This window comes from Coffea eugenioides, chromosome 5 (assembly GCF_003713205.1).
Source record: "Coffea eugenioides isolate CCC68of chromosome 5, Ceug_1.0, whole genome shotgun sequence".
NCBI classification, from domain to species: domain Eukaryota; kingdom Viridiplantae; phylum Streptophyta; class Magnoliopsida; order Gentianales; family Rubiaceae; genus Coffea; species Coffea eugenioides.
Genome location: NC_040039.1, coordinates 19,119,684 through 19,408,041, shown reverse-complemented (window position 1 = coordinate 19,408,041; position 288,358 = coordinate 19,119,684). Strand labels below are relative to the sequence as shown.

Here is a 288,358-nt window from a genome sequence, read left to right as displayed (position 1 = left end):
ATTTTGAAAAGGAAGAGATTTGTCCGCACGGACCGCTTATGTTTCATAGATATGGATGAACAAGGGTCTTCCTCAGTCAGTAATTCAGATACATGCAAAAAAAAAAAAAATTTCGCATTAACGAAAGTTTCCTTTCAGAGTTATTGTAAGGGACGGAACAAAGGTCAGGCCCTCTTCTTTTCCAATCAAACATTCTATCCCTAGTTATCCCTTTTGAGCCATCAGAATAAAATATTTCGTTTGGCGACCCCTGAGAATCGCAAACCCCACACTGGGGCAAGTTTGAGTTGAAAAGGAAAATTTCAAGAAGTGAAAAGGTGAAAAGCCACAAAATTAAAAGACGAAAGAAGGAAAGAGAACCTCAGTTCAAAAAATAAACTGGGGCAAATTTTGTGAAATTTCAAAGAATGGCAGAAATGCAAAAAAATCAAAGGAAAAAGAAAATGAAAGAGAAAAAGCCTCAATTGAGCATAAACTGGGGCAAAATTCTGATTTAACCCTAAAATAGGGTTGGCGCAACAATGCGATCTCAGATTCTTCAGACCATTTTTAAAATCTGCCTTCAAGCCTTAACTTTTCTAAAACACCATACCTGACCCCATTACAAAAATCGAAAGTCCTGACTTCTGTTCTTTGCAATGGCCCTGTCAAGAAAATTTCTGATGCCGAAAATTTTAGCTGTATTTCTGAATTGCTTGAGTATGGGGGCTGACGCTACTCACCATGGAAAACTCACCAGATCAAAGAAAAGAAAACGGAAAAGCAAAAGGGAAAAATGAAATACAAAAGATTCGATGGTGAAGTCCCTATTGAGTGATCAAACAAAGTTCAGAATCTTCGAGTTCAAAATAGGGGCAATTTTGGAAAAATGCGATTTGTGGTGCAATGTCCTTGAAAGTCTTATCCTTCAACTATCGTTTCAAGCCACATTACAAGTTCATAAAGTCCATAGTTGACTTATTCCTTCATGACAATCCAAAGTGAGGATTATGCTCGTAAGAAATCCATCAATCATTCGTGATCATGGGGGTATAACCAGTTTTCACAGGTTTAGCTATCGCTTCTACCCATTTTGTTCATATGTGGACTAAGTTTCCTTAAGAAATAAGGGTGACAAACTCTTTGCTTTCACTAAGATGTGACATTGAATGGATTACTTACAATTGGGGCACAAAAATGAGACAGATTCTGACCTCCCATTTCCTTAGCCATTTCAAAAATAAAGTCACTTGATTGGTCCTGAAAGATGAGCCAACCAGAAGTGGTGACCCGTTACCCTAAACACCAATGCTAAAAGTGAGGAAGAAATCTTCTTGAATTTGGTGTTACTTCGAGGAATTCATCATGAAATTTCTGCATGAGTTCAAACTTGACGTTTAAAGTTTCTTTACATTGTTGTATATGTGCATTCTTTTCTAAATTTTAGAAAGTGCGGTTTTTCTTTGTTCAAATAAATGGGAAATCATCTGAACGAATTTTTGCAATCAAGGGAGCCCACACTGGGGCAAAATTTTATTTAATAAGCCCATACTGGGGCAAATTTTTTTTGTAATATATTTTGAGGGTTTTGTCCAAAAATCAAATAATAACATTTTTTCGAATCAATCCCGCTGCTCTTTTTCTGGAATTTAAGTGCATGTCATGCTTTGTTAAGCCCCTGTGCAGGTATTCATGGTTCAAAATGACGGAAAGCATCCAGTAAGGCGGAAGGCCGATACTGCAAAGAGAAGCAAGAAGAAGGAGGAAAAATGGACGCTACACTGAGGCAAAGTATTTTGAAAAAATTCTCTCGGAAAAATCCGAAAGGGAGGAAAAACTCAAAAAGAAAAAGAAAGAAAAAGAAAGGAAAAATTAAAGATCCCGTTGGGCCTGGATTTCGTGCCGCCAACCTCACAGGGATCACGTTGGGCCTGGATTTCGTGCCGCCAACATTCCAAAAATCACGTTGGGCTTGGACTTGGTGCCGCCAACATCTCAAACATCACTACGTTGGGCCTGGACTTGGTGCCGCCAACATTCCAAAGATCAAGTTGGGCCTGGATTTCATGCCGCCAACATTTCAAAGATCAAGTTGGGCCTGGATTTAATGCCGCCAACATTTCAAACATCCCGTTGGGCCTGGATTTTGTGCCGCCAACTTCCCAAACATCACGTTGGGCTTGGATTTCGTGCCGCCAACCTCGCAAATGTCACGTTGGGACCGGGTTTTATCCCGCCAATCTCGGCAGGACCGGGTTTAATCCCGCTGACCGCTTATCTCACATTGGGACCGGGTTTTGTCCCGCCAATCTCGGCAGGACCGGGTTTAATCCCGCTGACCGCTTTTATCAAATTGGGACCGGGTTTTATCCCGCCAATCTCGGCAGGACCGGGTTTAATCCCGCTGACCGCTTATATCAAATTGGGACCGGGTTTATCCCGCCAATCTCGGCAGGACCGGGTTTAATCCCGCTGACCGCTTACAAATTGGGACCGGGTTTATCCCGCCAATCTCGGCAGGACCGGGTTTAATCCCGCTGACCGTTATCAAATTGGGACCGGGTTTTCCCGCCAATCTCGGCAGGACCGGGTTTAATCCCGCTGACCGCTTACTTCGTTGGGACCGGGTTTTATCCCGCCAATCTCGGCAGGACCGGGTTTTATCCCGCTGACCGCTTATCTCACATTGGGACCGGGTTTTGTCCCGCCAATCTCGGCAGGACCGGGTTTAATCCCGCTGACCGCTTACTTCGTTGGGACCGGGTTTCATCCCGCCAACCTCGGCAGGACCGGGTTTTATCCCGCTGACCGTCCACACCCCGTCAGGCTCAGATGTTGTCTCACTGACCAATTCATCATACTGGGGCAAATTTTGAAAAGATTTCCTCAAAAGATCAGAAAAATCAAAAAATCAAAAATCCAAAAATCTGAAAAATCAAAAAATCAAAAAAATCCAAAAATCAAAAATCAAATCAAGTTCTCACGACAGGTTCGGGTTTGATCCCACTGTCTGATTGTCAAGACATTTCATTTTCACCGCCACTGGAGCGTGAGGTTAGTCCCGCCAGTGCGCCTTTCATTTTACCCCGCCGCTAGCCGTGGGTCAGTCCCACTAGCATGCGTCCCGTTTAAATTCCTGTTCGGGTCAGTCCCGTTTAAATTCCTGTTCGGGTCTATCCGGTGGGTCTATCCCATTTACTTTTCAGTCCGGGTCTATCCCGTGGGTCTATCCCATTTACATTTCTATCCGGGTCTATCCCGTGGGTCTATCCCATTTACTTTTCAGTCCGGGTCTATCCCGTGGGTCCATCCCATTTACTTTTTTTGTCCGGGTCTATCCCGTGGGTCTATCCCATTTACATTTCTGTCCGGGTCTATCCCGTGGGTCTATCCCATTTACATTTCTGTCCGGGTCTATCCCGTGGGTCTATCCCATTTACATTTCTGTCGGGGTCTATCCCGTTTACATTTCTGTTAGGGTCTATCCCGTGGGTCTATCCCATTTACATTTCTGTCCGGGTCTATCCCATTTAAATTTTTGTTCGGGTCTATCCCGTGGGTCTATCCCATTTACATTTCTGTCCGGGTCTATCCCGTGGGTCTATCCCATTTAAATTCTTGTTCGGGCCAGTCCCGTTTTAAATTCTTGTTCGGGTCAGTCCCGTTTTAAATTTCTTGTTCAGATCAGTCCATTATAAATTTCTCGTCCCAGTCAATCTCGTCAAAATGGGTCAGTCCCCATCGTTCGAGTCATTCACAACCGAATAACACAGGTAAGTATTCGGTGTCTACTTCTTTGTCTCAAGTTTTTTCAAAACTCAGACAAAGAGGGGCAAACTGTAGACACCAAATTTTTGGTGTAATTTCATTTACTTTTAGTTTTTATTTGTAGTGTTAGTTTTATTCATTTTTTAGTTTTAGTTTCTAGTTTTATTTTTATTTTTAAGTTTTATCATAGAATTTCTTGAAAAAAAAAAGGAAAAAAGAAAAAAGGGAAAAAGCATTCCAAAAAATATGATTTAGTCGTTTGTAATTTAAATTCAATGTTTTCTTGAAAGTGAAAAAAAGAAAAAGTGAAAAAAAACGATGAAAATGGAAAATGAAAAAAAGGATTTGGAAATTGCACTTTGTTTTTTCATGTTTATTTATTTTTTCACCCAATGTTAATTAAATTGTTTTTGTTATTTATTTTTATTATTATCAATTTTGTTTTAAAAAAAAATAATAAAAATAAAAATAAAAAAAAATGGAGGATACGCGACAGCAAGCTGCGTTTTTTCGCAGCTTGCAAAGAGGGGCTCGGGCAGGCCTTAGCTGCAAATATAGGAGAGATGGCTGGGGTTTTAGGGTTGTGAGGTTTCCATATAAATAGAAAGAGAGCCAGCAGCCGCAGGGGAGAGGTTCTCGGATGAGGTGAAAAAGAAAACAGCGGAGAGAAAATGAGAGCTTTGGTTGGCGGCGGTAGAAAGAAGAAGGCTGCGGAGGCTTATTGGAGTGAAGGACTGAAAAGAACTAGAAAGCTACTAGGGTTTCTGGGGAGCGATAGAGAGCGGGGGACGGCAAAAAGAAAGAAAAACTGAGAGGAGAGAATGGCTAAAAAACTGGAGAGAGCAAGGAAAGTTTGGGGGGCTAGCAGCGATCCCACCGAAGATGGGTCTGGCGAACAGCAGCGAAGGTTATCTTCATCCCTGATGAGGAGTGCCAGAAGCCCGACCTCCTCGTCACCTCCAGTGACTACCTCCGGGTCGCCGACGATGGAACCCGCGTCGACATGAAGGGCCTCCTCAACAACTACCGCAACAGCAAGTTCTCCGGCCCCCTCACCTCCTTTGACTGGAACGAGGCAGAACCCAAGCGCATCGGCGCCTCCAGCATCGACACCACCTGCACCATCTGAGACATCGACCGCGAGACCGTCGACACCCAGCTCATCGCCCGCGACAAGGAGCACTCCACCCTTATCTACGAGAGCTCCGAGCCCAATACGCCGCTTGTCCGCCTTGGTTGGAACGAACAGGACCCCCGGTACATGGCCACTATCGTTATGGACAGCGCCAAGGTAGTCGTCCTGGACATCCGCTTCCCACGCTTCCAGTCGTGGAGCTGCAGCGGCATCAGGCCAGTACCAACACCATCGCCTGGACTCCCCACAGCTCGTGCCACATCTGCACTGCTGGAGATGACTCCCAGGCCCTCATTTGGGATCTCTCTTCCATGGGCTAGCCCACTGAGGGTGGATTGGACCCCATTCTCGTTTACACTGCCGGTGCCGAAATTGAGCAGCCACGGTGGTCCTCTTCCCAGCCTGATTGGGTTGCCATCGCCTTCTCGAATAAGCTTCAGATGCTGAAGGTATGACTCGTGTTTCATTGTCTGGATCCCAGGTAATCGCTACCGTAGCTGCAATAATCGTTTTCTTATCCCTTGTTTGGATTGCATGCATTTTTTAGAACTGAGTATGATATTTTTCTGAGTTGCTTGTTCACTTGGATCATGGTTGCTTAATCTAAAGTTGTTAGTTGCTTAATCCTAGTTGAAGTTGTGTATTTGAACTAGAAAATCTGGGTCAGTTTGCAAGCAAAGTGCAGCAATTTCATTCTTGGTTGATTGAAGCTTAATAGAAAATAGCTGCAGAAAATGATATCTGAAAAATGCAGAAATGTTTTCGATGTTCGCGGCTGGTCTTTCTTTTGTTCGTTCATATGTTCCAGTAGCAGTTTTCCTTGCGTTTCTGTGAATCTTGGGGTTTGCTTAAGAGCATGTTTGAGGGGTTTTTGGTTTGGGCAGCATTACGCCAGATTTTAGTTGCTGTTTTTCTTTTACAAGGCATGCGTGTGATTAGCAACTTAGAAAATAACAGCCATCAACCCGGATTTTCCTGATTTGATCTAGCAATGATAGTGTATTATTTGGCTTGGTTGATGATTTGGGGGATTGTCTTATGATCATTTGATTCAAAAGTTGTTATTGGTTGGTAATGTTTGGGTTGGTAATGAAGCAACAGGCTGCGGTTGAAGGTAAACCAGAAGATGAGAAACAAAGGCTTCGTGCATGCATGAAATAATTCTTTAAAATTGCCTCTTAACCCCCTCAAGTTTCACCTTATGCTACTATGACCCACAAAATTGAGAAAAACTAATCAATTGGGTCCCTGTGATTTTTGCAGCAATGCATTATGACCCAACCAATTGAATAATGGCAGCTTTAATTTTTGCAATTGCGTTGCTTGCTTTACTTCAATTAACTACCATGCTCTGTCATTTGCATTTAAGCCATAACTTTAGAGGCTTTACGATCAAGTGAGCTTTGTTTTTGTACATTTTCTTTAATTTTCCCAAATAAATTGGTACCTTGACCATTTCTTTTATTTTGGAGGATAAATTAGTAACTTCACCTCATTAGGGCGTCAATTCAAGGGAGGTACACTCTATCCCTCATTTGCACTTCATTTTTTCCTACGTGCTCCTACGTGTTATGTGAATATGCATGTCTACTTCGCTTTACTTGCTTCCCTTTAATTCCTTGCGTTTATCTCATTTACTTTACTTTTATTTAAGTTATTCATTATGGGGTATGTGTACACCTCTTGGCTTGTAATAGATAGGGCTTGGCGAGCTTTCTTGTCCATTTTCCCTTTCCCCCTTTGTCTAAGGTATTCATTATGGGGTATGTGTACACCTCTTGGCTTGTAATAGATAGGGCTTGGAGGAGCATTCGATGAAGACCTATCGAAGACGTGTGCCTAGCTAGCAAATGTAATAGTTAGGGCTTTAATTGCCTTATGTGTCTTGCCTGCTTAGTTGTTACATGTTAATTTACTTTGTTAGGGCCTTGCATCTAGTCGAGCATGCTAAATGTTATGTGCTACGTGTTTACGAGTGTTTTGGCATGTCTACTTGCTTTCATAACCATGAATGAATGTGATGGATGAATGTACGTCACCACACTAGTCCAATGCTAGTTGTGGCAAGGGCTAGTCCAACGCTAGACCCAATAGGATTTTTCCTTTGTTTTTCATTAATGCATTATTTGCCTGTTCACTACATATCATGCATTTTTCCTTAGTTTTATCATCTGGCATGCTCCTTGATTCCCCTTTCCCCTCACTTTAGGTCTTGCATCTCATGCTAGTTAGGGTACATTTGCCTGAAGAGTCCCCTTAAATATGGGATATAGACGAGTGTGGCTTTTCTAAGCCTTAGCACGCTTATATTCCCTCTACAAAAGGGAAAATTGAGTCACAATTTAGGTCTCCCCGTACCCGTCCTGCTTGCATTCCCTAGGCTCATGCATTCTCAATCCACTCTATCATCACACTTTCACTTTTGTCTCATTTGCACACATGCACCTTTTTATCACTTTCACTTGCACACGAACACTTTTTTATCTTCACTTGCACACGAACACTTTTATCTTCACTTGCACACGAACACTTTTTTCTTCACTCGCACACGAGTACTTTCATCTTCATTTGCACACCGACACTTTCGCACTTTTCTTTAAATTGCATACATGCATTTTTGCCCACTTGCACTTGGAGTATATCAAAGACATTTGCACACCTCCACTTATATCGTATTTTTATCAATCTTCCCACTTCACAAACTCACATTTTCACATAGCATGCATTCCACTCATTTTTACGTCATTTAGGATTACATGTGACCTCTCCAAAGGATCATTATTGGGCTTCACAATTAATGTGATTGGCACCACTCAACCTTTGAAGAGAAATTTCCCCCATGTCCCCCTAGGTCTAGGCTTTTGCATTCATATAGACATATCCAACACGTGATACATACCTTGGGTAGAAAAATTAGGAAAAATTGGTTTAAGTCACGCAACTAGCCTTGGCTAGGTCGAAGGGGTGCCTTGGATTTTTATCCTTGCCTTCCCCTTCGTCAAATGTGACCCCCGATCCCTCTTTTGGTTACGTAGACCCAAAAAGTTCTTTAAAAGGGTTTATTTACTTTTTTCATTCAAAAACAAAAAATCATTTTTGGGTGACTTGGTACACCCTAACTCGATACCAAGTGGCGACTCCATTTTCATTAAAAAAAACCCTTTTTGAACTTCACTTGGCCAAATCGTCGCATTCTTAAGTCCCATGGCCTTTTTACTTTTCATTTTGCACACGTTCACATGTATATCACACTCACACCACACACCACTCACATCATCAAAAAGTGGGGCGCGACACTAGGTGTTGGGAGAGTAAGGGGTGTTAGTAAGATAAGGGAAAGAATTGGAGGATAGGAACATGATTTGGCAAAGATTAGTGAGAGAATGGCCAAGATGGTGCCAAGTGGCAAGACACCAACCATGCAACTTATTTGACCAAAGAATTTGATGAATTAAAACCATTTTTTTTGCTCCATTTCCTTCATAAGCTGGCTGGCCATCTTGGAGCAGCAAAGGAGAAGAAGAAACTCCATTTTCTTGCTTTTTACTCTTAGTTTAATCTTAGGAAAAAAAAATCAAAAGTGAAGGAGTGAGTTAGTGAGTGAAATCCATCCAACTCTAGTGTGTGATCTTCAAGCCTTGAAGCTTTTGGTTGGTGGTTGTTTTGGGTGACTTAATCAATTTGTAAGAGAGGCATGTGATCTTTAATCCTTGCTTTTATGGTGTTATATTAAGTATGTAAAGGTTTGAGGGTAAACTAGAAGTTGTATGGATGCTTCCTATGGCTAAATCTCTTGAATTAGTGAAGTGGTAGTTGGGTTGGTTAAGTGGCCTACCATGTGTTTGATTAATTGTTAAAGCTTTGATTCATGGTTTTAGTTAGAGTTAACACTTGGCATGTTGGTTAAGAGGAAAACAATGAAAGGATGAAGCAAGAAAAGTAGTGGTATGCACTAATAGCCCAAATTCCAGATTTCTGGAAATTCAAACTTCAGTTCTGCCCGGTTCCAGTTCGTGATGTTAGAGGCCGAATTAAGCTTAGAACAAAAAATTAAAGTTGTAGATAATTATGTTTTATAGTTTCCTACAAAATTTCAACCCAATCAGAGCAACGTAGCCTGTGAAAAGACCGAAATACCCCTGCTGCCCTGTTTCTGTCCGAAACTGATAATCAGCTTCTGTAATTGGTTAGTTTGACCAGGAATACTACTGATTTGGTTGTGATGTCTTCTTAAGAATTATAGCCTTGTATCTTAGCTTTCAAATGGCTTTAGAATTACCTGAATCGGAGTTGTGTGTGCTGAGATATGATTGAATGAATCAGAACTGCTAGTTGAATTTCACCGTGTGTTTCAAACTGGAAAATCTGGGGTTGTTTTGGTAACTTTGACCTAGTTAGGATGAGAACTGGACTAATTAATTTTCATCAAAGTTATAGCCCTCTGCCTTAGCTTCGAAACAATATAACTTGTACTTCAATCCAACAAGCATAGTTTCAGTTTGGTCCGATACGCTAAGTAGCGGTGAATCTGCCTTTTTGGTTTGCTAGCTTAAAGCTCATTTCCGGTCATTTTCCTAGCTAAATCTTGTACTTTAATGACTTTGAGCCTATTGAACAGCTCTTGTGATGAATTTATATTGCGTATAACTTTGGGATTGATTGAGGAAAATAATGAAGCCATAACTGGCTGAGAAAATAGGTAAATACAGAGGGCATGCTGCCTAAAATTTTAGGGCTACGCGATTCCTTCAATTGAGTTGATCTTAGTACTAATGAAGGGTTTTGGGGGTTGTTTGTAACCCTAGGACCAACTGTTATCTTTTTGCTCAAAAGTCATATTTTATTCTTTTGTACTAGTGTGAGGCCCCAGTCCGTTCTACGTTGATATATTCATTAGCTGGGCGGTAACGTTTGGTTTTAAGAGTATTTCGAAAACCCTATGTAGGGATTAAGATTTAAAGCCCTACTATCCAATTATTCCATAATAAGTGCAAGTGAGCCTAGAAAGTAGGGTTTCACTCTTCGGTTTCAGCATTGGAGCAAAATTAGGGTTTTTGTGATTTTCGCCGGATGAAATTTTGGTACGGAAAAAGGATCAAATTTGGTGATTAAAAGTGACTTTTAAGTGAGAAATAATATGTAATTAGGAGCAATAAGATAAGATTAGTGAATAGGAAGTAAAAACCCTAGTACGTGTGTTTTAAGAAAAAACGGCGCGAACCGGCGGGTCCCGCGCATTACCGATTGAACGCACCAATTGACCACCACTTACTTGCCATGCAAGTTTACCACTAATAGAGCAAAATATCTTCCCCCCCTCTTAGCTTCTTATTGGCCGAAAATTAGTGGTTCAAAATGCAACAAGAGAGAGAAAATTGTGTGGTTGTGATTCAACCAAGTGTTAACCAAACTTGTGGCTAGAATTAATTCTTATTTTTTCCAACCTTCTTATAAGACAAATGAAGCTTAATCTTCCTCATTCTTTTCTCTCTCTTGGCCGAAATTCTCTCCAAAGGAAGAAAGAAAAATCTCTCTCAATTCCTTGTCCTAATCTTGCTCAATCTCATAAACTAACCGGTTAATCTTGAATTCCTTCCATAAAACCTCTTCATTTGGTATGAGTAAGTTGATTGGTGAAGTGTTTGTGGAAGCTAAGGTGACAAGCAACTCCCTCTCTCTTGTTTTACTAGGTGAGTAATGAATGAACTCTCTCCTTCACCTAATGAAGCTTAATTCATGCTTAGTGGTGTTAAGAGATGAAAAATTATGGTTTATATCTTGATTTGTGGATGATTTAGTGAAGTTTTATATTTATTGGGATTTTTCCTGTTTTAATATAAGCATGATTGTGTGGCTATATATGATGGTTGGAAATGGTATGTAATGATGCTAGATGGTGGAAAAAGTGGAAGATTGCAAGTGATTTCTGTTTTGAATGAAATCTGGAAAATTGGGGTTTCTTGGTTCTTCATTCTGTCCGAATATTTTGGTCCTAGATAGAGGCCGAATTGGCCTTGGCTTAAAACATGAAAGTTGTAGGAAATGACATTTTATAGGTGCCTGTAAAATTTCAGGTCAATCGGAGTAGCGTAGAGTGAGAAAAGTCGAAAATACCCTTGCTGTTCTGGTTTTGTCCGAATGTAAGAACTGCACTTGTAATTGGTGCTTTTGGATAGGATTACTTCAGAATTGGTTGTTCTAGTCTTCTGATGAAATGTAGCCCTGTTTCTAAGCTTTCGTATGCCTTTGAAATTTCTGAATTTGGACTTAAGTAGGCTGAGTTATGCTGTTTGCACCAGGTTGCGGTTTGTTCACCTGTTTTACGATTCTGGTTTAGTATCTTACAGTTTTGACCTAGTTACACTCGAAACTGGGTTAAGTGGCCTTCTTCAACGTTGTAGCCTTTTAAGTGCTGAATCTACCTGTAAAATTGCAGGTCAAACGGATTAATGTATTCCGAGTTATAGACAAAACCCTCAGACCTGTTTTAGACGTCCGTTTGTGTACGTTTTGCATTTCAGTTTCTGCGGTGCATTTTTCCGTTCTGATTCCATACGATCTGGGTGTCGACTCCTTCATAATAAATTTAGATCTTGGTCTCAGCTTCGAAACGGTATAAATTACGTCGAAAACCGAGTTCCGTAGCTCCTGTTATGATCAAAACAATAACGCTCGTCAGAACTGCCTTGTATTTGGACAGTTCTGACGGGTACGTTGACACTCGATTTTCGTTCTGTTCTGAGTGGATTCAGGTCTTGGCCAAAACATCAAAGTTTTAGCCTTATGTCTCAGCTTTCTAACGCCTTTGGAATTTCTTGATTTCGAATTCTGAGCCGTGAGTTACGGCCTTGCAAACAGGGCATGTTTGGTAACTTGCCATGAAACAGCTGGCACTATTTCGTGCCTTTTTGACCTATACCTATTGAGATCTGGGTTGAGATGTCTTCATGAGAATTGTAGCCCTTCTTCTTAGCTTCGAAACGGTATCTCGCTCACCTTGATCCGACACTCCTAGCCTAACTTTCGACCAAAACGGTTTAAGATGGCCGATTTGGCCGTCCCGTTTGCCGTTCCGCGCGCGCGCGTGTGCCCCTTTTTGCCGTTTTCGCACTTGCGCGTGCCAATTTTGCCGTTTTACTTGTTTTACGTGTGTGAGTAGCTGTTTGTGATATATTGTGACACAATCTTCGATTTCAGACGGTGGTGAACTAGGCGGAGCCGGTGGGGCCACTACTAGCCAACCAACGAAGTGATTTCCGCTTTTGTACTACTTTTGTATTTGGAGTAAGTATTCAGGCCGCTTTTGTATGTTAGTTGCTTATGTGTTTCGATATGTATGAAGAGGGTACTTAGACGAGGGTGTACTTTATCGCACTCGCTCTAAACCCTAATTTGCACACATATTTGTACATGGCTTATGTATATGAGCAATTTTGGAACTAAAACCCTTGAGCTGGTGGCTCAGGGTGACTTTTGAATAATTTTGTGAATTTTGTGAGTTTGAGGTTGAACTCAATACCTAGATGGACTATTCGAGCCGGTTAGGGCTTGGTCGAAGTCAGTCCAACTTGGTTTGAGGTCACCAAGTTTGTGAACCCGGTTCGCTGAGTATGTGAACCAATTTTGTGACCCGAGCTTGTGACTCAAGCTCAATTTGTGATTTCGTTCGCCTGGGCAAGTTTGTGAGGTGACTGGCCAGTGAGGGTGATAAGGTGTTCGGTGGGTGTACAAGTGGAGTTCTACGGACCTTATGTATGGTCGACGGAGTGTCGACAGGAGGTCACGCATGGCAACGACTTGGCTTTGGAGCCACCTGTATCCTTATTATGTGATGTTACTTTTCTGCTTTTGCTTTACTCTTATTGAGTAACTGTGGTTACGTGACATTTACGCTTTTGCCCCTGTTTACTTACTAAGCATATAGCTTACCCCGTTCCTTTTGTTTTCCTTAGCAGGGGCCGACGCGGGGACTTATGGGCACTTACACTAGTATTGGTTTGTCATAGTTGGACAATTAGGATGTTTGTTTTTATTGTGGTGGTTTGTATAAGGACCCTCCTTAGGGTCTACCTTTTAGTTTTGGTTGTAATTATAAGGGTGTAATAGTTTGAGCAGGTACTTTTGGAGAATGTAATTATAACCTTTTTGGGATTTGTATATAGTATGTAAGGTACTCTTTTGGATTTTCTGGTTTTTATCGCTTTAAGGTTTGAGTCCTGGCGCGAGCTAGGCAGGCGGCCCGCCGATACCCTTGGGTTCGCCCTTGGGAGAAGTGGGGTCGTCACAGTTGGTATCAGAGCTTAGGCTTCAGATTTCTGTAGTGTATCCTAGGCTTGAAGTTTAGGATGCCGGACTGTGGGATTTGATTTGATATGAAAGTTAAGTAATTGAGGGATAAAATATATAGCTGCTTCGCGTGGTCTCTGCGCTGAGTGAGCCTGGACTAAGTGGTGAATAAATATGAAGGACTAAGTGCTCGTTCGAGCATAAGCTGTGAATTGCAAATGTTATGGGCCTTTAATCTTTTCCGTGGTATTTGAGGATCATAAATAGGTACGTCGGGTAGGAATTTCGATTGTAGATAGTTTACTCTTGGGACTGGCCAGCTCGAGATGTGAATTATCTTATTTCGGATTCTCGTGCCCGAGTACTCTAAAGTTGAGGCAGCGTTAAGTACTTGAAATTTCATTTTGGAAACATGAACAGGCTTTGTCTGACTAGAATGAGCACAAGAGGTCAATGGACGTCTAGTTTGGATAGAAAGTAACGTGATAGATCGGACGGGGTTATTTATTTGAGACTGGGACGATTTCACCTTTTCTTTTGACTCGCCCGTATATAGTTACTACATGATGTTAGTATGTGTGTGTGTGTACATGGTTATCTGTCCAATTTGATATGTATTTGTGTAATTGATTATCTGTCTCCTTAATATGGCGTGTTATGTGCGTATAAGTTTATTTGCGTATTTCATTTATTAAAGTACCCTTTGGAAGAAAAAAAAACATAGAGGGAAGACGTAGTCGCGGACATGGTTGTGGCCGTGGAGCCAAGCGGGGCCAAGAGTCAAGAAAAAGGGGAAACAACCACTGAACAAAACCAGGGACCGAGAGTGTCATTGGTATTTAGGAATTTATTATGACCCATTGTTTTGGCCAGCAGGCTACTATCGAAGGTCCAGCAACTCCGTGAGATGGCACATTGGGTCGAGATGTATAAGGAAATCGCAGTTCTTCGAGACGAAATAGAGGTCCAAAGGAGACTAGCCGCATACTGGGAAGGGCGATGGAAGCACGAGTATTCAGAAAAGATTGAGCTCTTGCACCAGAACTTGGAGCTAAAAAGGAAATACGAAGGGATTTCTGAGGAGGCCTTAACAATGGCACAAAACACTACTGCTATGGGGTTTCCAGAGGAAGCTCAAAGGACAGGAATTGCAAGGCCACAAGTAAATATCTTCCATGCAAAGAAAAGAGGTAAAAGGCCAGAACAGTGTAAGCGAGGTAGGCCAGTCGCTAAGAAGGGTCGTGGAGTAAGGGGTGTGAAAATTTTGGAGACACTTAAGGAGGATACTCCGGGAGGAAACCCAAGTGGAGAAGGACCACTGCATGATGTCTCACAAGAGGATCAGACCCCAATCGCTCTCTCATTTTGTGGCTACTGTAGAAAATCCAACCATATGGAGGTGGATTGCTGGAAAAAGGATGGAAGGTGTCTGCGTTGCGGGAGCACCGAGCATCGGATTGCTAATTGCCCTAGTTTATTGCGTGAAAAGAAAGGAACCCAGCAGCCAACCCAGACCGACCCTGGACCGTCAAATAGAGAAGGGACTGGAATGAAAAGCCTCGTTTCTTCTGAGGACGAAGAAGGTACAGGCCACTGGTTACTTTAGATTCGATAGGTTCCGTTCATAGAAAAATTTCGAGGACGAAATTGTTCTAAGTGGGGGAGATTGTGAGGCCCCAGTCCGTTCTACGTTGATATATTCATTAGCTGGGCGGTAACGTTTGGTTTTAAGAGTATTTCGAAAACCCTATGTAGGGATTAAGATTTAAAGCCCTACTATCCAATTATTCCATAATAAGTGCAAGTGAGCCTAGAAAGTAGGGTTTCACTCTTCGGTTTCAGCATTGGAGCAAAATTAGGGTTTTTGTGATTTTCGCCGGATGAAATTTTGGTACGGAAAAAGGATCAAATTTGGTGATTAAAAGTGACTTTTAAGTGAGAAATAATATGTAATTAGGAGCAATAAGATAAGATTAGTGAATAGGAAGTAAAAACCCTAGTACGTGTGTTTTAAGAAAAAACGGCGCGAACCGGCGGGTCCCGCGCATTACCGATTGAACGCACCAATTGACCACCACTTACTTGCCATGCAAGTTTACCACTAATAGAGCAAAATATCTTCCCCCCCTCTTAGCTTCTTATTGGCCGAAAATTAGTGGTTCAAAATGCAACAAGAGAGAGAAAATTGTGTGGTTGTGATTCAACCAAGTGTTAACCAAACTTGTGGCTAGAATTAATTCTTATTTTTTCCAACCTTCTTATAAGACAAATGAAGCTTAATCTTCCTCATTCTTTTCTCTCTCTTGGCCGAAATTCTCTCCAAAGGAAGAAAGAAAAATCTCTCTCAATTCCTTGTCCTAATCTTGCTCAATCTCATAAACTAATCGGTTAATCTTGAATTCCTTCCATAAAACCTCTTCATTTGGTATTAGTAAGTTGATTGGTGAAGTGTTTGTGGAAGCTAAGGTGACAAGCAACTCCCTCTCTCTTGTTTTACTAGGTGAGTAATGAATGAACTCTCTCCTTCACCTAATGAAGCTTAATTCATGCTTAGTGGTGTTAAGAGATGAAAAATTATGGTTTATATCTTGATTTGTGGATGATTTGGTGAAGTTTTATATTTATTGGGATTTTTCCTGTTTTAATATAAGCATGATTGTGTGGCTATATATGATGGTTGGAAATGGTATGTAATGATGCTAGATGGTGGAAAAAGTGGAAGATTGCAAGTGATTTCTGTTTTGAATGAAATCTGGAAAATTGGGGTTTCTTGGTTCTTCATTCTGTCCGAATATTTTGGTCCTAGATAGAGGCCGAATTGGCCTTGGCTTAAAACATGAAAGTTGTAGGAAATGACATTTTATAGGTTCCTGTAAAATTTCAGGTCAATCGGAGTAGCGTAGAGTGAGAAAAGTCGAAAATACCCTTGCTGTTCTGGTTTTGTCCGAATGTAAGAACTGCACTTGTAATTGGTGATTTTGGATAGGATTACTTCAGAATTGGTTGTTCTAGTCTTCTGATGAAATGTATCCCTGTTTCTAAGCTTTCGTATGCCTTTGAAATTTCTTAATTTGGACTTAAGTAGGCTGAGTTATGCTGTTTGCACCAGGTTGCGGTTTGTTCACCTGTTTTACGATTCTGGTTTAGTATCTTACAGTTTTGACCTAGTTACACTCGAAACTGGGTTAAGTGGCCTTCTTCAACGTTGTAGCCTTTTAAGTGCTGAATCTACCTGTAAAATTGCAGGTCAAACGGATTAATGTATTCCGAGTTATAGACAAAACCCTCAGACCTGTTTTAGACGTCCGTTTGTGTACGTTTTGCATTTCAGTTTCTGCGGTGCATTTTTCCGTTCTGATTCCATACGATCTGGGTGTCGACTCCTTCATAAGAAATTTAGATCTTGGTCTCAGCTTCGAAACGGTATAAATTACGTCGAAAACCGAGTTCCGTAGCTCCTGTTATGATCAAAACAATAACGCTCGTCAGAACTGCCTTGTATTTGGACAGTTCTGACGGGTACGTTGACACTCGATTTTCGTTCTGTTCTGAGTGGATTCAGGTCTTGGCCAAAACATCAAAGTTTTAGCCTTATGTCTCAGCTTTCTAACGCCTTTGGAATTTCTTGATTTCGAATTCTGAGCCGTGAGTTACGGCCTTGCAAACAGGGCATGTTTGGTAACTTGCCATGAAACAGCTGGCACTATTTCGTGCCTTTTTGACCTATACCTATTGAGATCTGGGTTGAGATGTCTTCATGAGAATTGTAGCCCTTCTTCTTAGCTTCGAAACGGTATCTCGCTCACCTTGATCCGACACTCCTAGCCTAACTTTCGACCAAAACGGTTTAAGATGGCCGATTTGGCCGTCCCGTTTGCCGTTCCGCGCGCGCGCGTGTGCCCCTTTTTGCCGTTTTCGCACTTGCGCGTGCCAATTTTGCCGTTTTACTTGTTTTACGTGTGTGAGTAGCTGTTTGTGATATATTGTGACACAATCTTCGATTTCAGACGGTGGTGAACTAGGCGGAGCCGGTGGGGCCACTACTAGCCAACCAACGAAGTGATTTCCGCTTTTGTACTACTTTTGTATTTGGAGTAAGTATTCAGGCCGCTTTTGTATGTTAGTTGCTTATGTGTTTCGATATGTATGAAGAGGGTACTTAGACGAGGGTGTACTTTATCGCACTCGCTCTAAACCCTAATTTGCACACATATTTGTACATGGCTTATGTATATGAGCAATTTTGGAACTAAAACCCTTGAGCTGGTGGCTCAGGGTGACTTTTGAATAATTTTGTGAATTTTGTGAGTTTGAGGTTGAACTCAATACCTAGATGGACTATTCGAGCCGGTTAGGGCTTGGTCGAAGTCAGTCCAACTTGGTTTGAGGTCACCAAGTTTGTGAACCCGGTTCGCTGAGTATGTGAACCAATTTTGTGACCCGAGCTTGTGACTCAAGCTCAATTTTGTGATTTCGTTCGCCTGGGCAAGTTTGTGAGGTGACTGGCCAGTGAGGGTGATAAGGTGTTCGGTGGGTGTACAAGTGGAGTTCTACGGACCTTATGTATGGTCGACGGAGTGTCGACAGGAGGTCACGCATGGCAACGACTTGGCTTTGGAGCCACCTGTATCCTTATTATGTGATGTTACTTTTCTGCTTTTGCTTTACTCTTATTGAGTAACTGTGGTTACGTGACATTTACGCTTTTGCCCCTGTTTACTTACTAAGCATATAGCTTACCCCGTTCCTTTTGTTTTCCTTAGCAGGGGCCAACGCGGGGACTTATGGGCACTTACACTAGTATTGGTTTGTCATAGTTGGACAATTAGGATGTTTGTTTTTATTGTGGTGGTTTGTATAAGGACCCTCCTTAGGGTCTACCTTTTAGTTTTGGTTGTAATTATAAGGGTGTAATAGTTTGAGCAGGTACTTTTGGAGAATGTAATTATAACCTTTTTGGGATTTGTATATAGTATGTAAGGTACTCTTTTGGATTTTCTGGTTTTTATCGCTTTAAGGTTTGAGTCCTGGCGCGAGCTAGGCAGGCGGCCCGCCGATACCCTTGGGTTCGCCCTTGGGAGAAGTGGGGTCGTCACAACTAGTACTTAACCTGGAAAGACGTACGACATGTAGTCGAGCCTCACTTGTGCATTCCGTTTACTCGATTTTGGATGTGAAACCTTCAATTGGTTTACTTTGATGATTTTAGAGTTTCTTGGCGATTAAAGCCAATTTGAAGTGAAAACTTCTGAAGTATCTGTACTTGAACCGGTAAGTGTACCACTCCCCTCATTTGCTGTTTAACTTGGTTTCTGCCCCTGCAATCTGCGATTTAAATGACTGCACTATCTGTTTATTCTGCTTGAGACGAGGGTGTACTTTATCACACTCGTTCTCTTGTCTGTCCATATGCCTATTTACTGTGTATAATCTATTAACTGTATCTGAGTCTGTTCGGACGTCATTTGGAGGCTGGTATCCAACGACCTTTCTGTGACCTCTGAGCTCAACACCCGTGGCTAGTTACTCAAGTCGGGCCGACAAGGGCCTGGTCGATTAGATAACGAACCACGGTAGTCTGTTTTGGGAATCTTTGGGTATTGAGACTCTTGATTCCGGTATACTCGAGTATTACCATTACTGTTCCTAAATGGAGTTCGGGCCCGGTAGGGGTATGTTTGGTGGACGGAAATTGGTGCAAAGTGGGGTCTACGGATATGTTGGTTCTATTTACGTTGACGGAGAGTCAACAGGTTCGGATCAAGTACTGCAAATGGAAATCTGGCTCCTGAGAGCCACTTGCATCCTTTCCCTTTGAATCACTGTGTCTAAATGCTTTCTTTTATATCTGGTATATGTATCTTATTGATTAAGCGTGAAAGGCCATGATTTTACCCCTATATGTTTGGTACCTCATTGAACATAAGCTTACCCCTTTCTGTTGCCTTTGTTTTCCTTACAAGGGACAAACTCGGAAATCACGGTTTTGGAAGAAAAGGGTCAAGCTAGTATATATGTCATGTTGTTAAACTCTTTTGAAAATGAAACCTTAATTGTGTTTTGTGTAGTATGAGTACCTCGGATCGTACTGTATGTTAATTTGTTCAAGACTTCAATGTAAATATATGTATAAGTTTTTAACCTTGTCTATTAAATGTATTCCGTTGAGACTATGATTTTATGGTTTAGTAGGCATGTTCTCACCTTAGTAGTTTCCGATTGTTCATTTCTTTAGGTCCTATCGTGCGTACTATGTTGGGTTTGTGTGAATCGACTCCGTAGTTCTGGCGAGAGCTGGGCAGGCAGTCCGCCGAACCCTTTGGTTCACCTTAGGGTGAGGTGGGGCTGTCACACTTTCACCTTACGATCTAGAAGCTTTATCGGTTTCTCCTCATAGGTCAGTGCTTCATCAATCTCGATATTTTCCGGTTGCAAAATGTGAGACGTATTCAGATGATATTTCTTGAGCATCGATACATGAAAAACATTATGGATCCGAGATAGACTTGATGGCAATTCCAACTTATAAGCCATAATCCCTACACGTTGAAGGATCTTGTATGGTCCTACAAATCTCGGTTGCAATTTCTTTCCCTTACCTGCCAACAAACTCGTTTTCAGAGGAGTAATCTTAAGAAATATTTGGTCTCCAACCGTAAACTCTAAATCCTTCCTTCTATTATCTGCATAGCTCTTTTGACGACTCTGTGAGGTTTGAATCCTCTGACGTATCAATTTCACCTTTTCTCGTGCCTCCTCAATCCACGGCACTGTAGTTGGCTCTAAGATTTTTCGTTCACCTACTTCATTCCAACAAATCAGAGATCTACACTTCTGACCATATAGAGTTTCATACGGAGCCATTTGAATGGATGTATGGAAACTATTATTATAGGCAAACTCTACCATAGTCAAATACTTATTCCAACTTTCCCCAAAATCTAGAATACAGGTTCTCAACATGTCCTCGAGAGTCTAAATCGTCCTCTTAGACTGTCCATCTGTCTACGGATGGTAAGTAGTGCTAAAATTCAATTTAGTTCCCAACACTTATTGCATCTTTTGCAAGAACCGCGAGACAAATCTGGGGTCTCAATCGGACACAATACTCACTGGAATTCCATGTAGCCTTATAATTTCATCCAAATACAGTTTTGCTAATTTCTCCAATGAGTACTTCATGCTAATCGGCAGAAAATGAGCCGATTTGGTTAATTTATCTACTATCACCCAAACTGTATCATGACCGTTTTGTGTCATAGGTAATCCAGATACAAAATTCATAGTGATATTTTTCCATTTCCACTCGGGTATCTCTAAAGGTTGCAAAAAACCCGATGGTTTCTGATGCTTGGCTTTAACTTGCTGACAAATCAAACAAGTTTGGACAAACTGGACAATCTCTTTTTTTATGCTCTCCCACAAATTTTCAAATCTTGGTACATTTTATTCCCTCTAGGATGTACCGTGAACTTAGAATGGTGTGCTTCTTCCAAGATTTCCTTCTTAAACTTTTCGTCCTTTGGCACTACTATACGATTTCGAAATCTTAGTGCGCCATTCACTCCTAAGTTAAAATCCGACTTTTCTCCCTTATTTACTTTCTCCAACCACTTTTGCACCTCAAAATCCTTCTCCTGTATTTCCTTGATGCGTTCCAACAGAGTGGATTTCATGACAATATTCCCAAAGATCACTTTTCTTGGTTCAAGTCGGGGATTCCAATAACTAATCTCTTCCAACAAGTGCAATTCTTTAATCATCAATCCTGCCACTTGCACTTGATGACTTAAAGCATCGGCCACTATATTGGTTTTTCTTGGATGGTACTTTATCGTGCAATCATAGTCCATCTACGTTGTCTCAAATTTAACTCCTTTTGAGAAAATAAATATTTAAGACTCTTGTGGTCTGTAAAAACCTCAAACGTCACTCCATATAGGTAATGCCTTCACTTCTTTAATGCAAATATCACAGCCGCTAACTCCAAGTCATGAGTTGGGTAATTTCTCTCTTGCGGTTTTAATTTCCTAGATGCATACGCTATCACTTTATCATTTTGCATTAATACACATCTCAAACCTTCCTTTGAAGCATCTGTGTATACCGCAAAACTACCATTTTCCATTCGGTAAAGCTAATACGGGTGCCCTCATCAAACATCTCTTTAACTCTTGGAAACTTTCCTCACACTTAAGGTTCCATATAAATTTTTCACTTTTCTTAGTCAGCTCAATCATGGGTCCAGCAATCTTAGAAAAATTCTTGATAAATCTCCAGTAATACCCTGCTAACCCTATAAAATTTCGAACTTCAGTAGGGTTTTCAGGTTGTTTCCATTTAGAGACTACTTCAAATTTGGCTGGATCTACTTTAATCCCGTCCTTGGAAATTATATGACCTAAGAATGTCACTTCTTTCAACCAAAACTCACACTTGCTAAACTTAGCATACAACTGATGTTCCCTCAGAGTTTGTAAAATAATTCTCAAATGTTTCTCATGATTCTCCACAGTCTTAGAGTACACTATTAAATCATCAATGAACACCACCACAAACTAGTCCAGATAAGGTTTAAAAACTCGATGCATAAAATCCATAAAAGCCGCAGGTGTATTCGTTAACCTGAACGGCATTACGGCAAACTCAAAGTGTCCATACCTCAAGTTAAAGGCAGTTTTAGGTATATTTTTTTCCAAAATCCTCAATTGATAGTAACTCTGCCTGTGATCCAATTTTGAAAATACAACCGCCTCTTGCAGTTGGTCGAATAGCTCATCAATGTGAGGTAAAGGGTACTTATTCTTAATAGTAACATCGTTCAAGCCTCGGTAATTTATACACAACCTTAAACTCCCATCTTTCTTTTTAACAAATAAGACCGGGGCTCCCCCCGGTGAATCGCTTTCCTTTATAAAGTCTCGCTCTAGTAAATCCTGTAACTGCAATTTCAACTCCTTCAATTCAGGCGGTGCCATCCTGTACGGCGTCTTAGAGATAGGTGCTACCCCTGAAGTCACATCAATCCTAAAAGCCATCTCCCTTTCCGGAGTCAAAGACTCTAACTCTTCAGGAAAGACATCCGGACACTCCTTTACTACATGCATATTTTTCAATCTCACTTTATCACTAGGAGTATTTATAAGAAAAGCCAAATATTCCTGACCTCCTTTACTTAACATTTTTCTAGCTCGAATTCTTAAAATAAGTGCAAATAAGTCTAATCTACCCCTTACATCCAATTTCAGGGTTGCCTCTCCTGGAATGCACAACTCTACCGTTTTCGTCTTACAGTTCAACTGTGCATTGTAGCGAGCTAACCAGTCCATTTCTAAGATAACATCATACCCCTTAATTGCTAAACCCATCAAATCGACCAGTAATTTTCGTTCTCCAATCCAGATCTCACAATCCTTATACATCAAGTTAGCGATTAAACTTTGATCCCCAGTGAGCGTTCTAACCTCCAGATCATAAGGTAACTTAATTGGTTTCACATCTATCCCACTCATGAAATTAGAGTTCACAAAAGAATGTGTCGCATTCGGATCAATTAAAACCTTAGCTAAACAGTGAAAAATAGGGATCATACTATCGACCACCTTAGTAGCATCGGGAATCTGCTGACAATCCAATGCGTAAACCCTAGCAGGCACCTTTGGTCGACTCTCTCCAGCACTAGTCTACATCCTATCTTCAGCTTACTTGGACAATTCGCGAGTTGGTGCTCGGCACTGCCACAGTACAAACACTTTTCCGATTTTCTCCAACAATCATTCTCCGAGTGATTTGACTTGCCACAGTAGCCACAACTAACTTGAGAAGTTACGGCCGGGCCACTAGAAGGTATCCCTCACACTTGACCTTGCCCACTACGACCTCCTCTAGATAAAGCTTCTCTTGAAACTCCTGCGGTCCTTACTTCTCCCATTCCTCTTTCTATCTTGGAAGGTGGGGCACTTTTACTAGGCTGGCCAGAAGTATAACTAGAAATATTCCTTTTCTTAGTGTGGAAGTCCCCAACTTGCAGCCTTGCGCTCTCAACTCTCTGCACTTTCTCCAGAGTTTTGGTAAACGTAGAGATTTGGGCTGCTGCCAACCCTTCCTGGATCTCCACATTGAGTCCTTGCACGAAGCGCTTATCCTTTTCCACTCATTAGTCCTTTTCCGTTCATTAGTCACCAATTCTGGAGCGTACTTAGAAAGTTTAGTGAACTTCCCTTCATACTCGGCTACACTAAAAGTTCCTTGTCTTAACTATATAAATTCGTCATCTCGCTTTTCTTGGATCAGCGGTGGAAGAAACTTCTCATTGAATTCCCTTCTAAAATTTTTTCAAGTCCAAGGGGTTTGGGCTCTCTCGCACTTTCCCCTTATCACGTCCTACCAAGCGCGTGCGACGCCCTCAAACTGAAAGGCAACAAATTCACCATTCTCTCTTCTGTATAATCTAAAGCGGCAAAAATATTGGTCATCCGCTCTAGCCAATTTTCCGCTAGCTCAGGATCGGGTTTCCCAGTGAACTTAGGCAGAGCAAACTTCAAAAATCTCTCCAAAGCCCTATCATCACCTTTATCCTGGGCCCCGAGTTGGTTAATTGGCCCTAGACCCTGTTTCTCAGCTAATCGTTCAAGGATATCAGTCATCCTATTAATGGCAGCAGCCACTTGGTTACCCTCTAGATTCTCTTATCCCTGGGTCGGTCTAGTTGCCCATCCCTGATCATCCTCGTGAGGTTGGATTTGCCTAATCCCTCGCCCACGACCTCGACCACTCCTTCTTCCGTCCATAATCCTAGTTATGCCTAATGCAAGTAATAAAATAATTACGCGAGGAAATACTTGATATACATGCCAACTTGAAAAACATCAGAAATAACAATAATTAACATGTATTTACACTTCAAAGTTCATACAATTAGCAAGTCATAGGGCATTTACAAAAATATAGCACACGAGTGCCACAAAAGTACAATTAGTCTGGCACGACAAAAGTAGGTTCAAGTGCCTCAAAATTAGGCCACACAGTCAAGCAAAATACAATGGCCTTTGTACTAGCATCACCCCAGCTATTTCTAGCTACAAAAATCAAAACATCTATCACTCTAGTCTAATCCTCAGTAGGACTATCAGGTGGAACCACCTTGCCTATCCTAGTCAGACGAGCTCTAACCCTCCGAACCTTATCACGAGCAGCCTCAGCTCTAGCCATCTCTTCCACCACAGTCCCCTCTAACTCTGAATTCCTAGCACTCTGAACATTCATCACAATGCTCAGCTCCTCAACCTCTCGAAGTAGAGATCGATTGGTATTCACCAACTGACGACGCTCGTCGTCAAGAGACAGTACTAAATCATTAGGGTACTCATAAGTCACCCTACAGGGACATTGAGAGAACCTAGTAGAAGGCGAGTAATGCACACGAGCTCCTCTACCAAGGGCTCGATAGTAACTAGGCCTAAGGGGCTCCACGTGGCCATTAGCATGACCATTACCATTAGCAGCAGGTCCTCCATTTCCATTCTCCATCCCTGCAAAATAACCACAATTTCCAGGTTAGAAACATAAAGTCACTAACTCGCTCGAACATCACTTAAGGTATAACTATGGTATCTCATTCCTATTCTTAAAAGTAAAGTCTCTAATATGTCTCCCAAATAGATCTCTAACCTAGTGCTCTGAAACCAACTATGACACCCCCATTTCTCCCTAAGGCAAACCAAAGAGTATCGGTCAGACGCCTGCCCAGCTCTCGCCAAGATTCAGTACAATTTCAGTTCAAACTTAAAGGATAACGACTAATAACCAAAGTTGAAATAAAGACAAGAAGTCATTTCCATACATGAATATTCAATATTACATCACAAGTTTCAAAATACAACCACTTTCCCAAAATATAAAACTTCCGAAAAATGTCTAGTCAAATACATTCAAAAAACCCTAATCAAAAGTGCCTCAAGTCGACTTCTCCATAACTCTTTCCATCTCGACCCCTGCTAAGGAAAATAAATCTAATGGGATGAGCTAACGGTCAGTGAGGCCAAGAAAATATGCAAACACGTAGTTCAGGTAGCAATAGCATGTAAGTGGGGAAATAAAGCTGTAACATTCAACCAATTCACAATTTTCAATTAAACACATTCAATGAGGATACAGAAGCTCTTAGGAGTTAGGTTCCACTTGCTTTGCCAAGACTTGATCAAATACCTCCTCGCGATGACATTCCATCAATCGGGTCGGCAATAAGTCCTTAGAACCCCACTTTCTTCACAGTTTCGTCCACCATTTCAACCACACCGGGCCTGCACTTCTATAAAAGACACTACTACTCGAGTAGGCCAAGCGAGATCTCTTAATAGATCAAGCTTACAGTTATCTCATGGCTCATCGAGCTTCTCAACCAAGCCCTTGCCGGCTCGAGTCGCAAGGTCGGTCAATTGAGATTTTAGGCGTCCCCCAGTTCAGTTGTAAGTCGAGGAGATTCACTCAAAACAACATTCAGTCAATCAATTACAATTCAGTCAATCAATTACATTCCAGTCAAGAACAGTTTAGTTGTACAATCAGTTAAAAGAGAACGAGTGCGATAAATCACACACTCGCCTCAACAATTTTCAATCATTCAATCTATAAGAAACAATTCACATAATTACAACAAGTCATGCACTTGACACTCATCAAGTCAAAACAAAAGTGAGTGAACGAGCAATTCAGTCTCTAGGTGTCCGCTTCGAGATTCTCTTGAAGATCTCCTTGAGCACCTAAACAATATAACAAGTACTTTCACTCACAATCATGTATTAATCAAGAAAGAAGGTTCACTTATTTAGACTAAATTAAAGTCTCAAAAGAGAACCTTAATCACTCAAAATTGAGGTTCAAAAGTGAGGATTTAACAACACAAAAGAAACTGATTTTCTCCATGAAATCGAGTTTAAAGCGATCAATCACTACCAAAAAATAGGGAAAAGTTTCCAAAAACTCATTTCCCATCAAGTCGGAAAATTTCAGTTTTTGGCGTTAAATTTAGAAAAATCAGAACTTGCACTCAGTAGGTCCAAAATTGGAAAACTTTACACTGTTGGAATCTTGGTTCAAAGTACTAAAAGTTCCTAAAAGACGCTTTTACAAGATTCTAAATGAAAGGCATTCAATATTTAGCTCAAAATGGCTGATCTGAGCAAGCAAGGCATTTTGAGTCATGTTTCTCGGCAATCTTCGGAATTTCGGCAAAATTCACATAAAGTGAACTAGCCTTTGAAATTTGTAACACAATACAAGTTCCTAACAGGCCAAATGGAACTAAATTCGGAGTTTTGAGCATTGAGGTATAATAGTCTAAAGTTGGCTGGAATTTGAGCACAAGTAAGGAATTTTCTAGATTCGAAAAGCAAACTTTGGGACATCATTTGAGTATCGAAATGCTCTTAGAATAACACCAAATTTGGTACACCTAAACTTCCATATGAGGAATACTTCTCTATCAAATTTCATGCAAAAAATCACATGGGAAGGTAGTTAACAAAACTACCAAAGTTTGGGAAATTCTCAAGCAAATCTGTCCTCTTGCTTTCTTTTCCTTTTTCAAACATTTTGCACCATGAAATCAGTCCCAATTCAGTTCATTTGTGAAACCAAGGTCTAATAACATCTAATAAACAATTGATAGGTAATTGACACCAAACATTTCGAAACAAAACGTCCCAAACCAAACCTAACCATTCGGCTAGCATAAAGAGAAAGATTTCCAGATTTCCAGCTTTGTCATGGTTTGGAAGTTGAACCATATCTCACTCAATACAACTTGAAATTGAGAATGGTTGGTGGTGTTGGAAATTAGATTCAAAGCTCTACATTTCATCAGAACAAGTTGTTTTCAAAATCAGTTCACAAGTGAGAGAAAATAGAGCCACAAAATGCAGCATCTACCTTTCTGTCGGACAGACCATCGGAACAGGACAGCAAACTTTGCCGAACCACTACAGCTCACTTAGTTCGAACTAGAGGGTGAATTTTATACCGTTGGAAAGCTACAATTGTCCAGTTTCAAATTCTGCACATGGAATTTGTGACGCCCCGAAAAAAAAATGAGTTTGAGAACCCGGAAATTTTCTAATTTTCTAGTGTTTATTTTATTTAATCGCCCGCCTTTTCTACATTTTCTTTATTAGAAAAATTCCCCAGATAAAGTTTATGAGCAAAGATAGTTTGAAAATGATTTTTCTAGTATCGGTTAGTTTTTGAGAAATTAAAAGCGTATTTTGAACGTGGGACCCGCAAGTACGGTAAATGCATTATATTTTTGACAACTTGTTAGAATTTTGTATTAAGTGATATTATTTTACAATGTGTTAAGATATTTGTATTGGAGAGACAAAAAGATAAGATTAAAACCCTAAAGGACCATTTGTCACAAAACCATTGGACCTTGACTTTGACTTGGACTTGTCTTAACCTTTACTAAACCAAATTTTGACCCAATTTCTTTCCATTTTATTGTCTTGGCCGACTCTCTCTCTCTCCAAGAAAAGAAAAGAAAGCTCTCAACTTGTTTCTTCAATTTCTTGCTCAAATCTAGCAAATCAACCGTTTAAACTTCCAATTTCTCCATAAAAACCCTTAGTTTAGTGGTTGTGAGGTTGGTTGTGAAGTGGTTTGGAAGAAAATGGTGCTAAGTTGCTTCCTTTCTTGAGGTTTCAAGGTGAGTGACTTATGAATTCCTTCTTTGGTCTTGCTAATGTCAAATTAATGGTTTGTATTGGTTAAAGATGTGATTTTATGGAGGATTAGCACTTGAATGCATGAAATTCCAGATTAGGGTTTTGAATTTCCCCAATTCTGCCTGGCACTGTTCATCATAGTTAGAGGCCGAATTGGCCTTAGCACAAAACATGAAAGTTGTACAGAATGATGTTTTATAGTTACCTGCAAAATGTCAGCTCAATCCGAGTTCGGTAGCCTGTGAAAGGACCAAAATACCCCTGCTGCCCTGTTTCTGTCCGAACCTGGAAATCAGCTTTGGTAATTGGTTAGTTTGACTGGGAATACTACTGATTTGGTTGTTGATGTCTTCTTACGAATTCTAGCCTTGTATCTTAGCTTTTAAATGGCTTTGGAATTACTTGATTTGGAGTTGTGTGTGCTGAGTTATGACTGAATGAATCAGAACAGCCACAGTGAGCTTCGAACTAGAAAATCTGGGGTTGTTTTGGTAAATATGACCTAGTTAGGGTGAGAAATGGACTGAGTGGTCTTCATGAAAGTTGTATGGAATGATAATTTAGAGGTGCCTGCAAAATTTCAGGTCATTTGGAGTGGTGTAGAGTGAGATATGTCGATTTTACTGTTGCTGTTCTGGGTTGATCAGAATGCGAAAACTGCACTTGTAATTGGCCATTTTGACGGAATTTCTTTGGATTTGGATGTTGGTGTCTCTTATGAAATGTAGCTTGAGGTCTTAGCTACCGCATGCCTTTGGAATCAATGCATTTGGACCTGTATAGACTGAGTTGGACTAATTACAGCATGGTGTGATTTGTAAACCTGCAATTACGGTTCTGGGTTGGTATTCTGCATTTTTGACCTGTTTGCACTCAAAACTGGGTTGAGTGACCTTCTGTAATGTTGTAGCCCTATCTCCTAGCTTCGAAACGGTGTATCTTGCACCTTCATCCGACAATCGTAGCGCCTTTGGTACCATTACCGCAAAATGACGTCAAAACTATTTTTCTGGTTTTGAGCTTAACCTTCATTTCCGGACTTTTTCCTAGCTTGACTTGTACTAGTACTACTTGGAGCTTGTTGAATAGCTATTGGATGAACTTGTTGTTGTGTGTGTACCTTTGGGACTGGCTGAAGAAATAATGAAGCCATGATGGCTGGGAAAGTAAGCAAATTCAGGGGAAGTGCTGTCCGAAGTTTTAAAGGACTTGTTTGCATTGAGTTTGTGATCTAAGACTTGGATTTGAGCAAGGCAATGTTATATGATGGATGATTTCTGAGCCATGGAGGTGAGTGACCTCAAACTACTTCTAAAGTTATTTATGAACCGTTTCTTACATTATATACTTTTGAACTGTTTCCAAAGTTACTTTTGAAATGTTTTCTTGCATATCATGCGTGCTGACATGTTAGTGTGCCTTGTTTGCTATATTTCTTGACTTCATGACTTGTATTTTGGTTGAACGTGTTAAGCGCTTATAATGATTTCCAAAACGAGTTTTCGAGGCGAGTGTGTACTTTATCGCACTCGACCTCGATAAATGTGAAATTTTCGATTGAAATGTTACTTGCGCATGAATGTAAGCCTTTTGGGCTGAACTGGCCATTGCCCCTTGTTACCGGTCGTCTTGAGCCAGAAGCGGACTCGGTCAGGCGATTAGGAACTTGGGTGAATGTTTGGTATACTCGAGTATTACCTATGTAGGTTGGTGGAGCCTGGCCAAAAGCCAGGGACGGGGTGAATGAAATGAAATGAATGACCAAATGAGCGAGGAAATGTCAGGAGAATGAATGTATCCTTTCATGAATGTTACTATCGCTTTCCATTGTAAATGTTTCTTGAATTATTGCTAATCCATATTTACTGTTTTGCAAATGTTGTAGTGGTTTCCGGATTTATCATTTGATTTACGACATCATTGCTATATGACATCATTGAAATGAACTATTGTGAAACCGATTTGATTAATGATTTTCTGGTTACTCGCTGAGCTTTTAGCTCACCCCAAAAACTATTTTATTCCCCTCCACAGGGCTCGTGGCGAAAGAAGGACTTGTTGTGCTTATACACGTGAATGGATGGCCTAAACTTTGTACAATTTTGGATTTGGAATTATTTTATGTATATTTGGGATTAGTTTCCGCTGCATTTGAGAATGTAATTATTGGAGACGGATGTGTATTTGTGGACCATTTGATTTATCTTTGAGATTGTATCTTGTATTTAATTGAGGACTGTAGTGAACGACTGAGTCCCGGCGAGAGCTGGGCAGGCGGCCCGCCGAACCCTCTGGTTCGCCTTAGGGGGAGGTGGGGCCGTCACAGTTGGTATCAGAGCTTAGGCTTCAGATCTCTGTAGTGTATCCTAGGCTTGAAGTTTAGGATGCCGGACTGTGGGTTTGATTTGACTCTTGAGAGATTTGTGCAGGATGTCTTGACTTGATTGGTACAAGAGGGAATGTCGAGGACGACATTCTTTTAAGGAGGGGAGATTGTGACGCCCCGAAAAAAAAATGAGTTTGAGAACCCGGAAATTTTCTAATTTTCTAGTGTTTATTTTATTTAATTGCCCGCCTTTTCTACATTTTCTTTATTAGAAAAATTCCCCAGATAAAGTTTATGAGCAAAGATAGTTTGAAAATGATTTTTCTAGTATCGATTAGTTTTTGAGAAATTAAAAGCGTATTTTGAACGTGGGACCCGCAAGTACGGTAAATGCATTATATTTTTGACAACTTGTTAGAATTTTGTATTAAGTGATATTATTTTACAATGTGTTAAGATATTTGTATTGGAGAGACAAAAAGATAAGATTAAAACCCTAAAGGACCATTTGTCACAAAACCATTGGACCTTGACTTTGACTTGGACTTGTCTTAACCTTTACTAAACCAAATTTTGACCCAATTTCTTTCCATTTTATTGTCTTGGCCGACTCTCTCTCTCTCCAAGAAAAGAAAAGAAAGCTCTCAACTTGTTTCTTCAATTTCTTGCTCAAATCTAGCAAATCAACCGTTTAAACTTCCAATTTCTCCATAAAAACCCTTAGTTTAGTGGTTGTGAGGTTGGTTGTGAAGTGGTTTGGAAGAAAATGGTGCTAAGTTGCTTCCTTTCTTGAGGTTTCAAGGTGAGTGACTTATGAATTCCTTCTTTGGTCTTGCTAATGTCAAATTAATGGTTTGTATTGGTTAAAGATGTGATTTTATGGAGGATTAGCACTTGAATGCATGAAATTCCAGATTAGGGTTTTGAATTTCCCCAATTCTGCCTGGCACTGTTCATCATAGTTAGAGGCCGAATTGGCCTTAGCACAAAACATGAAAGTTGTATAGAATGATGTTTTATAGTTGCCTGCAAAATTTCAGCTCAATCCGAGTTCGGTAGCCTGTGAAAGGACCAAAATACCCCTGCTGCCCTGTTTCTGTCCGAACCTGGAAATCAGCTTTGGTAATTGGTTAGTTTGACTGGGAATACTACTGATTTGGTTGTTGATGTCTTCTTACGAATTCTAGCCTTGTATCTTAGCTTTTAAATGGCTTTGGAATTACTTGATTTGGAGTTGTGTGTGCTGAGTTATGACTGAATGAATCAGAACTGCCATAGTGAGCTTCGAACTAGAAAATCTGGGGTTGTTTTGGTAAATATGACCTAGTTAGGGTGAGAACTGGACTGAGTGGTCTTCATGAAAGTTGTATGGAATGATAATTTAGAGGTGCCTGCAAAATTTCAGGTCATTTGGAGTGGTGTAGAGTGAGATATGTCGATTTTACTGTTGCTGTTCTGGGTTGATCAGAATGCGAAAACTGCACTTGTAATTGGCCATTTTGACTGGAATTGCTTTGGATTTGGATGTTGGTGTCTTCTTATGAAATGTAGCTTGAGGTCTTAGCTACCGCATGCCTTTGGAATCAATGCATTTGGACCTGTATAGACTGAGTTGGACTAATTACAGCATGGTGTGATTTGTAAACCTGCAATTACGGTTCTGGGTTGGTATTCTGCATTTTTGACCTGTTTGCACTCAAAACTGGGTTGAGTGACCTTCTGTAATGTTGTAGCCCTATCTCCTAGCTTCGAAACGGTGTATCTTTCACCTTCATCTGACAATCGTAGCGCCTTTGGTACCATTACCGCAAAATGACGTCAAAACTGTTTTTCTGGTTTTGAGCTTAACCTTCATTTCCGGACTTTTTCCTAGCTTGACTTGTACTAGTACTACTTGGAGCTTGTTGAATAGCTATTAGATGAACTTGTTGTTGTGTGTGTACCTTTGGGACTGGCTGAAGAAATAATGAAGCCATGATGGCTGGGAAAGTAAGCAAATTCAGGGGAAGTGCTGTCCGAAGTTTTAAAGGACTTGTTTGCATTGAGTTTGTGATCTAAGACTTGGATTTGAGCAAGGCAATGTTATATGATGGATGATTTCTGAGCCATGGAGGTGAGTGACCTCAAACTACTTCTAAAGTTATTTATGAACCGTTTCTTACATTATATACTTTTGAACTGTTTCCAAAGTTACTTTTGAAATGTTTTCTTGCATATCATGCGTGCTGGCATGTGAGTGTGCCTTGTTTGCTATATTTCTTGACTTCATGACTTGTATTTTGGTTGAACGTGTTAAGCGCTTATAATGATTTCCAAAACGAGTTTTCGAGGCGAGTGTGTACTTTATCGCACTCGACCTCGATAAATGTGAAATTTTCGATTGAAATGTTACTTGCGCATGAATGTAAGCCTTTTGGGCTGAACTGGCCATTGCCCCTTGTTACCGGTCGTCTTGAGCCAGAAGCGGACTCGGTCAGGCGATTAGGAACTTGGGTGAACGTTTGGTATACTCGAGTATTACCTATGTAGGTTGGTGGAGCCTGGCCAAAAGCCAGGGACGGGGTGAATGAAATGAAATGAATGACCAAATGAGCGAGGAAATGTCAGGAGAATGAATGTATCCTTTCATGAATGTTACTATCGCTTTCCATTGTAAATGTTTCTTGAATTATTGCTAATCCATATTTACTGTTTTGCAAATGTTGTAGTGGTTTCCGGATTTATCATTTGATTTACGACATCATTGCTATATGACATCATTGAAATGAACTATTGTGAAACCGATTTGATTAATGATTTTCTGGTTACTCGCTGAGCTTTTAGCTCACCCCAAAAACTATTTTATTCCCCTCCACAGGGCTCGTGGCGAAAGAAGGACTTGTTGTGCTTATACACGTGAATGGATGGCCTAAACTTTGTACAATTTTGGATTTGGAATTATTTTATGTATATTTGGGATTAGTTTCCGCTGCATTTGAGACATGTAATTATTGGAGACGGATGTGTATTTGTGGACCATTTGATGTATATTTGAGATTTGTATTGTAATATATTTGAGGATTGTAGTGAGCGACTGAGTCCCGGCGAGAGCTGGGCAGGCGGCCCGCCGAACCCTCTGGTTCGCCTTAGGGGGAGGTGGGGCCGTCACAGTTGGTATCAGAGCTTAGGCTTCAGATCTCTGTAGTGTATCCTAGGCTTGAAGTTTAGGATGCCGGACTGTGGGTTTGATTTGACTCTTGAGAGATTTGTGCGAGATGTCTTGACTTGATTGGTACAAGAGGGAATGTCGAGGACGACATTCTTTTAAGGAGAGGAGATTGTGACGCCCCGAAAAAAATGAGTTTGAGAACCCGGAAATTTTTTTAATTTTCTAGGGTTTATTTTTTTAACGCCCGCCTTTTCTACATTTTCTTGATTAGAAAAATTCCCCAGATAAAGTTTATGAGCAAAAATAGTTTTAAAATGATTTTTCTAGTATCGGTTAGTTTTTGAGAAATTAAAAGCGTATTTTGGACGTGGGACCCGCAAGTGCGGTAAATGCATTATTTTTTGACAACTTGTTGGAATTTTGTATTAAGTGATATTATTTTACAAGGTGTTAAGATATTTGTATTGGAGAGACAAAAAGATAAGATTAAAACCCTAAAGGACCATTTGTCACAAAACCATTGGACCTTGACTTTGACTTGGACTTGTCTTAACCTTTACTAAACCAAATTTTGACCCAATTTCTTTCCATTTTATTGTCTTGGCCTACTCTCTCTCTCTCCAAGAAAAGAAAAGAAAGCTCTCAACTTGTTTCTTCAATTTCTTGCTCAAATCTAGCAAATCAACCGTTTAAACTTCCAATTTCTCCATAAAAACCCTTAGTTTAGTGGTTGTGAGGTTGGTTGTGAAGTGGTTTGGAAGAAAATGGTGCTAAGTTGCTTCCTTTCTTGAGGTTTCAAGGTGAGTGACTTATGAATTCCTTCTTTGGTCTTGCTAATGTCAAATTAATGGTTTGTATTGGTTAAAGATGTGATTTTATGGAGGATTAGCACTTGAATGCATGAAATTCCAGATTAGGGTTTTGAATTTCCCCAATTCTGCCTGGCACTGTTCATCATAGTTAGAGGCCGAATTGGCCTTAGCACAAAACATGAAAGTTGTATAGAATGATGTTTTATAGTTGCCTGCAAAATTTCAGCTCAATCCGAGTTCGGTAGCCTGTGAAAGGACCAAAATACCCCTGCTGCCCTGTTTCTGTCCGAACCTGGAAATCAGCTTTGGTAATTGGTTAGTTTGACTGGGAATACTACTGATTTGGTTGTTGATGTCTTCTTACGAATTCTAGCCTTGTATCTTAGCTTTTAAATGGCTTTGGAATTACTTGATTTGGAGTTGTGTGTGCTGAGTTATGACTGAATGAATCAGAACTGCCACAGTGAGCTTCGAACTAGAAAATCTGGGGTTGTTTTGGTAAATATGACCTAGTTAGGGTGAGAACTGGACTGAGTGGTCTTCATGAAAGTTGTATGGAATGATAATTTAGAGGTGCCTGCAAAATTTCAGGTCATTTGGAGTGGTGTAGAGTGAGATATGTCGATTTTACTGTTGCTGTTCTGGGTTGATCAGAATGCGAAAACTGCACTTGTAATTGGCCATTTTGACTGGAATTGCTTTGGATTTAGATGTTGGTGTCTTCTTATGAAATGTAGCTTGAGGTCTTAGCTACCTCATGCCTTTGGAATCAATGCATTTGGACCTGTATAGACTGAGTTGGACTAATTACAGCATGGTGTGATTTGTAAACCTGCAATTACGGTTCTGGGTTGGTATTCTGCATTTTTGACCTGTTTGCACTCAAAACTGGGTTGAGTGACCTTCTGTAATGTTGTAGCCCTATCTCCTAGCTTCGAAACGGTGTATCTTTCACCTTCATCCGACAATCGTAGCGCCTTTGGTACCATTACCGCAAAATGACGTCAAAACTGTTTTTCTGGTTTTGAGCTTAACCTTCATTTCCGGACTTTTTCCTAGCTTGACTTGTACTAGTACTACTTGGAGCTTGTTGAATAGCTATTAGATGAACTTGTTGTTGTGTGTGTACCTTTGGGACTGGCTGAAGAAATAATGAAGCCATGATGGCTGGGAAAGTAAGCAAATTCAGGGGAAGTGCTGTCCGAAGTTTTAAAGGACTTGTTTGCATTGAGTTTGTGATCTAAGACTTGGATTTGAGCAAGGCAATGTTATATGATGGATGATTTCTGAGCCATGGAGGTGAGTGACCTCCAACTACTTCTAAAGTTATTTATGAACCGTTTCTTACATTATATACTTTTGAACTGTTTCCAAAGTTACTTTTGAAATGTTTTCTTGCATATCATGCGTGCTGGCATGTGAGTGTGCCTTGTTTGCTATATTTCTTGACTTCATGACTTGTATTTTGGTTGAACGTGTTAAGCGCTTATAATGATTTCCAAAACGAGTTTTCGAGGCGAGTGTGTACTTTATCGCACTCGACCTCGATAAATGTGAAATTTTCGATTGAAATGTTACTTGCGCATGAATGTAAGCCTTTTGGGCTGAACTGGCCATTGCCCCTTGTTACCGGTCGTCTTGAGCCAGAAGCGGACTCGGTCAGGCGATTAGGAACTTGGGTGAACGTTTGGTATACTCGAGTATTACCTATGTAGGTTGGTGGAGCCTGGCCAAAAGCCAGGGACGGGGTGAATGAAATGAAATGAATGACCAAATGAGCGAGGAAATGTCAGGAGAATGAATGTATCCTTTCATGAATGTTACTATCGCTTTCCATTGTAAATGTTTCTTGAATTATTGCTAATCCATATTTACTGTTTTGCAAATGTTGTAGTGGTTTCCGGATTTATCATTTGATTTACGACATCATTGCTATATGACATCATTGAAATGAACTATTGTGAAACCGATTTGATTAATGATTTTCTGGTTACTCGCTGAGCTTTTAGCTCACCCCAAAAACTATTTTATTTCCCTCCACAGGGCTCGTGGCGAAAGAAGGACTTGTTGTGCTTATACACGTGAATGGATGGCCTAAACTTTGTACAATTTTGGATTTGGAATTATTTTATGTATATTTGGGATTAGTTTCCGCTGCATTTGAGACATGTAATTATTGGAGACGGATGTGTATTTGTGGACCATTTGATGTATATTTGAGATTTGTATTGTAATATATTTGAGGATTGTAGTGAGCGACTGAGTCCCGGCGAGAGCTGGGCAGGCGGCCCGCCGAACCCTCTGGTTCGCCTTAGGGGGAGGTGGGGCCGTCACATCGGGCGCAAATTTGGATAGGCGGGTGAACTGGCTCTCATATTCCGCCACCGTCTGAGTCCCTTGACGAAGTCTAATGAACTCGTCCTCCTTCCTCTCCTGGACTAGAGGAGGGAAAAACTTCGCATTAAACTCTCGAATGAAGTTCACCCAAGTCCTGGGTGTCTGCTCCCTTTCCCATTTCTGTCGGATTACGTTCCACCAGGAACGGGCTGCCCCCTCAAGCTGGAACACGGAAAAAGTCACCTGCCGTTCGTCAGGGTAGTGTAGGGCTGCAAATATATCCACCATCTTTTCAAGCCATCTTTCGGCAACGTCTGGGTCGGGTCCCCCAACAAACTTTGGCGGAGCGAACTTTTGGAATCGTTCGAGAGCTCTATCTTCGCCCTCGACATGATGGCCAGGGTTTCCGGGGTTTCCAGGGTTAGGGTTTGAGTTCTGGCCTTGTTGCTGCACTACTTGTGCTAGCAGGTTTGTCATTTGCTGCATAGCAGCAGCTATTTGCACATTAGGGTTTACTTGCGGTTCCAGATTGGGTCCAGTAGAGGTTTCCCCCGTACCCCTAACCGGTGTGGGTTGTCTAGTTCCGCGCCCACGTCCCCGACCACTCCGTGTACCTTCCATAAGTTTACTTGGTCTAGGCAAGAATACTAAACCAAAGTAGTAACAAGGCATGTAAGTAACACTCAAAACTTTCACAATAACACATAGTTATACAATCCAAACATGATCACAAACATATATATACAAGCCAAGCAAGATCAAGCCACACACATATATACAATCAGTCGAGTCAAGTACAGGCAAGTCAGAAACAAACATAGACGATTCACCGGGGAATGGCCTTACTAGTTCACCAAATCCTTTCTAACCTAGGCCCTCATATCTTTCGTATCCGGGTGCAAGAATCCCATCTAAGATAATTCATAACTCGAGCCGGCCGGTCCCAAGAGTAAACCATCCTTATTAAAGATTCCTACCCGACATACATACCTAGCTTCCTTGAGTCCCATGATAATGATTCGTACACTTATCACATGCCCGGTTCATAACTTATGCTCAAACGAGCACTTAGACATATTCATGAAATTAGGACCACAACACCACTTGGCCCAGTCTCACTCCGCGCAGAGACCACGCGAAGTGGCTCTGATACCACTTGTAACAGCCCCACTTTCCCCTAAGGCGAACCAAAGGGGTTAGCGGACTGCCTGCCCAGCTCTCGCCAGGACTAACGAGCAGTTACACGCGATCTAGAACGTTTCGGGAAAGTAAAAGTGCGCTCGGACAAGCCACAAATATTAAAAGGAAAAAAAATTGAAAAACGAAAATGATGAATAGTGGCCTGGCACAGCAGAATCCGGCCGGAATCTGGCCGGATTACCGGCCGGATTCTTGGCCGGATACTGTCCAGTGAGCAAGGCCGGATTTTCAAAAAAAAAACCCAAGGCAATCCGGCCGACAATCCGGCCAGTTTCTGGCCGGATTCCTGGCCGGATTTGGCCCTGTTCATTCCCGCCAGAAATTTTTCTTTCGCCGTTTGAAATACGAGTTAATCCGAAATCCAACCAAATGTCAACCAAACACATATACATTGAAATGTAACATTTACAAGCCAAAAGCCAAAGCGGCATATCAAAACGATTCATCATGGATATACATGTTCGGTTTGCCAATCAAAAGAAATTGAACCCAATACACATTAGGGTTTCATTCAAAGAGCTATTCAAAAGACATTTACATGGCTCAACTTGACAACCAACTAACACAACCTTTTCCAAAAGTGGTCATTTCCTGTAAGGAAAACAAATGGAACGGAATGAGCTTAAGCCCAGTGAGTTACTACCACATAAGCAACAAAGATCACTTAAGCATAACCTTTCATTTCAAGTACACAATTAAGGAATAAAACAAATCAGTAAAAGGATACGGACGGCTCTCAAGAGCCCATTTCCACGCTTACATTCTGTGACGACCCCACCTCCCCCTAAGGCGAACCAGAGGGTTCGGCGGGCCGCCTGCCCAGCTCTCGCCGGGACTCAGTCGTTCACTACAATCCGCAAATGAATTACAATATAAATCTCAAAAATACATCACAGTCTCCAATAATTACATGTCACAAATGCAGCGGAAACTAATTCCCCAAGCGGAAATAATTCCCCAAACTATACATAAAATGATTCCAAATCCAAATTGTACAAAATATAGGCCATCCCTTCACGTGAATAAGCAAAACAAGCCCTTCCTTCGCCTTGAGCCCTGTGGAGGGGAATAAAATAATTTTGGGGTGAGCTAAAAGCTCAGCGAGTAACCAGTAAAATCAGTAATCAAATCGGTTTCACAATAGTTCATTTCAATAATGTCATAGATTAATGATGTCATAAATCAATGATGGAGTATCAATAATTCAAGAAACATTTACAATGGAAAGCGATAGCCACAATCATTAAAAGGATACGGGCCCACATGGAGCTATTTGTTTGTTCGTGTGATCCCTTAACATTTCCCCTTATTCCTCCAATCCTTTAAAAATACATTTTTGTAAGTAGAATCCCTCGTTGATCCTTTTGTTCGTTCATCCCTTTTCCGGACGTTGGCCGGACTCCACCCATCCGACCATTGGCCGGACTCCGCCCATCCGGAGTAGCCGGACTACAAGGTAATACTCGAGTATACCAAATTCACCCAGGGTCACCATATCGCCCAACCGAGTCCGCTTCTGGCTCGAGTCGATCGGTAACGAAGGGCAGTGGCCAGTTCAGGCAAAAAGGCTTACATTCATGCACAAGTAACATTTAATCCTTAATCATTGAAAATTTCACATTTATTTAGGTCGAGTGCGATAAAGTACACCCTCGCCTAGAAAACTCGTTTTAACAATCAGTGAAAGCACTTAACACATTATCAATCAATAATAACAAGCCAATAAGTCAAAGAAATATAACAAACAAGGAACACTCTCATACAAGCACGCATGATATGCAAGACAACGGTTCAAAAGTAAATAACGCAAGAAAACAGTTCAAAATTAACTTTGGAAACAGTTTAGAAGTAAATAATGCAAGAAAACAGTTCAAAAGTAACTTTGGAAACAGTTTAGAAGTAAATAATGCAAGAAAACAGTTCAAAAGTAAATAATGCAGGAACGGTTCATAAATAACTTTCGAAATAGTTTGAGGTCACTCACCTCAATGGATCAGAAATCATCCATCATATAACATTGCCTTGCTCAAATCCAAGTCTTAGATCACAAACTCAATGCAAACAAGTCCTTTAAAAGTTCGGACAGCATTTCCCCTGAATTTGTTTACTTTTCCAGCCATCATGGCTTCATTATTTCCTCAGCCAGTCCCAAAGGTACACACACAACAACAAGTTCATCCAATAGCCATTCAGCAAGCTCCAAGTAGTACTAGTACAAGTCAAACTAGGGAAAAGTTCGGAAATGAAAGTTAAGCTCAAAACCAGAAAAACAGTTTTGACGTCATTTTGCGGTAATGGTATCAAAGGCGGTACGATTGTCCGAGGAAGGTGAAAGACCCACCTTTTCGAAGCTAAGAGACAGGGTTACAATATTGCAGAAGGTCACTCAACCCAGTTTCGAGTGTAACCAGGTCAAAAATGCAAGATACTATACCAGAATCACAAAAACAGATTCACAGAACGCATTCTAGCGGAAACATCATAACTCAGGCTCTCCAAGTCCAAATCCAGAAATTCCAAAACCAGCTGAAAGCTAAGAAACAGATATAAATTTCATCAGAAGGCCTCAACAACCAATCCATAAGAAATTCCAGCCAAAACAACCAATTACAGGCGCAATTCTTACATTCGGGTAAAACCAGAACAGCAATAGTAATTTCGACTTTTCTCATTCTACACTACTCCGATTGACCTGAAATTTTCTAGGCACCTTTAAAATGTCATTCCCTACAACTTTCATGTTTTAAGACAAGGCCAATTCGGCCTCTAACTAGGACCTAAAAATTCGGACAGAATGTAGCTTCATGAACCCTAGGTTTTTCAATTTTCTTCCAAAACAGAAATTACTTGCAATCTTCCACTTTTTCCACCTTCTAGATGCCTTATATACCATTTCTAATCATCATAGATAGCCACAGAATCATGCTTATATTAAAACAGAAAATCCCCAAAAATAATAAAACTTCATCACTTCAACCACAAATCAAGAAATAATCCATAAAAGTGCATCTTATACCACCACCAATCATGAATTGAACATCATTAGAGGAAGGAGAGGGGTCATTCACAACTCACCTTAGCAATACAAGAGATAGAGCAACTAGTCACCTTAGCTTTCCAAACAACTCCACAAAACACCTCAAGACCACTTAGCAAAGAGATTTTATGGAATGATTTGGAGTTTTATTGGTTGGATTTGAAGATTGAGCAAGAAATAGAAGGAAGAAATTGAGAGCTTTTCTTTCTTTCTTGAGCAAGAACATTCGGCCAAGAAGCTTGCAAAATGAAGAGATTTTTTGCCAATTTTAATTAAATGGTAAAGTTATGAATAGTAGTCAAACCCAAGACTTAATCTTATAGTGACACTTGTCACCTTTTGGTTCAAAACTTATCTTTTTGTCTCTCCAATACAAATATCTTAACACCTTGTAAAATAATATCACTTAATACAAAATTCCAACAAGTTGTCAAAAATATAATGCATTTACCGCACTAGCGGGTCCCACGTCCAAAATACGCTTTTAATTTCTCAAAAACTAACCGATACTAGAAAAATCATTTTAAAACTATCTTTGCTCATAAACTTTATATGGGGAATTTTTCTAATAAAGAAAATGTAGAAAAGGCGGGCGATTAAATAAAATAAACCCTTGAAAATTAGAAAATTTTCGGGTTCTCACACTCATACTTTTCGGGGCGTCACACATTCTTGATCCGATCTCATTGACTCTCCGTCAACGTTTATGAGTACCAACCGTAGAACCCACTTCACTCCCATTCCTTCCACCGAACATACCCCAACCGGGCCCGCACTCCAATCAGTAGCTTTTGGTAATACTCGAGTATACCGGAACCAAGAGTCTCATTACTACAAGATTCCCCAGTACAGTCCCCGTGGCATGTCAATTTTCAAGACCAAGCCCTCGCCGGCTCGATTCAATTGACTACCTACGGGGTTGAGCTCAGTAATACAGTAAGGCCGTTGGATATTCATCCAAACGACACCAAATCAGTTTTCCATGAATGGAATTCAATATCTCATATAGCAAGTGCAGTATTTCAGTGAAACGGTAAACAGTCATGAATGGAATCACAAGGGGGTGAGGGCGGTCAAGTACACTGTGAGAACCCGTATTTTCCCTAATAATTTTCCTAGGGTTTATTTCCTTTAATGACATGTTTTCTGCATTTTCTGGCTTAGGAAAATTCTCCTGGTGAATTTTATGAGTAATTATAGTTTTTAGATGATTTTTCTAGTATTGGAGATTTTTTGAGAAATTACGGATATATAATGGACGTGGGCCCCACTAGTGCGAAGTTCGGAAAAATTCGGCCAATAAGGTTAAGTTCCGGATACTGTGTGAAATTTATCGGGTGTTAAGAGATAAGTAGAGGAGGTGAAGTGATTGATGTGAGAGAGACTTAAAGGATAGAAATGCATTTAATGAAGTGCCAAATGTCATTATCTCATTGGTTGGACTTTGTTAGACAACTATTCATTGTTTTGACCTTTCTTACCCTTGGATTAAATATCTCAAAAATTGACTAAAATTCACTCTTTCTTTCTCCATGTTGGCCGACTCTCTTAAGCTCAAGAAGGAAGAAAACTTCTCCAATTTTCAAGCTTCCAACTAGCTCAAATCTTCCAAAAACAATTGCCTAAACTAGTTTCTACTCCATAAAATCCTTCCATTAGGTGCTAGTAAGTTGTTTGGTGAAGTTTTTAAGGAAGCTAAGGTGTCCTACAACTCCCTCTCTCTTGTTTTCTCTAGGTAAGTGGTGATTACACTTCCTCCTATACTTAATGATGTTTAATTTGGGCCTAGTGGTGGCTAAAGTGTTGAAATTTGTGATTTATTTCTTGCTTTTGGATGATATGGTGAAGTTTTTATTTTATTGGGGAATTTTCTGGTTTAATGTGATCATGATGTTGTGGTTATTTATGATGGTTGGTAATGAGGGGTTATGACTCTAGTGGATGTAAATGATAGGAAATTGCAACCAATTTTGGGTTTGGAAGGAATTTGAGGAAGTTAGGGTTTCATAACCCCCTTTCTGTCCGGTTTTGTATCATATGGTTAGAGGCCGAATTGGCCTTTGCTTAAAACATGAAAGGTGTAGGTATTGATGTGTTTGAGGTGTCTGTAAAATTTCAGGTCATTTGGAGTAGTTTAGAGTGAGAAATGTCGATTTTACTGTTGCTGTTCTGGGTTCTTCAGGATGGCCGAACTGCGCCTGTTATTGGCTGTTTTGACTGGAATTGCTTTGGATTTGGTAATTGAGGTCTTCTGATGAAATGTAGCTTGATGTCCTAGCTATCATATGCCTTTGTAATTTCTGCATTTGGACCTGTATAGACTGAGTTGGACTAATTACAGCTTAGTGTAATTTGTAAACCTGCAATTACGGTTCTGGTTTGGTATTTTGCGTATTTGACCTAGTTGTACTAGGATTTGGACTGAGTGGCCTTCTACATTGTTGTAGCCCTGTCTTTTAGCTTCGAGATGGTGGGTCTTGCACCCTCATCCGATAAGCGTAACGCAACTTGTGCCATTACCGCATATTGAGGACAAAACTGTTTTTGTTGCTAGGCCAAATGAGTTACATTTCCTGATTTTCTGGTTTGCTATAATGCTTGTATATGTTTATAAAACCCTATTGGGGTTGTGATTGGCATTTCTTTATGACTCGTTATCGAGTCTCATTGTACTTGTTTACGTGTTCTAGGGCGTGACGGTGGTTCACGACATTCTCTTGACGGAAGTGCTTGAAACAACACTTAATTGATAAGTGAGTATACTACTCACTTTAATGGTACAATGTGGCTTTGTTATATGTGAATTTGATGCCTTGAAGGCTTATTTGGCTATTGGAAGTGATTGAGGTGAGGGTGTACTTGACCGCCCTCACCCCCTTGTGATTCCATTCATGACTGTTTACCGTTTCACTGAAATACTGCACTTGCTATATGAGATATTGAATTCCATTCATGGAAAACTGATTTGGTGTCGTTTGGACGAATATCCAACGGCCTTACTGTATTACTGAGCTCAACCCCGTAGGTAGTTCAATTGAATCGAGCCGGCGAGGGCTTGGTCGTGAAAATTGACATGCCACGGGGACTGTACTGGGGAATCTTGTAGTAATGAGACTCTTGGTTCCGGTATACTCGAGTATTACCAAAAGCTACTGATTGGAGTGCGGGCCCGGTTGGGGTATGTTTGGTGGAAGGAATGGGAGTGAAGTGGGTTCTACGGTTGGTACTCATAAACGTTGACGGAGAGTCAATGAGAAATCGGATCAAGAATGTAAGCGTGGAAATGGGCTCTTGAGAGCCGTCCGTATCCTTTTACTGATTTGTTTTATTCCTTAATTGTGTACTTGAAATGAAAGGTTATGCTTAAGTGATCTTTGTTGCTTATGTGGTAGTAACTCACTGGGCTTAAGCTCATTCCGTTCCATTTGTTTTCCTTACAGGAAATGACCACTTTTGGAAAAGGTTGTGTTAGTTGGTTGTCAAGTTGAGCCCATGTAAATGTCTTTTGAATAGCTCTTTGAATGAAACCCTAATATGTATTGGGTTCAATTTCTTTTGATTGGCAAACCGAACATGTATATCCATGATGAATCGTGTTGATATGCCGCTTTGGCTTTTGGCTTGTAAATGTTACATTTCAATGTATATGTGTTTGGTTGACATTTGGTTGGATTTCGGATTAACTCGTATTTCAAACGGCGAAAGAAAAGTTTCTGGCGGGAATGAACAGGGCCAAATCCGGCCAGGAATTCGGCCAGAAATTGTCCGGATTGTCGGCCGGATTGCCTTGGGATTTTTTTGAAAATCCGGCCTTGCTCACTGGACAGTATCCGGCCGGTAATCCGGCCAGATTCCGGCCGGTAATCCGGCCAGATTCCGGCCGGATTCTGCCGTGCCAGGCCACTATTCATCGTTTTCGTTTTTCAAATTTTTTTTCTTTTGATATTTGTGGCTTGTCCGAGCGCACTTTTACTTTCCCGAAATGTTCTAGATCGCGTGTAACTGCTCGTTAGTCCTGGCGAGAGCTGGGCAGGCAGTCCGCTAACCCCTTTGGTTCGCCTTAGGGGAAGGTGGGGCTGTTACATACACCCTCACCTCAATCACTTCCAATAGCCAAATAAGCCTTCAAGGCATCAAATTCACATATAACAAAGCCACATTGTACCATTAAAGTGAGTAGTATACTCACTTATCAATTAAGTGTTGTTTCAAGCACTTCCGTCAAGAGAATGTCGTGAACCACCGTCACGCCCTAGAACACGTAAACAAGTACAATGAGACTCGATAACGAGTCATAAAGCAATGCCAATCACAACCCCAATAGGGTTTTATAAACATATACAAGCATTATAGCAAACCAGAAAATCAGGAAATGTAACTCATTTGGCCTAGCAACAAAAACAGTTTTGTCCTCAATATGCGGTAATGGCACAAGTTGCGTTACGCTTATCGGATGAGGGTGCAAGACCCACCATCTCGAAGCTAAAAGACAGGGCTACAACAATGTAGAAGGCCACTCAGTCCAAATCCTAGTACAACTAGGTCAAATACGCAAAATACCAAACCAGAACCGTAATTGCAGGTTTACAAATTACACTAAGCTGTAATTAGTCCAACTCAGTCTATACAGGTCCAAATGCAGAAATTACAAAGGCATATGATAGCTAGGACATCAAGCTACATTTCATCAGAAGACCTCAATTACCAAATCCAAAGCAATTCCAGTCAAAACAGCCAATAACAGGCGCAGTTCGGCCATCCTGAAGAACCCAGAACAGCAACAGTAAAATCGACATTTCTCACTCTAAACTACTCCAAATGACCTGAAATTTTACAGACACCTCAAACACATCAATACCTACACCTTTCATGTTTTAAGCAAAGGCCAATTCGGCCTCTAACCATATGATACAAAACCGGACAGAAAGGGGGTTATGAAACCCTAACTTCCTCAAATTCCTTCCAAACCCAAAATTGGTTGCAATTTCCTATCATTTACATCCACTAGAGTCATAACCCCTCATTACCAACCATCATAAATAACCACAACATCATGATCACATTAAACCAGAAAATTCCCCAATAAAATAAAAACTTCACCATATCATCCAAAAGCAAGAAATAAATCACAAATTTCAACACTTTAGCCACCGCTAGGCCCAAATTAAACATCATTAAGTATAGGAGGAAGTGTAATCACCACTTACCTAGAAAACAAGAGAGAGGGAGTTGTAGGACACCTTAGCTTCCTTAAAAACTTCACCAAACAACTTACTAGCACCTAATGGAAGGATTTTATGGAGTAGAAACTAGTTTAGGCAATTGTTTTTGGAAGATTTGAGCTAGTTGGAAGCTTGAAAATTGGAGAAGTTTTCTTCCTTCTTGAGCTTAAGAGAGTCGGCCAACATGGAGAAAGAAAGAGTGAATTTTAGTCAATTTGTGAGATATTTAATCCAAGGGTAAGAAAGGTCAAAACAATGAATAGTTGTCTAACAAAATCCCACCAATGAGATAATGACATTTGGCACTTCATTAAATGCATTTCTATCCTTTAAGTCTCTCTCACATCAATCACTTCACCTCCTCTACTTATCTCTTAACACCCGATAAATTTCCACCAGTATCCGGAATTTAACCTAATAGGCCGAATTTTTCTGAACTTTTCGCACTAGTGGGTCCCACGTCCGTTATATATCCTTAATTTTTCAAAAACTATCCAATACTAGAAAAATCATCTAAAAACTATAATTACTCATAAAATCCACCAAGAAAATTTTCCTAAGCCAGAAAATGCAGAAAACATGCAATTAAAGGAAATAAACCCTAGGAAAATTATTAGGGAAAATACGGGTTCTCACATTCTTAGATTGTACATGAGTGCAATCTTTCTCGATAAGTAAGGTTTTAAGCGATAGTGTGTAATAGTTCATTATTATTGCTCAGGCACTCAAGAGGACCTTCAAGGGGATCTCACAGGAGACGCCTAAACAACCGCTTGTGCTTTACTTCTAAAATTACTTGGAGAGTGTCAAGTGTATGTGAACTTGATACGTGCTTAATTGTTATTAGTAATTGGAGATTTTGAAAATGCTGAGTTGAGTGTGTACTTTACCGCACTCGTTCTCATTTGAAATGAATGACTCATGATTGAATTGATTGAAATGAAATGAATGAATCATGAATGACTTGATTGAAATGAAACGAATGATTGAATGTATTGAATGATTGAATGAAATGAAATGGTATGCTATGACTGCATACATCGTTGGAGTGAATCTCCTCGACTCATAAATGTTAAATGGGAGACGCCCAAACCATAGGCCAACCTTGGGACTCGAGCCGGCATGGGTTTGGTCGGGAACCTTGGTGAGCCATAGGAATGAAATGATAAGCTTGATCTATTGGAGAGATCTTGCTTGGCCTACTCGTGCAGTAGCGCCTTATCGACGTTGGGGCCCAGTGGGGGGTTGTAAGGTGGAAGGACTTGTGAAGTAAAGTGGTGTCTACGGATTGGAAATACCGACCCGGTTGACGGAGAGTCACCACGGGAAGGTATACGATTGAGATCTGGCAAAGCAAGTGGAACTTAGCTCCTGAGAGCTACCATATCCTTGAATTGTTTCTGTTTATATTTCACTTGAATTGTTAATTACTCGAATATTATCATTTTTCTTGTTAATTGGGATTGTTATTTGGACAACGTGCTTGCATGTGTGTTTCTTGGCCTTACGAGCAATTGCTCATCCCATAGATTTGTTTTCCTTAACAGAAACGGCCTTGGAGTGAAACTCGATGAAACCCTTGGGATGTATGTGACAGCCCCACCACCAAAGGGTTCGGCGAACCAAAGGGTTCGGCGAACCGCCTGCCCAACTCTCGCCGGGACTTAGTTGTTCACTTCAGTCCTCAATTAAAATCGAAATAAAACATAGGAATAAGTATAACGACAATCCAAAGCTTAACGCAAAACTTATGTACATTAGAGTACAAACATCGAATATACAAAGGTTCTCAATTCTTCATACATCCAACCTGTGCCAAGCACTAGGGTGAGAACCATTACAAAAGAAAACCAAGAAACTAGTCTAGGCTAGTCGATCCAAAACTCCCGTCCTGGCTCGCCTTCCCTGTTAAGGAAAACAAAACTAAAGAGATGAGCTAAAAGCTCAGTGAGGTTCCGAACACATAACCAAACAATCAATCCAATACATTAAACATAGAGTATCAATAATTCAAGAAACATTTACAATGGAAAGTGATAATAACACATTCATTAAAAGGATACGGGCTCACAGGGAGCCATGCTTTCGTTCGTTCATTCGTTCTCCTGACATTTCCCCTTATTCCTCCAATTGTTTGAAAATGCATTTTTGTAAGTAAAACCCTCGTTCGTTCGTTCGTTTCATTTCATTCACCCCCTCCTGGACGTTGGCCAGGCTCCACCAACCTACAAGGTAATACTCGAGTATACCAACGTTCACACCCAGGGTCACCATATCGCCCGACCGAGTCCGCTTTGGCTCGAGTCGATCGGTAACGAAGGGCAGGGCCCAGTTCAGCCAAACGGCTTACATCATGCGCAACTAATGTAGCAATCATTAAATCATTGAAAATTTCACGTTTCATTTAGGTCGAGCGCGGTAAAGTACATGCTCGCCTAGAAAACTCATTTTGGAAATCCTTGAAAGCACTTAACACATTATCAAACAAGAACACAAGTCATGAAATCAAGAAAAATATAACGAACAAGGAACACTGACCTATTTACGCAAAATAACGTACAAATATCCTTCCGGATATTACCTCAGTCACCGAGAAAACCTCAACAAAAGGGCTTGCAAGAGTAATACTTCACCTCCTCTTAAAATTTTTGGTTCCCTTAGCTTCCCAAGTTCACAGCTCACAAGTTAATCAGTTTAGTTTTCCTTGGTTGCACTCAAATGGTTGGATTCAAGATGGATTGAAGGTTTTTCTCTCTTGCTCTCTCTCTCTCCCTTGCTCAGCCAAAAGACAGAAAGGATGAAGGAAAATAAGCTGAAATGAAGGATAAAAGAACAAGAAAAAAAATTATTCAAAGAGACCACCAAAGCCATGCAAATTTCTCTTTCTTTCCCTTGCATTTTTTGCCACAAATTTTGGCCATATGGATGAGTATGAGGGGGGGGATATTTTACAAAAATATCAGGGGTATGTGGTGGTAAGGAAGTGGTGGTCAAGTGGTGGGTTCAATCGGTAGTGATCGATACCCGTCAGTTTGACGCGATTTCTCTTAAATCGCGTATACTAGGATTTTTAGCTTATAATCACTAACTTATTATTATCACATCTAGCCATATAGTATTCCCTCATCCAAAAGTCACTTTTACCTATCAAATTTGATCCTCACTCTATGAGGACTCGCAAATTTCTTATATTTTTCTCAAAAATGCCTTTTTATTTAGAAATTATTCATTTATTATAGCCCTACCACCCAATCATTCCACAATAAGTGCAAATAAACCTAGAAAGTAGGGTTTCACTTTGGTTTTCAAGATTGGAGCAAAATTAGGGTTTTCGCGATTTTTCGAAGGATGATTTTTCGGTATGGAGCAAGGATCAAATTTGGTGATTAAGAGTGACTTTTAGGTGAGAAATAATATGTGATTAGGAGCAATGATAAAAAAGTTAGCGATTGGGAAGAAAAAACCCTAGTACGTGTGATTTAAGGAAAAACGGTGCGAACCGACGTGTACCGCGCACTACCGATTGAACGCACCACTGGACCACCACTTTCTTACCACATGAGCTCATTGATATTTGAGCAAAATATCCCCTCATTTCCAGCTGCCTTTGACCGAAATTTGTGGCCAAAAATGCAAGGGAGAGAGAGAAAAATTTGCATGGCTTTGGTGGTGCCAAGTGTCACCACCTCATGGCTCCTTGATTAATTTTTTTTTCTTGCCTTTTTATCCTTCATTTCAGCCATCTTTCTTCTTCATTTTTTCTGGTCTTGGCTGAGAGAGAGAGAGAGAAAAATCCCAAGAGAGAGTTCACCATTTCTTCTTGAAATCTAGTCACCAAGTGAGGAAGAAAGAAAACTAAACCGATTAAAGTTATCCTTGAGTGTTAGTTTAGTGAAGTGTTGGTGAATTTTTGAAGGGGAAAGCTAGGGTTGCTCTTGGAAGACACTAAGCAAGGTAAGGATGATGGTTTCCCCAAATTTTACTCTTAATCTTGTTCCAATTAGCTTAGCAACTCAAAATTGTGGTGTATAATGGTTGTTATCATGCCTTGGGTGTTGTTTTTCCTTGTGGGTACATGAGTTAGGGTTTGATGAATTTCTGCCCAAACTTGGTGTATGGTTAATATATGTGGTATCCAAGATTATTTAGGGGGTTTTGGTAGCAAGTGAAGCAAGAAATGAAGAGAGTATCATTGAAACCAAAAAATTTCAGATTTCTGGAAAAATTTCAGCTCTTTCTGTCCGGTTTTATTGCACCATGTTAGAGGCCGAATTAGGCTTGGCATAAAACATGAAAGTTGTATAGAATGGTATTTTATAGGTTCCTACAAAATTTCAGCTCAATCGGAGTAACGTAGCCTGAGAAAAGACCAAATTACCCCTGCTGCCCTGTTTCTACCCGAATTTGAGAATTGCTTCTGTAATGGGTTATTTTGGTTGGGAATACTTCTGAATTGGTTGTTGAGGTCTTCTGAAGAAATGTATCCTGATGTCTTAGCTTTCTAATGGCTTTGGAATCACTTGATTTGGACTTAGGTAGCCTGACTTACAGTTTATTAACCAGAATGCGGTTTGTTCACCTGTTTTTGCGGTTCTGGTTTAGTCTCCTGCATTTTTGGCCTAGTTGCACTAGAAACTGGACTGAGTGTGTAACAGCCCCACTTTCCCCTAAGGCGAACCAAAGGGGTGAGCGGACTGCCTGCCCAGCTCTCGCCAGGACTCACGATGCAGACTAGAACTATCTATAGCGATCCGGAACTTACGAACGAGCGTAAACGAGTCAAAATGGTAAAATAACCCAAAATTTAAGAAAAATGAAATCCGAAGTCCGCCATGAATAGTGACCGACCCGTCAGAACCCAACCGAAATAGCCAACAAACATTCACATCTGAACTTTAGCGTTTACAAATCAAAATGACATACAAAAGTTTTCAAAAGTTAATATATACACACGGTTTGCCAAATCAAAGAGAAAACGCCCCAAAAGTACACTTAGGGTTTTAATACATGAGCTATACAAAAGATATGTTCAACTAGCTCAATTTGGCAGCCATTTGTCAAATCCAGACCAATAGCGTTTTATTTCCTTGTAAGGAAAAACCAAAAAGGAACGGAAAGGGGTGAGCTGCCGCTCAATGATGGTACCAACAGATAGCATAAAAATCATTGGCATTTCACATTTAACAAATCAGATACACATGTCAGATGTAAAGCAAAGCGAACCAATGATTCAAATCAGGAAGGATACGGGTGGTCTCAGGAGCCAAATTATCAGCGCAATTACTTTGATCCAAACCGTGTTGACTCTCCTGTCAAACGTATATAGAACCAATGCGTCGGTAGACCCCTCTTATCACCGAATTCCGTCCACCAAACACCCCTTTACCGGGCCCGCTCACCTCAAACGAACAAAATGGTAATACTCGAGTATACCCGGAATCAAGGGTCTCAATACCCAAAATCCCCGAACAGACTACCGTGGTTCGTTATCTAATCGTCCAGGCCCTTGCCGGCCCGACTCAAATAACTTAGCCACAGGATTGAGCTCATAGGTCATAGAAATCCGAACAGATGCAGACATAGATAACAGATTCAAATTTTGCATAGTAAATTGGCATATGAACAGACTAGAGAACGAGTGTGATAAAGTACACCCTCGTCTCGAACAAATAAACAGATTGCAGAGCAGAAATCAAGTTAAATAGCAATGGAGGGGAGTGGTACACTCACCGGCTCAATTTCAAAAGTTTTTACTTCAGATTGGCCTTAATCGCCAAGAAACCCTAAAATAATCAAAATAAACCAATTGAAGGTTTCATATCCAAAATCGAGTAAACGGAATGCACAAGTGAGACTCGACTACACGTCGTACGCCTTGCCCAAAAATACTAATGCAAGGGTGCAAAAACATGATTTTCTTGGAAACAAAAGATAACATGAAGACCTAGGGTCAACAACCCAAAAGCCCTTCATTTCCATCAAAAGGCAAATCCAACTTAAAGAACCAAACGGCCTAGAAAATCGGACAGCATTTCCCCTAAATTTCTTACTTTTCCAGCCATTTAGGCTTCATTATTTCCTCAAATCAGTCCCAACATTTCACACAAAAGTCATCTCATTTCCCAAAAGCCGCTCACTAGGCTCAAAGTAGTACAAGTACAAAAGTTAGCTAGGAAAAGACCGGAATGAGAGCGAGCCCTAAACATGCAAACAAAAACATGGAGACTCGATAACGAATCATAAAGCCATGCCAATCACAACCCCAATAGGGTTTCATATACATATATATAAGCATAATAGCAAACCAGAAATTCAGAAAATATAACTCATTTGATCAATCAACAAAAACAGTTTTGGCCTCCGTATGCGGTAATGGCACAAAATACGTTACGCTTATCAGATAAGGGTGTAAGACCCACCATCTCGAAGCTAAAAGACAGGGCTACAACCATGTAGAAGGCCTCTCAGTCCAAATCCTAGTACAACTAGGTCAAAAATGCAGAAAACCCAGCCAGAACCGCAATTGCAGGTTCCCAAATCACACAAAACTGTAATACGTCTATCTCAGCCTACACAGGTCCAATTGCATTGATTCCAAAGGAACATGAAAGATAAGATATCCAGATACATTTCATCAGAAGACACCAACAACAGAATCCAAACCAATTCCAGTCAAAACAGACAATTCCTATCGCAGTTCGGACATTCTGTTCACCAAAAACAGCAACAGTAAAAACGGCATAACTCACTCTATAATACTCCAAATGCCCTGAAATTTTGCAGGCACTTCATACTCATCAATACATACAACTTTCATGTTTTGAGAAAAGTCCAATTCGGCCTCTATCTATGACCTAAAATTTCGGACAGATTAGGGGTTCATGAACCCTAACTTTTCACAATTCCATTCAAATCCAAAATTGATTGCATTTCACAAAAATTCACACCTACTAAAGCCAAAGCCCCTTATTACCAACCATCATACTAGTCCACAACATCAAAATCATATGAAACCAGAAAATTCATCATAAAATGGAAAACTTCACCAAATCAAGCCAAACCAAGAAATAAATCATATATTCCAACACTCAAGCCACTTCTAAGCATACTATAACCATCATTAGGTGTAGTAGGGGGGTTCAAGCATCACTTACCAAGTAACAAGAGAGAGAGGGATGATGGCCACCTTAGAGCTTCAAACAAACTCCACCAAACTACTTACTAGCACCAAATAGAAAGGTTTTATGGAATGGAATCAAGATCAAATGGTTGGATGATCACATTCAAGCAAAAATGGAAGCAAGAATCTTGAAGAATTTCCTTTCTTCTTAGCTCAAGAAAGTCGGCCACAAGAAGGTAAGAAATGGTAAGTTTTTTCAATTTTTGTGAGATATTAACTAATTTTGGTCAAAAGTCAAAAATGTGAATAGTAAACCATAAAGTCCAACCAATCATATTGTGACACTTGTCACACTCATTAATGCATTCTTATCTTTCTTTCCCTCTCACATCAATCAATCTCACTCTCTACTTATCTCTTAACACCCGATAAATTTTACACAGTATCAGAAACTTAACCTTATTGGCCGAATTTTTCCGAACTTTTCGCACTAGTGGGTCCCACGTCCAATATATATTCTTAATTTTCTAAAAACTCTCCAATACTAGAAAAATTATCTAAAAACTATAATTGCTCATAAAATTTCCCCAAGAAAATATTTCTAGCCAGAAAATGCAGAAAACATGCCATTAAAGGGGATAAACCCTAGGAAAATTATTAAGAGGAATTTACGGGTTCTCACAGTGCGCCCTAGGGGGAGGTGGGGTCGTCACATTTTTTTTTTGTTAAGTTCTGAGTTGTTTGGGTTTTCTTGAGTTCTTAATTTTGGAATTTTTGAGAGTTTGAGTTTTTTTTAAGAACTTCGAGAAGGAAAATTAGGAGTGAGTGTGTTTTCCTTGAGTGATACACGAGTGCTTTGCAAGGTAGACTAGGATACACTTGTTTTGCAGGTTTGACAATATGTCTCAAGAGGGGAATATACTCGAGCCGCCTGAGGCTGACATGTCAAACAAACTGGTGCTCCAAGCTCTTCGAAAACAAGTGGAGAGACATGAATTTGTGATGACACAATTATCCGACAGGTTGGCTGCCATTGAGATGCGAGGTACTGGAGATACACACAATAGGGTTTCGAGTGTTCAGAATGATGATCATGATGCGGATAATAAGGGATATCATTCCAACACCTCATTTCGATCAAGAAAAAGCCAAAGGGAAGCGAGGGAACACAAACATAAACCCAAGCGAGAGAACGAATCTCAAAAGAGGAGGGTTTCCATGCAATCTACCTCTTTAAAGCCGGTTTATACAAGAGGTGATAAGAAGGTTCATTCAACATTTTCTAGACCTAAACCTAGAGTTGAACCACCTCATGAGGAGTCATTTTGGGAGACATATCAACGTCTTCTACACCAAAAACAAATGGAGACAAATGGATGCTATCAAAATGAGTTTTCTAAGAAGGAGGTAGATGACCCTATTCCCAACAAAGGAGTATCTCATCCTATTGAACCATTTGTTGAGGAGGTTGATAATGAGAAAACAATCGAGGGCGTTAAGCTAGATAAAGAGATGGAAAAATCTGATAAGATGAGTGGTAAAAAGGAAAAAAAAAAAGAGAAAGTGTGCTGATTTTGAGCAAAAATGTGAGGGCTTATTGTTTTCCTAATGAACTTACCTTTGCTTTGTTTAGTGTTTCTTCGTTTGTGTAAATTAAGTAAAGTCAAATGAAGTTAGTCAAGCCATGCTCCATTCCAAAGTCACTTGTACAATTCACTAGTTTCCATGGAGTTTGTCTTTTAGGAATTAAATCTATTTGGGATCACCTCATGGAACAATTTCAATTCAAATCTGTCCATACCAAAGGGGAATCAATTCAAACCCACCATGAAGGGAGAATTCCAAATTTTGACTCTCATTTGCTTCCTGTGGTTCATTCATCATCTTTACCTTCTTTTGAGTATAATTTCTATCCTAACACTTGTATTTCTTATGCAGATTTTGAAGGAAAGTGTAAAAGACTAGCAATGCCTTCTCAAGTTAAATCAATTGGTGGAAGGAATAATGAAGTGTCAAAGGGAGTTTTCGCACTTAAAACTTATTCTATACCTTCTTACCATTTAGTTGATGATGTACTATTACTTCTTTCCCCAATTTCTAATTTGTTTCAAGTTGAAGATTATTTTGTTTTTGTAGGTTGTAAAGCTGTCCAAAATTTTCCATTTTTGATTAAAAACTTACAATTTGATTTCGTGCTTATTCCAACTAAATGTGGTGATCTTTCATGCTTATTCACACATCCAAAAGCAGGTGGCCAAGTGCTCAATTTGTCAACTTCAACTTGTGCTAGTTCGAGTAACCCTCATGAAGTGGAATTCAATTGTTTGCTACCTTATATATTGGAAGATGAGAAATTGTGTGTAACAGCCCCACCTTCCCCTAAGGGGAACCAAAGGGGTTAGCGGACTGCCTGCCCAGCTCTCGCCAGGACTAACGAGAAGTAACACGCGATCTAAAACGTTTTGGGAAAGTAAAAGCGCGCTCGAACAAGCCACAAGAACCAAAACAAAAAAAATGAAAATCGAAGCCGCGGATGAACAGTACCGGACACGTCAGAATCCGGAGTTCAACCAAACATCAACCAACATATACATACATTGACATTCAACATTTACAACCAAATGGCATGCCAAAAACCATTCATCATGGATACACATGTTCGGTTTGCCAATCAAAAGATGAACCCAATACACATTAGGGTTTCATGCAAAGAGCTATTCAAAATAGACATATATATATGGCTCAATTTGACAACCAACAAGTATGATCCTTTCTCAAAATAGTCATTTTTCCTGTAAGGAAAACAAATGGAACGGAGTGAGCTAAAGCTCAGTGAGCAACTATCACATAATCAACAAAGATCAGTTAACCTTAAACTTTCATCTCAAGTACGCAATTAAGAAATAAGACAAGTCGGTAAAAGGATACGGACGGCTCTCAAGAGCCCATTTCCACGCTTATTCTTGATCCAATCTCATTGACTCTCCGTCAACGTTTATGAGTACCAACCGTAGAACCCACTTCACTCCCATCCCTTCCACCAAACATACCCCAACCGGGCCCGCACTCCAATCAGTAGCTTTTGGTAATACTCGAGTATACCGGAACCAAGAGTCTCATTACTACAAGATTCCCCAGTACAGTCCCCGTGGCATGTCAATTTTCACGACCAAGCCCTCGCCGGCTCGATTCAATTGACTACCTACGGGGTTGAGCTCAGTAATACAGTAAGGCCGTTGGATATTCGTCCAAACGACACCAAATCAGTTTTTCATGAATGGAATTCAATATCTCATATAGCAAGTGCAGTATTTCAGTAAAAGGGTAATCAGTCATTAACGGTATCACAAGGGGTGAGGGCGGTCAAGTACACCCTCACCTCAATCAATTCCAATAGCCAAATAAACCTTCAAGGCATCAAAATCACATATAGCAAAGCCACATTGTAACATTCAAGTGAGTAGTATACTCACCACTCAAGTAGGTGATGTTTCAAGCACCGTCGTTAAACGAACGTCGTGCACCACCGTCACTTCCTAGAACATGCAAACAAGTGCAATGAGACTCGATAACGAGTCATAAAGCAATGCCAATCACAATCCCAATAAGGTTTCATATGCATATATAAGCATTATAGCAAACCAGAAATTTCAGCAATGCACTAACTCGACCTTAACAAAAAACAGTTTTCGTCCTCCTTTTGCGATAATGGCACAAAATGATCTACGCTTATCGGATGAGGGTGTAAGACCCACCATCTCGAAGATAAAAGACAGGGATACAATAATGTAGAAGGCCACTCAGTCCAAATCCTAGCACAACTAGGTCAAATATGCAAAATACCAAACCAGAACCGTAATTACAGGTTTACAAATCACACTATGCTGTAATCAGTACAACTCAGTCTATACAGGTCCAAATGCAGAAATTCCAAAGGCATACGGTAGCTAAGACATCAAGATACATTTCCTCAGAAGACACCAACATCCAAATCCAAATAAATTCCAGTCAAAATAGACGATTACAAGCGCAGTTCGCACATTCTGATCAACCCAGAACAGCAACAGTAAAATCGACATATCTCATTCTACACTACTCCAATTTCCCTGAAAATTTACAGTCACCTGAAACACATCAATACCTACAACTTTCATGTTTTAAGAAAAGGCCAATTCGGCCTCTAACCATATGATCCCAAAACCGGACAGAAAGGGGGTTATGAAACCCTAACTTTTCACATTTCCTTCCAAACCCAAAATTGGTTGCAATTACCAATCATTTACACCTACTAGAGTCATTAACCATCAATTCCCATCATCAAAGATATCCACAACATCACATTCATATTAAAACAGAAAATTCCTCAATAAATTGAAAACTTCATCATTTCATCCAAAAGCAAGAAATAAATCACAAATTTCAGCACTTTAGCCACCATTAGGCACAAATTAAACATCATTGAGTGTAGGAGGAAGTGTAATCACCACTTACCTAGTAAACAAGAGAGAGGGAGTTGTAGAACACCTTAGCTTCCTTAAAAACTTCACCAAACAACTTACTAGCACCTAATGGAAGGATTTTATGGAGTAGAAACTAGTTTATGTGATTGTTTTTGGAAGATTGAGCTAAATGGAAGCTAAAATGTTGAAGAGTTTCTTTCTTCTTTGCTCAAGAGAGATCCGGCCACCAAGGAGTAAGAAATGGTGATTTTTGTGGTAATTTTAAGATATTTAACCAATTGGTCAAAAGGTCAAAAAAAAGAATAGTAAGTCATAAGTCACCACCAACCTCATAGTGACACATGTCACCACTTTAAATGCAATCCTATCCTTCTTTCCCCCTCTCACATCAATCACTTCACATTCTCTACTTATCTCTTAACACCCGATAAATTTTACACAGTATCCGAAACTTAACCTTATTGGCCGAATTTTTCCGAACTTATCGCACTAGTGGGGCCCACGTCCATAATATATCCGTAATTTTTCAAAAACTACCCAATGCTAGAAAAATCATCTAAAAACTAGAATTACTCATAAAATCCACCAAGAAAATTTTCCTAAGCCAGAAAATGAAGAAAACATGCAATTAAGGGGAAAAACCCTAGGAAAATTATTAGGGCAAATTCGGGTTCTCACATTGTGTGTCACGTAAAGATCCCAAAGTTGTCCTCCACGAGTTGTTTAGTGCCTTATCTATGCAAAAGTTGCTCCCATTTTACCCGATGGCAAGATGATCTCAAATCAATGTCAACTAGTGCCCTGGATTTTAACCTTTGCAGAACAATCCAAGGTGCCAATGTGAAAATTCCAGGTGGCAATCCAAAACTCTCTAATTAGCCTTTGGTCACGGATTTTCACATTGGCACCTTGATTGTGCAAAGGTGTAAAATCCAGCACTAGTTGACATTGATTTGAATCATCTTGCATGGGTAAAATGGGAGCAACTTGTTGCATAGATAAGGCACTAAACAACTCGTGGAGGACAACTTTGGGATCTTACGTGACACACAATGTGAGAACCCGAATTTGCCCTAATAATTTTCCTAGGGTTTTTCCCCTTTAATTGCATGTTTTCTGCATTTTCCGGCTTAGGAAAATTTTGTTGGTGGATTTTATGAGTAATTCTAGTTTTTAGATGATTTTTCTAGCATTGGGTAGTTTTTGAAAAATTACGGATATATTATGGACGTGGGCCCCACTAGTGCGATAAGTTCGGAAAAATTCGGCCAATAAGGTTAAGTTTCGGATACTGTGTAAAATTTATCGGGTGTTAAGAGATAAGTAGAGAATGTGAAGTGATTGATGTGAGAGGGGGAAAGAAGGATAGGATTGCATTTAAAGTGGTGACATGTGTCACTATGAGGTTGGTGGTGACTTATGACTTACTATTCTTTTTTTTGACCTTTTGACCAATTGGTTAAATATCTTAAAATTACCACAAAAATCACCATTTCTTACTCCTTGGTGGCCGGATCTCTCTTGAGCAAAGAAGAAAGAAACTCTTCAACATTTTAGCTTCCATTTAGCTCAATCTTCCAAAAACAATCACATAAACTAGTTTCTACTCCATAAAATCCTTCCATTAGGTGCTAGTAAGTTGTTTGGTGAAGTTTTTAAGGAAGCTAAGGTGTTCTACAACTCCCTCTCTCTTGTTTACTAGGTAAGTGGTGATTACACTTCCTCCTACACTCAATGATGTTTAATTTGTGCCTAATGGTGGCTAAAGTGCTGAAATTTGTGATTTATTTCTTGCTTTTGGATGAAATGATGAAGTTTTCAATTTATTGAGGAATTTTCTGTTTTAATATGAATGTGATGTTGTGGATATCTTTGATGATGGGAATTGATGGTTAATGACTCTAGTAGGTGTAAATGATTGGTAATTGCAACCAATTTTGGGTTTGGAAGGAAATGTGAAAAGTTAGGGTTTCATAACCCCCTTTCTGTCCGGTTTTGGGATCATATGGTTAGAGGCCGAATTGGCCTTTTCTTAAAACATGAAAGTTGTAGGTATTGATGTGTTTCAGGTGACTGTAAATTTTCAGGGAAATTGGAGTAGTGTAGAATGAGATATGTCGATTTTACTGTTGCTGTTCTGGGTTGATCAGAATGTGCGAACTGCGCTTGTAATCGTCTATTTTGACTGGAATTTATTTGGATTTGGATGTTGGTGTCTTCTGAGGAAATGTATCTTGATGTCTTAGCTACCGTATGCCTTTGGAATTTCTGCATTTGGACCTGTATAGACTGAGTTGTACTGATTACAGCATAGTGTGATTTGTAAACCTGTAATTACGGTTCTGGTTTGGTATTTTGCATATTTGACCTAGTTGTGCTAGGATTTGGACTGAGTGGCCTTCTACATTATTGTATCCCTGTCTTTTATCTTCGAGATGGTGGGTCTTACACCCTCATCCGATAAGCGTAGATCATTTTGTGCCATTATCGCAAAAGGAGGACGAAAACTGTTTTTTGTTAAGGTCGAGTTAGTGCATTGCTGAAATTTCTGGTTTGCTATAATGCTTATATATGCATATGAAACCTTATTGGGATTGTGATTGGCATTGCTTTATGACTCGTTATCGAGTCTCATTGCACTTGTTTGCATGTTCTAGGAAGTGACGGTGGTGCACGACGTTCGTTTAACGACGGTGCTTGAAACATCACCTACTTGAGTGGTGAGTATACTACTCACTTGAATGTTACAATGTGGCTTTGCTTTATGTGATTTTGATGCCTTGAAGGTTTATTTGGCTATTGGAATTGATTGAGGTGAGGGTGTACTTGACCGCCCTCACCCCTTGTGATACCGTTAATGACTGATTACCGTTTTACTGAAATACTGCACTTGCTATATGAGATATTGAATTCCATTCATGGAAAACTGATTTGGTGTCGTTTGGACGAATATCCAACGGCCTTACTGTATTACTGAGCTCAACCCCGTAGGTAGTCAATTGAATCGAGCCGGCGAGGGCTTGGTCGTGAAAATTGACATGCCACGGGGACTGTACTGGGGAATCTTGTAGTAATGAGACTCTTGGTTCCGGTATACTCGAGTATTACCAAAAGCTACTGATTGGAGTGCGGGCCCGGTTGGGGTATGTTTGGTGGAAGGGATGGGAGTGAAGTGGGTTCTACGGTTGGTACTCATAAACGTTGACGGAGAGTCAATGAGATTGGATCAAGAATAAGCGTGGAAATGGGCTCTTGAGAGCCGTCCGTATCCTTTTACCGACTTGTCTTATTTCTTAATTGCGTACTTGAGATGAAAGTTTAAGGTTAACTGATCTTTGTTGATTATGTGATAGTTGCTCACTGAGCTTTAGCTCACTCCGTTCCATTTGTTTTCCTTACAGGAAAAATGACTATTTTGAGAAAGGATCATACTTGTTGGTTGTCAAATTGAGCCATATATATATGTCTATTTTGAATAGCTCTTTGCATGAAACCCTAATGTGTATTGGGTTCATCTTTTGATTGGCAAACCGAACATGTGTATCCATGATGAATGGTTTTTGGCATGCCATTTGGTTGTAAATGTTGAATGTCAATGTATGTATATGTTGGTTGATGTTTGGTTGAACTCCGGATTCTGACGTGTCCGGTACTGTTCATCCGCGGCTTCGATTTTCATTTTTTTTGTTTTGGTTCTTGTGGCTTGTTCGAGCGCGCTTTTACTTTCCCAAAACGTTTTAGATCGCGTGTTACTTCTCGTTAGTCCTGGCGAGAGCTGGGCAGGCAGTCCGCTAACCCCTTTGGTTCCCCTTAGGGGAAGGTGGGGCTGTTACACACAATTTCTCATCTTCCAATATATAAGGTAGCAAACAATTGAATTCCACTTCATGAGGGTTACTCGAACTAGCACAAGTTGAAGTTGACAAATTGAGCACTTGGCCACCTGCTTTTGGATGTGTGAATAAGCATGAAAGATCACCACATTTAGTTGGAATAAGCACGAAATCAAATTGTAAGTTTTTAATCAAAAATGGAAAATTTTGGACAGCTTTACAACCTACAAAAACAAAATAATCTTCAACTTGAAACAAATTAGAAATTGGGGAAAGAAGTAATAGTACATCATCAACTAAATGGTAAGAAGGTATAGAATAAGTTTTAAGTGCGAAAACTCCCTTTGACACTTCATTATTCCTTCCACCAATTGATTTAACTTGAGAAGGCATTGCTAGTCTTTTACACTTTCCTTCAAAATCTGCATAAGAAATACAAGTGTTAGGATAGAAATTATACTCAAAAGAAGGTAAAGATGATGAATGAACCACAGGAAGCAAATGAGAGTCAAAATTTGGAATTCTCCCTTCATGGTGGGTTTGAATTGATTCCCCTTTGGTATGGACAGATTTGAATTGAAATTGTTCCATGAGGTGATCCCAAATAGATTTAATTCCTAAAAGACAAACTCCATGGAAACTAGTGAATTGTACAAGTGACTTTGGAATGGAGCATGGCTTGACTAACTTCATTTGACTTTACTTAATTTACACAAACGAAGAAACACTAAACAAAGCAAAGGTAAGTTCATTAGGAAAACAATAAGCCCTCACATTTTTGCTCAAAATCAGCACACTTTCTCTTTTTTTTTTTCCTTTTTACCACTCATCTTATCAGATTTTTCCATCTCTTTATCTAGCTTAACGCCCTCGATTGTTTTCTCATTATCAACCTCCTCAACAAATGGTTCAATAGGATGAGATACTCCTTTGTTGGGAATAGGGTCATCTACCTCCTTCTTAGAAAACTCATTTTGATAGCATCCATTTGTCTCCATTTGTTTTTGGTGTAGAAGACGTTGATATGTCTCCCAAAATGACTCCTCATGAGGTGGTTCAACTCTAGGTTTAGGTCTAGAAAATGTTGAATGAACCTTCTTATCACCTCTTGTATAAACCGGCTTTAAAGAGGTAGATTGCATGGAAACCCTCCTCTTTTGAGATTCGTTCTCTCGCTTGGGTTTATGTTTGTGTTCCCTCGCTTCCCTTTGGCTTTTTCTTGATCGAAATGAGGTGTTGGAATGATATCCCTTATTATCCGCATCATGATCATCATTCTGAACACTCGAAACCCTATTGTGTGTATCTCCAGTACCTCGCATCTCAATGGCAGCCAACCTGTCGGATAATTGTGTCATCACAAATTCATGTCTCTCCACTTGTTTTCGAAGAGCTTGGAGCACCAGTTTGTTTGACATGTCAGCCTCAGGCGGCTCGAGTATATTCCCCTCTTGAGACATATTGTCAAACCTGCAAAACAAGTGTATCCTAGTCTACCTTGCAAAGCACTCGTGTATCACTCAAGGAAAACACACTCACTCCTAATTTTCCTTCTCGAAGTTCTTAAAAAAAACTCAAACTCTCAAAAATTCCAAAATTAAGAACTCAAGAAAACCCAAACAACTCAGAACTTAACAAAAAAAAAATGTGACGACCCCACCTCCCCCTAGGGCGCACTGTGAGAACCCGTAAATTCCTCTTAATAATTTTCCTAGGGTTTATCCCCTTTAATGGCATGTTTTCTGCATTTTCTGGCTAGAAATATTTTCTTGGGGAAATTTTATGAGCAATTATAGTTTTTAGATAATTTTTCTAGTATTGGAGAGTTTTTAGAAAATTAAGAATATATATTGGACGTGGGACCCACTAGTGCGAAAAGTTCGGAAAAATTCGGCCAATAAGGTTAAGTTTCTGATACTGTGTAAAATTTATCGGGTGTTAAGAGATAAGTAGAGAGTGAGATTGATTGATGTGAGAGGGAAAGAAAGATAAGAATGCATTAATGAGTGTGACAAGTGTCACAATATGATTGGTTGGACTTTATGGTTTACTATTCACATTTTTGACTTTTGACCAAAATTAGTTAATATCTCACAAAAATTGAAAAAACTTACCATTTCTTACCTTCTTGTGGCCGACTTTCTTGAGCTAAGAAGAAAGGAAATTCTTCAAGATTCTTGCTTCCATTTTTGCTTGAATGTGATCATCCAACCATTTGATCTTGATTCCATTCCATAAAACCTTTCTATTTGGTGCTAGTAAGTAGTTTGGTGGAGTTTGTTTGAAGCTCTAAGGTGGCCATCATCCCTCTCTCTCTTGTTACTTGGTAAGTGATGCTTGAACCCCCCTACTACACCTAATGATGGTTATAGTATGCTTAGAAGTGGCTTGAGTGTTGGAATATATGATTTATTTCTTGGTTTGGCTTGATTTGGTGAAGTTTTCCATTTTATGATGAATTTTCTGGTTTCATATGATTTTGATGTTGTGGACTAGTATGATGGTTGGTAATAAGGGGCTTTGGCTTTAGTAGGTGTGAATTTTTGTGAAATGCAATCAATTTTGGATTTGAATGGAATTGTGAAAAGTTAGGGTTCATGAACCCCTAATCTGTCCGAAATTTTAGGTCATAGATAGAGGCCGAATTGGACTTTTCTCAAAACATGAAAGTTGTATGTATTGATGAGTATGAAGTGCCTGCAAAATTTCAGGGCATTTGGAGTATTATAGAGTGAGTTATGCCGTTTTTACTGTTGCTGTTTTTGGTGAACAGAATGTCCGAACTGCGATAGGAATTGTCTGTTTTGACTGGAATTGGTTTGGATTCTGTTGTTGGTGTCTTCTGATGAAATGTATCTGGATATCTTATCTTTCATGTTCCTTTGGAATCAATGCAATTGGACCTGTGTAGGCTGAGATAGACGTATTACAGTTTTGTGTGATTTGGGAACCTGCAATTGCGGTTCTGGCTGGGTTTTCTGCATTTTTGACCTAGTTGTACTAGGATTTGGACTGAGAGGCCTTCTACATGGTTGTAGCCCTGTCTTTTAGCTTCGAGATGGTGGGTCTTACACCCTTATCTGATAAGCGTAACGTATTTTGTGCCATTACCGCATACGGAGGCCAAAACTGTTTTTGTTGATTGATCAAATGAGTTATATTTTCTGAATTTCTGGTTTGCTATTATGCTTATATATATGTATATGAAACCCTATTGGGGTTGTGATTGGCATGGCTTTATGATTCGTTATCGAGTCTCCATGTTTTTGTTTGCATGTTTAGGGCTCGCTCTCATTCCGGTCTTTTCCTAGCTAACTTTTGTACTTGTACTACTTTGAGCCTAGTGAGCGGCTTTTGGGAAATGAGATGACTTTTGTGTGAAATGTTGGGACTGATTTGAGGAAATAATGAAGCCTAAATGGCTGGAAAAGTAAGAAATTTAGGGGAAATGCTGTCCGATTTTCTAGGCCGTTTGGTTCTTTAAGTTGGATTTGCCTTTTGATGGAAATGAAGGGCTTTTGGGTTGTTGACCCTAGGTCTTCATGTTATCTTTTGTTTCCAAGAAAATCATGTTTTTGCACCCTTGCATTAGTATTTTTGGGCAAGGCGTACGACGTGTAGTCGAGCCTCACTTGTGCATTCCGTTTACTCGATTTTGGATATGAAACCTTCAATTGGTTTATTTTGATTATTTTAGGGTTTCTTGGCGATTAAGGCCAATCTGAAGTAAAAACTTTTGAAGTTGAGCCGGTGAGTGTACCACTCCCCTCCATTGCTATTTAACTTGATTTCTGCTCTGCAATCTGTTTATTTGTTCGAGACGAGGGTGTACTTTATCACACTCGTTCTCTAGTCTGTTCATATGCCAATTTACTATGCAAAATTTGAATCTGTTATCTATGTCTGCATCTGTTCGGATTTCTATGACCTATGAGCTCAATCCTGTGGCTAAGTTATTTGAGTCGGGCCGGCAAGGGCCTGGACGATTAGATAACGAACCACGGTAGTCTGTTCGGGGATTTTGGGTATTGAGACCCTTGATTCCGGGTATACTCGAGTATTACCATTTTGTTCGTTTGAGGTGAGCGGGCCTGGTAAAGGGGTGTTTGGTAGACGGAATTCGGTGATAAGAGGGGTCTACGGACGCATTGGTTCTATATACGTTGACGGAGAGTCAACCGGTTTGGATCAAGTATTGCGCTGGAAATTTGGCTCCTGAGAGCCACCCGTATCCTTCTGATTTGAATCATTGGTTCCTTTGCTTTACATCTGACATATGTATCTGATTTGTTAAATGTGAAATGCCATGATTTTAATGCTATCTGTTTGGTACCTCATTGAGCGCAAGCTCACCCCTTTCCGTTCCTTTTGTTTTCCTTACAGGAAAATAAACCCTTTTGGTCTGGATTTGACAAATGGCTGCCAAATTGAGCTAGTTGAACATATCTTTTGTATAGCTCATGTATTAAAACCCTAAGTGTACTTTTGGGGCGTTTTCTCTTTTGATTTGGCAAACCGTGTGTATATATTAACTTTTGAAAACTTTTGTATGTCATTTTGATTTGTAAATGCTAAAGTTCAGATGTGAATGTTTGTTGGCTATTTCGGTTGGGTTCTGACGGGTCGGTCACTATTCATGGCCGACTTCGGATTTCTTTTTTTAATTTTGGGTTATTTTACCATTTTGACTCGTTTAAGCTCGTTCGTAAGTTCCGGATCGCTATAGATAGTTCTAGTCTGCATCGTGAGTCCTGGCGAGAGCTGGGCAGGCAGTCCGCTCACCCCTTTGGTTCGCCTTAGGGGAAAGTGGGGCTGTTACACGCACCCCAGGGTTTAGCGGACCGCCTGCCCAACTCTCGCCATGACTCACTCACTCGTAGCTCGAGAACCTAACTTACATCCAGAGAAACTAAATAACACAACAAATTCAAACTTGATATATGTATTGATGGGTTTTGACGGAGTGTCAACTAATACTTGATCAAGCTCTGGTGAAGCAACGGGAAATTGGCCCCTGAGAGCCATCTGTATCCTTAAATTTTACACTCGCTCATTTTGAGATTTGTTACCTGAAGTGTTATTGCTCACTTTTATGGACTGGTTATGCTCGCTACTTTGCCACTTTGATACGTGAACTTTTCAATAATTGTCCACTTGCTATTTGGAACCTCACTAGGCTTTTAGCTCATTCCACGCCATTTGTTTTCCTTACAGGGGGTACGAGCGAGGCGTGAGACTGGTACAGGCTAGTGTAGTCTAGTTTTTGAAAATTTTGTAATTGTACTCGCGCTAGCACCCAACTAGGGTTGATTGTGCTTGAATTGTAAACACTTGAAAGTGTCTTGGTGTGTAGAAGCTTTGTATCTGGGTTTGAGCATCAATGTATATATGAAGTTTGAATTTGTTGTGTTATTTAGTTTCTCTGGATGTAAGTTAGGTTCTCGAGCTACGAGTGAGTGAGTCCTGGCGAGAGTTGGGCAGGCGATCCGCTAAACCCTGGGGTACGAGCGTGGCGTGAGACTGGTACAGGCTAGCGTAGTCTAGTTTTTGGAAATTTTGTAATTGTACTTGCGCTAGCACCCGACTAGGGTTGATTGCGCTTGAATTGTAAACACTTGAAAGTGTCTTGGTGTGTAGAAGTTTTGTATCTGGGTTTGAGCATCAATGTATATATCAAGTTTGAATTTGTTGTGTTATTTAGTTTCTCTGGATGTAAGTTAGGTTCTCGAGCTACGAGTGAGTGAGTCCTGATGAGAGTTGGGCAGGTGGTCCGCTAAACCCTGGGGTACGCCCTAGGGGAGGTGGGGTCGTCACAGATGGTATCAGAGCTGCTTCGCGTGGTCTCTGCGCGAGGTGAGTTTGGACCAAGTGGTGATATGGTCCCAATTATATGAATTAGTATAGAGGAAGTGCTCTACATGAGCGTAAGTATCCTTGAGGTAGATAGATGTGTATGTCAAGTAGGAGTCTTAAACTTGAATGATTTGCACTTGGGAGCGTACGGCCTGAGATGTGAATTTTCCTAGTTTCGGATTCTTGTATCTGAGTACCAAAAGTGGAAAGTACTAGTAATTTCTGTGTCGATATCTCGATTGACCTTGAGATAAAGTTGGATGGTAAAATTCAAGGTGTGAAAGGTTCTCGTAATGGACTTGAGATTGAACTGATTAAGGAAAATGGATTAGTGAGTGTTGTCATGGATTAGTCTCGTGCATGTTTGGTTAGGGTTTCTGTAGCTGATAGCTAGAATTGTGATCGTTACGAACGTTAAGGCGCTAGTATTATAGTTTGTTCTATTTCTTCTGTACCTATGTACTCTTATTTCGTGTTTCTATAATTTTATTGTGATTCGATTCCGGCTATACATGAGAGTGAGTTAGGGTGTGAAACTTCTATTAAAGGAATATAAATCTACATTTTTGTTTCATGGATATGTGATGAGAGTAATCCTCGTGAAAAGACCCAAGAATAAGACTAAGTACCTATGTTTAGATTTCTTATCTACCTCAGTAGGGTATAGTTTAAATTCATGCTTCATGGGTGGAAGCAAAAGAATGAAAGAGTGATATGGCTAGAGTTTCCAATTGTGATTGATTATTCATTCCGATCTTTTGATTTCATGGCAGGATGTCACTTGACCTTAAGGGAATTGGTGATATGACAAATTTGGAAGGTATGCATAAGGAAATGGACACCCTTCGGATGGAGTTAGAATTCTAAAAGAAATTGGTTGACTATTGGGAAGGACGATGGGAACAAGAATATACGGAGAAAATTGAATTGCTACACAAGAACATAGAACTGAAAAAGAAATACGAAGGGATCCTAGAAGAGGCTTTAGCGGCGAAACAAATTAATACTTTTACGGAACCTCTTGAGAAAGATCAAAGAATTGAAAATGCGAAGGCACGGGTAAAAGCTTTCCAAGCGTGAAAAATGAGTGCATCTAGTAGTGTGTATGAGAAATCTAGAGAAAAGGTAATGCCTTCCAAAGAGCAAAAAGTGAACCATTCACCTTACCCACCATGGACACTAGGAGCACTAGGGAATTTTTGTGGAAGGCAAATAGGACAAGAGGAAAGTTCTCGAGAAGGCCAAAAGGTGGCTTCTCACGTATCTTGTGGATATTGTGGGAAGACTAATCATACTAAGGATAATTGTTGGTGAAAGGCATGAAAGTGTTTCTGGTGTGATAGTGCTAAACACCAGCTTGCAACCTGCCCCCGCAGGTCACACCTAAACCCTAAACAAGCAAATGTAGGAGCGAATAAACCCAGAGTGCCTGCCAGAGCATATACCTTGATCAGCCAGCCAATGCTTAACTCGTCTACAGTGGTAGAAGGTGAGATTGATGTTTTCCATTGTCTAGTGAAAATTTTGGCTAATGGTGAGACCTGAGTTATTTACAACTAAATGTATGAATTTCGAGGACGAAATTCTTTTAAGGGGGAGAGAGTGTGAGATCCCGAAATTTTACTTGTCTTTATAGCTCTTATTTGAATTTACTTGCCTTAGATTCCTAGTTGAATATGAGCCAAGGGAGTGAATTTTACTAAGAAAAGTTTCATAATCTCAAGTTGTTAGAATATCTAGAAATTTTCGCAGGAGGCTCTGCACAGCTTTGGGAAATTGGCTATAACTTCGTATAGGAAAGTTGGAACTGAGCTCCGGTTGTTGCGTTTGAAACTAGACTCATAGAGCATCTTACTGTGTAAAATTGATTCAATCTCTATAAATTCTAGGAAATTGGCAAAGTTGACTAACAATTCTGCCCTGCACAAGTAAACATAGGAATGTTGTAGTAGCTTATGGCTCATTTTGGATCAACTTATGAACTAAATCTCTTTGAGGTGTCTTCTAAAGATTCTTAGTATTTGAAGTATAGTTTTTAACAAGCCAAGTTGTATAAATTTTTTATAGTTATAACTCAAGTTATGAGTTTTCTAAAGAAAGGGCATAAGTTAGGGTTTTTGTGCATACTAGGGTTTTGGTGTGTGCTTTTGTGTGCATTTTGGTAGTGTGATTATGAGGACTTGTAAAATCCCTTATATTTTCGTAAAAATTCCCTTTTATTTGGAATCCATTATTTTACAATAGCTTTACTACTCATTCACTTCCTCAATAGTTACATTTAATCATTGAACCAAGGGTTTTCCCTTTACTTTCATCGTTAAGGTAAACTAGGATTTTTACGTCTTTTGATAGTGTGATTAATTGGTGAGGTATGTGTACTAAATTTGGTGGATAAGAAGAAGTATTAAGTAAGAGAAAGTGTGTGATTAGAAGTGATAATAATAAGTTAGTGAATCATAAGTTAAAACACAAGTGCAAGAGAGTTAAGGAAAATAGACTTGAACCGACGTGCGCCGTTTGTTACTGGTGGAGTACCGCACTTCACCAATACTTTCTTTCCATAATCTCCTTATTTTTATTTTATTTTTCCTTTCCCTAATTTTATCTTAAGATGGCCGAAATTTTTAACCAAAAAAGAGAGGAAAAAGAACAAAAATAAGAGGAAAGATGATAGAGCAGCAAGTGGTGGTCATCAATTCAACTTTGACCAAAGACCATTCTAGTCTTTATCTTGTAAAGTCTCCTCAAAGCCTATTCATTTTCTTCCTCCCTTGGCCGAACTAGAGAGAGAGAAAAGAGAGGAGAAACTTCACATTTCATCTTGGGTTTTGATTGATTTGGAGAGAAATCAACAAGAACCACAAATCTAATCCGAACAAAGGTGTAACAAGGTGATAAGGAAGCTTGAGGTGGAATGATTTTGCATAGGCAGCCTTGGTTTTGTATTTTTCCTTGAGGTTTGAAGGTATTAAGCTAAGAAACTCTTCTTCTCTCTCTTATCTTGCATTTTATTGGATAAATGACTTGAAACTTAGAAGTTTTATGGATGATAACCTAGATTGGTGAAGATTGAAAGAATTTCAACCTAGGGTTTCATTTTCCAGCTTTAGTAGAGAATTCTGCCCTGCTTCTGACCATCTTCATTCATCCATGTTAGAGGCTGAATTAGGCTTAGGTCGAAACATGAAAGTTGTAGAAAATGGTGTTATATAGCTTTCTGTAAACATTCAGCTCAATCGGAGCACTGTAGCATGTGAAATGACCGAAATACCCTGAATGCCAAATGTTTTTTTTCCGCCGGTAGTTTTCGGATTTCATATTTTTGGCTTTGTTTCACTTTGATACGTATCAAATCAGCCTTTGGTCAAAACATGAAAATTTTAGCCCTATGTTTCAGCTTTCCAACGCATCTGAAAATGCCTCAATCGGAATTTTGTAGTTTGAGTTATTGTCATTCAAATCCAGTGCTGATAACCAGACTGACATTTAAATTCTGGTTCTGTAATCTGCAAATTCGGCCTAGATCAAATGTGAACTAGGTTGACTTGTCTTCATGAAAGTTGTAACCCTTTCTCTTAGCTTCAAAACGGTATAAAGTGTACCCCAATCCGATAAATTTAGCTCTAGTTGTGACGAAAATTCTATAAGATGTCAAATCTGCTGTTTAGCCTTTTGTCTTCAAAAATGATTTCCGGTTGTATTATTAGACTTGTGTTGTAATTGGATGATTTTGGAGCCTAATTGAAGGGTTATAATGGTAACATTGCTTGTGTGAGACTTTGGGGCTGATCTGAGAAAAATAATGAAGCTATAAATGGCTGAAAAATAGGTAAATACAAAGGGTGTGCTGCCCAAATTTTCATTCGAGGACTAGACGTGTGCACTTGTAGTTTGAATGAGGAGTTGGGGTTGAATTGAGCTTGAATTGTCTAGGTTATTCAAGTCCTCTTTCATGAAGGTATTAAGCTAGAATTCGGCCGAAACTTGTACCCTTGGAAAAATGAAAGTGACGACTAATAGAAATACGTTTTCCTTGTCTCTTCGACTCAAATGGTGATTTCAAAGTTTGATCGCTTCATAGTTTCAAAGTTTTAAGAGCGAGCATGAGTTTTACGAATATTCTCCAAATGAGTTTCAATCACTTGATCCTCGTTAAACGAAACGTTTAAGTTTCAAAGCTTAGTGATTTCAAAGCTCTTAAACGATGTTTTATCGCAGATTTGGACTCCCAACAAGGAGTAATACCTGAACGTGATCCGTAAAGGCACTGCATCTTTGTTAAGTACTTCCAAATACCTGATTGAACTTGACACTTATTTCCAATACTTGACCAATGTGATCGAATGATATGTTGTGAGGACTCGCAAAAACTATTATTTTATGCCTAATTTATGGCTTAATAAATTATTTAATTGGATTTTATTTCCAAGGAATATTTTCTTGTCTTATTAGACCTAAATACATGGTAATATAGCTTCGTTATAATTTTAAAATGATTCGTTTCGAAAATTAATTTCCTGGAGCGCGTTTAGTAAAAATAGTGAATAGTACTTGGAGATTTTATCCGCGTAGTAGCACAATAAGCTTGGAATATTGGAGACTTGTACTATGGTCCTAAAATAGGTAATCTTATGAGTAAATACTCAAGTGATAGTTAGTAGTGCAATCGTTATAAGAATTTCTCGGAAGTTTCGCGTTATAGCGGTAAAATTGACGGTACGCGTTTTCATACGCGCGACTTCATTTGAGGGACTTTAGACCCTTATTTCGAGACAATTAAGAGTGAAGAATATTTACATGAATATATATGCATTAGAGGTTTAGTGCACTAGTGAACCAAACGCGCGAGAAAATCGAGTCGTAATCGCACCAAACGGCCTTTAATGAGAGTTGACTTTTGGGTGAATTTCCACCACTTATTTCACCTTCTCTTGGAAGCTAAAGGAAAGTCTGATCACTCTCTCTCCTCCTCTCAAGACAGCCGACCAGCTCTCCCCTCTCTCTAACTCCATTACTTCAAAATTTCTGCTCACTAATCTCACTCAAAACCACCCCAAATCATCTCCAAATTCAACCAAACTTGCACCACACCTAGCTTGACACTTGAGGAGCATTTTGAGCTGCAAACAAGGGCTGGAAATCACGGTTTTTCTGGGGTAATAGAGGGCCGAAAATTCTGCTGAACATCAACCCAAAGTAAGTGATGATCCACTCTTGGAAACTTGAAGTTTGGAAGCTATCTTACCTTGTTAAGTTCATGCATGCATTTGGTTAGCTTGTGTATGGTGTAAAAATGTGATTGTGGGCTCTTTGAATTCCCACACTTGGGTTGTTGTTGCTGATTTGATGATTGATGGTGATTATATTGTTGGTTTAGTGGTTAAAATGATGCATTAGTGGTGGGTAATTAGTAGAAACTTCATTGGGTGTAAGAAGCTAAAATTTCCGATTCTGCCCCTGCCATGTTCGGCCATTTCCAGGCCAATTTTTAATGGTCTAACGGCTTGAATTGGATGTTTATAGGATGTATTAGATGTGTGAAAAATTTCATTGGAAAATATTGAGGTTTGATTGATCAAATGAATTTTCTTGAGAAACTAGCAAATCTGGAAAACTGTTCGCGTATGATTCTCACCAGTGGTAGTATTTTGGCTATAACTCTGTCCTCGGATGTCGGAATCATGTGCCGTTGGTGGCGTTGGAAACTAGACATTCCTGGCTTTAATTTGGTATATAATTCACGTTCTGATTATTTGTGAAAAAGCCGAACCAAATGTTTTAAGTTCGCTGTCCTGTTGCTCTGTTCATCTGGAATGAAGTGTTCAGGCAGCAACTTGATGCCTGAATTTGAACCAGATGGGTGCCGAATTTGGAAACGATTTCTTCTGTGATATTTTAGCTCTATGAATGTATTTTCCAAAGGCGTAATCCATGCTCGATTTCGAGTTAAATTGACTGAGTTGTGACTGAAACAAGTGGACTGCTCTGTTTTGGAAAAACCCTAATGTTGGACTGGTTTGGAACAAGATCTTGGAGTGAACTTGTTAATTGATGTTCTTGATACTAAACACTTACCAAAGGCATTATGGATGTTTCTTAGGCCTTTATTTCACAAATGAAACATGATTGGATAGTTTGCTTGATTAAACGTTTTGAAATGGGTAATGAATGTCTAAAGGCAGATTGCCTTATAATTTTTCCTGAACTTTGGTTGGCTAATTAGCTATCTTTCCGAAAGTATTTTCCCCTGAAATTTGATAGAACGGTACCTCTCATATGGGAGAAAAATACTACCAATTTTGGTACCAATCCAAGTTCGTTTCGATACCCAATTAAATTGCTAGAGTTGGAGGTTCAAATCTGGAAATTCTTCTCCAGTCTTGAATTTCCCCAACTTCGGGCTACCGTATCTCGGTACTCGAAACTCCGATTCTTGATCCGCTTATTTTTTTATACACCTCACTTGTAACACTAATTGAGCTACAAATTTCAGAGGCCGGTTTGCAACGTGTGAATCGTGCCGAATTTCCAAATTTGGCCGAGATCCAACTTAATTCTGCCATGAAAACCAACCCTGCGTCTTCAAGCTCATTTTTGACCACTTTTCACTTCGATTCATGGAAAAGTGTCTTCTAGGAACTTATGGTACTTTCTAAGAGGTTTCCAATGGTATAAAGTTTTCCAATTCTCGACTTGTACTGAGCGAGTTCCGATTTTTCAAAGGTTCATGATAAAACTGAAAATTTTCCAATTTCAAAGAAATAGAGTTTTTCAAGAACTCTTTATTCTTTTAATTTTCTTAAACGTTTTGTTCCCGATTTTCATGATAAAAACTCAAATAATGTTGTACATAATAAAAGGCAAGTTGAACCTCGATTTACGTGTAATTGAGGTTCCTTTTTGCGAAATAATCCCTAGATTGTACTAGTGTACAATCTTTCTTGATAAGTGGGTTAATTGTGTGATTACCCCCTATTAATTGCCAGGCGCATAAGGAGACCTTCAAGAGGATCTCACAGTGGACACTTGAACTCCCAGAAAATAATTCTTATTGAATTGCTCGGTGAGTGTCAAGTGTGTGAAATTTGATACTTGCTTATTTGTGGTAATTGTTGGAAGTTTTAAGAAAATGGGGACGGGTGCGTACTTTATCGCACTTGTTCTAATTTCAAATGAATGAATGAAATGTATTGAATGAATGAATGAAATGCAATGTTATGTCATGAATGCATGTGTCGTTGGAGTGAACCTCCTCGACTTTCAAATGAATGGGGGACGCCCAAACTCATAGGCCAACCTTAGACTCGAGCCAGCAATGGGCTTGGTCGGGGACTTAGGCGAGCCATGAGGTAAATATGAGCTCGACCTAATGAGAGGTCTTGCTCGGCATACTCGTGGAGTATCGCCTTATACATGACTTGTGGGCCCTTGAGGTGTACGGTGGACGGAGGGAAGTAAGTGGTGATCTACGGAAATAGAAATACCGACCCGGTTGACAGGAGGGTCAACGCGGGAAGGTATACGAATGACATCGGCAGAGCGAGTGGAACTTAGCTCCTGAGAGCTATTATATCCTTGAATTGTTTCTGATTTCTTTTCTTGTTTGAATGATTGTTTAATGTAGGGGCATGGTTTTATTTATTAAATTTGGGATTGCTATTTGAACAAAGTGCTTGCATGTGTGTTCTTGGCCTCACGAGCGTCTAGCTCACCCTATAGTTTTGTTTTCCTTAACAGGACCGAATCTTGGAGAAGTAAGGAGAAACCATTCGTGGTACTTTTGTTAAGACTCCTGTTATATTTTGACTAGGCCCTAGTTTGGATTGTACTTTTGGAAATTGTAAACTTGAAAGTTTGGGCCCTGACGTGTACGTTGAATTTAAGTTGTTTTGTGATTACCGATGTAATGGTTATATGTTAAGTGATTCGATAAGATTGAACGCTTCCGCATTTTTGTATTCATGTTGTTCTCTTCGAAGTGTTTAGTCCGGTTTTAAATTGAACGGAATTGCTTGAGTCCTGGCGAGAGCTAGGCAGGCGTCCGCGGATACCCTTTGGTCCGCCTTAGGGAGATGTGGGGCGTCACATATGTGATTGGTATGGTCGGGCAAGGGTGTACTTTATTGCACTTGCCCCAATGTGATATGTACTCGTTTATTGTTGCAATTGATTTGATATACTTGTATTTGTACTTGTGCTTGTAAGTGCTGAGCGGCTGCATGTACCACACTCAATCTGAGTGGGAGGTACCTCTCCTTCCCGTCTCCGTACTCTTTATCTTGATTTAGTCGATTGGAGTGTTATCTCATCGACTTTTTGGGGATCCAAACCCCACTGGCTAGTTATTCGAGTCGAGTCGGCAAGGGCTTGGTCGATTAGATAATGAACCATAGGTATCTAGTGTTGTCGAGTGGAGTGTTATCTCTTCGACTAATCGGTATGCTCGAGTACTACCACCAGTGTTTAGTTGGTGTTCGGGCTCGGTAAGGGGGTTGAATGGTGGACGGATTGGTGTTAAGCGAAGCACTACTGGATTGGTTACTTTACTTGAAGGTTGACGGAGTGTCAACTAATACTTTATCAAGCTCTGGTGAAGCAACGGGAAATTAGCTCCTGAGAGTCATCTGTATCCTTAAATTTTACACTCGCTCAATTTGAGATTTGTTACCTGAAGTGTTATTGCTCACTTTTATGGACTGGTTATGCTCGCTACTTTGCCACTTTGATACGTGAACTTTTCAATAATTGTCAACTTGCTATTTTGGAGCCTCACTAGATTTTTAGCTCATTCCACACCATTTGTTTTCCTTACAGGGGGTACGAGCGAGGCGTGAGACTGGTACAGGCTAGCGTAGTCTAGTTTTTGAAAATTTTGTAATTGTACTCACGCTAGCACCCGACTAGGGTTGATTGTGCTTGAATTGTAAACACTTGAAAGTGTCTTGGTGTGTAGAAGCTTTATATCTGGGTTTGAGCATCAATGTATATATCAAGTTTGAATTTGTTGTGTTATTTAGTTTCTCTGGATGTAAGTTAGGTTCTCGAGCTACGAGTGAGTGAGTCCTGGCGGGAGTTGGGCAGGCGGTCCGCTAAACCCTGGATTAGATTTGTGGTTCTTGTTGATTTCACTCCAAATCAATCAAAACCCAAGATGAAATGTGAAGTTTCTCCTCTCTTTTCTCTCTCTCTAGTTCGCCCAAGGGAGGAAGAAAATGAATAGGCTTTGAGGAGAGTTTACAAGATAAAGACTAGAATGGTCTTTGGTCAAAGTTGACTTAATGACTACCACTTGTTGCTCTATCATTTTTCCTCTTATTTTTATTCTTTTTCCTCTCTTTTTTGGTCAAAAATTTCGGCCATCTTAAGATAAAATTAGGGAAAGGAAAAATAAAATAAAAACAAGGAGATCATGGTAAGAAAGTATTGGTGAAGTGCGGTACTCCACCGGTAACAAATGGCGCACGTCGGTTCAAACCTATTTTCCTTAACTCTCTTGCACTTGTGTTTTAACTTATGATTCACTAACTTATCACTAAGAAAAGTTGGCTACCTAGCTATATATTATGGCTATTATTAAATATCCAACTTAGTCCAGTTGATAAATATTAACCTATTAATAGTAATTACTTTGCCTAATATTAACTATATAATGTGATTATTACAAATACAACTTGTACCCTTGGAAAAATGAATTTCCCGTTACTTCACCAGAGCTTGATCAAGTATTAGTTCACACTCCGTCAACCTTCAAGTAAAGTAACCAATCCAGTAGTGCTTCACTTAACACCAATCCGTCCACCATTCAACCCCCTTACCGGGTCCGAACACCAACTAAACACTGGTGGTAATACTCGAGCATACCGATTAGTCGAGGAGATAACACTCCACTCGACAACACTAGATACCCATGGTTTGTTATCTAATTGACCAAGCCCTTGCCGACTCGACTCGAATAACTAGCCAGTGGGGTTTGGGTCCCCAAAAAGTCGATGAGATAACACTCCAATTGATTGAATCAAGATAAAAGTACGAAGACGGGAAGGAGAGGCACCTCCCACTCAGATTGAGTGTGGTACATGCAGCCGCTCAGCACTTACAAGAATAAGTACAAATACAAGTATATCAAATCAATAGCAACAATAAATGAGTACATATCACATTAGGGCAAGTGCAATAAAGTACACCCTTGCCCGACCATACCAATCACATATCATTCGATCACATTGGTCAAGTATTGGAAACAAGTGTCAAGTTCAATCAGGTATTTGGAAGCACTCACCAAAGATGTAGTGCCTTTACGGATCACGTTCAGGTATTACTCCTTGTTGGGAGTCCAAATCTGCGATAAAATATCGTTTAAGAGCTTTGAAATCACTAAGCTTTGAAACTTAATGTAGACACCAAATTTTTAAATAATTTTTATTCTATTCTATTTTTATTTGTTAATTTCATGTTTTTTGGTTTTAGACTTTTTTTAGCATTTTAGATTATTATTATTATCTATTATTTTATTCTAGTTTTTATTTTTATTTTGTATTCGTTTTTGCCCTTTTAGCTGTTTATCTTTATTCTTAAGACTTTTAGCATAAAATTTGTCAAAAAAGAAAATCATTCACAAAAATATCTCTTAGTTATTTTAGATTCAAGTTCATTGTTATTTAATTAAAAAAAAAGAGAAAAAGAGAGAAAAATTAGCTTTTCTTTTTTTTTATCTTATCTTTTGATGCCTAGTTTTGCTCATTTTATTCGATTTTTACTTAAGTTGTTATTTTTCTTTATATTTTGTTTATTATTAATTAAAAAAAAAGCTGATTCATGCAAGATGGCCATCGGATGGTCAAGGAAGAGGCATTGAGCCGGGGTGGTTTGTGACCATCCAGATGAGGGTTAAGAGAGATTCATGATGATATAAAAGGGAGAGGAACGGCGGGGCTGAAAGGAAAAAAAAAAGCAAGGGAAATCTTATGAAGGTTGGGGCTGAGAGAAAAACGGGGGAAAAAGAGGGAAGCTGAAGAAAAGAGAAGGCTTCGGGCGGCTGAGCAAAAAGGAGAGAAAAGGGGGTGAGTGTGTGATGGGGCTGGAGAGGGAGAACTGAGAACTGGACAGAGAGGAAGAGAGGGATAAGGAGTGACGGCTGGGGACGGCTGAAAAATGGAGAGGGCCGAGAGAGGAGGAGACCGAGGGAGTTTCGTCGGAGAGCCAAAGAGAAAAGAACAAAGCTAAGAAAAGAGAAAAGGGGGGAGAACTTGAGAGCCGGCCTGGCTAGAACAAGAAAAGGAAAAACAGCACAAGGGGGCAAAGGGGAGAGCTTCAGGGAAGAAACGAGAAACAGAGAAAGAAAATCTGGGTGGCCAAGGGAGAAAGGAGATAGCAAGCCGACGGCTAGAAAATCTGAGTAGAGAGAGCTAAGAGGGAATAGAGGCTACGGATAAGAAACAAAAACGGAAACCAGAAGAAGAAAACTTCGGGTAATGACGGAAGGAAAATTGCAGGAATCCCTTCTGTAAAAGCTCAGCTCGGCTGATGAACTAGCCTACTTTAGGACCAGATTCCTGTTATGATTCTAGCCTTCTGAAGGATCTTTTGATTTCTGCGCACTCTTGGGAGGCCATAGAGGAAATCTCGTTCACAAATCTCTGGGAAAAGATCACGGGAAGACAGCTAAATCAAGAGCCAAAGTGACGGTTTCATCAGCGCGAAGTTCTGCGGCGGCGACGTCCGCGATTTCATTTTTGGAATCAGCAGCGCTTCCTGGCATTTTCCACTCTCAACTAACCACGAAATCATCCTCAGGTAACTTTGGCCTCTTATTTTGTTCATTTTACACGGCTTTCATGAAGATTCCAGCTAGCTAGACATGGGTTTTGGGTTGTTTTTACCGTTTGATGTCATTCAATGGCAATGTTCATCTTTCTGTCGCATTTGGTGGTTGTGATTGGTTATCTGCTTGATGTTTTCTCTTCGGTCATCCGATACAAGTCTCGGTGATCCTTTGATGCGGCCGAAATAAGTAGTAAAAATGAGGAGAATTTACTGGCATGTTCCCATTCTGAATCATTTTTTCTTGTTCGACGTTTTCTGGTTTCGATTGCTGAAGCTTTTAGTTTGATTGAAGTCTGTGACTCGTGGTTCAGTTAATATATCATACGCGCATTTGTCCCAAGTTTGTTTTCATCTTTGCTGCATTTTTCCTATCCAGTGGCATCATTGTATATGTTGGAAATAGATAATCGAATTATGAGGTGAGGTTAACAATGGGCTTAAGTTATTGCATTCGGATTTGATTTGATTTGAGTCACTTAGCGACAATGGGTTTTGGTTGAATGAGAAAACTTGGAATGAGCTTTGAATGAGTTGTTTGTTTGCATGTTCAATCCAGTGTCTTTATCATGGTTTTCTGGAATGGGTTTTTGTCATGCTAGCTGTGCTTCGTTTCTTTCTTTTGCTATTATTTCTTGCGTCCCTGGCAGTCACCAATCCAGACTTTCTACTTTAGTCTTGTAATAAAGGTGTGATATTTGAATGGGTTGATGATTGGGAGTGGTACCTTATGGAATTTGATGTTTGGTAGTGATGTTTTGGGTTGGTGAATGCCGCATATTGTAATGATATGAAACCAGAAAGGAGAAAGTTCCAGCAGCTTCATGATCCTATCCTAAGTTTCCTTTTGTAAGTTAGATGTCAAGTTCCAATGGATTTATTCTTTAGATTGGAGCTTTTGATGTTTGCTTGAAGAGGTTTTGCTCAAAACTGTCTTTAAAGGCTGAAATCCGCAAGAGAAATGGAAGTCGCAGCTTGTTTCGTTGCTCAGGGGCTTTATCAGCTTGTCCAAATTTGTTGCAGAACATTTTTTCGTAGACTTTGCATGAAGTTTGCATGATAATTTCTGAGAATTGCACTTTGACCCCTCCATTTCCCCTTATTCTACTTTGGCCCAAAAATTGAATAACTTAATCGTTTTTGTCTCCTTACCACGTTGTTTTCTTTCCTTGGCATGCTTAATTTGATTATTAGATAGAATATGCATGAGTTTAGGGATGAATTTGAAGGTTTCAAGGACTTTTTTCTAATGTTATTTGGGCCCATTTAGCTTCTTTAATCTTTCAAATTGGGCCCCTGTTTGTTTTAATTTGTCAAATATGTGTTATTCACTTTTATTTGAACGCTTTGATTGATTCAATTTCATATTTATTGATTAAAGTGATGCCTTGACCCTTTTATTATTTTGGAGGGTAAATAAGTAATTTCACTCCATTAGAGCCCCAACTCAACGGAGGTACACCCTATCCCTTATTTCTTACTTTGTTTGATCCTATGTGCTCCTATGTGAACTTATGTGTGAAATTGCATGCTTTTTGAATATTTTTATTTTATTTATTTATCTAGTCACTTTATTTGTTTAGTTTTGGTTATCTGAAAGGCATTTGAATGCCAAATTTGTAATAGTTAGGTATTTATTTTAATTATTTATTTCCCCTTTTTAGATTGTAGTAGGGCCTCCCTAATGTAATAGTTTGGGCTCGTTTCCCTTGTGTGATTTGCATGCTTATGTGTTATGTGTTACCGCTTTCTTAGGGCCTTGCATCTAGATATTATCATTATGTGTTATGTGTCTATGTGATATTATGTGTTTACATGCTTTTATTAGGTCTTACATGATTTATTTGATTGTAACAAATGCATGTTGTCACCAAACTAGTCCAACGCTAGTTGTGGCCGCCTTTTCCGAATCCATACTAGTCCAATGCTAGTGAAAATTCATAGACATGGGCTAGTCCAATGCTAGACCCTTAGGACTTCCCGCACGTTAGATCATGATTGTGTGATAAAATCATTATATGTCATACATATTTTTCCATTTTTTAGGATCCTTATCATTTTCACATAAATATTCCCTCTAATAAAATATCCTTTACCCCTATGTATATATAACATTTAGATTTACATCTCATTTAGGAAATTAGGGGTAAATTAGTGCATTTTGCTTGATTAGATTAGGGATAACCCCCTTGGATATAGGATATGGACAAGTTTGGCTTTTCTAGCCTTAGCACGCTTGTATTCCCTCTATTAAAAGGAAAAATTGAGTCACGAACGTTAGTCCCCCGTACCCGACATGATGCATTCCTTTAGGGCATGTATATTTATATAATTATGATTATTTTAATTATTTTCCTTTTCTTAGAGTCTCATATTTTTGCATTATTCGTGACTTCTTCAAAAAATCTTCATTGGGCATCACAATTAATGTGAGTGGCACCAATTGGGCTTTGAAGAGATATTTCGACCTCCCGATGCCCTCCTAGGTCTAGGGTTTGCATTCATATAGTACATCTAAATGTGATAAATCTTTAGGTTAAAATAAGAAAATCTTTGACTAAATCACGCAACTAGCCTTGGTTAGGTCGAAAGAGTGCCTTGGATTTTTATCCTTGCCTTCTTTTTCTTCAAATGTGACTCCCGAATCTTTTTCCCTGATTTTCATAGACTTGGAGTCGTTTAAAAAGGGTTTTTCTATTTTTTCTTTAAAAAATTTCATTTTTAGGTGACTTGGTACACCTTAACTCAATACCAAGTGGCAACTCCGATTTTTATTTCAAAAACCCTTTTTAAACTATAACTTGGGCCCAAATCGTCGCATTACAAACCCCATTTAGGCCCTTTTCCTTTATTCATTTTCTAAAAACAAAAACTCATTTTTTCAAAAAAAACAAAAAGTCCATTTTTCTAAACTCGTTATTTTTCTTATTAAAAAATGGGGCGCGACACTTAAACGTTTCGTTTAACGAGGATCAAGTGATTGAAACTCATTTGGAGAATATTCGTAAAACTCATGCTCGCTCTTAAAACTTTGAAACTTTGAAGCGATCAAACTTTGAAATCACCATTTGAGTCGAAGAGACGAGGAAAATGTATTTCTATTAGTCGTCACTTTCATTTTTCCAAGGGTACAAGTTTCGGCCGAATTCTAGCTTACATACCTCCATGAAAGAGGACTTGAATAACCTAGACAATTCAAGCTCAATTCAATCCCAACTCTTCGTTCAAACTACAAGTGCACACGTCTAGTCTTCGAATGAAAATTTGGGCAGCACGCCCTTTGTATTGACCTATTTTTCAGCCATTTATGGCTTCATTATTTTTCTCAGATCAGTCCCAAAGTCTCACACAAGCAATGTTGTTAGATGGTATATTAGAAACTCTAATATAATTTTATTATTGATAATTGGCTTCATTAAATGGTATATTAGAAAAATCTACTCTAACAATATTGAATGTATAAATATTGTTAAATCTGCTGTCCACTAGAGTGGGAACCGACAAACAACCAAGACCAACTCTGACCAGTCGAAGGGGGAAGGGGCTAAACCGAAGGTGTCGGCTCTTGTGTATTCCTTAGAGCCACATCAAGTCCCTGACTCGTCTGAAGACGTGGAAGGTAAGATTCTTGTATTCCACCGTTTAACTAAGATTTTGAAGATTCCGATGGTAAGAAAAATTTCGGGGACGAAATTTCTTTAAGGGGGAGAGAGTGTGAGGACCCGTAAAATTTTCTTATTTTATATCATTTAATTCTATTTCTTTTCATGCATTTTTTTATTTTATTTTACTACCTTAATTTTTTTTAGACATTTTATAAGTGAATATAGTTTGTAAAAACATTTTTCGAGTATAAGTTAGTTCGGGTTAATTTGGAAATGTATTATGGGTGTGGGACTCGCTAGTACACTAAGTGCGATAAATTTTTGATGATTAGTTGAAGTTTTGTATAAAGGGATATTGCTGTACAAGGTGCTAGGAGATAGTTAGAGGTTAGCTAGATAGATTAACCATTGGTAGACAAAAGGATGAGATTTGAACCCTAAGGTGCCATTTGTCACAAACTATTGGAAGTTGGACTTTTGACCAAGGTTATTAACTTTACTAAAATCAGATTTTTGACCAAAATTCCTTCACTTTCTTGTCTTCTTTGGCCGAAAATATTGAGAGAAAAAACAAGAGAGTTCTTCATCTTCCACTTCAATTTCTTGTCCAATTCTTGAGTTCCAACCGATTAAATCGCAAACTACTCCATAAAAGTGCTAGTTAAGGTAGTTTCCAAGGTGTTTGTGGAGTCAATTTGGGAGGAAAGATACTAAGCTACCATTTTCTTGAGGTTTCAAGGTAACTTATTAAGAAAATTTCCCTTTGCTTCTAATGGTTGCAAATTAGTGGTTTAAAGTTGTAGATTTGGTAGGTTTATGAGCATATTTCATAGTTTGAAGTAGTATTATGAAATTTTCAGTTTTATGGTGATTTTTTTCTGCCTTTGTGAGACCCCGAAAATTTTCTTATTTTCTAGGCATTTATTTTAGGCTTTGGGCTTAATTTTAGTGTTTTCTTTAATGTGTGCATTTTCTGGGGATTTTTATGAGAAATAGGAATTTTAAATCATTTTCCTGAAATAAAATACTTTATGTGGTAATAGGGGTGTACAGTGGATGTGGGACCCACTAGTGCAGTTGGTGAAGAAAAATGGGTTGGAGGAAAATTTTACATACGGAGATTTTATTATCTTGTATTATGAGCTAATTAGAGGTTAGCTAGTATAATTAAGTTGTGAGAACTCGTAATTTTTTTTCCCATTTTCTAGGTTTTATTATCTTTCATGGCTTGTTTTCTGCATTTTCGTGATTAGGAAAAATTCTAGATACTTTTAAGAAGCAAATATAGTTTTTAGATGATTTTTCTAGTCTCAACTAGGTTTTGAGAAATTAAGAGCGTATACCGGACGTGGGACCCACTAGTACGAAAAGTTCGAAAAAATTCAGCCAACTAGGTTAAGTTTTGGATGCTGAAATTAATTTACCGAGTGTTAAGAGATAAGTAGAGGTTGCAATTTGGATTGGTGTGAGAGGAAACAAAGTGATAGACTTGCATTAAATAGGGTGACAAGTGTCACCATTTGGTTGGATTGACTTGTATGACCACTATTCATTTTCTTACCAATTGACCAAATAAATCAAAAATACTACCAAAAATTCATCATTTTCTCCTTCATCTTGGCCGACCTCTTCAAGCAACAAAAGAAAGAAAACTCTTCAAGTTTTTGGCTTCAATCTTACTCCAATCTACCAAATCAACCATTGAATCTTGTTTTTGCTCCATAGAAACACTTAAGGGAGTGATAGTGAGTTGTTTTGTGGAGTTGTTTGGAAGGTTCAAGTGATTAGTTGCTCTCCCTCTTGTGTTGCTAAGGTAAGTTGAGAAGGACCCCTTTCCTCCCTCTAATGATGCTTAAATCATGATTGGTGGTAGTATAAGATGCACTTTTATGGATTACATCTTGATTTTGGTTGAAGTGATGAAGTTTTATAATTTTTGGGGATTTTTCTGTTTTCATATGAATATGATTATGTGGTTATGTATGATGATTGGAAATGGTATTTAAGGAAGCTAGAAGGTGGAAAAAGTGGTTAATTGCAAGCAATTTCTGTTTTGGAAAGAAAACTGGAAAATTAGGGTTCTTGGAATTACATTCTGCCCGGTTTTGTAGCTCATAGTTAGAGGTCGAATTGGCCTTGGGTTAAAACATAAAAATTGTAGGTAATGATAGTTTAGAGGTGCCTACAAAATTTCAGGTCAATCGGAGTAGGGTAGCTTGAGAAAAGATGGAATTACCCTTGCTGCCCTGGTTTTACCCGAATTTGGGAATTGCTTCTGTAATTGGTTATTTTGGTCAGGAATGCTTCCGAATTGGTTGTTGAGGTCTTCTGATGAAAAGTAGCCCTGTTTCAGATGGCTTTGGAATTTCGGGATTTGGACTTAGGTAGGCTGAGTTATGATGTTTGCACTAGAATGCGTTCTGTGAATCTATTTTTACGGTTCTGGTGTAGTAGATTGCATTTTTGACCTGGTTACACTCGAAACTGGGCTGAGTGACCTTCTGTAATATTGTAGCTCTATCTCTTAGCTTCAAAACGGTGGGTCTTACACCTTCATCCGATAATCGCAGTGCCATTGGTACCAAAACCGCATAATGACGTCAAAAACTATTTTTTTCCGGGTTAACACTTACTCCATTTCCGGATTTTTCGGGTTTCCTCTATTGCTTGTGTGTGCTTATGGAACCCTATTTTGGTGATATTTGGCTTTGGTTTATGACTCGTTATCGAGTCTCATTGTACTTGTTTGCATGTTTTAGGGCGTGACGGTGGTTCACGACGTTCCTTTGACGGAAGTGCATGAAATATCACTTTCAAACTTGGTGAGTGTACTACTCACTTGTGTGTTACTATATGGCTTTGATACTTGAACTTGATGAGTTAAATGTTATTGCACCATTGATATTGATTGAAGTGAGGGTGTACTTTATCACTCTCACTTATTTCTCATGTTATTGGAATGTTACATGAAATGAAAGTACATGACTTGGTGTCGTTTGGACGAGTATCCAACGACCATGATTGTTATCATTGAGCTCAACCCTATTGGTAGTTGATTGAATCGAGCCGGCGAGGGCTTGGTCGTGACAATTAATGAGCCTTGGGGAAAATGTTATATGGAATCTTGTAGTATGAGAGACTCTCGATTCCGGTATACTCGAGAAATACCACAGTGCAAGTGTTTGGAGTTCGGACCCGGTAGGGGAATATTAGGTGGAAGGAATGGAAGTAAAGTGAAGTCTACGGTTGGTTACTTTTAAACATTGACGGAGAGTCAATGAGATCCTGTGACAGCCCCACCTTCCCCTAAGGCGAACCAAAGGGGTTAGCGGACTGCCTGCCCAGCTCTCGCCAGGACTAACGGTGCAGTTAGAGCGATCTATTGCGTTCCGGAACTTACAAACGCGCGTAAACAAGTCAAAATGGCAAAATAACCCAAAATAAAAAAAAATGAAATCCGGAGTCGGCCATGAATAGTAACCGACCCGTCAGAACCCAACCAAAAACCAAGCAAACGTTCACATCTTGAACTTTAGTATTTACAATCCAAAGTTGCATACAAAAGTATTCAAAAGTGGATACATGTAGGGTTTGCCAAATCAAAAGAGAAACAGACCCAAAAGTACATTTAGGGTTTCAATAAATGAGCTATACAAAAGATATGTCCAACTAGCTCATTTCGGCAACCAATTATCAATTGCAGTCCAAAAGTAGTTATTTTCCTGTAAGGAAAACAAAAGGAATAGAGTGAGCTAATTGCCCAGTGAGAATACTACCCAAGCAACCAAGTTCACATAGGCATAAAGCTTTTCATTTCACTTCATCAAAAGTAAGCCAAGGCACACGTCAATATTGAGGATAAAAGGATACGGGTGGCTCTCAAGAGCCCTTTTCCTCGTTTGCATTCTTGATCGGATCTCATTGACTCTCCGTCAATGTTCAAAAGTAACCAACCGTAGACTCCACTTTACTTCCATTCCATCCACCTAACATCCCCCTACCGGGCCCGAACTCCAAACACTTGCACTGTGGTATTACTCGAGTATACCGGAATCGAGAGTCTCTCTTACTACAAGATTCCATATAACACTTTCCCCAAGGATCATTAATTGGCACGACCAAGCCCTTGCCGGCTCGATTCAATCAACTACCAATGGGGTTGAGCTCAAAGATAACAATTGTAGTCATTGGATACTCGTCCAATCGACACCAAATCAAGTACTTTCATTTCATGTAACATTCCAATAACAAGAGAAACAATAAGTGAGAGTGATAAAGTACGCTCTCACTTCAATCAATTAACATTCAACTCATCAAGTTCAAGTATCAAAGCTATATAGTAACACATAAGTGAGTAGTACACTCACCAAGCTTGCAAATGGTGTTTCATGCACTACCGTCAAAAGAACGTCGTGAACCACCGTCACGCCCTAAAACATGCAAACAAGTACAATGAGACTCGATAACGAGCCATAAACCAATGCCAAATACGACCCCAATAGGGTTCCATAAACATATACAAGCATTAGGGAAAACCAGAAAATCCGGAAATGCAACTAGTTGTAACCCTGAAAAAAAAACAGTTTTCGACCTCATTTTGCGGTAATGGCACCAAAGACACTACGATTATCGGATGAAGGTGTAAGACCCACCGTTTCGAAGCTAAGATATAGGGCTACAATATTACAGAAGGTCACTCAACGCAGTTTCGAGTGTAACCAGGTCAAAAATTCAAGATACTACACCAGAATCACAAAAAAAGATTCACAGAACGCATTCTAGCGGAAACATCATAAATCAGGCTATCCAAGTCCAAATCCAGAAATTCCAAAACCAGCTGAAAAATAAGAAACAGGGATACATTTCATCAGAAGGCCTCAACAACCAATTCGGAAGCATTCCTAACCAAAATAACCAATTACAGAAGCAATTCTCCAATTCGGGTAAAACCAGAACAACAAGGGTAATTTTGACTTTTCTCAAGCTACGCTACTCCGATTGACCTGAAATTTTGTAGGAACCTCTAAAATATCATTCCCTAAAACTTTCATGTTTTAAGCCAAGGCCAATTAGGCCTCTAACTAGGAGCTAGAAAACCGGGCAGAATGTTATCATCATAAACCCTAACTTTCCAAGATTTCTTCCAAAACAGAAATTGTTTGCAATTAACCACTTTTTCCACCTCATAGAGTCCTTAAACATCATTTCCAATCATCATATATAGCCACACAATCATGTTCATATTAAAACAGAAAAATCCCCGAAAATTATAAAACTTCATCAATTCAACCACAAATCAAGAAATAATCCATAATATTGCATCTCATACTACCACTAAGCATGATTTAAGCATCAATAAAGGGAGGAGAGTGGTTCTTCACAACTCACCTTAGAAACAAGAGAGAGAGAGCAACAAGTCCTATTAGCTTTCCAAATAGCTCCACACAACACTTCACTATCACTCCCTTAAGTGGTTTTTTGGAGCAAAATCAAGGTTGGATGGTTGAGTAAGTTGATTGAAGCAAGATTGAAGCCAAAATCTTGAAGAGTTTTCTTTCTTTTGTTGTTCAAGGAGCTCAGCCAAGATGAAGAGAAAATGGTGAATTTTTGGTTATTTTTTTGATTTATTTGGTCAATGGTAAGAAAAGGAATAGTAGTCTTACTTAAGGACCAATCCAATGGTGACACTTGTCACCTCCATTAATGCAAGTCTATCACTTTGTTTCCTCTCACACCAATCCAAATTGCAACCTCTACTTATCTCTTAACACCCGGTAAATTAATTTCAGTATCCAAAACTTAACTTAGTTGGCCGAATTTTTCCGAACTTTTCGCACTAGTGGGTCCCACGTCCGGTATACGCTCTTAATTTCTCAAAACTTATTCAATACTAGAAAAATCATCTAAAAATTGTATCTGCTCCTTAAAAAGATCTAGAATTTTTCCTAATCACGGAAATGCAGAAAACAAGCCATGAAAGATAATAAAACCTAGAAAATGGGAAAAATTACGGGTTCTCACACTCTCTCCCCTTTAAAAGAATTTCGCCCTCGAAATTTCTCACCTTAACTCATGAAAAGTTCAGGGTATTTCTTTCGCATCTCCTCTTCCACTTCCCAGGTAGCTTCCTCTACCCCATGGTTTCTCCATAGTATCTTCACTAACGGAATCTGCTTGTTTCTGAGCTCTTTGACTTTCCGGTCAAGCACTTGGACAGGTTTTTCTTGGTAAGCAAGCGATTCGTCCACGTCGATCTCCTCGGGTTGTAAGATATGGGATGGGTCGGGATAGTATTTCTTGAGCATCGAGACGTGGAAGACGTCGTGAATTCTCGAGAGACTTGACGGAAGCTCTAGTCTATATGCCACCGCACCTATCCTCTGTAGGATCTTGTAAGGTCCGACGAACCTCGGTTGCAATTTCTTTCCTCTACCCGCCGTGACACTCCGTAACGGTGTAACCTTGAGGAAAACACGGTCTCCAACTTCGAACTCCAAGTCTTTTCTTCGATTGTCGGCGTAACTCTTTTGTCGGCTTTGAGCAGTTTGGAGTCGTTGCCGTATCAACTTGACCTTTTCTCGAGCCTCTTCCATCCAGGGAATAGTGGTTGGATCCAGTGCCTTCCTCTCACCAACTTCGTCCCAGTAAATTGGTGATCGGCATTTTCGTCCATATAGTGCTTCGTATGGAGCCATTTGAATTGACGAATGGTAGCTATTGTTGTATGCAAACTCTACTAAGGTTATGTGTTGACCCCAGTTGCCTCCAAAATCGAGAATGCAAGTTCGTAGCATGTCCTCGAGAGTTTGAATGGTTCGTTCCGATTGTCCATCCGTCTGAGGGTGATAGGTTGTGCTCAAGTTGAGTTTCGTTCCTAGAGTCTCCTGGAACTTTTGCCAAAACCGAGATACGAAACGTGGATCTCGATCGGAGATGATGCTCACCGGAACACCGTGCAGCTTTACAATCTCATCCATGTACAGTTGGGCCAACTTGTCCATGGAATACTTCATGCTTACCGGCAATAAATGGGCCGACTTGGTTAATCGATCGACGATCACCCAAACGGCATCGTGTCCTCGTTGCGTTCGCGGCAAACCTGAAACGAAGTCCATGGTGATGTTTTCCCACTTCCATTCAGGTATCTCAAGGGGTTGTAACAAGCCCGACGGTTTTTGATGCTCCGCTTTAACCTGTTGGCAAACAAGACATTTTTGCACGTACAACACAATTTTCTTCTTCATATTGTCCCACCAATAGGTTCCTTTCAGATCCTGATACATCTTGCTACTACCCGGATGGATTGTATACTTGGATCGATGAACTTCCTCTAGAATCTCCATTTTCAATGATTCATCCTTCGGCACCACTATTCGGTTTCGGTAGTTTAAAATACCCTCAGGACTAAAATGGAAGTCAGTGGTTTCTCTTTTTCCCACTTTCTCTCCCCATTTCTGCACCAGTGCATCTTCCTTTTGAGCTTCTTTAATCCTTTCCAAGAAGGTGGAAGTCACTTTAATATTGCCAAAAATCACCTTATGACTCCCAAGGCAGGGTTTCCACTCGCTAATCGACTCGAGCAAATTCCACTCTTTAATCATTAATCCCGCTACTTGTGCCTTGCGACTCAAAGCATCGGCCACTACGTTCGCCTTTCCTGGATGGTAGTTGATAGTACAATCGTAATCCTCCAGAAATTCCATCCATCGTCGCTGCCTCATGTTCAATTCCTTCTGGGAGAAGAGGTACCTCAAGCTTTTGTGATCGGAGTAAACCTCGAAGGTTACCCCATATAGGTAGTGTCTCCACTTTTTAAGAGCGAAAACAACGACAGCTAGCTCCAGATCGTGGGTCGGGTAATTCTGCTCATGAGGTTTTAACTTCCTCGAGGCAAAAGAGATCGCATTTCGGTTTTGCATTAATACACAACCCAGGCCTTCTCGTGACGCGTCAGTATACACAACAAATCCGTCACCTCCATTTGGCAAGACGAGAACTGGAGCCATGGTCAATCTCTTCTTTAACTCTTGAAAACTTGTCTCACTTCGGGCATTCCAAATGAATCGCCCATGTTTCTTTGTCAAGTCGGTTAGAGGACCGGCTAGTTGGGAAAAGTCCTTGATGAAACGCCGGTAATATCCAGCCAGTCCTAGAAAGCTGCGGACCTCGGTGGGAGTTTCTGGCCTCTTCCAATTAGTCACAGCTTCTACTTTCGCCGGGTCAACTGAAATACCCTCTTGAGAAATTACGTGCCCCAGAAAAGCAATTTTCTCCAGCCAAAATTCGCACTTGCTGAATTTGGCGTACAGTTGATGATCTCTTAGGGTTTGTAAGACAATCCTCAAGTGCTGCTCATGCTCTTCACGGATCTTGGAATAGACCAGGATGTCATCGATGAAGACCACTACAAATCGATCCAGGTGGGGCTTAAAAACCCTATGCATTAAATCCATGAAGGCGGCAGGAGCGTTTGTTAATCCAAAGGGCATAATTGTAAACTCGTAATGCCCGTATCTAGAGTTGAAGGCAGTTTTCGGAATATCCTCCTTCCTGATTAATAACTGGTAATACCCTTGTCGGAGGTCCAATTTCGAAAAGACCACTGCTCCTTTCAGCTGGTCGAACAACTCATCTATGTGGGGCAGTGGATACTTATTTTTCACCGTAATATTATTCAGGCCCCGATAATCGATACACATCCGCAACCCACCATCTTTTTTCTTCACAAAAAGTACAGGAGCTCCCCAAGGAGACCCACTCTCTTGAATGAATCCCCGCTCCAGAAGGTCCTGTAATTGTAACTTTAGCTCCTTGTGTGACAACCCCACCTTACCCTAAGGCGAACCAAAGGGTTCGGCGGACCGCCTGCCCAGCTCTCGCCAGGACTACGGAGTCGAATCACACAAATCCGATATTACACGAGATAGGACCCAAAAGAATTGAATGATTGAAAACCGCCAAGCTTAACAGTAACTTACCAAAATCACATGGAAAAAAAACATTTTCATATATACATGTCGCTAGGTTTACAATTCAGATGGAACCAGTGAAACGAAGTACATTTAGAGTTTGCTTCCCCTCGAGGAGCTATACAAAAGAACAAAAGATTATCTAACTAGCTCAACTCGCTTTTCAAAATCATGATTTCCAAAAGAGGTTCCTCTAAGGAAAACAAAAGGAACAGAAAGGGGTGAGCTTGCGCTCAATGAGGAACCAGACATATAGCAGAAAAATCATGGCATTTCACATTTAACAAATCAGATACACATGCTAGATGTAAAGTAAAGTAACTAATGATTCACATAGGAAGGATACAGGTGGCTCTCAGGAGCCAAATTCCCATTTGCGTCACCGAAGCTTGATCGAAGTTGACACTCCGCCAACGTATATAGAACCAACGTCCGTAGACCCCTCTTTACACCAAATCCCGTTCACCAAACACCCCTTTACCGGGCCCGCTCACCGCAAACGAACAGAAATGGTAATACTCGAGTATACCCGGAATCAAGGGTCTCAATACCCAAAATCCCCGAACAGACTACCGTGGTTCGTTATCTAATCGTCCAGGCCCTTGCCGGTCCGACTCGAATAACTTAGCCACAGGATTGAGCTCAGAGGTCATAGAAATCCGAACAGATGCAGACACAGATAACAGATTCAAATTTTGCATGGTAAATTGGCATATGAACAGACAAGAGAACGAGTGTGATAAAGTACACTCTCGTCTCAAACAAATTAAACAGATTGCAGAGCAGAAATCAAGTTAAACAGCAATGGAGGGGAGTGGTACACTCACCGGTTCAAGTATCAACTTCAAAAGTTTTTACTTCAGATTGGCCTTAATCGCCAAGAAACCCTAAAATAATCAAAATAAACCAATTGAAGGTTTCATATCCAAATCGAGCAAACGGAATGCACAAGTGAGGCTCGACTACACGTCGTATGCCTTGCCAAATAAATACTAATGCAAGGGTGCAAAAACATGATTTTCTTGGAAACAAAAAGGTAACATAAAGACTTTGGCGCAAACAACCCAAAAGCCTTTCATTTCTACCAAAAGGCAAATCCAACTTAAAGGAACCAAACGGCCTAGAAAATCGGGCAGCACTTCCCCTAAATTTCTTACTTTTCCAGCCCTTAAGGCTTCACTATTACCTCAAATCAGTCCCAACATCTCACACAAAAGTCATCTCATTTCCCAAAAGCCGTTCACTAGGCTCAAAGTAGTACAAGTACAAAAGTTAGCTAGGAAATGATCGGAATGAAAACAAGCCTTAAAACTATTCAAATAAACACAATAAGATTCGTTTACAAGTCATAAACCAAGGCCAAGTATTACCAAAATAAGGTTCCATAAGAATATATAAGCATTAAAGGAAACCAGAAAAATCCGGAAATGGAAATAAGCTTTAACCCAAGAAAACAGTTTTTAACGTCATTTTGCGGTATTGGCACCAAAGACACTACGATTGTCGGATGAGGGTGCAAGACCCACCATTTCGAAGCTAAAATACAGGGCTACAACATCACAGAAGGTCACTCAGCCCAGTTTTGAGTGCAAACAGGTCAAAAATACAAGATACTTCATCAACAACGTAAAACAGATTCACCAAAACGCATTCAAGCGGAAACATCATAACTCAGGCTCTACAAGTCCAAATCCAGAAATTCCAAAACCAGTTGAAATCTAAGAAACAGGAATAAATTTCATCAGAATACCTCAACAACCAATTCGGAAGAAATTCCAGCCAAAACAACCAATTACAGTCGCAAATCCCAATTTCGGGTAAACCAGAACAGCAATAGTAATTTCAACTTTTCTCACTCTACACAACTTCGATTGACCTGAAATTTTGTAGGCGCCTCTAAAATGTCATTCTATACAACTTTCATGTTTTGAGCTAAGGCCAATCAGGCCTCTATATAGGACCTAAAAATTCGGACAGAATGTTCATCACAAAACCCTCACTTTTCAATTTTTGGTCCAAAACAGAAATTGGTTGCAATTAATCACTTTTCCCACCTCATAGAGTCCTTAAACATCATTTTCAATCATCAAACATAGCCACATAATCATGCTTAGATTAAAACAGAAAAATCCCCAAAAATAATAAAACTTCATCATTTCAACCACAAATCAAGAATCAATCCATAAACTTGCATCTTATACTACCACTAAGCATGATTTAAGCATCAATTAAAGGAGGAGGGTGGTTCTTCACAACTTACCTTTAAAACAAGAGAGAGAGAGCTATGGGTCACCTTAACTTTTCAAACAACTTCACACACCAACTCACAATCACTACTTGAAGAGGTTTTATGGAAGGAATTCAAGATTAAACGGTTAGTTTGTGAGATTGGACAAGATTGGAGCAAGAAACTTGGAAGCTTTTCTTTCTTTTCTTGTAAGAGGAGGTTCGGCCAAGCTTGAAGGAAAAATGGAAGATTTTTGGTCAATTTTGATATTAATTTGGTAAAGGCATGAATAGTGGTCAAATGGCAAGACTAACTCTTATGGTGACACTTGTCACCTTTTATTAAATATCTACCTAACTTGTCTCCCTCATATCAATCCACTTAGCACCCTCTACTTATCTCCTAACACCCGGTAAAATAATTCCAGTATTCAAAACTTAATCTAGTTGGCCGAAATTTTCCGAACTTTTCGCACTAGTGGGTCCCACGTCCAAAATACGCTCTTAGTTTCTCAAAATCTATTCGATACTAGAAAAATCATCTAAAAACTATATTTACTCATAAAATTTATCTAGAAAATTTTCCGGATACAGAAAGTGCAGAAAACAAGCCATGAAAAATGCGAAAACCAAGAAAATGCAAATTACGGGTTCTCACACTCTCTCCCCCTTAAGGAAATTTCGCCCTCGAAATTTTACCTTCCAAATTTAAAGTAACCAATGGCCTGTACCTTCTTCGTCGTCAGAGTCAGAAGAAACGAGGTTCTTCATCCCAGTCCCTTCTCCACTTGACGTCCAGGGTCGGTCTTGGTTGGCTGCTGGGTTCCCTTCTTTTCGGGCACTAAACCCGGGCAATTAGCAATTAGATGCTCGGCGCTCCCACAACACAGACATCTTCTCCCCTTTAACCAACAATCTACTTCAATATGATTGGATTTTCTACAATAACTACAATTTGTCACACCACCCGATCCACGGCCCCTCTTAGCAAATGGCCTTCCAGCTTTACCCTTTTTCTTTGCATGGAAGATCTTCAGTTGTGGCCTTGCAATTCCTATCTTTTGAACTTCCTCTGGAATCCCCATAAAAGTATTGCTTTGTGCCATTTCTACTGTCTCCTTGGAAATCTCTTCGTATTTCCTCTTTAGCTCCATGTTTTGGTGTAAAAGCTCAAGTTTCTACGAATACTCTTGCTTCCATCGCCCTTCCCAGTACTCGGTTAGTCTCCTTTGAACCTCTATTTCGTCTCGGAGAACCGAAATTTCTTGATACGGATCAACCCAGTGTGTCATCTTACGGAGTTGCTGGAACTCGAAGGCTAGCCTGTCGGCAAAACAATGGGTCATAATACATTCCTAAGTACAAGTGGCATTCTCGGTCCTTGTCCAGCTATTGTTTCCCTTTATTCTCTTGATTCTTGGCCTCGCTTAGTTCCACGGCCACGACCACATCCGTGTTTCCGTCTTTCTTACATATATATATATATATATTTTTTCCTCTCTTTTTTTTTCCCCCCCAAAGATATTTTAGTAAATAAACATAGCAATAGGAAATTGACTAAAGTATCTAAAATTGAGACCACCAATTACACAAATAAACATATATGCACATAACATTCCACATATCAAGGAAACAAATGATCAAATATACAAATACGTATCAAATTAGGCAATTATTCATATACACAATTGTACAACCGACGGCATGTGGTAACAACATACGAGCGAATCAAAAGAAAAGGGATATATGTCCCAAACCTCTAAAATAACCCCGTCCGGGCTCTCACATCACCTATTATCCAAATGAAATATCTATTAATCTCTTGTACTCATTCCAATCGAACAAAGCCTAATCATGTTCCCAAAATGCAACTCTCACCTACGAACACCGCCTCAACTCTGGAGTACTCAGGCACAAGAATCCGAAATAAGATAGTTCACATCTCGAGCTGGCCAGTCCCAAGAGAAAACCATCTACAATCGAAATTCCCACCAGACGTACCGATCTATGATCCTCAGATACCACAAGAAAAGTCAAGGCCTATAACATTCACAATTTAGAGCTTAGGCTCGAACGAGCACTTAATCCTTCATACCTATTCACCACTTAGTCCAGGCTCACTCCGCGCAGAGACCACGCGAAACAGGCTCTGATACCACCTGTGACAGTTCTCACCTTACCCTAAGGCGAACCAAAGGGTTCGGCGGACCGCCTGCCCAGTTCTCGCCAGGACTACGGAGTCGAATCACACAAATCCGATATTACACGAGATAGGACCCAAAAGAATTGAATGATTGAAAACCGTCAAGCTTAACAGTAACTTACCAAAATCACATGGAAAAAAAACATTTTCATATATACATGTCGCTAGGTTTACAATTCAGATGGAACCAGTGAAACGAAGTACATTTAGAGTTTGCTTCCCCTCGAGGAGCTATACAAAAGAACAAAAGATTATCTAACTAGCTCAACTCGCTTTTCAAAATCATGATTTCCAAAAGAGGTTCCTGTAAGGAAAACAAAAGGAACAGAAAGGGGTGAGCTTGCGCTCAATGAGGTACCAGACATATAGCAGAAAAATCATGGCATTTCACATTTAACAAATCAGATACACATGCTAGATATAAAGTAAAGTAACTAATGATTCACATAGGAAGGATACAGGTGGCTCTCAGGAGCCAAATTCCCATTTGCGTCACTGAAGCTTGATCGAAGTTGACACTCCGCCCTCCAGCATTTGGCGTACGATTGTTTTGATGGATGGATGGTTTATTTATGTGATTCCGCGCTTTGCATTGCATTTGGGTGGGGGATATTACCCTAGGGCCTCGCGTTGGTTCTCGATCCCTCCCCTCCAAACGAGCACTAGCATACGTGCATAAGCTTTAATTTTTTACCCCTCATTTATTTTCTTTTAGTGGCTTGTCACGCCACTCCACCCTATTAGGATTTTAGAAGACTCACTTGGACTTGTGGTCACGACACGATGTGTGCGTAGCATGATCCGAGGGGTCACTCAATCTTCCATTTTAAGCTTTGGGTTCATAGCCTTTAGCTTTTAGTTGAAGGTTGAGGATTTTCGATAGATTCACTCATGACATGTGTGACAGCCCCACCTCCCCCTAAGGCGAACCAGAGGGTTCGGCGGGCCGCCTGTCCAGCTCTCGCCGGGACTCAGTCGTTCACTACATTCCTCAAACAGATTACAAGATAAAACTCAAATATACATCACATGGTCCACAAATATACATCCAAGTCTCCAATAATTACATGTCACAATTGCAGCGGAAACAATTCCCAACTATACATAAAATGATTCCAAATCCAAACTGTACAACATAAAGGCCATCCAATCACGCACACAAGTACTACAAGCCTTCCTTCGCTTTGAGCCCTGTGGAGGGGAATAAAATATTTTTGGGGTGAGATAGAAGCTCAGCGAGTAACCAGAAAATCAGTAATCAAATCGGTTTAACAATATTTCTTTTCAATGATGTCATAAATCAAATGATAAGTCCAGAAACAATTACAACATTTACAAAACATTAAATATGGAGTATCAATAATTCAAGAAACATGTACAATGGAAAGCGATAGTAACATTCATGAAAAGATACGTTCGTTCTCCTGTCATTTCCTTTTTTTTTTCATTTGAAATTGCATCATTTTCCACCAACCTCCACCAACCTACAAAGGTAATACTCGAGTATACCAAACGTTCACCCAGGTCCCTAATCGCCCGACCGAGTCCGTTTCTGGCTCGAGACGACCGGTAACAAGGGGCAATGGCCAGTTCAGCCCAAAAAGCTTACATTCATGCGCAAGTAGCATTTAATCATTTATCATGAAAATTTCACATTGATTTAGGTCGAGTGCGATAAAATACACACTCGCCTAGAAAGCTCGTTTTGGAAATCATTCAAAGCACGTAACACGTTATCAATCAACAATACAAGTCATGAAGTCAAGGAAATATATCAAACAAGGAACACTTTCATATAAGCACGCATGATATGCAAGAAAACAGTTCAAAAGTAGCTTTGGAAACAGTTCAAAAGTAAATAATGTAAGAAACGTTTCACAAGTACTTTGGAAATAGTTTAGGGTCACTCACCTCCATGGCTCAGAAACCATCCATCATATATCATTGACTTGCTCAAATCCGAGTCTTAGATCACAAACTCAATGCAAACAAATCCCTTCAAAGTTCGGACAGCACTTCCCCTAAATTTCTTTACTTTTCCAGCCATCAAGGCTTCATTATTTCCTCAGCCAGTCCCAAAGGTACACACACAACAACAAGTTCATCTAATAGTCATTCAGAAAGTTCCAAGTAGTACTAGTACAAGTCAAGCTAGGGAAAAGTCCGGAAATGAAAGTTAAGCTCAAAACCAGAAAAACAGTTTTACCGTCCTTTTGCGGTAATGGCACCAAAGGTACTACGAGTATCGGATGGAGGTCCAAGACCCACCGTTTCGAAGCTAAGAACCAGGGCTACAACAATGTAGAAGGTCACTCAGTCCAAATCCCAGCACAACTAAGTCAAATATGCCAAATAACAAACCAGAACCGTACTTGCAGGTTTACAAATTACACTATGCTGTAATCAGTACAACTCAGTCTAAACAGGTCCAAATGCAGAAATTCCAAAGGCATATGGTAGCTAGGACATCAATCTACATTTCATCAGAAGACCTCAACACCCAAATCCAAAACAATTCCAGTCAAAACAGCCCATTTCAGACACAGTTCTAACATCCTGATGAACCCAGAACATCAATAGTAATTTCGGCTTATCTCATTCTACACTACTCCAAGTGACCTGAAATTTTACAGGCACCCTTAAAACATCAATATCTACAACTTTCATGTTTTGAGCCAAGTCCAATTAGGCCCCTAACCATGAGATACAAAACCGGACAGAAAGGGGGTTATGAAACCCTAACTTTCTCAAATTCCTTCCAAACCCAAAATTGGTTACAATTACCAATCATGTACACCTACTATAGTCATTAGCCATCAATTCCAACCATCATAGATAACCACAACATCATGATCACAATTAAACCATAAAATTCATCAATAAATTGAAAACTTCACCAATTCCTCTCAAACCAAGAAATAAACCACAAATTCATCACTTTAGCTACCATTAAGCACAACTTAAGCTTCATTAAGTGTAGGAGGAAGTTCAATCACCACTCACCTAGTAAAAAAGAGAAGAGGAGTTAATGGACACCTTAACTTCCTTGAACACTTCCACAAAATCACTTACTAGCACCAAATGGAAGGATTTTATGGAGTAGAAACAAATTTCAGCAATTGGTTTGGATGATTTGCACTAGATGCTAGCTAAAAGTTTGAAGAGGTTTCTTCCTTCTTGAGCTCAAGGTGGCCGGCCAACATAGAGAAAGAAATGGTGATTTTTGTGGTAATTTTGTGATATTTAATCAAATGGTAAAAAAAAAGTCAAAAGGTGAATAGTTGTCTTAGGCTACAACCAATGGAAGTGTGACACTTGTCACTCCATTAAATGCATTTCTATCCTTTTGTTTTCTCTCACATCAATCACATCTAATCCTCTACTTATCTCTTAACACCCGATAAATTTCACCCAGTATCCGGAACTTAACCTAATTGGTCGAATTTTTCCGAACTTTTCGCCCTAGTGGGTCCCACATCCGGAATACACTCTTAATTTCTCAAAACCTATTTGATACTAGAAAAATCATCCAAAAACTATATCTGCTCATTAAAAATATCTAGAAAATTTCCCTACTAAAGAAAACGCAGAAAACAAGCCATTAAATAAATAAAACCCTAGAAAATGGGAAAAGTACGGGTTCTCACACTTATACTTTTCGGGGCGTCACAACATGTAGCCGTGACACGATGTGTGCGGAGCAATGTCTGGGGAATCGCTTGAGCCACCGACAAAGAACCTTTGTGAGGACTTGCAACATCCTTATATTTTTCTTAAAAATGCCCTTTTATTTGGAAATTATTCATTTAATATGGTCCTACTATCCAATCATCCCACAATAAGTGCAAATGAACCTAGAAAGTGGGGTTTCACTTTTCGTTTTCAAGAAAGAGCGAATTAGGGTTTTCACATTTTTTCGTAGTGTGACTATTCGGTACCGAGTGAGGATCAAATTTGGTAGCTAAGAGTGACTTTTGGATGAGGAAATATTATATGATTAGAAGTGATAATAATAAGTTAGTGAATTATAAGTTAAAACCCTAGTACGTGCGAGTTAAGGAAAACGGTGAGAACCCGATATTTTCTTATTTTCTAGCCCTTATTTTTATTCTGTGCCTACATTTTCTATACTTTCCTTTATTATATTAATTTTCTAGCTATTTTTATAAGGGAATTAAGTTCTAAGACATTTTTCTAGTATAAATTAGTTCATGTGACGTTAGTAGTGCATATTGGGCGTGGGACCCGCTAGTACGGTTAGTGCGGTAAAATTTTAACGACTAGAAGGAATTTTGTGCAAAAGAAATTATGTGACAAAAGGTGTTGAGAGATGATTGGAGGAGTAATAGATATTTGAGTGCTTAAGAGAGAGAATTAGATAGACTTCCCTTGGATTTGTGCCACTTGTCAAGCACCAAGCCAATCTTGACCAAGACCATGACCAAGATTAAGCTTAAAACTTATCCAACTCAAGTCAATCACCATTTTCTTCCTTTGCCTTCCATGATGGACGAAATTTAGGAGGAGAAAAGAGAGGGAGAGCTTCAAGTTCCATATTAGATTTTACCTTGTTTGAGTTGAAACCACAAAAACTAAACCGATTAAACTTGCAATAAGGTGACAAGGAAGCTTTGGGTGGAGTGATTTTTGCATGGGCAGCCTTGTTCTTGTGTATTTCCTTGAGGTTTGAAGGTATTAAACTAAGAAACTCTTCTTCTACCTCTTATATTGTATTTTATTGGATAGATGACCTGAATCTTAGAAGTTTAATGGATGAAAACCTAGATTGGTAAAGGTTGATGGAATTTCAGCCTAGGGTTTCATTTTTTTCCCCAATTCTTCCGGTACTGTTACACCTAGTTAGAGGCGGATTTGGACTTAGCATTGTAGAGAATAATGTTTTATAGTTGCCTGCAAAATTTCAGCTCAATCGGAGAAACGTAACCTGTGAAAAGACTGAAATACCCCTGCTGCCCTGTTTCTATCCGAACTTGGTAATCAGCTTTGGTAATTGGTTAATTTGATTGGGAATGCTTCTGATTTGGTTGTTGATGTCTTCTTAAGAATTGTAGACTTGTATCTTAGCTTTCAGATGGCTTCAGAATTACCTGAATTGGAGTTGTGTGTGCTGAGATATGAGTGAATAAAGCAGGACTGCTAGTTGATTTCTGCAGTGAATTTCGAACTGGAAAATCTGGAGTTGTTTTGGTAAATTTGGCCTAGTTAGGGTGAGAAATGGACTGAGTGGTCTTCATGAAAGTTGTAACCTCTTCAGTCTTGAATATTCTTACAAAATTTCAGGTCAAACGGATCAGTGTAGCCCGAGTTATAGCCAAAACACTTGCACCTGTTTTGTACACTAGATTGTGTTACGTTTTTGAATTTTGCTTCTGACCATGCTCTGTCCGTTTTGATAACATGCGAACTGGGTGTTGATTCCTTCATAAGAAATATAGATCTTGGTTTTATTTTCGAAACAGTATAAAGTGCATTCCAATCCGAGTACCATAGCTCTAGTTATGACCAAAACAAGATCGGTTGTCAGAACTGCCTTCGAATTTGGACAGTTCTGACAGGGATGTTTGGACCCATTTTTCCCCATGCTCTGTATTGATTCAGCCTTTGGTCCAAACATAAAAGTTATAGTCTTATGAATGAGCTTTCTAACACCTGTAGAATTTCTTGATTCCGATTTCTAAGTCGTGAGTTACGGTCTTTCAAACAGGGCCTGTTTGGTAACCCGAAATGAAATGGCTGGAACTATTTTGTGCATTTTTGACCAATACCTATTGAGATCTGGGTTGAGATGTCTAAATAAAAGTTGTAGTCCTTCCTCGTAGCTTCAAAACGGTGTCTCACCCACCTTGATCCGACATTCCTAGCCTAACTTTTGATCAAAACGGTTTGGGATGGCAAATCTGGCCGTTTTCCGTTTCCGTGTCCGTCTCGATTTCCGTGTGCCGTTTCCGCACTTGCATGTGCCAATTTTGCCGTTTTACTTGAGTTATGCATGTTAGTGGCCGTTTGTGATATATTGTGATGCAATCTTCTATTTCAGATGGTGACGGGCTAGACGGTACCGGTGGGGCCTACTAGCCGTATACGTGACGTGATCCTTGTATTTTTGCTATACGTACTTTTGGAGTAAGTATTCAGGACGTTTATGTGTATAAACTGCTTATGTGTTTGATGTGAAAAAAAGGGGGACTTAGGCGAGGGTGTACTTTATCACACTCGACCTAAACCCTAGTTTGTACCTATGTTTCTTTATGAGATGTGTATACATGAATTATTTTGGGTTTGAACCCCTTGAGCTTGTAGCTCGGGGTGACGTTTGTGAGTTTTGGGTTTGAACCCCTTGAGCTTGTAGCTCGGGGTGACGTTTGTAAGTTGGGGTTGATCTTCCGACCTAGATGGACTATTCGAGCCGGTCAGGGCTTGGTCGAAGCCAGTCCAACTTAGTCTGAGGTCACCAAGTTTGTGAATCTGGTTTGTGAACCAAGTTTGTGACCCGAGCTTGTGACTCAAGCTCAAGTTTTTGATTTCATTCGCTCGAGCAAGTTTGTGAGATGACTGGCCAGTGAGGGTGATAAGGTGTTAGGTGGGAGTACAAGTGGCGTTCTACGGACCTTATTTGTGGTCGACGGAGTGTCGGCAGGAGGTCACGCATGGCAAACGACTTGGCTTTGGAGCCAACCTGTATCCTTCATTTGTATTGTTACTTTTGCACTTGACTTGACATTTTGTGAAAGAGTTGTTTATCTACATGTGCAAATTACGATTTTACCCCTGTTTACTTACTAAGCACATAGCTTACCCTGTTTCCTTTGTTTTCCTTAGCAGGGGACGACACGGGGAACTACTTGGCACATTCACTAGTATAGTTAGGTTTGCTTGTAATAGTTGGACAATTAAGATGGTTGTTTTTGTTTTGGTGGTTTGTATAAGGACCCTCCTTAAGGTCTACTTTCTGCTAGTTGTTGTCACAATGTAATATAGTCGATTGACTAGCTGCTTTTGGGGATGTAAATAGAATTGTTTTTGGAGTTGGCTATTGTGAATAGTATGCTTTTGGTTTATCTAGGTTTTATTGTTTTGAAATTTCGAGTCCTGGCGCGAGCTAGGCAGGCGTCCCGCCGATACCCTAGGGTTCGCTCTTGGGAGAAGCGGGGGCGTCACAACCTTGGGATTGATGACCCTTGGTTTCCAAGTCTGAAGGCTCGGGGACCTAAAACTTATTGAGTCTAGATGCATTAGTGAGCCCCAGCCTCATGCATCCATGATAGTTTACCTAGAGTAGAGTCTGCCTTACCCTATTAGGGACACTATTCACGAGGGGAGGAATCCAACCCCTCAATTTCTTTTATTGCTTTATCTCTTTGTGCTGCTTTGCTACAATGTGTTATGTGTATTTATCTGATTAAACTAATTTTTTTTGGTTCTGTCTCCCTTGCATTCATAAGCCCTAGAAAATAAGAGTCCTGGCATGGTACTCTCTAGGAGCCTATCCTATTTGATGTGACACGTTTAAATTCAATACTTCGTATTGGCACCATAAATACATTTCATTCTAGGCTCACCCCGGCATACAAAAGGGGTCCCTTTAGGTCACGTTTTGTGTACTGCATATTTATTCGCTTTGATAAATTGGCATCATGCATGAGCCATAGAGGGAATGCCATTTAGGGAATCCCGTTGTTAAGATTAAACTCACATTGATTTTCCCGTGGGTACATAACCCTCCAAGGGATTGCACGTTTAAATTCTTGCCCACCGGAGAATGGAACTCGTAGGTAAGGTAATTGACAACCCGCCTCTTCCATTTTTTAGATGGATTGCCCCCGTCGAATTTATCAGTTGTTGATACCGTCGACCGAGATTCAAAGATGGCCTGCCCTTATGCTGCCCAGTGAATTGTATCAAGTAGCTCAACATTTAGGACCGATTGGAGACCTTAAAGAGATCAAGCCCAATGGCTATCTAGTAGAGGCATTAGTACATCTTTGGGATCCAGAATGTTCGTCCTTTAGGGTAGGCAATAAGCACATGACAGTGACACTTGAGAAAATAGCTGGCCTCTTCAATTTACCTTTGCATGGAACCGTCTTGGTTTTCCCGTCCATTTCAGACAAGATAGAATTTTGCAAGATCATAGGATTGAAAGAGTCGGTATTGCGAGGGTCAGACCAGGGCATTGCCGTGAACATTTTGTTTGAGCATTTTGCATTACGAAACGGGTTCGACAGATATAGGGAGGATTTTTCATTCACATCCAAGGATGTATGGGAGCGCAGAAGGCCATTGGTGTATGGAATAGTTATGGCTGGAGTTTATTTCTTCCCAAGAAAAGATCAGAAAATAGCTTTCAAGGTAGCAAAGGTTATACAAGACCTCTTTTCAGGAATCCGAAAAGAGAATGCACCATAATCCCGACCATCCTTGCAGACATTTTTCTAGCTTGTACCAACTGCCAGAAAGGGGAAAAGTTCTTTTATGAGGCTAATATAGTTTTGCATATCTGGGCCCTAGAACATTTTAAGAGACGAGCATCCGTTCCTGAAAGTTTGCCAGTGGTTGGGTACAACTGGATAATCACGCATCATAAGCGAGTCAACGGAGAGGGTCTGCCGAGCGATGCGTTTGAATGTGTCAAATACTTAGAGATGCTGCTAGATCAAGACATTAGGTGGGTGTTAGACTGGACGATTTGCTTTAGGCCAATACTTCGCATTAAAGTGTCAGAATTTGTTCTCCTACTAGGTACCCAAGGGATCACCGCATACACCCCAAAGAGGTTCCTCAGACAGTTAGGACGTACCCAAGGAGTGCCGCCTATGGTTGATGTGAGTAAACTTACCATCGTTTTCAATAGAGGAATGTGCCCAAGCGAGCTCCCTATGAAAGACCAGATTATTGAGGCATGGGTGACGCTATCTGATGACGAGTGTTTTAAATACATCCCGGAACTCAAGCAGAAGGGTTTGACGACTCCACAATACGAAGACTGGGTAAGAAGATCCGCTGCACAAGGAAAACAAGATGAACCAGCCGAGGAGGTGAAAAAGTTGAAAGCCATCATCGAAGCAAGGGACAAGGAAATTCTGCAGTTAAGTAAGTCTGTCGAGACACACAAGGGAATAGCGGAGCAAAACAAGCAATTGTACGAGGATGAGCGGGAGAAGTATCAAGAGATGAAAAGGAAATGCGGAGAATTGTATGATCAAGCCAAACGTATTAGAATTCCATATGCTAGAGAAACTAGGGATTCTGTATTAGATAGGTTCAGGAACTTTGGCGACCTTGTACGAAACCGCCTTCGTTATATGATGTAAATATTGGCAAGTTTATCAATGAAATTGATCTTTCTTTGCATTCATACAGGATTGTTGTCAAAAATAGGTTTGTGTCACGTGTCCCATTTTGAAGGTGTCACATCATGCTAGGCCTACCCTTGGCACAAAAAGGGTCCCCCAATAGGACATGCATCCGAATTTTTTGGATATTTACTAACTCTTGTCTTTTTCCTTTTCTTTGTACTTTTTGTTGGAAAAGCTAAGCAAGGGCTAAATCTAAAGGCGATTCCTTTCAAAATTTTCAGGTAGTATTTAAACATAGCTTCCTGTCGAAGCCCCATCATAACACGATCCCGTAGTCAAGCCCAGAGGAGTCGTGTAAACATGAGTTCACAATCGGAACTATCGGATAGGTCTGCTACTACCGCTCAACCTGAGACCACGAGTTTAGGGGTTCAGCTAACCGAGAAGCTTCCTAAGTTTGGTGAAATGGCTACTGAGATGGCAGCCCAAAGGAAATTGATTGATGAGCTTATCAGCAGCGGAGTTCAACCCGAGCCTGTACCCGTCAGACAACCTGAGCAAGAACCATTTGTCATACCTTCGACTCAAGCTACCTTTACTCCATCATTCCCCATTCCACCCGAAAAAACTTTCACCTATGCCACCACAAATTTGCCCTACATTTACCCTCATAATCCTTCATTTTTTCCTACTCACATGCGAGGTCCACAACCCCAAGTCACTTCAAATATACCACCTGAGCCGCATATCTTTTATCACACTGCTGCTGAGCCCTTCCTACCTGACCATACTGTCCAAGCTAAACCAGAGATAGGAGAATCTTCTGCTCCCGTTGATATGAAGCTGCTCAAGCGCCTAGACCGTTTCAATGAATTTATGAGGAAACGTCAAGGGTTAAACAAGCAAGGAGTGCTGGACTATGATGAACTTTATCTCTTCCCAAATGTGCAATTGCCTGTGGGGTTCAAGACCCCAAAATTTAACAAGTACGATGGAACGGGGCAATCCCAAAATGCACCTCCGTCTGTTTGTTAACAAGTTAGGAAGACCCATAGATGACGAGAATCTGCCTCTAAGGCTGTTCCCGGAAAGTCTGGAGGGGGATGCACTCGACTGGTATTCCAATCTGAAACTCGAAGAAGTAAAGACCTGGCTTGACTTGTCCAATGCTTTTGTAAGGCAGTACGAGTATAACTGCGAGCTGGCTCCGACACGAACCACGTTGGAAGGAACGAAGATAAACCCTCTGAGGATCACAAGACTTATACCAAGAGATGGAGGAAAATAGTTGCAAAGGTTGAGCCACCAATGACTGAGGACGAAATTATCCGCACTTTCATTAAAGCACATGATCCGCCGTATTTTGAAGAAATTTTTCGCATGACTGGATGCTCGTTTGCCGCTATTGTCAATATGCTTGAAGAGTACGACGACTTCGTAAGAGCTGGGAAGATTGTTAATGTCTCTGCCCTCAAATCGCAGTTGGATGCTCTGCAAGGACAAGGGAGTAGTGGGAAAAAGCCGCAATTTAAAACGAAAGAGGGGGAAGCTGCTTTCATTTGGGATCAAAACCCTACACCAAGACCCAGATTTCAACATAAACCAACATATTCACCACCTTATCCCTACTATCCAAGTCTTCACCCTGTCTACAATACCAATATCTCTTACCCCCAACCTGGCCCAAATTACGCCAACCCGCCTACGACCCCTTTCCAAATATCTCAACCTAACTTTCAACAAACTCGTCCTCGACCTCCTTACCACCAAAGATTTTCCCCACCAAACAGACCCAACTACAACTATCCCCTACAATCAAAATCGTACCCGAACGTTCACCAACCTAGGCAGGCCTTTGGATCAGTTATATGAGCAATTAAAGGCTGCCGGTAAAATAGGTGTGATTCCCCCTCCAACTTACCCTTATGGCATGCCGGCTGGGTATAATCCACAGGCTACTTGTGCTTATCATTCAGGAGCACCTGGTCACTCCACTGCCAATTGTCGACTCCTCAAACATAAGATTCAAGACATGTTAGAAGCAGGAGAAATCGTGATTAGGAAAACAGAAGAGCAAGGACCGAATGTGAGCAAGAACCCCTTGCCGGAGCACACTGATACTGTCGGAGTTATTATAGATGATAAGGAATTCGAAGAGCTTGTCCGAAGCATGTCAAATGAGACAGAAGTGTTTGGGATAATGGATCAACCTTTTGTGATAGAGGAAGCATCGTATAAGGAAGACAAAAGACCCTTCATTTTAGATCTAACTCCATCTGAAAGTGTGGCTTTAGAACCTGTGGTCATTGAATTCCCAGAACAAGTGCCATTTTAAGTTTACGACAAGTGCCGTGGAATTATAGTGAGCCCGTTTTGCAAATCGGGGGTAAACAAATTTGGAAGGAAGAAGTGTCTGCTGTTACGAGGTCAGGAAAGATTGCAAGTTCATCCACTGCCAGCGCCCCAATCAAACTAAGCAACCATGAACCAACTCCAAAACCCGCAGTGGCCGAAAAAGAAGCATGGGATTTTCTCAAGAGGCTTAAGAGAAGCGAATACAATGTGGTTGAACAGCTGAACAAAATGCCTACCCAAATTTCCATCTTAGACTTGCTTTTCTCCTCCGACTTGCACAGGGATGTGTTACTTGAAGTTTTGACTAAGGCTCGGATTCCCAAGAATATTTCGGTCGGCAATTTCTCGTACATAGTTGGAAATGTATTGACTGCTAAGCAAATCACTTTTTTCGCTGAAGAGCTGCCTGCGGAAGGAACTGGTCATAACAAAGCCTTATATGTAGCCGTAAGGTGCAATGGGAAAATGTTGCCTAAAGTACTGATTGATAATGGGTCTGCCCTCAATATTTGTCCCTGGAGCACTTTGGTGAAGTTAGGGCTGCAAGATGTTAAATTAAAACCCTCAGAGACCGTAGTACGAGGATTCGATGAAGCCTAGAGGGAGTCCATAGGAGAAGTAAATTTGGTGGTCGAAATGGGGCCCACTCAATTTCAGATAGCCTGCCAAGTTATGTACTTTCCCAGTGTCTATAATGTTTTACTCGGGCGGCCGTGGATTCATAGCTCTGGTGTTGTGCCCTCTTCCTTGCATCAAGTATTGAAATTTGTGGTGAATGACCAGCTGATAACCATTTTTGCTGAAGAAGATTGCATTGTAATTGCCGATTTCGAGCCTGAGGAGGATGGTAACTGAAATGCTTCAGTGTCTTCTTACCATACGGCTGATATTGTCTCCGTGAGTTGGATAACAAGTGAGGATTCAAAAGACGAAATGGTTTTGCCAGCGGCCAGTGTTATGATGGCCAAGGAGATGATTCGTGGAGGGTATGAATTTGATAAGGGATTGGGACGCAATCTACAAAACATTCTGAAGCCTGTGGAACTCATCGAAAAGAAGGACCTATTTGGTTTGGGATTCCGTCCGACTGCCAGAGATATACAAGAGATGAAAGCACGAAAAAGGGCAGAAAAGGAAGGCAAGTTAGGTGCTTTAGACATTCCACCACTACGCTATACCTTTCCAAAGCCGGCTGAAGTCATTACATCTGAGTTTAGCCCAATTGACGAAGTGGAGACCAGCCTGACTCATTTGTTTGTGGGAGCAATATCCGAAAATGGTCCGTCAGATGATGCCGAATTCCCAGACATTCCTCAAGGAGCTATACACAACTGGACCGCCGAGTACTTTCCCGTGCAAAAGGAGTTTCGGTAAATCTACAGGGGTTGTTATTTACCAAAGTTCATGAAAACGTTTTCTTGCATATGTAAATAGTTCAATGAAAGCATCTTTTGCACTTATGCTCTTAGCGTGTTTCCGCTTTGATTTGAAGTTTTTATGAAAGTGCATAGTTTGTTTTTATCATGTTGTTCGTTTATGTATTTATTTGCTTATTGTCTCGAATTTCTTAATTCTTTCAGATGGCCAAAAATAGAATTATTTGACCCTTTGGATATCACTGTTCTGGAATCTGATGATGACAATGTCTATATCACTCACGACTTGGAAGTTATGGAATCCGAATTTCAAAGCGAGAGTGATAATGAGGAGGTATTTGATTCTTTTTCAAAAAATCTTGAACAATATGAGGAGAAATCTAAACCGAACCTAGAAGAAACAGAAGTTGTTAACATTGGCACTGAGATTGAGGTTAAGGAGATACGAATCAGCATTCATTTGAACAAAAAACAGAAAGAGGAGATGATCGAATTTTTGTCTATGTTTCAAGATGTGTTTGCCTGGTCTTATGACGATATGACTGGCATTTCGACTGATGTAGTGGTGCACAGATTACCCACAAACCCAACTTTTCCACCAGTAAAGCAAAAACCCCGTAAATTCAAACCAGACATGAGCCTCAAAATAAAAGAGCAAATTGAAAAGCAGCTTAAGACCAATATTATCATTGTATCTCATTACCCTATTTGGCTCTCGAATCCAGTCCATGTTCCAAAGAAGAATGGAGAAGTACGAGTCTGTGTTGATTATAGGGACCTTAATAAAGCCAGTCCTAAGGATGACTTTCCTTTGCCAAACATCCACATCATTCTGGACAACACTGCTAGACACGAGATTGAATCTTTCTGTGATTGTTTCGCTGGATATCATCAGATCTTAATAGCTGAAGAGGATAGAGAAAAAACTGCTTTTATCACCCCTTGGGGCACATTTTGCTATCGGGTAATGCCATTTGGTTTAAAGAATTCCGGAGCTACTTGTCAAAGGACTATGACTACTTTGTTTCATGATATGATCCACAAGAGATGGAGGTTTACGTGGATGACATTATAATCAAGTCCAAAAAAGCAGAAGACCATTTGAATGATCTAAGAAAGTTGTTTGAAAGGTTGCGAAAGTACAATTTGAAGCTAAATCCTGCGAAATTCGCATTCGGAGCACCAGCTGGTAAACTGTTGGGATTTATTGTCAGCAAAAAGGGCATAGAGATAGACCTGGCAAAGATCAAGGCAATTTGAGACATGCCAGTGCCAAAAATGAGTTTGAGAACTCGGAAATTTTCTAATTTTCTAGGGTTTATTTTTTTAAACGCCCGCCTTTTCTACATTTTCGTGATTAGAAAAAATTCTCCAGATAAAGTTATGAGCAAAGATAGTTTTAAAATGATTTTTCTAGTATCGGTTAGTTTTTGAGAAATTAAAAGCGTATTTTGGACGTGGGACCCGCAAGTGCGGTAAATGCATTATATTTTTGACAACTTGTTGGAATTTTGTATTAAGTGATATTAGTTTACAATGTGTTAAGATATTTGTATTGGAGAGACAAAAAGATAAGATTAAAACCCTAAAGGACCATTTGTCACAAAACCATTGGACCTTGACTTTTGACCAAGACTTTTCTAACTTTACTAAAACCAATTTGGACCCAATTTCTCTCCATTTTAGCTTGTCTTGGACGAAATTTTGAGAGAAAAAGAGAGAGAAAATCCATCATCTTGCACTTCAATTTCTTGTCCAAATCTTGAGTTCCAACCGATTAAATTGCAAATCACTCCATAAAACTTGCTAGCTAAGGAAGATTGAAGCTCTTGGTGGAGTTGTTTTGGAAGAAAAATCCCTAAGTCATCACCTTTCTTGATATTTGAAGGTATCATGTCTAGCCATCCTTTCTTTGTTCTTGATTATGCTAAATTAGAGACTTGTGATGGCTAAAGAGATGGTTTGATGGATTATATTTTGAGTTGTGGTTGGATGGATGAACTTTTATTATTTTTGGGGATTTTTCTGTTTTAATATGAGTATGATTATGTGGTTATGTATGATGATTGGAAATGATGTTTAATGATTCTAGAAGGTGGAAAAAGTGGAAGATTGCAAGTAAATTCTGTTTTGGAAGAAATCTGGAAAATTAGGGTTCTTGGTTCTTCATTCTGTCCGAAATTTTAGGTCCTAGATAGAGGCCGAATTGTCCTTTTCTTAAAACTTGAAAGTTGTATGGAATGACATTTTAAAGGCACCTACAAAATTTCAGGTTAATCGGAGTAGCGTAGCGAGAGAAAAGTCGAAATTACTATTGCTGTTCTGGTTTACCCGAAATTGGGATTTGCGACTGTAATTGGTTGTTTTGGCTGGAATTGCTTCCGAATTGGTTGTTGAGTCCTTCTGATGAAATTTATCCCTGTTTCTTAGCTTTCATCTGGTTTTGGAATTTATGGATTTGGACTTGTAGAGCCTGAGTTATGATGTTTCCGCTAGAATGCATTTTGGTGAATCTGTTTTACGTTGTTGATGTAGTATCTTGCATTTTTGACCTGTTTTTACTCAAAACTGGGTTGAGTGACCTTCTGTGATGTTGTAGCCCTGTCTCTTAGCTTCGAAACGGTGGGTCTTGTACCTTTATCCGACAATCGTAGCGCCTTTGGTACCATTACCGCAAAATGACGTCAAAACTGTTTTTCTGGTTTTGAGCTTAACTTTCATTTCCGGACTTTTCCCTAGCTTGACTTGTACTAGTACTACTTGGAGCTTGCTGAATGGATATTGGATGAACTTGTTGTTGTGTGTGTACCTTTGGGTTGGAATGAGGAAATAATGAAGCCTTGATGGCTGGAAAAGTAAAGAAAGATAAGAGGAAGTGCTGTCCGAATTTTGAAAGGACTTGTTTGCATTGAGTTTGTGAACTAAGACTTGGATTTGAGCAAGGCAATGATATATGATGGATGATTTCTGAGCCATTGAGGTGAGTGACCTCAAACTATTTCTAAAGTTATTTATGAATCGTTTCCTGCATTATTTACTTTTGAATTGTTTTCAAAGTTACTTTCGAACCGTTTTCTTACATTATTTACCTTTAAATTGTTTCCAAAGTTACTTTTGAACTGTTTTCTTGCATATCATGCGTGCTTGCATATGAGTGTTCCTTGTTGGCTGTATTCCTTGATTTATTGGCTTGTTATTATTGATTGATAATGTGTTAAGTGCTTTCAATGATTGTTAAAACGAGTTTTCTAGGCGAGTGTGTATTTTATCGCACTCGACCTAAATAAATATGAAATTTTCAATGATTAATGATTAAATGCTAGTTGCGCATGAATGTAAGCCGTTTGGCTGAACTGGCCACTGCCCTTCTTTACCGATCGACTCGAGCCAGAAGCGGACTCGGTCGGGCGATATGGTGACCCTGGGTGAATTTGGTATACTCGAGTATTACCTTGTAGTCCGGCTACGTCCGCATGGGTGGAGTCCGGCTACGTCCGGATGGGTGGAGACCGGCCAACGTCCGGAAAAAAAAAAAGATGAACGAATAAAAAGATGAACGAGGGATTATTTATAAAAAATGAACGTATCCTTTTCATGAATGTTACTATCGCTTTCTATTGTACATGTTTCTTGAATTATTGATACTCCATATTTAATGTTTTGTAAATGCTGTAATCATTTCTGGACTTATCATGTGATTTATGACATCACTGAAAAGAAATATTGTTAAACCGATTTGATTACTGATTTTCTGGTTACTCGCTGAGCTTCTAGCTCACCCCAAAAATATTTTATTCCCCTCCACAGGGCTCAAGGCGAAGGAAGGCTTGTTGTGATTTTATTGTTGTGGCACTCCTCTTGTACAATAATAATGGGGATCATGGATCAGAGTGGCGCAGTGGAAGCGTGGACGCTTTGCTTTTGACATGTAATTATTAGAGAATTTGATGTAATATTTGAGTTTTATCTTGTAATCTGTTTGAGGAATGTAGTGAACGACTGAGTCCCGGCGAGAGCTGGGCAGGCGGCCCGCCGAACCCTCTGGTTCGCCCGAGGGGGAGGTGGGGCTGTCACAGTTGGTATCAGAGCCATATGCCGACGGTTGGGACTCTACGTCCTTTTACTGGAAAAGCCCCGAGCCTCTCGTTCGTGAAGAGTCACGAAGCGAAACTCTCCGTAGGGGATGCCCGCGTGCGGGTGGCAAGCTAATAGGTACCTTGTGATGTGACCCTGAGAACTGTCACAGTTGGTATCAGAGCTTAGGCTTCAGATCTCTGTAGTGTATCCTAGACTTGAAGTTGAGGATGCCGGACTGTGGGTTTGATTTGACTCTTGAGAGATTTTTGCGGGATGTCTTGACTTGATTGGTACAAGAGGGAATGTCGAGGACGACATTCTTTTAAGGAGGGGAGTTTGTGACGCCCCGAAAAAAAATGAGTTTGAGAACCCGGAAATTTTCTAATTTTCTAGGGTTTATTTTTTTAAACGCCCGCCTTTTCTACATTTTCTTGATTAGAAAAATTCCCCAGATAAAGTTATGAGCAAAGATAGTTTTAAAATGATTTTTCTAGTATCGGTTAGTTTTTGAGAAATTAAAAGCGTATTTTGGACGTGGGACCCGCAAGTGCGGTAAATGCATTATATTTTTGACAACTTGTTGAAATTTTGTATTAAGTGATATTATTTTACAATGTGTTAAGATATTTGTATTGGAGAGACAAAAAGATAAGATTAAAACCCTAAAGGACCATTTGTCACAAAACCATTGGACCTTGACTTTTGACCAAGACTTTTCTAACTTTACTAAAACCAATTTGGACCCAATTTCTCTCCATTTTAGCTTGTCTTGGACGAAATTTTGAGAGAAAAAGAGAGAGAAAATCCATCATCTTGCACTTCAATTTCTTGTCCAAATCTTGAGTTCCAACCGATTAAATTGCAAATCACTCCATAAAACTTGCTAGCTAAGGAAGATTGAAGCTCTTGGTGGAGTTGTTTTGGAAGAAAAATCCCTAAGTCATCACCTTTCTTGATATTTGAAGGTATCATGTCTAGCCATCCTTTCTTTGTTCTTGATTATGCTAAATTAGAGACTTGTGATGGCTAAAGAGATGGTTTGATGGATTATATTTTGAGTTGTGGTTGGATGGATGAACTTTTATTATTTTTGGGGATTTTTCTGTTTTAATATGAGTATGATTATGTGGTTATGTATGATGATTGGAAATGATGTTTAATGATTCTAGAAGGTGGAAAAAGTGGAAGATTGCAAGTAAATTCTGTTTTGGAAGAAATCTGGAAAATTAGGGTTCTTGGTTCTTCATTCTGTCCGAAATTTTAGGTCCTAGATATAGGCCGAATTGTCCTTTTCTTAAAACATGAAAGTTGTAGGGAATGACATTTTAAAGGCACCTACAAAATTTAAGGTCAATCGGAGTAGCGTAGCGTGAGAAAAGTCGAAATTACTATTGCTGTTCTGGTTTACCCGAAATTGGGATTTGCGACTGTAATTGGTTGTTTTGGCTGGAATTGCTTCCGAATTGGTTGTTGAGTCCTTCTGATAAAATTTATCCCTGTTTCTTAGCTTTCCGATGGTTTTGGAATTTATGGATTTGGACTTGTAGAGCCTGAGTTATGATGTTTCCGCTAGAATGCATTTTGGTGAATCTGTTTTACGTTGTTGATGTAGTATCTTGCATTTTTGACCTGTTTTTACTCAAAACTAGGTTGAGTGACCTTCTGTGATGTTTTATCCCTGTCTCTTAGCTTCGAAACGGTGGGTCTTGCACCTTCATCCGACAATCGTAGCGCCTTTGGTACCATTACCGTAAAATGACGTCAAAACTGTTTTTCTGGTTTTGAGCTTAACTTTCATTTCCGGACTTTTCCCTAGCTTGACTTGTACTAGTACTACTTGGAGCTTGCTGAATGGCTATTGGATGAACTTGTTGTTGTGTGTGTACCTTTGGGTTGGAATGAGGAAATAATGAAGCCTTGATGGCTGGAAAAGTAAAGAAAGATAAGAGGAAGTGCTGTCCGAATTTTGAAAGGACTTGTTTGCATTGAGTTTGTGAACTAAGACTTGGATTTGAGCAAGGCAATGATATATGATGGATGATTTCTGAGCCATTGAGGTGAGTGACCTCAAACTATTTCTAAAGTTATTTATGAATCGTTTCCTGTATTATTTACCTTTGAACTGTTTCCAAAGTTACTTTTGAACTGTTTTCTTGCATATCATGCGTGCTTGCATATGAGTGTTCCTTGTTGGCTGTATTCCTTGATTTATTGGCTTGTTATTATTGATTGATAATGTGTTAAGTGCTTTCAATGATTGTTAAAACATACCAACGCGCGTAAACAAGTCAAAATCACAAAATAAAAAAAAAAAAAATCGAAGCCGATGATGAACAGTACCGGCCACGTCAGAATCCAGATACTAGGCCGAGAGTAGCCAAATTTTTCTTTTGCCGTTTGAAATACGAGTTGATCCGAAATTCAACCAAATATCAACCAAACATACATACATTGAAATGTAACATTTACAAGCCAAAGCGGCATATCAAAAACCATTCATTACGAATATACATGTTCGGTTTGCCAATCAAAAGAAAGTGAACCCAATACACATTAGGGTTTCATTCAAAGAGCTATCCAAAAGATACATTTACATGAGCTCAACTTGACAACCAACAAGTATAACCTTTCCAAAAGTGGTCATTTTCCTGTAAGGAAAACAAATGGAATGGAATGAGCTTAAGCCCAGTGAGTTACTACCACATAAGCAACAAAGATCACATAAGCATAATCTTTCATTTCAAGTACACAATTAAGAAGTAAAACAAGTCGGTAAAAGGATACGGACGGCTCTCAAGAGCCCATTTCCACGCTTACATTCTTGATCCAATCTCATTGACTCTCCGTCAACGTTTATGAGTACCAACCGTAGAACCCACTTCACTCCCATCCCTTCCACCAAACATACCCCAACCGGGCCCGCACTCCAATCAGTAGCTTTTGGTAATACTCGAGTTTACCGGAATCAAGAGTCTCATTACTACAAGATTCCCCAGTACAGTCCCCGTGGCATGTCAATTTTCACGACCAAGCCCCCGCCGGCTCGATTCAATTGACTACCAACGGGGTTGAGCTCAGTAGTACAGTAAGGCCGTTGGATACTCGTCCAAACGACACCAAATCAGTTTTTCATGAAGTGAATTCAATATCTCATACAGCAAGTGCAGTATATCAGTGAAGCGGTAAACAGTCATTAACGGTATCACAAGGGGTGAGGGCGGTCAAGTACACCCTCACCTCAATCCATTCCAATAACCAAATAAGCCTTCAAGGCATCAAAATCACATATAGCAGAGCCACATTGTAACATTCAAGTGAGTAGTATACTCACCAATCAAGTAGGTGATGTTTCATGCACCGTCGTTAAAAGGACGTCGTGAACCCCCGTCACGTCCTAAAACATACAAACAAATACAATGAGACTCGATAACGAGTCATAAAGCCATGCCAATCACAACCCCAATAGGGTTTCATATGCATATATCAGCATTATAGCAAACCAGAAAATCAGGAAATGTAACTAACTTGGCCCTAACAACAAAAACAGTTTTGTCCTCATTATGCGGTAATGGCACAAATTGCGCTACGCTTACCGGATGAGGGTGCAAGACCCACCATCTCGAAGCTAAAAGACAGGGCTACAACAATGTAGAAGGCCACTCAGTCCAAATCCTAGCACAACTAGGTCAAATATGCAAAATACCAAACCAGAACCTTAATTGCAGGTTTACAAATTACACTATGCTGTAATTAGTCCAACTCAGTCTGTACAAGTCCAAATTCATTGATTCCAAAGGCAAACGGTAGCTAAGACCTCAAGCTACATTTCATCAGAAGACCTCAACAACCAATTCCAAATAAATGCTAGCCGAAACAACCCATTACAGGCACAGTTCTTACATTCTGATACAACCAGAACAGCAATAGTAATTTCGACCTTTCTCATTCTACACAACTCCAATTGACCTGAAATTTTACAGGCTCCTTTAAAACATCAATACCTACAACTTTCATGTTTTAATACAAGGCCAATTCGGCCTCTAACCATGAGATAAAAAACCGGACAGAATTGGGGATATCAAACCCTAACTTTCTCAAATTCCTTCTAAACCAGAAATTGGTTACAATTATCTATCATATACACCTACTAGAGTCATTAAACATCAGTTCCCAACATCAAGGATAGCCACAACATCACATTCATATTAAACCAGAAAATCATCAATAAATTGAAAACTTCACCAATTCATCTCAAACCAAGAAATAAACCACAAATTTCAGCACTTTAGCTACCACTAAGCACAACTTAAGCTTCATTAAGTGTAGGAGGAAGTTCAATAACCACTCACCTAGTAAACAAGAGAGGGAGAGCTGTTGGACACCTTAGCTTCCTTAAACACTTCACCAAATCACTTACTAGCACCAAATGGAGGGATTTTATGGAGTAGAAACAAATTTAAGCACTTGGTTTGGATGATTTGCACTAGATGGAGAGTTTTTCTTTGAAGAGTTTTTCTTTCTTCCTTGCTAGAGAGGGCCGGCCACAATGGTGAAGAAATGGTGATTTTTGTGGTAATTTTGAGATATTTAATCAATGGGTCAATTAAGTCAAAAAAATGAATAGTTGTCATCCACTCTTAAAGTGACACTTGTCACTTCATTTAAAGCATTTCTATCCTTTTGTTTCCCCTCACATCAATCACATCACATCCTCTACTTATCTCTTAACACCCGGTAAAGTTCAACCAGTATCCGAAACTTAACCTTATTGGCCGAATTTTTCCGAACTTTTCGCACTAGTGGGTCCCACGTCCATTATATATTCTTAATTTTTCAAAAACTATCCAATACTAGAAAAATCATCTAAAAAAACTATAATTACTCATAAAATTCACCAGGAAAATTTCCTAAGCCAGAAAATGCAGAAAACATGCCATTAAATAAATAAAACCCTAGAAAATGGGAAAAGTACGGGTTCTCACATAGCCTCCCTCCCTAGCCGATGTGAGATCATTACAATCCACCCCCCTTAGGAGACCCAGCGTTCTCGCTGGCACACCGGGGTCAAGAGTCGGCTCTGATACCATCTGTGACAGCCCCACCTCCCCCTAGGGCATACCCTAGGGTTCGGCGGGTCGCCTGCCCAATTCTCGTCAGGACTCACTCACTCACAACTCAAGAAAAATAAAGTACATCCATAGAAAAAAAAAACATATCCACTTCAACTCAATATATACATTGATGCTCAAATCCATGTACAAAGCTTCTACACACCAAAATATACTTCAAAGTGTTTACAATTCGAGTACAATCAACCCTAGTCGAGTGCTAGCGTGAGTACCATTTCAAAACTTCAAAACTAGACTACTCTGTGTAGACACCAAATTTTAAAAGATAATTTTTATCCTAATTTTGTTTTTATTTTTAAGTAATAATTCTCTTAATTCCATAATTTTTGGTTCTTAGACTTTTAGCATTTATATAGCACTTTAGTATTTTTTACATTATTATTATCTATTTTTTTATTTTTATTTTTAGTTGTATTTTGTATTCATTTTGGGCTCTCTTAGCTATTTATTTATTTATTTTTATTATTATGAGACTTTTAGCATAAATTTTTGCCAAAAAGAGAGAAATTTGGGGAAAATATGTTTTATTTCTTTTTATTGAAAAAAAAGTAAAAGAAAAAGAAAAGAGGAAAATTGTGGTTTTTTATCTTTTATCTTTTGGTTACAAATTTAGTATATTTTATTTAAGTTTGTTTAAATTGTCATTTCTGTATTTTAATTAAGTGAAATGCAAAAAAAAAAAAAAAAAAGAGGAAAAAACCACGTTCGGTTTCAGCCGCAGCAAAAGAAAATTGCAGCTGCATTTTCTCGGCTATTTCTTTGGCCTTGGTTAACTCCGTCCGATGATCACAGTACAGTTCACCTGGCTTAGTCTAGAAATCTCAATGGTTGAGTATCAGGAACCATCAGATGGTTCCCCAAAAATGCAGTCGGCTTCATCCAACCATTGCTGAAAGGGTTTTAGTTTTCTGGGGGCCATATAAAAGAAAGGAGAGACGGCGGATAAAGAAAAAAGGGGGTGACGGCATGACGGCTGAGAACGGGCTAGGTTTAGAAAGGAGAGCTTCGGCTGGGCAGTAGGGAGGAACGAAGCAAGGAATAGAAAAAGTGTGGCGGCTGAGATTGTGAGGAAGTGAAAAAGAGAGCGAGAGAGCGAGAATCTGGGGATGGATAAAGGGAATGAAATAGTAGAGGCGACGGCCAGGTTTTAAGAACAGAAAAGACGCAGCTTTCAGCGAGAGAGAGCAAGGAGGAAGGGAGAGGAATCTGGTGTTTTTTCTGCAAGAAACCAAGAGGGCTTCATTCCGCCATCATCAGTGGTGAATCTCCAACAAAAAAGAGATCACTGTAAGCTATTCTTTCTTTTAAGCTCTAGTTTCTCTTCAGGCGTAGATCCTTTAAGCTTTCAAAGCATGTATTCCGTGACTTTTCTTGTGGAAATTTTACTGTTCTTCATCGTTTATCTTCCCCCTCTTTTTTCATGTTCATCAAGAATCTGTCCTCTCGTTTTGCGAGTTAGAATCTGTTGTGGTTGGCCATTTGTTGCTGATTTCTTTTGTTGAATGTTCAGTGCACGTTCTATCATATTTAGATGGATTGTGTTTGTGTTTTTTGATAAAAATGATGCTTTGTTGTTTACGGCAGCAATAGCAGAAATTTTCCAGAATTGCATGGTCACATTCTAAGTCTTTTGGTTCTGTTAGATGTTGAGTTTTAAGCTATTGTAAATACTAGAATAAAAAAAGAAACCTACTGTGTTAGAAGTTTTGGCATTAGGAGTATGCAAATGCAAGCACTCAGTAATCTTTTGTTTCCTGTGATATTTCCCCTGTTGAATTGTGATTTCTTGTTGGTTTCTAGTCGATAAGTGCATGGAATCTGCTGGAGTTTACCTGAATGTGTGTGATTGACCAGCTGCATAATTCGGCTTGGACTCCATTTCCTTTCAGTTTATACTTGGGTAGAGCCAATCTAGGAGAAATGTTGTAGAAAGAATGGTGGCTGGAATTTACAGAATGTATGAGCCTCTTCGTGTCTTTTTGCATGAGTTTCCTTCTATGTTTTTCTTGTTTGGATGTCAAATTTGTATTGTGTGATTATTTAGTTTGAAGTTTGGATGGACAAATCACTAAGCATTCATTCCCATTTTTTCTCATGATAATCTTTCGGCCTGTAGCTAGAAATTTGCAGAATGCTATTTCAATTTTTGCATGCCGCAAGTTTCTTTCTTTTTCATTTTTGCTGCAATCTTTCACAATCTGTTACAGCTCATGAAGTCTATAGTTTAGGAAGCCATTGCACGGCAGCCTGCTAACTCCACGCATAGATGGGTTTCGGCTAAAAAAAATACAGCAGCCTGCTTGTTTGTTTTGTTGATTGCAGAAATTCTCGCTGCATTTTCTCTTGTGCGAGTGCTTGTTTCTTGTTTCATTGATTGGATTCTTTCGAATGGGATACAGAGGGTAGTCATCCACCTTTGGTTAATGATGTTGGGAAATGTGTGTGGGTTTGGTAACTAAATGATGAGTTAGTGCGTAATCATTCACTTGAGTGAATTGAGCTGCAATGTTGCAGCAGAAAACTGCAGAAGTAAAGAAGGCTTTAGCCTTCGTTGCATGCATGGAATTTTTCTTTGGCATTGCACTTTGGCCCCCAAGTCTCCCTTTGTTGCACTATGGCCCTATAAACTTTTAATTTCTTTCAATTGGGTCATTAATTGAATTGTAAATAGACCCCTAACTTTGTTTTGCTTTAATTGTGACCCCGAATCTTTGTGCTGATTATAATTTGACCCCAAAGCTTCGTTAATTTTTGCAATCAAGTCCTTTCTTGTCTTGACTTTCCAAATATGGGTTGTCTACATGATTTAATTGATTCAATTTCATGATTACTTTTATCTTTTATGATTATTTCTTGATTAAAGTGGTGTCTTGACCCTTTTATTGTTTTGAAGCTAATATTTCCTTCATTTCATTACCATTGCAAGGGAGGTAACCTCTATTTCCATGGTTTTATTTCTCTATGTGATCCAACGTGCTAAGTGAGAATTGCATGTCTACTTTGCTTTCCTTGCCTTTCCTTAATTCCTTTCATTTATTTCATTTACTTTTGCTTTTATTAAGTTATTCTTTTATGGGGTATGTGTACACCTCTTGGCTTGTAATAGATAGGGCTTGGAGAGCATTTTTATTCACTTTTCCCCTTCCCCATTTGTTTTAGTTAGCAAATGTAATAGGTTTATTAGCTTGATTGCTTGCTTTTGTTGCTATGTGTTAATTTACTTTATTAGGCTCTTGCATTTAGTCGAGCATGCTAAGTGTTATGTGCTACGTGTTTATAGGTGATTGGCATGTCTACTTGCTTTCTATAGTCATAGATGAACGTGATGGATGTGTGGCGTCACCGTGGCTAGTCCAACGCTGGTCATGGTCTTTCCCCTCGAGCTCTCGCAAGTCCAATGCTTGTGAGAGAATTTTAGAAAAGGGCTAGTCCAACGCTAGACCCAATAGGGCCCCTTCTCGTTAGTACATACTTGCATGTTTCACTACATTTCATGCATTTTTCTTAGTTTTCTAGCATTTGGCATGCTCCTCCAATCCTTTCCCCTTCATTCTAGGTTTTTGCATCCTCATGCTAGTTATAGGGTACATTTGTTTGAGAGTCCCCTTTCGGTAAGGGAAACGAGCGAGTGTGGCTACAAAATAGCCTTAGCACACTAGTTCTTCCTTCTAATCAAAGGAAAAATTAAAATCATGAAGTTAGAAGTCATTCCCGTACCCGACTTGATGCATTCCTCTAGGTTCATACACTCTCATTTTTATCATATCACTTCCTCACTTTCTTTATCCACACTCTCTCACTACTTATATTTTTTACTCCACATGCCATGTTCACACACTTTCTCTTCTTTCCCTATCACTTATTTATTTTCTACCTCACAAATTGGACCCAATGGTACTTAGATGCATTTACTACCGTTGTACCATATTTTGATCCACTTGCACACATACACCTTCATTTTCTCAATTGGCACACATGCACTTTTCTTACATTTTCACACATGCACTTTTCTTACATTTGCACACATGCACTTTTATTACATTTGCACACTTGCACTTACATTTGTATTTTTATTTTATTTTATTTTGCATTCCTCTTACATTTTCACACTTGCATTCATATTTGGGTCTTCATTTGCATTACCCGTGACCTCTATGAGAGTTTTCCTTATTGGCCATCACAACTCATGTGATTGGGACCAAAAAGCTTTATAAGAGACATTTTAGATTTAGGATTGCATTTCTTTTTCGCATCCATTAGTCGTATCCAACATGCAATACATACTTTGGGTAGAAGAATTAGGAAAAGGAGGGCTAAGTCACGCAACTAGCTTTGGCTAGGGTAAGGGAGTGCCTTAGGCTTTGCCTTTGCCTTCTCCCTTATCAAACGTGACCCCCGATCCCTTTCTTTGGTTACGTAGACCTAAAAATTCTTTAAAAAGGGTTTGTTTGTTTTTCTTTCCAAAAAATCACTTTTTTTGGGTGACTTGGTACACCCTAACTCTATACCAAGTGACGACTCCATTTTCCATTCAAAAACCCTTTTTGAACTTTGTTTGGCCAAACCGTCGCATTTCACAATCCCACGGCCTTTTATTTTCATCTTCACACACGTTCACATACACACTACTTTCACATACTCAAAAAGTGGGGCGCGACACTCTGTACCAATCTCACGCCTCGCTCGTACACCCTGTAAGGAAAATAAATGGCGTGGAATGAGCTAAAAGCCCGGTGAGGTTCCAAAAAGCAAGTTGACCATTATTTAAAAGTGCAAGTATCACGTAGCAAAGTAATGAGTTTGAAAAGTTCAAAAAAGTGAGCAATAACACTTCAAGTAACAAATCTCAAAGTGAGCGAGTGTAAAGTTTTTCTTTTAAAACGAAACAATTACACGATAAGTACTAATCATTCCAAAGTATAACGAAACAGATGGCTCTCAGGAACCAAATTCCCATTGCATCACCAGAACTTGATCAAATAATAGTTGACACTCTGTCAACTTTTAAGTAAGTAACCAATCCAGTAGATCACCACTTAAACTACCGGGCCTCTAACAGTCCTTCGACAATATCGTCCCACAGCTTGACATCCTGTGGGCCGTTAGTTTTGTTCTTGGCGGTGCCGGACAACACAACAAGCGCCCGCAGGCTACCTCACCAAAAGGCCATATCGAGGTGGGAGAGACCACTACAGACTTATCAAAGCAGCCCAGCCTCCCTCCCTATCCGATGTGGGATCATTACAATCCACCCCCTTAGGGGACCCAGCGTCCTCGCTAGCACACCGGGGTCAGGAATTAGATCTGATACCACTCTAACGGTCCCTCGACAATATTGTCCCACAGCTTGACACCCCGTGCGGCCGTGGGTTTTGTTCTTGGCGGTGCTGAACAACACAACAGGCACCCGCAGGCTATCTTACCAAATGGCCTCGTCGAGGTGGGAGAGACCACTACAGACTTATCAAAGCAGCCCAGGCTCCCTCCCTAGCCGATGTGGGATTATTACAATCCACCCCCCTTTGGGGAACAGGCGTCCTCGCTGGCACACCGGGGTCAAGAGCCGGCTCTGATACCATCTGTGACGGTCCCACCTCCCCCTAGGGCGTACCCCAGGTTTCGGCGGGTTGTTTGCCCAACTCTCGTCAGGACTCACTCACTCATAACTCAAGAAAAATACCGTACATCCATAGGAAAATAATACACATCCACTTCAACTTAATATATACATTAAAGGTCAAATCCAGATACAAAGTTTCTAAACACCAATATACTTCAAAGTGTTTAAAATTCGATTACAATCAACCCTAGTCGAGTGCTAGTGTGAGTACCATTTCAAAACATCAAAACTAGACTACTCCGTACCAGTCTCATGTGACGGCCCCACCTCCCCCTAAGGCGAACCAGAGGGTTCGGCGGGCCGCCTGCCCAGCTCTCGCCGGGACTCAGTCGCTCACTATAGTCCTCAAACAAATACAAGATAAAACTCAAATATTACATCAAATTCTCCAATAATTACATGTCAAAAGCGAAGCGGAAATAATTCTCAACTATACATAAAATGATTTCCAAATCCAAATGGTACAAAACATAGGCCATCCAGTCACGTGCACAAGTACTACAAGCCCTTCCTTCGCCTTGAGCCCTGTGGAGGGGAATAAAATATTTTTGGGGTGAGCTAGAAGCTCAGCGAGTAACCAGGAAAATCATTAAACAAATATATTTCACAATGTTGCATTTCGATCATTTCGATGATGTCATGATTCAGAGATCAAATGTACGTTTAGTGCTCTCGTGAGCCGGTGAAATCACAGCACTTGAACACCCAACGCTCAAATAGATCATTTAACATTAACATTAATATTAGGAGGGAGCCCCTTTTTGAGCTCCAGATAAACATGAACATAAACAAACGGAGGAGACGTTGGTGTCCAGTACAAGACTTTCCCAGAACTCATTGAAGCCAAATCATGTCATGAATTCACATGCAAGCACGCATGAGATGCAATCGAGTACATAATGCAAGAAACATTTCACAAGTACTTTGGAAATAGTTTAGGGTCACTCACCTCCACGGCTCAGAAATCATCCAGCATATAACATTGCCTTGCTCAAATCCAAGTCTTAAATCACAAACTCAATGCAAACAAATCCCTTCAAAGTTCGGACAGCACTTCCCCTGAATTTGCTAACTTTTCCAGCCATCATGGCTTCATTATTTCCTCATTACAATCCCAAAGGTACACACACAACAACAATTTCATCCAATAGCCATTCAGCAAGCTCCAAGTAGTACTAGTACAAGTCAAACTAGGGAAAAGTTCGGAAATGAAAGTTAAGCTCAAAACCAGAAAAACAGGTTTTGACATCATTTTACGGTAATGGTACCAAAGGCGCTACGATTGTCGGATGAAGGTGAAAGATACACCGTTTCGAAGCTAAGAGATAGGGTTACAATATTGAAGAAGGTCACTCAACCCAGTTTCGAGTGTAACCAGGTAAAAAATGCAAGATACCATACCAGAATCACAAAAACAGATTCACAGAACGCATTCTAGCGGAAACATCATAACTCAGGCTCTCCTAGTCCAAATCCAGAAATTCCAAAACCAGCTGAAAGCTAAGAAACAGGGATACATTTCATCAGAATACCTCAACAACCAATTCGGAAGCATTCTCAACCAAAATAACCCATTACAGACGCACTTCTCAATTTCGGGTAAAACCAGAACAGCAATAGTAATTTCCACTTTTCTCATTCCACAGTACTCCGATTGATCTGAAATTTTGTAGGCACCTTTAAAATGTCATTCCCTACAACTTTCATGTTTTAAGCCAATGCAAATTAGGCATCTATCTAGGACCTAAAATTTCGGACAGAATGCTCCCTCAAGAACCCTAGTTTTCTGAAATTTCTTCCAAACCAGAAATTGGTTGCAATTAATCACTTTTCCCACCTCCTTAAGTCATTATAGACCATTTCCAATCATCATATATAACCACACAACCATGTTCATATGAAAACAGAAAAATCCCCAATAATTATAAAACTTCACCAATTCAACCAAAATCAAGATATAATCCATAAAAGTGCATCTTATACCACCACCAATCATGAATTGAACATCAATTAAGGGAGGAGAGTGGTTCTTCATAACTCACCTTAGCCATACAAGAGATAGAGCAACAAATCACCTTAGCTTTCCAAACAACTCCACAAAACACCTCAAGACCACTTAGCAAAGAGATTTTATGGAATGATTTGGAGTTTTATTGGTTGGATTTGAAGATTGAGCAAGAAATAGAAGGAAGAAATTGAGAGCTTTTCTTTCTTTCTTGAGCAAGAACATTCGGCCAAGAAGCTTGCAAAATGAAGCTTATTTTGATCAAATTTTTTGTATTTATTTGGTAAAGGTAAAGGTAAAGTCAAATGGTCAAAGTCCAAGATTAAATTAGATGGTGACACTTGTCACCTTTAGGTTCAAAACTTATCTTTTTGTCTCTCCAATACAAATATCTTAACACCTTGTAAAATAATATCACTTAATACAAATTTCCAACAAGTTGTCAAAAATATAATGCATTTACCGCACTTGCGGGGCCCACGTTCAAAATACGCTCTTAATTTCTCAAAAACTAACCGATACTAGAAAAATCATTTTAAAACTATCTTTGCTCATAAACTTTATCTGGGGAATTTTCTAATAAAGAAAATGTAGAAAAGGCGGGCGATTAAATAAAATAACCCTTGAAAATTAGAAAATTTTCGGCTTCTCACACTCATTCTTTCGGGGTGTCACATCTCACGTCTCGCTCGGACTCCCTGTAAGGAAAACAAATAGCGTGGAATGAGCTAAAAGCCCAGTGAGGTTCCAAATAGCAAGTTGACCATTATTTAAAAGTACAAGTATCACGTAGAAAAGTAATGAGCATGAAAATTTCATAATAGTGAGCAATAACACTTCAAATAGCAAATCTCAAAGTGAGCGAGTGTAAAGTTTTTCTTTTAAAACGAATCAATAACACGATAAGTACTAATCATTCCAAAGTATAAGGATACAGATGGCTCTCAGGAGCCAAATTTCCATTGCATCACCAGAGCTTGATCAAGTAATAGTTGACACTCCGTCAACTTTCAAGTAAATAATCTAGTAGAGCACCACATAAACTACTCTCCGTCCACCATCCAAACCCCTTAGCGGGCCTTTAACAGTCCCTCGACAATATTGTCCCACAGTTTGACACCCCGTGGGGCCATGGGTATTGTTCCTGACGGTGTAGGACAACACAATAGGCACCCGCAGGCTATCTCACCAAAAGGTCTCGTCGAGGTGGGAGAGACCACTACAGACTTATCAAAGCAGCCCAGGCTCCATCCCTAGCCGATGTGGAATCATTACAATCCACCCCCTTAGGGGACCCGGCGCCCTCGCTGGCACACCGGGATCAGGAATCGGCTCTGATACCACTCTAACAGTCCATCGACAATATTGCCCCACAGTTTCACACCCCGTGGGGTCGTTGGTTTTGTTCTTGGCGGTGCTGTACAACACAACAGGCACCCGCAAGCTATCTCACCAAAAGGCCTCGTCGAGGTGGGAGAGACCACTACAGACTTATCAAAGCAGCCCAAACACCCTCCCTAGCCGATGAGGGATCTTTACAATCCACCTCACTTAGGGGACCCAGCGTCGTCGCTGGCACACCGGGGTCCGGAATCGGCTCTGATACCATCTGTGACGGCCCCAACTCCCCCAGGGCGTACTCCAGGGTTCGGCGGGTCGCCTGTCCAACTCTCGTCAGGACTCACTCACTCATAGCTCCAGAAAAATAACGTACATCCATAAAAAAATAAAACACATCCACTTCAACTTAATATATAATTAATGCTCGAATCCAGATATAAAGTTTTCTACACACCAAAATACTTCAAAGTGTTTACAATTCGAGGACAATCAACCCTAGTCGAGTGCTAGCGTGAGTACCATTTCAAAACATCAAAACTAGACTACTCTGTACCAGTCTCACGACTCGCTCGAACCCCTTGTAGGAAAAAAAATGGTGTGGAATGAGCTAAAAGCCCAGTTAGGTTCCAAATAGCAAGTTGACCATTATTTAAAAGTGCAAGTATCACGTAGCAAAGTAATGAGCATGAAAAGTTCATAAAAGTGAGTAATAACACTTCAAATAGCAAATCTCAAAGTGAGCGAATGTAAAGTTTTTCTTTTAAAACGAAACAATAACACGATAAATACTAATCATTCCAAAGTATAAGGATACGGATGGCTTTCAGGAACCAAATTCCCATTGCATCACCAGAGTTTGATCAAGTAATAGTTGACACTCCGTCAACTTTCAAGTAAGTAACCAATCCTGTAGAGCACCACTTAAACTACTCTCCGTCCACCATCCAACCCCTTAACGGGCCTCTAACGGTCCCTCGACAATATTGACCCACAGTCTGACACCCCGTGGGGCCATGGGTTTTGTTCTTGGCGGTACTGGACAACATAACAGGTACCCGCAGGCTACCTCCCCAAAAGGTCTCATCGAGGTAGGAGAGACCACTATAGACTTATCAAAGCAGCCTAGCCTCCCTCCCTAGCCGATGTGAGATCATTACAATCCACCCCCCTTAGGAGACCCAGCGTTCTCGCTGGCATATCGGGGTCTAGAGTCGGCTCTGATACCATCTGTGACAGCCCCACCTCCCCCTAGGGCATACCCTAGGGTTCGGCGGGTCGCCTGCCTAATTTTCGTCAGGACTCACTCACTCACAGCTCAAGAAAAATAAAGTACATCCGTAGGATAAAAAAACACATCCACATCAACTTAATATATACATTGATGCTCAAATCCAAGTACAAAGCTTCTACACACCAAAATATTCTTCAAAGTGTTTACAATTCGAGTACAATCAACCCTAGTCGAGTGCTAGCGTGAGTACTATTTCAAAACTTCAAAACTAGACTACTCTGTAACAGTATCACGCCTCGCTCATACCTCTTGTAAAAAAAATCAGTGAGATTCCAAATATATGGTTCTAATCATTCCAAAGTATAAGGTAACGGATGGCTCTCAGGAACCAAATTCCCATTGCATCACCAGAGCTTGATCAATTAATAGTTGACACTCCGTCAACTTTCAAGTAAGTAACCAATCCTGTAGAGCACCACTTAAACTACACTCCGTCCACCATCCAAACCCCTTACCGAGCCTCTAACAGTCTTTCGATAATAATGTCCCACAGTTTGACACCCCGTGGGGCCGTTGGTTTTGTCCTTGGCAGTGCAGGACAACACAACAAGCGCCCGCAGGCTACCTCACCAAAAGGCCTCGTCGAGGTACGAGAGATCACTACAGACTTATCAAAGCAGCCCAGGCTCCCTCCCTATCCGATATGGGATCATTACAATCCACCCCCCTTAGGGGAACCAGCGTCCTCGCTGGCACACCGAGGTCGGAAGTCGGCTCTGATACCACTCTAACAGTCCCTCGACAATATTGTTCTACAGGCTGACACCCCGTGGGGCCGTGGGTTTTGTTGTTGGCGGTACTGGACAACACAACAGGCACCCGCAGGCTGCCTCCCCAAAAGGCCTCGTCGAGGTAGGAGAGACCACTACAGACTTATCAAAGCAGCCTAGCCTCCCTCCCTAGCCGATGTGGGATCATTACAATCCACCCCCCTTAGGAGACCCAACTGTAAACACCAAATTTTTAAATATTTTTATCCTAATTTTTATTTTTATTTTTAGTAATCATTCTTATCTATTATTTTAATTCCATTATTTTAGTTCTTAGACTTTTAGCATTTGTATAGCATTTCAGTATTTTTTAAGATTATCATTATCCATTGTCTATTATTTTATTTTGCATTCATTTTCGCCCTTGTAGCTGTTTATTTTTATGATAAGACTTTTTTTTTTTTAGCATAAAATTTGTCTAGAAAAGAAAATTATTCATAAAAAATAAGTTTCATTTCTTTTATTGTTTATCAATCGGAAAAGAAAAATTATTAATCAAGCACAAGGAAAATCTTAGTTTTTGTTTTATCTTTCGTTACTAGTTTGGTGCATTTTATTTAAGTTTAAATTGGCATTTTGTATTGTCATTTACTTAAGTAATTGAAAAAAAAAAGAAAAGAAGAGAGCCGCACATGCATGCGCCATGAAAGTACTTTCACGGGAGATAGCTGCTGGATTCTTATGGATCGGATGGCTGGAAATTATGGGGAGAACCAACCCTTCATCCTCACCTTTGAGGTGAGGGTTTGGAGGGTAGGGCTCCCATATAAAAGAAAAAGAAACGGCAGGAACAAGGGACGGCTGGGGTTGATGAAAATTGGAAAACAGAAATCAGAAGGGAGAGTGACGGCTGGAGAGAATCTGCAGAAAAAAGAGAGCTGGAGAGAGACCAGAGAAGGGAGAGCGACGGCGGAGGAGAAACTGGGAGAGAGAGGGAGCTGAGGAACGACTGAGTGAGAAAGGAAAAACGGAGAGGATAAGGCCACAAGAAGGTTGACGGCTGAGGGAGATAACTGCGAGGGTAGCTGAGAAAAATCAGAAGGGAGAAAGACTTTGAGAGAGTGAACGAGAGAGGCGACGAAGGAAGGAAAAGCTGCAGTAGCCATTGAAGTCGAGGTTCCATCATCATCATTTCAGCCCTCCATCGCCTTCTGCAGATCTGCACCAAGGTACTTCAGTCACGAACTCACGCCAAGATTGGATTTTTCTGTCGTTAATGTTTGATTTACGGTTGATGAACGCATGGACAATAGTTTGGGAGTCCTCGGTGGTGTTTTTTATGATGAATTTGAGATGCTTTTGGTTCGGGATCTATGGCTGATGTTTGTGATAAATAAGCCCAGCAAATCGTAGATTTTCTCTCTGTTATCAGATTTGCATGACCCTTCAATCTGCTTTGATTTTTTTTTTCTCTACTTGGTTTCTATAAGCAATAAAGGGTTAAAGAATGTGTGGGTTTTTGGCTAAAAATGATGGTTTTGGTTCTGGACATATGAACTTGAATGCATGGGATAAGTTGTGAAGATTCATAGTGGTTTTTTGTTGCAGCAATGGCACACGATGCATCGTTTAGTTACAAGAAATTTCCTGTTCGCTTGAACTCTCGGTTGAATAGCCATTGGAATGTTTGATGAACCCTTTCGCCTAGTTTTAGAATGTTTTTTTGTGCTTAAGAGTTAGTGCAGCAGCCTCGACAAAAATCCTATTTTTTTTCCTTTTGTTGGTTCAAGTTTAGCACGTTTGAAGCTTATGGTCTTTTTAGTCTTCCATTTTGTACGCTGTGAACATATTTGCCGCGAGTTCCTTTCTGTGTGTCCTTGCGGCATTTTTACATACAGTCGCATGATGAAAGAACCGATGTTTGATGTGCCCATGTTCCTTCTCTCTTCTGTTCATATGCTCCCGTAGTTGTTTTATTGCATTCCCATGGAATTTTGTTGACCTCTCAAGATTTGGTTTGAAAGATTCTGGTTTACCATGAAGCAAGATTCCCATTGCTGTTTTTTTTTTCATAATATAAAGCATACGTGTATTTGGGAATTTGGTGATAAAACCATCAGTTTCATTTGGTTTTGTTTCGGGTTTGCTTCCTGGGAAAACTGGGTCAGAGTTTAGCATGAATGTAGATCATTTTTGTGTACTTTAAGTCCGAAAGTTTGTTGGTCCTTGCATTTTATGCTCGAATGAGCTAGGACTTGCTTGAGTTTTTTTATCTGAGTTTGTTTCCTCTAAACGAAGATAAAGTGCAGAAATTGCGTCGTTTGGCAAACGAAATTGCAGAAAGCTTCTTTTGTGTAGTTGGCATGCATGCTGTCATCAAATTTCTTTCTTTTGTTGTTGTGGTGTTTTGTTGTTGTGCGAACACTCAAGTAGTTAAGAGTTGCTGATGCTTGTAATGTTTCCTAATGCATGCAATCTGTTGCATCCCACGCTGCATTTTTTCTTTCTTTTCTCTTGCTGATTGGTAAACTCAGACTCCCAGCTTTGATTTTGCGGCAAACAAAAATGTAATGCTCGGTTGAGTGGATGATTAGGACTTGCTGTGTTTGCTTGTTTTTGTTTAAAAATCTAGATATTCATCAAACTTCTCTTCCATGATGAAATGGAAGAAAGCCGCGGCTGGAGTAGATTTGTTGCAGAGAGAGCTTTTCCTACGTAGATGCATGCAAAAATAGCTTTCCAAAATTGTACTTTACTCCCCTTAGCTTCTGTCTAGGCTACAAAGGCCCAATTATGTTCCAATTTCTTGCAATTAGGTCCTAAAATAATTGCAATCTGAGCCATTACTTGACCTTCTCCTTACTTATGGACTTTTGAAATTCCCAAAATATTTCAGTTGGCCTTGAATGATTGGTTAACAGTTGCTATTGGGTCCTTAGTAGTTTTTCTATTTTTAGAAATTTGATCAATAATTTACTTTCTTCGAAATTATGCATCATTTGATTTCATTTAAGTTGCAATTGGGAGGGCTTTGGTAATTTTGTTTATACTTTACCATTTAATTGGTGCCTTGACCCTTTTATTGTTTTGAAGCCATTTTTCCTTCATTTGATTACCATTGCGAGGGAGGTACGCTCTATCCTTGATTTTTTTTTTTATTTGACCCTACGTGCGTATACGTGTTTTGTGTGTGCAATTGCATGACCTTAAGTGTTTATTTCATTTTCACCTTATTTATTTCTTTAGTTGCTTAGCTTTTGCTTTAATTTTAGTTCAATTTTATCATTTGGGAGGCACTCGAATGCCAAAATTGTAATAGTTAGGAATTTTAATTGTTTTATTCCTTCTTATTACCCCTCTTAGATTGTAGTAGGCTTCCCCCCGAATGTAATAGTTAGGGCTTTATTTACTTTATTTGCCTTATGTGTGTTTTGCATGTCTATTTGCTATGTGTTACCGCTTTCCTAGGATTTAGCATCTAGATATGCATGCCTATGTGTTATGTGAATTACGTGCTCACATGCCTACTTGTTTTAACTATGCCCATTTACTTGTATATATGGTGAATGCAAATGCACGATGTAACCGTGGCTAGTCCAATGCTAGTCATGGCTATTTATTCCCGACTGCTCATAAGTCCAATGCTTGTGAGAGAGCGTTAGTTAAGGGCTAGTCCAATGCTAGACCCAATAGGGCCACTCCCTCGCTAGATCATGTTTGTATGATTACATTACACTTCATGCATATTTTTCCATTTTTTAGGATCTTTATCGTTTTCACATAATACTTCCCCCTAATAAAATATCCCTTACCCCTATGTATATATAACATTTAGATTTGCATCTCATTTAGGAAATTAGGGGGTAGATTAGTGCATTTTGCCTGATTAGATTAGGGAATAACCCTTTAAATATGGGATATGGACGAGTATGGTTTTCCTAAAACCTTAGCACGCTCGTATTCCCTCTATTAAAGGGAACATTGAAAGTCACAAGTATAAGTCCCCCGTACCCATTATGATGCATTCCTTTAGGTCACACACATTTGTATATTATTATTTTCTTTACTTTTTCTTTCTTTCGAGTCTCATGACTTGCATTATTCGTGACCTCTCCAAAGAGTCATTATTGGGCATCACAATTAAGGTGATTGGCACCATTCAAGCTTTGAAGAGATATTTTGACCCCCCGATGCCCTCCTAGGTTTAGGGTTTGCATTCATATAGTGCATCCAAATGTGATAAATGCTTTGGTTAAAACAAGAAAATATTTGACTAAATCGCGCAATTAGCCTTGGCTAGGTCGAAGGGGTGCCTTGGATTTTTATCCTTGCCTTCCCCTTCGTCAAATGTGACTTCCGAACCTTTTTCGTTGGTTTACGTAGACTAGGAGTCGTTTAAAAGGGGTTTATTTCTACCTTTTCCTTGGAAAAATTCACTTTTAGGTGACTTGGTACACCTTAACTCTATATCAAGTGGCGACTCCAATTTTTATTTCAAAAACCCCTTTTAAACTATATTTTGGGTTAAATCGTCGCATTTTCAAGTCCCATTTAGACCCATATTTTTCTTCATTCTCTTTGTAAATCAAAAATCATTTTTCAAATCAAAAATTCACTCTTTAAACCATTAAACTAATTAATTTATTTATAAAAAATGGGGCACGACACCAACATCCTCGTTAGCACACCGGGGTCAGAAGTCGGCTCTGATACCATCTGTGACAGCCCCACTTCCCCCTAGGGCGTACCCCAGGGTTCGGCGGGTCGCCTGCCCAATTGTCGCCAGGACTCACTCACTCATAGCTCAAGAAAAATAAAGTACATCCATAAGAAAAAAACACATTCACTTCAACTTAATATATACATTGATGCTCAAATCCAGGTACAAAGTTTCTACACACCAAAATATACTTCAAAATGTTTACAATTCGAGTACAATCAACCCTAGTCGAGATCTATCGTGAGTACCATTTCAAAACTTCAAAACTAGACTACTCTGTAACAGTATCACGCCTCGCTCATACCTCTTGTAAGAAAAACCAGTGAGATTCCAAATAGCAAGTTGACCATTATTTAAAAGTGCAAGTATCACGTAGCAAAATAATGAGTATGAAAAGTTCAAAAAAGTGAGCAATAACACTTCAAGTAGCAAATCTCAAAGTGGGCGACTGTAAAGTTTTTCTTTTAAAACGAAACAATAACCCGATAAGTACTAATCATTCCAAAGTATAAGGAAACGGATGGCTCTCAGGAACCAAATTCCCATTGCATCACCAGAGCTTGATCAAGTAATAGTTGACACTCCGTCAACTTTCAAGTAAGTAACCAATCCAATAGAGCACCACTTAAACTACTCTCCGTCCACCATCCAAACCCCTTACTGGGCTTCAAATAGTCCTTCGACAATATTGTCACACAGTATGACACCCCGTGGGGCCGTTGGTTTTGTTTTTGGCGGTGCAGGACAACACAACAAGCGCCCGCAGGCTACCTCACCAAAAGGCCTCGTCGAGGTAGGAGAGACTACTACAGACTTATCAAAGCAACCCAGGCTCCCTCCCTATCCGATGTGGGATCATTACAATCCACCCTCCTTAGGGTATCCAGTATTCTCGCTGGCACATCGGGGTCGGGAGTCAGCTCCGATACCATCTGTGACAGCCCCATCTCCCCCTAGGGCGTACCCCCGGGTTCGGTGGATGGGCTACCCAGTTCTCGCCAGGACTCACTCACTAATAGCTTAAGAAAAATAACATACATCCATAGGAAAAGAAAACACATCCACTTCAACTTAATATATACTTTGATGCTCATATCCAGGTACAAAACTTATACACACCAAAATATACTTTAAAGTATATTTACAATTCGTGTACAATCAACCCTAGTCGAGTGCTAGCGTGAGTACCATTTCAAAACTTCAAAACAGGAATACTCTGTAACAGTCTCACGCCTCGCTCATACCTCCTGTAAGAAAAACCAGTGAGATTCCAAATATCAAGTTGACCATTATTTAAAAGTGCAAGTATCACGCAGCAAAGTAATGAGTTGGAACAATTCAAAAAAGTGAGCAATAACACTTCAAGTAACAAATCTCAAAGTGAGCGAGTGTAAAGTTTTTCTTTTAAAATGAAACAATAACACGATAAGTACTAATCATTTCAAGGTACAAGGAAACGGATGGCTCTCAGGAACCAAATTCCCATTGCATCACCAGAGCTTGATCAAGTAATAGTTGACACTCCGTCAACTTTCAAGTTAGTAACCAATACAGTAGAGCACCACTTAAACTACTCTCCGTCCACCATCCAAACCCCTTACCGGGCCTCTAACAGTCCCTTGACAATATTGTACCATAGTTTGACACCCCGTGGGGCCGTTGATTTTGCTCTTGGCGGTGAAGGACAACACAACAAGCGACCGCAGGCTACCTCACCAAAAGGCCTCGTCGAGGTGGGATAGACCACTACAGACTTATCAAAGCAACCCAGGCTCCCTCCCTATCCGATGTGGGATCATTACAATCCACCCTCCTTATGGTATCCATCATCCTCGCTGGCACACCGGGGTCGGGAGTAGGCTCTGATACCACTCTAACAGCTCTCGACAATATTGTTCTACAGTCTGACACCCAGTGGGGCACTGGGTTTTGTTCTTGGCGGTGCTGGACAACACAACTTGCACCCGCATGCTACCTCTCCAAAAGGCCTCGTCGAGGTGGGAGAGACCACTACAGACTTATCAAAGCAGTCTAGCCTCCCTCCTTAGCCGATGTGGGATTATTACAATCCACCCCCCTTAGGAGACCCAGCGTCCTCGCTGGCACACCGGGGTCAGTAGTCGGCTCTGATACCATCTGTGACAGCCCTATCTCCCTCTAAGGCGTACTCCAGGGTTCAGTGGATCGCCTGCCCAGTTCTCGCCAGGACTCTCTCACTCATAATTCAAGAAAAATAACGTACATCCATAGGAAAAAAAACACATCCACTTCAATTTAATAGAAACATTGATGCTCAAATCCAGTTACAAAACTTATACACACCAAAATATACTTCAAAGTGTTTACAATTCGAGTACAATCAACCCTAGTCGAGTGCTTGCGTCAGTACCATTTCAAAACTTCAAAACCAGTCTACTCTGTAACGGTCTCACGCCTCGCTCATACCCCATGTAAGGAAAATCAGTGAGATTTCAAATCGCAAGTTGACCATTATATAAAAGTGCAAGTATCACGTAGCAAAGTAATGAGCTAGAAAAGTTCAAAAAAGTGAGCAATAACACTTCAAGTAGCAAATCTCAAAGTGAGCGAGTGTAAGGTTTTTCTTTTAAAACGGAACAATAACACTATAAGTACTAATCATTCCAAGGTATAAGGAAACGGATGGCTCTCTGGAACCAAATTCCCATTGCATCACTAGAACTTGATCAAGTAATAGTTGACACTCCGTCAACTTTCAAGTAAGTAACCAATCCTGTAGAGCACCACTTAAAGTACACTCCGTCCACCTTCCAAACCCCTTACTGGGCCTCTAACAGTCCTTCGATAATATTGTCCCACAGTTTGACACCCCGTGGGGCCTTTGGTTTTATTCTTGGCGGTGCAGGACAACACAACAAGCGCCCACAGGCTACCTCACCAAAAGGCCTCGTCGAGGTTGGAGAGACCACTACAAACTTATCAAAGCAGCCCAGCCTCCCTCCCTATCCGATGTGGGATCATTACAATCCACCCCCCTTAGGGGACCCAGCGTCCTCGCTGGCACACCGAGGTCGGGAGTCGGCTCTGATACCACTCTAACAGTCCCTCGACAATATTGTTCTACAGTCTGACATCCCGTGGGACCGTAGATTTTGTTGTTAGCGGTACTGGACAACACAACAGGCACCCGCAGGCTACATCCCCAAAAGGCCTCGTCGAGATAGGAGAGACCACTACAGACTTATCAACGCAGCCTAGCCTCCCTCCCTAGCCGATGTCGGATCATTACAATCCACCACCCTTAGGAAACCCAGCATCCTCGCTGGCACACTGGGGTCAGAAGTTGGCTCTGATACCATCTGTGACAGCCCCACCTCCCCCTAAGGCGTACCCCAGGGTTCGGCGGGTCGCCTGCCCAATTCTCGCCAAGACTCACTCACTCATAGCTGAAGTAAAATAAAGTACATCCATAAGAAAAAACAACACATCCACTTCAATTTAATATATACAATGATGCTCAAATCCAGTTACAAAGTTTCTACAAACCAAATTATACTTCAAATTGTTTACAATTCGAATACAATCAACCCTAGTCGAGTGCTAGCGTGAGTACCATTTCAAAACTTCAAAACTAGACTGCTCTGTAACAGTATCGCGCCTCGCTCATACCTCTTGTAAGAAAAACTAGTGAGATTCCAAATTGCAAGTTGACTATTATTTAAAAGTGCAAGTATCACGTAGCAAAGTAATGAGTATGAAAAGTGCAAAAAAGTGAGTAATAACACTTCAAGTAGCAAATCTCAAAGTGGGCAACTGTAAAGTTTTTCTTTCAAAATGAAACAATAACACCATAAGTAGTAATCATTTCAAGGTATAAGGAAACGGATGGCTCTCAGGAACCAAATTCCCATTGCATCAACAGAGATTGATCAAGTAATAGTTGACACTCCGTCAACTTTCAAGTAAGTAACCAATCCTGTAGAGCACCTCTTAAACTACTCTCCGTCCACCATCCAAACCCCTTACCGGGCCTCTAACAGTATTTCCACAATATTGTCCCACAGTTTGACACCCCGTGGGGCCGTTGGTTTTGTTCTTGGCGGTGCAGGACAACACAACAAGCACCCGCAGGCTACCTCACCAAAAGGCCTCGTCGAGGTGGGAGAGACCACTACAGACCTATCAAAGCAGCCCAGGCTCCCTCCCTATCCGATGTGGGATCATTACAATCCACCCTCCTTAGGGTATCCAGCATACTCGCTGCCACACCGGGGTCGGGAGTTGGCTTTGATACCACTCTAATAGTCTCTCGACAATATTGTTCTACAGTCTGACACCCCGTGGGGCAGTGGATTTTGTTCTTGGCGGTGCTGGACAACACAACTTGAACCCGCAAGCTGTCTCCCCAAAAGGCCTCATCGAGGAAGGAGAGACCACTACAGACTTATCAAAGGAGCCTAGCCTCTCTCCCGAGCCAATGTGGGATCATTACAATCCACCCCCCTTAGGAGACCCAGCATCCTCGCTGGCACACCGGGGTCAGGAGTCGGCTCTGATACCATCTGTGACAGCCTCATCTCCCCCTAAGGCGTACCCCAGGGTTCGGTGGAACGCCTGCCCAGTTCTCGCCAGGATTCACTCACTCATAATTCAAGAAAAATAACGTACATCCATAGGAAAAAAAACACATCCACTTCAACTTAATATATACCTTGATGCACAAATCCAGGTACAAAATTTCTACACACCAAAATATACTTCAAAGTGTTTACAATTCGAGTACAATCAACCCTAGTCGAGTGCTAGCGTGAGTACCATTTCAAAACTTCAAAAATAGACTACTCCGTAACGGTCAGGCGGGAACTGGGCATTAACACTTCAAGTAGCAACGTAATGTGCATGAAAAGTTCAAAAAAGTGAGCATTAACACTTCAAGTAGCAAATTTCAAAATGAGCGAGTGTAAAGTTTTTCTTTTAAAACGGAACAATAACACGATAAGTACTAATCATTCCAAGGTATAAGGAAACGGATGGCTCTCTGGAACCAAATTCCCAATGCATCACCAGAGCTTGATCAAGTAATAGTTGAAACTCCGTCAACTTTCATGTAAGTAAGCAATCCTGAAGAGCACCATTTAAACTACACTCCGTCCACCATCCCAACCCCTTACCGGGCCTCTAACAGTCCTTCGATAATATTGTCCCACAGTTTGACACCCCGTGGGGCCGTTGGTTTTCTTCTTGGCGGTGCAGGACGACACAACAAGCGCCCGCAGGCTACCTCACCAAAAGGCCTCGTCGAGGTAAGAGAGACCACTACAGACCTATCAAAGCAGCCCAGGCTCCTTCCCTATCCGATTTGGAATCATTACAATTCACCCCCCTTAGGGGACCCAGCGTCCTCGCTGGCACACCGAGGTCGAGAGTGGGCTCCGATACCACTCTAACTGTCCCACGACAATATTGTTCTACAGTCTGACACCCCGTGGGGCCGTGGGTTTTGTTGTTGGCGGTACTGGACAACACAACAGGCAACCGCAGGCTACCTCCCCAAAAGACCTCGTCGAGGTAGGAGAGACCACTACAGACTTATCAAAGCAGCCTAGCCTCCCTCCCTAGACGATGTGGGATCATTGCAATCCACCCCCCTTAGGAGACACAGCATCCTCCCTGGCACACCGGGGTCAGTAGTTGGCTCTGATACCATCTGTGACAGCCCCAACTTCCCCTAGGGTGTACCCCAGGGTTCGGCGACCCAATTCTCGTCAGGACTCACTCACTCATAGCTTAAGAAAAATAAAGTACATCCATAAGAAAAAAAACCACATCAAGTTCAACTTAATATATATATAGATAATCAAATCCAGTTACAAAGTTTCTACAAACCAAATTATACTTCAAATTTTTTACAATTCGAATACAATCAACCCTAGTCGAGTGCTAGCGTGAGTACCATTTCAAAACTTCAAAACTAGACTGCTCTGTAACGGTATCGCGCCTCGCTCATACCCCCTATAAGGAAAACCAGTGAGATTTCAAATTGCATGTTGACCATTATTTAAAAGTGCAACTATCACGTAGCAAAGTAATGAGCATGAAAAGTTCAAAAAAGTGAGCAATAACACTTCAAGTAGCAAATCTCAAAGTGAGCGAGTGTAAGGTTTTTCTTTTCAAACAGAACAATAACACGATAAGTACTAATCATTCCAAGGTATAAGGAAACGGATGGCTCTCTGGAACCAAATTCCCAATGCATCACCAGAGCTTGATCAAGTAATAGTTGAAACTCCGTCAACTTTCATGTAAGTAAGCAATCCTGAAGAGCACCATTTAAACTACACTCCGTCCACCATCCCAACCCCTTACTGGGCCTCTAACAGTCCTTCGATAATATTGTCCCACAGTTTGACACCCCGTGGGGCCGTTGGTTTTCTTCTTGGCGGTGCAGGACGACACAACAAGCGCCCGCAGGCTACCTCACCAAAAGGCCTCGTCGAGGTAGGAGAGACCTCTACAAACTTATCAAAGTAGCCCAGGCTCCCTCCCTATCCGATTTGGAATCATTACAATCCACTCCCCTTAGGGGACCCAGCGTCCTCGCTGGCACACCGAGGTCGAGAGTGGGCTCCGATACCACTCTAACTGTCCCACGACAATATTGTTCTACAGTCTGACACCCCGTGGGGCCGTGGGTTTTGTTGTTGGCGGTACTGGACAACACAACAGGCACCCGCAGGCTACCTCCCCAAAAGACCTCGTCGAGGTAGGAGAGACCACTACAGACTTATCAAAGCAGCCTAGCCTCTCTCCCGAGCCAATGTGGGATCATTACAATCCACCCCCCTTAGGAGACCCAGCATCCTCGCTGGCACACCGGGGTCAGGAGTCGGCTCTGATACCATCTGTGACAGCCTCATCTCCCCCTAAGGCTTACCCCAGGGTTCGGTGGAACGCCTGCCCAGTTCTCGCCAGGACTCACTCACTCATAATTCAAGAAAAATAACGTACGTCCATAGGAAAAAAAACACATCCACTTCAACTTAATATATACCTTGATGCACAAATCCAGGTACAAAATTTCTACACACCAAAATATACTTCAAAATGTTTACAATTCGAGTACAATCAACCCTAGTCGAGTGCTAGCGTGAGTACCATTTCAAAACTTCAAAAATAGACTACTCCGTAACGGTCTCACGCCTCGCTCACACCCCCTGTAAGGAAAACCAGTAAGATTTCAAATAGCAAGTTGACCATTATTTAAAAGTGCAAGTATCACGTAGCAACGTAATGTGCATGAAAAGTTCAAAAAAGTGAGCAATAACACTTCAAGTAGCAAATCTCAAAGTGAGTGAGTGTAAGGTTTTTCTTTTAAAACGGAACAATAACACGATAAGTACTAATCATTCCAAGGTATAAGGAAACGGATGGCTCTCTGGAACCAAATTCCCAATGCATCACCAGAGCTTGATCAAGTAATAGTTGAAACTCCGTCAACTTTCATGTAAGTAAGCAATCCTGAAGAGCACCATTTAAACTACACTCCGTCCACCATCCCAACCCCTTACTGGGCCTCTAACAGTCCTTCGATAATATTGTCCCACGGTTTGACACCCCGTGGGGCCGTTGGTTTTCTTTTTGGCGGTGCAGGACGACACAACAAGCGCCCGCAGGATACCTCACCAAAAGGCCTCATCAAGGTAGGAGAGACCACTACAAACTTATCAAAGTAGCCCAGGCTCCCTCCCTATCCGATTTGGAATCATTACAATCCACCCCCCTTAGGGGACCCAGCGTCCTCGCTGGCACACCGAGGTCGAGAGTGGGCTCCGATACCACTCTAACTGTCCCACGACAATATTGTTCTACAGTCTGACACCCCGTGGGGCCGTGGGTTTTGTTGTTGGCGGTACTGGACAACACAACAGGCAACCGCAGGCTACCTCCCCAAAAGACCTCGTCGAGGTAGGAGAGACCACTACAGACTTATCAAAGCAGCCTAGCCTCCCTCCCTAGACGATGTGGGATCATTGCAATCCACCCCCCTTAGGAGACACAGCATCCTCCCTGGCACACCGGGGTCAGTAGTTGGCTCTGATACCATCTGTGACAGCCCCAACTTCCCCTAGGGTGTACCCCAGGGTTCGGCGACCCAATTCTCGTCAGGACTCACTCACTCATAGCTTAAGAAAAATAAAGTACATCCATAAGAAAAAAAACCACATCAAGTTCAACTTAATATATATATAGATAATCAAATCCAGTTACAAAGTTTCTACAAACCAAATTATACTTCAAATTTTTTACAATTCGAATACAATCAACCCTAGTCGAGTGCTAGCGTGAGTACCATTTCAAAACTTCAAAACTAGACTGCTCTGTAACGGTATCGCGCCTCGCTCATACCCCCTATAAGGAAAACCAGTGAGATTTCAAATTGCATGTTGACCATTATTTAAAAGTGCAACTATCACGTAGCAAAGTAATGAGCATGAAAAGTTCAAAAAAGTGAGCAATAACACTTCAAGTAGCAAATCTCAAAGTGAGCGAGTGTAAGGTTTTTCTTTTCAAACAGAACAATAACACGATAAGTACTAATCATTCCAAGGTATAAGGAAACGGATGGCTCTCTGGAACCAAATTCCCAATGCATCACCAGAGCTTGATCAAGTAATAGTTGAAACTCCGTCAACTTTCATGTAAGTAAGCAATCCTGAAGAGCACCATTTAAACTACACTCCGTCCACCATCCCAACCCCTTACTGGGCCTCTAACAGTCCTTCGATAATATTGTCCCACAGTTTGACACCCCGTGGGGCCGTTGGTTTTCTTCTTGGCGGTGCAGGACGACACAACAAGCGCCCGCAGGCTACCTCACCAAAAGGCCTCGTCGAGGTAGGAGAGACCTCTACAAACTTATCAAAGTAGCCCAGGCTCCCTCCCTATCCGATTTGGAATCATTACAATCCACTCCCCTTAGGGGACCCAGCGTCCTCGCTGGCACACCGAGGTCGAGAGTGGGCTCCGATACCACTCTAACTGTCCCACGACAATATTGTTCTACAGTCTGACACCCCGTGGGGCCGTGGGTTTTGTTGTTGGCGGTACTGGACAACACAACAGGCACCCGCAGGCTACCTCCCCAAAAGACCTCGTCGAGGTAGGAGAGACCACTACAGACTTATCAAAGCAGCCTAGCCTCTCTCCCGAGCCAATGTGGGATCATTACAATCCACCCCCCTTAGGAGACCCAGCATCCTCGCTGGCACACCGGGGTCAGGAGTCGGCTCTGATACCATCTGTGACAGCCTCATCTCCCCCTAAGGCTTACCCCAGGGTTCGGTGGAACGCCTGCCCAGTTCTCGCCAGGACTCACTCACTCATAATTCAAGAAAAATAACGTACGTCCATAGGAAAAAAAACACATCCACTTCAACTTAATATATACCTTGATGCACAAATCCAGGTACAAAATTTCTACACACCAAAATATACTTCAAAATGTTTACAATTCGAGTACAATCAACCCTAGTCGAGTGCTAGCGTGAGTACCATTTCAAAACTTCAAAAATAGACTACTCCGTAACGGTCTCACGCCTCGCTCACACCCCCTGTAAGGAAAACCAGTAAGATTTCAAATAGCAAGTTGACCATTATTTAAAAGTGCAAGTATCACGTAGCAACGTAATGTGCATGAAAAGTTCAAAAAAGTGAGCAATAACACTTCAAGTAGCAAATCTCAAAGTGAGTGAGTGTAAGGTTTTTCTTTTAAAACGGAACAATAACACGATAAGTACTAATCATTCCAAGGTATAAGGAAACGGATGGCTCTCTGGAACCAAATTCCCAATGCATCACCAGAGCTTGATCAAGTAATAGTTGAAACTCCGTCAACTTTCATGTAAGTAAGCAATCCTGAAGAGCACCATTTAAACTACACTCCGTCCACCATCCCAACCCCTTACTGGGCCTCTAACAGTCCTTCGATAATATTGTCCCACGGTTTGACACCCCGTGGGGCCGTTGGTTTTCTTTTTGGCGGTGCAGGACGACACAACAAGCGCCCGCAGGATACCTCACCAAAAGGCCTCATCAAGGTAGGAGAGACCACTACAAACTTATCAAAGTAGCCCAGGCTCCCTCCCTATCCGATTTGGAATCATTACAATCCACCCCCCTTAGGGGACCCAGCGTCCTCGCTGGCACACCGAGGTCGAGAGTGGGCTCCGATACCACTCTAACTGTCCCACGACAATATTGTTCTACAGTCTGACACCCCGTGGGGCCGTGGGTTTTGTTGTTGGCGGTACTGGACAACACAACAGGCAACCGCAGGCTACCTCCCCAAAAGACCTCGTCGAGGTAGGAGAGACCACTACAGACTTATCAAAGCAGCCTAGCCTCCCTCCCTAGACGATGTGGGATCATTGCAATCCACCCCCCTTAGGAGACACAGCATCCTCCCTGGCACACCGGGGTCAGTAGTTGGCTCTGATACCATCTGTGACAGCCCCAACTTCCCCTAGGGTGTACCCCAGGGTTCGGCGACCCAATTCTCGTCAGGACTCACTCACTCATAGCTTAAGAAAAATAAAGTACATCCATAAGAAAAAAAACCACATCAAGTTCAACTTAATATATATATAGATAATCAAATCCAGTTACAAAGTTTCTACAAACCAAATTATACTTCAAATTTTTTACAATTCGAATACAATCAACCCTAGTCGAGTGCTAGCGTGAGTACCATTTCAAAACTTCAAAACTAGACTGCTCTGTAACGGTATCGCGCCTCGCTCATACCCCCTATAAGGAAAACCAGTGAGATTTCAAATTGCATGTTGACCATTATTTAAAAGTGCAACTATCACGTAGCAAAGTAATGAGCATGAAAAGTTCAAAAAAGTGAGCAATAACACTTCAAGTAGCAAATCTCAAAGTGAGCGAGTGTAAGGTTTTTCTTTTCAAACAGAACAATAACACGATAAGTACTAATCATTCCAAGGTATAAGGAAACGGATGGCTCTCTGGAACCAAATTCCCAATGCATCACCAGAGCTTGATCAAGTAATAGTTGAAACTCCGTCAACTTTCATGTAAGTAAGCAATCCTGAAGAGCACCATTTAAACTACACTCCGTCCACCATCCCAACCCCTTACTGGGCCTCTAACAGTCCTTCGATAATATTGTCCCACAGTTTGACACCCCGTGGGGCCGTTGGTTTTCTTCTTGGCGGTGCAGGACGACACAACAATCGCCCGCAGGCTACCTCACCAAAAGGCCTCGTCGAGGTAGGATAGACCACTACAAACTTATCAAAGTAGCCCAGGCTCCCTCCCTATCCGATTTGGAATCATTACAATCCACCCCCCTTAGGGGACCCAGCGTCCTCGCTGGCACACCGAGGTCGAGAGTGGGCTCCGATACCACTCTAACAGTCCCACGACAATATTGTTCTACAGTCTGACACCCCGTGGGGCCGTGGGTTTTGTTGTTGGCGGTACTGGACAACACAACAGGCACCCGCAGGCTACCTCCCCAAAAGGCCTCGTCGAGGTAGGAGAGACCACTACAGACTTATCAAAGCAGCCTAGCCTCCCTCCCTAGACGATGTGGGATCATTGCAATCCACCCCCTTAGGAGACACAGCATCCTCCCTGGCACACCGGGGTCAGTAGTCGGCTCTGATACCATCTGTGACAGCCCCACCTCCCCCTAGGGTGTACCCCAGGGTTCGGCGGGTCGCCTGCCAATTCTCGTCAGGACTCACTCACTCATAGCTCAAGAAAAATAAAGTACATCCATAAGAAAAAAAACCACATCACGTTCAACTTAATATATATATAGATAATGAAATCCAGTTACAAAGTTTCTACAAACCAAATTATACTTCAAATTGTTTACAATTCGAATACAATCAACCCTAGTCGAGTGCTAGCGTGAGTACCATTTCAAAACTTCAAAACTAGACTGCTCTGTAACGGTATTGCGCCTCGCTCATACCCCCTGTAAGGAAAACCAGTGAGATTTCAAATAGCATGTTGACCATTATTTAAAAGTGCAACTATCACGTAGCAAAGTAATGAGCATGAAAAGTTCAAAAAAGTGAGCAATAACACTTCAAGTAGCAAATCTCAAAGTGAGCGAGTGTAAGGTTTTTCTTTTAAAACGGAACAATAACACGATAAGTACTAATCATTCCAAGGTATAAGGAAACGGATGGCTCTCTGGAACCAAATTCCCAATGCATCACCCGAGCTTGATCAAGTAATAGTTGAAACTCCGTCAACTTTCATGTAACTAAGCAATCCTGAAGAGCACCATTTAAACTACACTCCGTCCACCATCCCAACCCCTTACTGGGCCTCTAACAGTCCTTCGATAATATTGTCCCACAGTTTGACACCCCGTGGGGCCGTTGGTTTTCTTCTTGGCGGTGCAGGACGACACAACAAGCGCCCGCAGGCTACCTCACCAAATGGCCTCGTCGAGGTAGGAGAGACCTCTACAAACTTATCAAAGTAGCCCAGGCTCCCTCCCTATCCGATTTGGAATCATTACAATCCACCCCCCTTAGGGGACCCAGCGTCCTCGCTGGCACACCGAGGTCGAGAGTGGGCTCCGATACCACTCTAACTGTCCCACGACAATATTGTTCTACAGTCTGACACCCCGTGGGGCCGTGGGTTGTTGGCGGTACTGGACAACACAACAGGCACCCGCAGGCTACCTCCCCAAAAGGCCTCGTCGAGGTAGGAGAGACCACTACAGACTTATCAAAGCAGCCTAGCCTCCCTCCCTAGACGATGTGGGATCATTGCAATCCACCCCCCTTAGGAGACACAGCATCCTCCCTGGCACACCGGGGTCAGTAGTCGGCTCTGATACCATCTGTGACAGCCCCACCTCCCCCTAGGGCGTACCCCAGGATTCGGCGGGTCGCCTGCTCAATTCTCGCCAGGGCTCACTCAATCATAATTCAAGAAAAATAACGTACATCCATAGGAAAAAAAACACATCCACTTCAACTTAATATATACCTTGATGCACAAATCCAGGTACAAAATTTCTACACACCAAAATATACTTCAAAGTGTTTACAATTCGAGTACAATCAACCCTATTCGAGTGCTAGCGTGAGTACCATTTCAAAACTTCAAAACTAGACTACTCTGTAACGGTCTCACGCCTCGCTCATACCCCCTGTAAGGAAAACCAGTGAGATTTCAAATTGCATGTTGACCATTATTTAAAAGTGCAACTATCACGTAGCAAAGTAATGAGCATGAAAAGTTCAAAAAAGTGAGCAATAACACTTCAAGTTGCAAATCTCAAAGTGAGCGAGTGTAAGGTTTTTCTTTTAAAACGGAACAATAACACGATAAGTACTAATCATTCCAAGGTATAAGGAAACGGATGGCTCTCTGGAACCAAATTCCCATTGCATCAGCAGAGCTTGATCAAGTAATAGTTGACACTCCGTCAACTTTCAAGTAAGTAACAATCCTATAGGGCACCACTTAAACTACACTCCGTCTCCCATCCAAACCCCTTACAGGGCCTCTAACAGTCCTTCGATAATATTGTCCCACAGTTTGACACCCCGTGGGGCCTTTGGTTTTGTTCTTGGCGGTGCAGGACAACACAACAAGCGCCCGCAGGCTACCTCACCAAAAGGCCTCGTCGAGGTAGGAGAGACCTCTACAAACTTATCAAAGTAGCCCAGGCTCCCTCCCTATCCGATTTGGAATCATTACAATCCACCCCCCTTAGGGGACCCAGCGTCCTCGCTGGCACACCGAGGTCGAGAGTGGGCTCCGATACCACTCTAACTGTCCCACGACAATATTGTTCTACAGTCTGACACCCCGTGGGGCCGTGGGTTTTGTTGTTGGCGGTACTGGACAACACAACAGGCACCCGCAGGCTACCTCCCCAAAAGGCCTCGTCGAGGTAGGAGAGACCACTACAGACTTATCAAAGCAGCCTAGCCTCCCTCCCTAGACGATGTGGGATCATTGCAATCCACCCCCCTTAGGAGACACAGCATCCTCCCTGGCACACCGGGGTCAGTAGTCGGCTCTGATACCATCTGTGACAGCCCCACCTCCCCCTAGGGCGTACCCCAGGATTCGGCGGGTCGCCTGCTCAATTCTCGCCAGGGCTCACTCAATCATAATTCAAGAAAAATAACGTACATCCATAGGAAAAAAAACACATCCACTTCAACTTAATATATACCTTGATGCACAAATCCAGGTACAAAATTTCTACACACCAAAATATACTTCAAAGTGTTTACAATTCGAGTACAATCAACCCTATTCGAGTGCTAGCGTGAGTACCATTTCAAAACTTCAAAACTAGACTACTCTGTAACGGTCTCACGCCTCGCTCATACCCCCTGTAAGGAAAACCAGTGAGATTTCAAATTGCATGTTGACCATTATTTAAAAGTGCAACTATCACGTAGCAAAGTAATGAGCATGAAAAGTTCAAAAAAGTGAGCAATAACACTTCAAGTTGCAAATCTCAAAGTGAGCGAGTGTAAGGTTTTTCTTTTAAAACGGAACAATAACACGATAAGTACTAATCATTCCAAGGTATAAGGAAACGGATGGCTCTCTGGAACCAAATTCCCAATGCATCACCCGAGCTTGATCAAGTAATAGTTGAAACTCCGTCAACTTTCATGTAAGTAAGCAATCATGAAGAGCACCATTTAAACTACACTCCGTCCACCATCCCAACCCCTTACTGGGCCTCTAACAGTCCTTCGATAATATTGTCCCACAGTTTGACACCCCGTGGGGCCGTTCGTTTTCTTCTTAGCGGTGCAGGAAGACACAACAAGCGCCCGCAGGCTACCTCACCAAAAGGCCTCGTCGAGGTAGGAGAGACCTCTACAAACTTATCAAAGTAGCCCAGGCTCCCTCCCTATCCGATTTGGAATCATTACAATCCACCCCCCTTAGGGGACCCAGCGTCCTCGCTGGCACACCGAGGTCGAGAGTGGGCTCCGATACCACTCTAACTGTCCCACGACAATATTGTTCTACAGTCTGACACCCCGTGGGGCCGTGAGTTTTGTTGTTGGCGGTACTGGACAACACAACAGGCACCCGCAGGCTACCTCCCCAAAAGGCCTCGTCGAGGTAGGAGAGACCACTACAGACTTATCAAAGCAGCCTAGCCTCCCTCCCTAGACGATGTGGGATCATTGCAATCCACCCCCCTTAGGAGACACAGCATCCTCCCTGGCACACCGGGGTCAGTAGTCGGCTCTGATACCATCTGTGACAGCCCCACCTCCCCCTAGGGCGTACCCCAGGATTCGGCGGGTCGCCTGCTCAATTCTCGCCAGGGCTCACTCAATCATAATTCAAGAAAAATAACGTACATCCATAGGAAAAAAAACACATCCACTTCAACTTAATATATACCTTGATGCACAAATCCAGGTACAAAATTTCTACACACCAAAATATACTTCAAAGTGTTTACAATTCGAGTACAATCAACCCTATTCGAGTGCTAGCGTGAGTACCATTTCAAAACTTCAAAACTAGACTACTCTGTAACGGTCTCACGCCTCGCTCCTACCCCTGTAAGGAAAACCCAGTGAGATTTTCAAATTGCATGTTGAACCATTATTTAAAAGTGCAACTATCACGTAGCCAAAAGTAATGAGCATTGAAAGTCAAAAAAAGTGAGCAAGTAAAGCCACTTCAAGTGCAAAATCTCAAATGAGCGAGTATGTAAGGTCTTTTCTTTTAAAACGACAATAACACGATAAGTACTAATCATTCAAGGTATTAAGGAAACGGATGGCTCTCTGGAACCAAATTTCCCAATTGCATCACCAGAGCTTGATCAAGTAATAGTTGAAACTCCGTCAACTTTCATGTAGTAAGCAATCCTGAAGGGCCACCATTTAAACATACACTCCGTCCACCATCCCAACCCCTTACTGGGGCCATCTTAACAGTCCTTCGATAATTATTGTCCCACAGTTTTGACAACCCCGTGGGCCGTTGTTTTCTTTTTAGCGGTGCAGGACGACACAACAATCCGCCCCCGCAGACTACCTCACCAAAAAGGCCTCGTCTGAGTAGGATAGACCACTACAAACTTATCAAAGTAGCCCAGGCTCCCCTCCCTATCCGATTTGGAATCTTTACAATCCACCCCCCTTAGGGGAGCCAGCGTCCTCGCTGGCACACCGAGGTCGCAGAGTGGGCTCCTATTACCACCTCTAACAGTCCCACGACAGTATTGTCTACAGTCTGGGACACCCCGTGGGGCCGTGGGTTTTGTGTTGGCGGTTACTGGACAACACAAAGGCCCACGCCGCAGGGGGCCTTTTTTTTACCTTTCCCCCAAAAAAAAAAGGCCGTCGTCGAGGTAGGAGAGACCACTACAAGACTTATCAAAGCAGCCTAGCCTCCCTCCCTTAGACGACTGTGGGATCATTGCAAATCCACCCCCCTTAGGGAGACACAGGGCATCCTCCCTTTGCACACAGGGGTCAGTAGTCGGTCTGATACCATCGTGACAGCCCCACCTCCCCCTAGGCGTTACCCCAGGCTTCGGGGGTCGCCTGCTCAATTCTCTCCAGGGCTCACTCACTCATAATTCAGAAAAAATAACGTACATCCCATTAGGAAAAAAACCACATCCCACTTCAACTTTAATATATACCTTGATGCACAAATCCAGGTACAAATTTCTACACACCAAAATATACTTCAAAGTTAGGAGACACAGCATCCTCCCTGGCACACCGGGGTCAGTAGTCGGCTCTGATACCATCTGTGACAGCCCCACCTCCCCCTAGGGCGTACCCCAGGATTCGGCGGGTCGCCTGCTCAATTCTTGCCAGGGCTCACTCACTCATAATTCAAGAAAAATAACGTACATCCATAGGAAAAAAAACACATCCACTTCAACTTAATATATACCTTGATGCACAAATCCAGGTACAAAATTTCTACACACCAAAATATACTTCAAAGTGTTTACAATTCGAGTACAATCAACCCTATTCGAGTGCTAGTGTGAGTACCATTTCAAAACTTCAAAACTAGACTACTCTGTAACGGTCTCACGCCTCGCTCATACCCCCTGTAAGGAAAACCAGTGAGATTTCAAATTGCATGTTGACCATTATTTAAAAGTGCAACTATCACGTAGCAAAGTAATGAGCATGCAAAGTTCAAAAAAGTGAGCAATAACACTTCAAGTTGCAAATCTCAAAGTGAGCGAGTGTAAGGTTTTTCTTTTAAAACGGAACAATAACACGATAAGTACTAATCATTCCAAGGTATAAGGAAACGGATGGCTCTCTGGAACCAAATTCCCAATGCATCACCAGAGCTTGATCAAGTAATAGTTGAAACTCCGTCAACTTTCATGTAAGTAAGCAATCCTGAAGAGCACCATTTAAACTACACTCCGTCCACCATCCCAACCCCTTACTGGGCCTCTAACAGTCCTTCGATAATATTGTCCCACAGTTTGACACCCCGTGGGGCCGTTGGTTTTCTTCTTGGCGGTGCAGGACGACACAACAATCGCCCGCAGGCTACCTCACCAAAAGGCCTCGTCGAGGTAGGATAGACCACTACAAACTTATCAAAGTAGCCCAGGCTCCCTCCCTATCCGATTTGGAATCATTACAATCCACCCCCCTTAGGGGACCCAGCGTCCTCGCTGGCACACCGAGGTCGAGAGTGGGCTCCGATACCACTCTAACAGTCCCACGACAATATTGTTCTACAATCTGACACCCCGTGGGGCCGTGGGTTTTGTTGTTGGCGGTACTGGACAACACAACAGGCACCCGCAGGCTACCTCCCCAAAAGGCCTCGTCGAGGTAGGAAAGACCACTACAGACTTATCAAAGCAGCCTAGCCTCCCTCCCTAGACGATGTGGGATCATTGCAATCCACCCCCTTAGGAGACACAGCATCCTCCCTGGCACACCGGGGTCAGTAGTCGGCTCTGATACCATCTGTGACAGCCCCACCTCCCCCTTGGGTGTACCACAGGGTTCTTTGGGGCGCCTGGCCAATTCTCGTCAGGACTCACTCACTCATAGCTCAAGAAAAATAAAGTACATCCATAAGAAAAAAAACCACATCACGTTCAACTTAATATATATATAGATAATGAAATCCAGTTACAAAGTTTCTACAAACCAAATTATACTTCAAATTGTTTACAATTCGAATACAATCAACCCTAGTCGAGTGCTAGCGTGAGTACCATTTCAAAACTTCAAAACTAGACTGCTCTGTAACGGTATTGCGCCTCGCTCATACCCCCTGTAAGGAAAACCAGTGAGATTTCAAATAGCATGTTGACCATTATTTAAAAGTGCAACTATCACGTAGCAAAGTAATGAGCATGAAAAGTTCAAAAAAGTGAGCAATAACACTTCAAGTAGCAAATCTCAAAGTGAGCGAGTGTAAGGTTTTTCTTTTAAAACGGAACAATAACACGATAAGTACTAATCATTCCAAGGTATAAGGAAACGGATGGCTCTCTGGAACCAAATTCCCAATGCATCACCCGAGCTTGATCAAGTAATAGTTGAAACTCCGTCAACTTTCATGTAACTAAGCAATCCTGAAGAGCACCATTTAAACTACACTCCGTCCACCATCCCAACCCCTTACTGGGCCTCTAACAGTCCTTCGATAATATTGTCCCACAGTTTGACACCCCGTGGGGCCGTTGGTTTTCTTCTTGGCGGTGCAGGACGACACAACAAGCGCCCGCAGGCTACCTCACCAAAAGGCCTCGTCGAGGTAGGAGAGACCTCTACAAACTTATCAAAGTAGCCCAGGCTCCCTCCCTATCCGATTTGGAATCATTACAATCCACCCCCCTTAGGGGACCCAGCGTCCTCGCTGGCACACCGAGGTCGAGAGTGGGCTCCGATACCACTCTAACTGTCCCACGACAATATTGTTCTACAGTCTGACACCCCGTGGGGCCGTGAGGAGGAGCACCACTACCAGACTTATCAAAGCAGCCTAGCCTCCCTCCCTAGACGATGTGGGATCATTGCAATCCACCCCCCTTAGGAGACACAGCATCCTCCCTGGCACACCGGGGTCAGTAGTCGGCTCTGATACCATCTGTGACAGCCCCACCTCCCCCTAGGGCGTACCCCAGGATTCGGCGGGTCGCCTGCTCAATTCTCGCCAGGGCTCACTCACTCATAATTCAAGAAAAATAACGTACATCCATAGGAAAAAAAACACATCCACTTCAACTTAATATATACCTTGATGCACAAATCCAGGTACAAAATTTCTACACACCAAAATATACTTCAAAGTGTTTACAATTCGAGTACAATCAACCCTATTCGAGTGCTAGCGTGAGTACCATTTCAAAACTTCAAAACTAGACTACTCTGTAACGGTCTCACGCCTCGCTCATACCCCCTGTAAGGAAAACCAGTGAGATTTCAAATTGCATGTTGACCATTATTTAAAAGTGCAACTATCACGTAGCAAAGTAATGAGCATGAAAAGTTCAAAAAAGTGAGCAATAACACTTCAAGTTGCAAATCTCAAAGTGAGCGAGTGTAAGGTTTTTCTTTTAAAACGGAACAATAACACGATAAGTACTAATCATTCCAAGGTATAAGGAAATGGATGGCTCTCTGGAACCAAATTCCCAATGCATCACCAGAGCTTGATCAAGTAATAGTTGAAACTCCGTCAACTTTCATGTAAGTAAGCAATCCTGAAAAGCACCATTTAAACTACACTCCGTCCACCATCCCAACCCCTTACTGGGCCTCTAACAGTCCTTCGATAATATTGTCCCACAGTTTGACACCCCGTGGGGCCGTTGGTTTTTGATACGAAATATGGGCCGCTTAGGGGCCATGTTTCGGGCTGCAAGAGAATGAATCTTTTAGTAATAGTTTAGTTGTTTATTTTTCAAATTTCTATTTTATTTGGTAGGAATAAGTTCGGTCCAAGACCTCATGTTGAATTGGATCCGAATTATAGAATCTAGGCTCACTATTACTTAAGTTGGTTAATTAGCTTTTATTGGGTTATGTTGGGCCAGCTTAAAGCCTTCATTGGGTCGATTATAAGCTGTCCATTAGTTAGCCCTAACTATGATTAGTGAGTCATTAGTTTAGTTGTCAAATCGAATAAGGAAACTTGCATTGTTACCAACTTAGATTAGGTTTGCTTCTTTGTAAGGCTATAAATAGCCAAGCTTTGATAATTTAAGGGGTAGACACTTTTATCATAAAATACTTGAGAGAATTTTCTCCATCACTTTCGAGCAACCCTTGAACAACTTAGAGTTATACTCTAGTGTTCTTGTTCGGCTTATCAATTCAAGAATCGCACTTGAATTGTGGCGCCTTCTACACTTGCCTGAGGTTCACTAATTCGTTTGATTACGGGTTGAGATAGTATCAACAAGTTCGTAGTCACGGGGATTAGAGGGGTCGTAGGGTTTCCGCTGCCACTGTTTCTTGCACCCGACGTCAAATCCAACCAGCGATCTTGGGTCGCGAATCTTCTCACCAACGAGATTCGTATCAGCTGGCATCAGAGCTAGCTTGTTGGTAACATAGTTATCCCTCTTTTCGTGTCTTAATTCATATCTGTCTCGGTAGCTCAAAAAAAAAACATTTTTTTTTTGTGCACGTTGCATTCTGGCCGCGAGTTCCTGGCCGCGAGTTTCCTTTGTTTTCGAGTCTGGTCATCATTGTTTGTTTCTGTCTTGTTGTCGTCTTCAATTTCTGGAATTTCTGGGAGTTAATTGTGTCGTGTTTGATTTCTTTTGTGTGAGTATCTCATCGTTTGTTACACAAAGGAAAACAAAAAAAAAAGGGCTTCCTGGTCGGTGACTTCTTCCAAGTCGCAAAGCTGCGACCTTGGAATTGTGCAATCTGTCCGTGTCCTGTTAGTTCCAATTCCATTGAGTCTTGTCTGTTAAATCTGCTCGTGTCTTGCTATATTGTTTCCACCGCTTGGGTTCAGCAGGATAAGGAGTCAGTCGGTGCTGAATTGTCATGCTCCCAAGTCGCACAAAATATTGAGTCAATAGCAAGTTCTGTCTTGCCGCACTTTCACTGAAAATTCTGTCCAAGTTGTCGCCTCATTGTTTGTGCATGATAATTGTTCAGCAGCTTGCTATCTTATTGTTCTCGTGATTGAGTCCAATCTGAGTCAAAAAAAAAAAAACCCATCAACACAAGTCGCACTTAAACCAGCCCTGAGGACTTCCAACCTGATTGTTTTAAATCCAAAGGTTTTCCATTCTAAAAAAAAAAAAAAAAAAAAAACGAACCCAGCAGCCAGAGGAACGTTTGTATCTTTGTTATGGTGCAATCCTAGAGCACTTGGGAAGAGGAATATGGTCGGCTGAACATTTAGAAAAGAAAAGAAACAAAAAAAAAAAAGGGAAAGCGAAACAGCCGCTGAGGACTTCCAATCCTGATTGATTTCTAAATCCAAAGGAGTTTCCATTCTTATTGCTTCCTGATTTGTAGCCCCCACTTACCCATATTCATACCTTGGCATTGAACCACACCTCTGCACAACAAACAGACCCCAAAACAGCCCCAACCAGCCGCACTACACCTTGACTCTTAAACACCGCACTACAAACCAAACACCACCGCCCACTAGCACTTGTTTTCCTTCGGCTACAACACTTGTGGACAGATACCCATTGCTATCAAAGGCTAACACGCCCCACCCTTGAGCAATCACACAGAACCAATTCCCCATAAAATCATCAGCCAAGCCCAAGGCAGCCGCAACACAAAAAAACAAAACAAAATTCCAGCAAGCCAAAGTCCATTGAGTCATTTCAGCCTTGAGTCGTTTCTGGATTTGCCCATTGAGTTGTTCATTGAGTCCTGGTCAGTCTTGGGTCATTTATTGTGTCTTTCATTCTCTCCCATTCGAATGCCAAGCATTTGTTGACCTTGGTTGGTAAACGATCCAAAAATCCAGCAACGCAAAAGGAACCAACTTCCTTGTCGGCTAGGTGTTTGAGCATCATTCTTAATTTTTTGTAGCTTTTGTGCCCATTCTTTTTCCAGTTTTTATTCTTGAATATATTCTACTACTCCATTCTTAGTGTCCTAATTTTGTTTTCCAAGAAAATCTCCACTCTTAAGAACCTCAAATTCTAGCGTGAACTTGATTTTTTTTAAGCTAAAATTTGAGCATTTGAGGAGCTCTACTTTCTTCAAGGTTTTGCAAGGGGCTGTGAGAAAATATTTTGGTGAGCTTATTAGAGTGAATACACGAGTGGCGAGCGCATACACGTGAGCTTGTATGTTGTGAGGAATTTCCTTCTTTGCTAACCAATTTTGCAGGTCACTTAACCATGCCTCGTGGAGTTGCATCTCATTCGTATCATCAAGAATTCTTGGAGCACGAGCCTCCTAAGAGGAGGGGTTCCAAGCGAACTACTTCCAAGCACCTTAGTTCCATGCATTCAAGTTTCGAGCATTCACAACATGAGTTCCATTCCTTTCGGGACAAAATGGATAATTTCCGTGCTTTGTGTGTATATGAAAGACATAAGCATACTTATAAGGAGTATGAGGAGGAGCACAGGAGTTTGCATCGAGCAACAAAGCCGAGGTCTTCATCAAGCAAACGAGCATCATCTAAGGAGTGTTGTGACAATCGAGTCATGAATTCTCGAATTGAATCAAAGCCTCGTGAATCAAAGGCTGATTTCCGAAGCCAGAATAAAGAATTATTTGACTCTATGATGGGAGAAATTCGCCAAGTGCTGAATTCATATTTTGAGCAACTTACTCATGTGTCAACCAATGGTGGTAAAGATGTTCCTTCTAGTCCGCCATTGATTGAAGAAATATCTACGAATGCTGGCAATGAACTTGAGATTGAAAACCTTGAAGTCCCATCTACACAAGTTAGTTGTCTTGAGCTAGTTGAGAAGGAAGACAAGGGGAAAAGTGCGCTGACTTTGGGAAACAATGCGAGGGCTTATTTTTCTAACGAACTTACCTTTGTTATGTTTAGCTTTTCTTCTTTTATACAGGTTAAGCAAGGAGAGATTGAGTTGATCATGGCATGTTCTATCCCTATATCCATTGGCGAATATCAGAATTTTCATGGAGTTTGCATCTTAAGTGTTGTATCCCTTTACTATCCATTGATATACAACTTCACCCATGAGCCTGCTTTGCTTGTTGGGAGGAGTAATGAAGTTTCAAAGGGAGTCCTTGCACTTGAATTTTGTCATTTGCCTCCTTACCATTTTGCAACAGGTGTCCCAAGTGATGATCCATCTCATGAAGTCGATCATGTTCAAAGTGTTCTTCAGTTTGTCAGTTGCATTATGGAGGATCCAAGAAGATGTGAGCTTGCTGCCAATGTACCATACATTTTACATTGCATCATGGAACCGAAGCTATATGCGTTATCTTCGAGGAGTCGTTGGAGTAAAGCCTTGAGTTTTCCATGGCTGATTGTGAGCATTTTCAAGCTGACCAAGAGGCATGTGCACCAAATTATAATAATCATGACGTATGCCAGTATCATTCATTCTAAGAGAGCCAATATGTGGAGATTTGAGGTTTCATCCTGCCAACTCTTGTTAGTACCATTCATTTCCAACCACGATTTGAGGACAAATCTTTTTCAAGAGGAGGGGAATGATACGAAATATGGGCCGCTTAGGGGCCATGTTTCGGGCTGCAAGAGAATGAATCTTTTAGTAATAGTTTAGTTGTTTATTTTTCAAATTTCTATTTTATTTGGTAGGAATAAGTTCGGTCCAAGACCTCATGTTGAATTGGATCCGAATTATAGAATCTAGGCTCACTATTACTTAAGTTGGTTAATTAGCTTTTATTGGGTTATGTTGGGCCAGCTTAAAGCCTTCATTGGGTCGATTATAAGCTGTCCATTAGTTAGCCCTAACTATGATTAGTGAGTCATTAGTTTAGTTGTCAAATCGAATAAGGAAACTTGCATTGTTTCCAACTTAGATTAGGTTTGCTTCTTTGTAAGGCTATAAATAGCGAAGCTTTGATAATTTCAGGGAGACACTTTTATGATAAAAATATTGAGAGAGTTTTCTCCATAGCTTTCGAGCAAACCTTGAACAACTTAGAGTTATACTCTAGTGTTCTTGTTCGGCTTATCAATTCAAGAATCGCACTTGAATTGTGGCGCCTTCTACACTTGCCTGAGGTTCACTAATTCGTTTGGTTACGGGTTGAGATAATATCAACAAGTTCGTAGTCACGGGGATTAGAGGGGTCATAGGGTTTCCGCTGCTACCGTTCTTGCGTTCGAAGTCAAATCCAACAAGTGATCTTGGGTCGCGAATCTTCTCACCAACGAGATTCGTATCAGTTTTCTTCTTGGCGGTGCAGGACGACACAACAATCGCCCGCAGGCTACCTCACCAAAAGGCCTCGTCGAGGTAGGATAGACCACTACAAACTTATCAAAGTAGCCCAGGCTCCCTCCCTATCCGATTTGGAATCATTACAATCCACCCCCCTTAGGGGACCCAGCGTCCTCGCTAGCACACCGAGGTCGAGAGTGGGCTCCGATACCACTCTAACAGTCCCACGACACTATTGTTCTACAGTCTGACACCCCGTGGGGCCGTGGGTTTTGTTGTTGGCGGTACTGGACAACACAACAGGCACCCGTAGGCTACCTCCCCAAAAGGCCTCGTCGAGGTAGGAGAGACCACTACAGACTTATCAAAGCAGCCTAGCCTCCCTCCCTAGACGATGTGGGATCATTGCAATCCACCCCCCTTAGGAGACACAGCATCCTCCCTGGCACACCGGGGTCAGTAGTCGGCTCTGATACCATCTGTGACAGCCCCACCTCCCCCTAGGGCGTACCCCAGGATTCGGCGGGTCGCCTGCTCAATTCTCGCCAGGGCTCACTCACTCATAATTCAAGAAAAATAACGTACATCCATAGGAAAAAAAACACATCCACTTCAACTTAATATATACCTTGATGCACAAATCCAGGTACAAAATTTCTACACACCAAAATATACTTCAAAGTGTTTACAATTCGAGTACAATCAACCCTATTCGAGTGCTAGCGTGAGTACCATTTCAAAACTTCAAAACTAGACTACTCTGTAACGGTCTCACGCCTCGCTCATACCCCCTGTAAGGAAAACCAGTGAGATTTCAAATTGCATGTTGACCATTATTTAAAAGTGCAACTATCACGTAGCAAAGTAATGAGCATGAAAAGTTCAAAAAAGTGAGCAATAACACTTCAAGTTGCAAATCTCAAAGTGAGCGAGTGTAAGGTTTTTCTTTTAAAACGGAACAATAACACGATAAGTACTAATCATTCCAAGGTATAAGGAAACGGATGGCTCTCTGGAACCAAATTCCCAATGCATCACCAGAGCTTGATCAAGTAATAGTTGAAACTCCGTCAACTTTCATGTAAGTAAGCAATCCTGAAGAGCACCATTTAAACTACACTCCGTCCACCATCCCAACCCCTTACTGGGCCTCTAACAGTCCTTCGATAATATTGTCCCACAGTTTGACACCCCGTGGGGCCGTTGGTTTTCTTCTTGGCGGTGCAGGACGACACAACAATCGCCCGCAGGCTACCTCACCAAAAGGCCTCGTCGAGGTAGGATAGACCACTACAAACTTATCAAAGTAGCCCAGGCTCCCTCCCTATCCGATTTGGAATCATTACAATCCACCCCCCTTAGGGGACCCAGCGTCCTCGCTGGCACACCGAGGTCGAGAGTGGGCTCCGATACCACTCTAACAGTCCCACGACAATATTGTTCTACAGTCTGACACCCCGTGGGGCCGTGGGTTTTGTTGTTGGCGGTACTGGACAACACAACAGGCACCCGCAGGCTACCTCCCCAAAAGGCCTCGTCGAGGTAGGAGAGACCACTACAGACTTATCAAAGCAGCCTAGCCTCCCTCCCTAGACGATGTGGGATCATTGCAATCCACCCCCCTTAGGAGACACAGCATCCTCCCTGGCACACCGGGGTCAGTAGTCGGCTCTGATACCATCTGTGACAGCCCCACCTCCCCCTAGGGCGTACCCCAGGATTCGGCGGGTCGCCTGCTCAATTCTCGCCAGGGCTCACTCACTCATAATTCAAGAAAAATAACGTACATCCATAGGAAAAAAAACACATCCACTTCAACTTAATATATACCTTGATGCACAAATCCAGGTACAAAGTTTCTACACACCAAAATATACTTCAAAGTGTTTACAATTCGAGTACAATCAACCCTATTCGAGTGCTAGCGTGAGTACCATTTCAAAACTTCAAAACTAGACTACTCTGTAACGGTCTCACGCCTCGCTCATACCCCCTGTAAGGAAAACCAGTGAGATTTCAAATAGCATGTTGACCATTATTTAAAAGTGCAACTATCACGTAGCAAAGTAATGAGCATGAAAAGTTCAAAAAAGTGAGCAATAACACTTCAAGTAGCAAATCTCAAAGTGAGCGAGTGTAAGGTTTTTCTTTTAAAACGGAACAATAACACGATAAGTACTAATCATTCCAAGGTATAAGGAAACGGATGGCTCTCTGGAACCAAATTCCCAATGCATCACCAGAGCTTGATCAAGTAATAGTTGAAACTCCGTCAACTTTCATGTAAGTAAGCAATCCTGAAGAGCACCATTTAAACTACACTCCGTCCACCATCCCAACCCCTTACTGGGCCTCTAACAGTCCTTCGATAATATTGTCCCACAGTTTGACACCCCGTGGGGCCGTTGGTTTTCTTCTTGGCGGTGCAGGACGACACAACAAGCGCCCGCAGGCTACCTCACCAAAAGGCCTCGTCGAGGTAGGAGAGACCTCTACAAACTTATCAAAGTAGCCCAGGCTCCCTCCCTATCCGATTTGGAATCATTACAATCCACCCCCCTTAGGGGACCCAGCGTCCTCGCTGGCACACCGAGGTCGAGAGTGGGCTCCGATACCACTCTAACAGTCCCACGACAATATTGTTCTACAGTCTGACACCCCGTGGGGCCGTGGGTTTTGTTGTTGGCGGTACTGGACAACACAACAGGCACCCGCAGGCTACCTCCCCAAAAGGCCTCGTCGAGGTAGGAGAGACCACTACAGACTTATCAAAGCAGCCTAGCCTCCCTCCCTAGACGATGTGGGATCATTGCAATCCACCCCCCTTAGGAGACACAGCATCCTCCCTGGCACACCGGGGTCAGTAGTCGGCTCTGATACCATCTGTGACAGCCCCACCTCCCCCTAGGGCGTACCCCAGGATTCGGCGGGTCGCCTGCTCAATTCTCGCCAGGGCTCACTCACTCATAATTCAAGAAAAATAACGTACATCCATAGGAAAAAAAACACATCCACTTCAACTTAATATATACCTTGATGCACAAATCCAGGTACAAAATTTCTACACACCAAAATATACTTCAAAGTGTTTACAATTCGAGTACAATCAACCCTATTCGAGTGCTAGCGTGAGTACCATTTCAAAACTTCAAAACTAGACTACTCTGTAACGGTCTCACGCCTCGCTCATACCCCCTGTAAGGAAAACCAGTGAGATTTCAAATTGCATGTTGACCATTATTTAAAAGTGCAACTATCACGTAGCAAAGTAATGAGCATGAAAAGTTCAAAAAAGTGAGCAATAACACTTCAAGTAAAATCTCAAAGTGAGCGAGTGTAAGGTTTTTCTTTTAAAACGGAACAATAACACGATAAGTACTAATCATTCCAAGGTATAAGGAAACGGATGGCTCTCTGGAACCAAATTCCCAATGCATCACCCGAGCTTGATCAAGTAATAGTTGAAACTCCGTCAACTTTCATGTAAGTAAGCAATCCTGAAGAGCACCATTTAAACTACACTCCGTCCACCATCCCAACCCCTTACTGGGCCTCTAACAGTCCTTCGATAATATTGTCCCACAGTTTGACACCCCGTGGGGCCGTTGGTTTTCTTCTTGGCGGTGCAGGACGACACAACAATCGCCCGCAGGCTACCTCACCAAAAGGCCTCGTCGAGGTAGGATAGACCTCTACAAACTTATCAAAGTAGCCCAGGCTCCCTCCCTATCCGATTTGGAATCATTACAATCCACCCCCCTTAGGGGACCCAGCGTCCTCGCTGGCACACCGAGGTCGAGAGTGGGCTCCGATACCACTCTAACAGTCCCACGACAATATTGTTCTACAGTCTGACACCCCGTGGGGCCGTGGGTTTTGTTGTTGGCGGTACTGGACAACACAACAGGCACCCGCAGGCTACCTCCCCAAAAGGCCTCGTCGAGGTAGGAGAGACCACTACAGACTTATCAAAGCAGCCTAGCCTCCCTCCCTAGACGATGTGGGATCATTGCAATCCACCCCCCTTAGGAGACACAGCATCCTCCCTGGCACACCGGGGTCAGTAGTCGGCTCTGATACCATCTGTGACAGCCCCACCTCCCCCTAGGGCGTACCCCAGGATTCGGCGGGTCGCCTGCTCAATTCTCGCCAGGGCTCACTCACTCATAATTCAAGAAAAATAACGTACATCCATAGGAAAAAAAACACATCCACTTCAACTTAATATATACCTTGATGCACAAATCCAGGTACAAAATTTCTACACACCAAAATATACTTCAAAGTGTTTACAATTCGAGTACAATCAACCCTATTCGAGTGCTAGCGTGAGTACCATTTCAAAACTTCAAAACTAGACTACTCTGTAACGGTCTCACGCCTCGCTCATACCCCCTGTAAGGAAAACCAGTGAGATTTCAAATTGCATGTTGACCATTATTTAAAAGTGCAACTATCACGTAGCAAAGTAATGAGCATGAAAAGTTCAAAAAAGTGAGCAATAACACTTCAAGTTGCAAATCTCAAAGTGAGCGAGTGTAAGGTTTTTCTTTTAAAACGGAACAATAACACGATAAGTACTAATCATTCCAAGGTATAAGGAAACGGATGGCTCTCTGGAACCAAATTCCCAATGCATCACCAGAGCTTGATCAAGTAATAGTTGAAACTCCGTCAACTTTCATGTAAGTAAGCAATCCTGAAGAGCACCATTTAAACTACACTCCGTCCACCATCCCAACCCCTTACTGGGCCTCTAACAGTCCTTCGATAATATTGTCCCACAGTTTGACACCCCGTGGGGCCGTTGGTTTTCTTCTTGGCGGTGCAGGACGACACAACAAGCGCCCGCAGGCTACCTCACCAAAAGGCCTCGTCGAGGTAGGAGAGACCTCTACAAACTTATCAAAGTAGCCCAGGCTCCCTCCCTATCCGATTTGGAATCATTACAATCCACCCCCCTTAGGGGACCCAGCGTCCTCGCTGGCACACCGAGGTCGAGAGTGGGCTCCGATACCACTCTAACTGTCCCACGACAATATTGTTCTACAGTCTGACACCCCGTGGGGCCGTGGGTTTTGTTGTTGGCGGTACTGGACAACACAACAGGCACCCGCAGGCTACCTCCCCAAAAGGCCTCGTCGAGGTAGGAGAGACCACTACAGACTTATCAAAGCAGCCTAGCCTCCCTCCCTAGACGATGTGGGATCATTGCAATCCACCCCCCTTAGGAGACACAGCATCCTCCCTGGCACACCGGGGTCAGTAGTCGGCTCTGATACCATCTGTGACAGCCCCACCTCCCCCTAGGGCGTACCCCAGGATTCGGCGGGTCGCCTGCTCAATTCTCGCCAGGGCTCACTCAATCATAATTCAAGAAAAATAACGTACATCCATAGGAAAAAAAACACATCCACTTCAACTTAATATATACCTTGATGCACAAATCCAGGTACAAAATTTCTACACACCAAAATATACTTCAAAGTGTTTACAATTCGAGTACAATCAACCCTATTCGAGTGCTAGCGTGAGTACCATTTCAAAACTTCAAAACTAGACTACTCTGTAACGGTCTCACGCCTCGCTCATACCCCCTGTAAGGAAAACCAGTGAGATTTCAAATTGCATGTTGACCATTATTTAAAAGTGCAACTATCACGTAGCAAAGTAATGAGCATGAAAAGTTCAAAAAAGTGAGCAATAACACTTCAAGTTGCAAATCTCAAAGTGAGCGAGTGTAAGGTTTTTCTTTTAAAACGGAACAATAACACGATAAGTACTAATCATTCCAAGGTATAAGGAAACAATGGCTTCAAGTCAAATCCAAAGTGAGCGAGCATGTAAGTGTTTTTTCTTTTAAAACGGAACAATAACACGATAAGTACTAATCATTCCAAGCTATAAGGAAACGGATGGCTCTCTGGAACCAAATTCCCAATGCATCACCAGAGCTTGATCAAGTAATAGTTGAAACTCCGTCAACTTTCATGTAACTAAGCAATCATGAAGAGCACCATTTAAACTACACTCCGTCCACCATCCCAACCCCTTGCTGGGCCTCTAACAGTCCTTCGAAAATATTGTCCCACAGTTTGACACCCCGTGGGGCCGTTGGTTTTCTTCTTGGCGGTGCAGGACGACACAACAAGCGCCCGCAGGCTACCTCACCAAAAGGCCTCGTCGAGGTAGGAGAGACCACTGCAAACTTATCAAAGCAGCCCAGGCTCCCTCCCTATCCGATGTGGGATCATTACAATTCACCCCCCTTAAGGCACCCAGCGTCCTCGCTGGCACACCGAGGTCGGGAGTCGGCTCTGATACCACTCTAACAGTCCCTCGACAATATTGTTCTACAGTTTGACACCCCGTGGGGCCGTGGATTTTGTTGTTGGCGGTACTGGACAACACAACTGGCACCCGCAGGCTACCTTCCCAAAAGGCCTCGTCGAGGTAGGAGAGGCCACTACAGACTTATCAACGTTGCCAAGCCTCCCTCCCTAGCCGATGTGGGATCATTACAATCCACCCCCCTTAGGAAACCCAGCATCCTCGCTGGCACACCGGGGTCAGAAGTTGGCTCTGATACCATCCGTGACAGCCCTACCTCCCCCTAGGGCGTACCCCAGGATTCGGCGGGTCGCCTGCTCAATTCTCGCCAGGACTCACTCACTCATAATTCAAGAAAAATAACGTACATCCATAGGAAAACAAACACATCCACTTTAACTTAATATAAACCTTGATGCTCAAATCCAGGTACAAAACTTCTACCCACCAAAATATACTTCAAAGTGTTTACAATTCGAGTACAATCAACCCTATTCGAGTGCTAGCGTGAGTTCCATTTCAAAACTTCAAAACTAGACTACTCTGTAACGGTCTCACGCCTCGCTCATACCCCCTGTAAGGAAAACCAGTGTGATTTCAAATAGCATGTTGACCGTTATTTAAAAGTGCAAATATCACGTAGCAAAGTAATGAGCATGAAAAGTTCAAAAAAGTGAGCAATAACACTTCAGGTAGTAATTCTCAAAATGAGCGAGTGTAAAGTTTTTCTTTTAAAACAGAACAATAACACGATAAGTACTAATCATTCCAAGGTATAAGGAAACGGATGGTTCTCTGGAACCAAATTCCCATTGCATCACCAGAGCTTGATCAAGTAATAGTTGACACTCCGTCAACTTTCAAGTAAGTAACCAATCCTGTATGGCACCACTTAAACTACACTCCGTCCACCATCCAAACCCCTTACGGGGCCTCTAACAGTCCTTCGATAATATTGTCCCACAGTTTGACACCCCGTGGGGCCTTTGGTTTTGTTCTTGGCGGTGCAGGGCAACACAACAAGCACCCGCAGGCTACCTCACCAAAAGGCCTCGTCGAGATAGGAGAGACCACTGCAAACTTATCAAAGCAGCCCAGGCTCCCTCCCTATCCGATGTGGGATCATTACAATCCACCCCCCTTAGGGCACCCAGCGTCCTCGCTGGCACACCGAGGTCAGGAGTCGGCTCTGATACCACTCTAACAGTCCCTCGACAATATTGTTCTACAGTTTGACACCCCGTGGGGCCATGGATTTTGTTGTTGGCGGTACTGGACAACACAACAGGCAACCGCAGGCTACATTCCCAAAAGGCCTCGTCGAGGTAGGAGAGACCACTACAGACTTATCAACGCTGCCAAGCCTCCCTCCCTAGCCGAGGTGGGATCATTACAATCCACCCCCCTTAGGAAACCCAGTATCCTCGCTGGCACACCGGGGTCCGAAGTTGGCTCTGATACCATCTGTGGCAGCCCCACCTCCCCCTAGGGCGTACCCCAGGATTCGGCCGGTCGCCTGCTCAATTCTCGCCAGGATTCACTCACTCATAATTCAAGAAAAATAACGTACATCCATAGGAAAAAAAACACATCCACTTCAACTTAATATATACCTTGATGCTCAAATCCAGGTACAAAACTTCTACCCACCAAAATATACTTCAAAGTGTTTACAATTCGAGTACAATCAACCCTATTCGAGTGCTAGCGTGAGTACCATTTCAAAACTTCAAAAATAGACTACTCCGTAACGGTCTCACGCCTCGCTCACAACCCCTGTAAGGAAAACCAGTGAAATTTCAAATCGCAAGTTGATCATTATTTAAAAGTACAAGTATCACGTAGCAACGCAATGTGCATGAAAATTTCAAAAAAGTGAGCAATAACACTTCGAGTAGCAAATTTCAAAATGAGCGAGTGTAAAGTTTTTCTTTTAAAACGGAACATTAACACGATAAGTACTAATCATTCCAAGGTATAAGGAAACGGATGGCTCTCTGGAACCAAATTCCCAATGCATCACCAGAGCTTGATCAAGTAATAGTTGAGACTCCGTCAACTTTCATGTAAGTAAGCAATCCTGAAGAGCACCATTTAAACTACACTCCGTCCACTATCCAAACCCCTTACTGGGCCTCTAACAGTCCTTCGATAATATTGTCCCACAGTTTGACACCCCGTGGGGCCGTTGGTTTTTTTTCTTGGCGGTGCAGGACGACACAACAAGCGCCCACAGGCTACCTCACCAAAAGGCCTCGTCGAGGTAGGAGAGACCACTACAAACTTATCAAAGTAGCCCAGGCTCCCTCCCTATCCGATTTGGAATCATTACAATCCACTCCCCTTAGGGGACCCAGCGTCCTCGCTGGCACACCGAGGTCGAGAGTCGGCTCCGATACCACTATAACTGTCCCACGACAATATTGTTCTACAGTCTGACACCCCGTGGGGCCGTGGGTTTTGTTGTTGGCGGTACTGGACAACACAACAGGCACCCGCAGGCTACCTCCCCAAAAGGCCTCATCGAGGTAGGAGAGACCACTACAGACTTATCAAAGCAGCCTAGCCTCCCTCCCTTGACGATGTGGGATCATTGCAATCCACCCCCCTTAGGAGACACAGCATCCTCCCTGGCACACCGGGGTCAGTAGTCGGATCTGATGCCATCTGTGACAGCCCCACCTCCCCCTAGGCTGTACCTCAGGGTTCGGTGGGTCGCCTCCCCAATTCCCGTCAGGACTCACTCACTCATAGCTCAAGAAAAATAAAGTACACCCATAAGAAAAAAAACCACATCAACTTCAACTTAATATATATATATAGATACACAAATCTAGGTACAAAGTTTCTACACACCAAAATATATTTCGAAGTGTTTACAATTCGAGTACAATCAACCCTAGTCGAGTGCAAGCGTGAGTACCATTTCAAAACTTCAAAACTAGACTACTCTGTAACGGTCTCACGCCTCGCTCATACCCCCTGTAAGGAAAACCAGTGAGATTTCAAATAGCATGTTGACCATTATTTAAAAGTGCATGTAACACGTAGCAAAGTAGTGAGCAAGAAAAGTTCAAAAAAGTGAGCAATAATACTTCAAGTAGCAAATCTCAAAGTGAGCGAGTGTAAAATTTTTCTTTTAAAACGGAACAATAACACGATAAGTACTAATCATTCCAAGGTATAAGGAAACGGATGGCTCTCTGGAACCAAATTCCCATTGCATCAGCAGAGCTTGATCAAGTAATAGTTGACACTCCGTCAACTTTCAAGTAAGTAACCAATCCTATAGGGCACCACTTAAACTACACTCCGTCTCCCATCCAAACCCCTTACAGGGCCTCTAACAGTCCTTCGATAATATTGTCCCACAGTTTAACACCCCGTGGGGCCTTTGGTTTTGTTCTTGGCGGTGCAGGACAACACAACAAGCGCCCGCAGGCTACCTCACCAAAAGGCCTCGTCGAGATAGGAGAGACCACTGCAAACTTATCAAAGCAGCCCAGGCTCCCTCCCTATCCGATGTGGGATCATTACAATCCACCCCCCTTAGGGCACCCAGCGTCCTCGCTGGCACACCGAGGTCAGGAGTCGGCTCTGATACCACTCTAACAGTCCCTCGACAATATTGTTCTACAGTTTGACACCCCGTGGGGCCGTGGATTTTGTTGTTGGCGGTACTGGACAACACAACAGGCACCCGCAGGCTACCCTCCCAAAAGGCCTCGTCGAGGTAGGAGAGACCACTACAGACTTATCAACGCTGCCAAGCCTCCCTCCCTAGCCGATGTGGGATCATTACTATCCACCCCCCTTAGGAAACCCAGCATCCTCGCTGGCACACCGGGGTCAGAAGTTGGCTCTGATACCATCTGTGACAGCCCCACCTTCCCCTAGGGCGTACCCCAGGATTCGGCGGGTCGCCTGCTCAATTCTCGCCAGGACTCACTCACTCATAATTCAAGAAAAATAATGTACATCCATAGGAAAAAAAACACATCCACTTCAACTTAATCTATACCTTGATGCTCAAATCCAGGTACAAAACTTCTACACACCAAAATATACTTCGAAGTGTTTACAATTCGAGTACAATCAACCCTATTCGAGTGCTAGCGTGAGTACCATTTCAAAACTTCAAAAATAGACAACTCCGTAACGGTCTCACACCTCGCTCACACCCCCTGTAAGAAAAACCAGTGAAATTTCGAATAGGAAGTTGACCATTATTTAAAAGTACAAGTATCACGTAGCAACGTAATGTGCATGAAAAGTTCAAAAAAGTGAGCAATAACACTTCAAGTAGCAAATTTCAAAATGAGCGAGTGTAAAGATTTTCTTTTAAAACGGAACAATAACATGATAAGTACTAATCATTCCAAGGTATAAGGAAATGGATGGCTCTCTGGAACCAAATTCCCATTGCATCAGCAGAGCTTGATCAAGTAATAGTTGACACTCCGTCAACTTTCAAGTAAGTAACAAATCCTATAGGGCACCACTTAAACTACACTCCATCTCCCATCCAAACCCCTTACAGGGCCTCTAACAGTCCTTCGATAATATTGCCCCACAGTTTGACACCCCGTGGGGCCTTTGGTTTTGTTCTTGGCGGTGCAGGACAACACAACAAGCGCCCGCAGGCTACCTCACCAAAAGGCCTCGTCGAGGTAGGAGAGACCACTACAAACTTATCAAAGCAGCCCAGGCTCCCTCCCTATCCGATGTGGGATCATTACAATCCACCCTCCTTAGGGCACCCAGCGTCCTCGCTGGCACACCGAGGTCGAGAGTCGGCTCTGATACCACTCTAACAGTCCCTCGACAATATTGTTCTACAGTCTGACACCCCGTGGGGCCGTGGGTTTTGTTGTTGGCGGTACTGGACAACACAACAGGCACCCGCAGGCTACCTCTCCCAAAAGGCCTCGTCGAGGTAGGAGAGACCACTACAGACTTATCAAAGTAGCCTAGCCTCCCTCCCTAGCCGATGTGGGATCATTACAATCCACCCCCCTTAGGAGACCCAGCATCCTCGCTGGCACACCGGGGTCAGAGTCGGCTCTGATACCATCTGTGACAGCCCCACCTCCCCCTAGGGCGTACCCCAGGGTTCGGCGGGTCGCCTGCTCAATTCTCGCCAGGACTCACTCACTCATAATTCAAGAAAAATAATGTACATCCATAGGAAAAAAAACACATCCACTTCAACTTAATATATACCTTGATGCTCAAATCCAGGTACAAAACTTCTACACACCAAAATATACTTCGAAGTGTTTACAATTCGAGTACAATCAACCCTAGTCGAGTGCTAGCGTGAGTACCATTTCAAAACTTCAAAAATAGACTACTCTGTAACGGTCTCACGCCTCGCTCATACCCCCTGTAAGGAAAACCAGTGAGATTTCAAATAGCAAGTTGACCATTATTTAAAAGTGCATGTAACACGTAGCAAAGTAATGAGCAAGAAAAGTTCAAAAAAGTGAGCAATAATACTTCAAGTAGCAAATCTCAAAGTGAGCGAGTGTAAAGATTTTTCTTTTAAAACGGAACAATAACACGATAAGTACTAATCATTCCAAGGTATAAGGAAACGGATGGCTCTCTGGAACCAAATTCCCATTGCATCAGCAGAGCTTGATCAAGTAATAGTTGACACTCCGTCAACTTTCAAGTAAGTAACCAATCCTATAGGGCACCACTTAAACTACACTCCGTCTCCCATCCAAACCCCTTACAGGGCCTCTAACAGTCCTTCGATAATATTGTCCCACAGTTTGACACCCCGTGGGGCCGTTGGTTTTGTTCTTGGCGGTGCAGGACGACACAACAAGCGCCCGCAGGCTACCTCACCAAAAGGCCTCGTCGAGGTAGGAGAGACCACTACAAACTTATCAAAGTAGCCCAGGCTCCCTCCCTATCCGATTTGGAATCATTACAATCCACCCCCTTAGGGGACCCAGCGTCCTCGCTGGCACACCGAGGTCGAGAGTCGGCTCCGATACCACTATAACAGTCCCTCGACAATATTGTTCTACAGTCTGACACCCCGTGGGGCCGTGGGTTTTGTTGTTGGCGGTACTGGACAACACAACAGGCACCCGCAGGCTACCTCCCCAAAAGGCCTCATCGAGGTAGGAGAGACCACTACAGACTTATCAAAGTAGCCTAGCCTCCCTCCCTTGACGATGTGGGATCATTGCAATCCACCCCCCTTAGGAGACACAGCATCCTTCCTGGCACACCGGGGTCAGTAGTCGGATCTGATGCCATCTGTGACAGCCCCACCTCCCCCTAGGCTGTACCTCAGGGTTCGGCGGGTCGCCTCCCCAATTCCCGTCAGGACTCACTCACTCATAGCTCAAGAAAAATAAAGTACATCCATAAGAAAAAAAACCACATCAACTTCAACTTAATATATATATATAGATACACAAATCTAGGTACAAAGTTTCTACACACCAAAATATATTTCGAAGTGTTTACAATTCGAGTACAATCAACCCTAGTCGAGTGCTAGCGTGAGTACCATTTCAAAACTTCAAAATTAGACTACTCTGTAACGGTCTCACGCCTCGCTCATACCCCCTGTAAGGAAAACCAGTGAGATTTCAAATAGCATGTTGACCATTATTTAAAAGTGCATGTAACACGTAGCAAAGTAATGAGCAAGAAAAGTTCAAAAAAGTGAGCAATAATACTTCAAGTAGCAAATCTCAAAGTGAGCGAGTGTAAAATTTTTCTTTTAAAACGGAACAATAACACGATAAGTACTAATCATTCCAAGGTATAAGGAAACGGATGGCTCTCTGGAACCAAATTCCCATTGCATCAGCAGAGCTTGATCAAGTAATAGTTGAGACTCCGTCAACTTTCAAGTAAGTAAGCAATCCTATAGGGCACCACTTAAACTACACTCCGTCTCCCATCCAAACCCCTTACAGGGCCTCTAACAGTCCTTCGATAATATTGTCCCACAGTTTGACACCCCGTGGGGCCGTTGGTTTTTTTTCTTGGCGGTGCAGGACGACACAACAAGCGCCCGCAGGCTACCTCACCAAAAGGCCTCGTCGAGATAGGAGAGACCACTGCAAACTTATCAAAGCAGCCCAGGCTCCCTCCCTATCCGATGTGGGATCATTACAATCCACCCCCCTTAGGGCACCCAGCGTCCTCGCTGGCACACCGAGGTCAGGAGTCGGTTCTGATACCATTCTAACAGTCCCTCGACAATATTGTTCTACAGTTTGACACCCCGTGGGGCCGTGGATTTTGTTGTTGGCGGTACTGGACAACACAACAGGCACCCGCAGGCTACCCTCCCAAAAGGCCTCGTCGAGGTAGGAGAGACCACTACAGACTTATCAACGCTGCCAAGCCTCCCTCCCTAGCCGATGTGGGATCATTACTAATCCACCCCCCTTAGGAAACCCAGCATCCTCGCTGGCACACCGGGGTCAGAAGTTGGCTCTGATACCATCTGTGACAGCCCCACCTCCCCCTAGGGCGTACCCCAGGATTCGGCGGGTCGCCTGCTCAATTCTCGCCAGGACTCACTCACTCATAATTCAAGAAAAATAATGTACATCCATAGGAAAAAAAACACATCCACTTCAACTTAATATATACCTTGATGCTCAAATCCAGGTACAAAACTTCTACACACCAAAATATACTTCGAAGTGTTTACAATTCGAGTACAATCAACCCTATTCGAGTGCTAGCGTGAGTACCATTTCAAAACTTCAAAAATAGACAACTCCGTAACGGTCTCACGCCTCGCTCACACCCCCTGTAAGAAAAACCAGTGAAATTTCGAATAGGAAGTTGACCATTATTTAAAAGTACAAGTATCACGTAGCAACGTAATGTGCATGAAAAGTTCAAAAAAGTGAGCAATAACACTTCAAGTAGCAAATTTCAAAATGAGCGAGTGTAAAGATTTTCTTTTAAAACGGAACAATAACACGATAAGTACTAATCATTCCAAGGTATAAGGAAACGGATGGCTCTCTGGAACCAAATTCCCATTGCATCAGCAGAGCTTGATCAAGTAATAGTTGACACTCCGTCAACTTTCAAGTAAGTAACAAATCCTATAGGGCACCACTTAAACTACACTCCGTCCACCATCCAAACCCCTTACTGGGCCTCTAACAGTCCTTCGATAATATTGTCCCACAGTTTGACACCCCGTGGGGCCGTTGGTTTTGTTCTTGGCGGTGCAGGACGACACAACAAGCGCCCGCAGGCTACCTCACCAAAAGGCCTCGTCGAGGTAGGAGAGACCACTACAAACTTATCAAAGCAGCCCAGGCTCCCTCCCTATCCGATGTGGGATCATTACAATCCACCCCCTTAGGGCACCCAGCGTCCTCGCTGGCACACCGAGGTCGGGAGTCGGCTCTGATACCACTCTAACAGTCCCTCGACAATATTGTTCTACAGTTTGACACCCCGTGGGGCCGTGGATTTTGTTGTTGGCGGTACTGGACAACACAACAGGCACCCGCAGGCTACCCTCCCAAAAGGCCTCGTCGAGGTAGGAGAGACCACTACAGACTTATCAACGCTGCCAAGCCTCCCTCCCTAGCCGATGTGGGATCATTACAATCCACCCCCCTTAGGAAACCCAGCATCCTCGCTGGCACACCGGGGTCAGAAGTTGGCTCTGATACCATCTGTGACAGCCCCACCTCCCCCTAGGGCGTACCCCAGGATTCGGCGGGTCGCCTGCTCAATTCTCGCCAGGACTCACTCACTCATAATTCAAGAAAAATAATGTACATCCATAGGAAAAAAAACACATCCACTTCAACTTAATATATACCTTGATGCTCAAATCCAGGTACAAAACTTCTACACACCAAAATATACTTCGAAGTGTTTACAATTCGAGTACAATCAACCCTATTCGAGTGCTAGCGTGAGTACCATTTCAAAACTTCAAAAATAGACTACTCTGTAACGGTCTCACGCCTCGCTCACACCCCCTGTAAGGAAAACCAGTGAAATTTCAAATAGCAAGTTGACCATTATTTAAAAGTACAAGTATCACGTAGCAACGTAATGTGCATGAAAAGTTCAAAAAAGTGAGCAATAATACTTCAAGTAGCAAATTTCAAAATGAGCGAGTGTAAAGATTTTTCTTTTAAAACGGAACAATAACACGATAAGTACTAATCATTCCAAGGTATAAGGAAACGGATGGCTCTCTGGAACCAAATTCCCATTGCATCAGCAGAGCTTGATCAAGTAATAGTTGACACTCCGTCAACTTTCAAGTAAGTAACCAATCCTATAGGGCACCACTTAAACTACACTCCGTCTCCCATCCAAACCCCTTACAGGGCCTCTAACAGTCCTTCGATAATATTGTCCCACAGTTTGACACCCCGTGGGGCCTTTGGTTTTGTTCTTGGCGGTGCAGGACAACACAACAAGCGCCCGCAGGCTACCTCACCAAAAGGCCTCGTCGAGATAGGAGAGACCACTACAAACTTATCAAAGCAGCCCAGGCTCCCTCCCTATCCGATGTGGGATCATTACAATCCACCCCCTTAGGGCACCCAGCGTCCTCGCTGGCACACCGAGGTCAGGAGTCGGCTCTGATACCACTCTAACAGTCCCTCGACAATATTGTTCTACAGTTTGACACCCCGTGGGGCCGTGGATTTTGTTGTTGGCGGTACTGGACAACACAACAGGCACCCGCAGGCTACCCTCCCAAAAGGCCTCGTCGAGGTAGGAGAGACCACTACAGACTTATCAACGCTGCCAAGCCTCCCTCCCTAGCCGATGTGGGATCATTACTATCCACCCCCCTTAGGAAACCCAGCATCCTCGCTGGCACACCGGGGTCAGAAGTTGGCTCTGATACCATCTGTGACAGCCCCACCTCCCCCTAGGGCGTACCCCAGGATTCGGCGGGTCGCCTGCTCAATTCTCGCCAGGACTCACTCACTCATAATTCAAGAAAAATAATGTACATCCATAGGAAAAAAAACACATCCACTTCAACTTAATATATACCTTGATGCTCAAATCCAGGTACAAAACTTCTACACACCAAAATATACTTCGAAGTGTTTACAATTCGAGTACAATCAACCCTATTCGAGTGCTAGCGTGAGTACCATTTCAAAACTTCAAAAATAGACAACTCCGTAACGGTCTCACGCCTCGCTCACACCCCCTGTAAGAAAAACCAGTGAAATTTCGAATAGGAAGTTGACCATTATTTAAAAGTACAAGTATCACGTAGCAACGTAATGTGCATGAAAAGTTCAAAAAAGTGAGCAATAATACTTCAAGTAGCAAATTTCAAAATGAGCGAGTGTAAAGATTTTCTTTTAAAACGGAACAATAACACGATAAGTACTAATCATTCCAAGGTATAAGGAAACGGATGGCTCTCTGGAACCAAATTCCCATTGCATCAGCAGAGCTTGATCAAGTAATAGTTGACACTCCGTCAACTTTCAAGTAAGTAACCAATCCTATAGGGCACCACTTAAACTACACTCCGTCTCCCATCCAAACCCCTTACAGGGCCTCTAACAGTCCTTCGATAATATTGTCCCACAGTTTGACACCCCGTGGGGCCTTTGGTTTTGTTCTTGGCGGTGCAGGACAACACAACAAGCGCCCGCAGGCTACCTCACCAAAAGGCCTCGTCGAGTAGGAGAGACCACTACAAACTTATCAAAGCAGCCCAGGCTCCCTCCCTATCCGATGTGGGATCATTACAATCCACCCTCCTTAGGGCACCCAGCGTCCTCGCTGGCACACCGAGGTCGGGAGTCGGCTCTGATACCACTCTAACAGTCCCTCGACAATATTGTTCTACAGTTTGACACCCCGTGGGGCCGTGGATTTTGTTGTTGGCGGTACTGGACAACACAACAGGCACCCGCAGGCTACCCTCCCAAAAGGCCTCGTCGAGGTAGGAGAGACCACTACAGACTTAACAACGCTGCCAAGCCTCCCTCCCTAGCCGATGTGGGATCATTACTATCCACCCCCCTTAGGAAACCCAGCATCCTCGCTGGCACACCGGGGTCAGAAGTTGGCTCTGATACCATCTGTGACAGCCCCACCTCCCCCTAGGGCGTACCCCAGGATTCGGCGGGTCGCCTGCTCAATTCTCGCCAGGACTCACTCACTCATAATTCAAGAAAAATAATGTACATCCATAGGAAAAAAAACACATCCACTTCAACTTAATATATACCTTGATGCTCAAATCCAGGTACAAAACTTCTACACACCAAAATATATACTTCGAAGTGTTTACAATTCGAGTACAATCAACCCTATTCGAGTGCTAGCGTGAGTACCATTTCAAAACTTCAGAAATAGACAACTCCGTAATGGTCTCACGCCTCGCTCACACCTCCTGTAAGAAAAACCAGTGAAATTTTGAATAGGAAGTTGACCATTATTTAAAAGTACAAGTATCACATAGCAACGTAATGTGCATGAAAAGTTCAAAAAAGTGAGCAATAACACTTCAAGTAGCAAATTTCAAAATGAGCGAGTGTAAAGATTTTCTTTTAAAACGGAACAATAACACGATAAGTACTAATCATTCCAAGGTATAAGGAAACGGATGGCTCTCTGGAACCAAATTCCCATTGTATCAGCAGAGCTTGATCAAGTAATAGTTGACACTCCGTCAACTTTCAAGTAAGTAACCAATCCTATAGGGCACCACTTAAACTGCACTCCGTCCACCATCCAAACCCCTTACTGGGCCTCTAACAGTCCTTCGATAATATTGTCCCACAGTTTGACACCCCGTGGGGCCGTTGGTTTTCTTCTTGGCGGTGCAGGACGACACAACAAGCGCCCGCAGGCTACATCACCAAAAGGCCTCGTCGAGGTAGGAGAGACCACTACAGACTTATCAAAGCCCAGGCTCCCTCCCTATCCGATGTTGGACCATTACAATCCACCCTCCTTAGTGTATCCAGCATCCTCGCTGGCACACCGGGGTCGAGAGTCGGCTCTGATACCACTCTAACAGTCCCTCGACAATATTGTCCTGCAGTCCGACACCCCGTGGGGCAGTGGGTTTTGTTCTTGGCGGCGCTGGACAATACAACTTGCACCCGCAGGCTACCTCTCCAAGAGGCCTCTTCGAGGTGGGGGAGACCACTACAGACTTATCAAAGTAGCCTAGCCTCCCTCCTTAGCCGATGTGGGATCATTACAATCCACCCCCCTTAGGAGACCCAGCGTCCTCGCTGGCACATCGGGGTCAGGAGTCGGCTCTGATACCATCAGTGACAGCCCCTTCTCCCCCTAGGGCGTACCCCAGGGTTCGGTGAATCGCCTGCCTAGTTCTCGCCAGGACTCACTCACTCATAATTCAAGAAAAGTAACGTACATCCATAGGAAAAAAAACACATCCACTTGAACTTAATATATAGCTTGATGCGAAAATCCAGGTACAAAACTTCTACACACCAAAATATACTTGAAAGTGTTTACAATTCGAGTACAATCAACCCTAGTCGAGTGCTAGCGTGAGTACCATTTCAAAACTTCAAAACTAGACTACTCTGTAACGGTCTCAAGCCTCGCTCATACCCCCTGTAAGGAAAACCAGTGAGATTCTAAATATCAAGTTGACCATTATTTAAAAGTGCATGTAACACGTAGCAAAGTAATGAGCAAGAAAAGTTCAAAAAAGTGAGCAATAACACTTCAAGCAGCAAATCACAAAGTGGGCGAGTGTAAAGCTTTTCTTTTAAAACGGAACAATAACACGATAAGTACTAATCATTTCAAGGTATAAGGAAACGGATGGCTCTCTGGAACCAAATTCCCATTGCATTAGCAGAGCTTGATCAAGTAATAGTTGACACTCCGTCAACTTTCAAGTAAGTAACCAATCCTATAGGGCACCACTTAAACTACACACCATCCACCATCCAAACCCCTTACTGGGCCTCTAACAGTCCTTCGATAATATTGTCCCATAGTTTGACACCCCGTGGGGCCTTTGGTTTTGTTCTTGGCGGTGCAGGACAACACAACAAGCGCCCGCAGGCTACCTCACCAAAAGGTCTCGTCGAGGTAGGAGAGACCACTACAAACTTATCAAAGCAGCCCAGGCTCCCTCCCTATCCGATGTGGGATCATTACAATCCACCCCCCTAAGGGCACCCAGCGTCCTCGCTGGCACACCGAGGTCGGGAGTCGGCTCTGATACCACTCTAACAGTCCCTCGACAATATTGTTCTACAGTTTGACACCCCGTGGGGCCATGGATTTTGTTGTTGGCGGTACTGGACAACACAACAGGCACCCGCAGGCTACCTCCCCAAAAGGCCTCGTCTAGGTAGGAGAGACCACTACAGACTTATCAAAGCAGCCTAGCCTCCCTCCCTAGCCGATGTGGGATCAATACAATCCACCCACCTTAGGAGACACACTATCCTCGCTGGCACACCGAGATCAGAAGTCGGCTCTGATACCATCTGTGACAGCCCCACCTCCCCCTAGGGTGTACCCTAGGGTTCGGCGGGTCGTCTGCCCAATTCTCGCCAGGACTCACTCATCATAGCTCAAGAAAAATAAAGTACATCCATAAGAAAAAAAACTGTATCCACTTCTACTTAATATATATATTGATACTCAAATCTAGGTACAAAGTTTCTTCACACCAAAATATACTTCAGAGTATTTACAATTCGAGTACAATCAACCCTTGTCGAGCGCTAGCGTGAGTACCATTTCAAAACTTTAAAACTAGACTATTCTGTTGCAGTCTCATGCCTCGCTCATACCTCCTGTAAGAAAAACCAGTGAGATTCGAAATATCAAGTTGACCATTATCTAAAAGTGCATGTACCACGTAGCAAAGTAATGAGCAAGAAAAGTTCAAAAAAGTGAGCAATAATACTTCAAGTAGCAAATCTCAAAGTGAGCGAGTGTAAAATTTTCTTTTAAAACGGAACAATAACACGATAAGTACTAATCATTCCAAGGTATAAGGAAACGGATGGCTCTCTGGAACCAAATTCCCATTGCATCAGCAGAGCTTGATCAAGTAATAGTTGACACTCCGTCAACTTTCAAGTAAGTAACCAATCCTATAGGGCACCACTTAAACTACACTCCGTCTCCCATCCAAACCCCTTACAGGGCCTCTAACAGTCCTTCGATAATATTGTCCCACAGTTTGACACCCCGTGGGGCCTTTGGTTTTGTTCTTGGCGGTGCAGGACAACACAACAAGCGCCCGCAGGCTACCTCACCAAAAGGCCTCGTCGAGATAGGAGAGACCACTGCAAACTTATCAAAGCAGCCCAGGCTCCCTCCCTATCCGATGTGGGATCATTACAATCCACCCTCCTTAGGGCACCCAGCGTCCTCGCTGGCACACCGAGGTCGGGAGTCGGCTCTGATACCACTCTAACAGTCCCTCGACAATATTGTTCTACAGTTTGACACCCCGTGGGGCCGTGGATTTTGTTGTTGGCGGTACTGGACAACACAACAGGCACCCGCAGGCTACCCTCCCAAAAGGCCTCGTCGAGGTAGGAGAGACCACTACAGACTTATCAACGCTGCCAAGCCTCCCTCCCTAGCCGATGTGGGATCATTACTATCCACCCCCCTTAGGAAACCCAGCATCCTCGCTGGCACACCGGGGTCAGAAGTTGCTCTGATACCATCTGTGACAGCCCCACCTCCCCCTAGGGCGTACCCCAGGATTCGGCGGGTCGCCTGCTCAATTCTCGCCAGGACTCACTCACTCATAATTCAAGAAAAATAATGTACATCCATAGGAAAAAAAACACATCCACTTCAACTTAATATATACCTTGATGCTCAAATCCAGGTACAAAACTTCTACACACCAAAATATACTTCGAAGTGTTTACAATTCGAGTACAATCAACCCTATTCGAGTGCTAGCGTGAGTACCATTTCAAAACTTCAAAAATAGACAACTCCGTAACGGTCTCACGCCTCGCTCACACCCCCTGTAAGAAAAACCAGTGAAATTTTGAATAGGAAGTTGACCATTATTTAAAAGTACAAGTATCACGTAGCAACGTAATGTGCATGAAAAGTTCAAAAAAGTGAGCAATAACACTTCAAGTAGCAAATTTCAAAATGAGCGAGTGTAAAGATTTTCTTTTAAAACGGAACAATAACACGATAAGTACTAATCATCCCAAGGTATAAGGAAACGGATGGCTCTCTGGAACCAAATTCCCATTGCATCAGCAGAGCTTGATCAAGTAATAGTTGACACTCCGTCAACTTTCAAGTAAGTAACCCTTCCTATAGGGCACCACTTAAACTACACTCCGTCCACCATCCAAACCCCTTACTGGGCCTCTAACAGTCCTTCGATAATATTGTCCCACAGTTTGACACCCCGTGGGGCCGTTGGTTTTCTTCTTGGCGGTGCAGGACGACACAACAAGCGCCCGCAGGCTACATCACCAAAAGGCCTCGTCGAGGTAGGAGAGACCACTACAGACTTATCAAAGCCCAGGCTCCCTCCCTATCCGATGTTGGACCATTACAATCCACCCTCCTTAGTGTATCCAGCATCCTCGCTGGCACACCGGGGTCGAGAGTCGGCTCTGATACCACTCTAACAGTCCCTCGACAATATTGTCCTGCAGTCCGACACCCCGTGGGGCAGTGGGTTTTGTTCTTGGCGGCGCTGGACAATACAACTTGCACCCGCAGGCTACCTCTCCAAAAGGCCTCTTCGAGGTGGGGGAGACCACTACAGACTTATCAAAGTAGCCTAGCCTCCCTCCTTAGCCGATGTGGGATCATTACAATCCACCCCCCTTAGGAGACCCAGCGTCCTCGCTGGCACATCGGGGTCAGGAGTCGGCTCTGATACCATCAGTGACAGCCCCTTCTCCCCCTAGGGCGTACCCCAGGGTTCGGTGAATCGCCTGCCTAGTTCTCGCCAGGACTCACTCACTCATAATTCAAGAAAAGTAACGTACATCCATAGGAAAAAAAACACATCCACTTCAACTTAATATATAGCTTGATGCTCAAATCCAGGTACAAAACTTCTACACACCAAAATATACTTGAAAGTGTTTACAATTCGAGTACAATCAACCCTAGTCGAGTGCTAGCGTGAGTACCATTTCAAAACTTCAAAACTAGACTACTCTGTAACGGTCTCAAGCCTCGCTCATACCCCCTGTAAGGAAAACCAGTGAGATTCTAAATATCAAGTTGACCATTATTTAAAAGTGCATGTAACACGTAGCAAAGTAATGAGCAAGAAAAGTTCAAAAAAGTGAGCAATAACACTTCAAGCAGCAAATCTCAAAGTGGGCGAGTGTAAAGTTTTTCTTTTAAAACGGAACAATAACACGATAAGTACTAATCATTCCAAGGTATAAGGAAACGGATGGCTCTCTGGAACCAAATTCCCATTGCATCAGCAGAGCTTGATCAAGTAATAGTTGACACTCCGTCAACTTTCAAGTAAGTAACCAATCCTATAGGGCACCACTTAAACTACACACCATCCACCATCCAAACCCCTTACTGGGCCTCTAACAGTCCTTCGATAATATTGTCCCATAGTTTGACACCCCGTGGGGCCTTTGGTTTTGTTCTTGGCGGTGCAGGACAACACAACAAGCGCCCGCAGGCTACCTCACCAAAAGGTCTCGTCGAGGTAGGAGAGACCACTACAAACTTATCAAAGCAGCCCAGGCTCCCTCCCTATCCGATGTGGGATCATTACAATCCACCCCCCTAAGGGCACCCAGCGTCCTCGCTGGCACACCGAGGTCGGGAGTCGGCTCTGATACCACTCTAACAGTCCCTCGACAATATTGTTCTACAGTTTGACACCCCGTGGGGCCATGGATTTTGTTGTTGGCGGTACTGGACAACACAACAGGCACCCGCAGGCTACCTCCCCAAAAGGCCTCGTCGAGGTAGGAGAGACCACTACAGACTTATCAAAGCAGCCTAGCCTCCCTCCCTAGCCGATGTGGGATCATTACATCCACCCCCCTTAGGAAACCCAGCATCCTCGCTGGCACACCGGGGTCAGAAGTTGGCTCTGATACCATCTGTGACAGCCCCACCTCCCCCTAGGGCGTACCCCAGGATTCGGCGGGTCGCCTGCTCAATTCTCGCCAGGACTCACTCACTCATAATTCAAGAAAAATAATGTACATCCATAGGAAAAAAAACACATCCACTTCAACTTAATATATACCTTGATGCTCAAATCCAGGTACAAAACTTCTACACACCAAAATATACTTCGAAGTGTTTACAATTCGAGTACAATCAACCCTATTCGAGTGCTAGCGTGAGTACCATTTCAAAACTTCAAAAATAGACAACTCCGTAACGGTCTCACGCCTCGCTCACACCCCCTGTAAGAAAAACCAGTGAAATTTCGAATAGGAAGTTGACCATTATTTAAAAGTACAAGTATCACGTAGCAACGTAATGTGCATGAAAAGTTCAAAAAAGTGAGCAATAACACTTCAAGTAGCAAATTTCAAAATGAGCGAGTGTAAAGATTTTCTTTTAAAACGGAACAATAACACGATAAGTACTAATCATTCCAAGGTATAAGGAAACGGATGGCTCTCTGGAACCAAATTCCCATTGCATCAGCAGAGCTTGATCAAGTAATAGTTGACACTCCGTCAACTTTCAAGTAAGTAACCAATCCTATAGGGCACCACTTAAACTACACTCCGTCTCCCATCCAAACCCCTTACAGGGCCTCTAACAGTCCTTCGATAATATTGTCCCACAGTTTGACACCCCGTGGGGCCTTTGGTTTTGTTCTTGGCGGTGCAGGACAACACAACAAGCGCCCGCAGGCTACCTCACCAAAAGACCACTACAGACTTATTAAAACATCCCAAGCTTCCTCCTTATCCGATATGGGATCATTACAATCCACCACCCTTAGGGGACCCAGCGTCCTCGCTGGCACACCGGGGTGGGGAGTCAGCTCTGATACCACTCTAACAGTCCCTCGACAATATTTTTCTACAGTCTGACACCCTGTGGGGCATTGGATTTTGTTCTCGGCGGTGCTGGACAACACAACAGGCACCCGCAGGCTGCTTCCCCAAAAGGCCTCGTCGAGGTGGGAGAGACCACTACAGACTTATCAAAGCAGCCTAGCCTCTCCCCCTAGCCGATGTGGGATCATTACAATCCACCCCCATTATGAGACCCAGCGTCCTCGCTGGCACACCGAGGACAGGAGTCTGCTCTGATACCATCTGTGACAGCCCCACCTCTCCCTATGGCATACCCTAGGGTTCGATGGATCGCCTGCCCAGTTCTTGCCAGAACTCACTCACTCATCGCTCAAGAAAATTAACGTACATCCATAGGAAAAAAAAACATCCACTGTGACGGCCCCACCTCCCCCAAGGGCGTACCCCAGGGTTCGGCGAGTCGCCTGCCCAACTCTCGTCGGGACTCACTCCCTCACTACAAACCTCAAACAAATTTCAATATAAATCTCAAATATACATCAAATCATACATACCACGAGTAGCAGAAAGTAAACCCTAGAAAAGTTGATAATTATAACCACCGCAACAACTATATACATCTTGCCAGTTAACTTATAACAAGTACAAGCTCACTCATCTAAAATCGAGCGATTCCCCACGTCGGCCCCCTGCTAAGGAAAACAAATGGAATGGGGTAAGCTATATGCTTAGTCAGCAATCAGGGGGAAAAAAAATAAAACTCACATAATTAAACAAGTAAATCAGGATATTTCACATCAAAAACAGAAAAGTAACATCACAAGTGTAGGATACGGGTGGCTCCAAAGCCAGTTCAATTCCCCGAACTTGAACGCCTGTTGACACTCTGTCAACCAAATACTCATGGTCCGTAGACTCCACTTAAACGTTACCCGTTCACCTTATCAACCCCCGTTGACCAGTCAACAACACACAGCAGCTCGAGCGAAATAAAGTAACTTAGCTTTCATCAAAACTATAACAACAAACTAAATCCCAAGTTTAGCATGGAACTATCTTCGACCAAGCCCCGGCTGACTCGAATAGTTCGTCTAACCCTTGGAACCGGGCTGGAACCAAACCCTGAGATATCCGATCTCTCAATAGATGGTATCTCTCAACAAGTGCACAACAAGATACTTACCCCAAACAGCACACAACAAATGGGGTTTAATTCAAGTCACGAGATCACCCCTATCAGCACACAGCAAAAGGGTGATACTTAAGTCATGTAATTCCCCTCCTCAGCACACAGCAAGAGGGTGATACTCAACATAAAGCATGTATTCTCACATAGAAAATCAAAATAAAGGATGGGCTTAGGTCGAGTGAGATAAAGTACACCCTCGCCTACGTACCCATTTAACATGTACAAAGCACTTTAACAATTTCACATCAATAACCACCCAATTACTCACTTGATACAACTTGGCACGAAAAATGATACAATTCACGAAGCTTGACCGTCACCGTCAAAAGTCTCAAGATCTGTATGGGCAGATTATATACACATGAGTGAAACGGCCATACAATAGCAATTTATAACTGAATCGATCAAATACAGTTGAAAACGGTCAAAATAATCAAAACGGTTACACGATCTTGTCCATAACGGGAGCTAGGGTTATCGGATCAAAATGTACTAGATAGTGTCTCGAACCTTAGACAAAAGGTTACAACTTCCATGAAGATAACTCAATCCATTTTTCAGTGTATCCAAGTTAAATTTGCAAAATATAAAACTAGGACTCCGAAGACTAGTTTATCTTTCTCGTGAAAATTCGGCAGCATGCCCCTTGTGTTTACCCATTTTCCAGCCATTTATGGCTTCAATATTTTACTCAATCCAACCCAAAGTTATCCATAAAACCATTCCATTTCAATAGCCATTCCATAGGCTCCAAAATAATACGAGAACAACAATTAAGCTAATATCAAGTGCGGAAACAATGTGTACAAAAAACAGTTTTGATGGGTTTTTGCGGAACGGGCACATCCGAGGCTACGCTTATCGGATTTGAAATGTAACTTATACCATTTTGAAGCTAAGACGAAGGCCCACAATTTTCATGAAGAGCACTTAGTCTAATTTGCAGTGTAACCTAATCAAATTTCCAATTCATATAACCTGGTTCCAACTATTTGGCTAAACAACCGTACTGCATTCAAATGGCCATATCTCAGTCTACCAAGGTCCGTTTAAGGTGTTCTTTGTGGCGTTGAAAAGATAAGACAGGGTACTAAAAATTTCATGTTTTGGAAAATGGCTAAATCCGAACGGATTATAGTGAATAAACATGATAAACGGGATGAACTGACTAAAACGGAACACTGGAAACATCCTAAAACAATGAGGGTATTGTGGTCTTTTCACAGCCTACGTTGCTCCGATTGAGTTGAAATTTTGTAGGCACCTATAAAATAGCATTCTATACAACTTTTATGTTTTATATCAAGCCTAATTCGGCCTCTAACTATGAGTACCAAAACCGGGCAGAACTGAACTGAAATTTTCCAGAAATCTGGGATTCTTGCAATCAATTGCTAATTTCCTTATTTTTGGCTTGCTTCACTACCTTAACTTCCCATATCAGATTATAAACATCAAAGCCCCAATTTTTAAGCACTAGAAAAATTATAGGAAAGCTGTAAAAATTCCAATAAAAATGGAAAATCATGATCCAAGCCTCTATTTCACCACATACATCAATAATTCAACCATATGTGACATATTTAGCAACTAATCGCGAATTTAATCGGAGAGTCAAGGTTCTAGCATGTATACCTTTCCAAGGAGATTAGAAACAAGTGTTTAAGGCCTTTGTTCCTCAAGAAAATTACACCGGTAGGTAGCACTTGAGCTAGATAACAACTTAATCGGTTTAGAATTTTTGTTTCTCACTTAGATGGTGCAAATCAAGAAGAAAATTGTTTTCTCTTGCTCCCCCTCTCTCTCTCTCTTGTCTCGGCCAAGCTCAAGGAAAAATGAAGAAGAAAGGCTGCTCTATGGTGATTAAAAGGCAAGAAGATTAGGATTAGTCTAAGCCACAAGTTTTGCCAACACTTGGATCAACCACAACCACAAAATTTTCTCTTTCTTTCCTTGCATTTTAGCCACAAATTTCGGTCAAGAGATAGCCATGAGGGGGAAGATATTTTGCTCAATTAGTGATAAGCTTGTATGGCAAGAAAGTGGTGATCAAGTGGTGGTTAAATTGGTAGTACACGGTACGCGTCGGTTCGAGCCGTTTTTCCTTAAATCACACGTACTAGGGTTTTTTTTTCTCTTTTCACTAACTTTTTATCATTTCTTCTAATCGCATATTATTTCTCACCCAAAAGTCACTTTTAATTACCAAATTTGATCCTTGCTCCGTACCGAAAAATCATCCGGCAAAAAATCGCGAAAACCCTAATTTGCTCCAATCTTGAAAACGAAAAGTGAAACCCTACTTTCTAGGTTCATTTACACTTATTATGGGGTGCTTGAGTAGTAGGGTCATAATAAATGAATAATTTCCAAATAAAAGGTATTTTAAGAAAAATGTGATGAATTTTACAATTCCATAGAATAAAATTAGGGTTTTGAGTCAAATATGAGGGATTTAAACATAGTCACAAGTAAACTAGAGTTTTTGATTAAAATTTTAGGGTTTCTAGTCTTTTAAAACAAAATAAGGTTTTAAATCAAACCCAAAGAAATAACTTTAATATCTTCTTTGAAACAAAATAATGTTTTAAAATAAAATGAACGAAAGAAACCGTAAAACAATAGCATCTTAAAAGTTGGGGTGTCACAATCTCCCCTCCTTAAAAGAATTTCGTTCTCGAAATTCCAATCAACGAACTAAAGGGTTGGAATACTCAAATACCTCAATACGATGGAAAATAGGGAAGGTACCTTCGGTGATTGTTAATGGGTCTGTCACCTCTTGGCTTCCTATTGCATAGGTCCTTGCCGGCACTTTCGGTCGATTACCCGTGGCATTAGTCTTCTTAGACGTGTTCCCTTCTGCCCTTGGCAAATTTCCTTCTTTTGGTAGGTGAGGGCACTGAGCAATCAGATGCTCAGCACTATCACATCGGTAGCATTTCCGTACTTGTCCTTTCTTCCAACAATTATCTTCTATGTGATTAGCAGCTCCACAAAATCCGCATGTCATTCTAGGTCCTGACGTCGGACCTCCTCGTGAGGTACCCCTTTGGGCCTCTCTTCCTACCTGATTTTTCTCAACATTTCCTTGATTTGGGATCCCAGTGGATCGTGGTCCACCTATTCCCCGACTCTTCTTAAGTGATGGCTCGTTCCCCGAGCTCTGTCCCTCAATATAACTGCTTGTATCTGGGTGCCTTCTTTTCTTATCATGAAAGGCCTTTACTTGACTCTTAGTACTTTCAATTCTTTGTGCCTTTTCAATCGCTTGACTATAAGTCTCCAATTGAGCAGCTGCCAATGCCTCTTGAATTTCCACGTTCAAACCCTGAACAAACCGACGAATTCTCCTTTGGTCTGTCAGTACTAATTCTGGAGCAAAACGAGAGAGTTTGGTAAACTGTGTCTCGTACTCCGCCACACTCATAGTCCCTTGACGTAGGCGTATGAACTCATCCTCTCGCCTTTCCTGAACAAGTGGCGGTAAGTACTTCTCATTAAACTCACGAGTAAAATTCACCCATGTCCATGGGGTTTGCTCTCTATCCCATTTGGCTCGAATCACATTCCACCAGGCACGAGCCGCTCCCTCAAATTGAAAAATAGCGAAAGCTATCTGCCGTTCCTCTGAGTATCCTAACGCAGCAAAAATGTCTAACATTCGCTCCAACCAACTCTCCGCTATATCAGGACTAGGTCCACCCAAGAATTTTGGCGGTAGAAATTTTTGGAACCGTTCTAAGGCACGGTCCTCTCCTTCATGATTGCCAGGATGCTGTACTTGGCCTTGACCCTGTTGGTTGACCATTCGTTCTAGTAAATCAGCCATTCGCTGTATGGCTGTAGCTACCTGGGTTTCGGCTTGCGTATTCGCATTTTCATTAGTTACCCCTTCGGTTCCTTGTCCTCGTCCTCTACCCCCACCACGAGTTTCCATTTGATGGTTTTATAGTTTCTATAATTGGGACAAAATATGGTTCAAGATCAAAGTGTGTACGTATATATACAAGTCACGCAAAATATATACAATATAATGCACCATATACACCAAGGGACATTTCAGGTTAGACAAAGTCAAGTGCAGTAAGTACTATATATGTAGGCATTAACATACCATAAGTAAATGACATGTAGAAACAATGCAAGGGCAAAATGAAAGAAACGCGACTTGTCGTCCCACACTCAGTGAAAATCACCCCCGTCCGATTTCTTACTCCACTTCCCAAGGTGCCCGTTAATTTCTTGTACTCACTCTAGCCAAACAAAGCCTGTTCATGTTCTCAAAATGCAAGTCTCAAGTCAAAAATTTCTCAAGTCGAAATATTTACCCCTGGCGGTGCTTGGAAACACAACAAGCTAGCACAATGGTATACTTCACCAGTGAGTCTTAATTCAAGAAATTCATCCCTGGCGGTGTTTGGAAACACAACAGGCAATGCCTCACCAGAAAGTTTTAGTTCAACCGCTACAGAAGAATAGTAGCCGGTCTACAACCACACGAGTACAAATAAGTTCAAAAACAAGGTCGAAGCAGGGTTCAAACATATAAGTTCAAAAATAGAGTCAATTACTTCAAGTTCAAGGAGCACAGGTACGAATAAGAACTCACTCGGCTAGCCTATACCCAGCAATTCACATTCTCAAACAGTCACCGAATTCAAGTCCAAATATAGGTCACATTACTCATGCGTAATATCAAATCAGGTCCATTACATGTACATAAGAACACACTATATGGTACCCAAGTACAAGAATGCACAATAAGACAATTCACAACTCGAGCCGGCCGGTCTCAAGAGTAAATCATCCATATTAGAGATTCCTACCTGGCATACCTAACCATTGTCCCCAAAGTACCATGATAAGGGTTCAAACCTAGAACGTTTCATGATTCGTAACTTAAGCTTCAAAAAAAAAAATCCTTAATCCTTAATACCCATTCACGAAATTAGGACCAAAACACCACTTGGCCCAAGCTCACTCCGCGCAGAGACCACGCGAAGCAGGCTCTAGCTTTTATCCCTCAATCGCTTAACTTTTGAATCAAATCGAATTCCACAGTCTGGCATCCTAAACTTTAGCATAGGATACACTACAGAAATCTGAAACCTAAGCTCTGATACCACCTGTGATGGCCCCACCTCCCCCAAGGGCGTACCCCAGGGTTCGGCGAGTCGCCTGCCCAGCTCTCGCCGGGACTCATCCCTCACTACAAACCTCAAACAAATTTCAATATAAATCTCAAATATACATCAAATCATACATACCACGAGTAGCAGAAAGTAAACCCTAGAAAAGTAAACCCTAGAGCGGTGTGATTCCTCCAAAATCCCCCTCTTTAATTCCTCATCCTTAGGTATAACGACACGATTTTGGAATTTTAAGATTCCATCATGGCTTAGGTTAAAATTAGGTAACTCCCCTTTTTTCACTTTTTCCACCCATTTTGCACCATTGTGTCCTTTGCTTAGCCCTCTTTAATCCAATCCAACAGTGCCGACTTCACCTCAATATTTCTAAAAATCACCTTCTCCGGTTCCAGACGAGGTTTCCACTCATAGACATCTTCGAACAGGCTCCACTCTCCCATTATGGAACTTGCTAGTTGAGCCTTTCGGCTTAAAGCATCTGCTACAACGTTGGCCTTTCCAGGATAATAGTTAATGGTACAGTCATAATCCTCTAAGAACTCTACCCACCGACGTTGTCTTAGATTTAGCTCCTTTTGAGAAAACAGATACTTAAGACTCTTATGATCCGTATAAACCTCGAAAGTTACACTATAGAGATAATGTCGCCATTTCTTCAAAGCGAACACTACAGCTGCAAGCTCCAAGTCATGGGTCGGATAATTCTGCTCATGAGGTTTTAACTTCCGAGATGCGTAGGCAATAACATTTCTATTCTGCATCAGCACGCAACCTAGCCCTTCTTTTGAAGCATCGGTATAAACTGTATAACTATCGTTCCCACTGGGCAAAGCTAAAACTGGAGCCATAGTCAATTGTTTCTTAAACTCTTGGAAACTACTCTCGCACTTAACATCCCAAATGTACTTTCCTTGTTTCTTGGTCAAGTTAGTCAAGGGTCCCGTAATTCTCGAAAAATTCTTTATAAATCGGCGGTAGTACCCTGCTAGACCTAGAAAACTTCGCACCTCTGTGGGATTTCAGGCCGCTTCCATTTGGCCACAGCTTCCACTTTCGCCGGGCCTACAGCAAGGCCATCTTTTGAAATTATGTGACCTAGAAACGCCACCTTTTCCAACCAAAATTCACACTTACTGAACTTAGCGAACAGTTGGTGCTCTCTTAGGGTTTGTAGCACTATCCGCAAATGTTGTTCATGTTCCTCCCTTGACTTCGAATACACTAAGATTGTGACAGCCCCACCTTCCCCTAAGGCGAACCAAAAGGGTTAGCGGACTGCCTGCCCAGCTCTCGCCAGGACTAACGGTTTGGAATAGAGCGAGCTAATACGTTCTGGAACTTACAAACGCGTGTAAACAGGTCAAAATGTCAAAATAAAAAAATATGAAATCGGAGTCGGCTATGAATAGTAACCGACCCGTCAGAACCCAACCAAATATCAAGCAAACATTCACATCTTGAAATTTAGCATTTACAAGCCAAAGTAGCATACAACAGTATTCAAAAGTGGATACATGTCTGGTTTGCCAAATCAAAAGAGAAACGGTCCCAAACGTACATTTAGGGTTTCAATAAATGAGCTATACAAAAGATATATCCAACTAGCTCAATTTGGCAACCAATTATCAATTGCAGTCCAAAAGTATTTATTTTCCTGTAAGGAAAACAAAAGGAATAGAGTGAGCTAATTGCCCAGTGAGATAATACTACTCAAGCAACCAAGTTCATAGATGCATCAAGCTTTTCAGTCCAATTCATTAAAAGTAAATAAAGAGACACATCAATAATGATGATAAAAGGATACGGGCGGCTCTCAAGAGCCCTTTTCCTCGTTTGCATTCTTGATCGGATCTCATTGACTCTCCGTCAATGTTTAAAAATAACCAACCATAGACTTTACTTTACTTCCATTCCTTCCACCTAACATTCCCCTACCAGGCCCGAACTCCAAACACTTGCACTGTGCTATTACTCGAGTATACCGGAATCGAGAGTCTCTCATACTACAAGATTCCATATAACATTTTCCCCAAGGCTCATTAATTGTCACGACCAAGCCCTCACCGGCTCGATTCAATCAACTACCAATGGGGTTGAGCTCAATGATAACAATCATGGTCGTTGGATACTCGTCCAAACGACACCAAGTCATGTACTTTCATTTCATGTAACATTCCAATAACATGAGAAATAAGTGAGAGTGATAAAGTACACCCTCACTTCAATCAATATCAATGGTGCAATAACATTTAACTCATCAAGTTCAAGTATCAAAGCCATATAGTAACACACAAGTGAGTAGTACACTCACCAAGCTTGAAAGTGATATTTCATGCACTTCCGTCAAAGGAACGTTGTGAACCACCGTCACGCCCTAAAACATGCAAACAAGTACAATGAGACTCGATAACGAGTCATAAACCAAAGACAAATATCACCAAAATAGGGTTCCATAAGCACACACAAGCAATAGAGGAAACCAGAAAAATCCGGAAATGGAGTAAGTGTTAACCTGGAAAAAAATAGTTTTTGACATCATTATGCGATTTTGGTACCAATGGCACTACGCTTATTGGATGAAGGTGTAAGACCCACCGTTTTGAAACTAAGAGATAGGGCTACAATATTACAGAAGGTCACTCAACCCAGTTTCGAGTGTAACCAGGTAAAAAATGCAATCTACTACACCAGAACCGCAAAAACAGATTCACAGAACGTATTCTAGTGGAAACATCATAACTCAGCCTACCTAAGTCCAAATCGAGAAATTCCAAATCCATCTGAAACCTACGAAACAGGGTTACATTTCATCAGAAGACCGTAACAACCAATTCGGAAGCATTCCTGACCAAAATAACCAATTACAGAAGCAATTCCCAAATTCGGGTAAAACCAGGGCAGCAAGGGTAATTCCGTCGTTTCTCAAGTTACACTACTCCGATTGACCTAAAAGTTTGAAGGAACCTCTAAAATATCATTACCTACAACTTTCATGTTTTAACCCAAGGCTAATTCTGCCTCTAACTATGAGCTACAAAACCGGGCAGAATGTAATTCCAAGAACCCTAATTTTCCAGTTTTCTTTCCAAAACAGAAATTGCTTGCAATTTACCACTTTTTCCACCTTCTAGCTTCCTTAAATACCATTTCCAATCATCATACATAACCACATAATCATATTCATGTGAAAACAGAAAAATCCCCAAAAATTATAAAACTTCATCATTTCAACCAAAATCAAGATGTAATCCATAAAATTGCATCTTATACTACCACTAATCATGATTTAAGCATCATTAGAGGGAGGAGAGGGGTCCTTCTCAACTTACCTTAGCAACACAAGAAAGAGAGCAACTAGTCCTCTTAGCTTTCCAAACAACTCCACCAAACACCTCACAATCACTCACTTAAAGGTTTCTATGGAACAAAAGCAAGATTAAGTGGTTGATTAGTTGAATTTGAGCAAGATGGAGGCAAGAATTTGAAGAGTTTTCTTTCTTTCTTTCTTGGAGGAGAGGGCCGGCTATGAAGAGAAAATTTTGAGTGAATTTTTGGTCAATTTTGAGTTATTTTAACCAAATGGTAAAAGTGTGAATAGTAGTCAAAAAGTGCCACCAATGTCCAAGTGACACTTGTCACTCTATTAATGCATCTCTATCCCTTTGTTCCCTCTCACATCAATCCACATAGCAACCTCTAATTATCTCTTAACACCCGGTAAATTAATTCCAGTATCCAAAACTTAACCTAGTTGGCCGAATTTTTTCGAACTTTTCGCACTAGTGGGTCCCACGTCCGGTATACGCTCTTAATTTCTCAAAACCTATTCGATACTAGAAAAATCATCTAAAAACTATATCTGCTCCTTAAAAGTATCTAGAATTTTTTCTAATCACGAAAATGCAGAAAACAAGCCATGAAAGATAATAAAACCTAGAAAATGGGAAAAATTACGGGTTCTCACACTCTCTCCCCCTTAAAAGAATTTCGTCCTCGAAATTTCTCACCTCAACTCACGAAAAGGTTAGGGTATTTCTTTCGCATTTCTTCTTCCACTTCCCAGGTAGCTTCCTCTATCCCATGGTTTCTCCATAGTATCTTTACTAACGGAATCTGCTTGTTTCTGAGCTCTTTGACTTTCCGGTCCAGCACTTGGACAGGTTTCTCTTCGTAAGCAAGCGATTCGTCTACGTCGATCTCCTCTGGTTGTAAGACATGGGATGGGTCGGGATAGTACTTCTTTAGCATTGAGACGTGGAAGACGTCGTGAATTCTAGAGAGACTTGACGGCAGCTCTAGTCTATATGCCACCGCACCTATCCTCTGCAGGATCTTGTAAGGTCCGACGAACCTCGGTTGCAATTTCTTTCCTCTACCCGCCGTGACACTCCGTAACGGTGTAACCTTGAGGAAAACATGGTCTCCAACTTCGAATTCCAAGTCTTTTCTTCAGTTGTCGGCGTAACTCTTTTGTCGGCTTTGAGCAGTTTGGAGTCGTTGCCGTATCAACTTGACCTTGTCTCGAGCCTCTTCCATTCATGGAATAGTTGCTGGATCTAGCGCCTTTCTCTCGCCAACTTCGTCCCAGTAGATCAGTGATCGGCATTTTCGTCCATATAGTGCCTCGTATGGAGCCATTTGAATCGACGAATGGTAGCTATTGTTGTACGCGAACTCTACTAAGGTCATGTGTTGACCCCAGTTGCCTCCAAAATCCAGAATGCAAGTCCGTAGCATGTCCTCGAGAGTTTGGTTCGTTCGTTCCGATTGTCCATCCGTCTGAGGGTGATAGGTCGTGCTCAAGTTGAGTTTCGTTCCCAGAGTTTCTTGGAATTTCTGCCAAAATCGAGATACGAAACGTGGATCTCGATCGGAGACGATACTGACTGGAACGCCGTGTAGCCTTACGATCTCGTCCATGTACAGTTGGGCGAACTTGTCCATGGAATACTTCATGTTTACCGGCAGGAAATAGGCCGACTTGGTTAATCGGTCGACGATTACCCAAACGGCATCGTGTCCTCGTTGCGTTCGTGGCAAACCTGAAACGAAATCCATGGTGATGTTTTTCCACTTCCACTCGGGTATCTCAAGGGGTTGTAACAAGCCCGATGGTTTTTGATACTCCGCTTTAACCTGTTGGCAAACAAGACATTTTTGCACGTACAAAGCGATTTCCTTCTTCATATTATCCCACCAATAGGTTCCTTTCAGGTCCTGATACATCTTGCTACTACCCGGATGGATTGTATACTTCGACCGATGGGCTTCCTCTAGAATTTCTGTTTTCAACGAATCATCTTTCGGCACCACTATTCGGTTCCGGTATTTTAAAATACCCTCAGGACTGAAATTGAAATCAGTCGTTTCTCCTTTTCCCACTTTCTCTCCCCATTTCTGCACCATCAAATCTTCCTTTTGAGCTTCTTTAATCCTTTCCAAGAGAGTGGAGGTTACCTTAATGTTACCAAAAATCACTTTATGATTCCCAAGATAGGGTTTCCACTCGCAAACCGACTCTAGTAAATTCCACTCTTTAATCATTAACCCGGCTACTTGTGCCTTGCGACTCAAAGCATCGGCCAATACGTTCGCCTTTCCTGGATGGTAGTTGATGGTACAGTCGTAATCCTCCAGAAATTCCATCCACCGTCGCTGCCTCATGTTTAATTCCTTCTGTGAAAAGAGGTACCTCAGGCTTTTGTGATCGGAGTAAGCCTCGAAGGTTACCCCATATAGGTAGTGCCTCCATTTTTTCAGAGCAAAAACAACTGCGGCTAACTCCAAATCGTGGGCTGGATAGTTCTGCTCGTGGGGTTTTAACTTTCTCGAGGCAAAAGATATCACATTTCGGTTCTGCATTAGCACACATCCTAGACCTTCCCGCGACGCATCGGTATACACGACAAACCCGTCACCTCCGTTAGGTAAAACTAGAACTGGAGCCATGGTCAATCTTTTCTTTAACTCTTGAAAACTTGTCTCACTTCGGGCATTCCAAATGAATCGCCCATGTTTCTTCGTCAAGTCGGTTATAGGACCGGCTAGTTTGGAAAAGTCCTTGATGAAACGCCGGTAATATCCAGCCAGTCCTAGAAAGCTGCGGACCTCGGTGGGATTTTCTGGCCTCTTCCAATTAGTCACAGCTTCTACTTTTGCAGGGTCAACTGAAATACCCTCTTGAGAAATTACGTGTCCCAGAAAAGCAATTTTCTCCAGCCAAAATTCGCACTTGCTGAACTTGGCGTACAGTTGATGGTCTCTTAGGGTTTGTAAAACAACCCTCAAGTGCTGCTCATGCTCTTCACGCGTCTTGGAATATACCAGAATGTCATCGATGAAGACCACGACAAAGCGATCCAGATAGGGCTTAAAAACCCTATGCATTAAATCCATGAAGGCGGCAGGAGCATTGGTTAATCCAAAAGGCATAACTGCGAACTCGTAATGCCCGTATCTTGAGTTGAAAGCAGTTCTCAGAATGTCCTCCTTCCTGATTAATAGCTGATAATACCCTTGGCGGAGATCTAGTTTCGAGAAAACCACCGCTCCTTGCAACTGGTCAAACAACTCATCTATGTGGGGCAGTGGATACTTATTTTTCACCGTGATATTATTCAGGCCCCGATAATCGATACACATCCTCAACCCACCATTCTTTTTCTTCACAAAAAGTACAGGAGCTCCCCAAGGAGACCCACTCTCTTGAATGAATCCCCGCTCCAGAAGGTCCTGTAATTGTAACTTTAGCTCCTTGAGCTCAGCAGGAGCCATTCGGTATGGTGTTTTTGAGATAGGTGAGGATCCTGGTAGCAAGTCTATTTTGAATTCAATCTCTCTTTCCGGAGGTAAGGCTACTAACTCATCAGGAAACACGTCCGGAAATTCCTTCACTATGGCCACATCCTCTACCTTCACTTTATCTGTGGGGTTGTTAATCAAAAAGGCCAAAAATCCTTGCGCCCCTCTACTTAGCAATTTCCTAGCCCGAATGCCCGAAATCAAAGCAGATGAGGCTAACCTACCCCTTATGTCCAACCTTAAGGTCGCCTCACCAGGAATGCGGAATTCTACCACTTTTGTTTTACAATCCAGTTGGGCATTATACTTGGCTAGCCAGTCCATACCCAATATCACATCATACCCCTTAATGACCAAACTTATCAAGTCCCCTAACAATCTCTTCTCTCCTACCCACACTTCACAATCCCTATAAACCATACTAGTAACCAAACGTTGATTCCCCGTAGGTGTACTAACTTCTAGGTCGTATGGTAAACTAGCAGGTTTTATATCGATGCCACACATGAAATCAGGGTTAACGAAGGAATGAGTGGCACCAGGATCAATTAAAACTTTGGCAAAACGGTGGAAAATAGGGATCGTACCTTCTACGACCTCTGAGGAATCTGGGACCTGTTGAGGTTCTAATGAATATACTCGAGCTGGCACCTTAGGTTTCGTCCCATTCCCCTTATCCGGTCCTCGTATTGGTCTTTGGCGCGATCTGAGTTCCCTTTTCGTCTTGCTTTAAGAGTGGACAGGTAGCAAGCTTGTGGTCTGCGCTTCCGCAACGCAGACATTTACCTCCCTTCTTCCAGCAATTATCTTCAGAGTGATTCGACTTTCCGCAGTACCCACAAGGCCCACGGGACGCCGAACCTGAACCCTTCTGGAAGTTTCCGCCTTGGCCTCTCCCGGCTGAGCCACCCCTGGACTGAGCCCCTCTGCTAGTACCCGACTGTCGTCCACCCCCAGCTCCTCGTCCGAACTTGGAGGGGGTACCTTTATCCCCTTGTCCAGAGCTGCTTCCAGAAAAACCCCGCTTTTTCGCCTGGAAGTTCCGTACTTGCAATCTAGCACTCTCTACCCGTTGGGCCTTCTCAACGGCCTCGCTAAAAGTATTGATTTGAGCCACTGCGAGGTCCTTCTGAATCTCCACGTTTAGGCCCTGGATAAAACACCTAATTCGCCGTTGCTCTGTCACAATCAACTCAGGCGCAAATTTGGACAGGCGGGTGAACTGGCTCTCGTATTCGCCACCGATTGAGCTCCTTGGCGGAGTCGGATGAACTCATCTTCCTTCCTCTCCTGAACCAGAGGAGGGAAGAATTTCGCGTTAAACTCTCTCATAAAATTTACCCAAGTCCCATTTTTGCCGTATGACATTCCACCAGGAACGGGCCGCCCCTTCCAGCTGGAAAACGGCAAAAGTCACCTGCCGTTCTTCGGTATAGTGCAGGGCAGCGAAAATATCGACCATCTTTTCGAGCCACCTTTCGGCGACATCCGGATCGGGTCCCCCAATGAACTTGGGTGGAGCAAACTTTTGAAATCGTTCGAGAGCTCTGTCTTCGCTCTCGACATGATTGCCAGGGTTTCCAGGGTTTCCAGGATTAGGGTTTGGATTCTGGCCTTGTTGCTGCACCACTTGTGCCAGCAGGTTGGTCATTTGCTGCATAGCGGCAGCTATCTGTACATTGGGGTCAACTCTCGGTTCAGGATTGGGTCCAGAGGAGGTTTCCCCAGCACCCCGGTCTGGCGTAGGTTGCCTATTCCCGCGCCCATGCCCCGATCCACTACGTGTGCCTTCCATAAGTTCTATTTGATAATCAAACGTACTAGAACAATAAAATGACAATGCATGTAAATAAAATCCCAAAAACTTTTACAACCATATATATACATTCCAAACAAGGCAACAACACACATATAAACAACCAGTCAAGTCAAGTACAGTCAAGTCAAGTACAAACATGGACAATCCACGAGGGAAAAGCCCCATCCAAAAGAAATATACACGTAGCTAACCCAAACGTACAAAACGATTACCTAAGGCTCTTTCCCTATCCGCCCAATATACAGAAAACACAACTATCTCAAAGACCCTAGGAGTCATAACCTAGTCCGACGACGAGCTAGTAGACCCACCCGACGGAGTAGATCCAACCCCAGCCTCGGGCCCCGCACATGAGTCCTCGTCGCTCACGCCCTCGACCACGTCAGTACAGAGGTTCAAGATCGAGGCAGCTCGAACCTTCACCTTTCAGGCTCTCTTAGACTCGCGCTCACGGACTTCCCTAAGCTGAGTGCAGAGGTCATCCACCCTATCCTCTACCTCTAGCACGTCGTACTCCAAGCTCTTAATGCGCTCGACCTGTTTCTCATTGGCCGCCCTAAGCTGGGTCACCTCGGCCTCCAGCCTAGCATTATCTGTGGCTAACGCCTTACGCTCCTCGGCCACGGCAAACACCAGAGCGTTAGGGTAAGCATACTTATGGCGGCACTCACACCGTCTGAGGCGGTTAGACGGACTCCAGCGCACGACGGCCCCTCTTGGCCGTATCTGGTATGGTATCACGGGGAGCGCTCCACTAGGTCTCTCGCCCGAAGGACTATCACTAGGCTCACCCTGTCCGGCCATCCTACACCAAAAGAGCAATTAACCATAAATAAACTTAAAGGCCATAAACAAAGAACCCTCAAATCGAGCATTTCTATTACACCCAGGCTAATTCAAACCTAGGCTCTGATACCACCTGTGACAGCCCCACCTTTCCCTAAGGCGAACCAAAGGGGTTAGCGGACTGCCTGCCCAGCTCTCGCCAGGACTAACGGTTGGGTATAGAGCGTGCTAATACGTTCCGGAACTTACAAACGCGTGTAAACAGGTCAAATTGTCAAAATAAAAAAATATGAAACCGGAGTCGGCTATGAATAGTAACCGACCCGTCAGAACCCAACCAAATATCAAGCAAACATTCACATCTTGAAATTTAGCATTTACAAGCCAAAGTGGCATACAACAGTATTCAAAAGTGGATACATGTCTGGTTTGCCAAATCAAAAGAGAAACGGTCCCAAAAGTACATTTAGGGTTTCAATAAATGAGCTATACAAAAGATATGTCCAACTAGCTCAATTCGGCAACCAATTATCAATTGCAGTCCAAAAGTATTTATTTTCCTGTAAGGAAAACAAAAGGAATAGAGTGAGCTAATTGCCCAGTGAGATAATACTACTCAAGCAACCAAGTTCATAGATGCATCAAGCTTTTCAGTCCAATTCATCAAAAGTAAATAAAGACACACATCAATAATGATGATAAAAGGATACTGGCGGCTCTCAAGAGCTCTTTTCCTCGTTTGCATTCTTGATCGGATCTCATTGACTCTCCGTCAATGTTTAAAAGTAACCAACCGTAGACTTCACTTTACTTCCATTCCTTCCACCTAACATTCCCCTACCGGGCCCGAACTCCAAACATTTGCACTGTGGTATTACTCGAGTATAACGGAATCGAGAGTCTCTCATACTACAAGATTCCATTTAACATTTTCCCCAAGGCTCATTAATTGTCACGACAAAGCCCTCGCCGGCTCGATTCAATCAACTACCAATGAGGTTGAGCTCAATGATAACAATCATGGTCGTTGGATACTCGTCCAAACGACACCAAGTCATGTACTTTCATTTCATGTAACATTCCAATAACATGAGAAATAAGTGAGAGTGATAAAGTACACCCTCACTTCAATCAATATCAATGGTGCAATAACATTTAACTCATCAAATTCAAGTATCAAAGCCATATAGTAACACACAAGTGAGTAGTACACTCACCAAGCTTGAAAGTGATATTTCATGCACTTCCGTCAAAGGAACGCCGTGAACCACCGTCACGCCCTAAAACATGCAAACAAATACAATGAGACTCGATAATGAGCCATAAACCAAAGCCAAATATCACCAAAATAGGGTTCCATAAGCACACACAAGCAATAGAGGAAACCAGAAAAATCCGGAAATGGAGTAAGTGTTAACACGGAAAAAAACAGTTTTTGACATCATTATGCAGTTTTGGTACCAATGGCACTACGCTTATCGGATGAAGGTGAAAGACCCACCATTTCGAAGCTAAGAGATAGGGCTACAATATTACAGAAGGTCACTCGACCCAGTTTCGAGTGTAACCAGGTCAAAAATGCAATCTACTACACCAGAACCGCAAAAACAGATTCACAGAACGCATTCTAGTACAAACATCATAACTCAGCCTACCTAAGTCCAAATCCAGAAATTCCAAAGCCATATGAAAGCTAAGGGTTACATTTCATCAGAAGACCTCAACAACCAATTCGGAAGAATTCCTGGCCAAAATAACCAATTACAGAAGCAATTCCCAAATTCGGGTAAAACCAGGGTAGCAAGGGTAATTCCATCTTTTCTCAAGCTACGCTAATCCGATTGACCTGAAATTTTGTAGGCACCTCTAAAATATTATTCCCTACAATTTTCATGTTTTAATCCAAGGCCAATTCGGCCTCTAACTATGAGCGACAAAACCGGGCAGAATGTAATTCCAAGAACGTGATAAACGTGATAAACGTAATTCCAAGAACGTGATAAACGTGATTTGGCAAAAAGCTAAATCAGTACGGATCCTAGTGAATAAACATGATAAACTGGATAAAATGACCAAACGGACTAATGGGAAAAACCTTAAAATAGTGAGGGTATTTTGGTCTTTTCATGGCCTACGTTGCTCAAATTGAGTTGAAATTTTGTAGGAACCTATAAAATACCATTCTATACAACTTTCATGTTTTAACCTAAGGCCAATTCAGCCTCTAACATGCAGCAACAAAACCGGGCAGAAAGTGGGGAAATTTTCCAGAAATCTGGAATTTTCAGTTTTCAATGCAACCTTCCTTGATTTCTTACTTCCAACACTACCAAAACCCCTTATATAACCTTAAATACAACCTATATGAATCATACATCAAGTTTGGCAGCAAATCCCCAAAACCCTAACTTGTTTATTTCATCCAATAATCATCACAATCACTTGCACATCTTGAAATCAAGCCAAAACTTAAGCTAAATAACATCTTAACGCAAGATTTAAAAGATCAAGGACCATGATCAGATTTAATACCTCAAAGACAAGCTTGGATGAGTGATAATCCACCTCCTTTGAAAATTTCTAGTTCCTCTAGCTTCCCAACTCACAATTAACACTTTAATCGGTTTGGAAATCGATTTTCTCACTTGATTTGGCTAAGATTCAAGAAGAAAGAAGTTTTCTTTTGCTCTCCCTTTCTCTCTCTCTTTTGGTCGGCCAGCAGCAGAAAAAATGAAGAGGAAAGTGCAAAATTTGGAAATAAGAAGAAAGACCAACTCTTGGTCAAGAAACTCTAGGGTGGCGACACTTGTCGCCACCACCACCTTTCATTTTTCTCTTTCCTTTTCCTTGTTATTCTAGCCTCAATTTTCGGTCAAAGGCAGCTGACAATTAAGAAGATATTTTGCTCAAATATCAATAAGCTTGTATGGTAAGAAAGTGGTGGTCAAGTGGTTCGTTCAATCGGTAGTGCGCGGTACCCGTCGGTTCGCGCCGTTTTTCTTAAAAACACACGTACTAGGGTTTTTACTTCCTATTCACCAACTCTATATCATTGCTCCTAATCACATATTATTTCTCACTTAAAAGTCACTTTTAATCACCAAATTTGATCCTTGCTCAGTACCGAAAATTCATCCGGCGATAAATCGCGAAAACCCAAATTTTGCTCCAATCTTGAAACCAAAAGTGAAACCCTACTTTCTAGGTTTATTTACACTTATTGTGGAATAATTGGGTAGTAGGGCTTTAATAAATAGTAATTTCCAAATAAAAGGGCATTTTTGAGAAAAAATATGAGAAATTTGCGGGTCCTCACAGGTTTAGTCCGTAGAACTTCACTTATACTTTCCCCTTCTCACCTTACATACCACACCGGGCCCGCAATACATTTATAAGGCGATATTTCTCGAGTATGCCAAGCAAGACCTCTTAATAGGTCAAGCTTTTATTTCTCATGGTTCGCCAAGGAGCCCGACCAAGCCCATGCCGGCTCGAGTCCAGGGTTAGCCAGTGAGATTTGGGTGTCCCCCACTTAACACTTAAGAGTCGAGGAGATTCACTCCGATCGACTTATGCAGCCATAGCATAAATAATCACTTTAACACTTCACTTAAATTCACTTAACAAGTCACTTCAAGCAATTCAAGTATTTCATGTTACGAAATTCAAGTACACTTCACTTAAATGAGAACGAATGCGATAAAGTACACACTCGACTCAGCATTTTCAAAATATTCTATTATCAAAAGCAATTAACACATTTTCACACACTTGACACTCACCAAGTGATTCAAGTAGCAAGTACAAACGAGGGTTTAGGCGTCTCCCGTGAGATCCTCCTGAGGGTCCTCTTGAGTGCTTGAGCATTTAATAATAAACTATCACTTAAAAACCCCTAGCTCAACTTTTATTGGGCAAATCTGAGATAGCATCCCTCATTCCAATCTCCTCAATCGGGTCAATGTCAAGTCCAATACAAGAATTCCTCGTGCTCTGACCTTTGTCATCATAACTTATCTCAAAATCACTTATGATTTCTAGTTACCTCATCACACACAAGACTATACCCCTTCCGAATTCACAAGTATTCCCTTAGGAAAAGTATTTGGTACTCAAGTACAAGAATCCCAAACTAAGAGAATTTACAACTCAGGCCGTAAGCTCCCAAGTGCAAATCAACAAGGTTTAAGATTCCTACCTGACGTACACATCTAGCTTCCTCAAGTCCCATGATAATGATCCTTACACTTATGACATGCACAGTTCATAGCTTACGCTCAAAAGAGCACTTATACCTTTTGACGCATTCACCACTTGGCCCAAGCTCTCTCCGCGCAGAGACCACGCGAAGTGGCTCTGATACCACCTGTGACAGCCCCACCTCCCCCTAAGGAGAACCAAAGGGTTCGGTGGGCCGCCTGCCCAACTCTCGCCGGGACTCAGTCGTTCACTCAAACAAAACCGGAATAAAACTACAAGAATCAAATCGAATTGGACGGGCCGCTGCCACGTCATCATCCAACCAGGTACAAGCACCCATTATGACATGAGAGAATGGACATTCCGAAATACAAATTCCACATAAACATGAGGAAACACTTTAATATGTACATATTAATAAGTTTACCAGCCAAAAGAAAACGTTGGATCAAAATACATTTAGGGTTTTCCAATTATCGAGGAGCTTTACAAAAGATATTAAAACTAGCTCGACTCGTGCTTCAAAACATCTTAGCCCCAAAAGTGGTTTCCTGCAAGGAAAACAAAGATAACGGGAAGGGGTGAGCTTACGCTCAATGAGGTACCAAAACAATAGCAAATAAGAAACATGGAACTTCATATTCAATTAATCACATATGTGCATCAAATAAAGAAGTGAACAAACACCATAGACAGAAAGGATACGGGTGGCTCTCAGGAGCCAAATTCCCATTTGCTTCACCGAAACTTGATCGAAATAACAGTTGACACTCCGTCAACGTTACAGAAGTAACCAATACCGTAGACTCCACTTTCTTCGATTCCTTCCACCTCACATACCCCCACCGGGCCCGAAATCCAATCAGATCAGAAATGGTAATACTCGAGTATACCGGAATCAAGGGTCTCAATACCCAAAGATCCCAAAACAGACAACCGTGGTTCGTTATCTAATCGACCAGGCCCTTGCCGGCCCGACTCGAGTAACTAGCCACAGGGGTTGAGCTCAGAGGTCACAGAAAGGCCGTTGGATACAAGCTTCCAAATGACGTCAGAACAGATACAGATACAGATACCAGATACAGATAGCAGATTCAGATACGCACTCAAAATTGGCATATGAACAGACAAGAGAACGAGTGTGATAAAGTACACCCTCGTCTCAAACAGAATAAACAGATAGTTCAGTCGTTCATATCACAGATTGCATGTACAGAAATCGAGTTAAACAACAAGTGAGGGGAGTGGTACACTCACCGGTGTCAGTACAGATACCTCAAAAATTTTTGCCCACAAGAGAGTTTTAATCACCAAGAAACCCTAAAATAATCAAAGTAAAACAATTGAAGGTTCCACTGTCAAAAATTGAGTATACAGAATGCACATGTGAGGCTCGACTACCAGTCGTATGCCTCGCCAAATAATTACTAATGCAAGGGTGCAAAACATGATTTTTGGAAACGAAAAGGTAACATGAAGACCTAGGCTCAAACAACCCAAAAGCCCTTCATTTCTACCAAAAGGCAATTCAAACTTAAAGGAACCAAACGGCCTAGAAAATTGGACAGCATTTTCCCTAACTTTGCTTACTTTTCCAGCCGTCATGGCTTCATTATTTCCTCAAATCAGTCCCAACATCTCGTACAAAAATAATCTCATTTCCAAAAGCCGTTCACTAGGCTTAAAGTCATTCAAGTACAAATTTTAGCTAGGAAAATGACCGGAAAGGAAAGTCAAGCCCTAAAATATTCCAATAAGCACAATAAGACTCGATTACAAGTCATAAACCAATGCCAAATACTACCGAAATAGGGTTCCATAAGCATACATAACCATTAGAGGAAACCAGAAAAATCCGGAAATGGAGTTAAGTGTTAACCCAAAAAAAATAGTTTTTGACATTATTTTGCGGTTTTGGTGCCAATGGCACTACAATTATCGGATGGAGGTGAAAGAGACACCGTTTCGAAGCTAAGAGATAGGGATACAATGTTACATAAGGTCACTCAGCCCAGTTTCGAGTGTAACCAGGTCCAAAATGCAATATACTACACCAGAACCGTAAAAACAGATTCACAAATCGCATTCTGGTGCAAACATCATAAATCAGGCTACCTAAGTCCAAATCCAGTAATTCTAAAGCCATCCGAAAGCTAAGAAACAGGGATACAATTCATCAGAAGGCCTGAACAACTAATTCCGAAGCATTCCCAACCAAAATAACCCAGTACAGAAGCAATTCTCAAATTCGGGTAGAAACAGGGCAGCAAGGGTAATTCCATATTTTCACAAGTTACGTTGCTCCGATTGACCTGAAATTTTTCATACATCTCTAAAATATCATTCTCTACAACTTTCATGTTTTAACCCAAGGCCAATTCGGCCTCTAACTATGAGCTACAGTGCCAGGCAGAATGTAATTCAAAGAAACCCTAACTTTCCAATTTTCTTTCCAAAACAGAAATTGCTTGCAATTAACCACTTTTTCCACCTTCTAGCTTCCTTAACTATCATTTCCAATGATCATACATGACCACATAATCATATTCATATGAAAATAGAAATATCACCAATAATTATAAAACTTCACCAATTCAACCAAAAATCAAGATATAATCCATAAAATTGCATCTTATACCACCACCAATCATGAATTAAACATCATTAGACGGAGGAGAGGGGTTCCTTCACTACTCACCTTAGCAACACAAGAGAGGGAGCAACTAATCACTTTAGTATTCCAAACAACTCCACAAAACACCTCACAATCACTCACTTAAGAGTTTCTATGGAACAAAAGCAAGATTAAATGGTTGAGTTCTTGGATTTGAACAAGAGTAGAGCTAAGAATTTGGAGAGGTTTTCTTTCTTTCTTCCTTGGAGAGAGCCGACTTCAAGAGCTTGAAATAAGGGTGAATTTTGGTAATTTTTGTTTTATTGGTTTAGTTGGTCAAATGGTAAAAGAATGAATAGTGGTCTTATAGCAAGATTGAATCATATGGTGACACTTGTCACCCTAATTAATGCATCTCTATCTCTTTGTTTCCTCTCTCACCAATCCACTTGGGTAACCTCTAATTATCTCTTAGCACCCGATAATTTAAACCCAGTGTCCAAAACTTAACCTAGTTGGCCGAATTTTTCCGAACTTTTCACCCTAGCGGGTCCCACGTCCGAAATACGCTCTTAATTTCTCAAAACCTATTCGATACTAGAAAAATCACCTAAAACCTCTATTTACTCATACAAATTATCTAGAAATTTTCCTAATCAAGAAAATGCAGAAAACATGCCATTAAAGATAATAAAACCTAGAAAATGGAAAAGTTACGGGTTTTCACACAATGTCTTCCTTATGGTTTTTAAAACGTCCCGTTACCAAATTTAATTTTTGGAGGTTCGTTTAAGTGAGAAATAATGAGTACATGTGTTTCGAGGTGATATTCTATTCGAGAGTGTAATTATCTTGGGAAAATTAAGAATGATCAATAGTAGATTAAGAAAGTTAATTGAGAAATTAAAGGTGAATAAGTTCTAATTAAGTGCTTACCGCTCGCGCGTCGATAGTTTTCCGAAAGACGCGCTGATGCAAATTTATTGGAGATTTGAGGAAGTAATACTAGACTCATGCGAGGACTCACAAATTTTCCTATTTTAAACCCCTATTACTAGCCCATTTAAATATTTAAATGCCCGTTCACTCCGAATATTTTATTCTAATCTTTTTAGACCTAATTACATGGAACTATAGCTTACTTATATTTTTAAAGTGACTAGTTTCAAAAATTAATTTTTGGGAAGCTCGTTTCGCTAGGATAGTGAATACGCGATTAGAGACAATAACCGATTTGAGAGTACAATGAACTTGGAAAATTGGAGACTTGTACATTAGTCTTAAAATAGGTAATTTTATACTTAAATATTCAAGTATTAATTAGTGAAGCTATCGTTATAAGAATTTCTTGGAGATTTCGCTTTATCGCGCTTAAATACGAAGCATGCGTTTTTACGCGCGCGATTTAATTGAGGGACTTTAGACCCTTATTTTCGAACAATTAAGATTGAATAATATTAATATGAATAGAAGTGCATTGGAGGTTTAGTGCACTAGTGAAATAAACTCGAGAAGAATCGAGCACGAAACGCGCGCGTACGCGCACTGTTCCTAGTTGACTTTTGAAACAACTTTTGGCCAAATTCTAAAGCTTCTCATGGAAGCTTACCATCAGCACATCTCTTCTTTTCTTCCCTCCAAAAAAGCCGGCCATCAAGAACAAAAAGGAACCAAGAAACTCCTCCATTTTCTTCGTCAAATCTTGCTTCATTTCTTACACAAATCAACTCAAATTCACAACACACTTAGCTAATCACTTGGAGACCACATTAAGCTACAAAAGGGGGCTGCTTTCCACAGTTTTCTTGGGCTAAGGAGAGGCCGAAAATTTCTGTTTTGCTCATCAAGCGAGGTAATGAACGATCAAACCTTGAAAACTTGATTTATGGAAGTTCTAGTGCACATCTAAGCTCTTGCATGTATGTGGGTAGCTTGTTTATGTTGGAAAAATGGTTGTGTAGGCTCTATGAACTCCCACATCTGATGGATGGACTGATTTGGTGAATGATGATGTTATTAATGTTAGTTTGGTGCTTAAATTAGTGAAATAATGTTGGGTTGTTGATTGAAACTTAAGGATGGTGCAATGACCAAAAGTGACCATTTTGCCCCTGCTATGTTCATGCACTTTGATGCAAAATTTTGAGGTTCTAATGGCTTTTTTATGATGTATACATGTTATATTGAGTGTGTGAAAAGTTTCATTGAAAAATAACATGATTTGGTCACCCAAATGTGTTGATTTCGAAAGCTTAGAAAACTGGAAAATGGTTCCCGTAACTGCCCAAGCAGTCATCTTGTTTCGGCCATAACTCCTTGCTCCGATGTCGAAATCGAGTACCGTTTGTGGCACTGGAAACTAGACATTCCCAGATTTCCATTGATATAATATGCACGACCTGGTTCTACTTGAGTGAGCCACACCATTCATTTGAAAATCGCTGTCCTGTTTCGTTGTTCACTGGAAGACAGAACATGAACTACAACTTGAGGCTACAATGTGGACTAGTTGTGGAAAGATGTTGAAATGGTTTCTTCTGATAAATTGTAGCTTTATAAATGTGTTTTCCAACGCCACCAACCACACTCAATTCTGAGTTGAATTGAGTAAATTATGACCAGATTTCGAAACCGACTCTGTAGGCGAAAACCCTCATTTTGGACAGATTGTAACCAATATTGATTTGGGCCTTGCTATTTGAAAGTTTTGGTATAAATTACCTACCAAACACATCTTGGATGATTATTAGACCTTGTCTACACCAATGAACCATGTTTGAGGAATTTTCCTTGGCCAAATGGTTGAAAACGGAAAAACGGAAGTCCAAGGCAGATTTGCCTTGGAACTCCTTGGAACTTTAGTGGTTTTGTTAACCATCTTTCCGTACGTGTTTTTCTATGAAATTTTACAGAGAAATAGTCCTTATGTGGTACCATTATACTCCTAATTTTGGTGCCATTCTGAGTTCGTTTAGCTGCTCAACTAAACTTCCAAAGTTCATGAATTGAGTTTGGAAAACCCTTGATTAACAAGGAAATTTTAGTAACTTTGAGCTACCATATCTTGGTGCTCAAAACTCCGAATCTTGATCTGCTTGTTGTGTCTTAAACTTGGATTACAACTCTAATAGAGTTCCAAATTCAGATGTTTGTTCAAATCAAGTGAATTTTGCCGAATTTTCAAAGTTGGCCAAAAAGCAACCTAAACCTGTCTCAAGTGCCCCAAAACAGCAACTTTGAGCTAAATTTTGAATACTTTCCGTTTGGAATCATGAAAAAGTGTATTCTAGGAACTTTTAGTACTTTGGAAGGAGTTTCCAACGGTACTAAGTTTTCCAATTTTGGACGTGTAACGAGTGAGATACGATTTTTCAAAGATCTCGTATCAAAACTGAAATTTCCAAAACTTAAGGGATATAGAGTTGTTCAAATTCTCCTTTTCCCTCGATATCACTTGAACGTTTTACCCTTGATTTTGAAGGCGAAAACTCGATTTCTCTTGTACTTTTGAAACCCCACTTTTGGGCCTCAATTTATGAATAAATTAGGCTCACTTCCGAGAAATTTTCTCAGATTGTACAAGCGTACACTCATGCGTGATAATTGGGGTTTATAAATGATAATTCACTATTAATTTGCTCAGGCTCGCACGAGGACCTTCAAGAGGATCCTACAGTGGATACCTGAATTTCAAGTGACATTTCTTTCTTGTTTACTTGGTGAGTGTCAAGTATGTGAAAACGTGTTAATTGCTTTTGATAATAGAACATTTTGAAAACGCTGAGTCGAGTGTGTACTTTATCGCACTCATTCTCATTTAAGTGAAGTGTACTTGAATTTCATGATATGAAATACTCGAAGTGACTTGTTAAGTGAATTTAAATGAAATGTTTATGTGATTATTTATGCTATGGCTGCATAAGTCGATCGGAGTGAATCACCTCGACTCAAGTGGTAAGTGGGGGATGCCCAAATCTCACTGACTAACCTTGGACTCGAGCCGGCATGGGCTTGGTCGGGCTCCTTGGCGAACCATGAGAAAACAAAAGCTTGATCTATTAAGAGATCTTGCTTGGCATACTCGAGCAGTATCGCCTCAAACAAATGACAGGCGGGCCTGATACAGGGGTATGTAAGGTGAAAGGGGACATGATAAGTGAAGTTCTACGGACTAAACCTACTCGATTGACAGAGTGTCGACTCGTGGAGGTTCGTGATCGTGCAAGTGGAAAATAGCTCCTGAGAGCTCCTATATTCTTGAATTGTTTCTGTTTATTTTTCTCGCTCGAATTGTTATTTATTGCAATATTATTGCTCTACTTGTTAAATTGGGATTGTTACTCGAATAATGTGACTGCATATGTGTTCTTGGCCTCACGAGCATTTTTGCTCACGCTGTAGATTTATTTTCCTTAACAGGGAAGGATTTGGAGTGAACCTCGGAGAAACTCCTTTTGAATGTACTTTTGTATTAGGGTTTTTCAATGTACTGAGTTAGACTCTTGATTATTGTATATGTTGGGATTTGATGTAACCTTTGAGAACTTGATGTAAGGATTGGATACTTGACGTATTTTGGAACTCGTGATGTAAGTTTGAATGTTATTTATGGGAATGACCTCCCTTTCTTACTTATATCATCGTGATGGCTGGTATTTCATTAAGCTTGAACGGGAATTGACTTGAGTCCTGGCGAGAGTTGGGCAGGCCTCCCGCGGATACCCTTTGGTTCGCCTTAGGGAGAAGTGGGGGCGTCACACAATTACTAAGGAAGATTGTACACATGTGCGATCTAAGAAAATTTCATAAAAAATGAGCCTTAATTATTCGTAAATCGAGGCTCAATAGTGGGATTTTAAAACACAAGTGAAATCTGATTTCCATCTTTGAAATCGAGTGTAAAATGATCAAGTGATATCAAAGGAAAAGAGAGAGTTTGAAAAAAACTCCATTTCCTTTAAGTTATGAATTTTCAGATTTGTTACACTTACTTTGCAAAATCGTATCTCACTCTCTACAAGTCCAAAAATGGGAAATTTGGTACCGTTGGAAACTACTTCCAAAGTACTAAAGTTCCTAGAATACACTTTCCCATGATTCCCAACGGAGGGCATTCAAAAATTGGCTCAAAGTCACTGTTTTAGGCTTGCGAGACAGTTTTGAGGTTGGTTTTTCGCCAACTTTGGAAATTCGGTAAAATTCACAGAATTTGAACTAGCCTCTCAGATTTGAAACTCAAATAGATTTACAATCAAAGTTTAAAACAAAACAAGTAAAACAAGAATTGGAGTTCTGAGAACCAAGATATGGTGGTTCAAAGTTGCTGAAAAATGAGACCGTTGGGCCAATTTTCCAGACTTAAATCGCTAAATTTGGAACATTGGTTGAACATCGAAATGGACTCGGAATGGCACCAAGTTTGGTAGTATCATCCTACCTTATAAGGGCTATTCCTCTACCAAATTTCATAGGAAAATTCATTCGAGAAGTTGGTTAACAAAATCATCAAAGTTTTCCAAGTCTCCAAGGCCAAGCTGCCTTGCACCTCTAGTTTTTTTTTTCTCAAACCTTTGGCCAATAAAATGCCTAAAACATGTCTCATTTATGATAACCAGGTCTAATAAGGATCCAAGATACATTTGGTAGGTGATTTACACCAAGAATTTCGAATAGAAAGTCTCAAATCAAGATTGGTTACAAATCTGTCCAACATGAGGGTTTTCTCCCACAAAGTCAGTTTTGAAATATGGTCATAAATCACTCAATTCAACTCGGAATTGAGCATGATTGGTGGCGTTGAAAAATAGATTCTTAAAGATACAATTTCTTGGAAGAAACTTTTTCCCAAATCTATCCACGGCTAGCTCATATTTGGGCACCAATTAGCTGCTCAAAACAGAGCTCCCAGTGTAGACGTGAAACAGGACAGTCATGTTCAAACGATTGGTATGGACGACTAAGGTGGAACTAGAATGTACAGTTTATACCATTGGAAAGCTGGGAATGTCTAGTTTCCAGTGCCATAAACGGTACTCGAGTTTGACATCGGGGCAAAAAGTTGTAGCCAAAACAAGAACACTGCCAGAGCAGTTACGGGAAAAATTTCCAGTTTTGCTGATTTCCGAAAACACAACATTTGGCCAACCAAATCACGGAATTTTGATAAAAATTTGTACACAACTTATATTACACATATACATCAAAAACAAGTCATTAGAAGCTCAAAAATGTGCACTAAAGCACACGAAATTCACAGGGGCAGAATCGGAAAAATTCTCCCTTTGACCTCTTTTGGGTTTTCATCCTTAACATCACTCATTTCTAGTATAACAAGCACTAAACCAACATTAATAACACCATAATTCATCAAATCAGTCCATCCAACCATAGTGGGAATTCATAGAGCTCACACACCAAAATCCAACATAAATAAAGCTACCCACATGCATGCATGAGCTTATAAGTGCACTACTACTTCCATAAATCAAGATTTTCATGGTTGATCATCACTTACTTTAGTTGATGAACCAAGCAGAAATTTCGGTCCTCCTTAGCGCAAGAAAAATCGTGAAAGCAGCCCTCTTTCCTAGCTTGATGTGGTCTCCAAGTGATTAGCTAAGTGTGGTTAAATTTTGGTGTGATTTGGTGGAAGATTGATGAAGGAATGAAGAATAAAATGGAAGAGCTTTGAGTTGTTTTTTTTTTCTTCTCCTTGGCCGGCTGGAATGAAGCATGAGAGAGAGAGGTTTGATCAAAAATTAAGCTTCCAAGAGAAGCTAAAATGTGTGGCCCAAAATTAAGCAAAAGTCAACTCTCTCGTCGCGCATACACGCGCACGTTTTGTGCTCGATTCCTCTCGAGTTTGTTTCACTAGTGCACTAAACTTCTAATGCACTTCCATTCATATTATTATTATTCACTCTTAATAGTCTAAAAATAAAGGTCTTAAGTCCCTCAATTAATCGCGCGCATAAAAACGCGTACTTCTGATTTTTGCGCGATAAAGCGAAATCTCCAAGAAATTCTTATAACGATTGTATCACTAACTAATACTTGAATACTTAAATATAAAATTACATATTTTAAGACTAATGTACAAGTCCCCAATTTTCCAGGCTTATTGTACTCTCACATCGGTTATTGCTTCCAAATGCGCATTCACTATTCTCACTTAACGAGCTTCCAAAAATTAAATTTTGAAACAAGTCACTTTAAAAATATAATTAAGTTATAGATCCATGTAATTAGGTCTAAAGAGGTTAGAAAATAATATTCAGAGTAAATGGCCAAGTAAATAATTAAATAAGCTAGAAATAGGAAATTAAATAAGTAAATTTTGCGAGTCCTCACATCTAGCCCTTTGAAACTCATCACGAGCGCCCTCAGTCCTAGCCAGCTCGTCCACTACCGTCCCCTCTAGCTCCGCAATCCTAGCACCCTAAGCATCAATCATGGCGCTCAGCTCGTCGACCTCCTGGAGTAAAACTCTGTTGGTATTCACCAACTGACGACACTCATCGTCAATGGACAGTACCAGGTCATTAGGGTACTCGTGCGTTGCCCTACAGGGACAACGGGGAAACCTATAAGAAGGTGAGAATCGAATGCGAGCCTCTCCACCAAGTGCTCGATAGTAAATAGGCCTAAGAGACTCCACGTGGCCATTAACATGACCATTACCATTAGCAGCGTGTCCTTCATTACCATTCTCCATCCCTACAAAACAACCACAATTTTTGGGTTAGAAACTTAAAGTCACTAACTCGCTCAAACATTACTTAAGGTATAACTAAGTTATCTCATTCCTATTCTCGAGGGTAAAGTCTCTAATATATCTCCCGAATAGATCTCTAAACCTAGTGCTCTGATACTAACTGTGACGCCCCCACTTCTCCCTAAGGCGAACCAAAGGGTATCGGCGGGACGCCTGCCCAACTCTCACCAGGACTCGATACAAATCCAATTCAATTTAAGGCAAATACCCAAATAATAAAAGTCGAAGATATAAAGAAATCGCTTCCTTAATAAACATTCAAATCTTACATTTCAAGATACCGAAAGTACATCAACATTCCCCCAAATATACAACCTCCAAAAGTTGTCTAAACAATTACATTCAAAACCCTAATCAAAAGTCCATCAAGTTGGCTTCTCCAATTCTTTCCATTTCAGCTCCTGTTAAGGAAATTAAAGCTAATGGGATGAGCTTGTGAGGACCCGAAAATTTTCTTATTTTTATAGAATATTACTGGAATATTTAAATGATTATTCACTCATTTTCTCCGAATTATTTATTTCGACCATTTTAAATCCATTTATATGGAACGACGCCTCTTTATATTTTTAAAGCGTTTTGTTGGAAAATTCGCTTTTCAAAAATTTGTTTAGTCCGGAACGACGGGTGCACTTTTTTCTAGGCTATACTTGAATCGGGAGTGTATTAATATTGGAGAATTAAGAATGATCAATAATAGATTAAGAAAGGTTAATTGAGGAATTAATACTCAATTCACGTGAGGACTCATAAAATTATTATTTTTAAACCCCTAATTTTGGCTCAATTAATTATCTATTTGGATTTTTGCCCCGAATATTATTTTCTATCCTTATTAGACCTAAATATATGGAATTATAGCTTCATTATATTTTTAAAGTGACTTGTTTCAAAAATTAATTTTTTTTGGAAGCTCGTTTAGTGAAAATAGCGAAAACGTGTTTGGAAATTTTAACCGATTGAGAGTACAATAAGTTTGAAAATTTGGAGACATGTACAATGGTCTTAAAATAGGTAAATTTAGGTTTAAGTACTCAAGTGATAGTTGGTGGTACGATCGTTATAAGAATTTCTCAAAGGTTTCACTTTATCGCGCCTAAATTGGAAATACGCGTTTTCACACGCGCGCTTAATTGTGGGACTTTGGACCATTAGTTTGGGACAATTAAGAATGAATAATATTTATATGAATGTAAGTGCCTTAGAGGTTTAGTGCACTAGTGCAACAAACTTAAGAGAAATCGAGCACAAAACGCACGCGTATGCGCACTATTTGCGGTTGACTTTTGCGCACCTAAACTATTAGACGTTAAGCTTTCTTTGTACGCCAAAGGGTCAGACCAAACATATCTGATACGAAATATGGGCCGCTTATGGGCCATGTTTTGGCCTGCAAGAGATTGAATCTTTTAGTAATAGTTAGTAGTTTATTTTCTAGATTTCTATTTTATTTGCTAGGAATAAATTCGGTCCAAGACCTCATGTTGAGTTGGATCCGATTTATAGAATCTAGGCTCACTATAACTTAAGTTGGTTAATTAGCTTTTATTGGGTTATATTGGGCCAGCTTAAAGCTTTCATTGGATCGATTATAAGCTGACCATTAGATAGTGGATTTGAGTAGTGGAATCGGGCCAAAGGCCTAGCCTAGCCGAGTTAGGGTTTTCAAGTCACTTTAGGTTTTCAAGTTGTAAGGCTATATATAGCCTAGGTTTTCATTCATTAAAGGGGAATTCAGATTTTATAAAATATATGTGAGTTATTTCACTCTCTCTTGCCTCAAGAGAATTTCCTTTGAATACTTGAGAATCAATCTCAAGTTGTTCAACGAACTTATCAATCAAGTAGTCTCCTTGATTGTGGCGTTCTTCTATCTATACTTTTGGTTCACTAAAGTGGCTAGTCGTGGGTTAAGGAATCTCCTTAGTTCGTGGCTCGTGATTCTAGAAGGGTCAAAGTTCCGCAAAACATCCCAACTTGGTGTTCGTCTAGATCCGTCTCACATCAGTTGGTATTCAGAGCTAGTCGACGACATCAAGTATATCCCGTTGAGTTTGTTCGTAAGCTTCCTAGTCAATTTTATTTTGCAAATCTGGTCGTGTCTCTCTTTGTGTCAAGTCCGATTGTTATTACAAAAAAAAAAAAAAAAGGTACTGTAGCATCGTACTGTTCATCGCTACTGTAGTACTGTTCACCGCGCGCACTGTAGCGATACTGTTCATCGCTACTGTAGCGACACTGTTCATCCCGAAAAAAAAAACTTTTGTTCATAACTTGTGTTTCTTTCTTATTTTGGTGTCTTGTTATATTGTTCTTGAAGTTTTGTGTTGGTTTAGAGTAAAAAAAAAAAATCCAGCCGCTAGGGTTTCCTTGGGCGCAAGTTTCTTGCCAAATCTGTCCAAACTTTAGTTTATTCCACCAAGTTGTTTTAATTAATTTCCTAAACTGATTTTGTGGTTGAACTTGTTTGGGGTTGGAATCTTGGAGAGGGACTACCATAATCTAGGGTTTCTTGAGTTTCTTGAAACTAATCTTGAAGTCTTGAAACTTTGATACATGTCTTGATAGTTGTTGGAGGATTGAAGGAGAACATTGGTTTGACATTAAATTCTGGAATTTTACCCAAGAACAGCCGAGTAATTGTGTGTTCTTAGAGTAAAAAAAAAAACAAAAAAAACAAAGGGCATTCGGGTGACAAACCACAAAGGAGGAAGCCGCACTTTTATTTGCCAATTCTGTCTTGTTGCAATTGTTCCAACAAACCAGAAAATTACATCAAGAAAAGCATACTCAAAAGTTTTGACCAACCTCCTCTTGAAAATCTTGCACACCTTGGGTCTTGATCACTTGTATCACCCGTTGAGATTTTTGAGGAACTTGACCATCTTGGTTCTTGAATATTTGCACCTCCCTACGTATAAACAGTTTCTTGTACGTCCTTGCATCCATACGGGGCTTTCTTGGCTTAGGAGTAAACCTCTTGGGAGTTTCTTGAGCAGGCCGCTTGGGGTATTCTTGGGTGACGTTGCTTGTGTCATCTTGTGAAGCCATTGTTAGCACCAAGCGTCAAAACTGTCCTTGTGTGGAGCAAAGAGGGGAGGGCCGAATTGTTGTTCTTGAGGGAGAGTAAGGGACGAAAATTTTGAGGGGATTTAAGAAGAGGTAATTCTGGAAAATTTTGGGGTTAGGAAGCTACCAAATCTGGAAAATTTTTTAGGAAATTCCAGCCGACTTTGAGGGGAATTTAAGAAGACAAGAAATCTGGAATTTTTTTCGTGGAAGCTATTCTGATTTGATAAGGTAACAAATCTGGAAATTTTCAGCGGTTAGGAAGCTACCAAATTCTGTTTTGCAGCCGACTTTGGAAGGTTTAAAAGGAGCAGAAATCTGGAAATTTTTTTAGCTACCAAATTCTGTTTTGCAGCCGACTTTGGGAGGTTTCAAAAGAGAAGGAAATCTGGAATTTTTTTGGGAACAATTCTGATTTGTTATAGCCGACTTTAGGAAGGTTTTTGGAGAGGGAATCTGGAAAAATTTTGGAAGGTTTTTGGAGAGGAATCTGGAAAAATTTTGGTAATAATTCTGTTTGGTTAGCCGACTTTAAGGAAATTTCCAAATAAGTCCAACACCTAACTTGTTTCCAAAAATCAATTGGGCAATTAAGTAAAGCACTTGGGAACTCCATCATCGTACTTGGACTTTCTTTTTCTTTGTACATCAATTTTTTCCTCTTCCATTCCTTATTCATTACTTGAGCTTTCCATTTCTACTTTTTGTTTCCTTGTTCCTTTGATACAATTGGGAGCTATATTGATTAAAGTTTGATTGAACTTCCTTGAGAAAATTTCTGATTTCTTCAAAGGAAACAAACAAGTGGTTTGAGAAGTGAATTGGTGAGAGCATTAGAGTGCCATACACACTTGAGTGAAAACACGAGAGGAGTGAAACACGTAAGGGAGCGAGTGAGGACTGTTCTACTAATTTTTGTTGAGTTTTGCAGGTAATAAAAGTATGAGACAAACGAATGCTCAACTGGAGCTTCACCATCTTGTGCCTAAAGGAGTAAATACTGTGGCATTGCGTGAGATAACTGAGCAATTGGAAATCATCAAAGCTCAAAAAAATGATTGGTTTTATACACGTTGCCATATCAAGGATAAAGTTTGCAGCTTAGCCATTGATAAGGGTTGTGAAGTTAATCTCGCAAGTACTGTCTTGGTTGAGAAATTGAATCTTCCAACCATTGATCATCTTCGACCTTACAAGTTGCAAAGTGATAGTGGTGATATTTGGATTACTAAGCACACACTTGTTCCTTTTCGTATTGGTCAATACGTGGATGAGGTGTTGTGTGATGTGGTTCCCATTCAAGTGACGCATGTGCTGTTGGGACAATGGTGGATGTTTAATCGAGAAGTCAAATATGATGGATATACTAATAAGTATTCCTTCACATTTAATGGCCGTCGTACCAGGCTTGTGTCGCTTAACTCTAAGCAACTTTGTATTGATCTAGCATACATGAAGAGTGAGCATGAGCGTTATAGTATGAAGAAAGAGCTGGAGGAGAGAATTGTGACTGAAGAGGTAAAATTCGAGGGAGTTGAAAAGGAGAAAGAGGTTGAGAATAATGAGGGGAAAAAGTCAGCTACTGAGCATGAAAAAGAGATTAAAAATTCTAAGAGTAAGCTGATTGTGAGAAAGGATGTGAGATCATATGTTTTTTCTAACGATCTTGACTCTACTTTGTTTAGTGTTTCTACTTTTATGCAGGTTAAGCAAGGAAAAATTGAGTTGATCTTGGCATGTTCTATGCCTAAATCCATTGGTGAATATCAAACTTTTCATGGAGTTTGCACCTTAAGTGTTGTCTCTCTTTGTCATCCACTGATGTTCAACGTCAACCATGAGCCTGATTTGCTTGTTGGGAGGAATAATGAAGTTTCAAAGGGAGTTTCTACACTTGAAACTTGTTATACATTTCCTTCTTATTTTGTTGGTGACAATCCTTTCCTCATTGGTCCAAATTCTGATTCCTTACAACCTGATTTTATTCTTCAATTTGAAGGTTCAGAAGCTGCCTATCTCGATCTTACTCCATTTGTGCAAGATAGGCCATACCAACAACAACTTGCAATGAATTTTGTAACTTTGCAAAATCATGTCCGGGACTTTTCTAACCTGATTGAGCATCACTATGAAGATCCTTATCTTGTGAATGTGAATGGTAAGCTATCAAGTGATTTTATACCTACAAATGCTAATCGTGTGATTTATTGTGTAGGTCCAAATTCGACCATTCATGACACAGGACTGATTAGAGAGCTTTGGAGTGGTTGGAGTCAAGCCTTGAGTTTTCCATGGCAGATTGTGAGCATTTTCAAGCTAACCAAGAGACATGTGCACCGAATTACAATAATCATGACGTATGCAAGTATCATTCATTCTAAGAGAGCCAATATGTGGAGATTTGAAGTTTCATACTGCCAATTCTTGTAGTACTATTCATTTCCAAACATGATTTGAGGACAAATCTTTTTCAAGAGGAGGGGAATGATACGAAATATGGGCCGCTTATGGGCCATGTTTTGGCCTGCAAGAGATTGAATCTTTTAGTAATAGTTAGTAGTTTATTTTCTAGATTTCTATTTTATTTGCTAGGAATAAATTCGGTCCAAGACCTCATGTTGAGTTGGATCCGATTTATAGAATCTAGGCTCACTATAACTTAAGTTGGTTAATTAGCTTTTATTGGGTTATATTGGGCCAGCTTAAAGCTTTCATTGGATCGATTATAAGCTGACCATTAGATAGTGGATTTGAGTAGTGGAATCGGGCCAAAGGCCTAGCCTAGCCGAGTTAGGGTTTTCAAGTCACTTTAGGTTTTCAAGTTGTAAGGCTATATATAGCCTAGGTTTTCATTCATTAAAGGGGAATTCAGATTTTATAAAATATATGTGAGTTATTTCACTCTCTCTTGCCTCAAGAGAATTTCCTTTGAATACTTGAGAATCAATCTCAAGTTGTTCAACGAACTTATCAATCAAGTAGTCTCCTTGATTGTGGCGTTCTTCTATCTATACTTTTGGTTCACTAAAGTGGCTAGTCGTGGGTTAAGGAATCTCCTTAGTTCGTGGCTCGTGATTCTAGAAGGGTCAAAGTTCCGCAAAACATCCCAACTTGGTGTTCGTCTAGATCCGTCTCACATCAATATCATTTCTCCAAGCTTCCATGGCCGGCTAGAAGCTGCAAAGAAACAACCAAAACTCTTCAACATTTCCCTCTACAAATTTTACTCAAATCTCTGCCAAATTCTCTCAAATTTTAACACTACTTAGCCTAAGACTTGGAGTTCATATCTAGCTAAAAAGGGGGGACTTTTCACGGCTCGCTTAGGAGCAAGGAGGGACCAAAATTTCTGAGTTGTTCATCAACTAGAGTAAGTCATGATCAAGCTTTCTAATTTCAGTTTTTGGAAGTTCTAGTATACCTTTTTGCTCTAAATTTCCTATGGGTTGTTGTTGTTGTTGAAAAAAAAAATGGAAGGTGGGCTCTATGAACTCCCACCTCTGTCTTGATGGCTGATATGGTGATTGATGCTATTTATAATGTTGGTTTAGTGTTTGAAATGGTGGATTAATGGAGTATAATTAGCAGAAATCTCAAGGAACTCATGGAATAGAAATTTCTGATTTTGCCCCTGCCCCGTTCGGTTATTTTAAGGCCAATTTTTTGATGATCTAATGGCTTGAATATGATGTTTATATGTTGTATTAGTTGTGTAAAAATTTTCATTGGAAAATATTGAAGTTTGGTTGGGCAAATGAATTTTTTTGTGAAACCAGTCAAGCTGGAAAACTGCTTCCGTGTAGCTCTGTCCAGCGATAGTGTTGCGGCCGTAACTTTGTCCTCCGACGTCGAAATCGAGTGCCGTCAGTGGCATTTGAAACTAGACATACACACCTTTGTAACGGTATAAAATACACATTTTGGTTCCAAGTGTGTGATCCAAACCAATCGTTTTAAGAAGGCTACCCTGTTTCTCTGTTCTGCTGAAATGATTTGATGATGCTGCAACTTTAGGCTTAATTTCGAGACAGTAGCATGCTGAAACTTAAAACGATTTCTTCTGTGAAATTATAACCCTATGAATCTATTTTCCAACACTATCAACCATGCTCAATTCTGAGTTAAATTGAGTGAGTTATGATCAAAATACGGTGACTGCCCTGTTCTTGAAAACCCTTGGATTTGGACAGATTTGATGTAAGACTTGTTGTGGTCTTACTAAATGAATTTCTTGCTGCTAAACACCTACCAAATGTACCATGTATGTTCCTTAGACTTTTCTTATACAAATGAACCATGTTTAGAGGTTTTCTTTAGCCGAATGTTTGGAAACGGGGAGAAATGGAGCTAAAGGCAGTTTTGCCTTAGTAAATTCAAAACTTTGGTTGATTGGTTAACCACCTTTCCGAAGGTATTTTTCTACAAAATTTGATAGAGAGATACCCTACATATGGGAGTACTATACTGCAAAATTTGGTACCAACCAAGTCGGTTTCAACACTTAACTAAAGGTCCAAAGTCGGAAACCCAAATCTGGAAATTTGTTCAACAGTCTTGAATTTTTCCCAAATTTGAGCTACCATATATGGGTGCTCGAAACTCCGAGTCTCGATCCGGTTGTTCTGTCCTAAACCTTACTTGCACCTCTAATTGAGTTATAAATTTCAAGGGCTGGTTTGCAACGAGTGAATTCTGCCGAATTTCCAAAGTTAGCGAAAAACCAACCCCGGCTCAATCCTGGGTGTTCTGGAACAGCAAATTTAAGCTCATTTTTGAATACCTTCCGCTTAGATTCATGAAACAGTGTCTTCTAAAAACTTTTAGTACTTTCCAAGAGGTTTCCAACGGTATAAAGTTTTCCAATTTTAGACTTGTATCGAGTGAGATACGATTTTTCAAAGATCCGTATCAAAACTGAAATTTTCCAACTTTCAAGGAAATAGAGTTTTCCAAGAACTCTTTATTCTTTCGACATTATGCAAACGTTTTAACCTCGATTTCCAAGATAAAAATCCAAATGCTTTTGTACTTTAAGAAACTCTAATTGAACCTCGATTTACGAGTAATTGAGGTTCGATTTCATGAAATTTCCTTAGATTGTACTGGTGTACAATCTTCCTTGATAGTTGGGATATATGAATGACAATATATTATTAATTGCTCAGGCGCACATGAGGACCTTCAAGAGGATCCTACCGTGCACACTTGAAGTTCCAGAAAATATTTCTTCTTGATTTGCTAGGTGAGTGTCAAGTGTATGACTACTTGAACTCTATGGACTTGATTCATGCTTGGCTTACCTGATTACATGCTTAGCCTGCTTAGTTTTGAAAAATGGAGTCGAGTGTGTACTTTATCGCACTCGTTCTCATTTGAAACAAATGACTCATGCTTAACATGGTTTGCCTGGTTTACATGACCTGAAATACATGCTTAAACCTGTCAAATGCTTAAATACATGACATGGTATGCTATGGCTGCATACGTCGATGGAGTGAATCTCCTCGACACTTACATGATACATGGGGGACGCCCAAACTCATAGGTCGACCTTGGAACCCGAGCCGGCATGGGCTTGGTCGGGAACCTCGGTGAGCCATGAGATTCACATGATAAACTTGATCTATTGGAGAGATCTTGCTTGGCATACTCGTGGAGTATCGCCTCATAAATGTCGTGCGGGCCCGAAGCGGTGTATGGTGGACGGATGAGAAGTAAGTGGTGATCTACGGTTTGGAAATATCAACCCGGTTGACGGAGAGTCATCACGGGGAGATATACGAATGAACTGGCAAAGCAAGTGGAACTTAGCTCCTGAGAGAAATAAGCAATAACATTCAAGTAATTCACAATTTCAAGTAGCAATAGCACTTATGCGAGAAATAAGCAATAACATTCAAGTAATTCACAATTTAAAATAAAACACATTTAATGAGGACACAGGAGCTCTCAGGAGCTAAATTTCACTTGTTTTGCCGAGTCTCGATCATATACCTCCGCGTGATGACACTCTGTCAACCGAGTAGGTATATTTAGTCCGTAGAACACCGCTTTACTTCACGAATCCCGTTCACCTTTACACCCCCTGTTCCGGGCCTGCTTATCATTTTAAAAGGCGATACTACTCGAGTATGCCAAGCGAGATCTCTCAAATAGATCAAGCTTTACGAATTTCTCATGGTTCATCAAGCTTCTCGACCAAACCCATGCCGGCTCGAGTCATAAAGTTAACCTATGAGTTTGGGTGTCCCCCCAAATACGAATATAAGTCGATGAGACAACGCTCCAATCGACGATCACAAATATGATTCACAACCACATCACTTCACATGAGTCGAATATCAATTCACATAGCAAAATTTGATCATAATTTCATTTAAAAGAGAACTAGTGCGATAAAGTACACACTCGTCTCGACAATTCGAATTCACACAATTCACAAGAAGCAATTCACGCATTTAGCAACAAATCATGCACTGGACACTCACCAAGTAAAAAAGGGAGTAAGTGATCAAACAAACTTTTAGGTGTCCGCTCCGAGATTCTCTTGAAGATTGCCTTGAGCGCCTAAAGAAATAACGATTTTTTTTTTATCACTCACAACCATGCATCAACCAAGAAAGAATGTACACTTGTTCAGACTAAATCAATGTCTTAAAAGAGAACCTAAATCTCTCGAAAATCGAGGTTCGAAAGTGAGGAGTTAAAGTCCCAAGAGAGAGTTGCCACTTCCGTGAAATCGAGTTTAAAACAGTCTATCGACATCGAGAGAGAGTGACAAGTTCTCAAAACTCAGTTCTTATGAATTCGGAAAATTTCTGTTTTGCGCGACGATTTTGAAAAATCAGATCTTGAGTTTGGCATGTCCAAAAATAGAAAACTTTATACCGTCGGAAACTAGGTTCGAACTACTAAAAGTTCCTAGAAGATATTTTTCCAATATTCTAAACGAAAGGCATTCATTATTCAGCTCAAAGTTTCAGTTCCAAGAAGACAGGTTTGAACCAGTCTTGTTTTTCATCAATTTTTGGAAATTCGGAAAAATTCACAGGAAGTGAATCAACCTCTGAAATTTATAACACAATAAGAGTTCCAAACCAAGTTTCAAACACAACAAGTGAAACTAAATTTGGAGTTTTGAGCATCAAGATATAACAGCTTAAACCCAGCTGAATTTTGCACACTGATCAGAAATTTCCAGATTTGAAGAGCCATCTTAGGGGCATCATTTGGATATCGAAATGGTATTGAAATTACACCAAATTTGGTACACTTAAACTTCCATATGTGGACTACCTCTCTATCGAATTATAGGCAAAAACACACATGGGAAGGCAGTTAACAAAATGACTAATATTCGTGAAATTTTCAAAGCAAATCTGCCAACCCACTCTTTCTTTCTTTCCAAAGGTTTTGTCCAATGAAATCAACCTCAATTCACTCCATTTTTGAAACCAAGGTTCCAAAAACATTTAATAAGCATTTGATGGTTAATTGACATCAAAATTTTCCAAACAAAACATCCCAAAATAAACCTGACCATTCGGCTAGCAAGAAGGGAAAAACTTTCCAGTTTCCAAATTTGTTGCAGTTTCGAAATCAGACCACATCTCACTCAATACAAGTTCAAATTAAGAATGGTTTATAGAATTGTAAACTAGGTTCAAAATTCTACATTCATCAGAAAGAGTCATTTTCAAAATCAGTTCACAAGTGAGAGAAAATCAAGCCACACGATGCAGCTTCTCCATTCCTTTCGGACAGACAATCACAACAGGACAGTCAAATTTGTTGAATCACTACGGTTCATTCAGTTCGAACTAGTAGGTGATTTTTATACCATTGGAAAGCTATGAATGTCTAGTTTTGAATGCCACTAACGGCACTCAATTTTGACTTTTGTACAAAGAGATATGTTCGAACAAAGATGCACTGTCCGAGACCTCTGCTACACGTTTTCCAGATTTGATTCTTGCCAAAACTCAAGTTTTGTGCAACCAAATGAAACGATTTTTGCAAGGAACATTCTACACACAATATACAACATATAACCATCAATTTCACAGCCAAACAAGCATCAAAATTTTGAATTAAAACAGAGCAACAATGGACAGAATTTTCAGCCAGCACACTAACCAAAATTTTTGAACTTTCTCTCCCTCTTCTAACCGTAATCCTCTCATATAACACATAAACACAATAATCAAATATTTTAATCCTCAAGTCAGCCACCTATAATCCACCTCAAGATCGCTAGTCTAGAGATTAAGGCGATAAATGAAACTCCTCAAGTCCTCTAACTTATTTCTTGCTTAGGGTTTCAAACCCATGCAAAACTAACCATAATTCTTGAAGAAAATGGAAAGAGTAGAAGAGTTAAAGGATTACCTCTAACCCTAGATGAAAAATCAGATTTTTCCACCACAAATCCTCCAAAAAGCTCCACAAGATGTTGTCTTTCTCCGAGCTAGAACTAATCTCCAAAGGTTTTGTGAGTTGGGTGAAGCTTTTCAAGTGAAATGGAACAAGATTGGAGCAAGACAATGAGAGTTTTCTTCCCTTCTTTTCCTCTTGAGTTTCGGCCGAGAAAGGTATGAGAGAGAGGAGGGTTTTGAGTGTTCAATCTTGCCTTGGAAGCTTGAAGAAATTGTGGCCAAGAAGCTTTGTAAAAGTCAACTCTGAATAGTGCTCGAAAAGTGAGGTGCACTACCACTTTTCTCTCTTGTTTGTTTCACTTGTGCACGAATCCTCCAATGTAATTCCCTTAACACTGTAACTACTCACTCTTATGAGTCTAATATAAATTTCTCAAATCCCCACTTAGTCGTTCCGACGTGAAATACGCAAACTTTCGTCTCGCGCACGATAAAAACGAAATTTAAAAGAAATTTATGCAACAAAAATGTAATTAACTAACTCTAGGGTAATTAATTATAAAAAAGTCTATTTTAAGAATAAAAACATGAGTCCTCACAGAACTGGGTGTTGATGTTTTCATAGGAAATGTAGGTCTATGTCTTAGCTTTGAAACTCCATAAAATTTACCTTGATCCGATATACCTAGCTACAGTTACGACCAAAACACTGAAGGATGACAAAACAACCATTTATTTGTTCTTCTTTAAACTGGTTTCCAGCTTTGGTCCATGGTGATAAGTTATTATTTGTTTTGTTCGATTGGTTTTAAGGCCTTAAATAGATTAATGTGGTTGGTTATCACTTGTGGTTGGATTGGAAGGTTGTTGGTGTGAATCCAAGTTGTACTTGGATGGGAAAAGTAAGAAAATAAGGGAAATACTACCCAAATTTCTATTACTTGCTCTTATGAATATTAGTGAGATGCAAGGTTTGATTTTAGGGTTAGTTGGATCTTAAGTTACATATGTATCCTTAAATGCACTTCAATAGTAGTATATGAGTTGTTTTATACCAAGATTTGGTATCAACTAAGATGAAAAATATTAGTTTTATCTCTAAAACTTTGAATTACATTTGCTCACTTCAATTTGGGATTGGTTGTTCTTTCAACTATAATTCCTAGAATTTTCTTTCATTATTTTTGAATTTGAGAAATGACTCAAGATTTTTCGTGACTTGGAAGTTCAAATGTTGTTATTCACTCTAAAACTGTATTTTGATATTTGCACTAGTAATTTCTGGATTTTTGATGGTTCATCTAGATTTTGATTAGTTGAACCATAATACCTTGTTTTGACTGATCTAGGTTTCTTTGGTGAACCAGAGTACAACCCGGATGGAAACTTTTGACATAACTCTTACTCATATTTGTGAGTGTTCTTTGTATGTTGTGCTTCCAATAACTATGTGGGTTGTTGTGAATGTTTGCTTGAATGTTAATTGCTTTTCAATGATTATGAAATGAATTTTTGATAGGCGAGTGTGTACTTTATCGCACTCGACCTAAGTTAACGTGAAATTTTCAATGATTAAATGATCGAATGCTACTTGTGCATGAATGTAAGCCTTTTGGCTGAACTGGGCGCTTGCCCTTTGTTGCCAGCCAACTCGAGCCAGAAGTGGACTCGATCGGGCGGCTGGTGACCCTCGGACAGTGTTTTGGTATACTCGAATATGATCACGAAGGTTGGTGGAGAACTGGCCAGTGAATTGGCTAGTGACGGGAAATGAAATCAATGAAGGAATGTCAAGAACCCTGGAGGAGTTTTCACTTGCAAATGTTTTTCTAATAAATTGAAGGGATAAGGAAAATGGTTGGCAAATGAATGAACGAATGGCTCCACGTGGGCACGTATCCTTTTAATGAATGTGTTCTCATTGCTTTTATATTGTGAATGTTTTCTCTTCAATGAATAATGTCCTTGTTTAAATTGCTTGATTACTTGTTTGGGAACCTCACTGGGCTTTTAACTCATTCCTTTAGTTTTTGTTTTCCTTACAGGGGATACGAGCAAGGGCGTGCAACTGATACATGCTAGCATAGTCTAGTTTTTGAATTTTTGCGTTTGTACTCGCACTAGTACTCGGTTAGGGTTGAATGTATCTGAAATTCACAACTTTTGTTATATTTTGTATTATATGAATGTTTGAGATAGAAATGAATGTAAGTATACGTTCCAAGTTTGGGAACTGTTATTTCACTTATTCTTGAGGTTATACCTTATTTTATTTGAAGAGAGTGAACGAGTCCTGGCGAGAGTAGGGCAGGCGGTCCGCCAAACCCTGGGGTGCGCCCTACGAGGAGGTGGGGTCGTCACAGGTGGTATCAGAGCTACTTTGCGTGGTCTCTGCGCGTGGTGAGCTTGGGCCAAGTGGTATTATGTGAATGAGTAAAGGCTTAAGTACTCTTCTAGAGCGTAAGCTATGAATCATGAATGTGATAGGTCTAAACCCTTTATCTTGATGCTTGGGGAAAAGTAAATATGTATGTTGGGTAGGAATCTCAAATGTTGTGATTTACTCTTGGGACCGGCCGGCTCGAGTTGTGATTATCTTATTTCGGATTCTTGTACCCGAGTACGCAAGAATTGAGGGCAATGCTAGGGACGTGAGATCTCCATTTGCAGGGAACAAGAACGGGCTAATATTTTGCGAGAGTAATTGGAAGAGGTCAACAGACGAGTGAGAGATCGGACGGAGAATATTTTAACCGAGTGTGGGACAATATCAGCCAAAGAGAAGTGGAATCAGCTAGTTCAGTGATGACCTAAGCTAGAAATGTAAGACCTTGAGGTTGTAGGAAGTAAGTTAGGGTGGTTGGGATGGCATGTCGTGTTTTTCTTCTTGTTTTGCCACTATATTGCCACTGCATGTATTTTGCTCGTGACATGTCAATGCTCACATGTATAGTACTTGCTGCACTTGATTTTGTTCATCTTGATATGTATCTTTGTGAACTTGGTGCATTATAGATATGCTAAGCATGTTTCCTTATCCTTGGTTTTATGGTTTAAAAATTGCCTTTATCCTGCCACTTTAGCCAATTTATTTTGTTTACGTACTGTATCACCTTTTGAAAAAAAAAAGAGAGAAAAGGGTATGGAGGGGAGACGTAGTCGTGGCCGTGGAGCTAGTCGTGGCCGTGGGGCTAGGCAATCACAAGAACCAAGGAATGCAAGAGAAATAGCAGCCGAGTGTCGCGCCCCATTTTTTGTAAAATAAATAAATGGTTTTAAAAAGTGAATTTTTTATTTGAAAAAATGAATAAAAAGCACGGGTCTAAATGGGACTTGAAAATGCGACGTTTTGACCCAAAATAATAGTTTTAAAAAGGGTTTTTGAAATAAAAATCGGAGTCGCCACTTGGTATTGAGTTAAGGTGTACCAAGTCACCTAAAAAATGAATTTGTTAAAAGAAAAAAAATAGAAAAACCCTTTTTAAACGACTCCAAATCTATGAAAATCAGAGAAAAAGATTCGGGAGTCACATTTGAAGAAAGGGAAGGTAAGGATAAAAATCCAAGGCACCCTTTCAACCTAGCCAAGGCTAGTTGCGCGATTTAGTCAAAAATTTTCTTATTTTAACCTAAAGATTTATCACATTTGGATGTACTATATGAATGCAAATCCTAGACCTAAGAGGGTATCGGTGGGTCGAAATTTCTCTTCAAAACTCAATTGATGCAAATCGCATTACTTGCGATGCCCAAAGTGATTATTTCGAAGAAGTCACGAATCGTGCAAAAATATGAGACTCAAAGAGAAAATACGAAAATAAAAGTATGTACAAATATACATGACCTAGAGGGATGCATCATAACGGGTGCGGGGGACTAATGTTTTGTGACTCAATTTTCCCTTTAATAGAGGGAATACGAGCGTGCTAAGGCTAGAAAGCCAAACTCGTCCATATCCCATATCCAAGGGGCTTTCCTATCTAAACAAGCAAATGATCTAACCTAGTTTATAATTTTCCCCTAAATGGAATGCAAGTCTAATGTCATGTTTTCACACGTAAGGATAAGGAATATACATATAGGGGGAATATGGGATAAGTGATATACATATAGGGGGATAAGAGGAATGTCATGCAAGATAAAAAGCCCTAGAAAGTAAAAAAAATGCATGAAAATGTAATGTAGTCATACAAATATGATCTAGCGTTAGCAGGGCTCCTAAGGGTCCAGCGTTGGGCTAGCCTACACCTATGAATCCTCACTAGCATTGGACTAGTAGGAAAATCGGAAAAATGGCCACAACTAGCGTTGGACTAGTGTGGTATCCGAAAATGAGTCACAACTAGCATTGGACTAGTGTGATATCACGTCATACACTAATTTAATCATGCAAAACTTAATAAAAGCATATAAACACATAATATCACATAAACACATAACACATAGGCATGGTATCTAGATGCAAGGCCCTAAGAAAGTGGTAACACATAGCACGTAAGCATGCAAATCACACAAAACAAATAAAGCAAATAAAATCCTAACTATTACATTAGGGAGGCCCTACTACAATCTAGGGGGGAAAGAATAAATAAATAAAATAATAACCTAACTATTACAACTTTGGCATTCAAGTGCCTCCCAAATAATTAAAATCGGACTAAAATAAATATACAAAACTAAAAAAACAAATGAAGCGAATAAATAAATAAATGAAATGGAAACATTTAAGGGGCATGCAATTAAACACGTAAAGTCACATGAGGCACATAGGGTCAAATAGAGTCAAGAATAAGGGATAGAGTGTACTTCCCTTGAGTTAGGGCTCTAATGGAATGAACTTACTTATTTACCCTCCAAAAAACAAAGAAAGGGTCAAGGCATTAACAAATAATCACAAAAGATAAAAATAAACATGAAATTGAATCAGTTAAATCATGTAGACAACCCACATTTAAGAAGTTAACAGAAGAAGGGACTTAATTGCAAAGATTAACAAAATTTTGGGGCCAAAATTAGAGAAAAATAAAGTTTAGGGACCTATTTGCAATTAAGTTAAGGACCCAATTGAAAGAAGTTAAAAGTTTTTAGGGCCTTAGTGAAAATATCCAAAAGTCAGGGGACTGGAATGAAATTTCATCACCAGACTTTTTGACTTAATAGGCCATTGGGCCGTTTTCTTTGTTTGTTTGGGCCGAAACCCTCCTAGCCCAACCGAAAACCCAAGCAAAACAGGCGGGTTAATCTATTATTTTGGCCTAAAATTAGCCAACCAAACAAATGGGCCTTGACCCTCTAGCCCAAGTCAAAACCCAAAAATAAATTAAACCCTATTGCACAAACCCAGCCAAATATCATTAGCCAAAACATAAGTCTAAACCCAACAAGATAACAAATCAACTAAAATTATTTAAGCCACAATTATGACCTAAAACCAAGAATTAATCTACCCCGAAAGACTACTTAAGAAAATTAAAAGATGATAAAAAAATCCAAACGGGCGAAATTAGTTCAGCTTTTCCAATTTTTGGGGTCACATCAGAATAAGGGGGAACTTGGGGGGTTCAAACACAACAAAAATAGGGACGTAATTGAAGGAATCACGAAGGTTTCGGGGTCGAATTATGAAGCTCAGAAAACATGGGGCCAAATCATAAAACAAAAAGAAAATGGAGGGACTGAAACTATAAATCTGAACAAATTGTCATCTTCTCCAGCAGATTAAACCAGTTACCATTTCAGCTTTCTTCTCGGACGAAAACATCAAAACTTCAACTCTTCGCCATTCCCCAAAAGATAAATAAAACTCACACAAGCTTCCTTTCCTAGCAATCTCATGACATAATTCGAATTCATACCAAGGAACAGAACAGATACCAAACAAGCGGATGCCAAACGAACTATCCGAATCAACTATTTTGACAAGCATGGACTGGCCGAACGTTTGCAAACAGAAATCAATTCGTCCTTTCAAACCGAATTCTCAGTTGGGCATTTCATCGAGCAATAAATGGGCATTGAAAAATTTAGTATTTCTTTGCTTAATTGAGTCTATAACTAGCCCACAATTTGCCAGCAACACAAAAAATACAGTCCAATAAACCCATAGAGCATTTATGATTGCAATTGCAGATAGTCAACAAGAAAATTGCCCTCGACCAAGCCACGGTGAAGTAAAATTTAAGGGAAAAAGCCACTTACCTTCTCCGTTGGATAAAGGTCCTCATGTTTAATTCCTGTTACTGCCACTGTTGCCTCCACCGCCACCGCCGCATGTCTTTAAACATAGACATTTGTTTGAAGATTTTCATTTGGGCATTTTTACAAACAGTCTACAGGTTCATTTTTCCATGACTGGAGTACGACATTAGGGACATTGGTGGGCGTCACGTTTCCAGCTATTACATTCAGAGCTCCTTCCCGGTCCCACTCTCAGCATCAGCAACTTCAGACGGCGACGACAAACGGCCCCGTTAATGTCTGCCGGAGAAACAAGAAGGTGAAGAAGAACAGGGCGGTTGCCATGGCGGCCGAGGAAGATGAGAGGCGGCAGTGTTGGGAAGGAAAATCTTTTCTCTCATTGCGTTTTTCTGCTAATCCCTCGGTCTCTCCCTTCAAAGCTCCCCCACCAACTCTCGTAGCCTTCTTCAACCCCAGACGCAGAGCCTTTTTTCTTTTTCCTTGGGTTTTTCCCTTGCTCTATTTTCCTCTCCAGCCCAAGTCCCCAGTTCTCCTTCTTCCTCTCAGTTTCTCCCTTTCTGGCTCTCCCCCGTTTCTAGCTTTCACCATCTTTCCGACGAAAACCTCAGCTTTCTTTTTCCAGCTGCTAATAGATCCTCCCCCCCTGTTCTCTGTTTTTTCTTTTTCTTCGCTGAAGCCTTTTCTCCTTTGATTTTTCTTTTGCTTGCCCGACAGTTTCCTCCTTGCTAATCCCTTGTCCGCCGCCCCCTCGGCTCCCTCCTTTGCTCATTTTCTTCCTCTATTTTTCTTCTTGTCTTGTTGCCCCTCTGTTCTCAAGCCTCTCCGATGGTTCCCTCTAGCTCAATCCCTCCAAAATCTCCTTAAACTTACCAGGTGTCCCTAACACCTCACCCCTTAGGTGCTTAGTTGTCTAAAACATAAAAGAGACACTTGTCCAAATGCATGCCTCCCCACTTGTCATTTTCACTCTTTTTTCCTTTTTCTCTTTTTTCCCTTTTCTTTTGTTTTTCTGAAATTTAGTATGAAGACAAAAATAAAAAGTAAAAAAAATAAAAAATAAAATAAACCAGAACAAAAATAAAATAAAATAAAAATAAGAACCCTAGAATTGAAGCAAATAAACCTATTAAATTAATTAAACAAATAAAGTTAAAAAAAATAAAAAAATTTGGTGTCTACAGTTTGCCCCTCTTTGTCTGAGTTTTGAAAAAACTTGAGACAAAGAAGTAGACACCAAATACTTACCTGTGTCATTCGGTTGCCACTATTCGAACAACTGTTGTCTTTGAAAATGAGGACTGACCTCCTTTAACAAAAATTTAAAACGGGACTGACCCAGACGAGAAATTTAAAACGGGACTGACCCGAACAAGAAATTTAAAACGGGACTGACCCGAATAGGAAATTTAAACGGGATTGACCTGAACAGAATATTCAAAACAGGACTGACCCGAACAGAAAATTTAAACGAAATTTAAATCATGGGACTGACCCGAACAAACTTTAAATCATGGGACTGACCCGAACAAAACTTAAATCATGGGACTGGCCCGAACAAAACTTAAATCATGGGACTGGCCCGAACAAAACTTAAATCATGGGACTGACCCGAACAAATTTTAAATCATGGGACTGACCCGAACAAACTTTAAATCATGGGACTGACCCGAACAAAATTTTAATCATAGGACTGACCCGAACAAAACTTTTAAATCATGGGACTGACCCGAACAAAAATTAAATCATGGGACTGATCCGAACAAAATTTAAATCATGAAACGCACACTAGTGGAACTGACCCACGTTTAGTGGCAGTGTAAATAAAATACTCACTAGTGGGACTGACCCAACGACTAGTGGCGGTGCAAAAAAAAATGCTCACTAGTGCGACTGACCCAACGGCTAGTGGCAGTGTAAATGAAATGCTCACTAGTGGGACTGACCCAACGGCTAGTGGCGGTGCAAAATGAAATGCACACTGGTGGGACTAACCCATGTTCAGTGGCGGTGTAAATGAAATGCACGCTAGTGGGACTGACCCATGTTTAGCGGCAATGAAAATGAAATGCACACTGGTGGGACTAACCCATGTTCAGTGGCGGTGTAAATGAAATGCACGCTAGTGGGACTGACCCATGTTTAGCGGCAAAGAAAATGAAATGCACACTGGTGGGACTAACCCATGTTCAGTGGCGGTGAAAATGAAATGCACACTAGTGGGACTGACCCATATAGTGGCAATGAAATGCACGCTAGTGGGACTGACCCATGTTTAGCGGCAATGAAAATGAAATGCACACTGGTGGGACTAACCCATGTTCAGTGGCGGTGAAAATGAAATGCACACTAGTGGGACTGACCCATGTTTAGCGGCAATGAAAATGGAATGCACACTGGTGGGACTGACCCATGTTTAGCGGCAATGAAAATGGAATGCACACTGGTGGGACTGACCCATGTTCAGTGGCAATGAAAAATTAAATGCACACTAGTGGGACTGACCCAACGGCTAGTGGCAGTGAAAATGAAATACACACTAGTGGGACTGACCCATGTTTAGTGGCAATGAAAATGAAATGCACACTAGTGGGACTGACCTAACGGTTAGTGGCGGTGCAAAAGAAATGCTCACTAGTGGGACTGACCCAATGGCTAGTGGCAGTGCAAATGAAATGCTCACTAGTGGGACTGACCCAACGGCTAGTGTCGGTACAAAAGAAATGCTCACTAGTGGAATTGACCCAATGGCTAGTGGCAGTGCAAATGAAAATGCTCACTAGTGGGACTGACCCACGGCTAGTGGCAGTGTAAATGAAATGCTGGTATGTATGAAAAAACTGTATAAGACTTGCTTGAGAAATTATCCAAAGATTTGCCCCAATGTGATGCATTGGTCAGTGGGATTAAACCCGAGCCTGCCTTAGTTGGTGGTACAAAATTCAAGCCCAACGTGAACTTTGTGATGTTGGCGGTACAAAATCCAGGCCCAACGTGATCTTTGTGATATTGGCGGCACAAAATCCAGGCCCAACGTGATCTTTGTGACGTTGGCGGCACCAAGTCCAGACCCAACGTGATTTTTGTGATGTTGGCGGCACAAAATCCAGACCCAACGTGATTTTTGTGATATTGGCGGCACAAAATCCAGGCCCAACGTGATTTTTGTGATGTTGGCGGCACAAAATCCAGACCCAACGTGATTTTTGTGACGCAAAGTCCAGGCCCAACGGGATGTTGGTGGCGTAAAGTCCAGGCCCAACGGGATTTTTGTTAATGTCAGTGGGATAAGACCTAATCCCCAGCGTGGGCCCTTCTTCTTTTTTCTTCCTTTTCTTTTCCGGCATCGGCCTTCCACCTCAATTGATGTTTCTCCATCGTTTTGAGCCATGAATACCTGCACAGGGGGCTTACCAAAGTACAACATGCACTTAAATTGCATGAAAAGAGCAAAGTGATTGATTCGAAAAATGTATTATTTGACTCTTGGACGAAATTCCCAGATGTATTGAAAATTTTTTGCCCCAGTGTGGGCTAATTTTGTGAAATCTCTCAAATGAAAATTTGCCCCAGTGTGGGCTCCTTTGATTGTAAAAATTTGTTCAGATGATTCTCCATTTATTTGAACAAAGAGAAACCGCACTTTCTAGAATTGAGAAAATAATCATATATACAATGTGAAGAAATTTAAACGTCGAGTTTGAACTCAAGCAGAAATTTCATGATGAATCTCTCATAATAACACTAAATTACAGAAGATTTCTTCCTCACTTTTAGCATCTGTGCTTAGAGTAGCGGGTCACCACTTCTTGTTGGCTCATCTTTCAGGACCAATCAAGTGGGCGTCATTTCTGATTTGGAAGTGGCTAAAGGAAATGGGAGGTCAAGATTTGTCTTATTTTCGTGCCCATTCGATATCACATCTTAGTGAAAGCAAAATAGTTTGTCACCCTTATTTCTTAAGAAAACTTAGTCAACACATAAGCTTTGTAAGCTCGCAACAGAGGGGTAGAAACGATACCAAAACATGCAGAAACAGGTTATAACTTTATGATCATGAGTGACAGGTAGATTTCTTAGGAGCGTAACCCTTGTTTTGAGTTGTCATGAGGGATAAGTCAGCGATGGACTTTATGAGCTTGTAATGCGGCTGGAAAACGATAGTTAAAGAAAAAATTTCCAAGGATATTGCACCGAAGATCGCATTTTTCTCAAAACTGCTCTCATTTCGTACTCAAAGATCTCAGACTTTGTTTGCACTTTTCTCATCATTCACCAGGGATTTCAGCGTAGAATTTTTTTTTTTTTTTTGTATTTTTCTTGCATTTACTCTTCTTGCTTTGCTTTTTGCTTCTTTCTCCTTTTTCTCGACCTGGTGGATTTTCACATGGTGAGTAGTGTCAACCTCATACCCAAGCAATTCAGAAATACAGCTAAAATTTTCTGGCATCAGAAATTTTCTTGACAGGGCCATTGCAAAGAACAGAAGTCAGGACTTTCGGCTTTTGTAATGGGGTCTGGTGGGGTATTTAGAAAAGTTAAGGCTTGAAGGAAGATTTCAAAAGTGGTTTAAATAATCTGAGATCGCATTGTTGCGTCAACCCTATTTCAGGGCTAAATCAAAACTTGCCTCAGTTCATTCTCCATTGAGGCTTTTTCTTTCATTTTCTTCCTTTTCTTTTCTTTTCTTTCTTCTCTTTTCCGGCCTTCGGTTGTTTCATTCACCGAGGTTTTCTTTTCTTTCATTTTCTTTCGGCTTTCCTTAAACAATTAAATTTGCCCCAGTTTGGGGTTTTCCTTTTCCTTTCTTTTTCAAAACTCAATTTACCCCAATGTGGGGTTTGCGATTCTCAGGGGTTGCCGAAATAGATTATTCTGATGGTTCAAAAGGGATAACTAGGGATAAAATGTTTGATTGGAAAGGAAGACGGCCTGACTTTCATTCCATTCCTCACATTGATTCCATTCCTCACATTGACCCTGAAAGGAAACTTTCATTAATGCGAAATTTCTTGCACGTATCTGAATTAACTGACTGAGAAAGACTCTTTTTCATCCATAAGTGGTTCGTCGGACAAAACTCATCCTTTTCCTTTTCCGTCAAAATTGAAGCCCAGATAGTAATGGTAGAATCAAATTTTCCCAATTCAATTTTAGCATTTATGCTTTTCCTTCCCCTTTTTTCAAATTCTCCAATCTCCTTCCCCATTATGGGGTGCGATCATAAGTGCCTTTGAAAAGAACCACCCATTTTAGCTCAAATGAGGATGCAAGGGATAAGCAGTGTTTAGATTGTAGAAACGATGGCCAAAGTATCATTCTTACGCCTCATGACAACCAAAGTAAATGATTTGCTCGTTGAGAATCCATTCCCTTTTGATATTTGAAAAATTTTCCAATGTAGGGTAATGATCATTAAGGCTCTTATTTGAAATGAAATTATTCTTTTAAAGGCTCAATTGGGAGAGCAAATGATAAAATTTGTATAGATAGAGAAACGAACGCTTGAAGTGTCATTCCAAATTTTCAAAACAAACAAGAATAATGTACATTTTTGCTTTCACTTAGATGTGAATTGAACCGGATTAGACACAGCGGACACTTTTAAACAAAGATTGCCCCAATTTGCAATTTATCAATCAATGTGATTGATTTATTGGGGGGCTAATAAGGTAGGCAAAAATATGAATTGTACAGTGAAGGAGGAAAAGGTATCTCATTGGATCTTTTGAGTGACCTCTTTTAATTCTGAGCACTCTTATTGTATAGCTCGGATCACCAATCTAACGTGAATTTTCAGGCAAGAGGTTGAAAAAATCTCAACTCGAGCTTATTTCTTAAAATTCATCATGAAATCTCTTAATGAGCTCAAAAAAGAATGAAATGTAGACAAGTATATACAAAACAAATAATTGTCTGAATAAAAGCTTCATTATTGTCAATGTTTGAAGAATTTTAAAAGCAATACATATGAGAAACATTCTAAAGAACTCCTTTACACATGTATACACACTTTTCTCTCTTAATAGCCCCCTTTTTCCGTTGAGCAATGAAATCTCTTAGATGTTTTATACGAGCGCTTCCAGATGAAATTTCAAATTTACATTGTAGGGCCTGCCCAAGAATCAAGTAATACTTGTTATTTTCAGGATTCATTAGACAAAATCGTTATCAAATATAGAAAGAATATTTTTACTTCATTGAAATCCCTTTTATAAATGCAGGGGAGGGGGAAAAATAAAAGAACAAAAAACCCAGAGTTAGTAAGCAAAATTGTAAAATCGGTATGCATGTCCTATGGGGGAGCCCTTTTTACGCCAAGGGTTAGCCTAGCATGGAAATGCAATCACCTGGGGTAGGTACTATACAATACCTGATGAATCCGACCAACTTATTAAGTGAAAGATAATTTGAAAAATTTGGTCAATTGGAGTGACGAGAGACATTTGTCAAAATGAGGACAAAGTCCGAATGGATTGCTTGCTTTGATCAACACATAAAATGATGTGTAAAAGAGCCTATTCTTGAAAGGATTGCTTGCTTTGATCAACACATAAAATGATGTGTAAAAGAGCCTATTCTTGAAAGGATTGCAATGTCTCGACTAATTTATTCAGTGAACCTTAGACTTAAACCCTAAAGGGAATAAGCGGGTCAAATGAATAGGATGAAATTGATGATTTATTCAAAATTGACTAGATTACCTTAAAAAGGGTAAAATGGTCAAATGCATTGAATGAAATTCAAAGTTGAATGGATAACCCTAAAAATGAATAAACTAATCAAATGAATTGAATGAAATCAATTGATCAAACAGATCGAGTGAAATGATAATTTATTCAAAATCGACCGAATTATCCTAAAAATAGGTAAACTGGTCAAATGGATCGGACGCAATTGATGGTTTATTCAAAATCGATAAGATTGCCCTAAGAACTAATCAAATGAATTGAATGAAATTGGTGATCTATTCAAAACCGACTAGATTGCTCTAAAATGGGTAAACTAGTCAAATAAATTTAAAATCGACTAGGTTGCCCTAAAAATGAACAAATTGATAAAATGGACTGGATAAAATTGATGAATAAAATGGTCCAATGGATTGAATGGAATTGACAGCTTATTTAAAAATCAATCTATCCATTGGTAGTTTCAAAAATTTATTGCGATGCATTAGTCTATGAGCCTTCTAATATCAAATTTTGGCCTCAATTTATTTATCGTCTCAACAGTGAGGAAATATTGGTAAATTTCTTCAAATTAATGTCCTTTACGCAAGAGATTTTTACCAATTTTGATAAAATGGCCAAAAAGTGATTATTAGATGCTCATATTCCAAAGATCGCTCTATGAAAATGATCGGATCCTACCTTATCTTGTGCACTACCCCTTTGGATGGTACAAAATGTAAATGTGCAAGTCTCCTTGGATTAAATATCCGAGACACAGGGCGGTTTATTCCTATAACGGGATTCCCTAAGTGGCATTCCCTCTCTAGGGTTTATGCATGATGCCAGTTTATTAAAGCGATAAAACATACAATTTAAATGATATCATGACCTAAAAGGACCCTTTATACGCCAGGGTGGGCCTAGAATGATGTTCAATTTTCAATCTATAAATGCAATTCATTGGAATCTTAAACATGCAATAACCTATCTAAGAGGGTAAGTTCTAAAAAGTGGATCATGCCAGATCTCTTAATTCCTAGCGTTTGTGAATGCAAAAGACAAGAAAACAAAGAAATGTTAGTTCAGTAAATAATCACATAACACGTTGAGGCAATTAATTGATATAAAAGACAATAAAGAAAAATAAGGAAAGAATGGTGGAATCCCTCCCCTCGTGCCTAGTGTTCCTAATTCCGGATAAGGTCGACTCTACCCTAGGCAACTCTAGTATGGATGCATGAGGTTTGGCTCACTAATGCATCTAGACTCGATAAGGCTTCGGCTCCCAAGCCTTCAGACCTAAAGGCGAAGGGTCATCACTCCCAGGGCCTTCGATCGGTGGCTCGAGTGATCCCTTAGGTAGCGCTATGGGCGCAGAGCACACCATCCGCCTACCCAAGGCAATCGATCCTAATCCTACAAGGAGGTGTGGGAAATGCCCACGAAAAAAAATAGGGTAAATAAGACTATGCATGCACGTATGAGGTGCTTTCTTATTGAGGGGAGGGATTGTACCATTAGATGCGGTCGAAGGTTCTAGGGTAACTACCCCCCATCCCCAAAATGCAATCGCGAAACAAGTAAAAGTAAACAAATAAATAAATCATCCATTCATCACATACATAGTGTGCGAAGAGCGATTGTGCGCGTGATAGATGCAAAATCCCTAAAAAGAGAAAAATGGCAAAAGGAAAAGAAGAATGCAACCCTAAACCTCCAAATGTGATATATGAAAAGGTTAAAGAAGAAAAAGATTGACTAAATCAAATTTGCTCGGACTCTCTAAGTCCCCAGTGGAGTCACCAGCTGTCACGCTCCATTTTTTGTAAAATAATTAAATGGTTTTAAAAAGTAAATTTTTGATTTGAAAAAATGAATAAAAAGCACGGGTCTAAATGGGACTTGAAAATGCGACGTTTTGACCCAAAATAATAGTTTTAAAAAGGGTTTTTGAAATAAAAATCGAAGTCGCCACTTGGTACACCTTAACTCAATACCAAGTGGCGACTCCGATTTTTATTTCAAAAACCCTTTTTAAAACTATTATTTTGGGTCAAAACGTCGCATTTTCAAGTCCCATTTAGACCCGTGCTTTTTATTCATTTTTTCAAATCAAAAATTCACTTTTTAAAACCATTTATTTATTTTACAAAAAATGGGGCGCGACACCGAGCAAGATCATGGACTGAGGGTTGAAGCAAGGGACCAAGTGGCGACAGTGATACAACAAATGACCAATATCTTAGCGTGATTGGTAGAACAACAAGGCCAAACTCCAGTGAATCAACATCGGAGCCCTGAGATGGGAGAGGATAGGGCCTTGGAGCGGTTTCAAAAGTCTGTTCCTCATAAATTCCTTGGAGGGCCTGATCAGTAGACAACTGAGCAGTGGTTAGAGGCGATGATTAATATCTTTGCAGCTTTGAACTACACGGAGCAAAGACAGGTGAACTTTGCTGTATTTCAATTCGCAGGACCGGCCCGGACATGGTGGAATGTTATTAGGGCAAAGTGGGAGAGAGAACAGACTGCGTAGACGTGGGTAAACTTTATAAGGGAGTTTAATGAGAAATACCTCCCACCTTTGGTCCAAGAAAAGAGAGAGGATGAGTTTATCAGGTTGCATTAGGGAACCCAGAGTGTGGCCGAATATGAAACGTAATTTACTAAACTGTTTAAATTTGCTCTTGAATTGGTGGTTACGGAGCGAAGGAGAGTGAGACGGTTTATACAAGGATTGAATTTGGAGATTCAAGAAGCTTTAGCGGTGGTTCCAGTTAATACTTTGACGGAAGCTCTTGAGAAAGTTCAAAGAATTGAGAATGCGAAGGCACAGGTAAAAGCTTTCCAAGCACGAAAAAGGAGTGCATCTAGTAGTACATATGAGGAACTTCCAAAGTGCAAAAAGTGAACCATTCACCTTACCCACCATTAACCTAGGAGTACTAGATGAAAGATCTACAAAAGGAAATCAAATCAGACAAGAGGAAATTTCTCGAGAAAGCCAGAAAATGGCTTCTCATTTGGCCTGTGGATATTGTGGGAAGACAAATCACACTGAGGATGATTGTTGGAGGAAGGGGCGAAAGTGTTTGATTTGTGGGAGTAACGACCATCAAATTAGCAACTGCCCGAAGAAACAGTTATGAGGGAATAGTGCTGAATAAGTGGATAGGACCAAACCGAAACAAACTAATGAAAGAGGAAACCGACCAAAAGTACCAGCACGGGTATATGCCTTAGACAAGCAACAAGCTCCGGAGTCATCTGAGGCGATGGAAGGTAAAATTTCGAGGACGAAATTTTCTTAAAGGGGAGAGAGTGTGAGGACCCGAAACTTCCTTTAGAATTTTCTCCCATTTTTTAAAAAAATTAATTTATATTTCCTTCTATGTTTCTTTACTTGATTATTTAACTATTTACTAGCCCTAAATTTCATGGTGATTTCATTAGTTGAGTCAAGAGTTTTATTTTTACTTTTAAAGTTAGAGTATGCTAGGGTTTTGGTGCATTTTGGTAGTGTAATCAACCGGTAAGGTGTGTGTGTTAAATTTGACGGATAAGAGCGAGTTTTAAGTAAGAGGAAGTGTGGGATTAAAAGTGCTAAGAGTACATTAGTGAAACATAAGTTAAAACAAAAGTACAAGAGAGTTAAGAAAGTAGGCTTGAACTGACGTGCGCCCTTTGTTTCCTGTTGGGTACACCACTTGACCAATACTCTCTTACTCTAATCTCCTTGTTTTATTTCGTTTAATCCTCCCTCATTTGACCCTAAATCCAGCTGAAATATTTGACCTAAAAACAAGAGGAAAAGAAAAAAAAATAAGAGGAAAATTGGTGGTGCCAAGTGTATTAGCTAGCCACAAATTTTGACTAAGAAACTTTCTTCCTTCTTATCTTTCCTCTAGCCCCAATTTTCCATCATTTTTCCACCTTCTTGGCCAAAATTTTTGAAGAGAGAAAAGACAGATATTTAATTCATTAACTAGATATTAATCCTTGCCCTTCCAAGTGTCAACCATCCATGAAGTCTTGACCAAGACTTGGACCAAGAGAAAACTTGTGTTTATCTTCCAAAAATTTACTCAAAATCTTCACTTTTCTTCTTCTTGGTGGCCGAACTCTAGGGAGAGGAGAAAAGAGAAAAATTTCCAATTTTTCCAACTTGATCTCTTGCTTGATTCTTGAGAAAATTAACGTGAATCTTGAATCCACTCCGATCAATCTTTGGGAAAGCTTGGAGGTGAGTTTGGTGGAACTTTTGGGAGGAAGAAAGTTCTTGTATTACAACTTATTTTGGGGGTTTTTGAGATGTTATACTAGAAACCTCTCTGTTTCTTTCTTATTTTGCAATTTAAGCAACACATGGCTTGATTGTGGTGGATTTTATGGAAGATTTCATGGTCTTGCTTATTAGCTTATAATTTTCAGCTTTGAAAGGTATTGGACAGCCTTGCTATGAATGGTTTAGCTTTGTTATGAGGTTGGATGAATTTATAAGCTTTGGAATGAGATTTCTAGCTTCTATGTATGATTTTCCAGCTTTAATAGTTAATTTCCAGCATTTGTAGTGATTCTGCCCTGTTTTTGGAACCAAACTGACCTGCATATTCGTCCATGATAAAGGCCAAATCAGTTCTTGCTCAAAACATCAAAGTTGTAGGGAATTGAGTTAGCTTTCTACCCAAAAACGTTCAGCTCAATCGGAGTACTATATCTTGTGAAATGCCTAAAATACCCCTAACTGCCCAAATGCCCTATTTAACCGACAGCTCTTATGAATATTAGTGAGATGTAAGGTTTGATTTTAAGGTTAGTTGGATCTTAAGTTACATATGTATCCTTGAATGCACTTCAATAGTAGTATGTGACAGCCCCACCTCACCCTAAGGCGAACCAAAGGGTTCGGCGGACCGCCTGCCTAACTCTCGCCAGGACTACGGAGTCGATTCACACAAACCCTATATAGTACGCGTGAGAACTCAACGAAAACGAACAATTGGAGACCACCAAGGGTTAAACAGAGCTTACCAAACCATACGAAAGTACGGGACGTCGATTAAACACTTATCCATATATTTACATCGGAGTCTTGAACCAATGAACTAAATACACGCCAGAGTATTCACGCTACACAAAATACAATTAGTGTTTCAGTTACAGAGGAGCATAAACAAAAGAAGTCCTACAACTAGCTCAACTCTTTTCTTCCAAAAATATTGGTTTCAAAACATGGAACCCTGTAAGGAAAACAAAGGTAACAAAAGGGGTGAGTTTGCGCTCAATGAGGTACCAGACATATAGCAGTAAAATCATGGTCTTTCACGTTGAATCAATCAGATACATATACCAAATATAAAGGAAAGCATTTAAACACCGTGGTTCAAAGGGAAAGGATACGGGTGGCTCTCAGGAGCCAGATTTCCATTTGCAGTACTTGATCCGAACCCGTTGACTCTCCGTCAACGTAAATAGAACCAACGTATCCGTAGATCCCACTTTACACCAATTCCGTCCACCAAACATACCCCTACCGGTCCCGAACTCCATACAGTACAGAAATGGTAAAACTCGAGTATACCGGAATCAAGAGTCTCAATACCCAAAGATTCTCAGAACAGACTATTGTGGTTCATTATCTAATCGACCAGGCCCTTGCCGGCCCGACTTGAGTCACTTGCCACAGGTGTTGAGCTCAGAGGTCACAGAAAGGTCGTTGGATACCAGCCTCCAAACGATGTCCGAACAGATTCAGATACAGTTAACAGATTATTCATAGTAAATAGGCATATGGACAGACAAGAGAGCGAGTGTGATAAAGAACACCATCGTCTCAAATAGAATAAACAGATAGTACTGTCATTCTGATCACAGAATGCGAAGGCACAGGTAAAAGCTTTCCAAGCACGAAAAAGGAGTGCATCTAGTAGTACATATGAGGAACTTCCAAAGTGCAAAAAGTGAACCATTCACCTTACCCACCATTAACACTAGGAGTACTAGATGAAAGATCTACAAAAGGAAATCAAATCAGACAAGAGGAAATTTCTCGAGAAAGCCAGAAAATGGCTTCTTATTTGGCCTGTGGATATTGTGGGAAGACAAATCACACTGAGGATGATTGTTGGAGGAAGGGGCGAAAGTGTTTGATTTGTGGGAGTAACGACCATCAAATTAGCAACTGCCCGAAGAAACAGTTATGAGGGAATAGTGCTGAATAAGTGGATAGGACCAAACCGAAACAAACTAATGAAAGAGGAAACCGACCAAAAGTACCAGCACGGGTATATGCCTTAGACAAGCAACAAGCTCCGGAGTCATCTGAGGCGATGGAAGGTAAAATTTCGAGGACGAAATTTTCTTAAGGGGGAGAGAGTGTGAGGACCCGAAACTTCCTTTAGAATTTTCTCCCATTTTTTTTAAAAAATAATTTATATTTCCTTCTATGTTTCTTTACTTGATTATTTAACTATTTACTAGCCCTAAATTTCATGGTGATTTCATTAGTTGAGTCAAGAGTTTTATTTTTACTTTTAAAGTTAGAGTATGCTAGGGTTTTGGTGCATTTTGGTAGTGTAATCAACCGGTAAGGTGTGTGTGTTAAATTTGACGGATAAGAGCGAGTTTTAAGTAAGAGGAAGTGTGGGATTAAAAGTGCTAAGAGTACATTAGTGAAACATAAGTTAAAACAAAAGTACAAGAGAGTTAAGAAAGTAGGCTTGAACTGACGTGCGCCCTTTGTTTCCTGTTGGGTACACCACTTGACCAATACTCTCTTACTCTAATCTCCTTGTTTTATTTCGTTTAATCCTCCCTCATTTGACCCTAAATCCAGCTGAAATATTTGACCTAAAAACAAGAGGAAAAGAAAAAAAAATAAGAGGAAAATTGGTGGTGCCAAGTGTATTAGCTAGCCACAAAATTTGACTAAGAAACTTTCTTCCTTCTTATCTTTCCTCTAGCCCCAATTTTCCATCATTTTTCCACCTTCTTGGCCAAAATTTTTGAAGAGAGAAAAGACAGATATTTAATTCATTAACTAGATATTAATCCTTGCCCTTCCAAGTGTCAACCATCCATGAAGTCTTGACCAAGACTTGGACCAAGAGAAAACTTGTGTTTATCTTCCAAAAATTTACTCAAAATCTTCACTTTTCTTCTTCTTGGTGGCCGAACTCTAGGGAGAGGAGAAAAGAGAAAAATTTCCAATTTTTCCAACTTGATCTCTTGCTTGATTCTTGAGAAAATTAACGTGAATCTTGAATCCACTCCGATCAATCTTTGGGAAAGCTTGGAGGTGAGTTTGGTGGAACATTTGGGAGGAAGAAAGTTCTTGTATTACAACTTATTTTGGGGGTTTTTGAGATGTTATACTAGAAACCTCTCTGTTTCTTTCTTAGTTTGCAATTTAAGCAACACATGGCTTGATTGTGGTGGATTTTATGGAAGATTTCATGGTCTTGCTTATTAGCTTATAATTTTCAGCTTTGAAAGGTATTGGACAGCCTTGCTATGAATGGTTTAGCTTTGTTATGAGGTTGGATGAATTTATAAGCTTTGGAATGAGATTTCTAGCTTCTATGTATGATTTTCCAGCTTTAATAGTTAATTTCCAGCATTTGTAGTGATTCTGCCCTGTTTTTGGAACCAAACTGACCTGCATATTCGTCCATGATAAAGGCCAAATCAGTTCTTGCTCAAAACATCAAAGTTGTAGGGAATTGAGTTAGCTTTCTACCCAAAAACGTTCAGCTCAATCGGAGTACTATATCTTGTGAAATGCCTAAAATACCCCTAACTGCCCAAATGCCCTATTTAACCGACAGCTCTTATGAATATTAGTGAGATGTAAGGTTTGATTTTAAGGTTAGTTGGATCTTAAGTTACATATGTATCCTTGAATGCACTTCAATAGTAGTATGTGACAGCCCCACCTCACCCTAAGGCGAACCAAAGGGTTCGGCGGACCGCCTGCCTAACTCTCGCCAGGACTACGGAGTCGATTCACACAAACCCTATATAGTACGCGTGAGAACTCAACGAAAACGAACAATTGGAGACCACCAAGGGTTAAACAGAGCTTACCAAACCATACGAAAGTACGGGACGTCGATTAAACACTTATCCATATATTTACATCGGAGTCTTGACCAATGAACTAAATACACGCCAGAGTATTCACGCTACACAAAATACAATTAGTGTTTCAGTTACAGAGGAGCATAAACAAAAGAAGTCCTACAACTAGCTCAACTCTTTTCTTCCAAAAATATTGGTTTCAAAACATGGAACCCTGTAAGGAAAACAAAGGTAACAAAAGGGGTGAGTTTGCGCTCAATGAGGTACCAGACATATAGCAGTAAAATCATGGTCTTTCACGTTGAATCAATCAGATACATATACCAAATATAAAGGAAAGCATTTAAACACCGTGGTTCAAAGGGAAAGGATACGGGTGGCTCTCAGGAGCCAGATTTCCATTTGCAGTACTTGATCCGAACCCGTTGACTCTCCGTCAACGTAAATAGAACCAACGTATCCGTAGATCCCACTTTACACCAATTCCGTCCACCAAACATACCCCTACCGGTCCCGAACTCCATACAGTACAGAAATGGTAAAACTCGAGTATACCGGAATCAAGAGTCTCAATACCCAAAGATTCTCAGAACAGACTATTGTGGTTCATTATCTAATCGACCAGGCCCTTGCCGGCCCGACTTGAGTCACTTGCCACAGGTGTTGAGCTCAGAGGTCACAGAAAGGTCGTTGGATACCAGCCTCCAAACGATGTCCGAACAGATTCAGATACAGTTAACAGATTATTCATAGTAAATAGGCATATGGACAGACAAGAGAGCGAGTGTGATAAAGAACACCATCGTCTCAAATAGAATAAACAGATAGTACTGTCATTCTGATCACAGAATGCGAAGGCACAGGTAAAAGCTTTCCAAGCACGAAAAAGGAGTGCATCTAGTAGTACATATGAGGAACTTCCAAAGTGCAAAAAGTGAACCATTCACCTTACCCACCATTAACACTAGGAGTACTAGATGAAAGATCTACAAAAGGAAATCAAATCAGACAAGAGGAAATTTCTCGAGAAAGCCAGAAAATGGCTTCTTATTTGGCCTGTGGATATTGTGGGAAGACAAATCACACTGAGGATGATTGTTGGAGGAAGGGGCGAAAGTGTTTGATTTGTGGGAGTAACGACCATCAAATTAGCAACTGCCCGAAGAAACAGTTATGAGGGAATAGTGCTGAATAAGTGGATAGGACCAAACCGAAACAAACTAATGAAAGAGGAAACCGACCAAAAGTACCAGCACGGGTATATGCCTTAGACAAGCAACAAGCTCCGGAGTCATCTGAGGCGATGGAAGGTAAAATTTCGAGGACGAAATTTTCTTAAGGGGGAGAGAGTGTGAGGACCCGAAACTTCCTTTAGAATTTTCTCCCATTTTTTAAAAAAATTAATTTATATTTCCTTCTATGTTTCTTTACTTGATTATTTAACTATTTACTAGCCCTAAATTTCATGGTGATTTCATTAGTTGAGTCAAGAGTTTTATTTTTACTTTTAAAGTTAGAGTATGCTAGGGTTTTGGTGCATTTTGGTAGTGTAATCAACCGGTAAGGTGTGTGTGTTAAATTTGACGGATAAGAGCGAGTTTTAAGTAAGAGGAAGTGTGGGATTAAAAGTGCTAAGAGTACATTAGTGAAACATAAGTTAAAACAAAAGTACAAGAGAGTTAAGAAAGTAGGCTTGAACTGACGTGCGCCCTTTGTTTCCTGTTGGGTACACCACTTGACCAATACTCTCTTACTCTAATCTCCTTGTTTTATTTCGTTTAATCCTCCCTCATTTGACCCTAAATCCAGCTGAAATATTTGACCTAAAAACAAGAGGAAAAGAAAAAAAAATAAGAGGAAAATTGGTGGTGCCAAGTGTATTAGCTAGCCACAAATTTTGACTAAGAAACTTTCTTCCTTCTTATCTTTCCTCTAGCCCCAATTTTCCATCATTTTTCCACCTTCTTGGCCAAAATTTTTGAAGAGAGAAAAGACAGATATTTAATTCATTAACTAGATATTAATCCTTGCCCTTCCAAGTGTCAACCATCCATGAAGTCTTGACCAAGACTTGGACCAAGAGAAAACTTGTGTTTATCTTCCAAAAATTTACTCAAAATCTTCACTTTTCTTCTTCTTGGTGGCCGAACTCTAGGGAGAGGAGAAAAGAGAAAAATTTCCAATTTTTCCAACTTGATCTCTTGCTTGATTCTTGAGAAAATTAACGTGAATCTTGAATCCACTCCGATCAATCTTTGGGAAAGCTTGGAGGTGAGTTTGGTGGAACTTTTGGGAGGAAGAAAGTTCTTGTATTACAACTTATTTTGGGGGTTTTTGAGATGTTATACTAGAAACCTCTCTGTTTCTTTCTTATTTTGCAATTTAAGCAACACATGGCTTGATTGTGGTGGATTTTATGGAAGATTTCATGGTCTTGCTTATTAGCTTATAATTTTCAGCTTTGAAAGGTATTGGACAGCCTTGCTATGAATGGTTTAGCTTTGTTATGAGGTTGGATGAATTTATAAGCTTTGGAATGAGATTTCTAGCTTCTATGTATGATTTTCCAGCTTTAATAGTTAATTTCCAGCATTTGTAGTGATTCTGCCCTGTTTTTGGAACCAAACTGACCTGCATATTCGTCCATGATAAAGGCCAAATCAGTTCTTGCTCAAAACATCAAAGTTGTAGGGAATTGAGTTAGCTTTCTACCCAAAAACGTTCAGCTCAATCGGAGTACTATATCTTGTGAAATGCCTAAAATACCCCTAACTGCCCAAATGCCCTATTTAACCGACAGCTCTTATGAATATTAGTGAGATGTAAGGTTTGATTTTAAGGTTAGTTGGATCTTAAGTTACATATGTATCCTTGAATGCACTTCAATAGTAGTATGTGACAGCCCCACCTCACCCTAAGGCGAACCAAAGGGTTCGGCGGACCGCCTGCCTAACTCTCGCCAGGACTACGGAGTCGATTCACACAAACCCTATATAGTACGCGTGAGAACTCAACGAAAACGAACAATTGGAGACCACCAAGGGTTAAACAGAGCTTACCAAACCATACGAAAGTACGGGACGTCGATTAAACACTTATCCATATATTTACATCGGAGTCTTGACCCAATGAACTAAATACACGCCAGAGTATTCACGCTACACAAAATACAATTAGTGTTTCAGTTACAGAGGAGCATAAACAAAAGAAGTCCTACAACTAGCTCAACTCTTTTCTTCCAAAAATATTGGTTTCAAAACATGGAACCCTGTAAGGAAAACAAAGGTAACAAAAGGGGTGAGTTTGCGCTCAATGAGGTACCAGACATATAGCAGTAAAATCATGGTCTTTCACGTTGAATCAATCAGATACATATACCAAATATAAAGGAAAGCATTTAAACACCGTGGTTCAAAGGGAAAGGATACGGGTGGCTCTCAGGAGCCAGATTTCCATTTGCAGTACTTGATCCGAACCCGTTGACTCTCCGTCAACGTAAATAGAACCAACGTATCCGTAGATCCCACTTTACACCAATTCCGTCCACCAAACATACCCCTACCGGTCCCGAACTCCATACAGTACAGAAATGGTAAAACTCGAGTATACCGGAATCAAGAGTCTCAATACCCAAAGATTCTCAGAACAGACTACTGTGGTTCATTATCTAATCGACCAGGCCCTTGCCGGCCCGACTTGAGTCACTTGCCACAGGTGTTGAGCTCAGAGGTCACAGAAAGGTCGTTGGATACCAGCCTCCAAACGACGTCCGAACAGATTCAGATACAGTTAACAGATTATTCATAGTAAATAGGCATATGGACAGACAAGAGAGCGAGTGTGATAAAGAACACCATCGTCTCAAATAGAATAAACAGATAGTACTGTCATTCGGATCACAGAATGCGAAGGCACAGGTAAAAGCTTTCCAAGCACGAAAAAGGAGTGCATCTAGTAGTACATATGAGGAACTTCCAAAGTGCAAAAAGTGAACCATTCACCTTACCCACCATTAACACTAGGAGTACTAGATGAAAGATCTACAAAAGGAAATCAAATCAGACAAGAGGAAATTTCTCGAGAAAGCCAGAAAATGGCTTCTTATTTGGCCTGTGGATATTGTGGGAAGACAAATCACACTGAGGATGATTGTTGGAGGAAGGGGCGAAAGTGTTTGATTTGTGGGAGTAACGACCATCAAATTAGCAACTGCCCGAAGAAACAGTTATGAGGGAATAGTGCTGAATAAGTGGATAGGACCAAACCGAAACAAACTAATGAAAGAGGAAACCGACCAAAAGTACCAGCACGGGTATATGCCTTAGACAAGCAACAAGCTCCGGAGTCATCTGAGGCGATGGAAGGTAAAATTTCGAGGACGAAATTTTCTTAAGGGGGAGAGAGTGTGAGGACCCGAAACTTCCTTTAGAATTTTCTCCCATTTTTTTTAAAAAATAATTTATATTTCCTTCTATGTTTCTTTACTTGATTATTTAACTATTTACTAGCCCTAAATTTCATGGTGATTTCATTAGTTGAGTCAAGAGTTTTATTTTTACTTTTAAAGTTAGAGTATGCTAGGGTTTTGGTGCATTTTGGTAGTGTAATCAACCGGTAAGGTGTGTGTGTTAAATTTGACGGATAAGAGCGAGTTTTAAGTAAGAGGAAGTGTGGGATTAAAAGTGCTAAGAGTACATTAGTGAAACATAAGTTAAAACAAAAGTACAAGAGAGTTAAGAAAGTAGGCTTGAACTGACGTGCGCCCTTTGTTTCCTGTTGGGTACACCACTTGACCAATACTCTCTTACTCTAATCTCCTTGTTTTATTTCGTTTAATCCTCCCTCATTTGACCCTAAATCCAGCTGAAATATTTGACCTAAAAACAAGAGGAAAAGAAAAAAAAATAAGAGGAAAATTGGTGGTGCCAAGTGTATTAGCTAGCCACAAAATTTGACTAAGAAACTTTCTTCCTTCTTATCTTTCCTCTAGCCCCAATTTTCCATCATTTTTCCACCTTCTTGGCCAAAATTTTTGAAGAGAGAAAAGACAGATATTTAATTCATTAACTAGATATTAATCCTTGCCCTTCCAAGTGTCAACCATCCATGAAGTCTTGACCAAGACTTGGACCAAGAGAAAACTTGTGTTTATCTTCCAAAAATTTACTCAAAATCTTCACTTTTCTTCTTCTTGGTGGCCGAACTCTAGGGAGAGGAGAAAAGAGAAAAATTTCCAATTTTTCCAACTTGATCTCTTGCTTGATTCTTGAGAAAATTAACGTGAATCTTGAATCCACTCCGATCAATCTTTGGGAAAGCTTGGAGGTGAGTTTGGTGGAACTTTTGGGAGGAAGAAAGTTCTTGTATTACAACTTATTTTGGGGGTTTTTGAGATGTTATACTAGAAACCTCTCTGTTTCTTTCTTATTTTGCAATTTAAGCAACACATGGCTTGATTGTGGTGGATTTTATGGAAGATTTCATGGTCTTGCTTATTAGCTTATAATTTTCAGCTTTGAAAGGTATTGGACAGCCTTGCTATGAATGGTTTAGCTTTGTTATGAGGTTGGATGAATTTATAAGCTTTGGAATGAGATTTCTAGCTTCTATGTACGATTTTCCAGCTTTAATAGTTAATTTCCAGCATTTGTAGTGATTCTGCCCTGTTTTTGGAACCAAACTGACCTGCATATTCGTCCATGATAAAGGCCAAATCAGTTCTTGCTCAAAACATCAAAGTTGTAGGGAATTGAGTTAGCTTTCTACCCAAAAACGTTCAGCTCAATCGGAGTACTATATCTTGTGAAATGACTAAAATACCCCTAACTGCCCAAATGCCCTATTTAACTGACAGCTCTTATGAATATTAGTGAGATGTAAGGTTTGATTTTAAGGTTAGTTGGATCTTAAGTTACATATGTATCCTTGAATGCACTTCAATAGTAGTATGTGACAGCCCCACCTCACCCTAAGGCGAACCAAAGGGTTCGGCGGACCGCCTGCCTAACTCTCGCCAGGACTACGGAGTCGATTCACACAAACCCTATATAGTACGCGTGAGAACTCAACGAAAACGAACAATTGGAGACCACCAAGGGTTAAACAGAGCTTACCAAACCATACGAAAGTACGGGACGTCGATTAAACACTTATCCATATATTTACATCGGAGTCTTGACCCAATGAACTAAATACACGCCAGAGTATTCACGCTACACAAAATACAATTAGTGTTTCAGTTACAGAGGAGCATAAACAAAAGAAGTCCTACAACTAGCTCAACTCTTTTCTTCCAAAAATATTGGTTTCAAAACATGGAACCCTGTAAGGAAAACAAAGGTAACAATAGGGGTGAGCTTGCGCTCAATGAGGTACCAGACATATAGCAGTAAAATCATGGTCTTTCACGTTGAATCAATCAGATACATATACCAAATATAAAGGAAAGCATTTAAACACCGTGGTTCAAAGGGAAAGGATACGGGTGGCTCTCAGGAGCCAGATTTCCATTTGCAGTACTTGATCCGAACCCGTTGACTCTCCGTCAACGTAAATAGAACCAACGTATCCGTAGATCCCACTTTACACCAATTCTGTGACGACCCCACCTCCCCCTAAGGCATACCAAAGGTTCGGCGGACCGCCTGCCCAGCTCTCGCCAGGACTCACTCACTCGTATCACATGCATACATCCATAGACCATAAATAACATCGCAATTCAAACTTATAATTTACATTGATGCACAATCAAGATACAAAACCTCAATATACCCAAACTGGTTCAAAGTGTATACAATCCAGATACAAAAACATTCTATTCGAGTAATAGCGCGATGTAAGGTCCAAAGACAACCTAAGAGGGGGGGTGAATTAGGTTGATTAAAATCTTAATCAAATTTATGCAATTTTTGCTTAATAAAATTTACCTTCTTTTCTAATAATGATCAATCAAGTAGATTAGAAGAAGAGAGCAATATTGATTCGAAAAACAAGTATAGATAAGCAATGAGAGTTTTATTAAACAAAAAGAATAAGATAGAATATCAAACCGATTGTCTACCAAGCTTTCCTCAAACTTGAAGACCAATCACTAGGTTGAGCAACTTCTCTTTGATGAAAGATGATCAACTAGATGTACAATGGAGGGAGCACTTCCTCCTTGCCCTAAGCCTCACTTAGTCAAGCTAAGAAGTTTTACAATCACTCAGATAACCCTCAACAAAGCTACACTAATGAAACTTTCAATCACAAGAGAAAAGCTCACAAGAAATTCACACCACTTGGAGAACAAATCTAACTTTAGAGACTATTTTCTAGCTAAAATATCTCTTGAGATCTTGTAAACAAAGTGTGCAAAAGTCGTCTTCTGAATCAGAATCGTTTGTATTTAAAGGGAGCAAAAAATGAGCTTCATTAATACTTCCAACGGATAGAAGGCAGATGAAGAGTCAGCTAGCCGTTGGAGCTGTCGACGTCCGGCGTCTTAGTCATCGTCCGATCCCATCGTCCGAAACTCAGTCAAGTTGTTGTTCGGACGTCCGATGGTATTTTATCGTCCGAGCTTCTGTGTCCGAACGTCGTCCAGAGAGTTATCAAATCTTCGTGGAATTTTTAGGATGTCCGATGAGATTGATGTGTGTCCGAAGCATGCGTCCGATCCTTCAGGACGTCCGATGCTTCCTTACGAGCGTCCGACAGAGTCTTGGCAGAGAGTCATCAACATTTTGTGGAATTTTTAGGACGTCCGACACGTTCGATGTGCGTCCGAGGAGTACGTCCGATCCATCCGGACGTCCGATGCTTCCTCACGAGCGTCCGACAGAATCTTCTTCTTAATGATCTTCATCCTTTCGGACGTCCGACCAATTCCTTAGGACGTCCGACATGAGTGTCCTGTTTTTGCTTCTTCTTTTGGTTGATTTTCATTTCTTGACATATTCGTACCTGATTCTTTGATAGGCAAGAAACACTTATATTTGAAGAGAGTTAAACAAACATTTCAAAGACCTTTGTGATCATCAAAACCAAGAATAACACGCGAGTGCAAGTCAAAAGTCAAATACAACTAGTCTACGCTAAAACAAATGGAGTGGAATGAGCTAAAAGCCCAGTGAGGTTCCAAATAGTAAATCGACCATTATTTATAAGTACAAGTTTTCGATATAGCAAAGTAACGAGCATGAAGAGTTCATAAAGGTGAGCAATAACACGTCAAGTAGAAATCTCAAAATGAGCGAGTGTAAAAGTTTTTCAAAATAAACAATAATCCAATAAGCAATAATCAATCCAAAGCATAAGGATACGGATGGCTCTCAGGAGCCAACTTCCATTCATCATCAGGAGATTGATCACGTAGTAGTTGACACTCCGTCAACTTTCAAGTAAAGGAACCAATCCAGTAGAGCACCACTTAACTACTCTCCGTCCACCATTCAAACCCCCTACTGGGCCCAAAATCCTCAAGAAACACGGGTGGTAATACTCGAGTATACCAATTAGTCGAGGAGATATCACTCCACTCGACAAAACAAGAGACCCAGGGTTCGTTACCCAATCGACCAAGCCCTTGTCGGCTCGACTTAAGTAACTCGCCGCAGGGTTTCTGGAATTCCAGGAAGTGCGCGCATCATAAACAAGTATATCGAGTCAATTGCAACAATAAACAAGTATATATCACATAAGGGCAAGTGCGATAAAGTACACTCTTGCCCTAACAATTCACGTATATAACATGTAATCATATTGGCCACATATCAAGTTCAAGTATCAAGTTCAATTCGGTATTTGAAAGCACTCACCAAAAGATATAGTGCCTTTACTGGTCACTTTCAGGTTATACTCCGGGTTCGGAGTCCAAATCTGCGATAAAACTCAGTTTGAGAACTTTGAAAAATGACTAAGATTCGAAACTTAGACGTTTCGTTCAATAAGAATCAAGACATGGAAATTCACTTGGAGAATATTCGTGAAACACTCGCTCGCTTTTCAAACTATATAACTTTGTAACATTTATACTTGGAAATGCCATTTGAGTGGAAAGTACAAGGAAAACGTATTTCTAGTAGTCATGATTGTATTTCTCAAGGGTACAAGTTAGGCCAAATCCTTACTTATATACCTCGGAAAAAGAAGACGAAATATCCTAGAGGGTTCAAGTAGTAATCACTCTTAACCCTTACTCAAGTCGCAAGTATATTTCTCTAGTCCTCGAGCATAAATTTGGGCAGCATGCCCTTTGTGTTTACCTAATTTTCCAGCCATTTATGGCTTCATTATTTTTCCTCAGCCAATCCCAAAGTCATACATATCATAGATTCAAGTAAATAGCCGTTCCATAGGCTCATAACAACATAAGAACAAAAATCAAAGTGATAACAAGTGCGGAAATGTAACCTAGCAAAAGACAGATTTGACGTGTGGTTGCGGAAATAACACATCCGAGGCTACGCTTATCGGATTGAGGCGTAACTTATACCTTTTCGAAGCTAAGACATAGGGCTACAATTTTCATGAAGATCACTTAGTCCAGTTTCCAATGCAACCTAGTAAAATTCCCAATTTACAGAACTAAAATCCAACTAGTTGGCTAATTAACCGCACTGTACTGGAATGGTCATATCTCAGGTTACCAAGTCCGATTAAGGTGTTCTTGGAGGCGTTTAAAAGCTAAGACAGAATACTAAAACTTTCATGTTTTGTAAAATAGCTAAATCCCAACGGATTATAGTGAATAAACACAACCAAATAGACTAAACTATCCACGCGGAACTCTGGAATGTAACCTAGAACAGCGAGGGTATTTTCATCTTTTCACAATCTACGTTGCTCCGATTGGGTTGAAATTTTGTAAGCACCTATAAAATACTATTATATACAACTTTCATGTTTTAGTCCAAGCCTGATTTGGCCTCTAAATATGAGTACTAAAACAGGGCAGAATGTAAACATGAAATTCCAGAAATCTGGAATTTTTGGGATTTCATGACAATCTATTCATTTTCTTGCTTCCAACACTACCAAAGCCCCTTATATAATCTTATATACAACATATACCCACTATACAACAAGTCCAGACAGAAATTTATGAAACCCTAACTTGGATATATCATCCAAAATCATCACAACAACTTGCATATCTTGTAATCAAGCTAAAACATGATCTAAAGAACATCTTAAACCAAAATTTAAAGGAGCAAGGATCATGATCAGATTTTTATACCTCAAGAACAAGGCTTGGAAGAGTGATACTTCACTTCCTTTTGAAATTTCTTGGTTCCACAAGCTTCCCAACTCACAACCCACACTTTAATCGGTTTGGAATTTCAATTTCTTACTTGAATGATTCAACTCAAGAAGGAGGAATTTGTTTTCTTGCTCTCTTCCTCTCCTCTCCTTGTTCGGCTATGGGGCAGAAATAATGAGGGGAAAAGGAACAAAATTTGGGGATAAGAAGGATGACCATGTCTTGGTCAAGAAACCCTTAGGTGGCGACAAGTGTCGCCACCACCACCTTTCATTTTTTCTCTTTCTTTCTTGCATTTCTAGCCTTAATTTTCGGTCAAGCTAGCTGGAAATTGAAAAAATATTTTGCTCAAATATCAATAAGCTTGTATGGTAAGAAAGTGGTGGTCAAGTGGTGCGTTCAATTGGTAGTGCGCGATACCCGTCGGTTCGCGGCGTTTTTCTTAAAAACACACGTACTAGGGTTTTTACTTCCCATTCACTAACCTTATATCATTGCTCCTCATCACATATTATTTCTCACTTAAAAGTCATTTTTAATCACCAACTTCGGTCCTAGCTCCGTACCGAAAATTCATCCGGCGAAAAATCGTGAAACCCTAATTTTTGCTCCAATCTTGAAACCAAAAGTGAAACCCTACTTTCTAGGTTTATTTGCACTTATTGTGGAACTATTGGGTAGTAGGGCTTTAATAAATAATGAATTTCCAAATAAAAGGAAATTTTTAAGAAAAACGTGAGGGTTTTACAATTTCAGTGATTAAAATTAGGGTTTCTATTAAAATATGAGACATTTAAGAAAACCAGTTAGTCACAAATAAACTAGGGTTTTTGATTAAAATTTTAGGGTTTCTAATCTTTTAAAACAAAATAAGGTTTTAAATCAAACCCAAAGAAATGTACTTTAGTATCTTCTTTACAAACAACCTCCTAATATTCGGGGTGTCACAAATTCCGTCCACCAAACATACCCCTACCGGTCCCGAACTCCATACAGTACAGAAATGGTAAAACTCGAGTATACCGGAATCAAGAGTCTCAATACCCAAAGATTCTCAGAACAGACTACTGTGGTTCATTATCTAATCGACCAGGCCCTTGCCGGCCCGACTTGAGTCACTAGCCACAGGTGTTGAGCTCAGAGGTCACAGAAAGGTCGTTGGATACCAGCCTCCAAACGACGTCCGAACAGATTCAGATACAGTTAACAGATTATTCACAGTAAATAGGCATATGGACAGACAAGAGAGCGAGTGTGATAAAGTACACCATCGTCTCAAACAGAATAAACAGATAGTACAGTCATTCAGATCACAGATTTCAAGTGCAGAAATCAAGTTAAGTAACAAATAAGGGGAGTGGTACACTCACCGGTTTCAGTACAGATACTTCAAAAGTTTTTGCCCAAAATAGAGTTTTAATCACCAAGAAACCCTAAAATAACCAAGGTGAAACAATTATGGTTCCCACTTTCACGAATCCAGTACACAAAATGCATAAATAAGACTCAATTATAAGTTGTGTGCCTGATCAAATTAGCTACCAGTGCACAGAAATAACAATGTGATTTTGGAGTAAAAGGTAGCTGTTGGTATCAAAGACATGAACAACCCTAAAACCCTTCGCTCAAGTCACAAGTAAATCCAACTAGCCTTCAAGTAAAATTTCGGCCAGCATATCCCTTGTGTTTACCTATTTTTCAGCCATCAATGGCTTCATTATTTCCTCAAATCAGTCCCAACATCTCATACAAAAATAATCTCATTTCCAAAAGCAGTTCACTAGGCTTAAAGTCATTCAAGTACAAAATTTAGCTAGGAAAATGACCGGAGATGAAAGTCAAGCCCTAAAATATTCAAATAAGCACAATAAGACTCGATTACAAGTCATAAACCAATTCCAAATATGTGACGCCCCGAAAGAATGAGTGCGAGAACCCGAAAATTTTCTAATTTTCTAGGGTTTATTTTATTGTTCGCCCGCCTTTTCGACATTTTCTTTATTAGAAAATTCCCCAGATAATTTTATTGAGTAAATATAGTTTTTAGATGATTTTTCTAGTATCAGTTGGTTTTTGAGAAATTAAGAACATATATCGGACGTGGGACCCACTAGTGCGGAAAGTTTGGTAAAATTCGGCCAGTTAGGTTAAGTTTTGGATACCGGATTTATTTTACCAGGTGCTAAGAGATAATTTGAGGTTGTTATATGGATGAGAGTGGAGAGACAAAAGGATAATTATAAGCCAAAAGAGATGCTAGGTGTCGCGTTTTCATTGGACCTTGGTTTTGACCACTATTCACCAACTTTACTAAATACCAAAAAATTGACCAAAATGAGCTTCATTTTCCCTTGCTCTTGGCCGGCCATGGAGGAGACAAAGAGAGAGAGAGTTTCTTCAATTTTCCTTCATTTCTAGCTTGAATCTTACAAACCTACCGGTTGAATTCCAAATTTCTCCACAAAAGTGAGTTGCTAAGCTAGTTTAAGGTGTTGAGTGGAGCCATTTGTGAAGAACAAGCTCTAGTTGTCTTGTTTCTTGGAGTTACAAAGGTGAGGTATTAAATATCTTCCCTCTCATGCTAATAATGATCAATTAAGGATTTCTAGTGGTAGAGCATGTCATTTTATGGATGATTTCATGACCTATGGGTGAGATTGATGGATTTTTCTTTTGTTCATGAATTTTTCTGATTTCATATGGTTGTTATGGTGTGGCTATGTATGATGATTGGAAATGATCTAGAATGAAGCTGGAAGGTGGAAAAAGTGGTTAATTGCTGGAAATTTCTGTTTTGGAAGGAAAATTGGAAAACTAGGGTTTATGTTTACATTCTGCCTGGTTTTGTAGCTCATAGTTAGAGGCCTAATTGGCCTTGGGTTAAAACATGAAAGTTGTAGGGAATGATATTTTAGAGATTCCTGAAAAATTTCAGGTCAATCGGAGTAGCGTAGCTTGAGAAAAGATGGAATTACCCTTGCTGCCCTGGTTTTACCCGAATTTGATAGTTGCGTCTGTAAGTGGTTATTTTGGTTGGGAATGCTTCAGAATTGGTTATTGAGATCTTCTGATGAAATGTACCCTTGTGTCTCAGCTTTCGTATGGCTTTGGAATTTCTGGATTTGGACTTAGGTAGCCTGATTTATGATGTTTGAACCAGAATATGATTTGTGAACCTGTTTTTGCGGTTCTGGTGTAGTAGATTGCATTTTTGACCTAGTTACACTCGAAACTGGGCTCATTGACCTTCTGTAATATTGTAGCCCTATCTCTTAGCTTAGAAATGGTGTCTCTTGTACCTCCATCCAATAATCGTAGTGCCATTGGTACTAAAACCACAAAATGATGTCAAAAACTATTTTTTTCGGGTTAACGCTTAACTCCATTTCCGGATTTTTCTGGTTTCCTCTAATGCTTATGTAGGCTTATGGAGCCCTATTTTGGTGGTATTTGGAATTGGTTTATGACTTGTAATCGAGTCTTATCGTGCTTATTTGAATATTTTAGGGCTTGACTTTCATTTCCGGACTTTTTCCTAGCTTGAATTGTACTTGTACTACTTGGAGCTTACTGAACGGCTATTGAATGAACTTATTTGTGTGACTTTGGGACTGGCTGAGGAAATAATGAAGCCATGATGGCTGGAAAAGTTAGCAAATTTAGTGGAAGTGCTGTCCGAGCTTTGAAAGGACTTGATTGCATTGAGTTTGTGATCTACGACTTGGATTTGAGCAAGGCAATGATATATGATGGATGGTTTCTGAGCCATGGAGGTGAGTGACCTCAAACTACTTCGAAAGTGATTTATGAACCGTTTCCTGCATTATTTACTCGATTGCATATCATGCGTGTTTGCATGTGAATTCATGACATGTTTTGGCTTCAATGAGTTCTGGGAAAGTCTTGTGCTGGACACCAACGTCTCCACCTCTGTTTATTTGGAGCAAATGGCTCCGGAGCTCAAAAAGGGGCTCCCTCTTACTGTTTACTGTTATTGGTGTGTAAGTGCAATGATTTCACTGGCTCACGAGAGCAAAAGACGTACATTTGATCTCTGAATCATGACATCATTGAAATACGTTACTGTGAAATATATTGGATGACTGCTTTTACTGGTTACTCACTGAGCTTTTAGCTCACCCCAAAACTATTTTATTCCCCTCCACAGGGCTCGTGGCGAAGGAAGGACTTGTAATACTTATTCACGTGACTGGATGGCCTATATTTTGTACAGTTTAGATTTGGAATTCCTCCTGTATAATAGCTGGTATCAAGGATCAGAGTGGCGCAGCGGAAGCGTGGACGCTTCGCTTATGATATGTAATTCTTGGAGAATTGGATGTAATATCTGAGTTTTACCTTGTAATTTGTTTGAAGACTATAGTGAGTGAGTGAGTCCCGGCGAGAGCTGGGCAGGAGACCCGCCGAACCCTATGGCCTGCCCTAGGGTGAGGTGGGGCCGTCACAAAATACCACCAAAATAGGGCTCCATAAGAATGTATAAGCACTAGAGTAAACCAGTGAAATCCGGAAATGGACTTAAGCTCTAAACCATAAAAACAGTTTTTGACATCATTTTGCGGTTTTGGCACCATTGGCACTACGATTATCGGATGGAGGTACAAGATACACCGTTTCGAAGCTAAGAGGTAGGGTACAATGTTGAAGAAGGCTACTCTATCCAGTTCCGAGTGTAACCAGGTCAAAATTTCAATATACTACACCAGAACTGCAAAAACAGATTCACAAACCGCATTCTGGTTCAAACATCATAAGTCAGGCTACCTAAGTCCAAATCAAGTGATTCCAAAGCCATCCGAAAGCTAAGATACAAGGATACAATTCATCAGAAGACATAAACAGCCAAATCAAAAGCATTCCCTATCAAATTAACCAATTACCAGAACTGATTACCAAGTTCGGGTAGAAACAGGGAAGCAAGGGTATTTTGGTCTTTTCACAAGTTAGGTTATTCCGATTGACCTGAAATTTTTTAGGCATCTCTAAAATATCATCCCCTACAACTTTCATGTTTTAACTCAAGGCCAATTCGGCCTCTAACTATGAGGTACAGTGCCGGGCAGAATGTAAGAAAATGAAACTCTAACTTTCAACATTTCCTTCCAAAACAGAAATTTTCTCCAATTAGCCACACTTTCCACCTTCTAGCTTCCTTCAACATCATTTCCAATCATCATACATAGCCACACAATGATAATCATATGAAAACAGCAAAATCATCAATAATTATAAAACTTCACCAAATTCAACCAAAATCATGAAGTAACACTTAATTTCATCCCTTAGGCTACCACAAGTCATGAATTAACCATCATTAGATAGAGAAGAGGGGTTCCTTCACTACTCACCTTAGTAACCAAAGAAAAGAGACCACTTAGCACCTTGAGCTTCCAAATAACTCCACTAATCACCTCACAACCTCACACTTAAGGGTTTTTATGGAGTAAGCTCAAGATTAATCGGTTGGTTTGCAAGATTTAGGCAAGATTAGAAGCAAAAGGTTGAGAGTTTTCTTTTCTTTCTTCTTGTCAAGAGGGCCGGCCAAAGGCTTGCAAAATTGTGTGAGTTTTGGGTCAAAATTGAGTATTAGTAAAGGTAAGAAATAATGGTCAAAGTCCAAGCTCGAATGAAAAAGCGACACGTGGCACCTTTTAAGTTTAACACTTATCCTTTTGTCTCTCCAATGATAATCCATCTAGGTAACTTCTAATTATCTCTTCACACCTGATAAATTAAACCCGGTATATACAACTTAACCTAATTGGCCGAATTTTATCAAACTTACCGCACTAGCGGGTCCCACATCCGATATACGCTCTTAATTTCTCAAAAACTAACCGATACTAGAAAAATCATTTAAAAACTATATTTACTAATAAAATTAAGTTTTAAAATTTTTCGAATAAAGAAAATGTGAAAAACGTGCAATTCAAAGAAAATAAAACCTAGAAATTAAGAAAATTACGGGTCCTCACACTCTCTCCCCCTTAAAGAAATTTTGTCCTCGAAATTTTTCTTATCAACGGAATCTATCAAAACCTAAGGTACCCAACGGATCGTACCTTCTACGTCCTCAGACGAGTCAGGGACCTGATGCTGCTCTAGAGAATATACCCGAGCTGGTGCCTTCGATCCAGTCCCTTCTCCTTTCGTCTGTCCAGGGTTGATCTTGGCTGGTTGCTGAGAATTGGTCTTGGTTGGTGGCAGAGTCCCTCTCCGCTCGCGCAGGCCAGCTGGACAGTTAGCAATCCGATGTTCGGCGCTTCCACAGCGCAAGCATTTCCCTTCTTTCTTCCAGCAATTTGCTTCCGTATGATTTGGCCCTCCGCAATATTCACAGGGACCACGAGTAGCAGAGACTGATCCCCCCTGTGGAACACCACCTGTCACCCCTGGTAGCCGTACTTCCCCATTTCCCTTTCGAACTTTAGGAGTTGTACTATTATCCGCTTGTTCTGAGCTGCTCCCAGAAAAGCCCGTTTTCTTGGTTTGGAAGTTTCTAACTTGTAGCCTCGCATCTTCGACCCGCTAGGCTTTCTCCACAGCATCACTAAAGGTACTAAGTTGAGCTACCGCCAAATCCTTTTGAATCTTAACATTTAGTCCTTGAATAAACGCCTTATCCGTCTTTGTTCGGTTACGATCAGTTCGGGCGCAAACTTAGACAACCGAGTGAATTGACTCTCATACTCGGCTACGGTTTGAGTTCCCTGGCGAAGCCGAATGAATTCATCTTCCTTCTTTTCTTGGATTAAAGGAGGTAAAAACTTGGCGTTAAATTCTCTCATAAAGTTCGCCCACGTCCTCGGGGTTTGTTCTCTTTCCCATTTCATTCGAATGACATTCCACCAGGAACGGGCGGCTCCCTCTAGTTGAAAGACAACAAATGTCACATGTCTCTCCACGGTATAGTGTAAAGCAGGAAAAATATCGATCATCTTCTCCAGCCACTTCTCAGCCATGTCAGGATCAGGGCCTCCAAGAAATTTGGGTGGGGAGAACTTCTGAAATCTCTCAAGGGCTCTATGCTCGCCTTCTATGTGATTACCAGGGTTCCCATGGTTGGGATTAGGGTTTTGACCCTGTTGGTGCACCACTTGGGCTAGCAAATCAGTCATTTGCTGCATGGCAGCAGCTATTTGGACGTTGGGGTGAATCCTAGGTTCAGGGTTTGGTCCATATGAGGTTTCCCCAGTGCCCCTCTCAGATGTAGGTTGCCTAATTCCACGCCCACGGCCCCATCCACTACGAGTGCCCTCCATTGGTCTAATCAATCTAGGGTCGAAGCGGGAATAAAATATTAAACATAGATAGGCAAAAGCAAGAAGCAAGAGATACGCACAGATAAAAAACATACATATATAACATAACTGTACCAAACACGTGACACAGTAGCAATCAATTAGATACAAATCCATGAAAGTAGCGGGGTCATCCAGTATTATACGAAAAGCTTTTCCCCTCTAGAGCTCCGTCCTTAATCTACGAGAACAACACCATTTATATCTTAATCAAGGTTGATCATGCTTAACAATACCCGAACAGACCGCGCGAAGTTCCATAGAATCACATTTCTAGATCGCCCAAGTCCTTTCTAACCTAGGCTCTCATTTCTTTTGTATCCGGGCGCAAGAATCTCATCTAAGATAATTCACAACTCGAGCCGGCCGGTCCCAAGTGTAAATTATCCATATTAAAGATTCCTACCCGACATACATACCTAGGTTCCTCAAGTCCCATGATAATGATCCTTACACTTATGACATGCACAGTTCATAGCTTACGTTCAAAAGAGCACTTATACCTTTCAACGCATTCACGAAAGCAGGACCATAACACCACTTGGCCCAAACTCACTCCGCGTAGAGACCACGCGAAGTGGCTCTGATACCACCTGTGACAGCCCCATCTCACCCTAAGGCGAACCAAAGGGTTCGACGGACCGCCTGCCCAGCTCTCGCCAGGACGACGGAGTCGATTCACACAAACCCTATATAGTACGCATGAGAACTCAACGAAAACGAACAATTGGAGACCACCAAGGGTTAAACAGAGCTTACCAAACCATACGGAAGTACGGGACGTCGATTAAACACTTATCCATATATTTACATCGGAGTCTTGAACCAATGAAGTAAATACACGCCAGAGTATTCACGCTACACAAAATACAATTAGGGTTTCAGTTACAGAGGAGCATAAACAAAAGAAGTCCTGCAACTAGCTCAACTCTTTTCTTCCAAAAATCTTGGTTTCAAAACATGGAACCCTGTAAGGAAAACAAAGGTAACAAAAGGGGTGAGCTTGCGCTCAATGAGGTACCAGACATATAGCAGTAAAATCGTGATCTTTCACGTTGAATCAATCAGATACATATACCAGATATAAAAGAAAGCATTTAAACACCGTGGTTCAAAGGGAAAGGATACGGGTGGCTCTCAGGAGCCAGATTTCCATTTGCAGTACTTGATCCGAACCCGTTGACTCTCCGTCAACGTAAATAGAACCAACGTATCCGTAGACCCCACTTTACACCAATTCCGTCCACCAAACATACCCTTACCGGGGCCGAACTCCATACAGTATAGAAATGGTAAAACTCGAGTATACCGGAATCAAGAGTCTCAATACCCAAAGATTCCCAGAACAGACTACTGTGGTTCATTATCTAATCGACTTGCCGGCCCGACTTGAGTCACTAGCCACAGGTGTTGAGCTCAGTGGTCACAGAAAGGTCGTTGGATACCAGCCTCCAAACGACGTCCGAACAGATTCAGATACAGTTAACAGATTATTCACAGTAAATAGGCATATGGACAGACAAGAGAGCGAGTGTGATAAAGTACACCCTCGTCTCAAACAGAATAAACAGATAGTACAGTCATTCAGATCACAGATTGCAAGTGCAGAAATCAAGTTAAGTAACTGTAACGACCCCACCTCCCTCTAAGGCGAACCAAAGGGTTTAGCGGACCGCCTGCCCAGCTCTCGCCGGGACTCACTCACTTACTACATTGCTCAAGTAAATTACAAGGTACAACTCAAATAATACATCCAATTCTCCAAAATTACATATCATAAGCGAAGTGGAAACTAGTTCTAAGCGTAAAATGTAGATTTACATCCGATTCAATTCCAAATATTTATTCAAGCCCAAAAGTACACAAACCAAAACTTAAACTAAACTATACAAGATGTACGCCATCCAGCCACACAAAGATCCAAAAACAAGTTCTTCCTTTACTTCGATCCCTGTGGGGAGAAGAAGATAATAGGGGGTGAGCTAGAAGCTCAGCGAGTGACCAGTAAAATCAACAACCAAGTATATTTCACAATAAAGCATTGATATGATGTCATGATGCAGTAATCAAATGTTCATTTATTGCTCATGTGAGCCAGTGAAGTTCTTGTACTTAAATATCCAATGCTTGTTTAGATCAGGTAACCATGAAACAGAAGTAAGGAGCCATCGTACTCCAAAGAATGTGTAAACAATAGTGGAGACATTGGTTCTAAGCACAAGACTTTCCAGGAACTCATTGGAGCCAAATTATGTCATGGCATACACCCAAACCCAAATGATATGCAATGGAGTAATAAATGCAAGAATTAGTTCAAAAGTAACTTTGGAAATAGTTGAAGGATCACTCACTCAAACTATAGTGCCTGAAGTAGTCACGTTCAATTATACTCCAGATTTGGAGTCCAGATCTGCGATAAAAATCCGATTTGAGAACTTTGAAACACGAGTAAGATTTGAAACTTAAACGTTCCGTTCATAAGAATCAACCAATTGAAATTCATTTGAAAGGCATTCGTGAAACACTTGCTCGCTTTTCAAATGATAAGGTTTTTGTAGCATATATACTTGGAAACAATACTTGAGTTGAAAGTACAAGGAAATACAAGTTTACACTGGCCATTATATCTTTTCCTCAAGAGTACAAGTTTGTTTAGGTTTTTAACGTATAACCATCGATAACAAAGTAGCAAAAGTTCTCGCTAGTTCAAGTGGTAATCACTTAACCTTCACTCAAGTTGCAAATATAGTTTTCTAGTTCTCGAGTAAAAATTCGGGCAGCATGCCCTTTGTGTTTACCTAATTTTCCAGCCATTTAGGCTTCATTATTTTTCCTCAACCAAAACCCAACATCACATATATCAGCAATTCATGTCAAGAGCCATTCCATAGGCTCACAATATCATAAGATCAAGATTCACAATAATAGCAAGTGCAGAAATTCAATTTAGCAAAAGACAGATTTGACGTATGGATGCGGAAATAACATATCTGAGGCTACGCTTATCGAATTGAGGCGCAACCTATGTCGTTTCGAAACTAAGACTCAGGGCTACAATGTTCATGAAGGTCACTTAGTCCATTTTCTAATGTAACTTAGTCAAATTCTCAAATTACAGAACCAAAATCCACTTTGTCGGCTGTTTAACCGCATTACACTGTAATGGACATATCTCAGGCTACAAAAGTCCAATTCTGGTGTTCTTAGAGGCATTTGAAATCTAAGTCAGAATAATACAATTTTCATGTTTTGGAAAAAAGCTAAATCAGTACGGATCCTAGTAAAAAAAACGTGATAAACTGGACAAACTGATCACACGGACTGCTGGGGAAAAACTTAAACCAGTAAGGGTATTTTGGACTTTTCATGACCTACGTTTCTTCGATTGAGCTGAAATTTTGTAGGCACCTATAAAATACCATTCTATACAACTTTAATTCTTTGACCTAAGGCCAATTCGGCCTCTAACATAGGGTTACAAATTCGGACAGAATGTTGGGGAAAATTTTCCAGATTCTGGAATTTTTTGTAATCAATGGAACTTTCTCAATTTTCTTGTTCTAATCACTACCAAAACACCTTATACAACCTTAATTGCAACATACAAGCATCATACAACAAATTGGGCAGAAATTCCTCAAGCCCTAGTTCATCATATAAAAGGGGAAAACTTCCAAATTCATCACACCCACTTGCATAGTCATGAAATCAAACCAAAACTTAAGCTAAAAACACATCTTAAAGCAAGATTCAAAGCAACAAAGATCATGATCAAATGTTGGTACCTTAAAAACAAGGCTTGGTAGAGTGATCCTTCACCCCCTTTGATATTTCTTGGTTCCTCAAGCTTCCTAACTCACAAGCTACCCTTTAATCGGTTTGGATTTGGATTTGTTACTTGGGTTGAAGCAAATCAAGAAGAAAATGGTGAACTCTTGCTCTCCCTTTTTTCTCTCTTCTTACTCGGCCAAGATGCAGAAAATAATGAATGAGATTAAGCTAAGTTTGTCTTATAAGAAGGTAGAAAGGTAAGAATTAATTCTAACCACAAGTTTGGCCAACACTTGGCTTAACCTTAACCACAAAAATTTTCTCTTTCCTTCCTTGCATTTGAGCCACAAATTTCGGTCAAAGCTGCTGCAATTTAAGAAGATATTTTGCTCACAAGTCAATAAGCTAGTCTGGTAAGAAAAATGGTGATCAAGTGGTGCGTTCAATCGGTAGTGCGCGGGACCCGCCGGTTCGCGCCGTTTTTCTTAAAAACTCACGTACTAGGGTTTTTGCTTCCCATTCACTAACCTTATATCATTGCTACTACTCACATATTATTTTTCACTTAAAATTCACTTTTAATCACCAAATTTGATCCTTGCTCCGTCCCGAAAATTCATCCGGCGGAAAAATCGTGAAAACCCTAATTTGCTCAAATCTTGAAACCGAAGTGTGAAACCCTATTTTCTAGGTTCATTGGCACTTATTGTGGGGTGATTGAGTAGTAGGGCCATTATAAAGTGGTATTTATCAAAGAAAAGGGAATTTTAAGAAAAATATAAGGAATTTGCACGGTTTCTAGCCGGATTCTCCACAAAACACTATTCACCAGCAACTTTTTCCCTTTCCTTCTGCCTCGGGGCGTTACAGTAACAAATAAGGGGAGTGGTACACTCACCGGTTTCAGTACAGATACTTCAAAATTTTTTGCCCAAAATAGAGATTTAATCACCAAGAAACCCTAAAATAACCAAGGTGAAACAATTATAGTGTTAAAGGAATTACATTGGAGGATTAGTGCACTAGTGCAATAAACAAGAGAGAAAAGTAGTGGTACGAAACACTATTCGACAACTATTCAAAGTTGACACCTTTTTGCACCTAACTTAAAGTAACTTTCCATCAATCTTCCCTCACATGCTAAACACACAAAACCATCTTCTCTCTCTCACCTTGCTCGGCCGAACCTCAAGGGAAAAAAAGGAAGAAGAAAAACTCCATTTCTTTTGCGACGCCCCGAAGAAAAAAATGAGTTTGAGAACCCGGAAATTTTCTAATTTTCTAGGGTTTATTTTATTTATTTGCCCGCCTTTCTACATTTTCTTTATTAGAAAAATTCCCCAGATAAAGTTTATGAGCAAAGATAGTTTGAAAATGATTTTTCTAGTATCGGTTAGTTTTTGAGAAATTAAAAGCGTATTTTGAACGTGGGACCCGCAAGTGCGGTAAATGCATTATATTTTTGACAACTTGTTGGAATTTTGTATTAAGTGATATTATTTTACAAAGTGTTAAGATATTTGTATTGGAGAGACAAAAAGATAAGTTTTAAACCTAAAGGTGACAAGTGTCACCATAAGAGTTAATCTTGCCATTTGACGACTATTCATGCCTTTACCAAATTAATATCAAAATTGACCAAAAATCTTCCATTTTTCCTTCAAGCTTGGCTGAACCTCTTCTTACAAGAAAAGAAAGAAAAGCTTCCAAGTTTCTTGCTCCAATCTTGTCCAATCTCACAAACTAACCGTTTAATCTTGAATTCCTTCCATAAAACCTCTTCAAGTAGTGATTGTGAGTTGGTGTGTGAAGTTGTTTGGAAAGTTAAGGTGACCCATAGCTCTCTCTCTCTTGTTTTAAAGGTAAGTTGTGAAGAACCACCCTCCTCCTTTAATTGATGCTTAAAGCATGCTTAGTGGTTGTATAAGATGCAAGTTTATGGATTGATTCTTGATTTGTGGTTGAAATAATGAAGTTTTATTATTTTTGGGGAATTTTCTGTTTTAATATAAGCATGATTGTGTGGCTATCTATGATGATTGGAAATGATGTTTAAGGCCTCTATGAGGTGGAAAAAGTGGAAGATTGCAATTAATTTCTGTTTTGGAAGAAATCTGGAAAATTAGGGTTCTTGGTTCTTCATTCTGTCCGAATTTTTAGGTCATAGATAGAGACCGAATTGGCCTTGGCTCAAAACATGAAAGTTGTAGGTATTGATGTTTTAAGGTTTCCTGTAAAATTTCAGGTCAATCGAAGTAGTGTAGAATGAGATAAGCCGAAATTACTATTGCTGTTCTGGGTTCATCAGGATGTTAGAACTGCGTCTGAAATGGGTTGTTTTGACTGGAATTGTTTTGGATTTGGGTGTTGAGGTCTTCTGATGAAATGTAGCTTGATGCCCTAGCTACAATATGCCTTTGGAATTTCTGCATTTGGACCTGTTTAGACTGAGTTGTACTGATTACAGCATAGTGTAATTTGTAAACCTGCAATTACGGTTCTGGTTTGGTATTTGGCATATATGACTTAGTTGTGCTGGGATTTGGACTGAGTTACCTTCTACAATGTTGTAGCCCTGTCTTTTAGCTTCGAAACGGTGTATCTTGCACCTTCATCCGATACTCGATGTGCCTTTGGTGCCATTACCGCAAAATGACGTCAAAACCTATTTTTCTGGTTTTGAGCTTAATTTTCATTTCCGGACTTTTCCCTATCTTGACTTGTACTAGTACTACTTGGAGCTTGCTGAATGGCTATTGGATGAACTTGTTGTTGTGTGTGTACCTTTGGGACTGGCTGAGGATATAATGAAGCCATGATGGCTGGAAAAGTAAGCAAATTCAGGGGAAGTGCTGTCCGAACTTTTAAAGGACTTGTTTGCCTTGAGTTTGTGATCTAAGACTTGGATTTGAGCAAGGCAATGATATATGATGGATGGTTTCTGAGCCATGGAGGTGAGTGACCCAAAACTATTTCGAAAGTTATTTGTGAAATGTTTCTTGCATTATTTATTCGATTGCATCTCATGCGTGCTTGCATGTGAATTCATGATATGATTTTGGCTTCAATGAGTTCTGGGAAAGTCTTGTGCTGGACACCAACGTCTCCATTCTGTTTGTGGTTCATGTTCATGGTTATCTGGAGCTCAAAAAGGGGCTTCCTCTCTCTGTTCGTGTGTTATGATCTATTTGAGCGTTGGGTGTTCTAGTGCAATGATTTCACTGGCTCACGAGAGCACTAAACGGACATTTGATCTCTGAATCATGACATCATCGAAATCATCGAAATGCAACATTGTGAAATATATTTGCTTAATGATTTTGTTGGTTACTCGCTGAGCTTCTAGCTCACCCCAAAAATATTTTATTCCCCTCCACAGGGCTCAAGGCGAAGGAAGGACTTATAGTACTTGTGCACGTGATTGGATGGCCTATGTTTTGTACAGTTTTGATTTGGAATCATTTTATGTATAGTTAGGAATTGTTTCCGCTGCATTTGTGACATGTAATTTTTGGAGAATTTGATGTAATATTTGAAGTTTTATCTTGAAATTCAATTGAGGATTGTAGTGAACGACTGAGTCCCGGCGAGAGCTGGGCAGACGGTCCGCTAACCCCTTTGGTTCGCCTTAGGGGAAAGTGGGGCTGTCACAGTTGGTATCAGAGCTTAGGCTTCAGATCTCTGTAGTGTATCCTAGGCTTGAAGTTTAGGATGCCGGACTGTGGGTTTGGTTTGCAATATTAGTGATTCTTGCGGGATGTCTTGACTTGATTAGTACAAGATGGAATGTCGAGGACGACATTCTTTTAAGGAGGGGAGTTTGTGACGCCCCGAAGAAAAAAATGAGTTTGAGAACCCGGAAATTTTCTAATTTTTTAGGGTTTATTTTATTTATTTGCCCGCCTTTCTACATTTTCTTTATTAGAAAAATTCCCCAGATAAAGTTTATGAGCAAAGATAGTTTGAAAATGATTTTTCTAGTATCGGTTAGTTTTTGAGAAATTAAAAGCGCATTTTGAACGTGGGACCCGCAAGTGCGGTAAATGCATTATATTTTTGACAACTTGTTGGAATTTTGTATTAAGTGATATTATTTTACAAAGTGTTAAGATATTTGTATTGGAGAGACAAAAGATAAGTTTTAAACCTAAAGGTGACAAGTGTCACCATAAGAGTTAATCTTGCCATTTGACCACTATTCATGCCTTTACCAAATTAATATCAAAATTGACCAAAAATCTTCCATTTTTCCTTCAAGCTTGGCTGAACCTCTTCTTACAAGAAAAGAAAGAAAAGCTTCCAAGTTTCTTGCTCCAATCTTGTCCAATCTCACAAACTAACCGTTTAATCTTGAATTCCTTCCATAAAACCTCTTCAAGTAGTGATTGTGAGTTGGTGTGTGAAGTTGTTTGGAAAGTTAAGGTGACCCATAGCTCTCTCTCTCTCTTGTTTTAAAGGTAAGTTGTGAAGAACCACCCTCCTCCTTTAATTGATGCTTAAAGCATGCTTAGTGGTTGTATAAGATGCAAGTTTATGGATTGATTCTTGATTTGTGGTTGAAATAATGAAGTTTTATTATTTTTGGGGAATTTTCTGTTTTAATATAAGCATGATTGTGTGGCTATCTATGATGATTGGAAATAATGTTTAAGGACTCTATGAGGTGGAAAAAGTGGAAGATTGCAATTAATTTCTGTTTTGGAAGAAATCTGGAAAATTAGGGTTCTTGGTTCTTCATTCTGTCCGAAATTTTTGGTCCTAGATAGAGGCCGAATTGGCCTTGGCTCAAAACATGAAAGTTGTAGGTATTGATGTTTTAAGGGTTCCTGTAAAATTTCAGGTCAATCGAAGTTGTGTAGAATGAGATAAGCCGAAATTACTATTGCTGTTCTGGGTTCATCAGGATGTTAGAACTGCGTCTGAAATGGGTTGTTTTGACTGGAATTGTTTTGGATTTGGGTGTTGAGGTCTTCTGATGAAATGTAGCTTGATGCCCTAGCTACAATATGCCTTTGGAATTTCTGCATTTGGACCTGTTTAGACTGAGTTGTACTGATTACAGCATAGTGTAATTTGTAAACCTGCAATTACGGTTCTGGTTTGGTTTTTGGCATATATGACTTAGTTGTGCTGGGATTTGGACTGAGTTACCTTCTACAATGTTGTAGCCCTGTCTTTTAGCTTCGAAACGGTGTATCTTGCACCTTCACCCGATACTCGATGTGCCTTTGGTGCCATTACCGCAAAATGACGTCAAAACCTATTTTTCTGGTTTTGAGCTTAATTTTCATTTCCGGACTTTTCCCTATCTTGACTTGTACTAGTACTACTTGGAGCTTGCTGAATGGCTATTGGATGAACTTGTTGTTGTGTGTGTACCTTTGGGACTGGCTGAGGATATAATGAAGCCATGATGGCTGGAAAAGTAAGCAAATTCAGGGGAAGTGCTGTCCGAACTTTTAAAGGACTTGTTTGCCTTGAGTTTGTGATCTAAGACTTGGATTTGAGCAAGGCAATGATATATGATGGATGGTTTCTGAGCCATGGAGGTGAGTGACCCTAAACTATTTCCAAAGTTATTTGTGAAATGTTTCTTGCATTATTTATTCGATTGCATCTCATGCGTGCTTGCATGTGAATTCATGATATGATTTTGGCTTCAATGAGTTCTGGGAAAGTCTTGTGCTGGACACCAACGTCTCCATTCTGTTTGTGGTTCATGTTCATGGTTATCTGGAGCTCAAAAAGGGGCTTCCTCTCTCTGTTCGTGTGTTATGATCCATTTGAGCGTTGGGTGTTCTAGTGCAATGATTTCACTGGCTCACGAGAGCACTAAACGGACATTTGATCTCTGAATCATGACATCATCGAAATCATCGAAATGCAACATTGTGAAATATATTTGCTTAATGATTTTGCTGGTTACTCGCTGAGCTTCTAGCTCACCCCAAAAATATTTTATTCCCCTCCACAAGGCTCAAGGCGAAGGAAGGACTTATAGTACTTGTGCACGTGATTGGATGGCCTATGTTTTGTACAGTTTTGATTTGGAATCATTTTATGTATAGTTAGGAATTGTTTCCGCTGCATTTGTGACATGTAATTTTTGGAGAATTTGATGTAATATTTGAAGTTTTATCTTGAAATTCAATTGAGGATTGTAGTGAACGACTGAGTCCCGGCGAGAGCTGGGCAGACGGTCCGCTAACCCCTTTGGTTCGCCTTAGGGGAAAGTGGGGCTGTCACATCTTTGGCTCCAATCCTGTTCCAAATCTTCATCCAACCTTCTAATTCTTGGAGATTCATCTTAGCTTGAAAAAAGGCAACATCTTGTGGTGTTTCTTGGAGAGTTTTGGTGGAAAAATTCTGATTTCATCTAGGGTTTGAAGAGGTAACTTTCATCTCCTTTGATCTTTCCAATTTCTTCAAGAATGAAGGTTAATTTTCTTGGGTTTACAACGCTAAGCAAGAAAATATGCTAGAGGACTTGAGGAAACCATTTACCTTACTTTAATCTCTAGGCTAGCGGTCTTGAGGAGACTTGTAAGTAGCTACCTTGAGGATATGTTGCTTGGTTAATGTTGTTTGTGTGATGAATGAAGGAATACGGTTAGAAAATGAAGGTTACTGTTCATACAAATGAAACTGGAAGCTGCGTTTTGTGGTTTGATTTTGTCCCATTTGTGAAACGATTTTCAGAATGATGTCTTCTGATAAATTGTAGCCTTTGGATCCTAGTTTCCAACGCCACTAATCATTCTCAATTTGAGTTTGTACAGAGTTAGATACGGTTTGATTTCGAGAGTGTGACAAAGCTGGGAAATTGGAAGTTTTTCCTTTCTTGTTGGCCGAGTGGTCAAATCTGTCTTGGGATGTTATACCTCAAAAATTTTTGTGTGGATTGCTTGTCAATTACTTATTAAATATTCTGGACCTTGGTTTCAAAAACGGAGTGAATTGGGATTGATTTCATTAGACAAAAACCCTTGGAAAGAAAGAAAGAGTGGGTAGGCAGATTTACTTTGAAAATTTCACAAACTTTAGTCATTTTTTTGACTGCCTTCCCACCTGATTGTTTGCCTCTAATTTGAAAGAGATGTAGTCCACATATGGAAGTTTAAGTGTACCAAATTTGGTGTAATTTCAATATCATTTCGATATCCAAATGATGCCCCAAAGATTGCTCTTCAAATCTGGAAATTCACTGTTCAAGTAGTGAAAATCAACCGACTTTAAACTGTTATATCTTGATGCTCAAAACTCCAAATTTAGTTCCATTTGTCATGTTTGAAACATTGTCTGGAACTCTTATTGTGTTACAAATTTCAAGGGCCGATTCACTTTCTGTGAATTATGCCGAATTTCCAAAGATTGCTAGAAAATCAAGACTGGTTCAAACCAGTCATCTTGGAATTGAAACTTTGAGCTGAAAAATAAATGCTTTCCGTTTAGAATGTGTGACAGCCCCACTTCTCCTAAGGGCGAACCCAAGGGTATCGGCGGGCCGCCTGCCTAGCTCGCGCCAGGACTCAAAACTTAAAGTACTAAAACTAGATAAATCGAAAGAGCACTATATACAATATATACAATCCCCAAAAGTTCTAATTACATTCTTCACAAGTACCTGCTCATACTATTACATCCTTATAATGACAACCAAAACCAAAAAGTAGACCCTAAGGAGGGTCCTTATACAAATCACCAAAACTAAAACAAACATCCTACTTGTCCAACTATTACATGCAAATCTAACTATACTAGTGTGTGTGACAAAAGTCCCCGCGTCGGCCCCTGCTAAGGAAAACAAAGGAATGGGGTAAGCTATATGCTTAGTAAGTAAACAGGGGCAAAAGCGTAAATTTCACGTAACACAGTTACATGGTAAGAGTAAAGCAAAAGCAGAAAAGTAACATCACATAATAAGGATACAGGTGGCTCCAAAGCCAGATCGTTTGCCATGTGTGACCTCCTGCCGACACTCCGTCGACCTCAAATAATGGTCCGTAGAACTTCACTTGTACACCCACCGTACACCTTATCACCCTCTCTGGCCAGGCACCTCACAAACTTGCTCGAGCGAATGAAATTGAGCTTGGTTCACAAGCTCGGGTCACAAACTTGGTCCACATAATCAGTAAACCGGATTCACAAACTTGGTGACCTCAAACCAGGTTGGACTAACTTCGACCAAGCCCTAACCGGCTCGAATAGTCCATCTAGGTCATGAGATCGGGCTCCAAACTCACAAACTTCACAAAATTTACTCAAAAGTCACCCCGAGCCACAAGCTCAAGGGGTTTAGTTCCAAAATGATTCATATACATATGTCATGTACAAATATGTACGCAAATTAGGGTTTAGGTCGAGTGCGATAAAGTACGCCCTCGCCTAGGTACCCTTTTCACACATATCGAAACACATAAGCAACTAACACATAAGAGCGGCCTGAGTACTTACTCAACGAACAAAAGAACGAAAGTTCGAAATTCGTGCCGCGAGGAGTAGCTAGTAGGCCCCACCGGCTCCACCTAGCCCACCACCGTCTGAAATGGAAGATTGCGTCACATAATATCATAAACGGCTGCTAATATACCTAAAACAAGCAAAACGGCAAAATCGGCACATACGAGTGCGGAAACGGCATACGGAAACGGAAATGGCGGCCTAGCCATTTTGCCGTCAAAACTGTTTTGAGCCTAATCAAAGCTACGAGTGTCGGTTCAAGGTACATGAGGTACCGTTGCGAAGCTAAGAGAAAATTCTATAACTTTCATGAAGACACCTAACTCCGGATCTGAACAGAGATGGGTCGAAAGTACAGAAAACCGTTCCAGGAATTCGCACTCTAGAGTAACGAATAGGGTATGTTTGCTGGACCATAACTCCCAGCTCACAAATCAAAATCAGGAAATTCCAAAGGCATTTGAAATCTGAGACATAAGGCTAAAACTTTAATGTTTTGGCCAAGACCTGAATCCATTCAGAACAGAACAAAAATTGAGTGCCAAAGTACCCGTCAGAACTGTCCAGATCAAAGGCAGTTCTGACGATCAATCTTGTTTTGATCATAACGGAAGCTACGGAACTCAGATTTCGACGCACTTTATACCGTTACAAAGCTAAAACCAAGATATACATTACTTATGAAGGAGTTAACACCCAGATCGTACAGGATCAAAACCGAAAAAGTCACAGGCAGAGGCTAAACCAAAAACGCACAGAATCTGCTGTTCAAAACAGGCTTGAGTATTTCATCTATAACTCAGGCTAAGCTAATCCGATTGACCTGAAATTTTGCAGGAATATTCAGAACATATAAGGCTACAACTTTCATGTTTTGATGAACTTCTGAATTCATACGTAACAGCAAGAAAAATGAAGCTAAAGTTCAGATACTGAACTGCCCTGATTTTCCAGTTTCGCCGGTTTTGCGCGCCGCAACCGCACGGTCCGTTTCTATGGTTCTTATGCACATTTTCTAACCAATTTGCTCCCAAACAACCATACTTATATCAGTCTAGGAGTGGTCCGAAATTCCTTCACAAGTTAGCCCAAAATCACCAAATACTAACCATAATCCTTAATCCAGTTTTACTTGCACCATAGGACTTGTTCTAATCATCCAACCACACAAACCCTAACTCAATAACCATAGGCTAAACTCAACTAACCTAATGGAGTCTAGGGTTTCTTAACCCAAATCAGATTTTTGCTAGAAACCAACCAAGCAAGTGAGGCAATTAATCAAACACAACCACTACAAACTTCATAGCACAACATTAAAGCTAATTACCTTATTTAGCATGAAACCCTAATTCTTGCATAAGCTTAATCAAAATTCCAGCAACATCATCATCATAATTAAACCATGAAACTTCAATATAAACATCAAATCCACCACATAAATCCATGATCATAACATACCACATCATTTCCATAGCTTAGAAATTAAAACCCCAACATTTTAACTTTCAAAGAAGATGATTTACCTTTGATTCAAGCTGTGTAGATGATCACCCACAACAATCAAGTGCTCAAGTTGTTTCTCCAAGATCCAAACTCAAGATTGAAGAGAAAAAATGATGCACCAAAGCAAGCTTTCCTTTTCTTTTTTCTTTCTCTTCCTCTCGGCTCTCACTCTCTCACTTTCTCTTTGTTTTGTTTTGTTTTGTTTTTTTTCTAGTGATTAGCCTACAAGTCTTAAGGTCATAAATAGTCAAGACCATAGGAGATATTTAGTAAGCTTAACCAATTACATAAAAGTTCCTCAATTGCACTTTTAACCCTTGCACTCCAACTTTCTCTTTCTTATACATTTTCCCTCAAACATTTGATAATCTTTCAATTAACTCCATAGGTCATAACTTAATCTAATCTAAAACATGTAATCACACTTAATTACTTCACTAATCACTTTCCCATCTTAATCACTTATACTTCAACATACTTTCTCCATAAATAAAACAATTAAAAACAACTTATATAATATTGGCAAAATTAGGGTTTTTAAACCCAACTTAAGCTTTCTAAAAATTTATAACACTAAAGGTTTACTAATCTAAGGTTTGTAAACTAAAACGAAATCCTATTTTTACTTATACCAAAACACCCACTAGAATACTAAACAGGAACTATAACTTGAACCTACAAATAACACATAAACTAGGGTTTAATCATAAGCAAAGTTAGGGTTTTCAATCTTAGCCGAGATTAGGGTTTCTCCTTAGCCCTAAAACCTTAATGTGACTGTACAAAATAATGAATAACCCTAATATCAATTTACGAACGGACTGGGGCCTCACAGAATGTTGGAAAAGTATTTTCTAGGAACTTTTAGTACTTCGAACTTAGTTTCCGACGGTATCAATTTTTTCATTTTTGGACATGCCAAACTCAAGATCTGATTTTTCAAAAATTGTCGTGCAAAACGGAAATTGTCCGATTTCTTAGGAAATGTTTTTTGAGAAGTTGTTACTCTCTTTCGATATCGATAGACCGTTTTAAACTCGATTTCATGAAGAGGCAAGTCTCTCTTGGGACTTTAAATCCTCACTTTTGAACCTTGATTTTCGAGAGATTTAAAGTTCTCTTTCATGACATTGTCTTAGTATTGCACAAGTGTACATTCTTCCTTGCTGGCAAGGGGTTTGTAAGTATTTGTGAGTGATAGTCAATTATTATTTCTTCAGACGCTCAAGAGGATCTTCAAGAGAATCTCGGAGCGGACGCCTAAAAGCTTATTTACTCACTTACTTACTTTTGACTTGGTGAATGTCAAGTGTATGATTTGTTGTGGAATACATGAATTGCTTCTTGTTAATCATGTGAAATAGAATTGCCGAGATGAGTGTGTACTTTATTGCATTTGTTCTCTTTTAAATGAAATTATGATCGAATTTCGTTATGTGAATTGATATTCGACTTCTGTGAAGTGATGTGGTTGTGAATCATATTTGTGATCGTCGATTGGAGCGTTGTCTCATCGACTTATATTCATATTCGGGGGACGCCCAAACTCATAGGCTAACCTTGTGACTCGAGTCGGCATGGGCTTGATCGAGAAGCTTGGTGAACCATGAGAAATTCGTAAAGCTTGATCTATTTGAGATATCTCGCTTGGTATACTCGAGTAGTATCGCCTTTTAAAATGATGAGCAGGCCCGGGATAGGGGGTGTAACGGTGAACGGGATTCGTGAAGTAAAGCGGTGTTCTACGGACTAAATATACCTACCCGGTTGACGGAGTGTCATCACGCAGAGGTATATGATCGAGACTCGGCAAAGCAAGTGGAATCTAGCTCCTGAGAGTTCCTGTATCCTTATTGAGTGTGTTTTATTTTAAATTGTGAATTAGTTGAATATTATAGTTTTATTTCTCGCATAAGTGCTATTGCTACTTGAACTATTTGTCTACATGCTTTTCTTGGTCTCACTGAACATTAGCCCATCCCATTAGTTTTGTTTTCCTTAACAGGAGCCGAAATGGAAAGAATTATAGGGAAGCCAACTTGATGGACTTTTGATTAGGATTTTGAATGTAATTGTTTAGACAACTTTTGGAGGTTGTATATTTTGGGAAATGTTGATGTACTTTTGGTCTCTTGTGATGTAAGAATTGTATATTTATTCAGGAAGCGACGCTTTCTTTAAATCTTCAACTTTTAGTATTGATTGATTATCTATAAGTTGAATTCGTCTCGTAATTGATTCCTGGCGAGAGTTGGGCAAGCGTTCCATGGATACCCTTGGATTCACTCTAGGGAGAAGTGGGGGCGTCACATAGGAACCATCTCTTTCTTCTCTTACCTTGAGGTTTATTTGATATATGGAGTAATAGAAGCTAAAGGAAGCATGATTATGGAAGATTTCATGGTTTTGTTAAGTTTTATTGTAATTTCCAGCTTTGATGCAAGTTATATGTAGCTTGGTTTAGAGCTTTATATATGTGAAATATTGCTAGATTTTCTTAACTAGAACATGTATTGTACATCCTATGATATGTTATTTTGATTGTTAGTGATTTTGCCATGAAACTAGAGTTGGAATTGGAAGGTTAACTTGAGGAATTTGGGGGAGAAGCTACTGAAATTTTTCCTTGTTGGTCAAGTGAGAAAGAGTGAGAGTTGAGGGGTAATTTTAGGGTGCTTTGGACCAACTTTGTTATGTTGAAAATTTTAGGGGTAATTTTAGGGTGCTATGTTGGAAATTTGATGGCTTCTTGTTATATGATATCTGATCGCTAATTTCCAGAGTGGTCGGGAGGCAGAGCCTGAGCTTGACCTTGCTAAACCTTAATTGGTTGGTGAGTGTTCTAACTGCATGTTAGAACTTGTAGCTTGATTGACGTGTGATTTTGATGAGATTGTGAATCTTGAACTGCTATTTTGTAATTATTGATTAGTTGACTGCTCTTGACTTGTTAAACTTGCTTGACTTGATATTGGCTGGGCAAGTGTGTATTTTATCGCACTTGCCCTAACTTGATACTGTTACAAATGAAATGACTCTTGTGCCTAACTTGAAAGTTGGATGGGTTTGTTATCCCATTATCTATATGAAGTGCTTGGGATCCCAAACCCCATTAGCTAATTGGCCGAATCGAGCCAGCAAAGATTTTGTAGACACCAACATTTCATTTATTTAATTTAATTTTAGCTTTATTTGTTATTTAATTCAATTTTAGCTGTATTTTTATTCTTGTTTTATTTTATTTTAATTAATTAAACGATTGTTAGTGTTTATTTTTGCTTATTTTTATAAATTAGGTTTATCATTTTCATTTTCAAGGTATTTTTGCATTAAATTTCTAAAAAATGAAAATTTTTCACAAAAATTCAAAATTTGTGTGACAACCCCACCTCCCCCTAAGGCGAACCAGAGGGTTCGGCGGGCCGCCTGCCCAGCTCTCGCCGGGACTCAGTCGTTCACTAAAGTCCTCAAATGAATTGCAATATAAATCTCAAATATTACAATATAAATCTCCAATATACATCAAATTCTCCAAAAATTACATGTCATAAGCGAAGCGGAAACAATTCTCAACTATACATAAAATGATTCCACATCCAAACGGTACAAAATATAACAATTCCAACTAAGCCATCCAATCACGTGAATAAGCACAACAAGTCTTCCTTCGCCACGAGCCCTGTGGAAGGGAATAAAATATTTTTGGGGTGAGCTAGAAGCTCAGCGAGTAACCAGAAAATCAGTAATCAAATCGGTTTAACAATATTTCATTTCAATGATGTCATAAATCAAATGATAAGTCCAGAAACAATTACAACATTTACAAAACATTAAATATGGAGTATCAATAATTCAAGAAACATGTACAATGGAAAGCGATAGTAACATTCATGAAAAGATACGTTCGTTCTCCTGTCATTTCCTTTTTTTTTTCATTTGAAATTGCATCATTTTCCACCAACCTCCACCAACCTACAAAGGTAATACTCGAGTATACCAAACGTTCACCCAGGTCCCTAATCGCCCGACCGAGTCCACTTCTGGCTCGAGACGACCGGTAACAAGGGGCAATGGCCAGTTCAGCCCAAAAAGGCTTACATTCATGCGCAAGTAGCATTTAATCATTAATCATTGAAAATTTCATATTTATTTAGGTCGAGTGCGATAAAGTACACACTCGCCTAGAAAACTCGTTTTAACAATCATTGAAAGCAAAATCAATAATAACAAGACACTGATATGCAAGCACGCATGATATGTAAGAAAACAGTTCCAAAATTAACTTTGAAAACAGTTCAAAAGTAAATAATGCGGGAAAGCGGTTCAAAAATAATTTTAGAAATAGTTTGAGGTCACTCACCTCCATGGCTCAGAAACCATCCATCATATACCATTGCCTTGCTCAAATCCGAGTCTTAGATCACAAACTCAATGCAAACAAATCCCTTCAAAGTTCGGACAGCACTTCCCCTAAATTTCTTTACTTTTCCAGCCATCAAGGCTTCATTATTTCCTCAGCCAGTCCCAAAGGTACACACACAACAACAAGTTCATCTAATAGTCATTCAGCAAGTTCCAAGTAGTACTAGTACAAGTCAAGCTAGGGAAAAGTCCGGAAATGAAAGTTAAGCTCAAAACCAGAAAAACAGTTTTGACGTCCTTTTGCGGTAATGGTACCAAAGGTACTAAGAGTATCGGATGGAGGTCCAAGACCCACCGTTTCTAAGCTAAGAACCAGGGCTACAACAATGTAGAAGGTCACTCAGTCCAAATCCCAGCACAACTAAGTCAAATATGCCAAATAACAAACCAGAACCGTAATTGCAGGTTTACAAATTACACTATGCTGTAATCAGTACAACTCAGTCTAAACAGGTCCAAATGCAGAAATTCCAAAGGCATATAGTAGCTAGGACATCAAGATACATTTAATCAGAAGACCTCAACACCCAAATCCAAAACAATTCCAGTCAAAACAACCCATTTCAGACACAGTTCTAACATCCTGATGAACCCAGAACAGCAATAGTAATTTCGGCTTATCTCATTCTACACTACTCCAATTGACCTGAAATTTTACAGGCACCCTTAGAAAATCAATACCTACAACTTTCATGTTTTGAGCCAAGGCCAATTCGGCCTTTAACCATATGATACAAAACCGGACAGAAAGGGGGTTATGAAACCCTAACTTTCTCAAATTCCTTCCAAACCCAAAATTGGTTACAATTACCAATCATGTACACCTACTATAGTCATTAGCCATCAATTCCAACCATCATAGATAACCACAACATCATGATCACAATTAAACCAGAAAATTCATCAATAAATTGAAAACTTCACCAATTCCTCTCAAACCAAGAAATAAACCACAAATTCATCACTTTAGCTACCATTAAGCACAACTTAAGCTTCATTAAGTGTAGGAGGAAGTTCAATCACCACTCACCTAGTAAACAAGAGAGGGAGAGTTGTTGGACACCTTAGCTTCCTTGAACACTTCCACAAAATCACTTACTAGCACCAAATGGAGGGATTTTATGGAGTAGAAACAACTTTAAGCAATTGGTTTGGATGATTTGCACTAGATGGAAGCTTGAAAATTGGAGAAGTTTTCTTTCTTTTCCAAGAGAGAGAGCCGGCCAAGAAGTTGAAGACAAGAATGAATTTTGTGTGATTTTTGAGATATTTAAGCAATTGGTCAAAAGTCAAGAAAATGAATAGTTGTCCTACAAGTGCCACCATTCACCAAGTGACACTTGTCACTACATTTAAAGCATTTCTATCCTTTAAGTCTCTCTCACATCAATCACTTCACCTCCTCTACTTATCTCTTAATACCCGATAAATTTCAACCAGTATCCGAAACTCAACCTAATTGGCCGAATTTTTCCAAATTTTTCGCTCTAGTGGGTCCCACATCCGGTATACACTCTTAATTTCTCAAAACCTATTTGATACTAGAAAAATCATCCAAAAACTATATCTGCTCCTTAAAAATATCTAGAAAATTTCCCTACTAAAGAAAACGCAGAAAACAAGCCATTAAATAAATAAAACCCTAGAAAATGGGAAAAGTACGGGTTCTCACACTTATACTTTTCGGGGCGTCACAATCTCCCCTCCTTAAAAGAATGTCGTCCTCGACATTCCATCTTGTACCAATCAAGTCGAGACATCCCGCAAGAATCACTAAAAACCAAACCCACAGTCCGGCATCCTAAACTTCAAGTCTAGGATACACTACAGAGATCTGAAGCCTAAGCTCTGATACCAACTGTCACGACCCCACCTCCCCCTAAGGCGAACCAGAGGGTTCGGCGGGCCGCCTGCCCGGCTCTCGCCGGGACTCAGTCGTTCACTAAAGTCCTCAAACGAATTACAAGAATAAACCTCAAATATACATCACATGGTCCACAAATATACATCCAAGTCTCCAATAATTACATGTCATAAGCGAAGCAGAAACGATTCTCAACTATACATAAAATGATTCCAAATCCAAATTGTACAACATAAAGGCCATCCATTCAATTGAGAACCTTTGATATGTAAAGTTTGGGAACCTTTGATGTATATTTGATATATATATCTTGAAATTCAATTGAGGATTGTAGTGAACGACTGAGTCCCGGCGAGAGCTGGGCAGGCGGCCCGCCGAACCCTCTGGTTCGCCTTAGGGGGTGTTGGGGTCGTGACAGTTGGTATCAGAGCTTAGGCTTCAGATTCTTGTAGTGTATCCTAGGCTTGAAGTTTAGGATGCCGGACTGTGGGTTTGGTCTGAAATATTAGTTATTCTTGCGGGATGTCTCGACTTGATTGGTACAAGATGGAATGTCGAGGACGACATTCTTTTAAGGAGGGGAGTTTGTGACGCGCCGAAAGAAATTTTCTAGGGTTTATTTTATTTAATCGCCCGCCTTTTCTACATTTTCTTTATGAGAAAAATTCCCCAGATAAAGTTTATGAGCAAAGATAGTTTTAAAATGATTTTTCTAGTATCGGTTAGTTTTTGAGAAATTAAAAGCGTATTTTGAACGTGGGACCCGCAAGTGCGGTAAATGCATTATATTTTTGACAACTTGTTGGAATTTTGTATAAAGTGATATTATTTTACAAAGTGTTAAGATATTTGTATTGGAGAGACAAAAAGATAAGTTTTAAACCTAAAGGGTGACAAGTGTCACCTTCCTATTCAACCTTGACTTTGACCATTATTTCTTACCTTTCCTAATACTCAATTTTGACCCAAAAAGCACCTAAATTTCTGCAAGCTTGGCCGAATGTTCTTGCTCAAGAAAGAAAGAAAAGCTCTCAATTTCTTCCTTCTATTTCTTGCTCAATCTTCAAATCCAACCAATAAAACTCCAAATCATTCCATAAAATCTCTTTGCTAAGTAGTCTTGAGGTGTTTTGTGGAGTTGTTTGGAAAGCTAAGGTGATTTGTTGCTCTATCTCTTGTATGGCTAAGGTGAGTTGTGAATGACCCCTCTCCTTCCTCTAATGATGTTCAATTCATGATTGGTGGTGGTATAAGATGCACTTTTATGGATTATATCTTGAGTTTGGTTGAATTGGTGAAGTTTTATAATTTTTGGGGATTTTTCTGTTTTAATATGAACATGATTGTGTGCCTATGTATGATGATTGGAAATGATATAGAATGAAGCTAGAAGGTGTATTTGGTGGTTAATTGCAACCAATTTCTGTTTTGGAACAAATCTTGGAAAGTTAGGGTTTGATGTTCTTCATTCTGCCCGAATTTGTAGCTCCTAGTTAGAGGCCGAATTGGCCTTGGATTAAAACATGAAAGTTGTAGGAAATGACATTTTGGAGGTACCTACAAAATTTCAGGTTAATCGGAGTAGCGTAGAATGAGATAAGCTGAAATTACTATTGCTGTTCTGGGTTCATCAGGATGTTAGAACTGCGTCTGAAATGGGTTGTTTTGACTGGAATTGTTTTGGATTTGGGTGTTGAGGTCTTCTGATGAAATGTATCTTGATGTCCTAGCTACCATATTCCTTTGGAATTTCTGCATTTGGACCTGTTTATACTGAGTTGTACTGATTACAGCATAGTGTAATTTGTAAACCTGCAAGTACGGAAGAGACGAGAGTCTAGGTTAGAAAGAATGGGGCGAACTAGAAATTGCGATTCTATGGATGACTTTATATGTACTTGACTGACTGTTCTGTATACATGTTGATACTGTTATGTGTTCTCTGTATATGTGCTATGTGTTTAAATGCTCGACGAGGGAGTGGAGTAGTGAATTGTTCTTGTTTACGTGTTCCTGTTTCGGGCTGCGAAAAGGAGGGGTTAGGTGCCCATTGCCCATTAACAGTATCTGTATTTTGTGACCTAGATTGACTTAGATTGTATGGACGGCACACGTAGTGGACGGGGCACGTAGGCGAGAAATTTCGAGGACGAAATTCTTTTAAGGGGGGGAGAGTGTGAGAACCCGTAAAACCCTAATATTTTTCCTAGGGTTTATTTCCCCTTAATTGCATGTTTTCTGCATTTTCTGGCTTAGGAATATTTTCCTGGTGAATTTTATGAGTAATTATAGTTTTAATATGAGTTTTCTCGTATTGGATAGTTTTTAGAAAATTAAGAATATATATTGGATGTGGGACCCACTAGTGCGAAAAGTTCGGAAAAATTCGGCCAATTAGGTGAAATTCCGAATACTGTGTAAAATTTATCGGGTGTTAAGAGATAAGTAGAGAGTGAGATTGGATTGATGTGAGAGAGAAAAAGAAGTGATAAGATTGCATTAATGGAGTGACAAGTGTCACACAACCATTAGTTGGACTTTAAGAAACACTATTCACTTTCTTGATTTTTTTTGACCAAAGGAATAAATATCAAAAAAAAATTCACAAAATTCACCATTTTCTTCCTTGTGTTGGCCGGCCCTCTCTCTCTCAAAGAAGAAGAAATTTTCCCAACTTTCAAGCTTCCATATCACTCAATCTTCCACAAACAAGAGTTTAGGTTTGATTTCATTCCATAAAATCCTTTCTTTTGGTGATAGTGAGTGCTCTAGTGAAGTTTGTTTGAAGCTCTAAGGTGGCCATCATCCCTCTCTCTCTTGTTACTTGGTAAGTGATGCTTGAACCCCCCTATTACACCTAATGATGGTTATATTATGCTTAGAAGTGGCTAAAGTGTTGGATTATATGATTTATTCTTGGTTTGGCTTGATTTGGTGGAGTTTTTAATTTTATGATGAATTTTCTGGTTTCATATGATCTTGAGGGTGTGGTTGTTTTTGATGGTTTGTAATAAGGGGCTTTGACTCTAGTGGGTGTGAATTGTTGAGAAATGCAATCAATTTTGGATTTGAATGGAATTGTGAAAAGTTAGGGTTCATGAACCCCTATTCTGTCCGAAATTTTAGGTCATAGCTAGAGGCCGAATTGGACTTTACTCAAAACATGAAAGTTGTAGGTATTGATGAGTTTGATGTGCCTGCAAAATTTCAGGTCATTTGGAGTAGTGTAGAGTGAGTTATGTCGTTTTTACTGTTGCTGTTCTGGGTGATCAGAATGTGCGAACTGCGCTTGTAATCGATTGTTTTGACTGGAATTGGTTTGGATTTTGAAGTTGGTGTCTTCTGATGAAATGTATCTGGATGTCTTAGCTTTCATGTGCCTTTGGAATCAATGCATTTGGACCTGTGTAGGCTGATATTGACGTATTACAGTTTTCTGCGTTTTGCAAACCTGTTTTGGGAATTCTGGTATAGTATTTCGTATATTTGACCTAGTTGTGTTAGGAACTGGATTGAGTGACCTTCTACATTGTTGTAGTTCTGTTTCTTGGCTTCGAAATGGTGGGTCTTACACCCCCATCCGATAATTGTAGTGAGAGTTGTGCCATTACCGCTTTTGGAGGCCAAAAACTGTTTTTGTAGTTGGGACGAATGAGTTCCAATGCTTGATTTTTCTGGTTTGCTATTATGCTTGTTTATGCATATGAAACCCTATTGGGTTATAATTGGCTTGGCTTGTGACTCGTTATCGAGTCTTATGGTAATTGTTCACTTGTTCTAGGAGGAAACGGTGGTGCACAACGTTCTTTTGACTAAAGTGTTTGAAACCGCATTGTGCTAGCTTGGTGAGTGTACTACTCACTTATGTGCTATTACATGGCTTTGATCTTTGTACTTGAGATGTTGAATGTTGATTGATCCAAGTGAGAGTGTACTTTATCACTTTCACATATTGTTCCGCATGTTATTGGAAAGTTATATGAAATGTTATATGAAATGTTATATGAAATGACATGACTTCAAATATTATCCATGAGCTCAACCCCATTGGTTATTGATTGAATCGAGCCGGCGAGGGCTTGGTCGTGCCAATTAATGTGCCTTGGGGCAACATCATAGGGAATCTTGTAGTATGAGAGACTCTTGATTCCGGTTTACTCGAGTAATACCACAATGCAAGTGTTTGGATTTCGGGCCCGGTTGAGGAATGTTAGGAGGAAGGGAATGGAAGTTAAGAGGAGTCTACGGTTGGTTACCTTTCAGACATTGACGGAGAGTCAATGAGACCTGATCAAGAATTCAAACGAGGAAAAGGGCTCTTGAGAGCCACCCGTATCCTTTTATCCTCATTATTAATGTGTGGCTTTATTTATTTTGGTAAATTGGACTGTTAAACTTGATGTATCCATGAATTTGGTTGCTTGAGTTGTATTCTCACTGGGCAATTAGCTCACCCCGTTCCTTTTGTTTTCCTTACAGGAATATGACTCTTTTGGAATGAATTTTGATAAATGGTTGCCAAATGAACTAGATGAATGACTCTTTTGTATTGTATATAAAATGGGACCCTAAATGTATCATTAGGGCCGTTTTCACTTTTGTTTTGGCAAACCATATATGTAGCGACTTTTGTATCACTTTTAAATGTCATTTTTGGTTTGTAAAGGCTAAATGTTATGTGGTTTATGTAATTCGATGTTTGGTTGGGTTCGGACGAGTCGGTTACTATTCATGGCCGACTCCGGATTTTGTTTCTTTTATTTTGGGTTATTTTGCCCTTTTGCCTTATTTGCGCGCGTTATAAGTTCCGGAACGTGAAAGATCGCTCTATACTGCACCGTTAGTCCTGGCGAGAGCTGGGCAGGCAGTCCGCTAACCTCTTTGGTTCGCCTTAGGGGAAGGTGGGGCTGTCACAGGTGGTATCAGAGCCACTTCGCGTGGTCTCTGCGCGGAGTGAGCCTAGGGCCAAGTGGTGTTATGGTCCTGATTTCATGGAGATGTCTAAGTGCTCGTTTGAGCGTAAGTTATGAATGGGGCATGTTATAAGTGTAAAAATCTTTATTATGCAACTTGAGGAAGATAGATATGTATGTCGGGTAGGAATCTATAATATGGATGATTTACGCTTGGGACCGGCCGGCTCGAGTTGTGAATTATCTTAAATGGGATTCTTGCGCCCGGATACGGAAGAGACGAGAGTCTAGGTTAGAAAGAATGGGGCGAACTAGAAATTGCGATTCTATGGATGACTTTATATGTACTTGACTGACTGTTCTGTATACATGTTGATACTGTTATGTGTTCTCTGTATATGTGCTATGTGTTTAAATGCTCGACGAGGGAGTGGAGTAG

The 288,358-nt window shown here is 40.7% G+C and overlaps 1 pseudogene; it reads left to right on the top strand.

The window, feature by feature from the left end:
- The first annotated feature begins 4,418 nt into the window (after window positions 1-4,418).
- LOC113771247 lies at window positions 4,419-5,337 on the top strand (annotated as a pseudogene).
- Window positions 5,338-288,358: the final 283,021 nt, after the last annotated feature.